General features: G+C 42.4%; 1 protein-coding gene across 5 annotated transcripts; it reads right to left on the bottom strand.

The window, feature by feature from the left end:
• Positions 1-3,048: 3,048 nt before the first annotated feature.
• PHACTR2 (phosphatase and actin regulator 2) lies at positions 3,049-221,555 on the bottom strand. Of its 5 annotated transcripts, none has more exons than XM_053913608.2 (13): positions 221,129-221,554; positions 77,776-77,943; positions 55,359-55,439; positions 50,613-50,771; positions 45,125-45,364; positions 40,569-41,094; positions 34,843-35,027; positions 33,523-33,679; positions 31,255-31,310; positions 26,299-26,360; positions 23,709-23,846; positions 20,390-20,466; positions 3,049-9,713 (listed from the first exon to the last, which is right to left on the bottom strand). In XM_053913608.2, the coding sequence occupies exons 1-13, from the start codon at positions 221,334-221,336 to the stop codon at positions 9,698-9,700; spliced, it is 2,073 nt and encodes a 690-aa protein (XP_053769583.1). In that variant the 5' UTR covers positions 221,337-221,554; the 3' UTR covers positions 3,049-9,697. The 5 variants fall into 5 exon arrangements, with proteins under 5 accessions (XP_053769583.1, XP_024407700.2, XP_053769585.1 ...); XM_024551932.3 differs by lacking the exon at positions 221,129-221,554 and adding an exon at positions 107,114-107,354; XM_053913610.2 differs by lacking the exon at positions 45,125-45,364 and having other exon boundaries at positions 221,129-221,551.
• Positions 221,556-229,048: the final 7,493 nt, after the last annotated feature.

Raw genomic sequence — 229,048 nt, 5'->3', positions numbered from 1 at the left:
ATGGTCTGCCCTATGGTGACAGGTGGGTACTAGACTTATTGGGAAGGATCGCTTCAAGTTCTATAAATATCTAACCACTATGCTGTACACCTGAGACAAATATAATACTGAATGCCAACTGTTAATGAAAAAGAAAAAAGCAAAGAAAAAGAATAGCAATGGTCTCCATGCTTCCAATATTGCTTCCCCAATCCAGTCTCTACATTGTGGCCAGAATAATTAGGGCAAATCTGAGGATGGTATCTGAGTTTCAAATACTTCAGTGGACCCCTCTTTCCTTAAGGATAAATTCCAAACTCCTTTAGAAGTTTTACAAGGACCTTCAAGGTTTAAGCCTTGTTATGCTCTTTAGCTTTCCATCCCTTTAGCTGTCATCTTCAGCTCATTTTTCATACTTAATTGTACCATCCTTAGCGTAACTATAGAGTTCTGGCCTCAGGGGCAAAGAAGACTACATGTTGGTATGGAACAGACACAAATGTAACTGGATGTCATTTAAATGAGTTGTGTCTAGTCAGAGAGAAAGAATATTTTAGAAAACACAAAGTTTCAAGCCAGCCAGTAAGAGTGTTGAAGAGGGTGAACTGCAGGACAGAGCACAGACTTCCCCCTACCTACCAGACTAAAGAATTGTTTAGGGTGTAGTTCTCATCTGGCTTAACCAAAGCCCATTGTTTCTGTAGGCTGTGGCTTTGGAGACTTCTAAAGTTATAAGGATTGAAAGTTCTGAACATGTCTCCGTGGTTCAAGTAGGCTATTCCCAGAAGTTTGAAGCCCATAAAAGGAACTTCTCAGTCATGGATTTTTGACCATTAAGTAAAAGGTGAATCGTCAACCCAGTAATTTCAGCTTGGCCAAGGTTTCCTGTCCCCGCCCCCCCCCCCATCAGCTTGCCCAAGGTTTTAAAATCTGCTTTTCTTAGTATTTCTGGAAGCCTGGGAAAGTTTAGAATTAAATGTGGATACTAAATCAAAGCCCAAAGTGTTATGCTTTATAATTATTGAGGCAATCTATATGAACTTGGCATTAAAGTATTTGTAACTTCTTTTAAAAGGTGGAGTATCATAGAATCTGACCAGTTAGCCATGCAATTCCAATTTAAACTAGATAACTTATTTTAGACTTGTAAAGTTGAAAAGGATAAGAATATTTTCAATTTGAAAATAATACAGAAATGTTTAAGAAAATTTGATTTACGGTATTTGTAAATATAATGAATTAGATCTGAAAGTGTTAACCTGATTGTTACAGTCATTTGGACATTCGCAGTGCTTATAAAGCAAGTAAAATCTGTTAAAGTTGTATATCCTATTTAACACTTTAAAGAAACTGTAATATCTTGAGGAGAAGACACCTGAAACCTTAGAAAGATGGGTGGGAAGTTAATAAACAAAATTCCAGTTGGAGGGAAAGGCGCAAAAAAAGTTGCAATGCTGGAAGAGTGTATGATGTATTTGAAGAACCTTGAGTTTCATTTGATTTGGCCCAAGTGAGGAATAGAAGGAGCACAATCTGGAACTGTGGCGGGGTGAAACTACAGATCTTGAGGCTGGATTAATTGCCTGGGAGTTTTTCAGTAGACAGAGGGGACTCCCTGGAAAATTCTGAGAAGGAATTTTAATGTAAGAGTTAATATAAGAGTTGTCTGTTCGGGGGAAGAATGACAGAGGAGAATTAAGAGTAAATTGGTTGGAGAAGACTCAGAGAGGACATGACCAAGATTTCAGGGGTAATCAGGGACTGGACTAAAGACACGTAAATGGACTGTGGAGAAAGATGGCGCATAGCCGAAGTTTGAACTGCTGAGTACACCTACCTGAACAATTAGGGGCTGATTCTACCCAACGCTGAGCTCCATTTTACTCCAGATTGCCCGACTTGGGCCAACCAAAGTCAAAAGTCCATCCAGGAATAAATCCTTAGGCCAACAAGTACTGAAAATGCCAATTCTGTCCTCCGTCGAATATTTGTCTAATTACGAAAAGTTAGCACCTAACAGATTTTTCCTCCCTAAAATCTCTAGTAATGGTAGCTGTTTTAGCAAAGGAGCAGAAAACATCACACAAATGTCAGGTTCTTAGCCTTTCTCTAGAATGTTATATGTTCATTACAGCAACCACCTTTTAAAGGGCGAAGAGTTCAGAGCCCTGGAACCGAGCAGGGCTTGTCCGTGGAGAGCAGTGTGGGAGCAGTAAGTCTGTGCAGGTGTCTCAGTGGAGGTGCAGCGAAGCATTCGGAGGATTTGACCAAAAGAAATCCTATGCCATCAAATCACTGTGTAGAATGAAAACATTGTCCATTTTTTACCTTCATTGGGTTTTAGAAAGTAATGTTTCAATGTAGAACCTGCTTTAGTGTGAGCAAAAATTAAAAGCAGCTGTTGAACTACTATCCCTGCCTTGGGGATGTACCACTGATTTTTGGTAGTATTTTTGGGGGCCAGTTTTTCAAATGTACTTTTTGATTTTTTGGTCCTAATCTTCTCATCATATGTCTTCAGTCTAGAATAATGGTACACAAATTGCTTTTCAACTTCCCCTCATACCTCTGCCCTTGTCCTGGAGCTGAGGGAGAAAAGCTACCATTTGCAACCACTGTTGAAAACCATGAAAAGCGTATTCCAACTCCTTGTTCTGCTCCAAGTGTGTTCCCAACCTCTCTCCTTGCTTATAATATATTAAGTAGTAAGCATAATGAGGAAGTTTGTTTATTTTCTATATTATAAACTCTGAAGGGACTACCTTTTTTAAATACATAGTAATGTCATTAAAAATATCAACATCAAATATCCTCAGATATAAAAAGACAGCCAGTTTAAAAAAGACACCGTAAATTGCTGTTCATAGCAGTAATTCTTAGACAGGTATTTTAAATAAAAAAATACAAATCACAAGGCCTTACGTACAAAACTGTTCAGTTAGGTGGAGCTGAAACAACAAGCAGTTAGAAAAGCTGTCTCGGTCCTGCTTTACACGTGAGAACTGGCAGGTTTTTAACGTGAAAACACTGAGTGAACCCTGTCTGCACACAATAGAAATTGGAGCGAAGTAAAGCTGGGGATGTCCCAATGATTTTATTGAGGTAACGATTCCCAATTTTATACACATATGCATTTTTATATACTGAAGAAAGCTAAACAATGTTCTAAGGCACTTGGAATTGTGCACAGCAAGGTATTCTACAATATTATACAACTAAATAGAGCATAATTTTGCTTTTTAAATAACACAAACACCAGTACAGAATAAAAAAGATAATACATAGTCTTTCTTTCAGGTTATGATAGTGGAATACATATACATATGTGTGTATACTTGTAGATATTTATACCCACATACTATAATACAGTACAGATCGAGAACAACAACAACAACAAAAGAGAAACTGTCATGTTAATTGGTGTACAGTTCCAGTTATTTACACTCACAGATAGTATACCTGTGCAATATGTAGGGTTCAATCGCTCAGTGGAAATCAGGAGTCAGTCAGTCTAATAGTGATCACAGTTTACCCCCCTTCTCACTTTAACCAGAGCTGGAAATAACAAAAGAACAACTGCAGTTCTTGATTTGAAAATGACTGTGACATAGACAAGAAAACCATTAGCTTGAGTTTGGGGTAGGTACCAAATCTGATGAAATCGGTGCAGAATGTTGCGAACACATTGGCACATTTCTAAGCCACAGAAGAAATATTTAAAAATGTATAAAAATATTAGTGCCTCTATTTTAAATGATGAAAGTGGTTTGACCCTAGATTCATGCAGATTGTTTCTGAACCCTAGTTCGCACTGCAAGGGTGACTTCTCCCTGTGGGGGGCGCCCCAAGTGACGGAATGCAATAGTCAAACTGTAACAGAAGCATCCAGTTAGGGAAAAGCCCCCCATATTGGCAAGCGGCACAAATATTATTGGCATTTTAATATACCATAAACTTGACCTGAGGGTGGAATGGCATTCTGCCTCATTTACTCCCTTCAATATACTATTAAAAAAAAATACTGGTATTTAACAAGATACGAATTCTTAAGCACCATCTAAAAGTTGACAAATATAATCACCTTTATCAATTCTGAGTTGCTCTTTCTCAAAAAAGATTTTTAGAAATTTGAATATTTAAAAAAATTATAGTGGCTAGCTTAATTTCATTCCATTAGCCACAATTCATCCAAATCATTTCAAGACACATTTGCCATTCAGGTTTGGTGATAAAAAGCAACAAAGAGAGTAAGTATATGTAGGTATCGGTAGTACAGTGTGACCATGTCTCCCTAGGAAAAACTCATCCTGTCTGGGGCATGATCATCAATGAAGTATGAACAACGTACATGCAATCCACAGTAAATCCACATTTCCTTCATAATTCAATATTCACAAATCTTAGAAAAGCTGAACCACGTGGCTGTATTTAGACAGGGGCAATCAAACTTTGCACGTGGCTTAAATGATTCCTTAATGGGATAAACAGGTGACTGTTTTGGAACACATGGGATGCAGCTTCCCAGGTAAAAATCTAAGGGCGATGTTCATGGGCCGTGGGCTTTGAGCGTATGTGGTTTGTCAGCCATCACGTTGGTGGTTAAGCCACGCAACAGTCCTCACGATCTTCACAAGGGTTGTGAGCAACGGTGTTGCTCTGAAGTAAAATTGTGAGATCGAAACATGAAAAAGTTTGCTTCACATGAAACCTCACCTTTAAATACATGCAGGGACCACCCCAGTGCAGGTGCCCTTTAGAACTGCCACGGCTGCCCAGTCGCCTCCTCCCGGAAGAACAGGCAAGTTAAAGCTGCATCGAAGCAGAAGGCTTGAAAAATGAATGGCGACAAAACGAGTCAGGGCCCAAAGAAATGGAGGGCAGCCGAGAGGATGTTTGGAGAAAGACACTTTTCCTGTGTGCCCTAACCTGCAGGAGACAGCGGTGTTCAAGGGAGGTGCAACCACCCTCCTGGGAGGGCATTTGAACACGGCAGAGGCCTTTTTACGTTTGGCTTTTATACCAAGCAGGCATCCTACTGGCATTTAGTCAGCAGGGGCCTGGGAGAGTGAACAGTTTACAACGTGGGGGCATTGCTGTACAACAAAGAATCATCCAGCTCCACATGCCGACAGCGCCCCCACTGAGAGACATCAATCCAGAGTGCTTTGCTCATATGCACAGCTGTGCTGGCAATGCAACCAGTGAGCTGCTTTCCTTTTGCTGTGTGTGTGTGTGTGTGTGCAGAAGATCCCAGCAGAGCTAAAAACCGTCCTTGCCTGTAGGGTTGGCTGTTGGTGGGAATAACTGCCATAGGATTCTCCTTTTTCGGTCAGAAATCTTACAGCATATAAAATAGGATTTGTTAATTTGGGATTACTATGTCTTCAAAAAAGCTTAAGTGGACTAGGTTTCTGTTGTTTTCTAGGTTTCTAAACTGAGCTAAAGCTTAATGATTACAAAAAAAAGAAAAAGGTTTGGGAGTATTTACCTTTGTTCCTACCACCTTTTGGCTACTGCCAAATTATAGTAGAGTCCTATGCTACTCTTTGAAACCTGGGTTTGAACTATCTGGAGATGTGCTCTCTCTCAGAAAGATGGCTGTATTAATTTGATGATCTTCTGCTCTAGGACATATTTCAGTTCTAGAAGATCATTCTGTTTGTCAAATAAAGCAAAGTGATATAGCCCACCCATTCGTAGAGAGCAAATACTCAGTAGTGGAAGATTAACTATATCAAGAGGCCAAGAGACAACTTCATAATAAATTTCATCCAAGTGGTTCCTTAGTGTTCATAGCGTACTCTAATGATAGGAAGACATTAGCTTTTGTTTCAAAGTACAGACTTTTCCTAGTAAGGTTAGCCTTAAAAATACAATTGGAATTTAGGAATGCTTGAGCTACCAGACTGATAAAGTGACATAAATTTATGTATCTTGTATGAGTTTAATTCCTTCTCACCTGTTGTGAAGATTTTTCAGTCTACGTGAAATATGTTGCAAGGAGCACTTAAAAACAGCAACAGATGGAAGAAAATTTTGAGCAAGAAAGGAAAAAAAGAAACCTTCCCTGTTTAAACGTGGGCATACTACTATGCAGTAGACAGGACTGCCTTTTTCTATTGTGAATACAGTATAATTTTCGAAAGTTGTGTCTGCCTAACTCCATTAAGTATAAATACAGTGCCTGTTATGTGGTAAAATGTGGTACTTAATCAGGATAGGCAGTGTTAATGCAGATTTTTCTCTCTTTTAAGTGTAACCTACTACTCTGTTTTTTTTTTTTTTTAAAGTGCCAGTGCAGCACTGAATTAATTGCAGGGTGTAAAACCTGAATTATTGGTTTTAAGGACTTATCTCTCATTTTCAGTATTAGATCAGTTCTGAGGGGTGTATGCAAGTCCTCTACTTCCTTAAATAGATTTTCATTTAAGTTTCAGAACGTTCTACTTACAGAATATATTTACGAACATTAGAAAAGGATAAGTGAAAAATCAGTGTGCTAATAAAGGATATAAAATGAAACCAGAAAGTCAGGTTTTCTGGGTAAATCAGAGAGAGATGATCTCCATTTAAAACAGTTACTGAAACATCCCAAACAGCCCTCTGAATATTACAGATTTCATTCAAATCATTTAAAGATTTAACATAAGGGTGAATTACCTTGACCATAAAAATACAAGTCATTTCACACACACACAGGAAACTATCAGGCAGGGCCACTTTAAATTAATGCTGTTCACCAGAGATCTAATTTGTCGGACTGATTGGTAATGACCGCAAAGATGCTGATAAAGCCCACGGAAAGAGCACTTACAGTCTGTCTCGTTCTTTCCTGCCTGGAGCCTTCCTAGAGATGGGTTTGTTTTTTTTCCTTAATCATAATATCCTGGGGACTCAGGAAAACCCATGCACTTCCTCTATGTTAGCCTAATGCTGCACTTTAAATAGGGGAAAACCTGGAGTTGTGTTACAACAACACGATTTGCACACACATTAATCTTCTTTATAGAACTGTAGCTTATTGGTGAGATTGCAGATACGCTGAAACTGCAGAAATGCTCAGGCAGAGGCTTAATTACACGGGGCGGAGGGGTTCACACCTTCACATCCGTTCAGGGCTACCATGCAAGAGACCTCTAGATGGGTTGCTGGGGTAGAAATGCAATGTTTCTGCCCTTTAGAATCAGCTATTAAAATAGAGCCTATTCTGCAAAATATAGCTTAGTTCACAATCTTCCGAGTCTTTCCACAGCTTTTTATTTAAAGAATCAAGCTAATGAAGTAAATGGTGGTTCTATTTCTTAAATATTAGACTAGCAGTGGTTAGGTTTTTGGACTTTAAAACTCGTCACTTTTAAGCATTTCTCTAAGCATGGAAATCAGCGTGAAGACGCAGCGTGTGCAGCTCACAGATCTGGTCCACCCTACAAAAAAGCAAGGTATTGAGGCACCGGATTCTCATGATTGTACTGGGTGTCTCTCATTGTAGGGAGTAAAAAGTTATATCACATGAACCACTAATGGGGGAAAAAGCTGTTCCTTTTATCAACCAAAAAGGGATTTTCTGTGACATGCATATTGAGTGATAAAACAGCGATGTCTTGTATTTACCACTTTTATGGAGGGTAGGTCTTTTGATTAGAAATCAATACCATGTTCAAAAATCGTAAGTATAGAAAATTAAAATACCATTACAGTCCTTGGTATTTTCCCTAAGACAATAAGATGATGATAAAATAATACAAGGAAGAGGATACTTCAGTAAAAAATCAGAACATACGTAATGTCTATGGCTGTAAACACTATGAAACGGACAAGACCCCAGCCAGCTGAAGACACTTGGACATGCAGAAACACTTTTTGTTTCAGAGCAAAATATATCTTATCCTATTAATGAAATAACACCGCTGCGGAAAACTGTGTTTAGTTCATTAATGCCTGTGGTTGAGCGCAGCAAGAGGTGCAACGATGCTTTTCTTAGTCACTTTTCTTAGTTATAAATGGCCCTGGGTTTTTGTAATAGACCAAGTGGGGCCAAATCAGTTTTACTTTTAAGCAAAATCATCCCAATTTCAAGTGAGTCTTTAAAATATCAATAAGAGGCAAGATCCAAATTTATCTACCAGATGAAGTGTTTGCTTTTTTGGTTGAAATAGAAAATTATAGTCTCCCATAGTAGAAATCAGAATCATCTCAGAAAATTCTAGTCCAAGCTCTGAGAATAAAATTGAGTCTCCTTAGGTCTTTTCTTATTATACAAATCACGTGTCTTTAATAAAAGGGGCCCAAAACAATTGTGGGGAAAAAACAATTAAATGCAAGGGAGGATGTATGCATGTGGTCACACGTGTCTGGGAGCAGCAGCCATGCTGCGCCGGTGACTCCCCAGAGAACAGCAAGGTAACAGGAGAAGGTTTGCTAATGTAAACAGTACTGACTGTAGGCTCATAGGGAAACCTTCCATCACTTTAAAGTCACCCATTTTTTTTGCACTAAAACTCAATGTTATATTTATGGATGCAATCTGCAGACTCTTAAAAACACAAAATGAGATTCTCCTCACTCTCAACTTAGCAAAAATGTTCTGTGTTCTTTTACGTCTTTGAGTACTGTTTTGATCCATGTGCTTCATCTTTTTCAATAGCAGCAATCCACCTTAATGCGGCACGGAAAATAAGTAGTCCTTCGTAGTCCTGTTAAGAGCTATCTGCTGGCAGAACACTTGCATTTTGCTTCTTAAGTTTGAATTTTGGAATCAGATTTTTTAAAAAGATGTGATTGTCAATATTATCTTCCTTAGATCAAGCATGGTTGTTTCGACTTTGGAGATAAGCTAGGGAAAGACCAAAATATTTCTTTCTAAAGCTTGCTACAACTTAATAGGGTCGCATCACATCTGACTTTATTCCCAGTCCTGTTACCCTTGTGGTACATTACGTAAGGAGTATTAAAAAAGAAAAAAGTAAAGTATGTATATCTATGCTACTTAAAGCATGCAACAGAATTTGGGTAAGCATGCTTGGTAAGAGTCCGTAAAAGCCTCTTGCACTTAAGAAAAAGATGCATGAAAACACTCAGACTTATTTCTGGCAACTGGATTCACTGGCACAACATAAAGTGACGGTACTATACAGCACCGTCATAATGGTGAGAGAATATTCTTCTAGGATCAGGTCTCTAAGGAATCCACGCTGGGTGATTAGATCCCAAAATCCCTTACTCAGTTCTTAGCTATCAAAAGCCTACTTCAAAAATACATTTATGCTTCAATTTTTTTCTTTGCTTCATTAACATAATGAAATTTTTCTCTTTCTTCTGGTTTTCAACCCCCACCCACCCCTTTCCAGTGCCCAGCCACTCCATTCCCCATTTTTCTTTTTTTAAAACCCGCACTCTAAAATTTGGCTTTCTGGTAACAGGGAGCCAGCGATTGTCTTCTGCTCGTCTTCTTTCATTAAAACCCCTGATGAAGAATAACTGGTGTAACCATTGTGTCCCTTACCACCAATACACATGCTGGACAGCAAGGTCACTACACCCGTCATTTGCTTGTGGGCCACATCTGGGCTGTAGAAGTGGGGAGCACTTTCCACACACTTCTTCTCCACAAGTGACGTGGAAACACACACAGTCAAATCCCAGTGCAATGCCAGGTGTTCAGGAAGCAAGGCTTCTCCCAAAGATATCAGTCTCTGTTTCCAAAGAGTCTCGCACCTCATTATGGACGATGAAACCTGAAATAAGAAGATGCAAACTCTGAGTCTGTGGTATAGAAGCACAGTCTGCATTCGGTGAACCGAACAAGGTACAGTGATGTCTGTAATCAGAGGTGGCTCTAGACATCGCCCAACTAAATTACTGCTCACAACAGAATACTGTTATAAATGTTATGTTGGAAAGCAGAGGCAGACCCTGTAGAAAAGACTCTGGTTATATTATCCCAGATGTACAGCAATCAATACACAAAACGTCACAACCCTTGATCATCACATTCTGACCTGTATTGAGCAGAGTGAGATGCTTCATAAAGGATTTGGTTACAGCTGGTTTGCAGTTATACAAGGAAAACATTAACAAAGAGTCACTATTTCATTATTTTAGCCTCTCATCACCTCCCGCTAAGGACTCCAAATCTTTCTTCCCCTGAATTGCCAATTGCCTGCTGGGAATTTCCTTCCAAATGTTCCACAAGCATGTCCACAACCACACAGATGATCTTTTCTTGTAAAACTGCCTTTGCATTTTCTATCTTGTTAAATGTTCTACCTTTTAAAGTGCTTTTAGTCTAAAACCTCAGATTTGCAACTCATACCTCTCCTTCACCTCCTATTTCCCATTAATCACCCAATTCTGCCTCCACTGCCCGCCTTTGAATTCATTGAAGCCCTCACGACCTTTTGCTGGCACATTTGAACAGCATGCTGGATAGCTAGCTGGCTTCCTATCCCTCCATGTGAGTTCCTGAACATTCCTTGTGATTTTGCAGACTGTGTTTTGAACATGCTGTTCCCTAATAGTGCAATCCACTCCCTTCATTTTTCATCTGTTTTCACATTCAAGATCAAGGTGAAAAGCCATTTTCCCCGTAAGGCCTTATCTGATCTGCCTCTTCAGGCTATTCCTGTGAGTACACATTTATGCAATTCTATTAGACGTTTTGTTTGTCTTATATAACCTAATGTGCACCTGCACCAGTAAACCAGTCTCCTCATTCATTTCCCTGTCCAGACCCACAGATTTGGAGATAAAAATCTATGCTTCACGTGGTCACTAGCATTACCATCATAAATATTCACCCAATTACTCCTATTCTCTGTTAATATCATTCATTGTTCTCCCTTCCCTACCAAGTAATAATTAAATTTCTTAGAGTAGCAAATGAAGTCTTTCAGGATGTGGCCCATCTTTCTGGATATATGAGGGAGGACCCCCCAAAACCAAAGTTTATTTATAAAAATGTGTGTATTTATTCTCACATGTTTAAACTTCAGTCACTTTGAAAGTACTCTCCATCTGATGCAGTAAGTACACCTATTGAGATGTTTTTTCCACTGCTCAGAACAGTTTTTGAACTAGTTGATTCTGATGCCTTTTAGTGTTTCTGCCATTTTTGTTTCCCTCTTCCACATCAGCAAAAGGTTTCCCTTTGAGGACTTTTTTCATCTGGGGAAACAAAAAAAGTTGCTAGGGGTGAGACTGGGTGAATAGAGAGGGTGTGGCATGGGTTATGCCATTTTTGGTCAAAAACTGCTAAACACTCTCAGAGAGATGTGGGCAGGTGCACTCGTAAATCACTCATCATCAATCACTCATCATGAAGTGGGCAATCGCATTGAAAGGGTCTTAAAAAAATTCACTAAAGCTGAACACAGCTTCTCACAACAACGCCAGCTGGTGCACTGACACAGACGGATTCCTAGCACACTTACCCAGCAAGAGAAGCCTGTATGTACTACATGGACCTACTCTTCAGAAGATAACTCTGGACTTTTGGGGGTCCCCCCTCGTACCTCCATCACTACTCCCAAAATACAGCAAGTTGCAATCCTTTGCCCCAAATGCCCTCCAATTTTGTGCTCATGCGTAAGGATAGGTGAAACAAGATCGGCCATAACCTGATAGTTGGAGAAGCTGCATGATAGATGCTCAGGGCTTCTTACACTACTTCTACACGTTTGACTTTCCAAAAGTCAAAATAAAAATAAGATATACCAAGGTTCCCAAAACATACTGTGACTAAAGTAGGAATGTGTCCACTTTGAGTTCCATTCTTAACTTTGCCACAACCATAACCTCGGGCAGGTGTGGGAACTTCGACGCTCTAATTTGTTAAACGGAGACAATAGTACTGTTTCAGTCTCCTCATTCAGAGGGTAAAAAGGGTTCTCTTTTAACCTTCTGATCACACAAAATTCTTTCCCAGGCCCTTTGCCCTAGCTCTTCCCTTTACCTTGACCTGCTTTGGGGGTGGAATGTTTTCTTCTCTCCCAAGAGTGCTGATGGCTCCCTCTTGTCACTTAAATCACAAAATATCTTTTCTTTCCTCAAGGTACCCCTTTCCTCACCATCCTGTGTAGCCCCACCCATGTCCCTCCCACAGCACCCTGTCACATTTTCTTCATAGTTCCTAACATAATCTGATATTACCATATTTGTTTGTTTGCTCGTTAATGGTTTGTCTTCCTCATTAGAGGATGACCACGTAAGAGCAAGGAGCTGAGAGTGAGGACCTTATCGGACTTATAGGACTTGTTCTAAGTCCCCAGGGTCCAGAACAGTTTGGCTCACTCTATGCGCTCAATAAATGTTTGCCGAATGCATAAACAACTGAATACATATATACAGGGGTACTTAGAAAGTTATTGATAACTCTTTGTATAACTAATTCTCTATAACTGCAGAATCCAATTATGAGGCCCCTAAAATTAATTATAATTAAATGCATGCTAATCTATGATAACCCATCTAACTGGACATTGTGTCATGCGAATTTCTAGGAAGTCAACCATAACTTGGATAAAAACATAGAAAGTCTATAAAAATATTACAAAAGAATAATCGAAAACCTCTTAAAACAAACTTTTTATATAAAATGTGACAGGCAAATAATAATTATAATAGTAGCAAATATTTACTAATGTTTACTATGTGCCTAGAAAAAGTTATATATTATATTTATATATGTATATATAAAATGTATATCCTCTTTGAATCCAAAAACAATCCTATGAGGTACATATTCCTGTATCCCCTTTGTACAGATGTGGAAACTGAGGCACAGGATGCTAAGGCATGTACCCAAGGCACAGAGCTGGTAAGTGGAGATGCCAGGCTCCAGATTCTGTACCCTAACCTACACTAGACAATAAGATCAAAACATGATCATCCATACTTCCATTCAAAGGGTTTTTTTTGTGTGTGCCCTGTGCATGTCATGGAATAGAAAAGGTGATCAGTTGAATTTCTACGTGTCGGTCAGTTTTGATCCATTCCGAGGAGAGAAAAGACCTATTCCACGTCCCCAAGCTACACTTTGATTGCTACAGTTGTCTCAAAGGTGCCTGCCTGCCTTTTGTCACTTAGACAACTAGATGAGAATGCACGAACTTCTCACAATTGCTAGAAAAGCAAGTCCAGTGATGCCCGTTTGAAACCAGCAGCATCGCCTCCCTCCACGCCGGAAACAGAAGCACTGCCCACACCACACGGATGAGTGGGAGCCCGGGGCTTTGTGTCAGTACAGACCAACACACGGCCCTGCAGCCGCTCTGCCCCATGAGCTACCACAGGCTTCCCTGTGTCAGGGTCAGTTTTCCAGGAATTTCCCACTCATGCGATTTAGCAATTGTTTTAGCCCTCTCCCTATATGCTGGGCTTCACACACCGAACACTCCACAGTGTCCTAATCTTCATGTGGTCCTGGATTCAAAGGACACGTTTGGGGAAACATGGCACGAGAGGTTTTCTCTTCCCATCGATAATGTCTGTGGGGTGAAGGAGGTAAATTAAAAATCGGGTTGAGGAACAAAGTGAGTAGTCAGTGGACCAGAAGAGATTTAGAGCTTTCTAAAGCATTTTTCTGGAAAGTGTCCTATAAAAACATTTCTAAAAATTGGCAGGACACTGTAAGATTTTTTGTTTTTTTTCCTGCAGACACAATTTGCCCATGGATCCCATCAGAGAGTGAGTTCCACAGTTTGGATTGCACAGAAGGTCACAGGCCACTGGCATCGTTTCAAGGGCTGGCTAGGAGAGGGAGGTGACCAATGAACAGTATGAAGGCAAGAATATGCTGACAAAGTCGGGGGTCAGAATTGTACCCCCTCTTCATGTGGGTTGTCCAGATCTGGTAAAAAAAAGCAACTTACATATTTTCTTGCACCATCCAATCAGAAAAGGACATTTAGATAGCCTGTTTAAACTGGGCATTGTATCTTCAAATTCAGCTCTAAAACTGTATGTTAGAGGTACGGAAAATGCAAATTGTTCTTAAGTTTGTTAACTTGGTGGTTTGCATTCATTTTGAAAAGAAGAGCTTCAGCCTCACCTCCTGAGAAGTGTGCCTGCCTGTCAGAAAGACAGTTTTGGCTTTAGGCTTCAAGTTGATGGTGCAATAAATACATTTACTGTGCCCTGAGGATACTTAAGTTTTTCCAGCCGCTCTTTTTCCCCCAGAACTTTCCAGAGACTCAAATGTGAAGTTACCTACATTTTATTTTTCTTGTTAAAACTGCAATACATTTTTCTAATTTCCATACTGTTGAGAGTGAGTAAATGGAGGGAATAGCTATTTTTAAGTCATGGGATTAAGAAAAAAAAATTCTTTTCCATAAAAAAATATTATTTTCCATGTGGTTCCTCCATAATTTATTTTTAAAAATGTACTCCTGTGAATTCACTCAGATAATACAGAATATAAAATTTTTCACAAATGTAAAATATGAACTTTCCTCTACTTGCCTATTTGTTATGCACAGAAATCCAGAATATTTCACTTCCCCTTTTATTAAAAGGGTTTGATTGTCCCGGCATATACACTTAGGGTAAACAAATATGGAGGTTCTCCTAAGCCGCCGCTCCTTGCTCTATCTGAGAAAACGGACCACAGGTTGGATGGGATTTTGTTATTTTGAATGCTGAGCCATGGTTTCAGCTCTGGTGGTTAAAGCAGCATTTGGCAACTCTTTCAAGTTTCTGTCCAGGCAGCAAGTAAATGGAGGCTCTGTGAAAGAAAGCACCTCTGTGGAGGATCCTTAATTTTTATTTTGGTCCCATGTAGTGTGGTTTCTGCCATGCCACATTTTCACAAGCACATCTAGAAGCTGAACGAGTGGTTTACTTTATCAGTAAATCCACGTAAGATGGTAACACCGCAAGATGGAATAGAATGAGATAACAGCTTTAAAAATACACACATATACACAGACACACACACATCTCAACATAATTACACTAAGAAAATCTGAAAAGCTGCCCTGACTGGTGTGGCTCCCTGAGCTGGGCGTCGTCCCACAAAAAGTAAAAGGTCACCGGTTTGATTCCTGGTCAGGGCACATGCTGGGTTGTGGGTTTGGTCCCAGCTGGGGGACGTGCGCCAGGCGACCATTGAAGTTTCTCTCTTACAGAGATGAGTCTCTCCCTCCCTTCCCCTCTCTCTAAAAATAAATATATAAATACTTTAAAAAAAGAAAATTTGAAAAGGAAGAAAAGAGAAAAAAATATAACCTTACTCTGTAACAAACCATTAAGACACAGGTGGCAAACACAAGGCCCGTGGGCCGAATCCAGCCTCCACCTTGTTTTATCCAGCCCGGCACCTTGTTTCTACCTGGCGGCAGCACCGAGCTCCTTGCCCCTAGTTAAGGAGTAGTTACACTTACACAGTCCTAAAGTTACATTCAGTCCTTCGAAGGCAACTGCGAGGTTGACGTGGCTCCCAGTAAGAGTGAGTTTGACACCCATGCATTAAGACTTTTTGATCGTTTTTCTATGCATTCCATTTTTTCTATGCATCTGAATTTTAAATAAAATATACCATTGCTATTTATGCACTTAGTATCTTGATTCTTCCACTTAACATTATGCCAATAATCCCCTGAGGCCCATTTTCATTGTAAGAGCATCAATTCAATGATCCTATGAGTCTTTCATAATATTCCCTAATGTAAGTACTACATTGCAAACTCTAAAAAATGTTCTCATTTACAAAACATACACTTTAAAAAGAATAATACTCCCTTGATTACAAATCTGATATACATTGACACAAACAAAAATTGGAAAACAGAATTCCCAGAAGAAAAATACAATTACTCATATTCTTAATACTGAACTCTAACCATTTAAAAATTTTGTTTTTAAGTAAAATTTGACTTTTCATATGATTTGCCTGTCTCGTTTAGAGAATTATTTTAAATTGTAGAAACTCCATTTACTATGGAATGGGAAGTGCCTTTTCTTTGGCCACGTCTTTGGTGATCTCCTTCCAGAACGCAATGGCCCTTCAAATGGCTCTTGAGATTTTGAATAGCAGCGCAGGTGGGCCGCTGCTGCGCAGACAAAATACAGGATGTGGCCGGATAAGCAGCAAGTGTTCTAAGGGCCGAGGTTAAGGCTTGGGACCTAGCAGGACCCAGGATAAATTCTGGCAGGGCCCACTTGTCCTCACGCTGGTACATGACCCTAGAATGCATTCCCATTGCAGACAGCTGTCTGCAAAATACTGGGAGAAGCCTGGGGAAGTAGATGAAAGAGTAGATCACTGTAATTCTTCACCACTACAGGTCAAACATGTCCCAGAATGTATTCCATGGAGGGGTTTCACAGGTGTCTTGTTGGTGCTCCACTAGCAGGAGTGTCACAATTAATATCAGCACCGGCACATTATTCGAGAAAAGTCACCATGATGAAATCTGTACTTACAGAAACAGTAGGGAATAGATCCTTTACTTTTCTTTAACGTGTTTTTTTTGATTAGGTAATAAATTCTTATGTTCCAAAAATTCAAAATGTTCAAAGGGTGAGTAGTGAAAAGAATCCTTTCCATGCCTGCTCCTAGTCACCCAATTCCCTTTCCCAGTGGCAACCAAAGTCATCAGCTTTTTGTGTCTCTTTGCAGACATACAGAAGCAAATGAAGCTATATGTGGGAAGGGATCCTTCCAGTGCTGACTGAGAGATACATCAATGTAGCAGATTATCTCTGGATAAAGAGGTGCCTTGGCAGAGGGAGCAGGGCCGTCTCAACCCTTTTAACGTGTCCAAGTGCCCAGGAAGTTAATAGATTTAGGTATAAAGAAAGGCTTACTTGGTATAAGGAGGTAATGTCTGACGCTAATAAGAAGAGCTAATAAGTGAGCTGTTCCGTATCTGCGCTGCACTTAAGAGGCTAGGTAATGATCAACGGCATGTTTATTCTCTCCAAGGGTGACTGGTGCTGAGAGCACCACTACCTTCTACATGGGCAATTTTCTAAATGTAAAACATTATCGTATTCTTGTAGTATTTGAATTAGACACAGCAGTGTTTACCAAAACATTTCCTCTTAAAAGACATACTGAGAAAAAGGGGTGGGGGGAGGTAGGAGAGGGTAAAGGGAGATAAACGATGATGGACGGGGATGCGACTTGGGGTGGTGACCACACAGGACTAGACACAGGTGACATGTTGCAGAACTGTAGCCCTGAAGCCTATACACTTTTATTAATCAATGTCAGCACAATATATTCAATAAAAAATACATAAGAAATACTGAACACAATTTCAAAATCATAAGCATGATTTTTATAAGTTTCAAAGCCAAAATATTTCTGTACTGGAAAACAAGTCTAATGATGTAATATAATTTAATGGAAAAACAGCAGTACACATTTGCTTTACTGCCAAGTTTTTAAGAATACTTAAGCAAGCCATCTTTATCTTAGGGATATGAATATTTAATTTTTCCTTATCTGGAAAGACATTTGAAATAGTTTTAATCAATATATTTTTTGGAAAACTTTTAAAGCTTATCTGTGGTATCAGCTATTACCAAAAAAAAGTCTATAGTTTTCTTTTGAAATTCAGCTCATCCCTATTTGCATCTATTAATATTTCCTTAAACAATGCAGATATTAGTAGGTTATTTTATGGAACACAAGAGGCATACTCTAAAAGTCTACAGATGAGTAAATACAGGAAAGTACCAACAGAGTTTTCAAGGTGAGACAATACCCTGCCAGATATACAAATACACTACACATCTGTTGTAACTGAACAGTGTGACACAGTGCAGGGATAGACAGCGGCTCGCGGGAGCAGGCCCCGGCATCTGGAAACTGACCCGTGTGTCCAGGAAAAGAAGAAATTCTCATGGAGGCGGAGATAAGCGGCAGTGGGACCCTTGACTATTGATTTAGAACAAAGCAAAGTTACTTTACTCTTTTGAATCACACGCCCGGATAAATGCCCAGTGGATGAGAGATCTAAGTGTAAAACAAAAGCATGTGCCAAAATTAAAGGTAATACTTTTATAACATTGACCTTCCTCCACAGGACACAAAATAATGAATTAAAAAATGACAATACAGTCAAGTTTAAATATGCAAACATTGAAACAAAAGGCCACAAGCATTAAAATGTTAACAATGAGTTGGGGGAAGTAGTGTGACCTGCAGTGAAGGACCGATACCCACAACGTCTGACTTTTTACTAATGCATAAGAAAAAGATAAACAACCCAGAAGAAAATTGATCACAACACATCAAAGAGTAAAACTAAAAATCAAGGTATGTGAAGATGCCCAATTTTATGGAAATCAGTGAAATAGCGTATTAATGTTCATTCTTTAGATTATAGACCCCTCCCCGCCATCACCGCTCCCAAATGCTGATGAGGGTGAAGAGACCAGGTACATTTGTAAACTCGGTCACAGAGCAGTGTCTTTCAAAATGGAAAAAATACATCCAGCGACCTAGCAAATCTGCTTATGGGACTAGCACAGAAATACTGGTGCCCAAAGATACATTTATAAAGAAAGTCAAGACAGCATTGTTCCACTAACGAAAAACTGAAAAATTTCATAAACATCTATCAATAGCATAAACTGCTCAATAATATATGGCCTATATTATCTATGAAATACCATCAAGTCATGAATGACACATATACTAATATGGAAAGGTTTCCTAGATGCTGTTTTCTGTGTGACCGAGAAGGCGGATGAGTATACACACACATGTTTGTAAATACACAGAAAAAACGTCTACAAGGATCTACACTAAAATTTCACCAGTGGTTACTGGTGAGAATGGGAACAAAACTGGGGAAGGAGTGAAGGGAGTTTTCATTTTTACTTGATAAAGTTTTTCCACTGTTTGAATGTTTATTCAGACTATATTACTTGTTCACATTAAAAACACATCTAAGAAAGAAATGACCTTCAATTCCCCTGCATCCTGTTTTCTTTTTACTTGTTTATCATGTACAACAGAAGAGAAAGAACCTCTTTTGGTATAAATGCTTTTTTTTCATAAAATGAGGACTTCCGCAAGAAGGCATTTTAAAAGTTTAATTATTTTTTGTTGTGATGTATTCTTTACATAATGCCATCAAGTGAAATGAGGTGACCAAATACCACAATTTCTAGGGAAACTACAAAAATGGGGCTGATGCTGTCACCACATCTCAGGAGTCAGGACTCAATGACACAAAAACATGCCATTTTCCCAGTTGCCTGGAGGTCCCAGCCAGCTCGATGTCACCCTAAATACCCGCCTCCTTATTATGATCCACTTTCCCAGAGACGTGTGACCACAGGTGTCAGATATTAGCATGAACTTTTCCTGACCCCAGAAGTGGAAGGGAGAAGAAGAGAGGACGCAGGCCTGGCTTGGTGTTGACCTGTGGTGGGTCTGGTGTAGATTAAGATAGGATGAAGCCTTCAAACAGAGTAAAGTCCTCCACATTCAGGATGTCTGAACGTGCTACGTGCGTCCACACACACACACAAAATAGATAAATACCATTAGGGAAAACAAAAGAGATATCACTAGAAGAAAGGGGAGTTTCTTCTGCATACCTGGCATTATAGCTACAGGAGCCGTATCTATGGAGCAAGGCAGGCCCCATGCCCTTCGGGGACGAGGTTCGCTAGGAAATTCTACTTTCATCGGTGACGTGCTCCCTGGCACAGGAGCCGCCGCAGAAACAGCAGCACCACGATGCATGGCTGCCCTCCAGAGGCTGTTTCTAGCTCAGGGGACCAGCACGTGTTTCCAGAAAGAATTCATGTGATTGTCTGTCCTGCCACGCTCTTTAACACCTCAATTTTTAAAGATTTGATTGGTATGCACATTTTTAGGAACACACCTGCTATATAGAGCAAAGTACATGAACCTGTGAGAGAGAAACATACGGAGCACCTATGAGTTGTGGGGGCCGGACTACAGGCTCACGCAGGGCTTATTAAAGTGAATGGTGCTGGGAGGAAAATGGTGGGATATCGTGAGCTTCTGTGGCACCAATAAACGCTGGTTTAAGTTATTGTACATGTTCTGAAGGCTGAGATTCTATCCTAAGTTATGTCTACTGTGAGTCCCAAGCAGACATGTATGTGTCCAACCGGCTCTCACCAGCATGTTCTGGGCACAAAACTTTAACTGAGTCTCTTCGAAAGCAGAGCCAGGGGTACTAGTGCTTGTCTTCTGGCCCAGAAAATAAAACCAAAAAGAAACCAAAATGTAGCTCTTTAGAATGATTCAGACTTCTTTGAAACAACAACAACAGCAGCAACTTAATTTTAGAAATGTTCATTAGATGATGTTATGCTAAACTGTATATTTTTAAAAATTTAATTGTGGTAAAATACATGTAACATAAAATTTATCATCATAATCACTTTTGATATGTTAAACCGAATTTTGTCTACCTACCTTGTAAACTGTCGACTTTCTTCGTGAACTTCCATTTCTGTGCTTTTAAATTCATTTAGTTCTTTCCTAATTGCTGCCTAAATAGGAAAAAAGTAGATAAACAGAGTTGTTACTTAGGTCACATATTTCCCCAGCATATACGCATCAACGAAGCAGGCGACCCCTAATTTCTCCGAGGTAAAGGTATGATGGATGTCATGTCACGCTAACTAAAACCAGCATAGGTTTCTTTCAAGGGTCATTGACAAGGTGGCGGAAGGGGGCTTTTCCTAAACTCACCCTGGGGTCTGATCTGAGTTACACTCACCCCCCGCCCTCGATGACCACAAGGATAGTGCAGGGCATGGGGCTGTCAGAGAAACAGTATCGTTTCCCTATGAAAGGTCTGCATTTCATACCACACACGGGGACGTGGGTCTGGTCGAGCTGCCACAGAGCTGCGGAGAAGGCAGCTGCCATCTACTCTTTAATGCTGAAAGTTAAGACCACTTCAGCACAGCACTGAAAAGCTACTCAAATGAAACAGAATGTCATTACCACGGACTATTTAACGGACACAGAGTCCAGGCCACCTGAAAGGTGGGGTTTAAAGAGGTGCTTGGGTTCTTCAGGTTGCAAAGCTGAGATACTCACCACAATGTTGACATTAGTTATCTACTGACCATAGTGGTTGGATCACAAACGGGTTTTGGTTTCAACTTTGTGCTTCTCTTTACATCCTAACTTTTCTACAAAGAATAGTGCCCTTGTGTGAATGTACATTTATTAATACAAGCAGCTCCGTGATGTCTTTGGAAAATGGACTCTTCAGCCACCACACAGAATGACTTTATAAACCACGGAGAATTACTTCAGTGACAGAAGAGAAGACCTACTTTGTGGTGGGAAAAGGCAGCCTCTCTCTGGCTTTCTCCTGTCACTGGCACTCTGCAACATACACGTTGTTCTCCCAGCGCCCCTTGCAGTGTGACAGCTGAATTCTGTCGGCACAGCTTCCCTCCTCCCCTCAAACATATTCCCCGGCCCCGACAGTTTCTAAGGGGAGCTTGTGGCTGGAAGGTAAAGGCAGGGATGATTTTTTGAAAAGCAATTCTTGCTACTGATTTTTGGAAGAGATGAAGCAAGCAGAGATATCTGTGGGCCTGAGTCCCCTGTGATAAGACTGTACCTCTGGCTGCCCAGGCAAGATCAAGAGCGAGGATACTTTGTTGTAATCACTGAAAATCTTGGTACCTAGAACCAGGAACTGAAATAGTGAAGATGCTCTGTACTCCTTGTCAATTCACATCTATCAAAACATCTTCCTTGAAATGAGGTATTCTAACATGGATGGTGGCAGAGAATCCTGTCTCTGTGTTCATTTAAAATTTATCCTCTGCACATTCACGGGTCAGTGGAAGGAGTGCAAAGGAGTCCACTTGGCATCGGAAGTCGCAGACTAGTCTAACCTGGGCCTCCAATAGCAGTGTGACCCTTAGCGGGTCACTTTACTCCAAACCTGCTGTCTCATCTGAAAAATGGGGGTGAGGATTCATCACAGTATTATGAGAATCAATTACGAAACTATTTGAAAGTGCCTTGTATGCTGTAAGTATTCAATAAAATGTCATTAATGTGATATTTTTAAAAATGAGTTAAATTTTAGTTTGTGATTGTGAGGAACAATTCTTTCACTTTCATCTATAGAGTCTACTCTGGGTAAGAAGATAATGTCACTGAGGGAACCGCAAGGACAGATAAGGCAAAGTCCTTATTCTCAACGGCAGGTTGGCTACCGACCTAAGAGTCTGGCAAAAATCTGTGAAAGCATTCTTTGAGAATCAATTGCGATGTGGAAGCTACAAGAAGAGTACTGTATAGTTTATTTTTAATTGTAAATTGTGTGCCACACATTCCTTATACTGATCACACAATTCACTTACGACCATATACCTAGATAGTCAATTCAGTATTTACGGGCATATCCCACCTGCTTGTCTGCAACGTGACCTTGCCATTCCCTCGTCAAGAGGTGGAGTTTATCTCTCCAGCCCTGGATCTGGGCGAGACCTGTAACTGCTTTAACAACAGAGCACAGAGCAGAGGTGAGGCTGTGCTGGTCCGGGATGTAGCCCTTCACTGGCCTAGCATCTCTTGTGCCCTCCTTCTTGCAGGCCAGCTGCCATGTAAAACAAATGTGCCCACCCTCAGGGAACCACACTGTGAGAAACCCAAGGCTGAAGCAGAGGTGCTGGAGGACGCCACGCCACACGGATATAGGAAGAGGCCGAAGAGCAATAAGGAACAGCAAGGCAATGACGAGCTAGTGGAGATGCCCTCTGGGAAGTGGATTCTGTAGCCCCAGGCACCACCTTACTCGATGCTACATGGATTGGCAATAAACCACTGAGCTGAGCCCTTCCCGAATTCCTACCTAAAACGATTATGAACAAAGCAATGGTTGTTTTAAGTCACCACGTTTTGCAGTGATTTGTCACAAAGCAGTTGATAATCCGAAAACTACTTCAAAACTTTCATCTCTCAAATGATGAAATGGAGATCAAGTCACTTCGTAGATACCGAATGGGCATTAAGGGACAAAGATGAGGCTCATGCACTTGCCTTCTTACTTCAAGTCCTCCGCTCTTTCCAAAAGAATGAGCGTCGGAGCCTAATGCATACAGGTAGTTGCCTCAGATCCCCCTGTTGTGTGTGCTAGTTTGTAATTAGACACAATGAGTCAGTTGCAGGCAATGAATGTGACGTGAAATTACAGGAACTGGCTGCTTGAAAAAAGTATGTCAGCAAGTTGTGACTGCAGCCAATTAGAGAAATACAATACTCATTTTAAAAAGTTCACTGAAGAATGACCATAGTTTTATTCCAAGAGTTACTTCTCTTACTATCTAAAGAGATTATTATGAGAGGGGGAAACATTTAATTAAGACCCTCTGCCTTAGTGAAACACATGTACAATAATCTTAACTGTCTTCTATGCAAAGAAGACCAGAGTTTAGGCCTAATAACTCTTTGTATTTGTGTGAATGGGACTGATTTGGTTGAATGATATGGGACAGAAAGAGGTAGGCTGATGCAGTGGGACTGAAGCCCGAATGGTGCAGGGTTGGACCAACCGTGGAAAGTAACTGAGCTGGAACTAGGTATTTCTAAGATTGAAACAAATCAAGCCCCTGGAGACAGCCCTGAGACCGAATATGTAGTATTTTTTGATACTATGAGAATTACAGTTTTTTCTGAGACTTAGTTGAAAGAACATCATTGATTTTACTAAAACGATCATAAATAAGTGAAGTCGTGGCTAAGCCACCAGAGTTCTTGCCTTGTCTGCAGGTGTCAGCCTGGCCCAGGGCTTGTCGGCCCGGCGATCGTAGTCGGGAGAATCGGTGACTTCCACATACTCGTTGAACCGCAGGATCCGTCGGGCCTGCAGCTCTGCCACTGTGGGTCTCAGGCTGAGCTGCAGCGAGTGGGGACAAAGCGCTAGTTCAGTAAACCATTTACAGTCTCACGGTGGCAAGTTTTCTACAGAGAACTTCGAAGTTATGGTTAAATAAGGTCACTTTCAGATATCAAAAGAAAAAAAAGGCAGAAGCATCTGGGGATTTTCTAATAAGAACTAGAAAGCAGCGTGCCCTAATTTTGAGACTATAAAAATCGTCATTGTTAGGTAGGTCACAGTCTTTGGCAACTGTCTGCATTATGCTGTTTTCTCCAACTTGCTTGGCATCGTGATAGAGGCGCCTGTCATCCCTGACACAGGAAACGCGAACAACGCAGACACAACAAAAATCCAGATATGGGATGGCTGGTTTGGGGTCGGAATTATCAAAACAAAAGCCCTGCAACTTGGAGACATGAGAAGAAAAATTCTGGTTCCTATTTTATTAAACCCGTATATTCAGAAATGCACAAAGTTATGACACAGACATGGTCCAGTGAAGGGTCTGCCTACAGGCACTCTGTCGTGAGAGGCTAGGCACCCAGGCCCAGACTTGGTATTTATGAGATCTTGGCCACAAAAGCTGATACACAGGAACAAGGAGCGGGGACATCCTGGAGAAGTGCACTCGGTGGGGTGCTTACTACTTAACAGCAGCTGCAACCTTTATGATGCTTCTAATAATGTGGATTCCTCCTGTGGTCTCTGTTAAATTTGAATTTATTTTTCTATGTAATCTACCCAGCCCTGTATGTATTTGCTTTCTTTTCTTGATCTTATTCTCAAGCCCCGAAGTAAGGCAGAGATTGTTCTGAGACTAAAGAAACATGGCCCCTTGGTCAACAGGCACCACCCATTCTCTGCTGTTGTGGTTAAAAACATCCCCTTCTCTGGGCCTGGGTTTCCTCTTGAGTAAAACCAGAGGCTGAACTCAGTCGATGCTCTAACCGTCAAGGCACTTAAAGACCCGCAGAAGGCCTGGGTCCACACCTTGAGCTGCTTCAGCTGGGATATGACAACTTCTGTCCCCTCTAGGCTCACAAAGCCCTGGTGGGCCATGGACAAAGGAAGGAATAATCTAAGTGGTTCTGTTATGCGCTCAGTTACTGTCTCATCTATACAGTTAGATTCTTACTGCCTCTCCAGGGCAGGTGGAGTTAGGGTGGTGGAAAAACCCTGTTTCTGGGGACTGTCCAGAAGCCAAGTGACCGATGGCCATGCAGGTCACAGATTCTCCATCCAGTTTTGCTCTTCAGGATCCTGTCAGTGACAGGGTAGCTCTTAGTGATATGGACTGTCCTATACCTACAACAGGGAGCTCTGAAGAGTGGAGGCTGGTGGGGACGGGAGTTAAGGACAGGCTCTGCTGCCTCCTGGAAGGACCCAAGTGCACGGAGAAGACTACATGCATGTCAGGGGTGAGCCTGGAGCAAGGAGGAGGGGATACTTCTTGTGTGTAGCTGGCACCTACTGATCACTGAATGCTAGAAGAGCCATCTCTAGAAATTCAGTTTACAGTCTTTCTCAGCTGGATAATTACTTGACATGTAGCTCATTGGAGAAAAAAAAAGAGGCGAATAAAGGATCTTTTCCCCTAAAAATCAAAACCAAAACCTCTCAAAACACAGTCTCTAACTTCTCCATGGGAATGGAGTGTTTCTTCAGCTGTCTCAGGATGCTTCTGCTAAAGCTCGCCGGCCGGCCCAGAGAGTTGTGGGCGATGTGACACACTTCATCGCAGACGTCATGCTTTACTCAGCCTGCCTTCTCCAGGGTGAGGGGGATGCCCAAACAGTCACCAAACAAAGCTTCATAATGAAATAGAAGCTCCAATAGTGCTTGATTTTTCAGAGGCTATTACTATTTTAACACTTACAGAAAAAAGCGATAGCCCTGGCATTAGACTTATATTTTGATAAATGGTGGAAGCAGCTGCCCGAGGTAAGTCATTTGACGATTTGGGTAGCAATGCAGTAGGCAGGCTGGGTGATGTGGATGAGGAAGTTCACTTAAAAAATTATTCACCCAACTCAGATATGGAATAGTGGCAAATCTTCAGCAGTAAGAAGATATTTATTCAATATTTCTAAGACTACATGGAGAGTGTGAGCTTTTAAAAAAACTAAACATTAAATTGTTAATAATGATTATCTCTAAATGGATGAAGTTTGTGTGTTTTTTCTTTTTTATTCCCTTCTGCACTTAAATTTTTTCACACAGATTATACGTCATTTTCATAATCATTAAATGCACCTTAAAACTTGTGATTGTTACCATCAAAATTAACATGCAATTATAAAGATAATCATATTGTATTTGTTGCATTGATTTTAATTTGTATGATCAGTTAGTGGGCTAACAGGAATAATTATTCCTAACTATCAGATTTACCTGTAGAGAGCTGATGTGCATTTAAAAAATGAAGCACATCTCAAAACACACACATCATTAATGGTCATAATCTCCTTACCTTTCTGCTGAGCCTGCGTTTAAGTTCCATTTTTGCTTCTTGTTCTTCCTCTTCATTCTTTTCTGTTTATTAATGGAAGGGGAGCATGGAGACTTAGTTACTATAAATGATTTTATAATCAGAAAAGTAGATCAAGTCAAAATTATTTGACTTTAACAGATACTGATCAAACACACCAACATTTTAAAAAACTTGTCAAAAGAATTTGCAGAAAGATCATTTATTTTTAAATACATAAAATTGCATTAATTTATGTATACACATATAGTATTTTTTTCTACAAGACTGGTTTATTTACTAATTGTAACCCTTTTTGCTTCTTGATTCCTTGTTCTATTCTGACAAAACCACAGGACTGTCCATATTCTGGTAAAAGTCTTTCACTGCTGATCATCTCAAGGGCTTACAAGCACAGATGATCAGAATTCAGATAAATATTTGCTTCTAGATCTGGCCTTCATGTGACAAATCTGAGACATATCAAAAAAACGAGTTAGAACAATGTGATGCATGTATGAGTTGCTGATTTCCAATCAAATCCAAGTAAAATGCTCAATTTGTTGCTTTGGTTTCCATAGAAGCGCAACGTTCTCACTGCTTTGGACTTCGCTTTTGGACCAGGATGTTCTGAATGGGATTACAGTGGAGATGGAGCTGTTGGTGGAGGTGATTTACCTTCTCATGACTTTGTCCAAAGCCTTCTCTCTTTCTAGTACTTCACCAAGTAGTATAATTTGATGGCCAGCTTAAATGAATGCTGTCCAATGGAGAGGGTTAAGAGAAAAATGTCCAGAACTTTTAAAGAAATAAACACTATTCAGGTTTTAATGGTTGCTTATTTGATGAACTTCTGTGGCTTGCGGTAGCTCATCATTTGTTCAATAAATGAGCACAGATTTTACTCATCGGGCTTTAATACTTACAAAAGATTATCTTTTAGAAAGTGCTATTATGAATTCTATTACAGAAAAAAAAAACGTGTAAAAGCTCAACTCCAAGGGTGAACAAGAAGTCTCCTCTCTGAAAATATAATTATATTTATTTTTAAAATTCAAATAGACTTCTTACCACTAAGACTATTTTATTGTTAATAAACTATTAGCATTCAATATTTACAACATCTGGATTTGTTGGTTGAACATGCTAAATCTCCATTAGTTTTCCTTATCTTGACAGGGAAAAGTTTCTGCATTCTTCTGAAATACTAATTTTAATTCATAAGAAAGAGAATGATTAGCCTGATTTTTTTTTTTGAGAGTGAACATAAACTGAAATCACCAGGCAAGACAAGAAACAACTAGTTAGTATGCTTTTATTAAGTGTCTGTCAAGTGTCAAACAAATTTGATTATAATTCAGATTTCTTCCTATGAAAATAAGGTTACCTTTAAGGTAACCTTAAAATACATCCTTAGGGTCCAATAACTACTTTTGGGGGGTTGGATAAGGCATAGGGGCTGCACAGTCCAAACACCAAACTTACAGTTGTCACTCCAACTAGGGTTTTACAAGATCAGGCCTCTAATGATATTAACAATAAAAAAATATAACTTTTAAAACATCTTAATCAATTATCCCTCTACAGCGATTATGCTATTTTTTAAAGGTACTTTTCAAAGACAAAAAATTGGATTTCTAATACAACTTAAAACTAATGCTCCAATTTTCACGAAATATGTAAAATGTCACTTCTTTGAAGGGAATATTAGAAAAATTTGCCTTATTTAAGCATATTACACATCTTTGTGACAGCCACTTAAGTTTTTTTTTTTAAGGCCAATTACAGTTAGGGGAGTTAAATAAACATGATTTCCCCACATGGGAATTCTTTTTTAACATCAGGAGCTGACTTCCTTACATTTCCCATCTTGGCAATTATGCTTCTAATGAAGTTGGAGGAAGAGGGTTAGAGGTGGAGGGAAGTCGGCGTGACTGTTCTTCGGAGTCTCATTCAATAGTCCCTATAAAATCTTTTACAAAGATTCAAGGTTAACCTTAAACTTAGTTTTAAAAAACTCACTGAGGTTTTTTAATGTTTCCTCCTTTTTTTTTTGGCTTTATTAGAGGGCTCATTACAAAGTAGGATGTAAACCCTTCTGGTTCCTTGAGACAGGCTGGAGGAACATTCATGAAGGAAGTGATGTGGCTCATTGACAAATCTCACCCTCAGTAGCTCTCACCAGAGAAGAGGAGGGCGGATATTTCAGAATAGCCACAGGAAGCATGTGCCATAAACACACCAGCAACACAGGAGGCTTAACAGGGTGGGCACCACAGGAAAGCTGCCTAGCTAGTGAGTGTTGCCTGGAGCATTTTGTGGATGACCTAAAGAACAAAGAAACACACTGAAACACCAGCCGCTGGAGTATTATATTCTTGAGGCATCAACTCAAATAAAATAGGTTTTAAAAGGCCATTTTTGTGGGTTTGTTTCTCTTTTGTCTCTTTTACATGTTTCCGTGTGGGTTTTTTAGCTATGGGCCTGTGACAGAGCAAGGTGATAAAGTAGATGGCAGTGGAAGAATATAGATGATAGATATAGGAGTGTTTGCTGTAAAATTCTTCCAACTTTTCTGCATGATTAAAACATTTCATATAAAATGTTATATGCATAACCCAATGGCCTATACATCTTCTATACATCGTCCTATACATCTTCTCCCTGTAGAAGATACAGCTGGAATTACAATCACAGCTACATGGCACAAGAGGATTTTTATCTTTTATCCCTACCCTGGAAAAGGTGCTCCATATATGTCACTTTTCCTGATAATATCAGCAAAAGTTGACCTTTTGAGCACTAAAACTTGCCTTCTATTTTAACAATTTTAAGGAACTGGTTCTAAAGTGTACTGCTAAATATAACTTTACATGTATTTTAAAGTGCTAGATGCACTAAAATAGGAAAGAAATAAATAAAATAGTTTGTGATACCGGGAATGACACTAGGACATAAAATTTGTCCTGTGTTGCCAATTAGAGCTATCAGCATTAACTGTCATCTGACTTACATTTATTGAACTAGCGATGGACTTGAATTGGAGAACTACTGAACATTTTATTCTGTGAACCGGTTCCCAAATTTGTCAAGAAAAGATGACCTAGTTATAGTAAGTGTCCTTAAAAACCACACCATGTCACACAAAGACTTCTCTCCCAATAGACGGTCATACACTGCTTTGGAACAAAAGCTGGCAATGAGACATACAGACAAATGGAAGAACCGAGAGGCAAGCAGGGGCAATAAAGTGCCCTAGCTGTGCTCTGGATGACCTCCACCAGGTCTCCTTTCTGCTTCACTTGGCCATACAATACGATGTCAGGAGATCTTCAGCCAGTTATCGGCCTCTCCAGACTGCAAATGTGTCTTTTGTTTCCAGAAAAAGCATGCTTAAACAAACTAAAAAGGAAGTAAATAAGGGCTGAAGTCAAATCTGAAGTTGACTTTGGCATTTCACTCTTTCCCGAACCTCCAGGAAAATGGGAGATAAAAGCCAGCACAGCACTTAAGATCAATGTGCGATGAATTTCTAGATCCATAATACGGTTCCTTAAATAACCAAACACCAACGTGGTTTGGCGCTATTTGTCCCACAGGAGCAAGAAAAAATTACCCAGAATCCGCTCTTCCTTTCTGTCTAGGTACTGCATGAGGCATCCAATAAAAATAATCTGTGTTTTAGGAGCTCATGATCTGCATTTGAGCTTACATAAAAGTTAATTCAAATATTTTCCGGGAACCTATTATCTGAGCCTTTTTGGTTGGGTTTTGTTAATTAGATGTTGCTTCCATCATCTTTCAGAAAGCTAAAACATTTTTTTTCTTTTCTAGCCATGCCGTTTTCCCTCTTCAAACTGGCTCTTGTGTACATTGATGGTCACTTAAGTCCTTTCCTGGGTTCTCTCCCAGCGATACTCACAAACAGCCAAATTTTTCCTTTAAAAAAATTCCAAGGAAAAAAATCCCATACACGGGCAATTCCTCTCTTCAGTCCTCGTTATTGAATTGTTTTAGTGATTGTAACTGGGGTATGACTATGCTATTAAAACCCTCTCTCCTTCAGGCCTGGTTGAAGGAGATTTACTGCATGCCAGTGGCTCATTACTATTGTGTTGCTATCTGGAGTTCTGCCTATTCCTGCTTTCTGATATTTCATACAACAAAAGGCTCTCTTGAAACTGGGTTAGTAATAGATAAAACTACAGTAGCCCAATTTAAAAAACCCATTACTTAACTCACGGTAGTTAGTAACCACAGGGATACACTACAACACAACAAACTGTGCTTCCACTCATTTTATAGCTTTAACATAGGAACCTTAATAATTTAAATATGACTGGACTGGTGAGTGAGAAGTCAAGTCAAACAAAATAGAGGGAAAAATCAAATGGGAAACTGAAGTTGGAAAATGAATGGAGAACTCCATAATGGCTGAGAAATTATAAATAACTCAAGAGGGAAATAGTTATCATAACAAAGAAAAATGAAATGGATTAAAAATTGCTTTTACTACGATTCTGTTTTAAATTGAGTCATTTGTTAAACCTGGCAACAGATTCTATTATTATTAATAATATAGGAATGTTTGGTTCATTTCCTTGTAGAGTCTCTGGCCTTTTCTTTGACATGCATTTGCAAGCCAACTGGAGCATTTTCTTTTATTTAGTAGTCAGGTGAAAGAATACATGGAATATGTTTCATCTTTCTTAAAAACAATTGTCACAACCGTGACTCTGGTCTGGGGGATATCAGGCTCACAGCCATAAAATGAAATACAAACTTCAAGAAACTATTTTTAAAATTATATAAATAGTGACACGTAAATGTGATATGAATGGGCCATTTCAATCACTTGTGAATAAATACACTAAGGTTTCCTACTGATAAATGGATTGTCTCTGGAAGCAGCTGGTTAATGGTCAGACAAGGAATCACTGCCGAGCACTGGATACTCACGTTTTAGGATATTTCTCTGCTCTAATTCTTCAGTCGTGGGCCTCTGGCTGAGTCTCCTATGATGACAAAAAGGATATACTGCAGGTTACGAACAAGACCCCCTTAGCAGGAGACTCAAAATAAAACAACAAAGAAAGCTACATTTTTTCATTTTTTGAGGAACAAAAATCAATTTTTACATTTACAAAAGTGTCCTTTCTGTTAATATGGAGACTAGGGAGCGTGGCTGAGACTTAACTATACCCCACCATCCATCGTCCCTCTTCCTGTCAGAAACGGAACCCCCTGAGCTTTGGCGGTAGCTCTCGCCACCTCCAAATTCCACAGTGACAGCTGCCTCCTGAGCAGCAAGGTGTTGCTGTATGACCAAGGTCTTGCAATGGGATGTGAGCAGAAATGAGGTTTGTACTTTCTACTTTTTGCCTTTAAAATGACTGTGTGTGTGTGTGTTCCTTTCTCTACCTTTCCTTCTTCCACAGGCCAGAAATGAAATGTGGTCAGTGAGCCAGCTTGGCTGATGTAGATGAGAATATCCATGGGGATGGAAGAGCAACAAGACAGAAGAAACCTGGGTACCTGGCTGACTGCAAGAGGTGATTCTCCCCAGCCATGCTGGACAGCCCACCTACCTCTGGGCTGTCATGTAAAAACGAAAGGAACATGTGGAAGTGCCTTGTTTGGACCACTGCATGTTTTGGTCTCTGTTAAAACAGCTTAGCCTTTTCCTAATTCACATACAGTCATTCAGATCTAAAAAAGCCTGCTGCTTGAGTTCATATCAGCTTGGGAGACGATCAATCTACACTGAATAGCGTTTTAAGTGAAATACTGCCTTTGTGATCTGAAATTAATTTCTAGCATGGTTATCTCGATATATGTAGGTCCTTCCCATCTGCCTTTAAGACAAGCCAGGCTCCTCTGTGCTTATTAGCTATCTGTACATAAGAGCTGAATGTCCTATGAACCCTTCCTACTTTGTTCTTGGTCTTATTTCCACTATGAATTTGTTTATCACCAATAAAAACCTCCTCTGGATGTAGACTGAGTTTGTGCAAATCAAACTAATAATATACATGAAAGGCAATTTTAAAAAAGATACTATCAATTCTAAATTTTTATGGCTATGACAGAAATGATAGGAAGAATTGAAATCAATAACATTTTAAATATCTCATTAAAATTTTTCTTAAAGTTTAATCTTCATCAGAGCACCTTTGAAATTAACTTAAGAAATTGAGAGCACAAAAACCCAGTGACCATCCCTGCCAGCCAGACGCTGTGCCACCCGTGTACCCCTGTATCCTGTACAAACACCCCGTCCTATGCCACCCCCCAAACACTTCACCCTCCCTTTGTAGTAGAGATTCCTCCCTCTAGAATGATCTTCTCTTCTCCAACGACTGATATAGCTGATTAAAATGGTACCTTGAAGGTGGGTGTTTGATTTCTCCTGAAAGTGAGAAGGGAAGACTGCTGGATCTTTGCCTCGACACAACGGCCACATAAATCCCACTCTGGTCTTCCAGAATGTCCCCTTCTCCCAATCTGTGCACCCCGTTTTGAGAGAAATCAGAACAATACCTGATACTGAAACATGTTTGAACTGGTCACAAAAATGAGCGCTTCAGCACTCATTTCTATTAAAGCTGCCAGTTAAACGGACTTCCAACTTCACTAGAGACAAAAGTAGAAATTGTACAAGAGCTGGAGGCAGGAAGAGAAGTCAGATGTCCATTACTGGAAGTTAAAAGAGGGAAGTTTTGATATCAGGGCTGGGGTTACCTGACTGGGACGGAGCTTACCAGTAAAGCTAACTACTACTTTCCAGTCTCCTGGCCCGCGGGACAGAACTGCCTGGAAATCACAGGAGTGCTAGCTTGTCCCTGAACCAGGCCTGCCTCCCGTTCTGGTGAAGACCTTTCAGTAGAACGCGGCCACACTCGTTTGTTTGTGTATTGCTTATGGATGCTTTCGTTGAGTCCCTGCAACAGAGGCCTTCTGGCCAGCAAAGCCTAAAATAATTAGGAACTGGTCCTTTATAGAAAAAGTTTGTCAACACTTGCATCAGGCCTTGGCAACCTCAAAGCCACTGACTAGTGGGTGGAAGGGCGGGGTCTTTGAGTGGTTCCCCCTCCAGGACCAACTTTAAAAGACCCGATAGGCCATGTGTGCCCTTGCACACGAAATTCACAATGACCTCAGGTTGGAAACTACAGGAGGGGGGAAAGTATGCATTGGTGGGTACTGGACGGGAACTTCAGCAACTACCTGACTAGCTTGGTTCCAATTTGTTGTCGGATTTCCTGCCTCTCTTCTTCAGAGGTACGTTGCAAGATGTTCTTGTCCTCTAGTTCTTTTTTGGATGGTCTGTTGCCAAGTTTGATAGCGAGAGTATCCCGTCGTCGGATTTTACTTGCCAGAGCACCTGAGGATTAGAAATGGCAGAAATGCAGAGAAAGAGGTTTTTAGCAAGTTGCACTCAGGTTACTGGTGGCATGAACTTTAAACCGAGTCCCGGGCCAAATTCTTTGTCCATGTGCGCTCCGGGAATTTTAATTAGCCTAAGGGGGAAAATAGTTTTGAGTTGGCTATAGTTCATCTTGAAATACTGAAGAACTATTTAAAATGTTCTGAAAAACGTTGGGGCACCATAGAAAACTTGGAAGTATCACCATGTCATTTGGAAAGTGATATTTGAAGTTTATTTTGCTGAGATGGCACATCATGGAAACTACTGATTGCACAACACCTTTTCTTTCTTTTCCAAGTCTTAAACACGTAGCCCCTTTACTTCCTGTCTTCCCTTTTCCTCTAATCAGAAGCCACTGGCAAAAGTCTACCTTTGATACTCAAGTTTTAATCCTAAATTACCCAGAGATCCCCAACATCTCCAGAGATGACAATTAATGCCCTTATGGATGATAATTTTTGGTGCTGTTCAGTAGAAACTGAAAGACATTTGACAAACTGATGTTTAATCATTAATATGCTACTACCTTTTCGGAATCTATAAATTTAACTCTATAGTGAATCTTTCCAAAGTCATCCTTCTTAGAAGACTAAAAAAAAAAAGCACTTTCTAGTGTTTTTTACTCATAAATGGTTGGCTTTATCTTCTTTACTACCATTCCTTACTAGAATGCATACTGTCTTACTTACTGTGGAAGAGTGTTTTTAATTCTTAAAAGGTATTTGTCATTTTTGACTCATTCCTCCCTCCTCTCTCTTTAAACCCCAGTATAAAAATAAGGAAAACTCTCAAAACATTTCCAATGAGTAATCCAGGGAATCTGGCACTGATGCTTTTTACTCAAGAAAAGTCCCAGGGAAGGGCTGTCTTTGACCATTCTGAGAGAGGCCTCTGTTATTAGAAAGCCTTGCCTCTCACTACCCACAGAATCATCATTTGCAAAGGCCTGTCACCAAAAGCTACGCCTTGGGATCACACATTTCTAATGTGAGTAAGGAATATGAGGGGAAAGAGAACATCACAAGTCTGGCAGCCAACGGGACTTTTGTTCTTTACAAAGCCCAGCTGCTTCTATCCACCTTCCACTTCCCTCCCTGCCTCCTGAAAAAAAGTCTTACTTTCCCCACTGCCGTCCTCGTCTTCATCCTCTTCGTCATCGTCGTCGTCGGTGTACAGGACAGGCCCATCGGAGTCCGAGTCGCTGGCCCGGCACTCCCTGTGGCTCTCATCCTCTGGGGCATGGAAGGGTTCTGAAGACTCTCCCATCATCCCAGGGGCCAGCAGCTGGTCTTTGGTTGTGAAACTGTTAAAGGCACAGATACACAGGGATGGCGTGAAGCTCAGAGCAACCTTGGGGATGCGGCCCAGACCATGAGAAGGAGTTCTGGTTTTAAGCGCATCCTTCAGGCTGGTGAAAGGAAAAAAAGTAGACATAGGATAGCTGAGTCACGGAAATGGAAGACCAGTATGTGTTACTTGATTCTCTAAGTTTTAGATTCTTCACCCGTAAAATGAAAAGGATTGACTAGGTGGTATCTGATGTAGTCAGTACACAAATATGGTAAAACTATTATTTTGCAAGTTAATTTTTCCACAGCAATGGGGGTTCAGAAAGAAAGATGGGCCCTGGATGCTCCCGAAGAGCTGATTTAGCATGTCCTTTTGCTTTGACCTCTAACTCCTACTTATCCTTCCAGGCTCAGTGAAAGCCTCGGCTCCGCCAGGAGTCTGTCACTGGCCTTCAGACCAGTTCCCTGCCCTTCCTGCCTGCTCCCATGGCGACCTGGAGACAACCCCGCTGGAGCAGCGGGCACACTGCATCTCGGCCTCCATCTACTCGTCTTCCCAGCCCACAAAGTTCCTGGACAAGTAAGACTCATGTTGTTTTGCAGCCCAACACCTAGAAGCGTAGCGACACGGAAAAGTACAACTTCTTTAGTGGGGATGCGAGTTAACCCTCTTTTCACCACGGCCAGTGTGTCAACAGTAAAATAATCATGTGCCCCTCTGTGCTTAGCTCTCCATTTACAAACCTACTGCCACAGGCCCAGATTAATAACAGGAGGTGGAAAGGGTGGAAGTTAAATGGACTCTCTAGAAGAAGGTTATGTGTAAGGACGCAATCATTTTGTATTATTCAGCTTGGTAAGAGCCTCTGGTGTAAAGTACATACGTACAATGGGATATTACGTGGCCCTAAGTAAGAATGGAATCTTAGCATTTGCGACAAGATGGATGGACCTAGAGGGTATTATGTTAAATAAAATAAGTCAGTCAGCGAAAGACAAATACCGTATGGTTCCACTTACATGTGGAATCTAAAAAACAAAACAAATGAACAAACCAAAGAGAAACAGACTCATAGCTACAGAGAACAAACAGGGTTGCCAGAGGGGAGAGGTTGGGGGAAACCGGTAAAAAGATGAAGGAATGAGGAAGTACAAACTGGTAGTTACAGAATAGTCACGGGGATGTAAAGTGCAGCGCAGGGAACCTAGTCAATACCATTGTAATAACTGTGTGCGGGGCCAGGTGGGCACTTGAACTATGAGGGGACCGCTTTGTAAAGTGTATGGCTGTCTCACCGCCTTGCTGTACACCCGACACTAATACAATATGAATGTCAACTGCAGCTGAAAAGTAAAATTTAAAAATTGATATAAAGTTACTATAAATATACAAAGCTTGCAACTTTTCATAGACTAGTATAAAATATATACTTTACATAAAAACTGTCATATAGAAAACAATGTAATCTTCATTTTGAGATACAAAAGATCCTCAAACTGCTCTCTGATATAAACAGAAGAATCCAAATTTGGATGCCACAATTCTGGAAGACCAGTTAGCGCAAAACATGTGCTTGCTGTTCTCACTAACTAAGAAATACTAAACCGGTTCTTTGTATAATTAAAACAGCCACTTTGTCAGAATCCAAGGTATTGAAAATTCTTGGGGCCCAAGTGCTTTCAAAATTCCCTATTTTTCACTTCAGAAAAATCCTACAACCAGAATACTTGTTTTCAGAGGGGAAAACATAAAATTTCATTTTATTGTGTACAATATCCACAGCATACCACTGAACACGTTAGCCATGCGGAGGGCACAGTTCAGCGGCACCGTGCACACTCACACTGTTGTGCTGCCAGGGCCGCCGTCCGTCTCCAGAGCTTGCGCGTCTTCCCAAACTGGAACTCTGTGCCCGTGAGTGGTACCCTCCTACTCCTCCCCGCCCGGCCCCTGGCAGCTACTGTTCTACTTTCTGTCTCCATGAATTTCACTATTCCAGGTGCTTCATATAACTGAAATTGTACATTTGTCCCTTCATGTCTGACCTATTTCACTTAGTGTATCTTCAAGGCTCATCCATGCTGTAGCGCGTGCCAGAATTCCCTTCCTTTTTAAGGCTGTTACTCCACTGAATGTACGTGCCACATTGTATTCGTCCGTGTATCAGTCGATGAACATTTGGTTTGTTTCTACCTTTTGGTTATTGTGAATAATGTTGTGATGAACATTGCTACAGAGATCTATTTGAGTTCCTGCTTTCAATTGTTTTGGCAATATACATAGAAGGGGAATTACGGGACCACATGGTAATTCTATGTTTAATTTTATGAGGAACCCCCATAGTGTTTCTATAGTGTGACCTCGTTTTTAAATGAGAGAAGATCAATTTTAGGGGAAAACTTTCCCACAGTCTGGATTTCTAGTCGATTGCCACTGGAGGCCATTCTTGTTTGCCACTGTGGCCGACCACAGCACATTTAGAAGATGTGCCAATTAATAACACATTCTGAAGAGCAGAGCAAAGATGCTTCAGGGGTGACCCCTGGTATCTGTTCATGCCATGACTCACCAATTTATTATGTTATCAATGATTATTTTAACCTCACTTTTATAATGTTTTACAGTTTTCAAAGACTTCTGCGTACATTTACGACTTACAACTGTCTTATACTGTAAGGATGGCAATGAATGAGTCAATTTCCCAACCATGGAAGCGAGTCCAGGCTGGAAGCCAGACTTAAGTCTCTTAGTCTACCTATTACATGTTACGCTATATTTGGTTTATACTTAATATTCTAAGTTACATGGATATTATGTTATGGGTTATATTTAATATTAAATATTATGCTTCAAATTTATATCAATGAACTTATGGCTTGGCTCTTGTACTTCCCGAAGGTTCCTGGGCACATTGGACAATACAATGCGCTCCACCAATGTTTTTAGGATGGATTACAAAGATTCAAGTTCCTTTTGAATATGGGCTCCAGATGGGCTCGTTAGCTTCTGCCTTCAATTATACGAGACGTACACGTTACCGACGAAGCTGCCAGTGAACAGAAACCTACCAAATAGTTACTACCCTGTAATATGTGAGCAGAGGCAGATATTTTTACACATGGCCATGTGTCTTCTTTAAAGTCCTGATATTGGGATCCCAAACAGAAGCCTCTTCAAAAGATGACAGGATTTTCACACATTCGTTGACTAAACATAACTGGGGGAAAGTTCTTAAGTAAAACAAGTGACTGAGAGCCAGAAATTCTAATTCCGACATCCACTTAAAAAACAGGAGAAAGAATTTGGATGGAAATTTGAGAGACTACTTATTTCAGGCTCATTAACTCAAGAGCAAACATCCCTGTGGGATGAGCTGTAATTTAACTTCTTTATTTTGAAGAATACACAGAGAAGAAAATTTCTATACTCTCTTCTAGGAAGCATGCTAGTTACCCTGAGTGACAAGAAAGTCTATTATAAAAACCTCGATGTCTAATTATGTCCTAAGTGTGCTCTCTCTGATCACAGTCCCCGTGGAAATGGAGAACAGATGCTTGGCTCTCTTGTCTGATGGCCCTGCAAACACTTGGGCTGAAGACTGGTATTAGGCCCCCGGCACGGTGCTTAGCACAATACAGTGTCATCCCTATATGTCCGTGGAAGTGGATGGTCAGATCACCTTCGGATGCTGGCTCCCTCAGTGCTTAAGACTATTTAAGGAATCACTTCACATGCTGACCTTTGTTCTCCAGTATATTGAAAAATAAACCCATCTACTCAAGCTATTTCCCTAAATACAGGCCTATGTTGAATATTTTTACTTCCTGGTCACGTCAGACATTATTTTGGTAAGAAATAATGTTAACTAACACGTCTTGCTCACTTTAGTATCTCTGGTGCTTGGTAGACTGCCCAGCACACAGAAAGCAAGCAAAAATCTAAGCTGAAAGAGTGTCTGCATAGGTCTGAAGGTTGGAATTGATTGCAATGCTGGAAAACACTCACTCTAAGTAAATGAAAATACTGGCTAAGTGTTGGAAGTGTTAGGGATACCCTAACCATTCATCTCAATATCATGTTTTCCCATAGCATTTGTTATGTCAAGCAAATAAAGTAATTTGCAATTTAACATCATTTGTCATTCTTTGGCTTTCCTTCAAATGATGGTACTCCAGATGATAAAAACAAACAAAGCAAAAAAAAAAAAAAGAAGCAAGAAATGAACACACACAAAAAATAGCAGAAATGGAAGCAATTACTTTGGAAACTTACACAACTCCTTAGGGCGTGAAATGTGGTGTGCAGCTCTGGATCTGCCCTGACTGCCTAGGTAATTGGGTATACTCTCTTACTCCTCCCAGCTCCAGTTTTCTCACCCACTAAACAGACATAATTCAGGGAAGGCTTCTATGAATTAAATAACCGGTAGTTTCTGATATTAAATAAGCATTCAATAAATGAAGCTTATTGTTATCGGTAATTGAATCAAGTTCATATTTTAGTCTATTAATCCAAAGCAACTTAAATGAACACAAATTTTTTAACATGACTCAGATTACTTGTTTTTGAAAGAGGAAATAGTAAATTAAATGATGTGAAGAGGGAATTTGATTTTATTCTTAGAAACAAGAGAGGCCGGATTTAAGAGGGCGAAGCCTTGCCTGCACAGAACTGGTTATGGCGTCCATCCTGTGACGGCCCTCCCTCCACACCTGTGAACAGGGCGGCTAATGTGGCTTACTTACCTTTCAGTAGAAAATAGACAGTGTGCAGGAGTCTGCAATTAGATGCAGTGAACGGAGGAGAAGGAAAACCTGGGGATCCACTGGAATGGATTGGGCTTGGGCACTAGATGACGGCATGCCTGTGGCATACCAGCTTCCTACTGGTTGTTGGGGATAGAACGGCAAATATGACATGTTGGTTAATTCCGTCCCGCAGGCAGGAGAAAAGGCTCTCACAGCAGAGTAGATGTAATAAATATTTCTGTCTGCATGAGCATCCATAGGCTTCACAGAGAAGGTAACATTTAAGTTGGGTAGGGGATTAAGGAAGTAAGAAATGAAGCCACTCTGAAGTTGGAGGAAGAGGAGTTGGAATTTGATACAGTTCTTTCCTGATTATTTTCTTGGAGAAGGAGAAGGTTAAACAATTTGTTGAAATGAAGGGAAGCAGGAGTGGGTGAGCAACCTGCATAAGTGGTCAGGATTTAAAATAACCACTGCAAGGAAAGAGAAGGGAACTATTTAGGGAAAAGAGAAAGGACTGTGGAGCAGCAATGAGGCAGGCTCTAAATGCACCTGGAAGGCACAGATCTGAAGTGTATGTGTGAGTAAGACCAATGTCACTGTATCCAGCAACCCGTGGCACTCCAGGGGCAGGGTATGAAAAACCAATGGCTGGGTGACATGTGTGTGGATCTAACAATCACTAGGTTAAATTGGGAAAGAAAACGAAGTAGTTTCCTTCATTTCCAACAGAATGGCCTAGTGGTCTTTAGCGCTCAGCCGCACATGGAATACAGTCGGAACGTGGGGTTTGGGCCCCGACTCACCATTGTGCATTTTCTCGGCTAACATGTAAGCCAGTGCCTGAGTGGACAGTGGTTCTGTTTGTTGGCTCTTCAGTCCAGAGAAGCTGACTTGGGTCTAAGGCAGGGACGGGCAGGTCGGCTGCATTGCTGACCAGGACAACCGGAGCATCAGAGGCAAAAACGCACTGTTCCTCCAGAACAAGGTGAGGCGCGGGGGGAAGAGGCGGAGGAGCCACGGGGGGTGGAGGGACTGCAGACTTGGCTTTGCCTGTGGTCAGCTCCTCGGTCCCAGGGACAGTCTGCTCAGTCTCCACCTTGGTCTCTGAAGGCTCTCCTTTAAGGTTGGGCGTACCAGATGTGGTCGCATCTGAGGATGGTTGAGACGTTGGCGGCTTGCCAGTTTTTTTCTTGCCCTTTGTGATTCCCATGGTCCCTGTTTTGCTAGAAACTGTCTCCTTTGAAGTTTTTCGACAAGATGAGGTGGAGGAAGTAGATGGTGAAGCTGAGGCTTTGGAGCCAGTTGTTTTTTTCGAATGAGAGGAACCAGCTAAAATAGAGAGAGTTTGCATTAAAAGTCAAAGAACATGACAACTTTCAGGCTAAACTACCCAATTGAAATTGTCAATGACAATGTTCCCTTTAACATTTTTAAACTTGTTGAATAAGTGAACAAAATAAAACAGGCCAATAATAATAACGGCTTTGTTTTCTGCCCCCTCCCTGCCTCCAATCCAGGAGGGAGTGTGTGATATTTGAGGCAAAACCAGAAGGGACAAGAGTCCTCTGTCTTCTCCCTCCTCTAGGCTTTACCTGGGCCAGCCAAAGGGAAACCCTCAGCTCCTTGTCCTACGGGTCACCTGAAAAAAGCCCCCGCATGCGCCAAAGCAGGGCCATTATCGTATGTACAGGACAGTGAGTCCAACGGGATAGTGCCTGGGGACAGTACAAGGTTGAGCTCCTCACAAGTTATACGTGTTCTACGGTGTCTTCTGGGACACAGCGTGGCCCACATTCAGCGAGGCTGGGTAGGTACCCCCAGCTCCTCTCCGGGCCAAAAGCAAGCGTACTCATCTTACTGCTAAGAGCGCGAGCTCTAACCCAGCTCTCAGCATGGCTCCTGGGGGAAGCCCACCAAACCTGCCCATACCTCCACCCACCAGCCCGTACCTCCACCGGCAGTGGGTGGGGCAGACTGCAAAGGAAAGACAAGTCCCTGCAAAATATCACAAGGCAGACAAATTTCTTTTGTACAAAAAAGTGTCTAAGTGGTACTATCTGACTAATCTGAAGGAAAGGAGTATCACTGTCAGATCTTCTGACAACTGCTTGAGTCCCTTCAGGGGCATCATCAGTGGCGTGTTCGCCTGCTTCCGGAGAGGCTGCCTTTAACCAAACACTGGTTAGCTGGCCTTTTCTTTGTATCATCTCGGGAAGTACATTTAAACTCCATTGAGAACACATGCAGGTTTCACGACCTTTATGACATATACTTTTCTCCTAATTGCTTTTTCTGATGTAATGTTGTATGTTCCTTTTTTCTTTTTTTTGTCCATGAGGGGCACACCGTCCTCCACAGAGCCATCAGAAAATATCTTGTTGGTACTGTGAAGCCAATCTGCATTGCATACACATGTTATTGTAACTTACCTCTGATCATAACCTTAATGAAGTCAACTGGGAGGGGCAAGAGATGAAGAACAAAGAGAGGACTAGACAGCAGCTGCAAGACTTCACCAACTCGGGGACACTGCAAGAAGCCAGTCTCACTAGGTGACACGGTCCAGGCTTAAAAAAATCTCTATGGTGTGGGGCTCTATTATTTTATATATACACAGTCAGTAACCAGAATGACCTCCTCCACGTCTGGGCCTGTTAATGCTATTTTTTCCATAGTTAGTTCTTTATAGACTCCGGTTCTAGGAACAGGCTGCCGGTAGCCAGCCACCCCGGGGTGAATACTCCTTTTTTGAAGTTAATCTTCCCTTGCTTACATGACAAACATATTAAGCAGTCTCCTACAATGTAAGTCCATTCTACATTTATCTTCCACAACCAAGATGCTAAGGATTGGATGTCTAAACAGGTTTAATTATTTTCTCAGGGAAATTAAACACAATCTCTTCCACATATCAATTCCAATAAATTGTTTTGAAGAAAATTCTTTCTTTTCTAACAGCAAACTTAACTGTAGCCTGACTTAAGGGAAAAAAAAAACCCAAAAACCTTTTTTTAATGCCTGGAGAGCAGATCCAAACCGTATTGGAGTTTTCTTCTAAAATGACCTTACTTTGTTGAAATCAGCGATGTTGCTTAGGGCATTTTGAGTTCAGACTATGACTGCAGCAGACATGCCACCTCTCCTCGGTGAACTACTTCTGTTGTTAACACAGGGCATAACACTGTGGGGCAAAGGAGACAAAGAGGACGCTCTGCCTTGTTTCACTGGCAAAGCGGCTGAACATGCCCAAACAGCATCTGCTCCGCTGGAGGGGTACACTAATTAAGTAATGAGGAAGATCGCAACTGATAACTTTTGTTTAGAACTTAAAATATCTGACTGAAAATCAAGAGCAGCATTTGCAGTCACCTTCCACAAGGTCAACATTATTCAAATGAAATGTTACACGGAGAAAGTTCTAAATGGTTACAAAGGGAGGATCAGTTGGATTCTGACGGAGTGTTATCCATATTTGTTTTTTCATCATTGCCTTTTATTTTTTTTCTTTTTATTGTTGTTCAGGTACAGTTGTCTCCATCTTCCCGTCACCCCCCCCCACCCCGCCGCCCACCCTCGATCCTACCCCCTTTGGCTTTGTCCATGTGGCCTTTATACAAGATCCCTCTGCAACGGGCCTGTTAGTGTACTTCAGGGCAACCCGTTTCATGAATGGCAACATTATTACACACACTGAGGACCAGTCCGGCCTCTTAATACAATGGATAACAGGAGTGTACTATTCTCTTAGGAACATCGTAAGTTTGTGAATATTGGGTAGATGTTGGAGGCGAGAGTCAGGAGGTAGCTTACTAAGAGAATCCATTTTGCAGCTTAGTATCAATGAACTCAGATGGGTATTTGAACTTGGTTGGTTCTATGCTGCTTTACTTGTAGATACAGAGATGTGTTTAATGTGAATATGAAACAATAAACTTATACAAATTCAAATAAACTAACTCACTGAGAGTAGAAATATCTGGAAATAAGTCAAAAGTCTTTCATGGAAGCTGTCCCCTGCCCTGGCATTAATCAGCTTCCTTCGGAGAGAAGGCAGACAGAGTCCGCACTGAGCCAACAGCGAGCTGTGGCCACGTGGGGGCACAAGGAAGAGGGAAGGGAAGTGGGAGGAGGCCGGGTCTCAATTCCTACGGACAGGGCAGCAGTTTAGGGCTTTTCTTAAAGAAGTGGATCAGAGGCTACCTCACGTCAAGCACTGGTCCCAGGGAGTGCTCGGCCATCTGGGAAGGACACAGACACCCGCAGGAATGGACACTGACATGGAAAAGCAGCTGCTCCCTGAGGAAATGGCCTGAACGCACTGTTAGCACAGCGTTCTGAGATGTTTCACAATAGCCCTTGTTAGAAGAGACTCAGACACGCAAGGTCAAAGGCAGAAGAGAGGGACACGGGGGAGAGACATCTATTTACATTCAGAGGCCTGTCATGCTGTCAACTAAGCTGTTCCCTAAAGTTGACCTGTATGGGTTGTGGATTACAAAGGGAAAAGATCAATACCAAGGCAAGTCCTCGTAGCCAATTGTCAGAAAGTTGCTGCTGATTTTTGGGAAAATAAGGTTTGCTGTAATACAGGATAATTTTTGTGCATGTGTTAATGGAAAAAAAAGCATCCGGCAAGTGTGCTTAATTAATGTCTTCTGAAAGTTGGATGGCATGGTAGGGTTCTTCATTCCACTTCACTAGGAACGCCCCTGGGTTAAACGTATCTGGTTTGAAAGGAAAGCAGATATTGTGGGTCACCAGGCAGTCCTGGTGATTTGTAACAGTGACTAGTACCCACACCACTAGGATGCTTTCCTTCTAACAAACTGCAGTCTTCCGCCTGGGGCAGGGGGAGCCCTGCGCATGTAGCTTTCAACTCTGCTGTAGGCATGTGGACAGACTTAAGGCATTATGATACAGCAAATATGTCAAAGATACGTGTCATACTCTTATGTGCAAACTTAAGACATTTTGAAAGAAAACCCAAGACAAAAATCCACCCATAAACTCAAACAGGCAGAAGGCTTGTCGGTGTCTAAATCATGTCCTATCAGATAATCGCCATTCGTCAGGAACACTACCCCCTCTTCCCTTCTAATGCTTCTCATGCAGACAGTGGCTCTTCGGGGTGAAAGAGGTCTATTCACCCCCAAACTAATGAGGTCAACTGATCGACCTGTTGACTTTCTTTCGATAGAGACCACAACAAAGGAATCTCCTGGGCATTCTCTGTGTCAAAGCCGAATCCACTGGTGTCGTATCCTAAGACAGGAGATATCAAAAAGGCCCTCATGCCTAGAAAATCAGCCCCACCCAGAGCCGAGCACCCTAGACTCAACCCCGCCAGGGGCATACTCACCAGCCTCTCGGGTTGTGTTTCGGCTTGTTGGCTTGGGTGGAGGGATGGGGGCCTGCTTACCAGGAACCTTGGTATTTTTTTTAATAGGAGGCACTTCGTCACCCTTGGGGCTGGCCCCAGCAGCAGCCCCTTTTGGAGGCACAGGTGTTTTGGGGGGCTTAGGTTTGGGCTTAGGCTTAGGAAGAGTTGAGGGAGGTGGAGCAGGAGCTGCCGGCGTCTCAGAGTGGTTTTCAGTGTTCTCTACAAATGAGAAAGTAAACAGAGGCAGACTGATGCAGACACACACCATATACACAGAAGCAGCAAGACACGCGGTGACAGTGAGACACACATGCGGCTGCTTGGCCCTTGGGAACCGGGGTGAAGTTCAGCACCAGAGAGCCGTGCTTGAGGTCAGAACCAAGGCGAAAGCCACACCACGGTGCGCTGTCCAGGTGCACGCCTCACTCCAGCGATACCTCAGGGTCGCACTCGTCACCCTGGTGAAGTGATGGTGAGGACAGACATGCATGTCCACCATCAGGGCGACACCAGCCTTGACTGGTGTGCAGGAGCCCTACCGGGAATTTCACAAAGTTGAAGGGCTCCCAACAGTGACTGGTCAGCGCGTTACACACAGCGCCACGGGGTGAGGACTGACCGCACGGTGATGACTGCACTCACGGTTACCTTTGTCCCCCCACAGAGGAACTCGCTCTCAGGACAACTCAAGCCCCGTCTAACAGAAAGGGACTTGTGCTCTGTCTCACTGTGGTCAAAACCCAGTAATTCTCCAAGCTAAGGGAGCCTCTGTAGAGCCCTTTACAGGAAGTGCAGTGCACTGAAGAATAAGCTATTTTCTCCTGTTATAAAGTTTTCTCAAGCTCCGCTGCTGCAGTCGGGCAGCTTCCTGTTTCACAGTAACTTCCCCGGACCTTTCCTAACAGCGCTCCAACCAGAGGTACAGAATCAAAAAAATAAAAAAAAATCAATCTAGTTTGTGATGTGAACACAAGAAAAAGTTTTGAAAAGACAAAGGTTAAAATTCATTTTTAAAAAATTCATATCTAAGAATAGGAAACTCTCACAAGTTTGTGCCTAATGGAAAGAGAAACAGTATTTGCCTCTCATTATGGAAAGTGAAGATACCTGAATGTTTATTCACATAGTCACATCCGTATTTTTCTAATAGTGGGTGATGATTGAAATTAAAATACAGTTCTGGTCCAAAGAGCTAAGCGACATTTCTTTAAAAATGGAGCACAACAAAAAACGTAAGACAGTGTTAAGACAAGACTAAGCCTTCACTGGAATATCCTCCCATTACTGGATGACCAAGAAAGGCTTTTAATAGTAGAATGCATTGCATTTTATTATTTCCTTTGTTTCATGTCTTCTCCTAGCCAGTGGGAAGTGAGGACTGAAGTCTCCCACTTTATTCTACATTCCCATCAATCCACATATATAATGACCAAGTTACGGTAGGTAATCAGTAAGACTTTTCTTTTATCCTCCCTTAGCCTTGAAGCCCGTCTTAGTCACTGCAGCCCAAGATGATCCCTTCTGCATCTGAACTTCATTGTAGCTAATGATTCAACATTTGTCAGAGGCTACATTGTGTTGCCTTTCTGTTCACCCAGCGTGTCTCCCCAGCTAGGCAGTGATTCTCCTAACCACCCTGGTCTGAATGAGGTAGCCACTTAACCACAAAAGTCAGTTAGGGTTGAGAACAGCACAAGTCATGCACACCTCAACATTTTAACATAAAACATACAAATACAATAGACATTGACCTGCCAGTTTTTGACGTGGGGCAGAAGCCTATTCTTTAAATACTTCTTTAAGATTAGCCTCTAGCGTAATACCACGCATGGGACTCAAGCCCGATACGTCATCTGGTGAGAGGTGGTCAAACTGTTCCTCGTTCACACCACCAACCCTCAGAATCTTTTCCTCTGCCTTCAGGGCTCATCACTGAAGGATCTTTTTCCTTTCTGCCTAAAGTTTTAAATTCTAAAGTTATACCCCAAAGAATCCAGCTTCTGGGTTTGGGCAGGAGGAGATGGTTTGCTCCGTGACATTTGGGAATGACAATCCCTACCGGGTTGAAAACGAGCACGCTGCGTGCAAACTGTTGGCTGGCCCTTGGAGAGGGATGGTCCACTCCGTCCTCTGTGATCTTTACCGGTTACTTGGGGCGGGGGGATGTGCCACTTAGCCAATGTTTATGTTTTCTCCATGGTGACTCCAGAGGGGCATGTACACACACACAGTATGCTTCTCTGACTATATTATGAACTCCTTTTGTCTCAAGTTTTATATCTCATCGATCATAACACTTTACGCATTATGTCTATGCAGAGAATGTGACTGGCCAATTACTAATAACACACATTAATAGAAAACAAACTCTTCCTTTAATCCAGGAGGTAATGAATTCAGCCAAGTTATACATATTCTTTGATTGCCATATGATTTGAAGACATGATTAAATTGGTGGTGTCTCTGAGGATCATCTTTTCTGGGGAGGTTAAGCAATAACGGGCTGCCTATTCACTCTGGCTCGACAAGGACACTCCATTTCACAGGAGGGCCTGGGGGTGGCTGTTTACTACACTTCCACACTGGGCTCCTTCCGCCACGTGGACAGTTTAGTTCAACAACACTTAGAGCAAACTTGAGACTCGCATGCGTCTTCGCCTTGCTTAGATTACATCTCTGCCCCCATTCCTCTCTTTCTCCCGATGCCTCCTTCTTGTCTCCTTCAAATCTCGGTTTAGAAACACAAATCTCCCTCTAAGGACCCATTCTGGTCCTGCTGCACTCACGAATGCACAAAATCATGTTGCTTCATTGAAAGTCCTCTATAATAACCCAACCGAAATAACGTCAAATACTTTTCAGCTTTCCCAAATTTAATGCCAAGCTATCCTTAACAGACTGCAGATAGCTTTTCTGCCTACTCTACGTTTAAGGGCACTTGCTGAGGGAATAATGGGAGACTGGGAGCCCCGAAGGCCCTAAGGGAAAAGTGTCTGGTGTGGGGCACAGGGAGCCCCAGAGCACTGTACCAACTCCAGGATCAGGTGCCTTTGGGGGCCTCGGGAACACCTATGTGTTTCAGGAGAAACCTATCCACAGAGCAGTGGGAGGCTACTTGTTATTTGTTTCGTTTTCTTCGACACCAATGTTTCAAATACTCAAGTACTGACCCACCATCTTAAAGAGAGATACGAGAGATACGGGGACATTACAGGCATGTGATGTGGTTTCCCAAGCACGACCCATTAATAGAAGAAATCATGCTCTTGGATAAGTTGGATAGATACTGTTCTTGCAAAAAGAAAGGGAGTACCGAGCCCCCAAATCAAGGGTGAATTAAGACCATGGGGTGGTGGATTTGCAAAGTAGTGAGCTTAGACAAGGAGTGAGATCAGAAGAGGAGCAGATGTAAAAGTGAATCTGGGTGTTTTTAAATTAAGTGGTGTCTTTTAGAGAGAAATAAATGGTTACCTTTTTTCATAAGGTAGTTCCCACTGAACATAATACTGAGTGATATGAGTTAGAAGCGACATTCATTTTACTCCTCAGGAGTGGCTTCCATGTAGAATGCTTCCTCTCACTGTCCCAGTGGCAGGGGGGTGCGGGGGTGTGTGTGTGCACCATCCACATAGCGAGAGCGAAGCTCTGTCTTATTAGTGGTGGGACAGCGTGCCCAGCATTGCATCTCCTTATGTACAGACCAGCCAAGCAAGATGCTATCTTGAACCTTATTTGACCAAAAGGAACTGAATGTACTTGTTCTAAGTAAAGAATAAGAAAACAAAAACATCTCTCAAATACCCACGGACCTATGAGGCCTGCCATCGCTTCTTTGGAACATCAAGGCCTGCTGACTTAATTAACATAAAACTGTCAGCAACTTTTTATTAGGCCGATAAGGGACACACTTCCTTTGAAGTCTGGCCCGGGCACTGACTGACACCCGCGTGGCCACGCAAACACCAGAGATGGCACTGTTACATAATAAAGGAGGTGAGTCTTCAATGGGGAAGGCTGAACAAGGCACAAACCACAGATGGGTCTGAAATGTAACAGACTGGTGAGAGAGAACAGTTGAAATAAAAAAACAAAAATGAAAGAAATTGCTACTTGCATTAACATTTTCAATTGAATCCCCTTAAAATCTATTTAGGTCTGTTTCTCTTTATGTTCCAGAAATAGTATTAGGAAAAATATTATAATCAGTATTCATAAGCTTAACCAGACTTTTTCAATGAAACAAGACTAAGTAAAACCCCATACTATACTTAATATTGAATATGGCAAAATAATAAACTTCTAAAAGATTACTAATGGAGCACTCTAAAAATTTTAAAGGTTAATTTAAATAATCGGGGTTACAGACTCCCAGAGAAGATGATTTTAAGTTACAATGTCTGTAAGTTGCACTTTTGTTCCCTTTGTCTTTGAAGGATTTGGATGGAGAACAGAGGAAGAGAAGTTTGCTTCCAGCAGATTCTGAGTTCCCAAAATGCCTAGAGAGCCTAAACTAGGTTTGACAGACTTTTGCCATCCACCAACTCAGAGGCAGGCATTATAGAACAGGAAATAGCCTATTTCCTGAGGATTCATGCTGCATGGAATTATCTAGAATCTCCCAAGATAGCCTTACTTGGTGGGAGTTTCCGTTCATGTTCCCATGAGTCTGAGGCTTGGAGATTCCTGCTCATATAGCAGTGGCATGGAGCGGCCACCAGTCAGTGCCCAGGAGCTTGTGACTGTTCTGGGGTCCTTGAAAGTCAGATATTCTGCAGTTACGCAATCTCCCTCGGCACAGCCACTGTAGAAAGCGAGGTCTCTAAAGAAGTCTTCAGGGAATGGCGTAATTGCCTCTGGCATACTTTGAAATTTCCAATCGTACAGACAAATCGCTGAGCAGATCCCATGGCCAGTACAGGAACCAAAATCCCCAGCATCTCTGGGGACTCTTCTTGGGTCTCTCTTAGAAATGTCTAGAACTTGGACTAGAACCTACAGTGTTGGGTGTGTGGGTGCCACCAGCCAAGCTCCTGCTGCTAGAGAGCCAGTGCTGGGCTGGAAGGGCCACCTTGTTCGATTACTGCTCCAAGCCGAGATGCTCACAGGGGCTGCTTCTAAGCAGCAGAGAAAGATGTTCAGCCTGCTGGCATTTCTGTTTTCAAAAATACTGGAAAAAATCTCTGGAGGACAAGAGAATATTCCCAGGCATCTCCAATGATGGAAGGGCCAGCCCGTTCTTACCGTTAATTAGCCTTCTTTAATAAAAAATGAAATGATGTGCCCAGAAAATGGATGCACCTACTTGAGGGAATTATCCAAGTTCTCTTTGCTGGTTATTGTTTCTCTCCTCTTTGTGTGTGAAACTCCTTCTCTACTGATCTTAAGGTCATTATTTGGAGCCTAAGACCTGACTCTCGACAGTGAGCTGTGCTGAAGTAAAAGAAAAAGGGGTTTCTCTTGTTTTTACCTGTCTTATCTTCTGCCTTTTCCTCCAGAGGTGGCGCTTTTTCAGCTACAGAGCCATTACTTTCTTCAGATTTGACTACATTTTCCTCTCGGGTAGATTCCTCTCCGATGGGTATCATGTGCCCGTTTGAATTTTCAAAGTTAACTGTTACATCTCCATCTAAAATAGGGAAAGAAACACCTGGATGTCTAATTTGATGGCTTTCTTAAAACCCGGTTTTCCACTTACTAGGCCTGGAGGGTTCAGGTTTCAGGCCCTGGGAACCCAATCCATCCTGTACTGTTTCACCCTGCTTTATTAAATAATTCATTTACATGAAAGGACTAGAAAATCCTTAGTCTTGGGTGAAAGCAGCTCCGGACGGGGCACCCAGGAGCCACTTCAGGACGGTAGGAATAACCATCCCTAACTGGCAAATATCCCCGGGCAGCAGAGTTCCTCTCTGCTTGCGCTCGGGTCCTGTCCGAGTCAATACTAGGAGTCTCTGTCATTCAGAAATGGGGCCTCAAAAGGCATAATCTGAAAAATGGAATAACATTTTAACAAGCACCAAAAACACAAGGTGAATGCGAATACACAAGTAACATGAAATGAAATTACACATACAAACAATTAGGGGGAGAATATGGAATTTTCCAAGCAGCACCATCTCCAAAATATTACCTCTATCATACGTTAACTTTACACAGTAATATAACTACTACTCTACATTCAAGGAATGATGGTGGCAAGGCTAAGGGTATTTTCTTATTTATGACAATATTAAAGTGAACTCAGGTAATTTGTTATATATAACTGATTAAAGAGTCTTTAAGTTGGCCCAATAATGGTTTAACAATATTAGGGGAAAAATGTGAAAAAAAAGTACAGAAGATTTTTCTGAAAATAATACTTCTAATATGTTATGTAAATCATAAAAAACATTTTAACCCCTAAATGTTTACCATTCCTAGGAGTTTCTAAACTGAAAGAGATTTTTCAGAAACTCTTAATTCAGCAACCAAAATGCTTGAAAAGATTAACCCTAGTTCATACCTGGAAAATTTTAAGAGGCTTTGCTACGACTGTAAAAGGAAAATTAATGAACTAAAGTTTTTACTAAGAGAACTTGAAGAAATGCATGATTAGAGCTGATTTACGCAATTTTGATTAACCTTATTTTGTCAACCATTACAAAACAGAGAACATCTGCCAAATTCTCATTAAATCTGAGTGAATGGCTTTGGCTGCACAATAAAATCTACTGGCCTTATTAACAAAAACAAGGATGATATTTTAATAAGTAAAAAATGCATATCATAAAATCATGTCATGTTCAAAATACAAAAAGCACCTCAAATCTGACTCGTGTATAAAAATAAGAGACAATAATTGAAGGCAATGTCATTGCTAGTAAATAGTAAATGTTTCAACAAAATTAAGGTAATAAACTTTAAAAAGTATATGTAAAACCAAAAAGAAACCAAAGGATTCTTAGTTATTATTATAAGAAAATACTGGATTATCACATGGCAGAGAGAAATCGTTGACAATGTGAAAGCATACTTACTTTGCGGTATGAAATAAAGTTAGTGCTTGTAAAAAACTGTAGAAAAAGGAAATGTGTCTGTAATAAACATGGAAGTTAAGAATAAACCAGAGGGGAATTGAAGGTACTAATAGCTGGTGTGTGATTGAGAAGGTTTTCAAGTTTTGTATATTATTTTAGAATTAAAACAAGTGAAGTCCTTGATATAGTTGGTGTATGCAAGTAAAGTATAAGCTCAGCAAAAGAAGATGCTGAGCTAGACTGCAAGTTACAGTAAGAGAACCATGCCAAGTCTTATAGGAACATTTGCGTGCAAAAAAAAAAAGAGAGAGAGAGAGAAAAAAAAATTCAGAAAAGAATTGTGAGATTAAAATAAACCAAGAGATAAAGCACACACAGAAATAAGTAGTTAAGTAAGGAGCATGAGAGGGTTCGAGGGCTTTCCTTCTTTCTAGTAAACAAGTGTACGTGAGATATAGTTAATAAGGAAACAGAGATGAGGAGAAACTCATCTATAAATGAAAGGTGAGTAACTCATTAGAAGGTCAGAGGATACGATGAGAGAAAAGGAAAGGAGGCTGCATCTGCATGCCCTCAAGTTCAAGCTAAAGGAAAGGATGGAAGAAAAGAGAAGAAGGTGAGCACTGAACTTGGACTTAGACCATGAACTTCTCAGGAGAGAAGATCAACTGCTGAACTTTTAAATTGAAGTTAGAATTGGTATAAAAAATAATTTAAAAGGAATAATAATAATAGCTGGGAGGGAAGGTCAGGTGTGGATGGGACAAGGTCAAATCCAGGGTAGTTGGAGAGATTTTAAAATTCTATCTGGCTCACGGAATGAATGTCGTAATTGACAGGCACTATCTAGAGCTAAGGCAAGGTCAAGAAGATCAGGGCAGAGAGTGAATCCTCATTGGCGGAAGAGGGGAGGTTCAGGTTTCAGCTGAAAACTGAAATTCTCAAGATAATTATTTATGAAAAAATGACAGAATTTTTTCCAGCTTTTGGTAGAAAGGAGGAAGGACTCTATTTCCAATAGGCATCACCGGGAACTTCCAAGTATTTCGTAATTTCTTGAATTGTGTATAGGGATGGTACAAGAGGTAGAAAGTGAAATTCAGTAATTTATAACTTCCCAAACATTAAACCTATTAAATTATCTTTGGGTTAAAAATTGTTTTGCTCTTTTGTTCTTGTATTTTAAAACTTTTAAATGTTCAGGATGCAAAAGTTAAACAAAAATGTCAAATAAGTCAGATATTTTGGGAAATAAGCATATGAAATTATAATCCATCATGCAAATAATTTAACAGATTAGGAAGAATAAAACCAAAGCAATAGTAAGTATTTCTTTAGATTGACAAACGTCACTTGTGTTTAGAGAAAGTAACCTCTTTCCTAGCTACAATATTTAATTGGATAAAAAAGGGGACTTTAATCTGTATCTTTAATACTCACTGAATGTGGGAGGTGGGGGGTGGGTAAGGCAGGGAAAAGTAATGAGGGGGAAATGGGGACAACTGTAATTGAACAACAATAAAAAACAATGAATAAACTTAACTTCAGATGTAATCAAATCTGAAGTTTTCAATGAAAAAAAAAATTCTCATGTGTAGAACTAACCACAATTTTAACTTCCAATCCATTCTCAATTCTATACCATTGAACTAAGCTTAAATAAAAGGTTTTACACAAACACAAAAAAAATACTCAGTAACAATTGCAATTATAAATTTTCCTTCCCTTCCTCTTTAAAATATCTAAATAGAGGTGACTGTACCAAGTTCAACTTTCAGTGGATTTGTAACTTTTCTACTGCCTCCAGAGAGATTAGAGAGGAGACAAATTTTGATATTGTAAACTGACCTTCAAAGAAAAAGAAAAGTTAGGGATGTGCATTTTTTATCTTTAAAAGTACCAGGCAGGAAATAAATAGCATGAAGGTAATGGAGAATCAGGGGCAAAATTCATTCACAAAATGGAGTGAGAAATGTACAACAGGCCAAAAATCAAAGTAAAATACTTAAAATGGTGAGGGTTCAAAAAAAAAATTGGTAGTATTCCCTCCAGATTGCCTCAGTCTCTTTGAAGCAGAAGTAAAACGGTCAAGTGTTTCCCAGCTCCACAGCGGTCATTCAGATGTTGGAAAGAGTGTGTCACTCGGATCTATGAATAATGAATACCAGAAGATGTGAAGTTCTTTGCAAGGAACACATATCAGGAAAAGAGAAGTGCTATTATTTCAATTTGAATTTATCCTTTCTTCTCTCTTTTTTTTATTGTTGTTCAGGTACAGTTGCAAATTTATCACTTTTTATTTGCTCCCATAAAAGTACAATAATAATAATATACCCCAGTAAATGTTTGGGGGGGAGGCAGGGGGTAAACCAACAATGCTGCACCAAATATTTTCTTTAGTTTCAGTAGTAGTGGGAGCAATGAAAATTAGGCGGTAGTATTTATTTGGAGAAATAAACAATCTTAGTGTCTTCTTTTGAGGGTTTATCTCAGCTTCCATCTAATCCTTGACTTTTTTAGTAAGATTTCCCCTTGGGAGGATACAGAAAAAAAGAGAAGCAGGTTAGAGGTAGGAAAAAAAAATACTTGGACATAATTGTTAGTGAAAAGCCGAGAAACACAGATCCAAAGAAATGAAAAGAGAACACTGGGAAAATTACTCGAGAGGATGATAAAGCAAATGAACTAATCTGCCCATTCATGCCTTATTGATTGTACATTTGAGTGCATCCTAAAGGACAAGAGAGATATGTGTACCATCTCTTTTTTCTCTCTTTTCTTTTACTGGTAGACGTAAGAAACCAAATCACGAGCCAAGCTAAAACTCTGCAATTAGGCTAACACTCAAGTTAACTTGTATGGAAAGATTGAAGCTCAAGAATAGACATGAGAAGGAGTCACATAAGAATTTGTATCTCATCTCTGTCTCTAGCTACAATGTACCTCTGTAGGGCTTTAGGCTGAGAGTGACATATGGTGAAGGACTCACCGAAAAGGTCACTGAATTTCTTTTCTAGAAGAACTGAGATTCTCTGCAGGCGACAAAGGCATGCTAAATTAAGGCAAGACTCTCGGAGTGTGGTACTCACTGCTTCATCTCCCCAAGACCATGATCATCTTAAATTTCAAAAGAAAATGAAAGAAAGGCCAAAGAACGAAGGATCAAATTATGTTAAATGTATGATTAATTTCCTCACCTTGATCAGGCAATTCCTTAAGAACTCCCCTTCTTATCAGCTCCTCTCTACTTTGTCTTGTGGATATCTTCCTTTCTAATACTTTTAAAAAGAATAAGCACAAGTAAGAATCAAGTCATTGCTTAAAATAATTATGAAAAACATTCCAAGTAGAATTGACCACATTCACCCTGTTCACTTGGGGGCCCAAGCCTCCGTTTTCCTAGTTGTCCAGTGAAACATGTGATCGGAGTCAACATAATTAGGACAACAGCAACAACTTCGGCCCACCATCTGAAACCCAGCCGCTGTGCCTGGTCTTTCAAATGATGACATTTGGCCAAGAATCCAGACACATTATTTCATACCAACTATGTCTTACTTGGAAATATCCCTTTCTTTGGTAATGATGCATTCTAAAACATGCTTCTATGAATATGCAATGCATGTAGAAAATGTGTATGTATATAGTAAAAAAAAAAAAAACCCAAATAAACAAATACACTTTCAGTAAATATTCAAGTAAACCAAAGAGAACAGATTACTTTTTCGGTGTTTCCTCTCTCACACGCTCTATTATGAAAGTCTGACACATCAGATTTCTGGAACTCTGTTCCTTGCCATACTTCAAAATTATCAAGACTTAGGAGGATGGAGTCGATTCATGCTTTCACAGAAGGCATGCAAGGGATGGGAATTGCAACACTGTTTCTTCCTTCTTCTGCAAGAATTGAAATTCCAGTTCCCGCTTCAGAGTGGAGCTGAGGAGCTCACAGCACCACTTCAGTACTCACCTTGAATGTGTACAACGTTGGTTCCTGAACCTCACGTGTCTGTGTGACTGCAAACTCCATTGCCCAGTTTCAGGGGCCAGGGAGGTGTGCAAATTAACACCTGGTCATGTCATCTACTAACCCTCTGAGCCAACACTCCCCAAAGTGCATTCCACAGAACTCCCTTCCCTCTGGATTCCATGCTCAAAAAAAAGCACCTTGACATAGTACGAAAGGGACAGAGAAGAGGCGGAGGGCTCCTTGGGGAGGAGGAAAGGCACCTTGGTGGAGACTGGGTAGCCACAACAGGACTGGATGCTGACCCCCTCTACAATTCTGACTCTTGTCCTTATAATCTGCAAACCCTAGAGACACCCTGGACAACATAATTTCATGACCCAAACTACACGCCAGTACTCCAAGCCACACCTTGACACATACAAATAGAGCCAACAATAACAGTAAGAATACAGTTTTTGTTTTTTTGGGAGGGTTAGTGGTGCTCCAGGTGGCCTAAAGCAAGGACACTTTGAAGAGAGAGGGGGAGGGAGGGGTGTTTTCGGATTGGGAGTTTTCTATTAAGCACCAGAAAGTCCTCAGTTAAGTGTTTAGTAAGCCCATGAGCCCCAGAAAGGCAACACTTAGTCCCTCTTGAAGAAACTGGAATTGCTTCTCTTTCTGATAGCTAGGATTTGTGTGTTTCTTTTTTATCCTGGTTGCCAGAAAGGCCAGAGTAAAATTTCATATTTAGAATAAATTCCATATGACAATTCATGGGTGAAATCTGTTTCCCTCCTCCGTGACCTGACTCCCTTCATATTCCATGGACGGTGTGTGTGCTCTTTGTTCCAGGTTTTATTAAATATGTTTTTTGACAGAATCAGAATGTAAACCAACAAGAAAATGAATGACTGAGTAAATGCAGGAATAGGGAAAAAGTGGTGACTAACAATCTTGTGGGTCCAAATGGAGACACATACAGGACCATCCCCTCCTTCTTTACATAACCCCTCCCCCGTCCCTTCCAGAAGGAAGGAACAAGAGTTCACTTAGATGCTGGAGATCTCAAAGGACAAAGTTATCTGGGTGTGGGGGGCCAGCAGGAGCTGTTCCTTCATGGGAGTTCTTTCCCGTAAAAAGTGCTGTTCTTTAAACACAGCTTCAATTTGTCCAGGCCTTCATCAAAGAGGAGGGAAGGCCTGCCCACAGGAAGACAAACAACAACACCCACCATGACACTGTGGGGCACTGCTGGGGTTGTGCAGGAGGTTGGCAGGACCCCACCACGCTGTCTCCCCGGGACTGTACAAACCCATTTATGCTTGACTGGGAGGCAGGCCCCGAAGGCCTCTTACAGCCTGGTCTCAGCCCCCCTACTCCTGGGGTCAGGGACAGAGACAGCAGGCTGTGTTGCTAAGAGGAAGGAGGCAGGTGGCAACCTGGGCCAGGGGGAGGGTCATGCCCCATCCAGGGAAACCAAAGGCACGGCCGATGCAGAATACAGTCACTGTGCCTGCCTGCCCCTTGCTCTTAGGAAACAACTTTCAATTGTTTGCTGCTTCTGCAAAGTGGCTTAAAACACAACTGGCCGTGAGAAGTCTTGGATTCTAGGACCAGAACTTGCACAACTGGTTGTGTGACATCGGGCAGTCTCCTCAGATGCCAGGGCTTCTGATCTGCTATCGGTACACTGAGGGATGGAACGACCCCTACAGGGCGACTGAGCTCAAACACCGCGTGCGCTTGTATCAGTCATGCGGCTACTCTGCGATCTCTGCCTTGAGCACCCTGAAAATCTTTCATTCTGCCTCTAAAAAGCCCCCTGAGAGCCCAGAATGCCTCTGCCTTTCCGTCAAGGATTCCAGAGCATGCTTGAATTTTACTTTTAAGTTTTCTGTTGCTTTAATTCTAACTTAATCTCAGCTAAAAATCCCTCCTCTTTCTTCCTTGTAAATCCTAGAGCTTTGAAGCAGACAGCTTGGCTTCCTGCCAAGACTCAAATGCAACAGCTTTGTTCTTTGGCTCTACCTCCTACCAAGGGGCCTTGATAGGAAAATGCCTTTGGCTATTTGTTTGGTCTTTGGCTGAGCACATTTCTAACACATAAAGCAGATAACTGTGTGCGGGGCCAATGAGAACAAACTGCAGGCGACCAAGCGTGGAAGGTATGTTGTTAGGGCACTGAGTTCCAACCACCGCTCTCCCAGAAGAACAAGTATTTCACTCTTCATCTTTTAAAATATTTGCCTCCTGTTTATATAGTGCCTGTATGTTTGCAGAGCACATTCACTGGACACTTTTCATAGGCTCAGAAGGGTTTTGCATGGGAATGAATCTGAGAGTTCATTCTAGTCCAACAGGCCACACTAAGCAAGAGCCATTTCAGGAACATTCCTGAGATGTACTCACCTGCTTGCAAACATTTGGAGGCAGGACGGGCGCTCTGGCACAGCCTGCTCTGGTTATCCATCACCCTCACTTTTAGGAAGATGTTCCTCAAAAGGAGTCAAAATCACCCTAACCAAGCCTACGCTCCCCAGAGCTCTAGACCAGACGAAGTCCTCTCTGAGGGGAAAACAGCTTGGGTTAGCGCTGTGCTCACTGAGAGCAAAGCAGGTTACTGAAGACCCCCAGAATCTGATCCCAAGTGTTCTACCAGCTGCTCTTTGATGCTGAAGCTCACACTAATCTTTGCAAGGACAGCAATAATGTTGGGTATCTCTCCTCACAGCTGTGGCAGGAGTTAGGGGTAGGAGCTTCTACCACTGGATGTAGTAGTTAGTTCTGTCCATGGAAGTATTCTCCCCAGTTAAGTAAATGGCTCACGGTTACCTTTATCCCAATTTAAAATGCATGTGTGATTTTTATACCAAGGTCAAGCAAACCTAGGATTTCGGTTTCACTGTGCACCGGGTGAACTGAAGTTCTTACAGTCCAAAGCTGATTACAACAGCCCACACTCTTCTTCTCTAAGACGTGAAGGGTGCGTGGCCCTCGTTTTCCTGACTTCATGCTTGTACTCTGGCTTCTCAAGTGTCTGAAAAGGATCAGCCTTCCAAAACCTTCCCATGGCTGTCCATCTCACTTTCAATAATATCTCAAGTCCTTGGCGTGGTCTCTAGGTGACACCTAGGCTATAGCCCTCCACAACTGTCTCCTCTCCTGACCACTCCCTCCTGGCTTTCTCTGCTCCAGCCCCTCCAGCCCCTGCTGGGCTGCTTCTCACCTGAGACATGCCCCTCTGTCCTTATCTGGGATGCCATCTTTGCAGAACCCTCCTGGCTCACTCCAAGTCCCTGCCCTAAGTTCACCTTATTTTCTGCACACCCAGTGTGGAACAGCTTGTTCCCCTTCCTGTCTTTATCTATCTTTTCAACCTGCAAAATATGTCATCACCTCCCGACACAGAACCTGGCACCTTGTGGCAGCGTGGTCTCGGTGGGAATCAAAACCCGGTTTTGTTTACTGCGGCATCCCCAACAGTGCAGGTTGCTGGCACTCAGAAAATGAGCACTTGTTGAATAAATGAATGAAAGAAAACAGACTAATAATGATAATGGTCTTCTTGTTTTCTGCCCCTTCCCTACCTCCAATCTAAGAGAGAGCAAGTGAGGCTTGCGGCAAAACTCGAAGAACAAGAGCCTTCTGTCGTCTCCTTCCTCTCCTGCTTGGCTGGGCCAACCAAAGGGAAAATCCTCAGCTCTCTGCCTATGGCTCATCTGAAAAAGTCCCTGTGTGCTCTGGCGGAGGGAGGTCATAGTATGTACAGGACACCAGCCAACGAGCAGGGTGTAACGCATGATTGGGGTCATCATAAATTACAAGTGATTTACGATGTCCTCTGGGCACGGAGCCCTCGTTTAGGAGGGGAAGCTGGGGCACATGCCGCCAGCTCCTTCCTGCAGATGCATGGCCAGGGCCTTCTAATGCTCTGGAAGTATCTGTGCGAGTAAACCTTTCGGTCCACAAACCACTTGGGTTTCCTTTTGGCTAGAAAAAGGAGTCCTAATTTTCAATTCTAACACTGTTTAATGACGGAACAAAATAGGAGAGCAAATAGAAAACGATTAAATAAGCGTGCCATGTTATCTTCCTGGGTCCGAGCACTGAATGGCCCTACTGTAGCACGCTGGCAAGAACAGAGAGCTGCTTGTCCTGTGTGCAAAGTGTTCCATAAGCCAGGCTTTGCTTTACCTCTCCTCAACAGCAGTGACAGAAAACAGAAGGCCAAGAAATGGACTCCTTTTTCAAAGACCTTTCATGGAGGAGTACCTAAATCCTTTAAAGAAACAACCACCAAAATGCCACCCGACAGGACATTTAAAAACCTTCCAAAACATCTCAAGAATGTAAGGCAGAGAAATAAAGCCAACGGCCCCACCTAGAAACCCTCAGGGGTCTGGCCATTTTCGTGTTTCTCCACACCACACCCCTCCTCCCAGGCCCACAGGCTGCAGAGGCGCACGTCGAACTCCTCAGCACAGAGCAGCTGAGCTTCACGACCGATCTTCCTCTCGCTTCATTTTTCATCTCCTTTTGTCACAAGCCTAGTGTTGAAGTCAAACTTCACTCCTTGCCATTTCCTGTACCTCCTGGGCTCCATTCCTTCTTTTATTGTTTCCCCTTTCTAGAATTAGACTGTTTCTATCCCCCTTGGGTGAGACTGCCCCTAGAATTTTAGGTCCTTTTCAAACAGCACCCCGTGTGGGATCTCACTGTCAGTACTGGCAAGAATGAAGAACTCTTTATGCTCGCCCTGGCTGATGTGGCCCAGTGGACTGAGTGCCAGCCTGCAAACAAAAGGGTCCCTGGTTCGATTCCCAGTCCGGGCATGTGCCTGGGTTGAGGGCCAGGTCCCTAGTAGGGGGTACATGAGAGGCAACCACGCATTGATATTTCTCTCCCTCTTTCTCCCTCCCTTCCCTTCTCTAAAAATAAATAAATATTTTTTAAAAAGAACTTTTTATGCTCCTGAAGTCATTTTAAGTAACTTCTCTGCCTCAGCTTCCTCATCTACAAAATGGAACAGCTGCTCCCTTTCTGGTCCTTTTGGAGATTAAATGAGTTAAAATGAGGGAAGTGTTCAGACTGGCATGTGGAGTCTGGAAAGCACTCAATAGTGTTGGCTATTACTATTATTTCTCTTACAGCACTGACGGCACTTTTCATGGCTGCACGTGCACACAGTCGCAGGGCTCCAGTCCGAGTGCTCTGAGGGGCGTCATCTCTATTATTCCATCCTCATAATACCAAAGATAGTTTATTGCTGAGGAGATATTGTGCACTTAAGTGTATCTGGAGGGCAGTGGGAGAGAGGGCACGTCTCACGTTCGTTTTTACTTCTTTAACAACAGCCTTCCTGAGACTTTGAGGAGCAACACCTTCCCTCTCTCTTGGTCCATGTCAATCATGTGGGGCTAACCCCACCCCTGGGCTCTAGGGCTCCCGGGCTTATCCGGCTGGAGCTCAGTTACTTCCCTGGCCTGGTGCTTGGTCCAGAGAAGGGCACATGCCCAAGCTGCACTAATGACATCAAGGCCCAAGGATTTTGCTGGAACAATAGGAAAGGAAGGCTTTTTCTTTCTTCTGGAGCTCTTATAATGAGCTGAATATAAGCTTAGAGTTGCTAGTAGTCACTGTGCATCCACAAAGGGAACCCAACTTAAAAAAAAAAAAAAGACAATACAGAGGAACATAAGCTCAAAATACAGACCAGATTCTTAAGCATAGCTTCTAAGCACCTGGATCCAGACACGCTTGGAGGTTGCTTGTCTTTGGCTTTCAGTTACATGAACCAATGAATTTCCTCTTTGCTAAGCCTGTTACTATCCTTCATCAGAAGCCAAGGGCCCTACTAATGAAAACAAGGTGTTAAGTAGATGCTTTTTTAAAATGGAAACTTTTTCCAGCAGAGGTTAAAGATTCTCTAGGTATTCAAGGCAGAAATATGAAAGAAGAACTACACAGGCCTTCCTTTTCCCCCTCAAGAGTTTGAAACTTGACCGGGCCTTAAGCAAGAGGAAGATGGAAAGACCTGTGTCCTCCTCTTGGGAAATCACTGGCGCAACATCCTCAGGCAACCTGATAGTAATTGTCATTCACGTGCTGCTTAGAAAGCGTTTTAATACTTATTTCTCATCGATCTTTCCATTATTCCTGAAAGATAGGCTAAGCAATTATTGTTTTTAAGATTTTATTTATTTTTAGAGAGAAGGGTAGGGAGGGAGAAAGAGAGAGAGAGAAATATCAGTGTGTGGTTGCCTCTCACATGCCCCTCACTGGGGCCTGGCCTGCGACCCAGGCATGTGCCCTGACTGGGAATCGAACCGGGGACCCTTTGGTTCACAGGCCCGTGCCCAGTCCACTGAGCTACACCAGCCAGGGCCTAAGCAATTATTTTTATTTCCTTGGAATAGAGACCAATATCGAGATTTATAGATCTTCCAGTCACATACTTAGAATCTGGTTGAGCTCAGATGGGTCCAACCAGAGGCCTACCATGCACATTCTCCAATGTGAGGTGACAATTACCAAGACTCCAGCTTTCCCAGGAGAGGCACCATGCTTTCCAATTTCCCTTCAATACGTGACACAGAAGGACAGCTTTTAAAATTTAATTTTAAATGGCCAATTTTTAGATGGTAGTACGTTCCCATAGTTCAAATTATAAGAGGATACAGTAAAAATTCACTCTCACTCTGTCCCCCTCCCCCCAGCTCCCACCCTGTCCACCACCTTTTCAAACTGAACCTCTCCCTTACTCCATAAGCAAATAACCACTTTGATTTGTGTCTCGTTAATCTTTCCAGAATTACTTAGACAAATTAAAAAATTCATTTTAATTTCCTCCTTTTTTTCATAAAAGGTAGGATGTTTTACCATCTGTTTGGCATCATGCTTTTTCATCAATGTATGTAATATTTTAAAAATTTCAGGTCACAGCAAAAGCGGCAGTGGGAGGGGACTAGAGGCGATGATCTTTGCGCTGTGCAAACAGCAGCAGCTGAAATCACTGTGTTTCCAGATGGGGTGAGCTGGGAACAGCCCTGGCAGGGCAGTCCCCGGGGACTCATGGTTGATACTCCCAAAGGATGCTCAGAACTAGAACAATGGGTAAGTCCCTGATCCCAGATGGGCCTGGAAGTACAAGTAATCTCAGGAGAGTGGTCAGAGGCCAAAATCTGTGAGCTACGTGAAACACTGCTGGCTTGTCCTTCCTTCTTCTGGTCTGACTCTAGCAAACTCGTGAGAAACACAAACGCAAAGACTGGTGCTTTCAGAATCATCTACTGGGATGAAAGGGGTCCTTTTCTTGTGTGTTTCCATTTCTTGTCTGTTCGCATTAAAAGACAGTAAACCTTCCCTGGCTGGTTGCTCAGTTGGTTGGACCATCATCCCATGCACCACAGGTCACACGTTTGATTCCCAGTCAGGGCACATATCTAGGTTGAAGGTTCGATCCCTGGTTGGGGCAGGTATGAGAAGCAACCGATCAATGTTTCTCTCTCATATCGATGTTTCTCTCTTTCTCTCTCTCTCCCCACTTACTTTCTCTCTAAAGTCAATGGACATATCCTCAGGTGAGGATTAAAAAAAATAGTGAACCCAAGACAGGATGAGACCACAAAAGGGACAGATGTTTAAAATTATAATGATAATCATAATCAGAGTAATTAAATTCTAACCACACTAAGAACAGGCTAGAGAATGGACATAACAATGAATCTCCACTCTAAATTGTGAAGAATATCTTCAAAGTACAAGACCAAGGACAGTAACCTTCAGAGAAGAAACTCCTAATTCTGCTACCCTTCCTTCCCCATGATCTACTCTCACACTTTTTAGGAACTCAACAATGCTGAACTGGCAGGGGATGGTATCCCATTTCATCACTGCCCAGGCAGCCCAGTGACAAGCAAGAGGGGATATGAAAGAGACCTCAGCGACACTAAACTCTCCTGAATTACGACATTCTCAATTCACTGAAACAGCAAATTCTATTGTCCATAATTAAAGGCCTCTGAAATTATTCCTATCTTAGGTCAATATTTTTGAGGTGGTTAATTTATCATCTTTAACAGCCTATTTTATTTAGTTAACCTATGAACAATACATATGAAAACATCACCAACTCAAATTAATAGGTGTGAGTGTCCAGTCTAAGTTAGTAAGACAATTGAGTAGCCATTTCCCAAATCCATGTTTATTACTTTCACATACATTTCTGAACAGAACTGTTTTCTTAAGATGATTAAAAAGCCTGTCTTCTTGAGTATTTTAAACATTCCCCTTCTCTACCCACCATCTTGCCTACACAGGAGTATATACAGTATTTGTAAAAAAAAAAAAAAAAAAGTGTTTCTTTGGTAAAATTGGTCCAGGAGGAATACCTGATTCTTCCTGATACCTGACACCTGATTCCTGCTTCACCTCGAGGTAAGAGAACCAGAGGTAACTGCAACTGGAGTTTATATTTTTCCAAGACAAAACACACACACACACACACAAATGTTGAGGCTTTGGGGGAAGGCACCTTTACATCATACCTGAACCATATAACGTGTAAGGTATGATAGTGGTGCTAACTTTCCACTTTGACAGAACCCCCACTTTCAGGAGCCTGCTTTTCCACTCTGTTTCAAACCTTCTGGTTATTAAGGTGCTATCAGAGTCTCTTAATTCTTCTTGAAGACCGAGAAATTTAGAAAATCGGAAAAGGATCAGAAAGTACACAGTCTAGCCCTTTTAAGAATACAGCTTGCGTTCAAATCCAGACCTTGCACCTTATTAGCAGATGACCATAAGCAAGTTCCCAACCTCCTTCCTGTCTTTCTCATATGAGAACGGAGGTAGTAACACCTAACTTGGATGGACAATAGGATGATTAAAACATCTGGCGAAGAGTTTAACACAGAGTAGAGGCCATATGAGTTTTTCTTCCTCCCCGACTTTCCACTGTCACCTGTCTATACATGTATAGATCCCTTTGGTAATATTCTACTCATATTTTTATCTAAATATGCTACTGACCTGGAAGGCAGCATAGTATGGGATTGAGAACGAAAACTCATGCCAGGCTTCTGAGGTTCAAAATGGGCTATGCTGCTCACAGGCCCTGGAAATCAGGGCAAGTCACGTCACTTTCCTGTGCCGCCGTTAATCCCTTACTGATACGGGGTTATCAGAGCAACCTGCCTCAAAGAGTAACTGGGAAGATTACAAGCATTTAAAATAGCATCTGACACTTGCACTAGTCATCATCACTGCTAATAGCCACCTACCCTGTTCTCACTTCAAGTTTAATCCCAAATAAAACCTCAAATGAGTAAGAGAAGTAAAAGGTTTTTTTTTTTAACTTTTATTTAAAAAAAAAAACAACTTTACTTCATATGTTGCACATGTAGCAACTTATACAGAGTATTTAAAAGGAACGTTTTCAAACTTCATGGGGTGGTATCTAAATCGGACATTTTAGCATTGAGCTGAGAATCACAGCAAACAGAAAGGACTACAGATGCCAGCAATACGCCAATATCAGACTGAAATGGGTGAGTAAGTCTTAGCTGGTGTCCATCTGATGTGCCCAAGGTTTTCTTTAAAAACAAAGTAAAGGGGGTGGTAGGGAGAGGAAATGGGGAGCTGTTGTTAAGTTTTCAAAGTGAACAGTTCTGGAGATGGGCTGCAGTTCCGTATTAGACACTTAAAATGGTTAAGATGGTAGATTTTATGTTATGTGTTTTGTACCATAACTTAAAAATAAATCAAATTGTAAGACAGTTTTGGACTACATTAATGCTGAGAGCCATATATCCGAGATGAAAAATAGATCACGAGGAATTTTCACAGCATTTTAACCGCATTGATGCATAATGTGTTCACTGTTTTCCAGAACCCAGTCTTCTCTCCAGCCATGCTGTCGATGCTCTTAGATTTCCCACACAGCCTCGCACACCCCGTCTTATAAAAGGGACTAAGGAAACACTTATACTTGGGAATAAAGACAACTTCAAGAGTATCCGTTTCAAAACCTAGAGAGCCTGGGTTTAGGAAAGCAGCTGAAGAAAACCCAAGCCAAAAAAATAAAATGTTGACACCTAGCAAAAGAAACGAGAATTAAAACTACAATTTATATTCCACGTGGGAAACAAATCAGGAAAATGTCAAAGCCAAAAAGCAGTCACTTTCCAGGACTTAGCCTTTGGTGATAAAGACCGGATTCGTATCACAGGATGAAAAAAACCAACAAAACAAAACCAGCAAGGGAAATAATATGCAAAGGAAATAAAATAATGGACTTTCCTGACATGAGTTCTTTGACCCAGGCCAGAAGGAACTCTGTAGTGCCCTTAGAAGCTGTTTAAAAGTGGCACCTCTCCAAAGGCAAATGAATTTAGGAAATTATCCACCCAAGTAAGGCGTATAAACAATCAGATCCTCTCTTAAAGCAACACAAACACATCGTCTCATCCCGATGGAAGCCTTTTTTGTTAAGAGGCTTATGAGAACATTCCTACCTTCCTCCGTATCCCGCTTAGGAATTATATGTGGCAAACAAAAAAAGAAGTTCAAGTTAACAATTCTACATTTTATTCTAGTGGGTGTGATTCTTTTAAAAATGCCATTTATAATAAGATATCAGCAGTCTAGAGCATCCATGGTTCCTTTGAGAATGTTTCCATCCAATCAATGCTCAGGTAAAACACCTTGCTTTTCTCAGTTCACTCGCTTGCCCTGGAAGAACCTAACTCCCCATGGGACAGGGTAGAGGCCTGCGATTCTAGTCATCTGTACAGACCCACAGATTTAAACCTGCAGCTCAGCGTGGATTAAACAAATGCTATCATATTTTCTATAATGTACAGGAAGCAAGAGAGTCTCCACCCAGACATCAGGTTCTATGGACTATATTCATCTGTAGAAGGTGGGTCCTGACAGTTTGGCCATTTACTGTACAGCTGGCTATTTTAAACAAGTGGTGGAAGGTTTCAATATTGACGAAACCATTAATTTCACTTCTGACAAATATACAAAAAGTTAACACTCAGATTATGCTTTCCCATAAATGGGTTTTACCCTTATAATGAATAATAAATGTTCCATAAATAAGATGGTAGGGCCGTATGATTCCTTCCATCCACCCATGTGTAGAAAGATTGAACCAAGAAAAGAAATTCACTCTACTGGAAGAAAAAAATGAAGAGGAATAGTCTCCTTCATATTTAATGTATAGAGACAAAAGTGTGTTTTAATAGCATCATGTATATTTAGGAAAACAGAATAAAAGAGTTTAAGAAAGTAAGTATAAAATTATTATATATTATCTCTATTCACAGAACTTATTTTTTTAATTTATTTTATTTTTTTAAATATATTTTATTGATTATGTCATTACAGTTGTCCCATTTCCCCCCCTTCACTCCACTCCATCCTGCACACCCCCTCCCTCCCATATTCCTCCCCCCATAGTTCATGTTCATGGGTCGTACATATAAGTTCTTTGGCTTCTACATTTCCTATACTATTCTTACCCTCCCCCTGTCTATTTTCTACCTACCCTTTATGCTACTTATTCACAGAATTTCTACCACTCATTTGGTCTGATGAGGTTCAGTGATAAAATACACAGGTACAAAAATGGTTGAACTAAACACAACCCCCGCCCACCTCCATTTTGGGTCAACGATGGCAGTATGTTAAAGGTCACTGAGTGACCTCTAACATGCTGCCACACAGGGCAGACAGTAGGAGTTACTCCAGTTCATCATCCATTCATAGGGAATGGGCCCCCGGCCTGCTCATTAAATTTGGTGTAATATTCATTTTGTCTGTTTTGGCTTTTGAAGATTCCTTAAAGCTCTCAAGCAGTTCTCAATGATATGAACACAAAGGAAGAATTAAAAATATGTATTGTCTTTCTCTTACCTCCCCCCAAATTCCAGCATTTTCCAAGTCAGAAACACCCACTTGTGAACACCCCATCTATGGGACGGCACAGGTGCATCAAAAGCCTTTCATTCATTCATTCCAGAAACATTTACCGGATGTTTTAACACAAGCCAGGCATGATTTATTCTAGTTGCTTTGGGATTTTTATCAGAGAAGGAAACAAAAATCCCTATTCTCATGGAATTTATAATCTAGTAGGAAGGAGGACCAGATAATAAACAATAGACATAGTTTGTAACTGTTAGAAGGTAAAATGTACTACAGAAATTTTAAAAAGTAAGGCAGAAAAAGAGGAACCGAGGGTGCTGGGGGCCCTACTTCACACCCACTGGGATGGCAACAACAAAAAAGATAGATAATAACAAGTGTTACCCAGAGGGTTGAGAAACTGGAACCCTCACACACCGTCGGTGGGAATGTAAAATCGTGCAGCTGCTCGGGAAAATGGTCTTGGCAGTGCTCCAAAATGTTAAACACTGAATTACCATGTGACTCAGCAATTCCATTTCTAGGTATATAACCAAGAGAAGTGAAAACATGTGTCCATGCAAAAGCTTGCACGCAAATATTCCCAGCAGGCATCATTCAAAATAGCCAAAAATAGGACCAACTTAAATGCCCGTCACCTGATGTACAGATAAACAAAGTGTGATGTATTCAAACAAGACAATATTATTCAACAATAAAATGACCTAACGTTCTGATGTACGTTACATGAACGAACCTTAAAGTATTAGGCCAAATAAAGGGAGTCAGTCCCATAAGACCACATATTTATTACATGATTTTATTTACATGGAACAGAGAATAGGTAAATTCCTATGGAGACAGAAAACAGAGCTGGGGTTCTGGGGGAAATGGGGAGTGATGGCTAATGGGGTGGAGTTTCTTCTCAGGACGATGAAAATGTTTAAGGCTGATAGCGATAATGGCTACACAGTTATGACTACTAAAACCACTGAATCACACACATTGAATGGATGAACTGTGCGGTGTGTAAATTATATCTTAACAAAGCAAAAGAAAAGAGTGCTGGAGGAGAGAGAGGATGCCTGAGTTGCACCTAAAATAACACTACCTTACAGTAATGTGGGAATGCACAAAATAAAGCCCAGATGCCCGCAGACTCAGGTCAGCGCCCTGGGGCCTGATGCCCAGATGCTGCGTGTGGTTCTGGGGAAGGAGCCTGGTGGGCCCCTCGCATTAATGGGGGTGCTGCCACCTCTGTAACTGCTGCTGCAAAACAAGTGCTGAACGCTATTTTCACTTTTTGCCTCACAAAAGTGAAGCAATGTAAAGTGAATTTTTGAAAAGTGGGGGATACCTGCATATACATACAATGGAACACTGCAGTCTGCAAAAGAAAGAAAATGCTTCCATAGGCTGCAACATGAATGGACTTTGAGAATATTATGCCAAGAGAAACAAAACAGGACAACTACAATATGACTCCACTTATATGAGGGAAGCATCCAATACAGTGAAATTCACAGAGGTAGAGAGTAGAACGGTGAGCAGAAATGTATCCATCATCTACCAATAAACTATCATTAGGCAACATTCACTTCCCTAGACATTTATACGATACTTGGTTCCTACCGATAAGTTCTTACTATTTTTAAAACAAGATGAATTCCTAGTCTGGATGTGATTTTAAACAGTAAAAATGAGGTTGGTTAAGTGCAATAATGAGAATTTGAGGGCAAGCCACCGTGCTACCTGAGCATTAAAAATAGCCAAGAACGGGACCGTGAGGGACAGGCAGACCCACAGGCTACCTGGCGGGCTCCAGGAGAGCAGGGAGCTCACCAGGCTTGCCCATCCCTGTGTCTCCAGCACATGCTGCATTGGGCCTGGTATTCGATAACCACTCACGGAGTAACCTGGACAGTAGTTTAGTATGGTGCCCTGGTGAGGAAGTGAATGGGAAATAGATCAAGGGGATGAAAGAACTTTGGGAAAAGATGGAAGGATCACCATGAACAATGTGATTGAAATATATATATATATTGGAGCCAGGGGTTAGTTGGAAAAACTAGAGAGAATTTGTTTCAGGTCAGTGTAAAAGAAAACCTCTCCAGTAATTACAGCTAGGAACTGGGAGCCCAGGAAGAAGCTGAATGACTATTCCTATTCAGCACTGCTGGAGAGAGTGGGGGTTTTGCCCTTGAGATGGACTTAGATGACTTATAAGGTCCTTTACAACCCTAATTGAAGACTCAGAACGTGGTTTGTTACAGTAACAATAAATTGTGTTTGGCTGTATTTGGATGAGTCTTAATAGTATCAGGCTTTAGGTGTGATGTGGATTAAACTGAACTTTGTAAAATAATTTGGCTACACTTTCACCAGCAGAACTGGGGCCACCGCTAGCATGGAAGTTAGGCACTGTTTGAAGACAGTGGCAGTAATGCATTATTTCAACTTACAAATGCATTCTTTGTTGGACTTGAGGCTTAGAACCACCAAAAACACAGCAGCAACAAATGAGGGATTCTAACCTTGGGCTCCATGAAACTGGCTTTCTGATGGACTGGACTTGAATTTAAGAAAGGAAGCCATATCAAAATGTTTATATCACAGAGTTAAGTCCCTTTCCCGGATTTCTGCTCCTCTGGGAGAACTGTATGGAGCGAAATCATGTGACATGACAGGAGCCATGGTGCTGACGGTAAGGGTGGGCAAAGGCAGGTTTACAGTTTTGAGCACAGGAAACACAGTTTGTTCTTGTATTATTTACTTGTTAATTATTGTGCAATTGTTATACTAACTGTAAACCTGCTTTGTACTATTATAATCAACCGTCATGAAGTTCTTGCATGTGGGACATTTTAACTGTTAAATTATTGGATAGAGAGAAGTTTAAAACAGGCTACCTTCCCAGTGTATGAACACCATTATTAGAAAAGAAGAAAATGCATGTGATTATTTAATAGGCTTTCTCTGAGAGCTTTTCTTTCCTACTTCTCTTTGCTTAAATGTCCTCTGCCCTCCTGATGAAGTTTCCCTGACCACCCTGTGTAACTGTCACTTCCTTCCCACACTCCCAATTTCTTGCTTTATTTGATCTCTCCTCACTTTCTAACTCACTGGGTTCACTTTCTGTAAACCCCTACCAGCTCTGAGCTCACACAGAAAGGCGGCTCTGTCTCTTCTGCTTCCTGCGGCGCCACTGTGACAGGGCCTGGGGTGTCGGAGATGCAGCTGCTCCCTGAGCACCTGGGAAGTCAGGCGCGTGTCGTCTGACACACGAGCGAGGGGCTCTTCGTGGACCTGGCTGTGCTGTGTGGTTCTGGGAAAAGGGAGAGATTCTCCTCTCTGCCTCCGATATGCTGTGAGGGCGAATGCTATGTGAAGGGGCTTCCATCCTCTCAGTGGACCGAGATAAATAAAGACAAAATGATGTCATTTATTAATGCAACTAGACCTGTCCTTAACAAATACCACCTGGGCAAATCCTCTAATTTTGCCCTACTTTCTAAGGTACAGGAAGCCATTCCTAGCAGCGACATTATGCCTCTGTGATTACAGAGAATACTACTTTTACGAACACCAAACATAGGTCTGATCCTTGCCAATTGTTTTTCTATGTGTCCACTGTGGAAATCAAGCCAGCCAGGAACTAAAATAGTTCCTGAGAGCTTCTCACAGCAAAAACTGTAGTACAAGGGTCTTTACTGATCTGCGTGAGGCGTTATCTTCCCGGGAAGCAGCCCAGTATCATGGTCCGAAGTCCTCACTACTGTGCCAAACTGCTTGGGTTAAACTACTGCCTTTGCTTCCTTATCCGGTGTGTTTCCTTGGGCAACTGGTTTGAATGTTCCCGTCTTGGTGTCCTCATGAATAAAACTAGAATAATAGTAGCACTTGAACTTTGTAAGTTAAATGAGTTACTGTGAATAAAGTTCTTGGAGCAGGGCTTGGCACACAATAGCATTCAATAAAAACTAGCCATTATTATGATTAGGAAATGCTGAGTACCTTCAGTAAATTAAAGTTTTTACCAGACGACTCTCTCCAAGTTGCTCTGATTTGTGGAAAGCTGATAACTTACAACAATGTTATCTAACAATCTAGGCTGGCATTCCTTCCCCGTGACAAAACGAATAAAAGTCATCATTTTAATGAAGAGAAGTTGCCTTGATTTTCTTTATTTAGAAATATAACTGACTTTTAAAATAAAGGCAAAAGATACCAACATTTTTTCCCTAATTATTTCACTGGCTTCTTCATAGTTGCGTACGGTTGCCACCGTGGCACAAAAGGTTTTGATTCGTATTTTAAATTACTCTCTTTCTCTTTCCATTATTGATTTTTAAATCTTCCATTTCTCTCATAAAGTCCTAAAGCACCCAGGGCTCTATTTTTAGTTACAGCGGATAGTCACTAAATATGCAATTCAAGGAACATTTAAGTGTACACACCAGGTTCAGATACATAAAGCACCTGAAGTGGGGCAAAGCTGTGTGTGATGGTCCCTGTCCTTCAATACTTGACACAGTAAACCAGGAGCAGACGCATAAACAGGGAAAGAAGTCAAAATATTTACGTCACAACAGCAGTGCCGGCAAAGGAGGGGAGCTTCCTGCCCAGCCGAGGCAGCATCCCGGCCAACAGCTTCAGAAAGAAGAGACATGTTATGACCCTTGCACAGATGGTAGTCTTTCCCCAGGCATGGCTGTGGGAAGAAGGGGCTCGGAGGAAGAGGGAGAGGCAAAAAGAAGGGTCTGGGGACAAGCAGGCTCAGGTATGCTATGCTCAGTGAGTGACCTTGTGTGACTGAAGTTCAAGACCGTGACTAGGAAAGATATGACAGGAAAGGTCACTTTGGTTACTCTGAGGAGAGCTGACCAATCTGGAATTCATTTAGGAAACAACGTAGGGTCAGTCCCACTTTTTAGTTTGAGGTGACAGGACCCAGGCTCCACCTGTGGGAGGTTCTGTGTGCTGGTGTCAGGAGGATCTCTGGGGAGAAGGGAGAGATGGGGGTTCCACCTACCTGTGTCCCCAGTGCACACAACCCCTGCTGACTCCTCCTTCCCAGGTCGTCAGCTGTATCATCCTAACACCAGGAGCCCCCAGCCCTGCGGGTGGGGTCTGCAAGGCTGCTCCCAGGGCCGTTCACTTTCTACAGGGAGTTTCTGTCCTGAATCCTTTGGTAACTTCCTGGCCTAGTTACCAGCTTGATCCCCTAGTTCCTTAAAAAACAAAACAAAACAAAACAAAGGATGGGGGCCCTACGTGGCTGGCCTGAAACTTGGAAGAGTGTTATCTTGCTGACTCCGGGGTTCCTGACAGCAGTGCCATCCTGAATCTTCTCTGTCAGCCTCACCAGCTAGGTCAGGTCCCTCTCGTGGGCTTGCTCTCAGAACCCAGCTCCTCCCTGACTTCTCTAGCATTCCGTAGCTTTCTACAGCAAGTACAGCTGACAGCCAAGTCCAGCAAAGAGGCTACCTGCAATAACTGAGACAGAGAGTGATGAAGCCAAGACGATGGGGCTGGGGAGGAAAGGCTGACGTTAGAGACCCTCTAACTAGGAGGAAACACATACATGGTTTTTGGAACTAGCCAGACGGGAAGATGGTAATAAGCAGGGGAAAGTCAAGGGATGCCATGGTTCAAAGTCTGGATGCTACACGAAGCCATGTCTGCAATCGCCAGGATACCTGGGGTTGGCAAAGGATCTGTTTTGGTTTGGAACATGCTTGTACACAGCACTTTGCTACTCCCTCACCCCTCACTCTCCACGCTCATTCATAGCATTTATCAGTAGCTTGCTTCTCTAGAATGAAAGCTTCGGGAGAGCAGAGACCTTGCTCACTTATTCGCTGCAGAGTACCCAGCTCTAGCGCACTTTCTGGCACGTACCATATGTTCAGTGGAGATATATGCAGACCATGTCAATAGATTTGTGTTGACATGTAGTCCTCAGGCAAGTGCTGCCCAGCAGGTGCTTCAGTAGAAGTGCCCGGGCCTCATCTAGAACCTGGGCTTCAGAGATATGGGTACTGAGAAAAGAGGGTGTGATGAGGAAGCACACACTCAAAGAATGAGAAGGGCCAAGACATGTAGCAACCCCCCCTCAAAGATTCAGGGGAGATGAGGAGGGGAAGGGAGGGGGCAAAAGAGAGCAAGAAAAGTCAAAGGCAACCAATATAATGATACCTGTTGTAAACCAAGGAAGAACTCATCAATAATGGCAAATGTAGAGGTAGGAATGGATGAAAATTAGAGGCATACTAAATTCGTGACTGCGAGGCTTGGAGTGACCCTAGGGGAGTGCTGGGTGCTGCGGGGACTGCAGTGGGAAGTGGCAGGGGAGTGCGGAGGGACAGTGGGAGCAACAGGTACAGGCTGGGGTTTCAAGGTGTTTGGTCTCGATGGTGGCAGTCTATGCAGAAGTTAGAGGAACAGCTGTGTTGAGATGGGGGTTTGTATTCTTAGTTTTGGGGAGATGAAAGCATATTTAAAGATCCAGGGAGAAAGAAGCCTTCGTCTACCTCCCACCCCCACAACAGGAAGAAATGATTACACAGGAGAAAAAAGTGTACATGACACTCTAGAGACAGGCAAGGGGCACAACCTGGAGATTAGGCGGCACTGAAGAGCCCTCTCACTCAGGAAGAGAAAAGTAAAGACAAGAGGCACTGGGGCAAGTACCTGGACAAGGGGGCTACTCTCCTGCCCTAGAACCTAACAGCCCACAGACCAGCCTAAACCAGAGGCGAAGATACAGATACCTTTTCTGCTTTAAAGCAAGGCCAGGGAACTGGAAGTTGGGGCTCAGGCCCAGACTGCCTTAGAGGACAAGATGACCTTCCAAAATACAGCTGACCAAAAGACCACCACAGCAGGCCGAGGACAGGGTCCTTCCTACCTCCTACCACCTCAGTAAACGTGTGACTACAATGGCATGTATTACAAGGGCATATATAAATCAGCTTTGCATCCTGTCTACTCCAATGAAAAATTCCTACAACAGAAATCCAGACTTAGGAAAAGTGGTATTAATCACTGCACAGAGGAACACGGAAAGATTCATATTCATCTGATTTAAAGCCAGGACTTTAAAAGAAGGAAAAACACAGAAAAATTACTTTTCTTGGAAGGAATTCACCTTCTTTCATATCCCAAGGTATTGTGGGTGTTGCTTAAGGTATACTTTATAGTTTGCCAGATAGCACATGACCTTGGCCATATCCAAACGGCTAGATTTCCCCGTTTCTGACATAATTTAGTAAAAGAAGAAAACACTTTTGGTTATTTCCAACCACACTGATTTTCTTCTGCATGTGACATCTTTCCTCAATGTGAAAAAAATCGTGACCTATCATTTTGTGCGGCCCTTTATTTTAGGCTTTACTTATATCCTCCAAAGCTCAGCAGGAATTTAAACCTTAAAATAAACATACATTTAAGGTGATGCTAAAATACTTTATAATGGGACATTTGATAACCTCTTATAAAATTCAAGTAAAACATTAGTAATAATGTGGGTTTAAAAAAATCATGCAAGTAAATGGAGGAGGCAAATTCACAAAGAATTATTAACACATCTATGTGGCTTGTTTTTATTCTTTTGCAATTTGATTTAAAAAAACAATGAGTCATCTAATGACTTTTTCAGGTTTTTAACGTAATTTGGTAGTCTCTAGGAACTAGGGTATAGTATCCACTAAAAACTTCTTGGAGCTGGACTTATATAAAATCCTGTGTGAATTATTTTTTATTTTTTAAATGTTTTAAAATATATATTTTAAATATTTTATTTATTTTTAGAGAGAAGGGAAAGGAAGGAGAAAGAGGGAGAGAAACATCAATGTGTGGCTGCCTCTCACACACTCCCTACCAGGGACCTGGCCCACAGCCCCGGCATGGGGCCTGACTGGGAATCAAACTACTGTCCAGCGCCCTACTTCCATCTTGGGTAGTCACGGTAACAAGAAGAGCCGTATTCCCCCAGTGCTTAAGAAACTGGGAGAGGAGGCACTTCAGAAGGTCGCTGGGGTTCCTTTCATAACTGAAGAGCATGGGAGAAGAAATGCCCAGCCAGTATGGAAGGAGTCAAGGACCGACAACAGAATCTGGAATTGAAAGCACCTTAGAACTCAACTCATTCAACTCTGATCTGACTTGCTCAAGGTCACACAGCACCTTCAGGGCAAGGACACTACTAGAACCCAGAGGTCCTCACTTCGCATAGCATTCTGTGCACCGCTTACTTCCTACTCCTACTGCCTCTTAATCCAAGAAGCCAGTTAGGAAGTAAAGAGGGTTCAGTAACCAAGCTATCATTATTTCCCTCTAAGCCAGGTCTCTTTTCTGTTTCTATCCTTTTCTTATTTTTAAAGATTTTATTTACTTATTTTTTGGAGAGGGGACAGGAGGGAGACAGGGAGGGAGAAAAACATCAGTGTGTAGTTGCCTCTCACGTACCCCCTACTGGGACCTGGTCCACAACCCAAGCATGTGCCCTAGACTGGGAATCAAACCAGTGACCCTTTGATTTGCAGGCCAGCACTCAGCCATTGAGCCACACCAACCAGGGCTGTTTCTATCATTTTATTCAGGAAATCTTCCAATATCTACAAGAGATGAGAATAATGAACCCCATGTACCCATCACTCAGCTTAAACAATTACCAACTTGTGGCCAATCTTCTTTCATCTCTACTCACCCGTTTTCCAGGGTTGTTTTGAAACAAATTTCAGATATAGTTACCATATATTTTTTTAAATATTAAATGCTCAAAGAAAATAAGCTTCAAATGCATCAGAAACCGTTTCTTTAGGAAAGCCTGGTGTCCCTATTTCATACCCTTGTGCTACTTGCAAATTTTTTAATCTTCTTTCACAGCTGTAGAACTAAAGCCTAGCTCATAACTCAGTGCAGACCATGAGACATGCTCTGTGACTCTGTACACACAGTGACAATATTAGACTGTGGTGCAATGAGGAATTCTGATGAAGTGAGTGGTTTGGACTATAAGCATGGAAAAAGCTGAACTTAAGATATATTAACAAAATACCATTGACACTAGACTTAAGTTGGGCTTAATTCTGGCCTAAGATTTAAAGCCATCTTCCTCCATGAGTCCATATGAAGGGTACTAAACAATATAATTCTTAAGGTTTAACAAATCCACAAAATCAAATAACAGAAAATTTTGCCACCACTGAGGTTTGGCACCCTAGGACAGAGAGCAGTCCTAAAGATGTGATGGAAATTTAAAATTAAACAATAAATACACCAATATTTTTCTTTCATACACCTCTTCAGATCTTGCCCACAGAACAAATAAATTCAAAAAAGACATTAAACATTTTTAAGTAAACAGATAGGATTGTGCTGCTGGAACTAAGTAGATAGATATATCTGTGTGTGTGTGTGTGTCTGTGTATAAATGGATTGTTGCAGCTACAATATTGCTAAGTAACATTTCTACTTCTAATTTTCTAATTTTACCTCCCCTCCCTGCATATCAGTTTTTTACATGAATTTACAGGTATATATTTACAAGACTATGTTAGAAAGCCAAAAATGATTAGAAAAAGGCAAATCAGAATTCAAACTTGTTTCATCCTTAAATGAAATAATTTCATTTAAAATATGAATTAATTTTTCCAGAAAAAACCTTGTAAGTCACACTTTTTCTTTTTTTACCTTTTGACCAATTTAACAATTTATCTCCTCTTCCAACAAAGTTATGATATTCATACCTGCTGAGGTTTCTCTAAATTTGTCACTGGTCTTCTTTTTCCTCCATTTCCAAGGCTTAAAGATTTTGCCAATGGTGGAGAGTTTCCCTTTCCTCTTGAAAGGAGGTGTTTGGGAACCTGCTGCTGGGCCGTCTGAGTTTGCTATAGAAGCTTTGTCCAGTCCATCAACTGTATGAAGAAAGAGAAAGTCAGAGAAAAGCTGTAACACCAGTTTGAAAAACAACCTCATTATTTCTTCCTGCACTGTTAATAGCAAGCATACCCACTTTAACTGGAATCTCACATAAAACTTTATTTTGCCCATTTCCTAGAACTCCCCTGATGTCAATCAGTGTAAATCAATGAGAAATTACAGTCCCCTCAGATAATCATTTTGTGGAAATAGAGAAGCAGTGAGGGGCTTACTTAATAGGTAGGGACAAAACAATGTGGGTCATTGAAAGAGCTGAATCTGTGTACAAGAACTACATCAATATTTTGTGCAGAAATAGAGTACCCTAAGTATTTCTGAACTAGGATGTTTACCACTAGGCTAGTTTGGCATTCTCAGTAATGAACATTATAGTTATGGTTTCTCCTTCACCAATTAAAATTTAGTGCCAAGAAGCTAAATTCTAATTTTCACAATGCTTAAACGATCTTTTGCTTCTATTACAAAAAGTTTTCAGCCTGAAATAAATGACAGCTATCAATACCAACAAGAAATATGTGGGAAATGTGGGTACTGTGGACGATAAAGCATCTTTGGGCACCTCAGTCGTGTTATTAATCAGAATAAAGGCACAAAACCTATGTCACCTTCCACTATGTTCAAAGCAGAAGATATGATGATGTATTACCCCAACTATCAACTTTTAATGGCAAAAAACTGGAAGCAGCCCATATTGGATAAACTAGTACTTAGCAATTAAAATAAAAGAGCCACTGATACATACAACGACATGTATGCAAGTCAAAAACATTATGCTGGGAAAAAAGCAACGTGCAAAAATGTGAATGCTGTGTGGCTCTACTTACATGAAGTTCTGAGAGTGACAAAATAAATTTAATAACAAATAACAAAAAAGAAGAAGAAAGAAAGGAAAGCAGAACAGTAATGCTTTCTTGGGAGTGAGGTGGCGGTAAGAACTGAGAAGAGACAGGAGGAACTTCTCATGGGATAGAGATGATCTCAGTACGGGATGGGTTGTACAAAGCCCATCAAGTGGTGATTCTGATATTGTGCATTTCACGTTATGTAAAATTTACCTTTAAAAACCTAAAAGCAGTGAAGTCCAATTAATAACATTCATGCTGATGTGTTTAGGGGTGAAGTGCCCTGAAATCCTTTAAAAGTAATAAATGGGTGGATAGATGGGATGGACAGATAAATACAGGGTGGGGCAAAAGTAGGTTTACAGTGTGAATCTGAAAACAGTTTATTCTTGTACTATTATTTATTAATTATTGTATTATTTCCTATACAAACAACTGTAGACCTACTTTTGCCCCACCCTGTATACAACAAAATAAAATATAGCGAAATGTTAAGTGTTCAGGTGGTAGTGAATGATACAATTGTTTCATTTTCAGAACTTTCCTAACAAAATATTTCAAAAATCAAAACAAATAAACAAAGATGAAATGGCAAGGACCTTTTTCCAGGGAGATGGAGCAGCCTTATTTTTAACTATTCCTCCTGTTAAATACAACTAAAAAGCCCTGGGTGGTGTATATAAAACACTCCGCCAAATGAAAACAAAGTACAATAGCCTGGGGTCTCAGGTCCCAAGAAACAACGTGGGGGGAGAAACCTTTGACTTTTCTTCTTGTCTCACATATACCAGACTTACAGCTGTAGAAACAGACCAAATGTTCACAGACCAAAAAAACTCAACAAAAGCCAAAGGAGTGGGAAAGAACAGCCTAGCAAGATAGGAAACTTATAAATAACTGCTCTACTCCAGCCAATCACCACAGAAGAAACTATTACCATCCCTGCCAGCAAGGGCGGAGTGGGGTGACTACAGCTCTACCCTCATGAACCCCTAACAAGCAGCTCCACCACCCAGAGTGATGTCAGAGAAGATCAAATAGGAAGCCAGGACCTTCATGCCTGCCAGCTGGTGATGAAGCATTCTCTACAGTGTCAGTGCAGAGCATGTGGGGGTTTGGACTTCCAACCATGCTTGGCAGTAATAAGGTGTCTCTCTTCCTCCTCCCCCAAATATTGGGGTGGTATTAGGCCACTTCTCAGTGGGAACAAGACCATTCCCACCCACTGTAGTGTCACTGGAGACCAGGTGGGGATCTGAAAATCTTATGGGCCTGATAGTAACAAGGAGTTACCGCCACCCTCATTTCCACCACCATGTAGCAACGGAAGATGAGTGGGGAACCTGGATTTTCCTTCCCACCTGGCAGTAATGAGGTAGCACCCTTTGCTTCTACTTGCTGGAGAGATGTCAGACAAAGTGAGCTAAAACAAAAGTTTCAATAAAATTTAGAGTCTCATCACATAATACAAAAATGTCTAAGTTCTAATCAAAAATTACTTGACATACCAAGAAGCAGGAAAATCTTAATCCGAATGAAAAAAAAGACAATTAGTACATGTCAACAACTAAATCCTTATGAGTACTCCCTTCCAACCAAGATCGATAAATCCCATTCTTTCCACTAGTGAAGCCTACTCAAATTTCCAGTAGAAATGCAAATTCTCCTGTGTATGGCTCCTAACCTACTTTACCCTGCCCGTGTTGGCCACAGTGGGACAGGCAGAGAGGGAGGTGCGATGGACTGATTTGGAAGCTAAGCCAGAGTGAAGAAGTAAAATCCTTATTTATTTCACTTCCACTCCTGTCCAACTGCCTTCCTTAAACTAGGGGAAAACCCAGGGAGGAACTAAGAGCGTGGTATTTCTTCTTCATTGAGAATTTATGCTGAAGGGCTCAGTTTTGAACATGTTTGGTGTTGTGAAATATAAAAGGGCTGACTATTACAAACATAGGAAGTTAAGTTTCCATCTCAAATTCATCTTTGTAGCTACAGACATATATCCTAGTTCTCATTTTCTCTCAACCCACATATCCCGTTCCCTGAGACTCCATAAAAATTCTGCTTTGAACCTGAACCACTCAAGAATAGTTGATTTTTCTCCTGAAAACAAAAAGACACAAAGAAAAACAAGAATCCAATACTTCCCTCCGTGACAGAAGGTGACAGATGGAGAGATTGAGTGAGGCAGTTGATGAGTGAAACCCACCTTTATTTCCTTAAAGAATCATTTTGAGGCTATTTGTGCCTTTGTAATTTATCATGCTTATATAATATTATCACTGCATTTTAAATTTGTAGTAAAGCTTTTGTTTCCATTATAATTCTGCCACTTGCCCCTTAAAGGCCACAGAACATATGGCACAGAAACATTAGGACTACACTTGGGCATGATATAACTCTATTTCCTACACTCACGTGGGGCTTCTCTCTCAATGGCACAGTGACTTTGGAATGTGTTGTCGTACACAGGGGCATAAAGACAAATTCTGGGCACAAAACCGAGTAGACAAGAGTCAACTGATTCTCTATGAGCCATTTCAGATGAGACTGAATAACAGTTTCTAAGGAAGTCAGAGGGTTATACTTGTCTTGAGTTGTTTATAGGGGACTCTTATTCTCTTGCTAATAAGCACTCCCACTAGGTTGGATCAAATCTCTAGTGGAAGGGAAGAGAGAAGGAACAGAAAAATCAAAATGTGAGTCACTACATGGGGATGTTAGCTAGCAATTCTGAAATTGCTGTACCTGCACATTGGAATGGAACAAATGAACAGTGAATATTGGGAGCCTGGTTTCTCAGTCTTGGAAAGAATGGTTACAGATAAGCAAGGGGGAGCCAGAGTAAGCCAGGTGGTACTAGATTACAGTTGGAAACATCACAAGGAACTTTTGTTTGGCCAGACAGATAAAGAGGTCAGATAGATAGATAGATAGATAGACAGATAGACAGACAGACAGATAGATAGATAGAGATAGATAGATGGATGATAGACAGACAGATAACATGTACATTGGCTCAGCAGACACACATATATTTCCTAGCTCTGTTGGCTCAGGGGACCCGGGACCAACAATACCCTGTAAGCACACAGAGCCCTCAGGTGCTGGATTCTAACAGCACTTTCCAATAAAAGGAATCCAATCTCTTCACGGAAGTGGCTGCTTCCCGAGCTGGGGCAAGGAAAATACTAGATGAGCCTGGAGCATCTTATAGTGGTGGAAAGTAAGCCAGTGCTCGAAAAACATACTGATAGGAGTATATCAAAGCCACACAGGAACCAATGAAAGAGTCCCAAAACCAAAGCTGAAACAATTTGAGCAACAAAATAAGTAATGTATTAGATGATAATCTAAAGTATAAGACAAATATGCAATATCCATACTGATATAAATATTGAATAAATAAATGTGGGAGAACAGAAGAATCTGTACAGAAGAATTACCAATAATTTATATAAATACTCCTTCTCAAGGAGGTGGAGCTTACTCCTCACTCCTCACTCCTTAAATGTGGGCTACCCATGATGACTTCCTTCCAAAGAGTACAGCACAGAGCGGGGAGGAGTGACTTCACAGTGGAAAGACCTAACAGACACTGCCTCGGCGAAGTGATCTTGATTAACCTCCTCAGTAATAAGTCATAGTGATAGCATCTACCCTCGAGAGGATGTGATGAGAATCATACTTCAAAACCCATTGTTCCAGTGTAACCATGAGAGAAACATCAGAGAAAACCAAACTGCGGGACATTTACAAATTACCTGACCAAATACATCTCAAAACTGTCCAGGCCACTAAAAACAAAGAAAGTATGAGAAACTGTTACAGACCAGAAAAGGCTGAGGAGACATGATGAATAAATGTGATGTGGTATCTTGGATGGAATACTGGAACAAAAAGGACATTTGAGAAAAACTAGTGACATCGTGGTAAATGGTAGAATGTAGTTGATAGTAATGCACCAAGGTTTGGAACAAATGCATCATACTGATAGGAGATGAACAATAGGAGAAACTCAGTCGAGGGTAGATGAGAACGCTCTGCTATCTTGGCAACTTTTCTGCAAACCTAACCCTATTCTAAAATACAGGTTTCATTTGTTAAAATGCGACATTAGCCAGCATGGCACCCAATGAGGATTTGGGAGATTCACAGGGGAGAGGATGTCAGCCATAGAAAGGACTCAGGGAGCAGTGGCCTTTGTCAAGAATAAAGATTTCTGCTCAAAGAAGGTTTGGAAAGCAGTGTGCTTTAGAACTGCACATCTTTCTCTCCAAAATCTCCCTTTATCGATATTTTAAATTCCCAGTACCGTATTACTATGAGAATATTTAGAAGTCATCACACTGCTATTTCAATACTGTTTAGCACATGACAGACCCAATAAGGTAGTTGCACTCAACATCCTGCAAGAGGCTAGACAGTGGGTGCAGTTTCAGAATGGCGGCAGGAAGCCCTCACCCCCAGTTCCTATGAAACCACACAGAGGAGAGAGCCGAACTCACTTCCCAACACACACACACACACACACACACACACACACACACACACACCCATCCTGGGATTAGTATTGTGTGCTGCCAACGTAAAATAGCAAATTTGGGAATAAAAAGATAAAAAGTTCCCTGTACTTTATTTTTAAATCATTGGAGCTGAACTGTTTCTAATAATAAAATTTTGTCTGGGAATCAAAAGTATATTTAAAGGACTTAGATGTATTTATGACAATTGAGGATGCATTTTCTAGCTCATCCATTTTTTCTTCTCCCTGACTTCATGGGGGATGGGACAAGAGCGGCACAATGCAAGAACAGGAATGCCGTGGCTCCCGCTGGCGGGAAAGGTCTGCTGAGCGGGCTCCAACACTGAGCTAGTCACTGACCCACCCTGGGCTTCAATCTCTCCTGAAAGTGGAAATCAGTGAGCACTTAATTAACAGCAGAATTTATTGAGTATTTTCTGTGCATCAGGCACTGTGTTAAGCACTTTACCTGAATTATTATTAGCTCATGCTAATTTTCATAATAGCTCTGAGGTAAGTACTATTATTAGTCTCATTCTGGGGATGAGAAAACAAAGATTCACAGAGACTAGGCATCTAAGGCAGTATCAGGGATAGTGTGTGCGTATGCATATAGAGAAAGAGTAAATAAATATTTATTGGTTAAAGTACATGACCGAGTCAAGAATATCTTCCTCAAGTGACATGCCAAGTAGGGGACAGAGTTTGGAACAGAAGTCAGGTCTGTCTGCCTCCAGAGATTGGCCTCTTACCCAGAGATGGGGTTTGACCTGTGGCTGTGGCTCACCCTGGAAGGGCCAGGGAGGTGACGGACAGGCATGGCGGGGGAAGCAGGCAGGATCATGGTCAATGATGCCGGCCGGAGGGAGGGGGAGAGGCTCTGGAACAAAGGTGAAAGCAGAGCCGCCCCGAACAGAGCGGGAACTCTGGCTCAGGAACATCCCACAGGGAGAGGGAGGCTTCACTGGGACCACAAAGATGAGTAGTAGGCTTTTTGGTGGAAATCAAAATGGGAATGGCCTGAAAGTGAACCAACCAAGGGTGGCGCTGCTTTGAAAGCAATGCCAAGAAAAACGTTCTCATTATCATCGTGCCGTGCTAACAGGTGGATGATACATACCAAAAGATACATATGAAAAAGATAAAAACAAACTGCTAAAGTCACGTCTTTGAACGTGGAATGCAGTTAAGACTGAAATTTTAAAAAGGAATTACAGAATTTCTAAACTTTCTATGTATAAATGTATCTATCAGTACTTAAAAATCTGACAATAACAGAATTCGAGAGTTAGAAATGATCTTAGTTGGTACAAAAAGTGTTTTGCTTTTACTCAGGTAATAGTTCTTTTAAAAAATAATCAGCAGTCAAGGCTAAAAATATTTTTTAAATTATTTAGTCATCATCTTTTTAAAATCCAGCAAGAGTAAAAAGAACAGAATATAAACAAGAAATTAAATTTAAAGAAAAATAAATAGAACGTGAAAAATTCTGCTATAATAGAGTCAGATGAAGGCAGTTAGTCCCCTGAGAGGAAGACTGCTCTTACAGTGTGCCTCCAAATTTGCCAATTTCCGCTCTTCTGTGGCTTGAAAGAAACTATAAAGTTCTCTAAAGGGACTTGGGATGAGATCAGTACTTCCCACTGTCATTAAAGTTAATAATATGGAGCTTTCTCAAAATAAACTTTGAGGTAAAACACACACACAGAAAGTAAATGATTTTGCACATGCGATCACCCTCCAGATCAAGATCTAGTTCATTTCCAGGCCCAGAAGCTTCCTCGTGCCTCTTCCCAGTCAAGCCTCCCCTCCCCTAGCCATTCCCCCAAACAACCACTGTTATAACTTCCATCACCACTGATTTATGTGTTTTTGAACTTCAACTTCGAGTAATACACAGCATTTCTTTTGTGTCTGTCTTCTCACACTGAACATTATGTATATGAGACTCATCCCAATCCATGAGCATTTCAAAGTGAAGCTACCTAGTTACAAAATGAGAAAGATGCTACCTTAGCAAGACCTCAGAAGACAGAGTTCTTGAAAGCGGTGAGCTTTACAGACAGCTCTTCTTTTCAGAAAGGCTATCATTACCACTCTCTTTACCCGGAAAACGTAAATAGTATCTCCTTTCCCTTACTAGGTTTCTAGGGGAGCTAGTCTACCTTTCTACCAGCTTTTGAGGTATTACGGTTGCCCTGAAGCTGTGCTAAATTAGAAGCAAGATTAAAGGTGGAGAAGTTTCTTTTCTGTAAATAACAACAGCTTTATGCTTATTCTCACTCTGCATAATAGAGCAGGCAGCTGTTCTGAGCAGGGCTATCCACAGAAATATTGGGTACAACATTATGATTTACGTGAACAACAATCACGTTTAATAGTTCCACATTATGTATATATTTAAGCCCTACATAAGTGGCAACCGAGACCTAAGAAGGCTGTGTGGCTTTCCCAGTCATTAAATATGGCAGAGACATCGTCTAGGCCCTCTGACTTTGACCAAGTCCTTTTTCCGCACTCTACAAGCCTGTCCTCATTGGAATGGTAGCTGAACTCATGGTGAATCAGCAGCACCTCCTAGTAACTCTAGAAGAGCAGTAAGACTCTGTTTGTAGAATAAAAAGCAAAGAAGACGTTGCACAATCCAGAGAGGCAATAAATCTCAGTCAATATTCTGGGTTTTGACCGCCCAATTGAGATGGTTAACTGCTAGCCAAGAAGATAGCTGAGTCCCAGACTTGACTCTGCTGCTTAACTAGCCCTGTGATCTTGAGTGAGGACCCCGATCCTTCATGGCTGAAACTAGGAAGGTAGGTTACATGATCTCTAGGTTCTTTCCAACTTGAAAATTTCTACGCTTCTCATGCTGCTTTGTGCTAAGTATAGCAAACTTCAGGTCACATTTGGACTAGTCTAAGTGCTTTGTGACTACTACCTCCTTCATTCTCACCACAACCCTATGAAGTAGGTGCTGCTAGTATTTCTATTTTATAAATGAGGAAGCTGACACCCAGAGACCACGCAACTTGCCCAGGGTCACAGACGGTAAACGGGATTGAAACTCAACCATTTGCTTCCAGTGTCCTTTGTACCAAATGGGTCAAAGGGTCGTGGGTGGGAATAGGGCTGTATTCTAGGAGAAGGCAAGATAAAAACCTCATGAATAATAACTGAATTCCACCCCCAACCACTTCCTTGGGCTAATCCAAGAGTTGGGGCAGGTACTGTTTTGTTCTCTAAAGCTATGCCCACTGTCATCACGGTCAAGTTCATGCTGAATGCAGGCAGGGTGTACACTTCACTTATATTGACTATAGTCATTTGACTGCACAGAATCTTTATTTACCATTGTATGAATTTTAGAAATTTGATACCATCAGTTTTTTAACTTGTTTTTCTAACGGAGACAGCCATTATTTTTAAACTCCCAAAGGGAAAAGCTACTAAAGACTTCCATCTGTCTGCAAGTCTGCACAGAGAACTTCAGAGTTTCAACTTGAGGCCTCAGAACGAGAGTGTGTTTGTGCAGCTGTGTGACACCCTGATGCACCGACATGAACAACATCCCCTAGACTTGCCGCAGGACACTCAAAGATTAAATAATGCCACTCGTGTTTGGGGTTTGAAGAGACTCTGAATGAGTGGGAAAGGGGTCACCTTGCAAATGGAAAATCAATTTTAGTGTAAACAAAAGCATCTTGAGTTTTGAACATCACTGGTGCTACTACAAGCAAAGGGTTCTATGAACAGATACGATGGCTGTGCTTCAGAATAGCAAGAAGTCTGCTACGCAGATGGAAAATAAGAAAGAAACCAACCAGCTTTCTCCCTTCCTTCCCTTTCCGAGAGTCTAAGGTGGAGAGCAGGTCTTGGCGTGCGGAGGGTGTGCTGTGTTTGTGAAAAGGAAGAAAAAGTCTCTACATCTCCAGTGGACAAACCACCAAGTGAAAGAGAATTTCACCTCCTCTGTTGGGACAGTGACCGTTTAGTTTATGCAGAGCAAGCACATGGGGATGAAATTTTAGGGGAGAAGCTGGCAGACCTTGTATATAAATTGCAAAATAGAATCAAATGCAATTTCATGACTTAAGTAAGTAGCTAAATTTTGCCTTAGACAAAAATTATTAAAAATTTGCCACAGAGGATGAAATGTAAGAGAAGTATTATTAAAACAACACATTAAATCAGTATCTTCAGGTCAATAGGCTGGTGGATAAATAGGAGCCCTGAGAGTCTACATAGAATGTGACTACCTTTGTCCCTATTCCAACAGTCCCTTGGCAGCACACCATGTTCCCCGCACTGATATCTGTGAAGAGACTGGTGGCCACACGCAGAACCCTGGAGCCTCTTCCCCTGGCAGAAATGAAACCTACGGGCCCTTACAATGGCAGGTGGGACGCTGGAAGGAGAATTTATGTCAATTAGTCATAAAGAGGCCCCACGGCACCCAGTTTTATAGCCTTGTCGTTCAGTTAAGAAGTGACTGTGACAATCCAGGCGTCTGAACTTGGACAAGAGCAGTGAAAATGGATTTGAAATGACGAATGGACCCAAGAGACATTGAGGAAGAGGTAAGGAAACAGACACACCACCTAGAGAAGTCGAGGAGAACTCCGTGGCCTGAACCTCTCTGAGGACCTGGTGGGATGTGAAGACGAGAAGATGACATGGAGAAAAGACCTATGGCTTGTGGCCAGGCGCCATGAACTCCAGGTGCTGGCAGGACACCAGGGGAAGATGTTCAGCAGAGTCAGAAACACATTAGTGGCACACTAGCAAAAAGTTGATGTTGAAGTGATTAGAGATCTGAACAAAAGCGGCGTTTGAGGACCACAGGTAAACTCTTAGGGACTGGTCACACTTAGGAGGCAGCAGGCTTTATGCAATAAAGAACCCTGGACTTCCTTTATACTCAGAATCATCAAATGAAGAAAAGTGTTTTGTTTATTTATTTGTTTTAAGTTCAAAAGTGAAGGGCACACTATTGATGGGCTAAGAGGAAAGAGCCTGTAGGGAGGGAGGGAGTGAAGATGCCAGAGAAGAGACCAGCACACGGGACTGGATTCCCTCAGGGTGACACCAAGACTTGGGGTGCGGGGACAGCCTGGACACCTGGTGATTATGAGGAATGACCGGAAGTCAGGAGGTGAGGACAGCAGCAAAGGATGTGAACAAGGCTCAGCAGGATGGCTCATACTTCAAATGAGAATATCTGCAATGCAGGAAGCAAAATGGGCAGGAGTGGCCCGGATGTCAATGGGAGACATGAAGAACAGAGCCGCCCATGTAGACGGTTACCAGGGAAGAACTACCACAGAGAAGTGGGTTTCAGGCAATGTGAGGAAGAAGAACAAAACTCAAAAAAAAAAAAAAAAAAAGAGCATGTAGAAAAATCTTCTTACTCTGAAATGCAGTCATTTATTCATAGTTAATTTACTGAACAACTACTATAAACAAGGTAATGCCCTGGGCCTATAATAGTGAGCAAAATGGACTGGATCTCTGCCCTGAGGAGGCTCACAATCTAGGAGGGAGGCTGGCATTACCATTCTAGCAACCATCCATTCCAAAGGAGAAACACGGCAAGTCACGACAGCGCAGAGCATGGGGGTGACTGGAGGGGCTCACACTGTGACAGCTGAGCACTCGTTCTAGTGACAGGCATGGCATAAAGTGGTCCCCAAGTTCTGAGGTAAAGTTCAGGGCAAAATTGTTGACGGCTAGACACAGTCTATTTTCCTAATTTGCCCAAGAGGTGGAAATGTCCCGTCCAAATTAAGCAGGAAACCATTTAAAAATCACCAAAAAGCAAAGGATTAACATTCCTTGGTTTACACACCTAATGAGGGAGAGAGAGAGAGAGAGAGAGAAAGAGAGACAGAGAGAAACAGAGAGAGAGAAAATTCCATTAGTTGCTCTCTTAAAAAATAATTTTATAGTAATGGTGCCTTTAGGGTTGATTTCGATTTTTCCCTCCAGTGTAGTCACTGAGGATATGCTGCTTCCAAGATGTTCTATTTTGGTTCCGTTCTTTCCAATGACACATGTGTGTGAAGCAAGCATTCCAGAGAACGCGCTGCACCCCCAGGATTTGGGTACAATACCACACCGAAAGCCTCGGAATCCAATTAGGCCACCAGCCTGCCAACTAGCTTATTCCAAAATTCTTTTCTGATATAATTTTATTAAGATTTTCCATACTGGCCTGAGGGAATGTTGAATGCAGACTAGAATGAAGGGGAAAAGCCCATGGACGAATTCAGAAGTAGCTGGTTGCATTGCACCGGCTTTTCCACAAGCCATAAAAATAATTGTTGTCGTGAGTAAGGGAAAAATACTGCTTTTTCGAGAAGCAAGTACCAGAAGAAAATAGAACAGTCCTCCCTACTTGATCAGGGGTCTCATGAGGCTGGGGACTAAAAGAGTTTGGTTCCCAGTGGGTGGTGTTCCCACCCTGCACCTAGGCCGCAGAAGGTACTTAATAAATATTTACAAAATGAGTAACTAACTCATGGACAAATGTTTGGCAATAATGTACAAGGCCTGGCCTAAATAGGCAATGATTTATTTTAGCTTGAGATTTTTCACCCAGAGGAAATTGTTCCAATAGTGCCTTCCTGTAGAATTCCAAATATTTTGAAAGATAATATAACAAAGACTGAAGTTTGAAACTGAGAAAATATCAAAGTCAGCAGGAAGGATGATTAACACTCCTAAGAATGGTACATTTTGGACAAATTTTTCAGGTGAAAAAAGACTTAAATGCTGCTTATTATGTAATTTTAAAGAGACAATCAAAGACAAACAACTGAAAAACAGCTGGAATAATTTACAATGTGAATCTTTTAAAAACTTTCTATTCTCACACAGCGATGAATGGTGAAAATTAATATTTTCTAGAGCGATCTCTCCACACACACCACACTGACATTTCCTTCTTCCTTCTCTAAACATTTAAAACACATTAGGCATCTGAGATCTTCCCTCCATCTTCACCTTTCTCCTAATGGGGAAGTCAAGAACACACTTTAGTTCCATGGCAAAGAAACGGGGAAGGGCAAATTATCTAACTAAACTGGAACTTAATCCAAATCGCTTTATTTGCTGGGGCGGGTCGCTGAACCTTCGGAGCCTTTTCCTCGTCCACAGAATGGGATTATACGGTCTAGCTGGGTTGCTGCTAGGAGGAGCAGACAGAACCCATGGAAAGGGCCCCACCGCCTCAGCAATATTCAAGAAAGGTCAACTCATTTCACTACCTCTACTCCTCCTGCCCGCCCAAGCAGGTGGAAAGGGAACCACTGAAAGGTTTTGAGGGGAATATATGATAGAAGTGGAATATATATGACCTGGAGAAACTGGAGCAGTACATTTTTTCTGAAAGATATTTTCCTGGTCTTCTAGAAGTCTCCAGGAAAACAAAGACAACCCAACACCCCCCCCCCCCCCCCCCCGCCCCATACACACAAATGGACTCCAGTATAGAGCTACCTGCATTCTGGTCTCAAGATAATTGCTGGGAGCTGCTGAGACCAACTAGCACACCAGGGAAGTCACCATTATCCTGCCACTGAAATGCCCTGGGCTGAGAAGAGAAACAAAGCAAGAAGGTGGACATCACCTGCAAGAATGGGAGAGAGTAACTAGAACTGAACTTGGCTCTATTTGCCACCAGGTAGGAAGTTGCACAACTTTTTATCCTTTACCTGCAAAAAATTAAAAATTAAAAAAACACACAACTATTTTATTCAAAATACTGGTTACTCACATGGTTAGTACAACATTTAGTGAATCATGCTGAAAATACAATTATGGAACTTTTTACATTTAGTTGGACTCATAAGTTGTTGTTGCTTTTTTTCTTTAACTCCTGAACTACATAAGATGTGTGGCTATAGCTGCCAAACACAGGAAGTTGCATTTACTTCTGTTTCCAAATATGCCTAATGTTGAAATCTAAAGAGAAAATTTGTTTCATGATTCTGTTAACCTCAGAACCTCAGATTCTTTACAGTTCAGGCCGCCTTTAAGTGAAACAGCAACACCAAGTCCTGAGGGCCCTTGGGTACTGACAATTGTTACCCACCAGACTGGCCAAGAACTCATTCTCAAAGACACCGCTGTTTATGTCGCACCCTTTCCTCTCGTAAGATCTACCAGGAACTGTGTGCTCTTTCCCTTTGCCCCCAGAACTGGAGTACCCAGCAATAAACACAAGGTTGGACTGCCGCTGCAAACTCCCAAGTAAATGGTAATTAAGTCCTCAGCAGTTATTTCCATTGTATATTGTAAGACTTCATTTTTATGCCTTAGGATATTGAATTTTGAGTCCGAAATGTCAGGGTCTTGGATCCAAGTGAAGTGGTCTCATTTGGAAGAACACAAACGTTCTGTGACTTTTAACCTTCTTCAGACTGAGTGGTCAGCAGATTCTAACCTGCAGAATGCCACAGACAACTGAAGCGACAGAGTCACCACTAGCAGGTGTGGAGGTGAGGCTAGGAGCTCCTGCGTGACCCCGACACCCACTCCATCACTGTTTTGGATTCAAATCAGGGCCCAAGAAAATTGGGTCTTGCACACAGCTTTTGGGAAATGTTTGTTTGTTTGTTTGTTTGTTTGAATCTCAGCCATCTCTAGTCTAACTTACTTCTAGGACACTTCTGGTTAAATAAATAAATAAATAAATAAATAATTTTTGAGGTTACCGGAGAGTTTTAAATCTGAAGAGAGGGCCTAGGATTGCTAGATTCTGATGCACCCAAGGCTCTGTCTGTGCTTCAATGGCTTGAAGAGCCGGGTCCATTCAAATTAAGGAGCTTTGAACCTAAAGGAGGTGGGGGTGTTTTTGAAGCACTATCTGTATGTCTTGTGACACAATGAGAAAAGTCCACCCAAACCGTCCATCCTGGTGAAGAATTTCCTGAGAAATTTAACAAGAGACCGGAAACCATCACTGAAAGCCTGCCAGATGCCTTGCAGTGTGTATGGGACATAACACAAATGTAGTGACAAGTGAGTCATCTCTGAATTACTAACCTGACTCAATGAGGCTACTGCATTTTCTGGCAAGAACATTCTCGTTCTGGCTTTACTTTGACAGGTGTTTAAACACTACCTTTCTTTAGCATCCCTATTCATTTTATTTCTTAGTGTAGCAGCTCTTTGTGAAGAGATATGTCATTCTGGCGGATATCAAAAACATCCAAGAAAATGAAAGCATACAGAGTAAGGGAAATCAAATACCGAAAGAAAAGGGAAAAATATAGATATTTAGTGACATTTGGGAACACAAAGCAGATCTCTAAAGAGAGTGCCTTGCATTAAGAGACCTCAAAGGAGACAGAAAACCAGCCAGGTGGCGCGGAGCTGCTGACCACGCTGGGATTAGAAACTTGATAAGCATTTTTGTTTTTGTTTTTCTCAGCATTACGCAACCACTTTGGTGTGCCAGTCACAAGAGCAGGATTTCTTACACAATTATGGCAGAAATACCCTGTTCACACAGACCCATTTCTAATGTTACCCCTCATACGCTTTCTGTTCTATGCTTCACTTCCTAAGTGGCACTGTCGGGTGACAGCGGTTGGTTCCCACCGTAGACAATCACTTTCAAGGCACATGCTTACTCAAATCGAAACTACTAAAGGTGTGGCATTGCTGGAGGAGAGTGGGGAAGAGGCTGCAATCTATTTAAGGAATGGAATTGAGGAAACCAGGAAAAAGGTAATGGATCCAATGTACTTATGGGCCATTGTAAATGGATCTTGGTTTTTAATTTGTTTTAAGGACATGGTCATGGGCCGAATTGGGTCCCCCAAAATTCATGTGTTGACATCTTGACCCCCAAGTACCTCAGAATGTGACTGTGTTTGAATATAAGACCTTTAAACAGGTGATTACGGTAAAATGAGGTCATATAGGTACTGGTGTCCTTATAAGAAGAGAAAGTTTAAGCCCTGGCTGGTGTGGCTCAGTGGATTGAGCGCCGGCCTGCAAACCAAAGGGTTGTTGGTTGGATTCCCAGTCAGGGCACGTGCCTGGGTTGTGGGCCAGGTCCTCCGTGGGGGACATACAAGAGGCAACCACACACTGATGTTTCTCTCCCTCTCTTTCTCCTTCCCTTCTCCTTTCTCTAAAAATAAATAAATAAAATCTTTAAAACAAAAATAAATAAAAAGAAAAAGAAGAGAAAGTTTTGACACGGACACGTGCCATACAGAAGAAGGACTGTGAGGACACAGGGAGAAGGTGGCGATCTGTAAGCCAAGGAGCGAGGCCTCGGAGGAAGCCAGACCCTGATCCTGGACTTCTAAGTCCTACGTTCTTAGACTCCAGAACTGTGGGAAAAGAAGTTTCTGCTGTCCAAGCCACCCAGTCTATGTACGTTGTTACGGTAGGCCTGGCAAACTAATACAGACATTTACCGTTGTCTGTAAAGCTACTTATCCATATGTTGAAGGCAGAGTGAAATGTCACAAGGCTTTTAATCTCCTCACTACCCCACGCCGCCTAAAAGAGGGGAAAAGCAAGGTTCTCTCAAAGTTCTGCTATGATTACTTTATAATGGCTTCATAAATTAAAACACCATCGTTTGAAAAACAAGGTATGTGTATTTTCTCACATTCTGTGCTTGGATGACTAAATGGGATTCAGTTTTTACAGAGTGCAGCTCTAGATTCTTTTTAAGAATCTCCAGTTTCATCTTATTCTTTTTATGTTTTCTGGAAAAACTGGCAGCCAAGTACTTTCCATGCAACAGAACACCAGTTGCGCACATTATGTATACAATTCCGCTTTAGTGGATTTTAGGAAATTGAAACGTTGCTCAGTCAGGCCCACAGAAACCCTTGACATGAGCTTAGTAAACGCATCCTGGCTTATTCCAAATTTCCATCCTCAGGTGCGCCCCCACAGACAGCTTGGCTGGCCAGACAAGTTCACTTTACAGAGAGAGAAGAAATTTTGGAAAATGCAAAACCCCTTCCAAGAGAGGAAGGGCCACAGAAATCCTGACCCATCCATCCTCTCAGGCTGTGGGCTACCCAGGTTGTGAGAAACATTTCTACCTGGAAGGAAGGTCCAAGGCGATGCTCAGCAGGCCCTTCTCAGCCTACCTCGGACGAACAGTGGCCTTCTGCTGAGAGGCTGAGAAACTCTTCAGAAAGAGCTTTTAAGAGCCCCCGATTAAGGTTGACTGGAATTGACTTCCCACTGGGCAAGGTAGGTATTGACTGCAAGTAGGCTCAACACTGAAAGGGAAGACCCTGAAGTACAAACCGAGGCGAGAGCAACACGCCAAACATTGTCCAAAAAGGAACATATGCAAAGAATGTTTAAATAAATGATTGCTTCCTTTCGGAGTTTTTAGAATTCGCTGCCCACATTTCTAAAAGAGAAAAAGGGCTCAGCTTCCTTTTTAGAAATATATTTTACTAAAATCGTTCTTGCAGTTCCTGCCACTCATTATTAAACACCTGTTTTCATTGAACACCCTGTTCTCTGACTTGGGTTCCACCTTAATTATCATGTGGCTGCCTCAGCTGAAGTTCACAGGGGTCTTCCTGAAAAGGCAACAGAGTCAGAATTCTGAGTCCGTTCCTTAAACAGTAATTACCATCTGCTCATGGCTTCTTTCTCTTCCAATGTAACTATATTAGGCACAAACCTGGCTATTGTGGGAAACGAGTTATTTTGCAGCTTATAATACTAACAAAATGTATGCAGGAGTCTGGCAACGAGATTTTGCCAAAATGGTATTTGACAATGGAAATACCTGTTCGGGAACAGGACATATTAATGTCTGGATTCATCAAGGTACTGAGTACAGAATACCTGTGTTTTCAAACCGAACATTCTGTTAATTTCTACCTCAAGTCAAGAGAAGATACACATTGTTAGTGAAGCCAAATTTTCATCTGAAGCTACCTTTTAAACACTGCTCATCTCCAGCAGATGTTTCTCACCTTGAGAATCTTCTGGAATGCTTATTGAAAACCCAGATTCTGAGACCCTCCCTAAAGCCTGATTTTGCTGGTCTAGAACATGGACACCAGAAATGAGTATTTTTACCAAGCATCCAGGCGATTCTCCCAAGTGGCAAGTCTTTGAAACACCAATATTCAGTTTGTAATGCCCTAGGATTCCTTCAGGGCCAGTACCCTCAAAGGATGATGTGCCCCTAAAATAAAATGCACGAAAGTAAAGGAAAAGTACAGTTATTTTATACCAACAATTTTCCACCTTTTTCATCTCATGGCACACACAAACTAATTACTAAAATTCTGCAGCACACCAAAAAAAAAAGACATTTTTTGCCTTTCTGACAAAAAAAAATCAGTATAATTTTGATTCATTCACACTGGATGGCTATTGTTATGTTGGCTGCTTTTTAGTTTTTTTGTTTTCTGTTTTTTTGACAATTATCTAAGGGAAAAGAGGTCAGTGCCCTGGCTGAAAATCACTACTTTATACAGATCTTCAATGCAAGTCTTTTAAAAACTGTTAGCATACTATTATCATAGTAAACACATGTTTATTCTATTCAGCTATAAAACTTTTACACTTTCATAAAACATTTTTTAGATCAAAACATCAAAAGCAGATCAAAGGAGATTTGTGACAACCATCCGAGAGAGTATTTTGAAATTAATTAAAAGCTATTTGCTACAGTGAAAAAAACATCTTTTACATAAAGGAAAAATGTTGACTGTGATTCATGAAAAGTGATGGTGGGTGTTTGCGCACATTGCAGAAATCTGCTTTGCTACCTTACGACCCAGCCGAGTCATGACCCAGGTAGGGAGCCAGACTAAAGGCATTTTCTAATACAAAGTCTCAAAAACCAAAAACATGCCCCATGAGCTTTCCTAAGAAGCTCCTTGTCTGCCAAAATAAGGAAACAGACCCATAAAAAATAAGACATGAGGAGAGATCCCACGGCAACAGCGGGGCAGTAGGCTCAGAGGAAAAGGGCAAAGACTACAGACAAAGTTCTGGAAGGCAAACTTGAAAGAATGACAAAATTGTCTGAGCATACCGAGATGTACGTCACTGAGGAAAGGTTTGGGATGAGGAAATAGGACCCTTAGCAAGCAAACAAACACAAGCAGGGAAAGCAAAATCTATGCAGGAAAGAAAAAAGTAATCGTGGTTTGTACAGACTTAGCTGTTGTTAGCTTTTATGTAATTACGTGGAATATCAGTGTAGTCAAAACTGCACTGTAAGAATGTTGGGAAGATGAGAACACAGGAGGATGGGAAATGTGTGACTGGGGCCAGAGGAAATGTGGAAAAAGGAGCTATATCTTCAATTTCCACACTGTGAGGTCAGGAAGAATGTGTCCGCCGAACAATCGATAATTAGCAAGGTAAGCACGCTAGCTAAGACACTGGTCACAGATACTAGAGTTTAAACAACTCTATAATTCCTGGATGCCACCTAACTTTCTACTCAGTTTCTACCACTCTACTAATATGTGATGTGGTCAGACAGAGACATTCATTTATTCGGCAAACAGTTTTCACATCAGGCATATGTCTAGGGATAAGATACAGTCAATAATATATGGTGGGAGGGAGACAGCTAAGTGCCGTTAGTTCCTGGAGCTTCCTTTCTGGAGAAGGGAGACAATGAACAAATAAACACATAAGCAAGATAATCTGAGTACGTGCAATGAAGGAAGAGGCAACTGTGGCTGGGGGTGGGCAGCCAAGATCTCTGCGAAGGGGGTATTGCTGGAGATGAAACAACGAGCCAGCTTTGTGAAGAGGCAAGGGAAGAGTATCCTGACTGTCCCAGACAAACAGGGGGCAGCAACTGCCAAGGTCGTAGGTAAGAATGAGCCAAGCCTGTCTGATGACTAAAAAAACCGAGTGCAGCTATAGCACAGGGGTGGAGTGGGAGTGGGGGAGAAAGTGGTGGGACAGGAAGTCAGAGAGGTAGGTGGGGATAGTGGGCCACACAGGACCATATATGGCCTTGAGGGCCAGAGTATAAAATGTAGATTTCATCCTAAGTACAACGGGAAGACACAGGAAGGTTCTGAGTAAGAAGAGTCAGGATTTCTGTTTAAGTGTATGGAAGATGAATTGCAGAAGGTTGAGAACAGAAGAGACCGGCTGGAGTCCACTGCAACTGTCTACGCAATGGGTGGCCATGGCCTGGATGGTGGCAACTGAGACAGAGAGAAGTGAGTAGACATGAGATATATTTTGGAAGAAAAATAGACAGGACATGCTGGTAGATCTGCAGGGAAAACCCAAGGATGATTCCTAGATTTCTGGCTAGAATGAGTGAGTGGTTGGAGGTACCCTTTGGTGAAATGTAGGAAGTCAAACTTAAGGACTGCTTTGGAGGAGCGAACCAAGTCTTCTGTTTAGACCTTTACCTATAAGCCACCCATTGAGGATTCCAGTGGACCTGCCAAACTGTGTATTTGAACCTGGCAATCAAGGAGATGGCAGAGAGGCAGGAAAAACCAGCCAACCCCTAGGGCAGCCATTCATTCCACCTTGTTGGCTTGCTGGTCCTGCCTTCAGTCTCCCCAGTGAAATCAATACTGCATGAAGGCAGATTTACCCCCTTCAAGCAAGGCTCTCTTCATTTCTCTCATTTTATTTTAAAAAATAAATAAACAAACAAACAAAACCCTCAGTGGTTCCTACCTCCTGTGTCTTAAGGTCTTGCCTTTAACCCAGTCTCCATCTCAGAGCCTGAATTCTTGTCTTCCTTAGATACTTTTCAGCCTCCTTAATTTGTCCGCACAGTTCTCTAGGGTCTATTCCCTTCCAGTCTCATTTCTGCACATCTCCACCCAGTGCCTTCTAGGTTCAGACCCTCGTTGGCAGGGTCTGTGTATGGTTTATCCTTGAATCTCACCTCACACGTAATTACTTTAGCTCAGGAAGTGTTGGTTGGAAGAAGGTGGCCCTCTTTCTCCTCAGCATCCCCTTAAAAACGAGGCAATTTGAGGGATACGGTCACCATGCACATACCTGCACAGCTTTCCAGAATATTCTTAAACAAAATACCACTTCGATCCTATGTCAGCCAAAATTTCCTTAGTGTTAAGGGTTGGAGTGTTATAGTTCCCAGAAGGTTTATATGAATAAAAACATCCAGACCCTTGAAATGAAAATAAATGGAGGGGTTGTTTACAAGTGTACATGATACCAGTTAGACCAAATAACAGTTTTTAAAGCACTGTTTTTTGCCCATTCCCTTCTGGGGAACAAATCCTGTTGTTTTTGTTTTTCATCTGCCTGCTTCACATGGGGGTGGAGGGCCCTGGACCAAACAGTGTTTATTTTCTGAAGACTATTTCTAACTCAGTAGCACTTTTACATAAGTTGAGTCCTCACTAAACATGACTCTTGCCTTCCAAGAACAGAGACGCGCAGTTATTCTGTTACACTTAAATTCCTCAAGAAAAGAGAACTTTCTGGATAGAACCTTTTCCTCTATCCAAATTAAAGAAGCTTAATTAGAGGATCGGCAATCCGTGGTTCTTAGCTCCTTCCCTACTTCAGGCACCGGGTGCAGTCTGACCTGCCCACTGGGGGCTACCCTTCCAGGCCGCTGGAGAGAAAGTGAACGGAAGCCAAAGCTGTCTGGGCTGTTACTCCTTGACCAGACCTACTGAGCTACAGACCAGAAAGAAGTCACTGAACTTCAAACTTGTGCTCATCTTCCTTCTCTCCAACGAGTGACATTTGCATTGTGATCAAGCAGACAAAGAAGAAATGTAAACCTACCAAGAAAATGGCTACATTAAAACCTGTACTTTTGTTTTCATCATTGAATTCACAAGAAAAAATAGAACTGGTTGAAAAACAGCCATATGTACTGAAAACTGAGTCCAAGTCCATGACCGCTAGAGAAAAGCTATGCAAGTCAGCTCACGGCTTTAACTCCGGTGGAGACCCAGGCGGACCCTGGACGTGCAGCTGGGCTTTGGTGGCGCCCAAAGCAGGGCAAGCCGCCACTGCCACACTACCTCCACCTGAGTGAACTCCTCCCTCTGTGCCCTTTCGGCACATATTTACAAAAGAGAATCATATTACTTTAAACCTAATGTTTCACGTTTTTATGGTTTTTATTACGAAAATCTTTTTCAAAAAAATTTAATTTTTCAGTGGCTTATTCTATTACATGACTATATCCCAATTAATTCAAAATCCCTTGCTGTTTGACTATTAGTTATTGCCAATTGGATAAACATTGCTCCAGTGAGCAAGTAACTATTTCCTTTACAGTACGCTTCTGGAAGATGATCTGCTGGGTCTGGCTGCATGCACATTTTAAGGTTTTTAATATATATTACCAAGCTGCCCCTCTGATAGGCTATACCAATTTAAATGACCACAAGACAACCATCTCTTGGGAATCATTACTTTTAATTTTTGCTAAATCCATAGGTAATCAATGGCATCTTTTTTTCCCCATTTAATTGCTTATATTGTATTTCATATACCAACTGGTCACTTATGTTTTTTCTTTAAGTAATGTGGGCAAGTTACTTAACTCTAGTGTTTCAGTTTCCTTCATCTGCAAATGGAGATATTAATTAACAGTAGTTACCCTTTTCATGTTGAATGAAGTAAGTCAGACAGAGAAAAACATATACCATATGATTTCACTTATATGAGCAATGTAAAGAACAAAAACAATGAACAAACAAAACAGAAACAGACCGACAGATACTGAGAAAAAACTGGTGGCTGCCAGAGGGGATGGGTTGTGAGATTGGGTGAAAAAGATAAAGGGATCAGGAAATAGAAATTGGTACTTACAAAACAGTCGTGGGGATGTAGATTACAGTGCCGGGAATACGGTCAATGATACTGTAATAACTATGTGTGAGGGCAGGTGGGTATTTGAAATATCGGGGGGACCACTTTGTAAAGTACGTGACTGTCGAAACACTATGGTGCACACCTGAAACTAATATAAAATAATATCCAATGTCAAGTGTATTTAAAAAACAAAATTTAAAACACTGTAGTTACCCTATAAGGATGTTGTGAAAATTAAAAAGTTAATTCAAGCAAGCATTCAGAATAGTGATTAGATATTTAAAAAAATGCCTGTTCATGTTCTTCACTCACTTTTCTGTTTGAATGTTTGCTTTTTTCGTATTAACTTCTTTTCCTTTACAGTTTTTAGGAGGTTTTATTACATTAAGATATTAAGCCTGTTTTCCTGGTATAATGCAAATATTTTGTGAACTTCATGATCTCCTTTGTCAATTTTTTGGTGGTTTTTTTTTTTTTTTACCATATGGAAGCTTAACATTTTAATATCATTAAATCATTTACTTTAAATCAGAATACATTAGAGATCAAATATTGAAATATGAGAAGAACAGCAAAGTAAAGCATGTTTCCTAGTAGCTCTAGTTTGTAAGAAAGGAAAGAACTGGTAGATTTGACTCCATAATAATGGAATGTTACATAAAACACATAAACAAATATAGGAGGTAAGATAAACATGGAAAGATATTTACAATACATAATATACACAAAGCTAATATCCTTAACCTACAGATCTATAAGAAAATATAAAATAAGGAAAGGGTATAAATAGGGAATTCAGAGAAAAAAAACCCAGATGTCCTGCTTCACTCATAATCAAAATAAGAAATTACCTTTTCACGAGTAGATTTACAAAGATTTTTAAAAGTTCACTAGGCATATCACTATGGTTACGCAGTTGTTCAGAGTGCTCGCTGCACAAGGACATTGAGGCAAGGAAGGATGGGAACTGAATTCCTGCTCATATTCCACGGGCTAAGCCATTTGCCTGAGAACTGCCTCACCCAAAAGGAGTGACCTCTTATTTCTCACAAAGCACCACAGGAAGGGTCTAAGGGAGACCCTGCTATGCAGGGCTGTGAGGAAGAGTGCAGAAAAAGGAATTCTCATACATTGGCTGCATGATCCAGCCTCCGTGAGAGTAATTTAAGTCTATCAAAATAAATACACAAATCTTTGACCCAGCAATTCCACTGCTAGCATTTTCCTGGTACATGGAGTTCAAGATGTTTAGATAAGGGTGTTCATTCAGCATTGTTCACAACAGCACACACGTAAAAAGAACCCAGACACAATAAAGAATATAAACATAAACTATAAAAACAATAGAGAGTTATTTTAAAGGAAATTATGATATATCCACTTATAACATTTTGTTTATAAGATTAAAAACATAAATGTGGAAATATTTTGAACTTAAAAATCTCAAAGTATAGAGCAGAAAGGATCCTATGTCTTGCTTGTGTTTTAACAAAGATACACACATAAATGAAAACTATGTGGAATGAAAAAGAGTTATAAGTCTAAGAGGGAGCAAAATCATTTTTATCCTGAATCATGTAGAGTTTGACTTCTGGCCATGTGCATGTTATTTGCATTATGGAAAATAAAGTCTATTCATTTTTACCTTTATGATTTCTTCTTGTACAATGTTCACAAGGAAATAGGTAAACGGTCTGAACGTGATAAATATAAGGCCCCAACCAAAAATATGGAAACCGAGAAACACAGATAGATACAGATTCTATCATGGCCTAGGTGTAATCCTGCATATTTTATTCACTTGTGTTCCCCTGTTTCCCAAAAATGAGAATAGTGATGTTGTCTGTGCTTTCAACTCAAGCTCCGAGGCTGAGCCGGCAAGAGCTGGTCTGTGGCACAGTGGGAGTAGGGTGGGGTTGAAGAAGACTGGAATAGTTACTGGATTCAGACACCACCCTTCAGACAATAGAGCTGGAGTAACGTGCAATTCTTGAAGTAAAAAAGAATAAGAATAATACAGATCTCTCATTCACATAGTCACTGGCTTAAAGTAGTCGAGCTGTTCATTGAGAATATTTGTTGAGTCATTCATATAATCAACAAACATTTATTGTGTCAAATCTACTATGCCTTGTACTTGGCAATGGGAATGCTGGAAGTCTTAACCCTTTGAAAGCAAGAGACCAGAGGATATAGAAACCACACTATTTGGGAGCATACCTATTTAGCCTGTACTTAGAAATAATGGATCCAATCCTCAATACAATACTAGCAAACTAAATCCAGCAAAATATTAAAAGTATTGTATATCATACCCAAGTAGGCTTTATCCCAAGAATTCAAGGTTCATTTAACATCTGAAAATAAATTAATGTTAATATGCTATATTAACAGAATAAAGAACAAAAAACCATTTTATCATCTCAATAGAGGCAAAAAAAGAGAAGCCTTTGAGAATATCAACACTCTTTTATGATAAAGACACTTACAAACTACAAGGAGAAGGAAACTTTTTGATAAGGGGCATCTATGAAAAAAACCACAGCTAATATGACATTTAATGGTGAAAGATTGACTGTTTTTATCCTGAGACCAGGAACAAGACAAGAATGTTGACTTCTACTTAACATCATACTGTAGAAGTGAGAGAACATCACACTGTGTAATGAGTGAGAGCAATTAGACAAGGGAAGAAATAAAAGGCATTTAGACTGGAAAAGAAGAAATAAAATCTTTACTTGCACATGACCTTTATATACAGATCTTGCATATAGTATGATCTTGTATATAGGAATCCACTGAAAAAACCATTAAGGCAAAAAAATGAGTTTGGCAAAGATGCAGGCTACAATTTTTGTATATCTATAAACTAGCAAAGGACATTCTGGAAATGAAATATGAAACAATTTCAGCCCTTACTAGCGTGGCTCAATTGGTTGAGCAAAGGTCGCAGGTTCGATTTCAGTCAGGGCACATGCCTGGGTTGCAGGTGGGTCTGCAGTTGGGGTGCATGGGTGTGGGAGGCAACCAGTTCATGTGTCTCTCACACATCAATGTTTCTCTCCCTCTCTTTATCCCTCCCTTCCCCTCGCTTAAAAAGTAAATAAATAAAATCTTTAAAAGGAAAGAGTACGATTTCATTTATCATAATATCAAAAACAATAAAATCTTACAGATAAATTTAACAAAGGAAGAGGAAGGCTTATACACTAAAAACTATATTGTGGAAAGAAAGAAGATTTAACTGAATGGGAAAACACCCATATTCATGGGTTGAAAGACTTCTGTTAAGATGGCCATATTACTCACACTGGTCTGTAAGTTCAACACAATTCTTATCAAAGTCCTGGGCTGGCTTTTTTCACAGAGATTGAAAAACTGATTAGAAAATTCATATGGAAATGCAAGGAGACCAGAAGAGGCAAAAGAATCTTGGAAAAGAAGAACACTGTTAGAAGACTTAAATTTATTTTTCTGTTTCAAAACTTACTACCAAACTACAGTAGTCTAGACAGCGTGGCGTGTTGGCAGCTGTCTAGGTCAATGGGACGGAATTGAGAGTTCAGAAATGAACCCTAACATACAGGTATACGGTCAATTGATATTTGACAAAGGTGCCAACACAATTTAATAAAAAAAAAAAAGGAGCGTCTTTTCAGCAAATGGTGCTCGACAACTGGATATGCACCTGCGAAAGAATGAAACTGGAAACCTACATCACACCATACATAAAAATTAACTTAAAATATATCACAGACCTACGTATAAGAGTTAAAACTATTAAACTCTTAGGAGAAAACATAGCTGATATTGGTTAGGCAGTGGTTTCTTAGATATGACACCAAATATACATACAAAAGCAAAAAATGGATAAATTGGACACAATAAAAATTTTAATACTGAGTTGCAAACCATACTATCAACTAAGTACAAATACAACCCAGAGAATGGGAGAAAATATTTGCGAATCATATATCTGATAAAGGACGTGTGTCCATTATATAAAGCACTTTTATAACTAAATTATAGGAAGGCAAATTGCCTAACTAAAATCACCTCATTTGGGCAATTGCACTCTTAGATATATACCTGAGGAGGAAAGACAGGTTCACCAATCATCTGTATGTGAAGTTCAGAGCAGCATTATTCATAATAGCCAAAAAGTAGAAACCACCAAAATATTCATACTGAACTGATGAATGGATAAATAAAATATGGTATATACATACAAAAAATGCTATTTGTACATAAAAAGAAAGTACTGACATATGTTATAACATGGATGACCCTGGAAAACATCATGCTAAGTGAAAGAAGTCAGTCACAAAAGGCCATGTGTTGTATGAATATATGTGAACTGTTTAGAATAAGAAAATACACAGAGACAGAAAGCAAATTATTGGTTAATTAGAGGGTGGAGGTTGAGAACAATGGGAATAGGGAAGGATGGTTGCACAATGCTGTGAATATAGTAAAAAACAATAAATTGTACAATTTTAGTGGGTGAATTTTATGGTATGTTAATTATATGACAGTAAATCTATTTTAACAAATAGAAATAATGTGTCTAATTGCATATTTTCAGAAATAATTTTTAACGGTCTTTCTAGATCCCAGAGAAACAGATGCAGCCTTAAGCCGAAAGGTTCAAAAAAGCCTGAAATGGAGGGTGAAAAGCAAGCAAACCTGTAAACCTATAATTACAATTCTTACAAAAGCCCATATGCAATAATAACAAGTGTGAATTATTGGACTCTGTGATACAGATTCCTGAGACTCAAACACTTGCCCCACTAAGTGTTTAAGATGAGAATCATCTTCACCATTATAATCCGTGGCAGCTACTCTAGGCTTAAACAAGTACATGGCTGAGACCAAAGAGAACAGAAATCTTTATACCTTTTATAAAGCCACAGTTAAACTGCTAAGAAGGAGTGAACAAAATACTTGGAAGAGTAGAGGGCCTGACATTCTCAGAGAACACCAATGTGAATATAAAACTTAGACATGGCAATCAAATGTTCTTTGGTCCTTGGTGGTTTTATATTGTCATTTCGAATCAGATGACGGTACAACTTCAGGGAAATGGAGTTATAGTAATAGAGAATCCAAGTGGATATCATGAGAAAATTACTCCACTCTTCCAATACCAAAACTTGAGTCACGGCCACTACCATCCCTTACCCAACAAAACAAAAGCAAAACTGGAAACACCCTCTCCACTCATGATGTCTGTATTGGTCTCGTCAATCCATACAAAGTCTTAACCAAACGGGGCCCCACAATTCAAGTCAACTCATACCATGGGCTACTTCTCCGAAATATCTTTTATGGTGAAGAATAATTTTTTGTCTAAATTACTTTTATCCAAATAAACGGCACACTCTCTTGACATGACCAGTCATTTCATTAGGAAGTATAGCAATCTGGGTATTTTTTTCCTTACTGGGTAAGAGCTAGCACAGTCACATTTTAGGATCCCGTTCTGCTTCTTAGTCATCATTTATGGAATATTCCTTGGTTTTTGTAAACACAATATTCACTCTTCTAATAATAACTCCCCCTTAATACTTTGTGGCAATAGAACTAAATTCAGGATAGTACTTTATACTTGAGGTGCTGGAGTACTGATTTAAATCTCTGCTTTGCCAGTGCAGAAATTTAAAAAATATAACTCTTTCTTGAAATAATAGAAGTCACACTGCTTTAAAGACAAAGGAAACTAAGCTTGTGTGCATAAAGTAACTTTCTAAAATTAAGATCCAAATCCACACCCCCTCCCCCAAATCTCCAAAAAGCCATCAATATGAAGTCCCCCATGTTCTGGAGCACTGTACAACCTTGTCACTAACAGTAAGGGAAGGCGTGAGCTTTGGGGGGTTCTGGTTTCTCTCCTTTGCAGAGGGTTCATTCTTTTAGGGCATTAACATTAGCCACAGCAAAACTTACAATATTGCAGGAAGTGAGGCTGTGGAGTATAATAAACAAACCCATGTGGGCAGAGGTTGGGATGACAGAAGTCTGTCTTCTTGGAGAATTCCTGGAGCTGATTAAAAAACCCTTCATTGGTGCCCTGTCATTTCCTCTCAGTAAGATCCTGTTGATGTTTACACAATTTTAACAGTGTATCAAATTTCTCAAGGGGTAATGTAAATGGCCCCTTTGAGGTATTTTTAATTGTCAATGGAAAAATATCAAAACAGTACCCTTTAAATGTATTTCATTCACCAATCACAAGTAACGCCACCAAAAAGTTGTTTATCCCTACGCTCCTGGGCAAATGCCAGACATACCTTCCTTTCTTTTTCTTTTTTCATTTAATTAAGTGAAAAAAAGAAAACAGGGCATTATGAATCAGAAACGTTACACACGTTTCCATAAAACGAACTTTAGCGCTCAGTAAGAGTTCCTGAGATATATCCCCAAATTGTACAGCTTGTGGGTCTAACAAACAACATAAGAATCACTCGAAACAATCAATTTTTTTGTAGTTAGTTACTAAGTATTCAGCGTTCTGCCAGGGGAAGAGAAAGCACATCTACTCCAAAACAAAAACAAAAACAAAAACCCAAACCGTAAATCAGTTGAAAAGCTTGAAAGAATTCAGTTCTGGTCTGTTCAGAAGCCAAGCGTAAATACAGAAAAACCTGTTGGCAAGTTTATCTTACTAAGTTTCGCGTTTTAAAACCACAGTACTACGCAAATGGCGTTTCTCGTAAATTTCAGGCTCAGAAGTAATTCAGATAAAGACCGAAGAGAGGCATCCCGTGCAAAAAATGAAGCCTGTGCCTTTAAGGTAAAATCGGCTGGATCCCAAAAGGCATTCCACTTTTCCACGACAAAGAGTTCGGGGCAGCACTACCTCTCGGGTTTCTCCGAGGGACTCCGCGGGTTAGGGCAGAGCCGGACCAGTCGAGGAGCCCCCGACCGTCCCGAGCCCAGCGCCTCGGGAGCGCATCGCGTGCGCCCGGGACTCACCGCTGCTGGGCTGCGGAGACAGCGTGGAGACCGAGGTCTGGCCCATGTCTAGGGTCGCAGGGCCAGGTCCACCGATCACGGGCCTCTTTTGGTCCTTCGATCATGGGTCCGCTCACAGACAGATTTCCAAGCGCTCATTTCCAGGTCCCTGCGGAGCTGCCCGGGAGTCCCTCACCTCTCCCCTGCGCGGGTCTCACTGCCCTGCCGGCCGCAGCCGGCGAGGCGGATCCTGCCCAGCGGATGCCTGTCATTCCTCTATGCAGATTAGTCGGGGTCAGGGGTCACGGAGGAGGAGTGAGGGGGAGAGGGCCAGAGGGAGGGGAGCAGGGGGAAGTAGGGGACCAAGGAGTGGCTAGGGGAGAGGCCCAGGTTATGCGAGATCGGCACATCCCCCTCTCACCACGGTAGTAGATAGTTAAGGCGACTCCCTTTTAACTTAAAAGGTCCAATGTCAAATGATCCTTCAGCTCTGGAAGAAAGGGAATTACTTAGTCACGGTACTTAATTTAAGAAAATTTGTTTCTTTGAAGTTAACTTCCTTCCTAACACTGTGTTTGCAGTATTACAGCACTGTTAGATGTCTCTTTTTTTGTGCATTTGTTCTTATTTAAAAAATTATCCTCCTTTCAACAAATAGAATTAAAAAAAAAAAACAAAACATTGGTGACCTCGGTCAGGCTGCACAATAAACCTGAATGTTGGATGTGTGTGTGAGATCGATAAACACACTCTTCACTCTTTGCCACCTAAAGCCTAGGATGCTCACCTCTCCTCTATCACAAAAGAATCACGGTGAGGACTGGGAGACCCCATGGTAAGGGGTTTGAGATATACTGACACAATAGATGAAGACAACAACAACAACAACAACTTATTTTAAAAGATAGCATCGCCTAAACATTGAATTAAATTCTACTATAATGTCCTATTAAATCTCAGTCTTCTTCAAACTACGAGTATAGTCCTGGCTGGGTTGCTCAGTTGGTTGGGGTGTCCGCTGGTACATCAGCGTTTGCTGGGTGCTGGTTGGATCCCAGGCCGGGCATCTACAAGAGGCAGCACATTGATGTTTCTCTCTCTCTTCCTCTCTCTCTCTCTCTCTCTCTCTCTCTCTCTCTAAAGTCAATAAATATATCCTTGGATGAGGATTAAAAACGAAGAACCCCCAAATAAGAATATGAATACTCTTGGTATTTACAATTGATGACTAATTAGTATGATGAGTAATCTAGGCCATATATATATAAGGGTTGGCAGAAGTTGGTGTACAGTTGTGAGTGCTCAAAACACAGCTTATTCTTGTATCATTATTGATTCATTATTGTATTATTTTCTATACAAGCAACTATAAACCTACTTTTGCCCCACCCTCTATTACCTAGAGAGGTAGGGCACACTGTATAACACCTGACGTATCACCATAACCTACGGAAACGGGAAAAGAATGCTAGGTGCTCTAAAAAAATCCCTGAAACCTTGGGAATCCATACTTGTGAAAATACACTTCAAAAATAGCAAAGCATAGTATTTTCAGACAAAAGGCAACTAATAAATTTCAGCACCAACACACAGATGTTCATTACAGAAAATGATAAAACTATTCTAAGTAAAGAACAACATACAAGGTGGAAACTGGGATCCTTATAAAAACATGATAAAATTAAAAATCATTAAATATCTGGTTAAATGCAAAAGATTAGATGTATCTTTGTATCGCTTTATTTTTTTAAAGATATTTGCTTGTTTGTTTCATCATAATTGCCCTAATTTTTAACATCCAAAAAGCCCAGCCTCAATTGTGGGAAAGATCCCCCCCCAATAGTGTGATCAATTATCTACTTCCCTTTGCCTAATTCACTCTTGAGAAACCCTGATTTTCTGAAAATGAAATTGAGGATTAAGATGTGAGTTCTAATTAGGATATTGAAATTAACCCTAATTAAATTTCCTTAAAAGTGCAAAAATGTGTTTTGGGAACACATCCCAACTGGGGGGTTCACCAGTAAAAGTAAATAATTATAATGATTTTTCCATTTCTTTGCTTTAAGTTGTCTTAAAACAACAGCAAAAATCCCAGGTTAAGTGTTCTCTCAACCTAAATTGAAAGGAGGGAACTTGTCACTCTTTCTTCCATTGACAGAATCTAATTAAAAATGGAGATCATTGATTAGAGGAAATACATATTAAGTGTTGCACATTAAATATGTAAATGTAATGATTTTAAAAAATTGGCAAAAATTCAACTTCGAGATACAATATTTTTGCTCTCGATACTTCTTTTCCTTGAGAAACAGTAACATGTCTCTTTTATTTTCTTCTACAAGTTCTTATTTCACACATCAAAGTGGTACTACTCCATCGTTCTAGTTTTCAGTGTTCACTAAATCCATCTCTATTTACTTTATTCAAAACCTTTCATGATTTTCTAGTTAATATAATCTTAGCCTCATCTGGGATTCTTATAATCCCCTGATCAGGTTACGAACTTCTCTCTGAAACTTTTCCAGTTCCATTACATTATCCGTGAAGCATGTCAACCAAAGCTGCAGAAAGTGGGCACTGGGGTTCCTTTGGATGGTGGGACACTTACTTGATTTGATTTCCAGAGCTTCTGATGGGGCTTGGCACTGACGCAGCCCTTCTATCACAGCTAACAAATTATTCTAATGAACATAGAAAAAGTCTACAGAAACCACTAAATTTCATTTCTAAGTCATAACATACAGTTGAGAACTTAACACAGGTATTTAAATATAATTTCCCCCCAAACAGCCTTAATCTTTTCTTACTCTGCTATTATTCAACTAACTCACAGTCATGTAAGACTGGGTGTTACTCCTATGGGTCTATGGTTTAAATGCTGGGAATGCTTAAGGTCATCTGAAAAATATGGATAATTCTCTCTTACCTCTTTCCAAGGAATTTATAAAGGTGCTAAGTGAGATTAGTGCCAACATTTAACTCTGAGGAAGCCATCTATAATTCTTCAGCATTTATCTCATTGACCCTACTATTTGGACTATATTTCTAAACCAATCTCTTATCCAGTGATACCCTGACATTTAATCAGTTTTATTTGGACTAGGGGACAAGACTGATTTGTGATTTGTAGTGAACGCCAGTTTCCAAGACGTACATACTCCTCCAATGGCCAATTCAACAAGTGGTCCAGCAGCTTGCAAAATTTATGTCAGCTGGTTTGCAAAATTCCTGGACATAAAACAACTGGCTTGTATGAGCTGACTTCAGCATACCACTGCTCTCATCTCTGGTGATTCACTGCCACCCAATCATGCCAGGACTGAGTTTGAGGAATCATTTATGTTAGGCCTTCCTAAAAATGCACAGTGATGGCATCTACTGATTTTTCCACTAACAGTCTTTCTAACTATTTTTCAATCCTTGAAAAAACTTCTGTGATTTACTCATTTAATTCTGGTAAGAAATTAAGAGTGGATTAGTTAGAGCTTCCTCTTCCTGAAACTGGATTGTGTGTTAACAAAGAGGTATACTTATTCAGATTTTCAAGCATTCTACCCTAGTGCAGACTTCACTGGCTTGTATGATGTAGGGGTTATTAAACTCACCCAGCTGGGGTAACCAATGTTACACGTGCAATCCTAATGAATGGAAATCACTGTATCTACTAGATAAAAAGTTAAAAGCAGACATAAACCTCAACTTGGACGTCTCCTTGTGGAAAACTTTCCTACTAGGTCAAAGTGAAAATGGCAGATCTATACTCTAGTGGCTAGAGAAGATGGTTTACAGTTACTACTGTCCCCACACTAAATCCTGTCACTTAGGTCACTGCCAGCCTGTCTAGGGGGGCAGCCTAGGCTTGGAGTGGGAGAAAGAGTGAGTGCTTTATCCCTAAGAGCGCGAATGCCATGAACACACATCCTGGGCGCTGGCTCTGCCTGGATGCTGCCAGCTGTGCTAGGACCATTCTGAGACCCCAGCATTTGGAGGAAAGAAAGGCTAGGAAGGGTCTCAGGAGATGACAGGGTTGATCACAGCGGTGGTGGCTGTGGAAGCCACAGGGGCAGGTGGTGGCTGTGTATGAGTAGGTGAAGATTCTCTTACTTGGCACCCGTACTCTTGAACTTAGCCGTGGAGAGCCAGCGAATTACTGACATTTCCGTGAATAATGGAAATTATAGTCTCAGAAAGCCCTATCCTAGTGGGAAGGAGATGAAACTTAGTAATTAAAACTTAGAAATTGACCAAGTAGGATTTTTAAAAATGTTTGTTTTTCAGATACAACTGTCAGACAAAACAACAAAAATTCACAGATTATTTAGAGCATCATTTTAGCTAATTACTTTCTTTCCACTTATTATTATCAGATTTATTAAAAAGCAGAAAACTATCTTTTCTCCCTTCTTCTGATGGAGGTGCTAGAGGGTAATTTGTAAACTTCTTATTTTAACACAAGAGGTTCTAATAATTAGGTAAAAGAATATATAACTCAGAAACTAAAAACTGATGTGCAAAACATTTTAAACATTAAGGTGGGTTTTTTATTAGAATATCCACTGTTTTTTTTTAAACTTTGAATTACCACAAAATTTGGATACATTTTGTAAAAGACCGGTTACTTTCAAAAATATAACTACTAAAAAGCAAAGATTTACTGTATCTTATAATTTCACTTGAAATCCTGTATATGTAGCTAGCGTTTAGTTTTAAAAAATTATTACTCTGTAGCAATTGCAACCAAATGTTTCCTATGCCGTTTATTTTGACAATTCTGAGAGATTTCAGTTTTAACATGGTGATATAAACAGATCAAGGAGAACTTGGATTAAGGAAAAAATGAGATCTTTGGGCATTTTAGTTATATTTTGCATCAGTAGGAGAGAAAACCACATTCCACAAGTATTAGAACAGGAAGCAAACCTGTAAGGCAGGCTTTTCTTTCCTATTGTTCTCATATTTTTATATGATTTATTTCCTACGTTTTCCTTCTGCCGCTCGCTCAAGCTAAAAGGATTAACAAAACACCCAGGTCCTGCCTTTGTGCAGAGGGTGTGCTGTGTCTCACGTGTGCTTACTTACTGATTGAGCTGGGAAGTTGGAAGATTTACTCTGGCAAATAAAGACCTCAGGTGGTGGAGCCGGAATTTCCTTTCCCCAAAACTTTCCCCTACCCCAGGAAAAAAAAAGCACGCAATTTGCTGCACATCATCTCATAAGAAAAGGAAATTACTCATTCACTGTACATAAAACCCTCATCATGGCTATAAAATTAATAATCTTTAATTTATTGACCAAAAATCTACAGAGAACAGTCCTTACAGACCTCCTTAATAGTTACTGTCCAGTTTACAGAAAATAATTGCTTTAAATAAGATCCAAATCACTGCTTCATTAACTATTGCATCCTTCCCTAGAATATAACGAGGTGTAGGATACATGGTGGACACTGAATCACATGTGTGGTAAACGAGAGAATATGCACTCAGGTTATCTTCTCAATTATAGCAACTTGAAGTATGGGTGGGAAGAAACGTCTGTTAGGAGTATACGTATGATTGTGGTAATAGTATGTGGACTCCACTGCAAGACAATATCAAGTCTGGCAGTGACTGTACGTTTCCTTTTCCATGCCAGTTTATTAACAACCATCTGGACGTTCAACCAGGATTCACAGAGGACCTCTCACGGGGACCAGCACCTCTGGTGCGGGACGTGAAGTGAGGTACAGACCCGCCCCTGGTGGGATTTGTAGTATATCCAGGGTGGGGCAAAAGTAGGTTTACAGTCGTTCATAGGGAGAATACCTCAATAATTAATAAATAACACTACAAGAATAAATTGTGTTGCATGTACTTACAACTCTAAACCTACTTTTGCTCCTCCCTGTACAGCAGTTAAGCCTTGTTTGTGGAGGATACGTTCCAAGATCCCCGCCGTGGGTTCCTCAAACTGTAGATAGTACCAAGCCCTAAGTGTACTGTATTTTTCCTATATATACAAACCTATAATAAAGTTTAAGGGATAAATTAGGTCCAGTAAGAGGTTAACAACAACAATAATAAAATAGAACAATTATAACAATATACTATTAAAAAAGTTATGTGAATGGCTTTGGGGTCATTATTAAGTAAAATAAGGGTTACCTGAATATAAGTACCTGAATATAAGTACCTGGCCTGTGCCCCAGTCAATCTGATAAGCAAGAGGGCTACTCTGTGATTAACAGGCAGGGAGAGCACACAGCCTGGACATGCTGGACAAAGGGATGATTCATATCCTGGACAGGAAGGAGCAGACAACTCGAGATTTCGTCACGCTACCAGAATGGCAGTAATGTAAAATTTATGAATAGCTTATTTTTGGAATTTTCCATGTAATATGTTCAGACCACAGTTGACCATGGGTAAGTAGCATTACGGAAAGAAAACCCACCAATGAGTGGGTACTGCGCAGGGTGAAGGGTGGGTGTTGTGGCTGACAAGTAAATGATCACAGTATGAGTCCTGGCAGAGGTTTGTCCCACCGGGAGTTAAGAATGAACAGCAGGCTTATAGAGGGAAGGTTCTGAACTTCATTGATTGCTAAATCCAAATCTTTCCAATACAGAGTCAACTATTCTTTCCGAAGATGCCTCAAGACCATAAAGTACTTCTTAGACCAAAGAAAGATTAAATTCTGACAATGCTATTGGTATTAACTGTATATTTATTGCTTACAGCTTTTTGACAAATAATTTAAAAAACCCTAACATCTACCCATTCCAAGGAAACAGTTCAATGAACTTGGGTAAGTGCATAATACAACCACGGCCACAATGAAGTTTTAGAACACTTTGAGGACACTAAAGACTTCCATCATGTCCTTCTGTGCTTAGTCCCTGCCCCACTCCCCTGGCACCAGGCAGCCACTGGCCTGCTTTCCATCCCTAATGGTTTGACTTTCCTGAAATTTCATATAAATGGAGTAACACCATGTGCCGTTTTTTATATTTGGCTTCTTTCACTTACTGTTTTAATACTTATCCATGTTGTATGTATCAGTATTTTGTTCCTTCTTGTTCTGAGTAGTGTTCCATCACACAGCTATTCCTGGAGTCTGTATACCCATTTACCAGTTTATGGGCACTTGGGTGATAACTGTATTTCACTGCATTCCTATTCTGTGAAAAACATAAGGTCTATATTCTATATGCATGATAGTTCTATGTAAACAGGAATTGATTATTGGGTCATCATTCAACTAACAAACATCTAATATGCACATCCTTTGTACCAAGCTCAGTTCCAGGTGCTTGAGATATAGAATTAAACAAAAAGTAAAAATACTTAAACTCATAGAACTTACATTTCAATGAGAAAACAGAAAATAGGAAATTAATATAACACATCAGTAACCTTTATGGCGTTTGAGAAGATGAAAAGTGCTTGGAGTAAACAGGGAAGGGGAAATAAGACTGGACTGGTGTGTGATGGTCAGAGCAGTCGTCGCTGGGAAGGCGATATGGGAGCACAAGCTGGAAGGAGGTGACAGAGTTAGCCATGTGGCTATTTGGGGGGAAAGCATTCCCAGCAGAAAGACCAGTGAGCATAAAGATACGGGCATGCGTATGTGGTTTGCGCAGAGTATGGGAAGGGGAGCTGGGAAGGGGATTACAAACCATGCAGGTCTCTATAGTTGACCATAAGGACTTCGGCTTTACTACAAGTGAGATGGGGAAGCAATGACAGTTTTAAACAAAGGAATGACATGATCTGGGTTATATTTTAAGATCCTTATAGCTTCTGAGTGGAGGATAGAGACAAAGTTAGGAGCAGCAAGACCAGGAGAGAGGGCAGGAGTAATCCAGGCTAGGGATGACAGTGGCTTAGGCCACAGGGGCAGCAGTGGTACTGGTAAAATTCTGGGTACATTCTAAAGTACAGCCAAGTTTCTTCATAGGTTGAATGTGGGCATGGAAGAAAAGAGGTGACTTCAAAATTTGATTTGAGCAATCAGAAGGATGGAGTTGCCATCAATTAAAATGGGCACAATAGTGAATAGAGTGGGTCAAAATGAGGAGTTTAATTTTGAGATGTTCAGTAGACATCCAAGTGGAGAATGAAACAATCCTATGTGCCACAAGAGGAAAAAAAAATCAATCTCTACCTAGGCAACCCTAGTGCAACTGAGCATCAAGAATATGGAGAAAGTCAAAAAGTAGTAAGTAGAAAAGACAGAGGAATCACAATAAATCCAAGAAAACAATAGACATTTAAAAAATGATTTTATTTATTTATTTTTAGAGGGGGGCAAGGGAGGGAGAAAGAGAAGGAAAGAAACATCAACATATCTTGGTTGCCTTTTGCACGCCCCCAACTGGGAACCTGGCCACAATCTAGCCTCGTGCCCTGACTGGGAATCAAACCGGTGCCCTTTTGGTTCATGGGCCGGCACTCAATCCACTGAACCACACCAGCCAGGGAGAAAAAACAGACTTCTGTTTTGGGGGTGTTATGGAGAAATAGCTGTCAACTTAGAATTCCACACCCAGAGAAACAATCATTCACTAAAATAAAATAATCACTCTTAAAAGAGATTGATCACTAAAGGAACTACAGACTGTTCTTCAGCTAGAAAGAAAAGAAGCCCTGATCAAGGGTGGGATGCAAGATATAACAGCAAGCATAGAAGTGGGTAGCATGAGGTAAATTTAATAAACTCTTGGCTATGTAATATGGAAAAGTAGTCAGTGAATTTTTAGCATAGGTTAAGGTCTTGATTTTGACCAGAAGGAGGTTAGACAAACTAAAAAGTTTTGACTTTGTTATAAAAATGTATTGTCTCAAATAATAAGAAAAAGAGTAATACGTTTCCAAATCAGTAATTAAAAGAAAGGGTATATAAAAAGTCTCACAAATTCAAATAATGAGAAAATAACATGAGAGCGAACATTGAAAAAGAACATGGTAAAAAGATGGCACAAATTAAGATGACGGATATAAGTCCAAACAATGAATGCATAAACTACGTGAGGAATATTCTTATCTAATGACAGATGCTGAAAGATTGGAAGGAGCAGAAGTACAACACATCTCTCTATCTGCCAGTTTTAGGAGATGCAACTGAAACAGCAAAAGCTAGAAATAAAAGTATTAAAAAATGCATACCAAGTAAATGCTTACCAAAGGAAAATTAGTTTACCAATATCAATAAAAGATTAATTAAAGTTGAAGTCAAGCCCTGTCTGGTGTAGCTCAGTGGATTGAGCGCAGCCTGCAAACCAAATGGTCGCTGGTTTGATTCCCTGTCTGGGCACATGCTTGGGTGGCAGGCCAGGTCCCCAGTAGGGGGCACACAAGAGGCAACCACACAACGATGTTTCTCTCCCTTTCTATCTCCCTCCCTTCCCCTCTCTCTAAAAATGAAATAAATAAAATCTTTTAAAAAAAGAAAAAAAAGTTTAAGTCAAAATAATAAATAGCATAGAGGTCTTATTATATAATGATAAAAAGAATAATCTAACAAGAAGATAGATTAAAAATTAACAACTAGTATGCTTTGCATTAGAACCTTGAAATACAAAAAGCAGAAACTAACAGAATTATAAGGATAAATTGACAAAGCCATAATATATGGAGAGATTTTAACAAATCAAAAAGTAATAAGACCAAAAAGACAAAACATTTTTAAGGTTATGGATTTGAACAATCCAACTGATAAGCTCTTTGGAATAGATATATGTAGAGACCTGTATTCCTGAAATAGTAACTATATCCCGAGTAAATACTGAGCAATAATAGAAATCTCAACAAATTTTAAAGAATTCATATAATACAAACCACTCCGGTCTGGGCATATACAAGAATCAACCAATGAATGCGTAACAAAGTGGAACGACAAATCAGTGTTTCTTTTTCTCTCTCTAAGAATCCATAAATGAGAAAAATTATAAAAGATTTATTCAGGAGAAATAATATACTCACAGAAATAAATGGGTAAGTATTAAACTGATGGAGCTAAAAAAGAAAAGAAAAAAGGAAAAGAAGACTAGAACAAGTAACTGAAATGTAGCCGAAGAAAATTTAAGATGAAGAACAGAACCACGTGGTAAGTTATAAGAACTGAAACATCACTAATGGAAGGCAAATTTTAAAGTTATTATTTTGCATTCAGGGAAAATACAGATGCATTTTCAGTGTTATTTAAATGACTTCTACTATTGAATTGCTTAGCATTCTATAACTAAAAACAGATGAAAACCTCCTATCCACTGCTTATTTTGGTTTCCTTTAGAGTAAATACCTCTCTGTAATATTTTTATTTGTAACACAATAGCATCCTTAAAACTTCAAATGATATCTTAAGGGAATCACAAACAAAAGTAGTAGTTCCTCATATTTAACAAGCTTAACTTCAACTGTTCTTTACTTTTATGCTTCTAGTATTTTTAAAACAGAAAAAAAAAGGAAGCAGTAAGGTTTGTTCCTAAAAAACATAGTTTTATTAGGACTCAGATCTGAATTTAAGACATGCGGCCAAGTAAAACAACCCTCTAGAGAAAGTTGAGCATATTGAAGAGACCTTATAATACAAAATGAATTTCAGTAACTACCAGTCACTTCTTAATTAAGGAAAGTTGACACATTCTCCAAATGGGTGAAAATGATGGGAGCCAATAAGAGCGGTGAGGCACCCTGCAGGTGTTCAGACTTAATCTTTCATCAAAACGAGATTTATTCAGGGAGAAATCACACAGTTAAGAAGTAGATACACAGTGAGCTTGGAATATTGCCACTTTAAACCTGCATACCCCTCTCCAAGCATCAAGAAGCTTTTTTACTGAAGGGTTTTCATTCCCCAACTTCTCTAAGCAGAGAGCTTTCAATTATGAGAGGGCACAAGGGAAATTTCTGCAAGTCACGGAGGGGCCCACTATAGAAGCAGCAGCAACCTGTATCTGAAATATTTATGGTTATACTTTATTTATTCATTTAGCAGGGGGAAATGCTGTGGATTTTGCTTTGCTATAAAATATTCCAAGAGCCACGTATAATCCCAAAGATTTCACCGTTTCTTCAGATGATTTGATTTCTTCTTTATAGGTTTGCATAGAGTATTGTTTTGTGAACCAGTAACACAGTGATTTGTTTCTGTGAACCGGTGCTGAAAACAATATTCAGCTGCATTTATTAATAAAACAGTCAACATTAATATACATTTCCCACTTGAGCCTATGATTTTAGGGTGATAATTTGTGCTTTGTTTCAAAGTTAAGTGTTACCCTATTTTACCTAGAGTTTTTCATCTAACGCAGAAGCACTACGGATATTTAGGTGTATTCCATGATTTATGTCAACATAGAAACACCTTGTACTTTACCCTGAAAATTGAAATTACCATCTGAAGAGTGAGACTTTCTCTCCCAGGGGCCAACACTGCAGTTACTGAAAACTCAAGGCATATTTTTTCCCATCTTCTATCTAGGTTTCCCCTAATGCCTTTGTTCTCAGATCTCTGCCCACCTCCCTCTTTTAGGAACATCTAGCGGACTCATCCTTCCTCAGGTTTCATTTTTTTATGTCTACTTGGGTTGACTGATTCTCAATATCCAGCCTCTGATTTTCCTATATTTTATGTTTTGAAAGACACATTGGCTGAGATGTCAAATTTTCTGGGACCCAAATATGTGTATTTCCACAGCAACCTCCACCATGGAATTTATCCCAAGGGTGTCTCCTCAAATGTCTCCTGCACTGGACCGAATGTCCTTTGGAGGCCGTGTCCTGTTTACCAATCTAAGACCAGCACAGTGTCAGCACATGGGTAAGCACTCTGTGGGCTTGTATTTTATATATGAGTGAATGAATGAATGAATCTGATCCATATCAATGAACTGTGTAGATCTGTGGGTGCCAGGGGAAATAGGAAAAGGAAAGTGAGGAATCAGTAAAAGTACTGTGGGGTTCACTGTCTGGCCCAGCAGTAAGAAGTAGTGTCAACACACCACCACTTACTGATCAGTACTTATGGTTTTTTTGGGGGGGGGTTGATTCAGTAATGGAGAATACATAGAATCTGAATATTGCCATCACCTACTGAATACATACATTTACATTTTCAATACCCCCCATTAAAGCTTTGTTCAGTTACTCCACACCTTGTTAAAAACTGATTTGGTTAAAATAGAACAGTGCTAAAGCTAAATGGGGATGTTCATTAATGCACAAATCAGGGCATACAGGTTAACAAACCAGAGGGAGAGTTCTAGTTCACTGTTTTTGCAGGGAGGAAACGTTTGACTAAGGTAATACAGGAAGTGTTTCAGAACATTGGGGGCGGGGTGGACAGACGCTAAGGTGCTCTCTGGTACTCGCACATTGTGTAAGTCTCTTCCCTTGCAGGTGGGCAGGACCTGACTTTCTTCTAACCAACAGACTATAGCAAAAGCATGTGTAATTATATGCATGTGCTTACATTACGTAAAATAGGATCATTTGTTTTGCTAGGAGACACTGTTTTGGTGCTTTGAAGCAGCAAATTGCCATGTTATAAGCTGCCATGTAGAGGTGGCCTTCGGGCAGGGAGCCTCTGCTCACAACCAGCAAGAAAGTGAGGCCTGTGGTCTGGCATTGTGCTAGGAATGGGATGCTGCCAGCAGCGCATGAGCCTGCAGGCATGTGCTTCCCCAGGCAAGCTGTAGATGAGCCCATGGCCCTGGCTGACACCTGAGTTGCTGCCTTGTGACATCCTGAGACTCTAAGCAGAGGACCTCATCAGGCTTCTGACACACAAAAACTGAGAGCTAATATGTTGTTTCAAGCTGGTAAGTGCTGGGTAATATTGTTATGCAGCAATACATAACTAATACATGTGGGAATACGGATTATTTAAAGGGAAGTACGGTACACGAGAAGGTTAATTGGAATTGAGGGAGAGGTATAGCATGCAATGGGAAGGAAAGACCTTAGCAGCTGAGGAGAAAGCCAGATGGGTAAGTCTACACTTTTCCCTTTTGTGACATCAAAGAGAGGCAGAGCCAGAAAAATAGACTATAGACAACAGTTGAGAAGAAATGTAGTTTGTATGTCAAAATGTATGGCTTTTATGAACCTATATCATTCTTCATTCAAAAATATTATACTGGACAGATGAACTGTCCACCCCACCCAGCATATCTGAATTACAGAAGGAATTCTTAGGAAGTCACTTAAATAGTTGAGAGCCCACAGTGCAAGGCTAAGATCCAAGGACTGTGACTGTGACCCATCCTCAACCCTCACACAATGGTCTGGGCCTATGTCCGCAACTCTTAGCCAGTGTGGGTGCCTTCTGTGTGTATCATGTCTACAAGTACAGTAATATAGTATAATGTATGGATATATTGTATCATTCCATCCAGTTACTATACCAAATTTTTAAAAACATGGACTGAAAGCACAAGAAGAGTGAAACTATTCTCTATCTATCTATTTCCTATTTCACCTCCTATCTCATCCCCTTCTAGTGGAATGCAAGCTCCATGAGAAAAAACGTATTTTTTGTTCCATACCTTATCCCCTTGCACGTTCGTGGCAATCAGTAAATTCTTGTTGAATTAATGAAGCGGCTCCACCTTTCCCCATCATTTCCTCATTTGTCAGATGGGGGTGATAATTATAGTATCCACCTAAATTAACTGTATGGATGAACTGATGTGACACATGTGACACGATTAGTACATAGGCCTGCATGCAGGAACTGATCGGCACTATTAAAGCACATTATTGAAATGTACTTTACTGAAGTGATCTGTTAGGAAAAAGAACCTGAGCACCATAACTCATTTCCAAGTACAGAAGAAACTTACCCTTAAGGGGGTTCAATTTCAGGTTAGGTTCACACTTAAGTTGAACCTAAACTTCAAGAATTCAAACTGATTTTGAAAGAAGTTTGGATATGGCAATATACCTCCAAAATGACAAAGGATTTAAAGTCAACAGGTTAAATGTGATTTTTGCTATAAAAATGTACATGACATTGTGCTTCTTTAATATTGTAAACTCAGAACCAGTCTAGTCCAAACTCTAACCCAAGCAGAAACCCCTTCTGACATTCCAATCCAAGTGGCTGGGAAAATTTTCAAATCTTTTCTATAATTAAAAAGACTAGACAGCAAGTTGGGGAGAACTATATGTTGGGGAGAACATATAGCACCTTGGACTTTCCATTCATTCTTGGTGCAAGTGTAAAATGGTAACTTGGAACTTAGAGATTTGGTCTGGCAGTTTCTATTAAGTTAAATATACACCTATCCGATGACTCAGAAATTCTACTTTTAGGCATTTATCTGAGAGAAATGAAAACATATATCCATAAAAAAAAAAACAATTTAAGAATGTTCCTAGCAGGTTTATTCATAACGGCCAAATAGCCATCAACAGGAAAGTTGATAATATATATATAGTCTTACACTCAACAGTGGAACTAAGCAATGAAACTCCATGACGTGCTGCCCGAACCTTCTCAGAAGTTTAGGACTTACTCCCATTCTGCTGGGGCGTTGCTGGAAGTCAGCCCTCAGCAGTCAGGGCAGGGAGATTTCCTTGGCTGAAACAAACATCATTCCCCAAAGCATCCCCATCCAAGGCCTGATCAATAGCAGGGGGCAGAACTTGCCACGACTGGAGACGACTCTGATGGACCATCCAGCTCCAGCGCTCCCACTGGTGGAGAGAATTCTAGCACTGAATGTCCCATGCACAGATGGCCGCTGTCACAGAGAGCACCCCCTGGGAACCGCTGAGGCTGGAGTTGGGCTTCACAGCTCCGCTCTTCCCTCTGCTCAACACTGCTTCTTTCGCCTCCCTTCCAAAGCTCTAGATCCCAAGGGGCCTCCTCAGTAAATGCCCTGCATGCTACTCTTTGTCTCTTTCCAGGGAATCCAACCTGTGTGAAACTACTGATAAGCCCAACAAAACGGAAGACCCTCCAAACCATTTTACTGACTGAAAGAAACTAGACACAAAAGAGTATATAGTGTATGATTCCACTGATAGAGTTCCAGGACTAGACAAACTAATGGAGGGTGGAATAAGCCAGAACAGAGCTGGCCTGTCGGTGGGGACTGACTGGGAGGGTCCACGAGGAAATTTCTGTGAGGATGTGACTATTCTATATCTTGGGTCGAATGGGTGTACACAATTGTCAAAACTCATGGAATGGTTCTCTTAAATTGTGCACTTCACTGTATGTAAATCATGCTCCAATCACAAAAATGTAAAAAATTAAAAGATATCCACTTCAAACTTGGTTCAAATTAAAATTATGGTCATTTAACATTCAAAATATTTAATATTTCACTATGGTCAATCAAGTCTCTGCTCGTGTGGAATCTGCCAGTTAGTTTTTTGAGCCCAAGTTTGGAAATTAACATGTCTGTTGCACATTTTTTTGTGGACTGGAAAACTGATAGACATGTTTTTATTCCATTTGAAATGCTTCACTAATCAGTTACTGCTACAGAGGCCTGTGAAAAATCATGAAGTTGCATCTATTATGACATTTATTCATTAATCAAAACTTGGGTATAATATTCATTTAAGCACAGATTCATCTGCCTAGATACTCCTTTTAGTATTGATCATTAAGAGAATTCTAGATAGGATTATGAAATCATAAACCATAGAGTTTTGGACCTGGGAAAGACTTGTGACCCCTTAGGCTGCAGACGAGGAAGCTTAGGCTCATAGCAGGTAACTGAGTTGTCAAGGTCAGTTACCTGGCCTGGGTGGGAGTAGATTGACACCCCAGCACACATCCCACTGGGCAACCCAGCCATGTTCTCTGTGCCTGGACTCCTCCGAGGTTGGCTTGGAGAAGGAAACCAAAGAATGCATTTTATCCTGTGATTTCCTCTTCTCTCCACCAATTTTTAAAAAACTTATTGACACTTTGGAGACAGAGAGAGAGAGAGAGAGATTTGTTGTTCCATTTATTTATGCATTCGTTGATTTATTCTTGTGTGTGCCCTGACCAGGGATAGAACTCACAACTTTGGCATATCTGGACGATGTTCTAAGCAACTGAGCTACCTGGCCGGTGCCCCTCAACCAACATTTGTTTAAAATGCTTACCTTGTAATCAGCTTAGAATAAGAAGTTCAGTTAGGGCAATAGTGAGCTCTTCTTTGATCTTGATAAAGATCTAATTTTTGCCATAAATGTGGAGAAAACAGCAGATCTGCCACCTTCCCTTTTTTCTACCGCTCATACAACAACAGGTTGGAAAGAGTTTGGTGAAAAGTAAACTATATTTGATGCTCAGTAAACAGCTTTGGCCAAGAAATTGAGGACATTTTATTAAAATTCTAAAGAGCTTCCACCTCTATTGAGAGATAACAGCTAGTATGTGGTAAGAGGTGTAAATTTAAGAACAAAGTCTGAAAGATGAACAAAAAGGAAAACATAAATGTAAACTCTCTAGGGCAATCATCTCTTTCTCCTTAGATTTCCCTCATAAATTCTGTGGTTTCCACACAATATGTTGTAAATCTTTTTTTTCCCCCTCCAAATATTTTCTTTCTAAGAGACACCTGGGAAAGCAGATGAAGGCCAAGAGAAGAGAATGAAAAATACAGAGAAAGCCTACAATTAATGGCATACTCTATCCTCTCTACTCATCCATTTTCTCATGGGTGTTTTATTATAACATCTTAATTGAGATATATTCCCATAGCATGCAATTCACCCATTGAAAGTATACAATTGAGTGTTTTTAGTTTATTCACAGAATTGTATGACCATCACCACAATCAATTTTAGAATATTTTCATCACCCCAACAAGAAACCTTGTACCCATTAGTATTATCCCTCATTTTCCTACAATCCCTCCAGCCTCAGGCAGCCACTAAGGTACTTTCTGTCTCTAGGGATTTGTCTGTTCTGAACACTTCATATCAATGGAATCATACAACATGTGGCCTTCTTTCACTTAGCACAATGATTTCCAAGGCCATCCATGTTACAGCATGTATCAGTACTTCATTTATTTTTATTGAAAAGTAATAGTCCATGTACATACAGACTAAATTTACTCTGTCTGTTCATCAGCTTGATGGGCATTTGGGTTGTTTCTACCGTTTGGTTATCACGAATAATGCTGCTATGAAATTCACAGATGAGTTTTGGTTGACCATATGTTTTCATTTCTCTCGTGTATATAAGTAGGAGTGGAATTGCTGGTCGTATGGCAACTCTAAGATTAATTGTTTGAGGAACGGCCAGACTGTTTTCTAAAGTGCCTGTACCGCCAGTAGAGTATGAGGGTCCCAATATCTTTACATCCTTGTCAACACTAGTTATTATGTCTCTCTGATTATAGCCATTCTAGTGGGGATGAAGTGGTATCTTACTGTGGTTTTAAATACATTTTTCTGATGGCTAAGAATATTGAGTATCTTTTTATTTGTTCATTGGCAATTTGTGTATCTTCTTTGGAGAAAGGTCTATTCAGATTCTGTGTTCATTTTTTACTTGGGGTGTTTGTCTTTATATTATTGCATTTTGATAATTCTTTATGTATTCTGCATCCAGGGCCCTTGTCAGATGGATGACTTACAAAACTTTCTCTCATTCTCTGGGATGTCTTTTCATTTTCTCTACAGCATCCTTTGAGACACAAAAGTTATTAGTTTGATCATGTCCAGATTATCTATTTTTTCTTTTGTTCCATGTGCTTCTGGTGTCATAGTTAAGAAACTGTTGCCTATTCTAAGATCATGAAGATTTACCCCTATATTTTCTTCAAAGAAATAAAGCTTAGCTAGCTTTATTTCTTAGAGGAAATAAGTAGTGTTACAGCTTTAGCTTTAGCTCTTAAACTCAGATTTTTGTTTAACTTTGAGTTAATATTTTGCATATGGTGTGAGGTAGGGTTCTCACTTCATTCTTTTGCATGTGGAGGTACTGTTACCCCAGCACATTTTGCTGAAAAGAAGGTTATTTCCCCTCATTCAGTTGTCATGGCAACTGATTTGTCCTTGAAAAATCAAATTTCCATAAATGCGAGGATTTATTTCTGGACTTTCAACAGTCTTCCATTTGTTCCATATATAAACTACTTCTGAAAAATAAATTTGGCACATGGAAGGCTACATTAATTCTTTCAGGTCATTAGTAAACTATGATCTCAAAGTATTATAAAAAACAGCTTGGAGATTATACCTTCACCAACTCTACAGAAGGTAAGGGGTTTGGCAATAGCAGTGCGGAAGCATCCCATTGTCTCACTTCAAGCAAGAAGGTGAAGTTCATGGTCAGGAGCTAAAGCAGCCTTTATTGCAGGAGGGTGGAAAGACCAACTCCCTTTGAACAGCTTTATCAAAATCCAAGGAGAAACCTTAAAGCAACCTGAGTTTCTGAACATGAATTAGCTTCCCGATAGGTCCTATGACGCGCCCTGCCTCCAAAGGACCAAAGTGTAATGACAGGGGCACCGCTGAGGCAGCTGGGTCCAGAGGCATCAGGACAAATGCTGCTACAGTGAGACAACAATCATACCCTGTGCAACCAAGAGAGCCTCTTCTGCTTTGGGAAAACTGCCAATCACAACTTTTAAGGGAGAAGGAGACTGCTGCTGTGAACACCTGGTGCTTTTCTATTGTCTGCCAGGAGCTTCCGGCCAAAATCTTGCTGGAAATAGCACGGATGTTCCTGAGATGGGGCTGGGTGCTGTTCCTGCCCAGGGCTCATGAATTACCTACCCGCTTAGACTGTCTGCTGAAAAGCAATGGAATTTCACAGTGCCATGAAAATATTGTAATACCCACACACTCACATTCACACTCAGTCTACCAGAGTAGACAAACAGTCCGGGTGTGACAGCCCGGGCTTAGCTCCAGGTGGGCGTTCAGCCTTATTTTAGCCCCTGGGTATGAACGTCACTGTTTCTTGTAAAACCACCCTTGGCTCTGCTTACCTCACAATAAACTTTCTGTTTATACTGGAGTTGGGAAGGCTGCTCACCTTTATCAATAGGAATTAGCAGCCCTCTTGGGTTCCCGAAACTCTGAGCTTTGTAATAAGAACTGAAAACTGACCCAGCTTAGAGGGAATCTCTCTGATGGGGGAACAAAAGCAATGTGCATATGTGTGCTCACAGTACTGACAGGTAAATCACATGTCCCCAGAGAAAGCCATGGCTGGAGTCACCGTGAAGAGATTTTCATCTGAGAAATGCGGGCGCAAATGCCCTCGGGCCAGACTAACCAGCAGATATGGCAAAGAGGCAGGCAGTCCAGTACCTGCATTTGGCTCCAGGCTGCTGCCTGATGCAGTTAGGGAAAGGGTCTTTTCCTTGTTAGACTTTTATTTAAAATTTATTAAATTTAATTTATTCGGGATTTTACATTTAACCACCAAAGATCTCAACAAACTCATCTGTGCTGAGTAAGTACATTTCAAGATGTGAGCCTCTCAGGTAGTGGCTTTCAGTCCTTTTTGGCCAAACATCCTGAGGGTCCCCAGCACGTGTGCACGTGCACACACACGCTCACACACACAGCACTTTAGGTATCAGTGAGAATTGACAAAGTCTATTGACACTTTAAAGCCAAGGTAACAACCTCATTCTTGCACTTCTTAAATGTTTTCCGACTCGGGCCCACTTCACACTCTCCTTACCCCTCATGCTCGTTGGGTGTGAAGGTTGCTGTTTACAAACAACACACATGCAAAAGGAAAGGAAAAAAGGAAGGAAAAGCTGTTGACTTTGGGTGGTGGCTGGTTGAGCATGAGCCATCCAAAGTCAACAACTCAGAAGCCACAAGGGGAGACAAGATCTAGTAGGCTTTATTTAGCCGCAGAAGCTCACACGTGCACGCACGCACAAGCACGCACACCGGTGCTGGGCCGGAGGGCATGATCCCCAGTCGGCCTACCTGGGGCATACAGGAGCTGGACGGCAGCATCCTCCACGGTGCTGGCCAGCATGCCACATTAGGATGCTAGTTCTTCTGGGCACTTAGCAACTCCACTGGCTCTTCACTCCTTCCCACCTCAGCTCAGTTTTGGTGAGTGACTTCGGACTTCATGGCCCTTCCGTGTCTCTTGTATTTCCTTGCTTACCACTGACCACAGCCTCCCCTCTCAATCAGCCCTGCCTTACTGCTTCTGTGCCTCACCTTCCTACCCCCTTCAATTATTCCCAATTTACAGTCAATCGGATCCATTTATTATCCTTTTGTCCTTTGGATTTAATTCATTTGAGAACTCTATCTAGATTTACGATGAACCTTCGCAATTAATGAGGAAAATTGGTGGCTAGATGAGCTCTCACGGAAATGCAGATGAGGCTGCAACAGCCTTCCCCCATGTCAAATATCCGCCAGTCACCAGTCCTGCCTTCCCCAAACAATATGCAGGAGGCAACCTGGAATAATTTGCAGCTAATAATGTTGCTCTTAATCGGACATTGCCTTTATTGTTCCACTGTTCTGCTGAGATTTGTCCACGTGCCCAGCTGGTTAATAGCTCCTCTGACAACTGATATCACTTAATCCCCATTCAATAAATTGCAGTATTTCCAGTTATCAGGGGTCACCACCAAGCAGTCACCTTAGAATGTTCTACATTTATTTTAATTTACCATAACCTGAGGATATTTTTCATTGCTTTTAGAGAGAGAGGAAGGGAGAGAGAGAAACATCAACCTGTTGCCTCCCTTACGTGACTGAACCAGGGATTGAATGCACAACCTAGGTATGAGTCGTGACCAGGAATCAAGCCTGCAACCCTTTGGTTACGGGTTGATGCTCCAGCCAACTGAGCCACACCAGCCAGGGCAGAATGTTCTACATTTTAATGGGGACCTAAAATAATTCTGTTTTGTGTTTTTTTTACCCCTTAGAGAAATGTAAATAATGACAGCAAAGTAAGGATTCAATCTTCAGAGCCTTGCTAAAAACACATTTTAAAATTCTTAAGAAGTGAGCCCTACCCCACTGTAGACACTTAAGAAATGTTGATTATAGAGAATAATAATCATCACAAGACTGTTATTTTAGCACAGACATTACAAAGAATAGGAAAATGTTTGTACTTAGCATGCTGAGCATAACTTCATGTCAAGAGAGAAGAAGGCTTTTCCTGCATATTTTTTTCAGGCTCTTCAGATATTAGTGCTTGGAGGAAAATTCTTTGAAAAGTATGTTGAGGAGCCTCAAATCCTCCCATACTCTAGGTTAAATTTAAAGCTGAGGTCAGAGTGCATCTGCCTTTTTTGACGTTTCAAGAAACGTGGAATTCTAGCTATCTTCCCTTCTTGCTCCATGAACACAGGGAAGGGCACTGAGGTTCAGTGATAACTCACGTGAAGTGGGACACCTTTTCAGCTGCATTGGGAGGATTTGGTCACGTCTAAGAAGTGACTGTGTTACAGTAAAATACATGTACAAGTGTCCGCATGTGTCTGCCACATAAAGTTAATTAGACAGTAAAGTTCTGTCACTCATTATGCTACTGACATTTTGAAGTCACTTAATTATTCTAAGTAGTCAATAAACTTTAAGGATCTGTGTTATAATATTAATATTAGATAATGCCTGCTCTATTTAGAGGTTTCATAGTGGCACAGAGTTTTATAATTTAAAAATAACTATTTATTCATATAGACATTCTAACAATGGAAAAGAAACTCTAGATTTGGAGCTCTTGGAAGGACCCCGTCTGAGTCTAATCTGTACCTTTCTTGTATTTAGCCTTGGCTTTAGACATACTAGATGCTCATTTAAACACGTGCTAAAGGGCTAGAGAACACACATTTTGATATAAAAGGTTTAAAAGGGTATTTATGGCATTGTTTCTGACATGTTTATCTCTGCACAAATATTTTCCCCCAGTTTTTTACATTAATATCTTCTTATAGAGTAGTGCTTTATAATTATAGATACTCAAACCTTTCAATAGCTTCTTTTATGGTTTTCTGATGTTAGTGTTGTATTACAGATTGCCTTTCACACTCTAATGGTATAAAAATACACTTTTCATATTTTCTTCTGGTACTTTTCACCTTGTACATATAAATCTTTAACTCATCTCTAATTTTTGTGTGTGTAGTGTATGAGGTAAGATATATACCATCTCCTTCAAATTGTTAATTACTAATGCCAAACACTACTTGTTAAAATTTATTTGTTGTCTATAGATTTAAAGAACATTATCATAAAATGAAATTAAAGCATGTCATTGATCTATGTTCTCAGAAATGGGAAAGATAGAGAATTATAAGTGCCAGCACAATCATTCTTAATCTATTCACTAGAAATTTTTCTCTTCTGCTGAGAAACTCCCCCCTCAGTAACACAAACTTACAAAATGCTTTCCCTAAATTCACACCTTTCCTTAGTTTGGGGATGCTGGACCAGTACCATACAGTTAGAAACAGCACTGTCCAGCAGTGAGTCTAACTTGAAGTTTAAAAAACCCTGTCTGGGCTCTTACGAAAACAAAAGGAGCCTAAAACATTCATGAGTCCAAGCAAATGCCACGAAAAGTCACGGGGGCCCAAAAACTCCATAGTAAAGCAGACTGAAAATTGCACTCCTGTGCAGCATTTCAGTGTGTTTTAAGTGCTCTTCAGCAGACGAGTCCACTTTTACTTTCCACGCAATGGGGAAAATGTGAATAATAGCTCGAAGTATCAGTGTGTTAAACATTTAAGGAATATTGGTTTCTTAAAACTGCATGTTCTTTAGAATTCCGTTGAGCTACTTCAATGACACATATTTTTAAATTTGAAAACCCGGGCTTAGGCAGATGCGTCTTCTTTGATCTAAAATGATGCTGCCTCTGATCTCTTTTGCTGTCCAGAAGCACGACATGAAGCGCTCGTAGGGGCTTGTACAAAGAAAAAACAAGTTGTGACAGATCACTCCTCTTCAGTGCTTCACTTAACATCAAATATCGGTATCAATCACGGAAGCAGAACACTACATTGCTGCCTGTAAACAAAACACTCGTTTCAAGTGAAATAGTTACCATTTTAAGGAGCCAGATGAAAGCTACCGAGAGGTCTGATTTTAAATGGCAAGAAAGGTGGGAATTAAATGTCACAATTTAGATCTGAACAGTTATGAGCCAGATACATCATGAGTTTTATACTTTGACTTCTGTTTACCTCTAGTGATTCCACTGCTTTGTGGAAGCAAATACCAAAGTTGACTGAGGAATATTGTCTGGACTCAATGTCCATGACTTCGATTGTAACAATTCATTATAATCAAGTGTCATAACCAACTGATAGTTGGAACACTGTTACAATCAATAACTCGATGCCACAAAAGAATGTTAGCAAGATTCATTAAATTCCAAACTGAGCTAAACCCAAACAGTAATGATTTCTGAACTACAAATCCACCAGTTCACATATGTAACCTCTTCACAAGATGACACCACCTATTGTTTTTAAAATATTTCTGAATTGAGCCACTAAAATATTCCCCAAATAGAAGTAACGTTAAATCTGATCTGAGGTTATATCTATTCCAATATAATCTGAAGCCAATCAAAGTCACTGGGTAGTCACAGATTATTTAGGAAATATTTTGCCCTAAGAAAGATCTGTTTAAGTAGGAATTTATGTAACTTGTTCACCAACAATGTGTCTGTAAAATAATGATGTACTCGATTCATTATTATATATGAAATATAGAATAGTATTAATATACTTACTTCTAAAGTAGTTTAAGATGAAATCACCTGAAATACAGTATTCTAAACCAGGCCTTCTCCTTTCTATTGTCCTGAGCCGCTCATGAAAAATTCACAAGCAAATTAATGGGGAACAAGCTGTATTGTGTTTGCTGTAATAAAGTACCACAAACTAGGTGGCTTAAACATCATAAATTTATGGTCTCACAGTTCTGGAGGCTGGAAGCCCAAGAATCAGGGGTCCTGTGGGAGAGAATTTGTTCCAGGCCTCCCCCAGCTTCTGGGGGTTTGCTGACAATCTTTGGCATTCCTTGGCTTGTAGAAGCATCGCTTAATCTGTGTCTTTATCTTTACATGGTATTCCTGTATGCATTTCTGTGTCCAACTGTCCTCTTTTTATAAGGACATCAGTCACATTGGGCTAGGACCCACCCTAATGACCTCATCTTAACCATGACATCTGCCAGGATTCTATCCCAAATAAGGACGCATTCTGAGGGAGTAGGGGTCAGGAGTTGAACCTATGGACTCTGGAGGGACACAAGGAAATCCATAACACAAACAACCCAACAAGCCATGCCCAAACCAGAACTTCGGATGGCTGTAGAGCTGTGAAAATAAGAAGGTTCAAATGCTTAACTCAAATGAAATGCTTGTTTTATTCATTTACTTGTGTTAACATAGCTGTTCTTTGCTCTGGTCAACTGATCCCTCCCCTTTTTTTTTTTTTGGTTCTCACAGTGCTTCCAAAGCAAGCCTATTTGTAATTCTCTCACAGTCCTGGACTCCAGAAATCTAAAATCAAGATTTTGGAAGGGCAATGCTCCTCCTGAAAGCCCTAGGGGCGAATCCTTCCTGGGTTCTTCCAAGGTGGTTCAGGCATTCCTTGGCTTGTGACCACAACACTCCAGCCTCTGCCTTTGTCTTCACCGCCTTCTCCTCTAGGCATCGCTGTCTTCTCTTCTGTCTCTCATAAGGACACATAAAATTTCGCACCCACATGGGTAATCCAGGACGATCTCATCTCAAAAAGCTTAATTAGATCTGCAATGACCTTTTTTCCAAATAAGGTCACATTCCCAGGTTCTGGGGGTTAGGATATTGACATATCTTTTTTTGTGGGGGGTAGGGGTTGGGCCACTATTTAACCCAATATAGAACTGCCCAAGAAAATGTCTTAAATATTCTTCCAATTAAGCTCTGGTGCATTAGTGTATCAGTAGGAGTAGAATAGCTGACAGAAAACAAATGGGCAGTTTGTTCTGGGGCTAAATCAGGACGAAGACAAAAAATCCATTAAGTTTTTCCAGCTTTGATGAGTTCTGCTAGGTCTGCTTTACTTTCCAGCCTCATCTTCCAGTTCATCTCTCTTCTGTCTCTGACCGTCACCTAGAGAGCAAGTTGCTCTTCTCGTGTCTCTCTTCAAGGCTTTCAAGACATCCTTCAAGGGATTCTGAGTCTCCGCGTTAACTTGCTCCCCTGTCCATCCTTTGGCCTTCAGTCCAAGAGACACTATGCTAGGAAGTGTTCATGACCCACCAATTCTGTGTTAAATGTCTTTGCTATGGGAATTTGTAACGTTGTGTACTAACCTGTCCACACCGCTGGATATGAGAGCCAATGGACAAAGTGAGGACATCAATGACTCGTTCTGTGCAGTCTTGGAAGGGCAACATACCAGCATTAGGGCGGCCATGCTGACTTCTAATTTAATGACATCAGAGTCAGAAAACAGGTTATGCATCAAATTAGCCTTCTGATGTTCTTAGAATTTCTTCTGTGACTTAGTAAATAGCCAATGTTTGTTTATGTTCCATGTGTGCTTGAAGAGAATGTATAATATTTACCTATCTATGTACCTATTCAGTCAATTAGAACATGCGTCAACCATGTTATTCAAATCATTTCCATCTTTACTCATGTTGGTGTATTCTCCATCCATCAACTCATTTTGTTACCACCAAACTCAAAGACTTTCTCCCCAGAGCAGTTTGATTCTTCCTGAAGTGGCCAAATTTCACTCAGATATCAAAATGAAAACAGGTGATCTATACGGGCATAAAACAAAGGTGAACTCAACATAATTCTCTTTTCCTTGTTTACTTAGAAATTGGCCCTGAATACTTTTATACTTAGGAGTTTTTCAAATGGTTTGAGCAAAGGTAGGCATGTTGGCATAAATATGAACCCCCAACGTGGAGAAGCTAAAGACGAAAACTCTCCAGACTCTGTCAAGTCCTGTTCTGTCTGTCCCACAGCGTCACCCTACATAGGCCTGTATCACCCATGACTTGGTTTGGGAAAGACAAACAGTACTTCACGACTTCACAGAAACAGTCGTTTCGTAAGCAGCATCGCCCAGGGCGCATGAAAGCAGAAAGATATAATGACTCAAAAGTATTCGGTACAAGAGTAGACACTGTCCAAAATCCAGCCCTAATTAGGTCGACTCAACAGATTTTATCAGGCTTTGGCTGAGGCTTTTGATGCTACACAGAATAGTTTTATTCCTTGAAGCCTAAGCAAAAAGTACAATTAAAGAGATAATGTCATTCACTGTTGTTGGATAATCTACAAACTACCTAAATTTCAATTTTGGAATAGAATAAATTATGTAAACTTATGATCATAAGGTCAAATATGCTATTAAAAAAGAAAATGGACAGAGTGGAAGAAAGGAATTTCTCCAAGCTTCTAGAAAGAGAGCAAAGTACAGCAGATGCTGGTACTTCCCTTGTGCGAACACGTTGTCTACAGGCTAGGTATTTTCAACGCGTTTAGTGGAAAAGTGTGGTGGCCCTGCCTGCTGCGTAAACCTTTATCTTCTGACTTGTCTGTTCTTTTTTAAAAATACTGTGCATTTTGGATCTTTTCTTAGGCTAATATATATTTGAGAGGATAACTACTTAATAGAACTGAAAAATTAACTCAGAATCAGTGTAGTTATCTTAATTATAGTTTTATTTCTAGTATTTGAGATGAGGACAAAAGTAATATATATATATCCCAGATGCTCTGATGCCCATTTTATTAGTTTTAGGTAAGAATCTATTACAAACCCACACTACAATCTGGGAGTCCTTTTCTTGTTTCTGTCACTTATTATTGTCAGAACTCTTATAAAAATGCCTTATCTACTCAGAGTAAAAGCCAAAGACCTTCCTTCCGTGACAAAAAGGCCTGACAAACGAACCCTCAACCCCCATCTTGGAACTCTCACACTCAGATCTCCATTCCAGTCTCAGAGGCCTCTTTGCTGCTCCTCAAAGAACACATTCTTCATCAGGGACTATTTATTCCCTCTACCTGGAATGCTTTTTAAATTAATTTAAATTAAATTAATTTAAGTCACCATCACCACCATCATCATCTCTGTCATCCTTGATAGGAATGACCTTTTTGCAAATATTTACCTTGATCAGTGTAGTCAGATGGAGAGATCTGAGCAATTGGTCAGGTCACACATTCAGCAGTTTCCGCCGTTTCTGTTTCTGCTTGGTTTGCGAATCCGAGCTTGCAAGTGTAGATTATTGGGAATGGCAATGACTCTTTGGGGGCTCTGTCCACTGGTACTAGATATTCAAAACAATCACTGCGCCAGGAATTTTGAGATTTCAATCTTTCTACCAAAACACTGTCCTGTCATTTGATAATTTTGATAAAGGAATTTTTTTAAATAGCTTTTTCTCCTTCCCTTGTTTTACCATGTAATTGTTCATCATTTCTTTAACAACCCATTTTATAGCAATAGCTACGTGCAAGTCATTATTCATGACTTGACAAGTATTTTTTCTGCTTCTTTTCAAACCACAATAGTAATCACTGAATGTGTGACAGGCCACCAAGCTCTCAGAAGTGTGACTGATGTCTCTTTTTCCTACAAGGAGGGACTCAGTACTTTTTCTCCATCTTTACTAAAATAATTCATCAACTACCTACTGAAAATATTATTTTGACCTTGTTCTTGAAAGATTTTATTTTATTTTTTTACCAGAAATGTCATTTGTCTAAAATTGACAGGAAAGTTTGGCTGACTTTGCTCTGCTCTTGGCAGACACTAAGGGGTCCCCATTATGACTGTCTCCTGGTGGCCCCACCTTTGTGTAACTCCCCTCCCCATGAGTGTGGGGGGGACCAGTGACTTGCTCCTGATCAATGAACGTGGGAAAGATGATTGGATGTCAGTCCCATGATTACATGACCTTATATGGCAACGGCGATGGGACATTTCTCCTGTGCTCATATGATATTGCATAAGACTTCTGCTTTGATACTAGATCTGCTCTAGAGACTTGCCCTCTCTGCTGGCTTTGAAGAAGCAAGCTGCCATGACTCCTACTGCTCCAAAGAACTGAAATCTGCCAACAACTCGAGTGAGCTTGGGAGCAGACCCTTCCTGACTCAAGCCCCTAGATGTGAACCCAGCCCTGGCTGACATGTTCACTGCAGCCTCGCAGCAGACCCAACTAAATGGCACCTCGACGCTCGATGCACAAAGACTGTGAGATGATCACTGTGTGTTATATGTGGCTAAGTTTGTGGTCATTTGTTATATAGCATAGAAAACAAATACGCTACTATTTGGCAAAATTTATCACTGACAACTTAATGAGGACTAGGAATAGATGGACCAACAGCCAACAGCCAAAGAAAATCTAAATATTATTGTTATGTTTCATATGCCTCCTTCTTTTTTTTTTTTTCATCTCTTTGTGGCCACAAACAATGAAAACGATTAGCTTAAACAGAAAAGGAATTAATTGGGAGGATATTGAGTGGCTCATGGATCAAAGGTAGAACAAGGGAAGAAGACACAGCAAGCATCCCTCAGAAGAACCACCTGCTTAGCACAGTGGCCCTTGCAATGCCACCAGAGGACAGTGCACTGGTCAGTTGTGCTGCTGAGCTCCAAAGCCCCTGGGCCTTCCCACCTTCCGCTGGATGCTTGACTCTGTCACTGCCCGTGAGAAAGTCTCCAAAAGACACTTACTTTGTACAACCCTCAGGGGTGACACCTGGAGCAACGGCACCTGATGGTGACATCTTAGCCACATGCCCCAGTGATGACTGCCAGGGAAGGATGGCAAAGGGAGCACCTGTTCCACATTCAACTGGAATCTGGTTCCCCACCTAAGAAAGGCACTGAGACAGCTAAAAAGATGCGGCATTTATACTTTAAATGACCACAGGGCCACTCGTCTCTTTTTGTGGACTGAGAACATTTCACAGCCCAATAGGAATAAGAAAAGATGCAAATTTCATAATAAAAATAACAATACACCAGCGACCTGAAAGTTCATTGTTCATGACACAACATACCCTGTCAAACATGCTAGCCATGATGAGCCAGCACACGGGCAGCGTTTAAAGACATGACAAAGAGTATGTGTGAAATAATACTTTAATTATTAAAAATTAATTGTTCTTCGTACATGTTTAGAACAAGTGAGGTTAAAATAAAAATTACAACAGAAAGGATTGCCATGCAAATCGTAATTAATTCTGTGTTTTAAATTTGTCAGTCAAATGCTATAATCATACTTTTCTTGGAAACCATCTGGCTAAACACTGCCTGAAAGATCACAGATTCTCTTACGTGATATACTGACTGTTATTTGAGAAACATTGACCTAAGTATTCAGAAATAGGTCCCAAGAAATATGGCAAGTAATATATAATAAAGGCAATAACTCAAATGCATCAGAAGATTAATTAATGGTGTGTAGAAGTACATTGGTAAAGAAAATAAGTGAGGATCCCTACCTCACTCTTTAATTAAAAGTACATGGCACATGTATAGATAATGTAACATTTCTTATATATAGCAAGACATATAAAATATTTCATATATATAACAAAAGATAAATCAGAAAAAATCATGGTTCAATTAAAGAAATTAGAATGAGGACAGCTTTTCTAAATGGGGTGCAACACTCAGAAGGCTTAAATTAAAAAAAGCTTTATAAATGCTGTTATATAGAAATAAAAACATTCAGTATTTGCACCATTTACGAAAGGCACAACATCCTCAATACCAAGAGTCATTAGAGATCAGTGAGAGGAAGCCAGAGGGAAATGGGCAAAAGCCAAGGATGATGAAGAGACTGGTCACGGAAAACAAGTACATGTGACCAGGGCTAACAAAAACAAAAAATGATTACCAATAACTTTTCGCCTTTTGGGGGATATTTAATAATATTAACTGTTGTAAGGGCGGGAGAAAGAGGCACTATTTTATATTGCTTATAGGGTATATGTTGACAGAAACTTTTAGAAGGATAACTTGGCAGTATCTATCAAAATTTTAAAACATGTATCTTTTGATCCCACAATTTCACTTTGAGGAATTTATCCTGTAGACACATTTAAGAGAACAAAGATTTCTAAATATGTGTACTTTGTGTGGCAATTTTGTAATAGAAAACGTGAACACACACTGAAACACCCTAAATGCCCCCCACAAAAATGGACTGGTTAAGTGCATTTGGGCATGTCCCGATAGTGAGAAGGTATTTAAAATATCCATACATACCATATGGATAGATAGCCAATGGATATTGTTAAGTTAAAAATTGTTATTATATAAATATATATATTACCTAAATATATATATAAAATCCAATTTGGGCTGAAAAAGAAAAGTTGTGCTATATAAAGATGAGATAACACTTGCCATCAGAAAACAACAAGATGGAGAGGGTAAATGTCATACTTGGGAACACACAAGGACTCTGTTTAACATCTCAATGGTAATAGTAAACTTAAGGTTCAATTTCCTTTAGTAAATAGAATTCTGTGTATGGAAATTGCTATAGTTTCTAGGTTTAGCTAAATTAGCTTGTCCTTCTTAAAAATAATGAAAAAAAGATTTTAAATATCAGCACTGATTTTTAAATTTGTGGTGACCCGCTAATTTGAGGCTAGGAGATCCCATGGGGACAAGGCCATATTTTATAGCTATTGCAGTATCTGTTGCCTTTGCCTGCCAGATCCAATGAGCAAATATTTGTGGCATGCAAATCACCCAGGATTTGCCTGTAGCAATCTGCACACACCCAGCTGCACAGTCATCAGCTTGACACCTTGTAACACAGATGCTGTTGGCCTTTATCATCTTTGGCGTGAATTCAGGGCTCCTTCTCCAATGGAATAGACAAGAGATAAATCATTTCACTGGCTCAGCCTCCCTCTCATCAGACTCCTTTGTTGGGAACATTTACACAATGACCACAAAACTGCTCGGCAGTGTGAGTCACAGCTGGCTTCCACACCTCAATTTAAAAATTGGACCCGTTCTTCTTCAATGGTCTCTCAGTATTATGAGTACCATCTTCAAATATATAGAAAATTATATATCAAAATAAAAGTGCAAGTTGTGTTTTCAGCAAAACTGCCCTCTTGTTGAATGAACAGGGCAGCGTCCTCATTCTGGCAAGATCAGAGAACAAGAAAACTTATTTGTTTAACCACAGCCTGAGGGGAGAACAGGACATTCTTAGGCTACAACTTTCTGGAAGAGAACTTAGAACGTACATTAAGCCCATCCTTGAAAGGAATTGCAATTCAGAAATTATATTGTATTGTTGGGATTATCTGCAGGGAAAAAGTACTGGTCCTGAAATTATTACATAGAGTAAGGTGAACATCGGACTTGAAACTTAAAATTTTCTTGGCCATTTTCTACGTGAGATTATTTTAGTTTGCTAGTGAAGACCTACCCTAGTACAGTACGAATGAAGTCTGCAGACACATCTGCACTGATTAGCGTCTTACAGCAGTGGAATGAAATACAGTCGTCCCACTCATTTCATGATACTGTGTTGATGGTAAAATATTTGCTTCTAAAAGAAGACTATTCTATATTGATCTTAAACCTATATTTCATCTTAAAATCTTCACAAGTTCATATGAAAAAGGACAACTGGATATCCATGTGCAAAAAAATGAATCTAGACACAGATCTTATGTCCTTCACAAGAATTAACTCAAAATGGACCATGGACCTAAATGTAAAACACAAAACTATAAAACTCCTAGAAGATAACAGAGGTGAAAATCTAGATGACCTTGGGTGCAGCGATGTATTTTTAGATATATCAACAAAGCCGTGATCCACGAAAGAAACAATTGACAAGCTAGCATCATTAAATTTAAAACTTTTGCTCTGTGAAAGACAATGTCAACAGAATGAGAACACAAGCTACAACCTAGGAGAAAATATCTGTGAAAGGTACATCTGATAAAGGACTGTTACCCCAAATATACAAAGAGCTCTTAAAACTCAATAAAGAAAACTAACAACCCAATTAAAAAATGGGCAAAACCTCTGAATAGACATGGCTCCAAAGAAACACAGATGGCAAGTAAGCCGATGAAGAGAGGGTCAACATCATGTCACTGAGAACTGCAATTAAAACAACAATGAGATAACTTTGCACTTATTAGAATGGCCACGTCCCAAACGCTGACAGCACCCAGTGCGGGCGAGGATGGCGAAGAGCGGGAGCTCTTGGTCATTGCTGTCACTTTGGAAGACAGCTTACCTATTTCTTACAAAAGTAAACACACTTTTACCATATAATCCCACAACTATGCTCCATGAAATTCACCCAAATGAACTGAAAACATATGCCCACAAAAATCCTACACATAGATGTTTACAACAGCTTTGTTCATAATTGTGAAGATCTGAAGCAATCAAGATGTCCTTTAAAAGGTGAATGGATCAACTGTGGTACACCCAGACAATGGAATATTATTCAATGCTAAAAAGAAATGAGCTATCAGGCCATGGAAAGACATAAAGGAAACTTCAATGTGAAGTATTAAATTAAAGGAGCCAATCTGAAAAGGTTATTGTATGATTCCAACTATATGACATTTTGCAAAAGGCAAAACTATGGTCACAATAAAAAGATCAGTAGTTAGGTTTTGGGGGGCTGTGAAACTATTCTGTACGATAATACAACGGCAGATGGATATCATCACACATTTGTCAAAACCGTTAGAACGCACAACAGCAGCAGTGAACCGGAAAATAGGAACCATGGATGCTGGGTGACAATGACGTGTCAGTGCAGGCCCATCGGTTGTAACGAACGTACACTCTGGTGCAGGGTGTTGACAGTGGGGGCAGTTGTACATGTGCGGTGACAGTGGTACATGGGAACTCTCTGTACTTCCTGTTCAATTTTGCTGAACCTACAACCACTCTAAAAATAAAAGTTTATTAATTGAAATAAGCCAAACTTTCAAAAATATTTGTCTATGTTTATAAATGCTAGCCAAATTATTTTAATAAATTGAGGGGGGATCTAAACTCTTTTTTTAATAACAAATATTTAGGTAAAATATAGATACCCAAAATAAGATATAAAAACTTACTTTTTCTCCCCCAAATAGAGGCAGTCTAAAAAACAGTATTTTGTGAACCTCAAAAAATAACTGTTTGTAAGTGAGTTGTAGCCGGCGTTTATGATGGGGGTACAAAGAGAGCTTAAGTTTCTCCTCTGGGTGTTTAATGTACTTTGGCTTCTCCAATGCTGGAAGAACGCTCAGTGAACACTGGCTGGTCCAGGGAAGGTCAGGCTGGAGTGGTTTTGGGGATGGGGTCAGGCCTGGGAAGTGAAACACCTCAGTTCCGCTCTCAGCTGCAAAGGCCAGTCTACGCTGGGGTGTTTCTGACTCAGTTCCATCACTATGCATTTTCACCATATTGGTTTCAATTTTCCAGAATAAATGGCATTGTACCATAACAGAGATAGATTCATAATCCTAGAAATAAACCAGATTTGATCAAAAAAAGCACTGCAGAATAAAGAATTCAGGGCTTGCATCACTTTTGTCCTTTTCTCCTCTCCCTGTCTCTTAATGATGCTTTTTAGAGTGCAGGCAGTTTACGAGAAGCTCAATATTTCTCAGATGTACACAGAGTTCTTAGGACCAGACTGTAAACTTGCCTCCGTTGCTGAAACCCAGTCTGTGGGGTGTGGTAAGGCAGCTGGACGTTGTAGGTCAGGAACCCAGGGAGATTCAGGGCCTGTCTTTTCCCCGTTAGAGAGAGACAGTCTTCAATGCAATTTAGTGTGTACTCTGTTGGGGTACCCTAGGTGTGGTGCTCGGGCAAGCACAGGGACGGGGCCGGGAGGGGGTCTGAGAGCCGATTTCTGTGTTGGAGCTTAAATGTCCTTGAAGTGAGCCCGTACGTGGGGAGTTAGACACTATATAACACCCCCTTTTATTAAAGCCTAACAGGGGCGTTCAATTTTTGTGTGAAGTACTTTAATTCCCTGCTTCATGACTTTCAACGAGGAAGGCTGGCGTTGAAGGGAGAGAAGAAAGGATTTGTGGTGTAGTGCATTGAGACAGCTTGTGTTGCTCGAAGCAACCACTTAAAACATGATTTGCATGAGGCATTGGTTATTAAGACAACCAATGAGTACCTTACTGTGAGAGACTTAGGGTGCAAAAGATCCCTTCTTTACCACCCCAAGTGAATTAGCATGCTATACACCTGCTCTATTAGGGTTCAATTAAACAAAGGAGTTCACTTTGCCTTATCAAGAGTATTGGATAAGTGGAATTCATCCTCACGATCTTAATTTATTTTATAAATAATGTGTCAGGAATGGGGCTTCACAAATACTAACTTATTTAACCCTTGTCACAACCCAGAAAGAATGATAGTTGTTTACAGAGTCAATACAGTTTTCACAAATTTTTTAATTCATTTTTGAGCCATAATTAGGGGGTAGATGTTTCAGGTTAGGAATAAAATTCGGGTAAAATTAATCAGAACTGGTATACAATAGTTACAGAGATTCTACCACTGCAGTTAATTTAAACAGGTCACCAAATCAAAGATTATATATATATATATATATATATATATATATATATATATATTACCATGTTTTTCTTAAATTTCCTCTAAAAGCAGACAGAGTTAACATGTCTGACTGTGACTTTCTAGACAGACTTCGTTTCCTGTTTGCATCCACACAAAACAAGAGGATTTTTAAAAAATGATAGTAAAATAAAGGCGTTTAATTATTTAAGCTCACAGAATATTTATAAACACTCATCTCAGTGTAAGACAGAGAGTCTCAGCTCCCTTTGCCGAAGTTATTTTAGCCACGTATCCAGGGCTTTCACCCTCCTCTTGCCGCAGAGATGGCCTGCGCAGAAGATGCAAACCACAAGGAGGTGAACACGTCTGAGCAGCAGCCCTGCCAATCACTCCGCAGAGGTCAGCTGGGACCAGGCGTCCGCTGGCTCACGAGGGCCGTGAGGCTGCATGTTGCAGATGGCACATTTTACAGGTTGTTCCCAGCAATGACGCACCCATTACAAACACTGCCCATGAAGCTGAGCAGCAGCCCAAACGCTCCTTGAATTTGAATTTCATTGTCTCGGGGCTGAAAATTCTTGCCCTGGAAGAGCACACTGCTCTGCTCTGGGCTCCCTTTAATAAGCATCTCCTCGGAATTTTTTTCCTCCACTCGGCAGCACACTCAGCAAGTGAACAGCACCTCAGGACTTCTGTGAGTGACAACACTGCAGACAAAGGCCACCTACACACAGAGGAGCCCACTGGTGCCCCGTGAAGCGGCTGGTAAAATCTGCAACCTCCAAGGACCCCTGGCTCTCACTATTCTGTATCACCCCCCTCCCAACACTCCAGGACATTTTGTAGAGGTACCCTATGACGCCAAACGGTGTTTCTCCACCACAGAGAGGTGCTGGTTATCTTGGAATAAGGTCCAAATGACCTAATTTAATATCTAGCTGATTCCTTGCCAAAAGTGGGGCTTGATACTTCACTTGTTTTTAAAAATGCCACTGAAAGGAAAATTTAGACTGGGTACCAGAAAGATATTCTGCTCTTTTTGAGATGGAAAAATTCTGTTTCTCAGCAGACCTGGGGGGCCACCTTCTACCTTTTTATTTTTCCAAAGACATATGTGGGGAGAGGGTAGGTGGTCAAAATGATTCTCGTGTCGTAGATCTGTATTCGTACTTGGAATTAGAGAACCTTATGATTTCCAAGGGCATTCCTAAGAAAAGCACAAAACGACACCCTCCCTCACTGCGCACTGTAACCCTCACCACTACCACCTACATGGATGCAGTGTGCGCTTTGACCTCCCTTAGGTGTTAGGGGAACAGAGAGCAATGAGGCCACCTCTTCTGCGCTCAAGGATTTGCAGTCTAACATTTGTCTTCTCACCAGAAAGGAAAGGGAAAGAATCTGAAAAATAAAACCTTCAATAATCAAAATATAGCCTAAGAATGTTGGGACCAGCATAGCTAAACAAATAAAATAAAATCAGACTTTTACCAAGTGGCCTTTGAGAAAGACCACTGTGAGAGGTGGAAGAAAGCCCCCTTCCCCATTCCCCATCCTAATCCCTGGAACCTGGGCCTAGGTTACCTTACATGGGAGGAGAGTCTTGAGATAAAGTTTTCCTGGATTATCTGGGTGGGACCGGTATAATCATAGGGTCCTTACTGCGGGGGGGGGGGGGGGGGGGGAGGGGGGCAAGAGGGTCAGAGTTGGGAGGAGAAGATGTAAAAGCAGGAGCAGATGTCAGAGATGAGGAGATGCTGTCGATGCTGCTGGCTTTACAGAGGGAGAAAGGGGCCAAAGGAGCCATGTGCCAAGGAATGTGAGTGGTCTCTACAAGCCAGGAAAGAAATAAAATTGATTCTCCCCTAGAGCCTCCAGAAGGAATGCTGCCCTGCTGACACATCTTAGACTTCTGACCTCCAGAACTGTAGGATAATAAATTTGTGTCACTTAAGCCACCACATAGGTAATAATTTGTTTATTACCTATAATAATAGGTACATATAGGACAGCACATATAGGAAACAAACACAGACACTTTACCAGAAGAAGCTCAACCCGGTTCCACTGTAGGGACGGATAAACCTGATCCTTGTAATTCCGAGCAAGTCTTCGGCACTGGCCTGCTTTGATGGGCTATTTCTTTGACCTTACCTCCTCCCATTCTCCTTTGAAATCATCCCACTTTGCCCCTCAAATGGGTGAACCAGTCCTTCCCATAACGGAAGCTCTGTGTTTGGTTCACTGCTAAATTCCCAGATCCTAGACAATTCCTGAAACGTTGTCCGTGCTCAATGCAAACTTTTCGAATACGTGGGAAGTACTTTGGGGGGGCCGTTGTTGCTACAGCAAACAGTGTTGGGGTCATCTCTCTTTCTCTGGATACAGAACATTGGCTCTAGGCCTCTCCTTGTCCCGTGTGTCTAATCTTTGTATAACTATGAAGTTATGAAGAAAAATGAGCAGCAACTTTCATTGGGAATATTGAAAAAGATGTATTTCACTTTCTAGAGAGTTTTATTTCTGGTGAAGCAAGAGAATAAATATGCTGTATTGAAATAATTGTTGAGTTGAATTGTTGAAATCTAAATTCAATATCCCTCCTAGTCCTGAGACACTATTGATATTTTGTGTATTTCATAATTTCTATACAAGCCAAATATACACATATATTTCATAAATATTTGGCTAGTATAAAATTTATGGAACTATGTCCCACAGGCAAAATTTTTAACATCTCAAAATGCTAAGAAGAAATGGGTAGATCATAGATCTGGCTCAAATTCAGTAACTTCTTATCAGACCCAAGTTATTACAGAGTATAAGATAATGCTTATAATCAAGAAGACATTCATGAGTTCATATTTACCCAATGTAACAACAGCTGTGCATAATATAATACAACAATAATTATAAAACAAGATCAGTTTTTAAACAATCATGCCATAATTTTCAGAGTCAAATGAATATTGTCTGCCTAAAGTCAGTCCTCTCATGAGGTGCTTCAGTCACTTTAACATGGTTGCTATTGCTCGGAACATGTACATGAGTTCTTTTGTTTGGAATTGCCATGAAAGTTGGAAGAGAAAAGATATACAAACATCCAACAAGCACAAGAAAAAAAGCACAACATCATTACTCATAAGGGAAATGTAAATCCAAACCACAATGAGATAAGTCTTCACGTGCACTTGGATGGCTATTATTTAAAAAATGGAAAGTAACAAGTGTTGGCAAGGATGTGGATAAATTGGAACCCTTGTATAATATATTGCTGGTGGGAATGTAAAATGGTGCAGCCACAGTGGAAAACGGTTTGGCAGTTCCTCAAAAAGTTAAACAATATGCACGATCCAGCGATTCCACTCCCAAGTATATACTCCAAAGAATTGAAAGCAGGCAGTCAAACAAGTACATGTGCACGAATGTTCATAGCAGCACTATTCCCAGTAGCTAATGGTGGAAAGAACCCAAATGTCCATCAGTGGACAAATGGATAAACAAAATGTGGGCTAGCTATACAATGAAGTGTTATTCAGCTGTAAAAAGAAATGACATACTGATACATTGCACAATGTGGATGAACCTTGAAAACATCATGTTAAGTAAAAGAAATGAGACACAAAACATCGTATATCATATGATTCCACTTAGATAACATATCCAGAATGGGTAAATCCACAGAGACAGGAAATGGACCGGCGTTTGTAAGGGGTGGGGAGGAGGGGGAAATAGGGAATGACTGAATAATAGAAAGAGAGTGTTCTTTGGGTGATGAAAATATTTTGGAACTAGTTAGAGGTAGTGGTTGTAAAAACTATGAATGTACTAAATAAAACTGAATCGTACATTTTAAAATGGTTGATTTTATATTGTGTGAATTTTAGCTCAATAAAAAAATGTTTTTTAATGAGAGAAGACTCTGATGAATTCTCCAAGGTGACCTACATAATGGCATAGCACATTGCCTGTGGCTAGGTGCCTGGTAAATATTGAAGGGTTTGAATGGTAGAAAATATTCATGTCCTGTCAGTAAATTTATCTATTTATTTTTTGGAATTAGTCAAGATCATTCTAGGCCATTCTGTTGAATAAGACAGGTTATCAAACTGCATCATGCCATCTTAGTTTTGAAAATAACAATGTGTAAATACAAAATGAGAGATTGCTGCCAGTAACTCACATTCCCCTCTGCCTAGCAGACTTGAACCTGTTCTTCAGACACTCCAGCCCGAATGCAGCCTCCCCTTGGAGCTTCGCCCACCTTGCCTGGCAGGGCTTTTCTCCAGGCCTTCCACCTTGTACTGTTCGTGGTTATCTGAGCACCTCCAGTTCCGTAAGTTATCTGACTCCCCGCAACAGTGTCAGCTCAGAAGAAAGCAATGCCTCTAATTAACTGATACATACTTAGCGAGAAGCACCACCTTGACAGATAGAGGTCTTCAGAAATGCTTGCCGAATGACAGAATGAAAGAACTAATGAATGACTGAGTCAATAAAGTTTCGGTCTGGCACGCGAACTAGCTCAAAGGGCAACTCTAAAGTCAGAATTCAATACACTTGTTCTGAGTAATACCAAAATATTGAAAGGAATGTATACGCATCCAATGTGGCTCTCGAAAGAAACTGTCTGGCTTGAAATTTACTGTCTGTGCTAAAATCCATTCCATCCTTCTCTGATTGACACACCTTATACATCCTCCCTGGGGAGACTGCTGTGCACAGCAGTCAGGCAGATGCTCCTAAGACCAAAGTTTTTCACAAGAGACATGTGCTAACTTGTTCTCTGCAAGGGTAAACAACGAGTCTTTGTCATTAAGGAAGAAATGTTTTAAAATGTTTGTAATCAAGCTGGCAGGGCAAATCTGCCAGAGCTTCTTATCTCCTGGGAACACCCTCTGATAACAATGTAGTTTTGTGCTCAATTTCAAACAAATCTGGGCCACTGCAGGTTTGTCAGGGGTGGGGACGGTCATGTAATTATGTGCCTTCATTCTGTCTTGACATAAAACAAGATGGAATTCTTAGCATTTTTTTGACCTTGGGGCACTTCTTGAAACTTGACACAGCATGAAACTTAATGGATTTAAGTAGATTGAAAGAAGAAAACATAGCGTAGTGCTCACCTAAAACTACACCAACGGGTACAAGGAGATTTTTAAAAAGCAATGCTCACAAATCCCCCAGGTTTTGAAGCCCAGCCCCATTTACATGGCCAACATGGAGATAAGATTCACATGATCTAAAACAGCACTTCTTCACCTCCGCACAGCCACTCTGCTTTATCTTTGTCCTAGTATTTGATCATATATCTGTTTGTTTTCTTGCTTATTGTCTGTTTATCTCAGTAGGATGTGAACTCCATGGTAGCAGGGACTTGATGTGTCTTATCCCCACCGTGCTTTCTGCAGCGAGAAGGGCGCCTGCGACCCCTTGTTGCATACGTCTTTCCTCTAAATTACATTAAAAAATGGTGATCCTTAAAGGAAATCCTTAAAGGAAGAAATTTTTCAAAGTAATTCAAAACAATTAGCTTCACTCGGTCCTGTTTAACAACTGCAAAATTCACACGCTCACTAGCAGAACTAAATTTATTACAGACACCGGCATACAGAAAGACACCAGGGGGCCTGTGTCTCCTCACACGTGGTGAAGTTAAAATCAATATGGAGGACAGACTTGTTTGATAAGTTATCAACTATTATTTGAATGACCTGCCCAGGTAGCAGGTACTTTAAATTCTGAGTCACCGAGTAACACTTTGATATATCTCCAAATAAACCCAATTCTGGCACAGAACTTGTCCCATTCTATTGTGTGTCTGTGACATGAGACCAACCACTCACTCACCAAGTATTCTAAACAGAGCTCCCACCGTGTTCCCTGACTCCTGCTTCATTATGACTGTGGTCTCCATCTCTCATTTCTACCACCGCTGTCAACTCCAGCATCCAATAAGAAACTCAGCTTCACCTCCCAGGTCAGACCTCTACACAGTCCCCTCTGGCTTCCCAGCTCAGCCCTTCTCAGAAGCACCTGCCTGATTCAGTGCAGCCCAGGGGTCCTACCGCTGGCCCGGAGCTCCTCGGAGGCCATGCGAACACAACGCCGCCTCCCAAGCACACACAGGGCACAGTTTGGCCATGTGAACACAACTCTGTGCTATGAAAATAAACAGCTTCCTACCACATTAAAAAAGACGGTTGATATATTCCCAAATTTCTTATTGTACTCTTACACCTCAGGTCCACCCTCAACATAGGAAGACAGAAGAAAATCCAGTTAAAATGATTTTGTTGTGATAATATGGCACGGGAGTGAATCACTATGACCAAGTCTTGGTGGCAAGAATTAACATTTTACAGCTAGTTTGGACTAGTAAAAGAACAATTTCAATAAGAGCTTATATTGGGGGCAGGGTGGGGAGAGGACAGAACATTCAAACCACTTATTCCAAGGTGCTGGGGCACTGGCACCCCGTCAGGAGCATCTGATGTTTACCCAGGATGCTGCGCATCTCGTATGTAAGGCAGTATACGTGCTACTGTCCAGTTAACTGATTAAAACATAATTCATTGGCTTTTTAAGCATCTCTAAAAGCAGTGCATGCTTACGGTGAAATGCAAAACTCCGAAGACCTCAAACAAAACAGAAAGCTAAGAAGTAAAATACTAAAACGCCCCTTTCATTCCCCAGGGGTGAGGACTAACATCTCTTTTCAGACGTTGTGCATGCACACACAAAACATTTTTACAAAAACAAAACCCACTGAGTTTGCCACAATCACATCAGCGTATTTTCACCAACAGTTCGGAACTATTCCCCTCTCCTCTAGGTACCACGACTGAGTTTTATTTCCTCCTCTACATACTAAGAGCAGGGGATAATTTAAGCATATGACACATATGAGGTATTTTGAAAGAGAATTTCTCTTTCTAGAGAAGGCAATTGGAAATGTTCAAAGAAAATGCATAAAAAAATATCAGTAGGCTGAGTTGTTTTTCAGGTTGAAGACTGATCCCTCTGTACGGCCCACTTAGGGCCGGATCTGCCATGCCTCCTGCCCACGCGGCACTCAAATCTCCCTTGAGAAATAAAATTGCTTTAGGTAGACGCTGCTGTCTTCTTTATGGGCTATCCCATTCAATGCACTTGTTGCTGTAATTATTCCATGTTCCATCTCCCCCTGCAAGGAGTCCCTACAAAAATATGCATTTTAAAACTCCAAATTTGGTTTAATGGCAGTTAAACAGAAAAAAAAGTCACCAGTAATCACAGGAATTATTCTGAGTGCATAAGGGTTTTACCAACAGCCTCAAGCTCACAGCCATGTTTTACATTTTTTGATCCAGCTGCATTTCCTCCAAACCCTCTTTGTCTCCTTAAACTTTTTATTTATTTATTTATTTATTTTGGTGATGAGGGGTTTTCTATTTCATCTTTTTTTCTATGTATTTTATTTTATTTAATCTTTATTGTATTTCTTTCCCAGAAAGAAATTACCATTTATTTCCCTTAGCTCCCCTCCCCCACAGTCACCACAGTCTTGTCCATGGCCATGAGTCCTATTTCCGTTTTGCTCAATCTCTCCACTCTCCAACCTCCTCAAACTTTTAAAAAATTATGCAATGAGAATGTATAAATAAATATACCATCATGCCACTAGCCCATTTTGCGACTTGGTAGCGATGGCACAAGCAGCAAGTCAGCTGGCGTGTATTAAGTACCTACTGTGTGCTGTGTACCATGCTAGGCCTTAAGCACAGCAAGGAGAAGACAATGTTGCCCTTGAGCAGTTCCCTAGCTGGTGGGAGAGAGGACGTGGAGGACCAATGACAACAGTGACAACGCAATGGTATGTGTGCCAGCTGAGCTCAGGCAGTAACTCACCCTGCACAAGGGTGGAGAAGGACTTCCAGAGGGTGACAGAGAAGCCACGCATCCTAAAAGACAGACAAACAGGACTCCCCAGGTGAAGACTAGGGAAGCAGCAGTGGGCCGGGAGAAGAGCACGAGGAACCAGGACACAGAATCCAGGCGAGATGAGGAGTCTGGGGTGCAGGACCCAGGGTTACTGGAGGTGGGTGACACAGGTGGGGGCTGGGCCGAGCAGGGCTGTGTGTGAGACCTTGAGTTTTCATTTTATCCTGAGGGCATGGGCGGGACCACTGAAGATTTTGTCAAGAACTGGGAATTAAACTTAACTGCCACTTGGTCCAAGTAAAAGTAAAAAAATTCATGACCTCCAGCTCCTACGCATGAATCGTAGGAAAACCATCCAGGCCCTCACTGGGGCCAGTGTGCTAATTTGAGAGATTAACCGCCTCGATTATCTGGTTTCCCAGACCACAAAGATAAGAGACAGCACATGGAAACATTTTTTTGTACTGCTATTCGATAATAGATAAATAGATATTAACTACAATCATTGTGAAAGAATCGCTTCACAATATAGGTAAATCAAGTCATTCTGCTAGACACGTTAAATTTATTATTATTTTTTAATCCCCATCCAAAGGTATGTTTTACTGACGAGAGAGAGAAAGAGAGGGAGACATGAGAGAGAAACATGGATGGGTTGCCCACCCATGCACCCTGAAGGGGGGTCGAACCTGCAACATTTTGGGGTACAGGAAGATGCTCCAACCAACTGAGCCTCCTGGCCAGGGCAGACACCTTAAACTTATACAGGGCTATATATTAATTATATCTAAATAAAACTGAAAGAAAAAAAGAGAAACAGCTCATGAAAAGGGAAGAAAACGGAAGCTGCCAAAAGCAAGTGCCAGGACGACAGCACAGAGGGCGGCAGAGGGCCTGGAAACAAGAGGGAGAGTGCAGGCGCCACAGCAGCCTCAGGGCACAGCCCTCACAGCCGTCATCAGGGAGGTACTGTGAGGGTTAAATGACTTCATATTTGTAAAGGTTTAAATGTCCTGTAGGTACTCAACAAATCTGCTGTTTGTCACCCTTGCAGCAGTGCTAAGAACGATCAACCCTCCACTGAGATAAAGAGTGAGGCCCAGGGATGTGCCCTGGCCCCAGGTTGGTGGTAAGTGGAAGAAACTCATCCAGGGTGTGTGTTCTCTTTTTCTGACTCTCATTTCTGTGCACTTTTGCACACTCTTCCAAATGTTAGAGTGTGCTCAATTTGGGAAGGCAGGTAAATGTGACTAATATAAGAAAGAGTTGCAATTTAAGAATGATTCTCATGTAAAATACGAATTGAAAGAAAATGATGGTGGAAGAAGGGTGAGTTTCTTCATAGCTGCTGGCTGCCCGAGTCCTGTGCTATTCCAGAGAGAGGATGAACTACTACGGCAACAAGCTGCCCTTCCACAATTGAGGGGGCCTGAGGGCACTCGGGTGCATGGGAACTTGTCCCTGATCTCTTGACTTTGCCTTGTTGCCAGCTCACACCAAATCGGATAAGCCAGAATAAAACCCACGCATCCTCCCAATGTCTCCCTTGGACCTGTCTCACAAACTAGCATCTGTCTTGGTCTCTCTCTCTCTCTCTCATTTGCCCCAAACCAGTGCCCAGTGCTCCAGTCCCTACTTTTGAACTGGATCACCATGCTCACTCTCTGTGGGAAAATGGTTAGGCTGCCCTAATCTTCCCCCTCCTGTCATTTCCCTGGAGGGTTTGTACTGTCCCCTCATCTGCTCCCCAAGTAAACATATGCCCTTTGCAGGCTTGGTCCCCAAATTAATGAACCTCTCCTGAAATTTCCAGCTGATTTCCAGTCCCTCGTCACCTGACCGCACATCCTAGAACAGACAGCGTTGGGGTAACAAATGAGGACAGTTGTGTGTGTGGACACTGTGACCAAAGCCATTTGGCCGTCCTCCCCAGAGACAGCCTTTGCAGCCAGGACAAATATAACCACGTTTCCTTGGAAAACAATATTGCATGCAACCCTAAGGGTAAATTGTGTTTGGCTTTCCTTCTGCATAAAAGTCAATGGGAATCAGATTTGCCACGGCCCAGGCATCGTGAGTTGGCAAAAGGCCAAGCATATGCTCAGGCAGACACGCTTTTCCTGCGTCAGCGCAACGTTCTCCCTGGGCAGTGAAGCTGTGCACGAGGCCGCTCTCTGGAAATAAATAAATAAAAGCCCTTCTTCGCCTTAGTTTCCTATCTGTAAAAGCAGAACCCGCCATTTGAAATGTTTACATCGTTCACGGGAGAACTGTGAGAAATGAACTATATTTGTAAGCATTTCTGAAGATGAAAGATATTACTTAAGAATGTTCAGCACTCTCAAAAAAAAAATCACTTAGTTCCAGTCCTGCATTTAAAACATAGTTTTGTGGGACCTGATTTTGTTTTAAAAGAACCCAGGCGCCCAAGAGTACATTAGGAGTTTTTATAGTTTTAAGGCTCCATGAAAACCTTCCCTGGAACTGCTGGGGACAAAGCCCATGTCTGTTAGCACGAGAGACACCTTTGTTTATAGAATGTGAGCGTTGTGATAAAAACTGACACAAGCCAGGGCATTTAAAAGGTAAGGACGGTGCTCCGTCCAAATGTGCGCTACAGCACTCCTTGTTTCCCATGAAGCCGGACTTTTAAAGACAAAGTTGGCTTTAATTTTCAACTCTCTGGCCTTTTTCAATTAGAGTTATAGTCGCACAGTTATTTAAACAAATGTCTTTGAACTTCCTTAATATAAAGAAGTGAGCCTTTGGTCAATGAATGTTGTAAAATGCTTATTGTTTGAGCAAATGAATTGACTTCCGTTCTGTAAGTGGGTGTGGTGAAGACGAGAGTTTTGCAGAGGAAACCTAAGATAGTTTTACTCTTATATCATGCTGACCATAGGTCAGGATTGGCAAGTCTTCCTTTTATCCCCATATTTAAAATGCCCTAAGTTAAGCAGCTCCTAAAAAGTGGATGATGGTTGAATTTCCACTACGAAGAAAACGACACCCGAGAATGTAAACTGCAAACAAAGGCACGCAGCAGGCGATAAATGGAAGGCAAGGCGGGCGGAGGGAGTTTTAAGCAGGTCTCAGTTCATGGTGTGGACCCTAGAGAGTATCTCTCCCCAGTGCATGGACGAAGGAAATGTGGACGTCACCACCACTTCTATGCCCCAGTCTCAGCGACAGATGCTTCCTCACTCACTGGTCAGGCTAGGCCTCCAGCAGCCTATTACACAGAGTAGTTTTGCAAATGGCACGAGACCTTAGTGATTCTGAATAGTAATGCAGTTTCATATTGGCAACACACAAAACAGCGGAAGTCTGCTTGGTCTGAGCAGCTTTATTATATGTCCCTCAGACTGGCAATGGGTGTCAACAGAGGTGTGCAGTGAATCACCAGCCACCATTTAAAAAAAATACAACTATCTCTTTTCCCCCATGGGAGAATCTAAATTATAGGTCTGGTGTGGGGGTGGGTTGGTGGTGGACAGATGGATGGGTGGATGGATGGATGGACAGACAGATAAAAATAGGTGATAGATAGGTCTGGCTGGTGTGGCTCAGTGAATTGAGCACCGGCTTGCAAACCAGAGGGTCACTGGTTGGATCCCCAGTCAGGGCACATGCCTGGGTTTTGGGCCAGGTCGCCTGTGGGGGTCACTCGAGAGGCAACCACACACTGATGTTTCTCTCTTTCTCTGTCCTCCTCCCTGCCCCTCTGTCTAAAAATAAATAAATAAAATCTAAAAAAAATAGATGACAGATAGATAAGATAGATAGAGACAGACAGACAGACAGACAGACAGACATCCAGGGACATGGATGGGTAAATAAAGAGGTAGACAGACAGACAGACAGACACATTTTAATTCTGTAAGAAATTCTGATGGGCTCCCTGCTACTTGTCTCAAGTGGTATGTGGCCGTATCATCCAACTGCCAATAAAAATTAATTCATAGTTTCTATGTAACTATTAGTGCACACAAGGCTTTATTTCAGCCAGTTTACCCACTGGCCTTCTTCCGCCAGGCCAGGCTGCACTGGGTCATGAGTCACGCAGAGGACGAGGCCTTGTCCCTGAGGAGCCTGCAGTCTAGCTGGAGAGGCAGACATAAAATAGCACCACAATTCGCATGACAGGTGCTGTCGGGGAGCACGGAGACAGTGTCCGAGACTAGAGGAACGAGAACACTAACTCTCTCTGGAGGAACCGCAGAAGGCCCACAGAGGAGGGGGCCCTTGAGCTGGGTCTCATGTAACACAGAGGCTTTTCGAGGTGGCGGCAGGGGATGCAGCCAGGGCCCTCCACATGGAAGGCCCAGCATATTGAAATTATGTGTGTTTCTGGGTGCACTGAGAAGTACAGAGTGGCCAGACCATGGCACATGTGCAGGAAGGGGAAGGCGAGAAGGGGAAGGTGAGCAGGAGCAGGAGGTGGCACAGGAAGGGCAGTGAGGATGAGGATAGGAGATGCACCTGTGCCGTGCAGGGGTGATGCTGTAAGCAGAGCAATCAAACAAACAAAAACAGAATGAGGGTCCCCTCAAAGCCTCCTTGGTAATCCTTGGGGGCCCCCAATACGGAATGCTTCATTTATAAAAACATTTACAGAGTTGTTTTTTTTTTTTTTTAAAAAACCCTCTATCAATGACACTTTTTCAAATGATCTTTGTGACCATATTAAATCAAATATCATAAAAGGTGGGTTATTTTAATTGTACTGTTTCCATTAAAAAGTATATGTTGAGCCTAGTGTAAAAAGCATCATTTATGAAAATACTCAGCAAAGCAAGTTATCAAATCTATTTAAAGCCACTGTCAGTTCAGAATGAAACTCATTCTGAGTGGGGGTGTGTGTGTGTTTGGAGGGGTAGTACGAGGTGAAGCAGGACCTATTTCTCCGCCACTAAAAAGCAGGCCCCCTGTGGTGAGTCACATGGATACAGCAAATATAGCATCGGTGTCTAATAGTGGCTCTGACCCAGCCGCTCGGCACAGATACACAATTAGTGAGGAATAAGGCAAAGCAGGGCTATTTGGGGTCTAATAATGTACCTGTTCTATCACAAACACTTGACAAGGGATGTTTAGCATCTCTTACTAGTTTAAAGCTTTACATGTTAAAAGTCTCACCAGAAATTGTTTCTGCCACTGTAGTGAATCTTCACTCAAGATTTAATTTGCTTGAGAGACACTGGGGGAGAAAACAACTTTTCTGACTAGGAAGCAGGTGGCTGAGCCCCTCCATCACTGCCTTCTCTGACCAAGTTTCCATACTCCCAAGAGACAGACTGCAGAAAGCCTGGATTCAGTTTGTTCCTATTCTGATATGCGGTCCAGAACCTCTACTCCTTTGTCTTCACCTTATTTCCTTGGAGGCCTCATTCATGGTCATAGCCTCACATTCCACCTGGAAACAGATGATTCCCAAGTATAGATCCTCAGCTAGATTGGCTTATTCAGAGAGAGTGGGGGGAAGGGGCAGAGAAGAAGAGGAAAGGGAGAGAAGCTTAGTGCTTACTTTTACTTGGTAGGTATTTCTGAGTGTCTCTAACAGTGGTTCTCACTCTAGTTGCCCATTAGAATATTCTGGGGAGATTTCAAACAAACACCAATAATATGACTGCACTCCAAGGACACTGATCTAATGTGCCCAGGGTGGGGCCAGAGGTTGTGTGTTTTGAGAGCACTCCAGGTCATTCTAATGGGTGGCCGAGTTGAGAACCAGAACTCAAACTCTTCAGAGGACAGAAGACATGTCTAGACGTGTCCACTGCCCTCAAAATTCTGGAAGTCTGGTTGGGAAGAAAAGACTCTAATGGAGGATAACCTCAGGTAGACTACCACTGAGAACAAACTGTGAGCTGAGGTCTGTTAGTGCCCTGAGAAAAGGCGGGGCTTTGAGACCAGTCAGGGAGATATCATGAAAAAGGGGTGTGTGCTGGGACTTGAAACAGGGCTAGATTTTCGTTAAGCTCCCTCTCTCCATCCACACGGCCACCCCAGTCACGAGCCTTCTAAGGATTTCATCCTTAAGAGCTTCTCTTCTTGCCCCTGTCTCATCCATTGTTCCCATGATTATGCCTTGAAATCGTCAGCTCTCTCCTTCACACCGCTTCCTACAACCTAAGGCTCCCTGAGAGCTTGGGGAATAGAAGCCAAACCTCAATCCCTTCATGACTGGTCTGAGGCCCCGTGCTCATATGAAATGTGTGAATGTTTGCGAGAGAGACACTGACCCACATCGTCTCTTACCCACATGCTGACTTCTAAGGACGTCGTCAGATCCTCAGATGTGACACCATCTTCGACACTAATCTTTAAAAATGAATTTCTCTTTGGAAAAATTGCTCTCAGTTACTGAAATGGCATATTCAGTTTCACTTTAAAACATATTACATGCTGATTACATCCCAGGCACCAGGAAGATAACTGTGGAAGGCATGATGGTGAAGACTCCCCATTCTCAACGGAATATGACAACATAAAAAATCCTGAGTTGAATTTTGCTATCATCAAAAACAGCTGCATTCTAGTTTATAAATCACCCACTTCTTTACTGAATGAGCTCTTACCAAGCCTCAGTTCCCTTATGTGTAACTTGGGGAAATAATATTTACTTACAGAGTAAGAGTGATTGCAAGAATTAGTGACAGAACATGTAAACCCTGAAGTTGGTGCCTAGAACACAACAGACACTCAAAAAAAGTAAGCTTCCTTTCCTTCCAGACACTTAATGTTTAGTTAAATATGGTTTGCCTTTGTTATATATGTTGGTGAGGTCTGACCTAAACAATAGAACTTCAAAATTAACTTTTTACATATAAAATCTCCTCTCATCAGTTTTTCATGGGAGATGTTTGTTTCGGTTGTACAAATCTGCATATTATGCCTAGTCTCACAGGTGTAATTGACTTCCACTCACATCCAAAGCAGGTTTAAGTCCTTGCTCCCTTCCCTCTCTCCATTATCACGTGGCAATGCTAATGATCGATGAAATGCCCCAACGGCTAGACACAAATAACAAGAAGAGAAATCCGGGACAGAGATGACACAGATATTTAATTCCGGAATATTCAAGATTTGAAATTTATGCAAGTGAACAGTTGGCCAGTTCCCCAAAATGGCTTTGCAGATCTGGAAGCAGGAAGTTCGGAAGTCTTCAAGATCTGAAGACTTACTCTTCAAGACAGGAAGAGTAAGGTGAAAATGGAAAGCTTTCACTTTATTTTTATTGTTGACACTATTACAGGTGTCCCCATTTTCTTCCCCTTTGCCCACCTCCTCCCAGCCCCTTCCCCCCTTCCTTCCCTCTGGCCATCACCACACTGTTGTCTGCGGGTTATGCACATGTGTTCTTTAGCTAATCCCTTCGCCATTTTTCACCCAGTCCTCCCCTCTCCTCCCCTCTGACAGCTGTCAGTCTGTTCCATGTATCTATGCCTCTGTGTCTATTTTGTTCGTCAGTTTGTTCTGTTCATTAGATTCCACATAGAAGTGAGATCATATGGTATTTGTCTTCCTCTGACTGGCTTATTGAGAATGAAGGGATTTCAACAGTGATCACAAAATTCAAGTTATCCACCTTGTAACTAGGCATCCCCTGGAGACCCTGTGGTTGATATGACTAGGAAACGCTGCATTCTATATCTCATCTTGGGAATCTGCAACAACGTGTTAGCACAGGCAAGGAATTACATTAGCACGCTACAAAACCTGTTTCACATTGTCACACTCATCCATTTTCCAAATTGCCTGAACCCTAAATTCATTCTGTGTGTATGTGTGTGTGCGTATCAGGGGGAAGTACTTGATAGGCTATGGGATTATTATGCAATGGCATATAATTTATAAAATGTTGGCTTGATTTCTCTCCTCTGCCACCAAAATGTATTCATGCTTGTTCTCCGTATGTTTTCCAATGGTTTTTCTGGATCCAAGCAAGCCATTTCACAAGAATTTCTACTTTATCTTATCAATATTGAAAAATCAGAATTCATTTTGCCTTTGGAAAGATGAGTGGTTGCAAAAAAATCATAATAATAACACTCAGAACTAATTTTAATTATCTGGGGAAAAAAACCCAAAACTTTTTTTTTTAGCAACAAAGACTTTTTCTTGCTTCGGCACACTCTTAAGCCAAGTCTGTTGGTTAATTCTCAGGAGGTCAAAACTGTTCTACGATTAGCATAAAACTACTAAGAAAATGTAGTGCCACTTGTAGAGTACTTTTATGCTTTAACATGAACCTATTTTTCCTCTTGGCATTTTTTTGTAAAGGCAGAGTAATTTCTGTAATAATATTGTCATTTTGAAAACCGATGTTCCTAAAAGCAGATTGTTTATCAAATTTTCATCTCTCCCTTAGAAAAATATGTTTATGTGACTCCCAGGTGCTCGGAAATACTTACTGGATGAGCCATAAAGTGCTACAACAGTGCAATGGGCTTCATAACAAATTCAAAGGAAAATACTGTAATCTCTTGTTTTATATCTAATAAAATGTTCAACAGTAACTACTTCTACAATAAAAGGGACATTTCCAAGAATAAGAATAAATTTCTCTTTTAACTAAAAAGAAAATCTGTTCTAAATTTTTATTAAGTTCACTCCCCTGTATCAAGGCTGTAATGCCCCACCCAAGGATGCACACACAAGTACACATATAGAGATCTATTAATTCATGCAAATGTCTGTGTATATTATGTATAAATATGTGTATATGACATTATCATGTTTCTAAAAAGTGTCATGGTTAACAGAATTCTAGCTACTAAGACCAAGATATGAAAATAGGGAATAAAGAAAAAGAATTTTAGTTGCACCAAATATAGTTTTCAGATATAGCCAAATGTCCTAGAAAGCATTCATTTCCAAAGCAAATTAATTCCCATCAAAAGTCTACTCCATTAGGTCACCGTTCTCCTGAATCACCATCATCTGCTGTTTGGGAACTTTGCTAGGGCAGCCTGAGCTGCAAAAGTAGATTCTCGTACTGAAGTTTTGAACCAGTGTGAGACAGGTCTTGGTGCTTACATTTACTTATGTAACAGCCTGGCCTTGGCCAAAATTGCTTCGATGCTTAGGGCCATATTTCTCTGGGCCTGGTCTTATCTTCATCTGTGTTGAAAAAAATTTTAAGAGGCAAGTCAGTTTAATGGAAAGTCTCCTTTCTCTACACTACCCCTAGGATCCCCCACAGGCTGGGGGAAGTGGGGGTAGGGAAGCATTAGCTGCTATGGGGCTTACTGGGCTGAACGGAAAGCATATGTGAGATAGAACAGATTTTATATTGGGGGTAAAACAACCCCAAAACAATCCTGTATTATCTCAAATCCATGGTTAGTGAGGAATTCCATGTGTGCACATGTATCATGCCTGTGTGTGTGTGTACACCTTTTAGTGAATTAAGAAGTCATCACTGAATAGCTACTAAGGCTAGTGGGTAACACAGAAGTATTTCAAACCCAACAATTCCAAAATGGAACTCGTTGTCTTTCCCTTAAAACTCCTGTGTGTTCCGCAGTGCAAGACTCCTACCTTAGATTCTCAAACTAGAAACCTCAAAGGTCTGCTTTGGCTGGTCTGCTTCCCCCTACCTCCTTATCCACTCATCGTGCTCTGCTGATGCATGTCCAATGCATCCCTCAACCCCATTCCCATTGCACCACCCACGTCAGTCTCCAACTACACTCTTGGGACAGCCACCTGACTGCTCTCAGTGTATAACCGCTTACCTTTCCACAGCGTCATCTCACTGCTATAGCCATCCTGCGAGAGTATGTATTTGTTCATAATGCAACCCTGCTTCACTGTTTTGATGGTTCTTTAAACAGCCAAATGCGCTGAGTACTACCATATGCTAACCATTGTACCGAAAGCTTTACCTGTATCATCGTATCTTCTCTTCCTAACAGCCTGAGAGGAGTACAATCATTGTTACCACTGACAGACGAGAAAATGAATGGCTGCAGAGTTTGCAGAGCTTGGTCATGGTCACTGGGACGGCAGGTGGCAGGGTCCGTTTTCATCTCAGATTATTTAATGTTCTTGACCACTCCATTGTAAACCTTTCCTCTACTGGCTCCCAAATAATTCTCCAGTCTCTTTTGCAAGGAGCTCGTAGACTGTGAGCTTCTCACATTCAGTGATTGTACATCAAGGGTCAAAAGCCTTTCATCCACTGGGACAGAATGTAAAGTGAGGACACAGTGGCTCTCACAGATGCCACCTCCCCTCCCAAATGAACGTGCCTCTTACAACACACAGTAATGGAAATATCTCGGTCTCAAGGAAAGAAAACTCAGCCCAACAAATGCCACAGAACCCGTGATACCACCCTGCTCCTGCAGAACAAGGGATTACATTTCAAAACATGGGCTTTCTTCCATGTTCATCACACACTATTGATCAGCTTTGTCTCAGCAGCACTCTCCACAACTCATCCATGCGGACACCGAATGCAGTCGAGGTGCAGAAGTACCGAAGAGACACAAACCCAGGGACAGAACAACGTGGACTGCGGCTGTAGTCAGAGACTTGTTTGCTAAAGGGACATGCATATCAGTTATAGAACTTACAGGAAGAGAAAGTCACATGAAAAAAGAAGAAAAGCTTAGATATTGCTAAAACTGTCCTGATATATTTCACACACACTGTGAGATAAATATTTTATTGTTATTCCAGGAAAAGCTTTTAAAGGAATACATAAGCCAGCAATTATGGGGAAGGGATGTCTCCCTCTCAGAGATGGTAGGAAGGTCGGCTCTTGCCTGCTAAGGAGGGGGTGGACAGAATCGCCCTGGCACGCTGGCTGAAATGGGCTCCCAGACAGAGCAAGGGCCACAGTCCCAGGCAGCAACTCTTTCTTATTGTTAACAGGAAGTGCACACACCTATCTCCTATGCAGCCTTCTGTGTGATTTGAATAAGTCAGAGGCACTGGGTTAGTGGGTACCCACTGTTGTGTTTCTGCCTAACAAGTATCCCAACTCCTACAGGAAGAAGGCCTGGCTTCTTGGTTAACACATGGCCCAATCATTAGGGCTGGTGCTCAGCTCTACACTGCTAGCTTCTGATATCCAGGCCTCAACTCATTTCTGATTGGAAAATTTAAGCAGATTTTCAACATCATTATCTCGTTTAAATTAAATTGGTGAAATTGCAGTATTCCAAGTTAATTGGGTATCTTGGTAAAACGTTAAAGGTATTTCGAGCTTTGTGTTTTCTTTTTTTTTCCCCTTTGGACACTTACCAGTACTATCTCAAATGCCTTCCCTATGGTCAATATAAGTGATTGAAGTGCATGTGTGTGTGTGTGTGTGTGATGGATGCTTTCATTTCCCTGCTGTCAGAGAGGCTGCTTACAGCATCAAAAAGTTACCGTGAAATGTGATAACTGACAGCCAATATTTAACTATTAGGAGAAAATTGTTATTTCTGAAATATTCAAATACTGTAATTTAAAAGCCTGTTACTATACTCAAATGTATACATCCCTACATTTGGTATTTCACTTAAAATGTGAAATGAGATACATATTGCTGCTTTAAAAGCCACTCAACACAGTGCACAGATACTCTTAAACATGTTGGAAGCAGGGGTGTTTTATTAAAAGCACAAATATAAGGACAAATTATGAAAACACTTATCCCCCTGAGCTACAGTAAACCAAGGAATAAATCCTAACCCTTAGCATTTTTAAAACCTAATAAAGGGCTGCTAGAGTAGCTTCATTCCTTTTCTCAAATGGCCTTTAAATAAATCCATGAGTCAGTTAAGAAAGGTACTTACTTGGATTAAAGTAAGAATTCTGCCAGGACCTCAGTATAACTAATTGTGGGTGGCAGAAGTTTTAAATGAAGCTAAATTAGGGATTTTTGTTTATTTATTTATTTATTTTACTGACTCTACTGCTGTAATTAGAGAAGCTTTGGGTTGATCTTGAAATTGTGCCTTGTCATGGAACATCATACCTACATGCTCTTATGACAAGCCCTATTGGCGTATTTTTTTAATGACCAGAAATGTGGAGTATGATGCATAGACATCAGTCCAGCCTCCTTTCTCCTACACCCCTCCCCCCCGTTATATTTGTGTTGTTTCTTTTGTGACCCTGCCATTCTCACCCCTAACACTGTACTGGTCTGATTTATGTCAATGTCCTCGCTGTCAAAGACAAAATGATTGTAATCACAGAGTTTGGTTCCTGGTAACTTATTCCATAAAAGAATGCACAGCATCCTGCCTTCAAAATCTCTGTCTGCCTGTGCTACCTGAACTGAGGGCTGAAACAGCCACATTTCACAAACATGTTTTCCTAAACGCGGGTGGTCTCATTGTGTGGGGTGTGTTGTAAAGGACACAGCCTCTTTGCAGAGCTGACTGTGTCTCCAGGCTGAAGGGCATCTCTCTCTAAAATTGCGACCAGCGGAGCGACTGAACTAACGAGTTGCCAGAGACAGAGAATCCATAACACGTTTGGGGGAATTCTGCATTTAGTGTCCCTAACACCAAAGTGGGGAGGAATCCCACAGTGTGGACCCTCTAAAAGCTCAATACAGCAAAGAAAAAAAAGTTCTGCATGGGAAGTAATTTTTGCTAATCATTTAATTGGCATTAGAATACTTCCATAGTCATGTATGTCTAGCTGTCAGATAAAGATATTAAAAACAAATACATTTTTAAAAGGTACCTAATTGGCCACGAATGTCCTGAAATACTCTGAAATAAAAATATCCGACAATATTGAGACATTTTCTACCTTCCATCCTTACACGAAGACTAAGCCTCAGACACAAGAATCCATCTGCTCTTCCACAGTTCACATTGTAACACTGAACAAAAATTTTTGTTCTGTTCACTAACTCCATCTATTTTTTGCCACCTCTTAGTAAGTTGTTTCATTAACTGTATGAATTTTCACCCACTGCTCTGAGCACAAAAGGATCCAACAGCACACCTCCTGCAGCCTAAATAAAATAATAGTGTAGCCTTCAAAAAGGTGACTGTGGAATTAGAATCTGCATTCCCAGCTCTGAACTTCAAAGCGAATGCCGCCTTCCTAGTGCACAATGCAGCAGGGTTAACACATTACATGTCTCCCGGTCCTGGACACTTCAGTGCAGAACAAGTCTGACACAGACAAACACTCCGCAGGGAAGGATGCAGACGGCAAAGGAGCCCAGAGGGTGGGAAGAATGCATGCCTGCTTTACCTACCGGCATCGTCCATGTCTCAGGAGTGGCGAGGCGGCTCTGTAGCCTGGCAGCCGGGAAGCCCGGCTCTCCTCCTGGCTAACGAAGCACCCTGCCCTTCTGCCGACTATCAGTCCTTGCGGGCACACACAGCATACTTCATGCACTGTCTGCAAGAGACACCGCCAGGAAATTTATATCTCCAAGGATGACAAACAGCCATTAGCTCCATTACAGGCTGATTAAGAGAGACTGAGCCTATCAAGTGGATACTTGAATCCACAGGGGTTTTCACCTCTGTTCTAAGCACAGGAGGAAAACAAAATCACTGCACTGTGGAGTGTATTGCACATTTCAGAGAAGAAGTACACATGCTATGCAGAGTGCAGTGCTGTTCCCAAAGATGCCAGAGCAAACATGAGCAGGAGGAGGCAGAGATAACTAAAAGGTAAAAAGGAATCTTGAAAAATACAATACAGTATCCTTTCTCTGGGGCTGGCCTAAATGTGGTCCAGCCTTTATCACTGACATCACTGAATACCTGGGCAACTTTTCTATTTAAAAGTTTAAAGTTTTCTTTTAAAAACAATTTAATAGATATATTTATTGATTCCAGAGAGAGAGAGAGAAGGAAAGAGAGAGGGAGAGAAACATCAATGTGAGAGAAATGTCAATTGGTTGCCTCTTGTATATGCCCCCTTCTGGGGACCGAACCTGTAACCCAGACATGTGCCCTGACCTGAAATTGAACTGTGACATTTTGGTTTATGGGACAACACTCCAATCAACTGAACCACACTGGCCGGAGCTAACATTTTCTTATAGTTGCTATTGTTATTGTTGTTGGGGGTGAGCAACAAATAGCGGATAAAGCATTTTAAAATAAAGGCCATCTTCACCATTTCTGCTCTACGGGCATGCTCAGAAGCTGAGTCCTGTCATTCCATTTTTAACGTTTTCATCATGACTAGTGTTTGTGTTTCCGGCCAGAACTTCTGCCCGCCTCGCCTAGCAGAGAAATTCAGAGGAATTTCACCAAATGTCACTCATAATACAAGGCATAATGATCAAAAGATGTCAAGGGACTCTGGAGCATGTGACAATCTGTAGCCAACTCAGTAACAGAAATCTGAGGATCAAGAAAAATGCACTTACTAACACAGGAACACCCATTTCTCTTCTTTTCTTTAGTTTGCCTATGGAAGGGTGAGCCTCCAACATACCTACACCTGCTTACAGTATCCAGGCATGAGGGTGGGCAGAAGCTGACGACATCACATGTCACATCCTGTGGCTGCTATGATGTGGAATGTGAGGACAGCATAACTGCGTTTTCTCAGATATAGTAAAAAAAAAATCACAATGGCTTCATTTGACCTATGATACAGTGAGTCCACAGTGCAGGAGACTCTACAGGTTGTAACTTTGACAAATTTTTAAAAAACACTTCTTAGTGTTATTATTCTGCCAGGTTGCTGAATTTGAAATGCTATTCATTTATTTAGCATTTCTTTATGCCGCTGGGATTTCTGGTGACAAACCACTTGCAAACTTTTTATAATCCAGTCTTCCATTTCAATAGCTTATAATATTTTTTTTGTTTTTAATGTAACTTCAGGTCTACCTAGAGATTTGGGGTTCCCCTAGAGATTTGGGGGTCCCCTACTGTTTAAGCAGAATACTTCATTATGAAATCAGTACAAGTGCAGAAATATTTTCCTCGCAGAAAAGTTGAATTTCTCAGTGATTTTGCCCTGAGATTTTTATTCCCATATTTTAATCCTGTCACACAAAGTTGAGGATCTATCATTCTATTAATTTCAAAAAAAATCTTCCTAAGTTTTTAAAAATGCCTGAACCCCATAAGACTGAAACCACTGTGGTTTCCACAGCTCAACATCTCATCTCCTCATCCTGACGGAGATCGCCAACCACTCACAGTGTCACCCGCAGAAAATCCAGGGCAAACTAACTTCTCCTTTTAAAGAGAAGAGCTAGGGAAACACAAACATGAAAGGGAGAGGGAATACATCCCGAAGGCTGAGGTTCGGCGCGGAGCAGCTGAGAAGTGTCATCTGTTGGCGGCACCTGTTGACGCGTAGGAATACACTTCTCCTGGCTGTGCGCATGGTCCAAAACGTGGCTTTTAAATGTTTTTATTAATACAGTCAGTTCCCAAATTACAAATGGACTGTGGCCCAAACGTTTGTTGTATTGGACATTTAAAAACCGCTTTTCCTCATAATCCTGACTGGGTCCCAAGGACAGATCATTAAACACTGCTTGACTCGTGATGTGATATATGCAAGAGCCACAGTATCATACACAATTCCAAAATCCAGAAAGCTCTGAAAAAAATAAGGTAGGGTTTTTTTTGTTTTTTTATTTTTTAGTTTGGCTCCAAAATGCATCTGTGTCACAACCTGAGTTGAGCTGATGTGAGGCTAATTAAAATCTTTACTTATCTCATTTGGGATGAATACTCATGTTTTGCTACAGAAATGTTGATGTTATCGGTTATGGAAATCTGTTCAGACCCTGCTGGAGTGAAATGTAATATATACAGCATAAGCATTATATATTTCCTTTCAAAAATGCAAGAATTCTGAGTTCAGAAACATGTCACTCGACCCCAACGTTTTCAGATGATGGACTAGGCCCTTCGGTACAATTTTGCCATTTAAAACGCGTTCTAGTGTTTTGACACGGGATCCCTTCCTTAGTTAGGAACCCACTGTCTCCCTCTCTCACCTGCTAAGTACCCAAGCCTCTCTAATGACCCAAACGTAAGACATGAACAAGGGGTGAGCAACATAGAGAGAGGTCTAAAGATAATCAAACTGATGTTGGGTGTTGCAATTAGGGGCCAGGGTGCATAAAATGGCATAGATTGCCAAGGGCACATCTGCTTTCTGTCTCCCTGCTTTGCCACCAGCACCACCACTGTCCCCACCTGGCACCAGGAGAGAGAAGGCAGCACAACAGTGAAAAAACCCAGTGCGTGGAACAGCCTTCAGCTCCAGGGAGAATCCTCTCCCTCCCCTGATTTGGTTTGGGCCCACAGTTGATACACTGTTGCTGGGGAATGTCAGGATGTAAAATGTGCACCAGGCCCTTTCTAATTGTCCCACAGAAGCTGTACGGCATAGTAGAAGCAAAAATGAGCCTAATGTTTGACATCATGTATTAAATATGAGGTTAGTTCCCATTTGTATTAACTTTCTCATATTGTTCGGCTTTCTTAGAATCAGGTCTCATCTGTTTGAGGCTAATGGTAGTTGGGAACACTTGCATCCAACATACAGTCAGTGCTATTCCACCTACAGAAAGGAGGCTACCACCCGTCACCGTCGGGTTTTTAAAGGGTGGTTGTCTGAGGTTGTCTGTAAGGTGCTTGTGACTCTGGGTCTGACCAGCTGAGGTAGAAAGGGCAAGGCTGCCAGAGGCGTCCAGCACCACCTTCAAATGCATCACCAAGCTCCTGGTGATAGATAACCTGGTTATAATCACCTCTTTTCCCAAAGATAACCTGGCCATGATCACATCTTTCTCTAAAAAAACTTTATTGGCATGACTCTCTCTCTCTCAATTTCAAAGAAGAGAATGTCATTAGCTTCTTAGAAAAGTTATTATTTCATATTATTTCTTAACTTTTCTATGACAAAAGTTATCTGGATTTGGGGGACTCAGGGAAGAGCTGAGGGCTGTTGGCAATCATGCCCTGTCTTTTTTTATGTAAATCTGAGCCCAGGTAGACCAAGAGCCATTCAGATGGATGCCATGGAGAACAAGAGGCAGAAACACTTTTCCAAGAGGTGTGGCAACTCCAGAATCATAGGCTAAGAATATAATGGTTTGGCTTTGGGTGGACCAACTGGCATCCTTCTCTGCAAAGCTACACCCTGTTCCTTGGAATGAAAAAATTAAGAGAAGGAATTGACCACATAGTCACATTGCCTAGCCCAGCATATCTCTTGGAGACCCAGATCAGCCCATCAGACCTTCTCTCTTTCTGATTCTTAAGAGAAATCAAGTGCCAGAATACTGGCTACCATTTAGGAAATAGTCAAGCTTGCTCCCAGTTCCCGCGGGAACAGATTCTACTGGAAATCTGTTCTGAAAAGATTTGGCCACTGCTTTTACAAGAACAGCAATCAGATACACATAGTTTCAATGAGCAAAGTGCTTGGATTTATAACTCTCTTAAGTACTAAACCAAATCCCTGAACTATTAAAAATAAAAAAGTTCACAGGAGAAAGTTTTGCAACAGAGAGTATTTCCTGGAAAAAACTGGGCAAAAAACAAACAAACCAATTACCCATTTAACTAGCTTTCTATTATCTGGATTTTAGGACATCCGTTGCATGGCATGCCTCTGTTTTTGATTATTCCTAACTATTTTCCTTTCGAGATTTCTCTTCTGGGGTCACGGGGGAGGAGGGGTCTCCTGAATTACTCATTAAAGTTTGCTTCTTTTCCTTTGTACACAGGCCTTAGAGGGTCTTCTCTTCACACAGACTGAAATAACATCTTAAAGCAGAGGCCATGAAACGTATCAGGATTCTCGGAGCTTTGCCTCGCGTCTAGACCTTGACGAGGCTGTAGCCATTGGCCAGTCTTCCGACACGTCTGGACTTTTGGTCAAGGTGGTTTGGGGAGTCCTTGCTTGCACACCACCGTACTGCTCCAAATACATAGTGATGATAGATAAACTCTTAAAGAGGGAAGTCCCTGCTGGGTTTGAAAAGCTAGAGGATGACCTCCATGAAGGAACAAAGGCTCTCCCCAATCCCTTCCAAACTCGTGGTTCTATAAAGAAAGGGTGTGATGTTTTAGTTACCTAGCAGCGTGGATATGCAGAAAGGTTTCGTCTGGGTCTTAATGAGCTGTTCCTGCAGGCTGGCAAGGCCAACACCACTTTGCAGCCAAACGTAGTTCCTTCACAGGAAACCTTGGTGGTTTTCACCAGACAAGGTCTCCTGTGCTCTGAGTGACTTACATGTAAGAGGCTGAACATTAACTTAGTAACAGGATAACAAGATATCTCCTACCTTGGCAAATTCCTTATCAATCATGAATTGATTACCCCTGCTATAGTAAACAGCCCAGGAGAGCAGGGATCCCGTCAGTCTTCATGCGTCTGAGAAGACTACTAAGTGCTCAGCAGTTGTGTTTAGAAGGAAACCTCACCACCTCGGTGGTGCATGGATAAAGAAAGAAGCACCGTGGTGCAGGCAACGGCCCAGTCTTAATTTCAGCCGTTTCGCCAACTGGAGAACCCCATCATGCCTATACCGTACTGGTCACCTTTCCATTCACTCATCAGTTTCCGCCTGATCTCCTTAAAAAGCCCAGAGAAAACTCTGTGTCCTCCTACACAAGTACTCTGTCATCTATTAGCAAACAACGGCTAAGTACGAATACTCGCTGAGCCATCAGATCCACTGGAGAAATGATTCCGTGTCACCATGCTGTCTGTGTCTCCTTATGCAGGCACACGTTGAAGAAAGAGGTGGAGGCTACCTGAGTTTTTCGTATCAACCCAGGACACCTAGAGAGAGTCACATGCTGAGGACACAGAAGGTAACCAACACATGCCTGGCTGATTTAACTGGGAACTAAGTTTTCAGCCTTTTCTCACTAAAACCATTGTTCTAAGGAAAGGGTGGAGAAGATCTTACCTATTAATCAGGGAGCAATCTCACGTGCTGACTTATTCACCTCACTAAACTTGGCACAAGTAACAGGGAGCATCAACAACCAGCCACCTAAGTGTCTCTAGAAGGACTTGTTAGGACCCCAGCAAACATCTAGCTACAGTCTTTTAGGAACATAAGGCTGAGTGATTCCTCCATGACAACTGTGGGAGAGTCCCCGGGAGCCGTAGGGTAAAAAAGGAGATAAAACATTTGTCTCTGATACGAGGAGCCGAACAAGGAAAGACAGTGGGTCCCAGTCAGGGTTGAACCGGGTTGGAACTAAGGGCAGGGAGATGGGCCAGGACAGGGAGCTCTTGCAGTTGTTCCCGGGGAAGTAGTCAGCCCTCCTCTGATGCCTTCTCGACCTGACCCACAGTTCTCCTTTCAGCTCGCTCTTCCCGTCGTCTGCCATCTGCATGAGCAGCTTGTGGTAACTACGATAAAACACAGGCCTGCAAATCTGCTGGCTTACAACAACCTACATCTATTCTTACTGTTCTGGAGGTCAGAAGTCTAAGGTGAGTCCTGAGGGGCTAAAGTCAAGGTCTCAGCAGAGCTCACCCCTTCTAGAGGCTCCCGGGAGGAATCCATCCTTTGTCTCTTCTGACTTCTGGAGGCAGCTGGCAGCCCTTGGCTTACGGCCATGTCACTCCAACTTCTATTTCTGCTGTTACATTGCTTTTTGTTCTTCTGATCTCCTTGCCTCTGTTTTATAAGGACCCATTGATTACAGTGAGCTAAAAAGAACAACCCAGGGTACTTTCCCCAACTCAAGACCCTTAACTTGATTGATTGTATAAACCCTCCCTTTTCCATGTGACGCAATTTATTGACAAGTGCGGGAGATTAGGATGTGGTGGCCATTATTCAGCCTACCACATTATCATCTGAACAAACTACGTGTCATTTTCAAGTCATCTTAATAACAGTCCGCTCTCGCTGGGAACTGTTGAGACAGCCAAGGCCCGCTTGCTGCCCCTCTGGGTGCGCCTGAGGTTGAGTAATAGGTAGAAAATGTGGTAGGTGGTGGGAGGGGTGTCAAAAGGGGCACCAGTGGTGCGATCTGCTCAGGTAATGAAAGAGTCCTTAGCAGGAGAAAAGAGTGGGGGAATTATAAAGAAGAAAGAACTTGGGACCCTTCTGAGAATCTAACTCCACTTGACGTTCAGAAAGCTGGGTCCAGGGTGTCCCTGAGGTTGTCACTGAGAGTATTTAGGTCAATGCTGGATGCAGAGTTTAAAAACCTTTTAGGAAGTGCACAGCTGAAACTGTGTGTTGTGTGAGAGAGAATGGGAGAATCAGATCCCCCAAACCCTGTATCACTGGCTCCCCACCAGCAAATAGACAGCAAAACAAAAATCCAAGCATCAGAACTCAGCAGAGATGACATGCACAGGACATCTTATTGTGCCCTTGCTCCCTGCACTGGTGTGTGGATTGTAGGGAGTAGGGATTTCACTTTATCCCTGCTCCTTACAGGTTTAGGAAGATCTACAGGTAGAGGATGCTATTCACCTTGAGTAAAAGAAATCATATTTAACCATATTAAATGCTTAATTTAATGAAAATGCATGAAGACTTCACTACTTTCCTGGAGGCCAGTATTATGTTTCCACAGTTCAAGGAGAAAAAGCCAAGCCACTGAGGAACCCTTGACCTCCACAGCATTCCGTAAAGGAGGGAACCGCTATCATTTCTTTCATTTCTCAGAGGCTAGAGCAAGGAAATGCCTTCCTGGAGGTCATTCCTCTTCCTCCCTGACAATGGGCTTTCCTGAGATAAAAATGAAGGTGCTCTTTCACAGTACAGAGAGAACACAGGAAAACCAAACACAAGGGGCAGGAAGAAAGATCCAGAGTGTCCAGCAGAGTGATGTGGCTTTCACGCAGATGCCGGCAGGAAAGCAAAGGAGAAAGAAGGCGGGAGTGAGCGTGGCTCCCACAGCAATGGGACTTGGTGGCTCAGAACCAAGAGAGACAGGAAGCATGTGGGCCATCCGAGCGAGTCCATGGGACTCGCAGCAAGCCCTCAGCGTTGGGTGCTGTGACTCTTAGAGAGAGATTTGCTATCTCTACAGCCCTCCACCTGTTGAAAACCTACTATACTGCCACTCAAACATTTGCTGTAAATATGTATTACCGATACTCTGATACAACTCGACAAAGATGACATACTCAGTACATCTTATTCTGACCTCGTGTGCCTGCTGCACTGGTGTGTGGATTGTAGGGAGTAGGGATTTCACTTTATGTTTAGGTAGATCTACAGGTAGAGGATGCTATTCATCTTCAGTGAAGGAATCATACTTAACCATTCATTGAAAATGCATGAAGACTTCACTACAAACTTAAGTAAGACCGTCTCTTTGCTAGTGAAGCCCAGCTGAAGGGGAACCTCTACCACAGAATAACCACCAAGGGGTAAACCTTCTCAGAAAGCACCATCAGCTTAGTGCACCGCCCTCAGCTTGGAAAATGGAACGTACACTAAAACAACAGAGTATCGAGACCGAGAAGTGACAAGGAATTCAGTGATATGCTGGGGACAAGGAAAATAGTTTTCATGGTCAATTTTGCAGGGCTGATGACCAAGATTCAATTACCATGTGCAGAGTGCTATGAAAGATCTGTCTCCCATTCGAGATAGTTCAATTGAATTACTTCAGTGTGGTGGTTAGTAAACTGTGTTAACTTTATATAATCTCTGCAGACTGGATTCTCAAATATGCTCTTATTCTTTACAGAACTATTTTAAGAGCCCCCAGTAGCTCTTGCTTACATAAGGAATAGTTTGAACCATGGGAGAACTTACATGGAGTCTGACAAACTCTTCCTCTAAGTCAGTCTACCTATAACCCACCTACTCATAGACAGGAAGGGAGCAGGAAAAGGTTGCAGAATTAACGTTAAAATAGTAACATCAGCACGCAATGAATCACCAGTGTGTTTATCTTTAGAAGGCTAAATTAAGTAGAACATTCTGGCAACATTCTTTTTCTTTATTCTAACAGCATTCTTTCCCTCTTCAAACAACAACAACAAAACAAACTCCAGTCCTCTTCATGGGAGCCTTCGCCGGGGACTGGAATTAAGGTAGGGCACTATCCCCTTAAAATCGGGATAACACTTTCAATTTACAATATAAAATGTAAACATTAAAATAAAACACACGGCATGAAACTTGCCGTTAGCATCAGCGCATCAAAGCACCCTGCAGTGTTTGCTTTGGGCACAGCTTACAGCTTGCTCTGTGAAAGACTGAATTAAAAATATGTTAGCTCATCAGTCATTTGAGTCTGGAAACATTTAAATAATTAAGCTCCAAACCCAGTCAGCAACACAGAATGCTTATGACCCTGGAGACGTCCTGGGCCTTGCCTGCCCTGCTCCACAGATAAAAAATCTCCCCCAGAGCCAAGTAACTGTGGCACAAAACCCTCCACCTAGTAAATGTGGCACAACCCCCTCCACTTAGTTTCACGCAGAATAAAGCTAGAATACCAGAAGTTTATCAACTGTACTCCTTGCTTTACCTAGTTAACCTTTAGCACCTCATTTGACATAGTTACCTTAGTTCATGTATATTTTAGTGGCCATTATCTAATTGTCCCTATTAATGGGGGACATCATTCCTTGTCCATCTATATTTTCCATCAAATGCGTCACACCTTCTAACAGTTTCTAAATTTGTTTTTACTACCAGAATCTAAAATAGACTTGCTTCTAGAGCCCTGTTTGAAAAGGTAACATAAAAGACTGACGTTAGGAAGCTGTGTTATTCATGAAATCATTATGTAATGGTCTTCATTTCAGAACGTCTTCCCTAGGCTGATGTGTTTGCAAAGCTCTGCTAAAGCGAGCTGATGGGAACAAGAGAGACCCAACAATGTCAGACGTCCCACAGACCTGACTCTCCCCACCCACAGCCTGGTTAATAAGTGCTAAGCGGGGTCAAGTCCTCTGTCCTGGCTCCAGCACAGTCTCCGGGCATGGGGTTGGAGCCAAGCCCCGCCTGCCCAGAAGCACAGGCCGCTGGCTCCACAGCAGTTGATGGCAAGCTCTAGAGGATGTAGAGCTTGGCCAACTGGGTCTAGCCAAGGCCAGCGCTCAGGCAGAAGCCAGGGCTTACCCCGTGGAGCATGACCAAGTCAAGGGCTTTTCCTATCTCAGTTCCTGGGAGGTAGCCTCGGCACCCTGTCTTCATTCAGAAGACAATTAGTGGCATTCAGCCTATGCCAACTCCTGAGTATTGTTTCCAAATTCCACCGGAATATTTTCATTGGTCCTAAATGCGAGTGGTTAACCTTGAATGGCTTTTCAGATGAACAGCTGTCAAAAACATACACTTATTTTACCAATGCGCTCCATCACCACTCACTGAGCACAGTGCAGGCAGGGCACTGAGCAGGCTGGTAGGGGCGCACCAGCGGACAGGCCACTGCTACCAGGAGCTGCTGTGGGGCGGAGAGGTGAGCCGAGTGCAAGCCTACCGATGGAAGTTCATGGCCCATACGTCCGAACATTTAGAAGTTATAAAATCAAGCCAACAGACTGTTAGTTAAAATACATTCTTCCAACCTTAACAAATATACCTTCATAATGACCTGGAACATGGCCACACTGAGAGCAGCTTCTGGCTCTCATGCCATATTCACATCCACATACATGCTTTCTGTCAACCCTCCCGACAAACAGCCATCCCTGGGGGGACCCCTGTGGTCCAGGGGCACGAATACCAGCGCTCAGACTGCCCACACTCTCATAAAGACCGGGGAGGGGACCAGCCCGGATGGGCCCTGGAGGTGGGATGAGGGTTGTTTGGACCAGGAATTCTGGGATCCTAGGTACCCCAGGCGTGGCCAAGGAGAGGGGTCCGGCCACCGGCGGCACATTCCCCGCCCTGTGACTCCTGGAGCCTGAGCATCAGGGCAGCACCGGGGCACCATCGTCCACACCGGACTCCTCTGAGAAGTCCTTAATCCATTTGACCTCCGCTGGCCCTTAAGCCAGGGGCCCACGGATGTTGCTGCTGTGACCTCCTTCCTTCTGGAACCTACCTTCTCTTCAGGCCTATGGCTCTGGGTGCCGCACTCACGCTGCCCTTGGCTGGGTGTGTGGAAACATCCCGCTGTGCTCACACCCCTTGGACTGGGGAGAGGCTGCCTTGGAGCCCCTGGTCTCCCTAGCTCCTTCTCTGCTCTTGTGCCACCCGGTGGGGCAGGGCCCTCGAAGACATGCCCAGGCAGCTGGTCTAGAAGACCATGCAGATGATTCTTTTTTTTTCTCAATGTGTTTGACGCAGGGTCACTCCAGAGTGTCCTAAATGTGTGTGGGTCTGTCTGCCTCCAGGATAATCCTCAAGCAATTCTTTCCAGTGTTTTATCTCCTGCCAGGCCTAGGCTTTTGGAACTCAACAACCAAGAGTTGGCTTCCCTGTTCCCTGTATTCTGCTTTGTCCCCCCTTCCTAAGGAAGTGAACGCAGAAGGCCCCAGCTGTCCAGGCTAAAGGAGATGTTGCAAGGAGCAAAGAATTCTAGGGGGAAAAAATCTGTTAATATTTCAAAATATTGTCTCAAAAACTTACATAAAATTATGGTGAGAAACACTGTCCTTCGTATATGGATATAATTACACTGGCTGTCAGGGGGATATAAATGTAGAGTTTTCTGCCAGTGGGTGTGGATCTGCTCCATTTCATCCGTGGTCTCAGCCAGTCCACCTAGTGACAAGCACATGCACTGGCAAGACGGCCATCTGGGCTTGAGGGACAGGATGAGGCCGCACAGCAGCAGCAATTAATCCACCCACACAGAGACTCCATCCTCGACCGTTCTTGGGAACTGAGTGTCTCCACCATTGTAACCTCCGCTGGTAAGACACAAAGCTTTTTCCTGCTTAGATCGTCAGCTACAGCATGCGAGGCAGCTTGTTCCTGCGACTAAATAAATAAATAAAAACACACCCCATTTACAAGTTGAACTCCTGGAGTGATAGTTAAACCTAAAAAGTTCACTGAATGGCCTTCGCTCAGTGGCGTTTCCTCCCTTTCTCTGTAATAGCACCCACTTGTGATCACAAATGCCTATTGCCTGTGCAATCCAGAAAACTGCAATTAGCTTTCTAACACCGATTTCATACAAAGTCACATAAATAATACGGGGGAGGTGAAATGCTGTGTTCTCCTTGATTAGTGTCTTGAAATAACAGATGTGAGCAGCCGCATGCTGGGAGACATTTGCTCCAGAAGTACATTTAAAGTCAGAGGCTGGCATTCTCCTCTGACAATGCAACCAGAGGGACCTCTGCGGAAACTATGTTTTTGTGAGTGTGGATCCTTAGGCCTCACAGTGGTGAGTTCCTCAGAGGCATATGCAACACATTGCAAGTTTAGGTGTATTCCCAAATACAGTGAAGGTACCACAGTAAAATCTATAGGTTTTAATGAATGTAAGACCACCCAAAATTCCAGTACTTATGTAAATTAAACATATTTTCAAATCAGTACATTTTCTTTCACCACTAAGTACTGGCAAACGAATCTGTTTTAAACTGTTGCCATGAATTTTAATTGCTGAGCAAAGAGTTTTAGTGACTATAGTAAACTCAACCTGGGCATGACTACTGTATTTTTAATACATTGCTGGGTTAGGCGACAAACGTGTTGTCTAGGAATTTTTCATCCACTTTTATAAGTGAGATTTGCCTGTCATTTTCCCTTCTGGCTGTAGACTGAGCTGGGATGGACTTCATCATTTTCCATAACATAAAATAGACCATGTAATGTTAGTGCGATGGGCTGAATTGTGTTTCATATGCTGAAGTTCTAGCCCCCAGTATGGCCGACAATGACTGTATTTGGAGACTGTACTTTTAAAGAAGTGATTAAGTTCAAATGAGGCCTTTAGGGTACACCCTAATCCAACCTGGCTGCTGTTCTTATAAAAGCGGAAACTTGTACACGCACAGAGACATCCCACGCAGAGAGGAAAGGCCACGTGAGGACACAATAAGAAGGCAGCCACCTGTAAGCCAAGGTGAGAGGCCTTGGAAGAAACCAAACCTGCCAACACCCTTGATCTTGGACTTCTAGCTTCCAGAAGTGAGAGGAAATAAATTTCTGTTGGTTAAGTCATCCAATCTGTGGTATTTTGTTATAGCAGCCCTAGCAAACTAATATAATTAGAATGACTTGTTGCTTAAATGCTGAGTTGAACTCACTAGTAAAATCTTTTAGGTCTGGTGAAATATTTTGATCAGTGATTCAAATTAGTTAATAATGATGGGACTTAGTGAATTTCTATTTCTTCTTGAGCCAGTTTTGGTTAAGTGAAATTTTTTAGGAACATGTACATGTAATCTGTTTTCAGGGTAACAGAAATCAAATTGTTTATAATATACTCTTGCTATCTTTCAATCCCTAGAACCTCTCTGGAGCTGTTCCGTTTCCATTTCTAATGTTGTTTATCTCTTCTCTCTCTCGTGCACACACCCAGCCGTGTCGTTTCCACTAGTCTCTTCACAGAACCAACTTTCGGCTTCATTGATCCTCATATATTTGTTTTCTCCTTCATTAATTCTTATATTTATCTTTATTTCCTTCCTCTGCTTTCTCTGGGCTTATCACCCAAAGTCCTACTCTGAGGACTGACCTTTGAGACCTCTAGCCCAAATTAACGGTTTTCAAACTCTACTCTGCAAGGTCCTATGATACTCTTTGGGGGTGACTCAGAGATAACCCGACTGCCACTGAGCAAGCTCAGCTGTTCAAATTAAAGCAGCTCAACTTTTGTCAGTTTTACCTGCAGGACTTCATAAAGTTTGGGGATAAACTGGTTGCACTTTCTCAATAACAGAATGTTTTTGAAAATCAGAAGACTACTGGAGGACTGGGCCAGTGAGCACTGTTTCTCCCATATTATGTAACTTCAGTTCTTAGAGACACACATCTTTCTATTGACAATGTAGTGAGTTACCAGGTACTGATTTATAGCTAGGAAAATTTCTCCACATTTGTCAATGCCAGAACCCTTCTAATTTGGGATCCTGTAATTCTATCCACACTTATAAGATCAATGATATTAAGAATAAAAGGATTTACAAGATCTTTCACTGCCAGTAATATTTAGGATTTGTGCTGAGTATTGCACTAATTTTTTACTCCAAATAACCCTTCAAGTAGAGTTTCTATGGGGCAGATGAAAGAAGAGTGTTTCTTAATCTCACTACAACTTTCTTGCTTTCAAATGTTTCACTGGTTTGTTGAATATCTCCATGAAAAAGTATCCCAGCTTTTTGTAAACGGACTCCAGACTTAATCTTTTAATTTAATCTCGCATGAACGGCTAACAGGCTTTTGTATAATTATTCCATTATAGACCACAGTCATAGACCATTTCATGTTACTGAGAGATGAATTGAGAATAACATCAGATCTTTTTTTTTTAGTGTAAAACTTTGGGTAATATTAATTCATCTGATATACATCCTTGATTCCATGGACAGAAATAATTTTTTTTCTTGTTTATTCTATTACAGTTGTATCAATATTCCCCTTTACCCTCCTCATTCTGCCCCACTGCCCCACCCCCACAGTCCATCCCCACACTGTCCATGTCCATGGGTCATTCATACATGTTCTTTGTCTAGTCCCCTCTCCTTGTTTCCACCATTCCTTCTCTCTTCCCTTCCCTCTGGCAGCAGTCAGTCTGCTCCATGTTTCCATGTCTCTGATTCTGTTTTGCTTGTTAGTTTATATTGTTCATTAGATTCCTCTTATAAATGAGATCATATGATATTTGTCTTTCACCACCTGGCTTATTTCACTTAGCATAATGCTCTCTAGTTCCATCCTTGCTGTCGCAAAGGATAGGAGCTCCTCCTTCTTTCTTTCTGCTGCATAGTATTCCACTGTGTAAATGTACCAGTTTTTCAATCTATTCATCTACCGAGGGGCACTTAGGGTTTACAGCCCTTGGCTATTGTAAATAGTGCTGCTATAAACACTGGGGTGCATAAGTTCTTTTGAATTTGTGTTTCAGGATTCTTAGGGTGTATTCCCAGCAATAGATACGTTGGGTCACTTCCATTTTTATTTTTTTGAGGAAACTCCATACTGTTTTCCACAGTGGCTACACCAGTCGATATTCCCACCAACAGTGCACTAGGGTTCCCCTTTCTCCATGTCCTCGCCAGCACTTGTTGTTTGTTGATTTATTGATGATGGCCATTCGGACAGATGTGAGGTGATATCTCATTGTGGTTTTAATTTGCATCTCTCTGATGGCTAATGATGTTGAGCATCTTTTCATATATCTATGGGCCCTCTGTATGTCCTCTTCAGAGAAGTGTCTATTCAGGCACTCTGCCCATTTTTTAATTGTATTGTTTGTCTTCCTGGTGTTGAGTTGTGTGAGTTCTTTATATATTTTGGAGATTAAACCCTTTGGACAGAAATGGTTTGTACACTTACCTATATGATTGGGCATAGATAGTCTATACATGTTTCTTTAATGTTTGCATCACACTCATTGTCAAAAAATGAAGTGTGATTTCTTAGAAAAACCATTAAAAACTGAAATGCTGTAGAACAGGACTGAGTCTTCATTACAACTCTCTCTTTTTTCATACTTGCAGCTAAGTAATTTGATTTAAAATTTAGAATAATTACCATGTCTTGCCACCATGGCTAATAGATGATTATCTCTTTTCAAGCAGATGTTGTGGATTTCACAAACCAAGATCAGTTAATTAGCTGAAACTGCTAGGTAATTACCATCAGGAACAAAATGATTGGACAATAATACAAGTACAGTGATTTGGACAATCTTTACTATTGAAACACATGATGCTAAACACCATTGAAGAGGCACACACTTTCAGAACTTTTGAGGAAGACAGATTCAGCTCGTGTGGCCTGATGGGCCCCTGTCAGGTCTACTCACAATCAGACAACATACCATTGTTCCTCTGAGCTGTATAGCTCATTGGTACTATTTGCCCTTAAAAGCATCCAACATAAAAACTTCTCTCCCATTTAATACGGTACAAAACATCTGCGTCTCATCCAGGCATATGATGATGTGTCTCCAAAGTTTATATTTTGTTTTAAAGAAAAAAGAATCTGTTCCTTCCATGATGCAATAGCAGCCCCAGCTGAAATCCTCTGCTGCTGGGTTTATCCACCACCCCTGGCACTTTCAGGACATTAATTCTCTGGCCCAATACACATTTGAAACAAATTACCTAACAAGTCTCACTCTTCCACATCACTGTGAGGGGTTTGGGGGACAGTCACTAGTGTAGTTCATTCATTCACATTTGTTCAGCAGCTAGCAGATGCCTAGCCCATTAAAAACCAGGGGAGATCCCTGCCATCAATGGGCTTGCTTTCCAGCCCCGGTGAGTCATTTTCAGGGCCCAGTACTCCCAAGCTGCCACCCCCCATCAGCCTCTTGTATTGCTCCATATTGTACTCTGCTGGGTAAAAGGCTCTAACAACTCTGGTGCTGATCCAATTCTCCACATCTTAAGCCCTAAGTTAACAGTGAACCTGGTTCCCAGTTTCCGATGTGTTGTCCTTGTCCTGTCTGCTTATGTCAGTTTCTATGTGAACAGAGTTTTGCCTCATTAAATCAATCTTACCCCGAGACTTCAGGTTGGCTCCCAATCCCTTCTGGATGCCTGGAGTCCTGCTCCAAAGGATAAACCTGCTCCCTGACACTGGGTTCCCAGCATCCTCCCCTGCACAGATTCCCTTCCACCACGCTCCACCTGCACCTTGGTGTGGGTGTGGTTCCCACCCAGCTGAGCCCAACTCTCAGTCCCTGCAGCCTGTTGAGACTCTTCTACCAGTTGCCTTCAGTGTGCAGGTTTAGTGCCGAATCCTGGTCCTGCCCATCTAGCACACCACAGTTGCTGACTAAATATTCCTATGTCTCTCCCACCTGAGTTATGACTAGTGAGCCCAGAGAGGTGGGGCTTCCTTCACCTGGTAAAGGCAAATCAGGCTCTCAATGTTTAGAGGAGAATGCCAGCATCTCCCTCTCCGTGACTCCCAGCTCTCCTGCTCTCCCCTGCTGCCGGACTCCTAGTCTTTATTACCTGCCTGTTACTCTGATCCCCAAGAAGCAAACTTCTGCCCTCACCTCGGGCACTCCCTCCAACCCTACACTTCCTCTCCCCGTGAGAGCGATGACCAACGTGATCACCCAGAGTCTGACAGCCACGGGGTCAGGTTTTGTTGGTGAAGAGGTCACTGTGCTGATAGACAAGGCACAGTTGCTCATTTCTTACATCGTGTAGTAGACATGGACCAAGGTTTGTTGAAAAATTACATCAAAACCTATATATCATTTGAACTTCCTGAGGTCTTTCAAGCCAGATGAGACCCTGCCTTAGGGTCTCCAGGAAAGGCCATCAGGTAAAGCCAGCCTCTTCTGGTGCCATGACTAGAGGTAAGGTGGTACCTTACTTAAATCACACAGTGCTTGTTGCTCTCTTCACCTTCTTCCCTTTAGAACTGAGGCTACTCGACCTTCCCTTGAAGTAACAGCTGGGCCCAATCCTTTCTGAATGTACAGCATGGGGATTCAGCTGTCCAACACTCTGAGATTACACATCAAGTCACTTTCCCGTTGATCTCAGTTCCTAGCTCGGTCTCCAACTTTCTGTCCCAGCTGCTCATTACTGCTTGGATCCCAAGAGCTGATCCATCTGGACCCCAAGTCTAACAATTGGCCCCTAAGGCCAAATCCCTTTCTTGATCACCTGCCTAATACTGTAATTTTCCCAGAACTGAAAGTTCAATTTTTCAAGCTCCCCACCCAAAAGCTTTGCAGTTTAGTCTGGAAGCATATGTACTCAGCAGATGTTAGATGCAAAACAATCATTGATTGATTGATGATTGAAAAATACCTGGGCTAACACAACAGATGTCAGAGAGCACATCCAGAGAGGGGCCCAGAGCAACCAGAACTCCATCACGGGGGCTTCCAGAATTCCGGCGAGTCATCTAGAGGGCAGGGGCTGTGCCTCGTGATCACTGCTCCTTCACTGCCTGGCACCCGGGGTGTACTTAATAAAAATTTGATAAAGGAATGCATTTACAAAGGGCAGCTGAGGCTCTTTCACCCACCAGCAAGCTATGTCCTTGAAGCTGCCTGTCTCCCTGCCTGCCTGTTAGTTCTGAGAGCCTCCTACGCCAGGAATTCCCACTGCTCGCTGTGCCAAAGTGCCCGACTCATGATCACCTCCAGGCAGGAGTATTATCCTGACAGGAGAGAAGACCAACCTTCCAGGACCCCCCACTACCTGTCAGTCTCTTCACGTGCATGGCTTCCTTTAATCCACATAATAGTCTCCTTAAGGTCAAGAACCATGTCTTCAAAGAATTTGTATTCATAGCAATTAGAATGTTTGAAATGTATTCAGGTGCGAATTCAATAAACACTTCCTGAAGGATGAATTTACATTGCACAGCCAGATGTGAACCTATTACTCTGGACTTCTGTCCTCCCTCTTGCCATATGACACGCTGCTACCCAATCAAGACAGAAGTGACTTGTAGCTCTGCTATTGCTCAGTTCTATGGCATTCATATTCTACAGTTCTTGCCCTGAGCCAAGTGCAAACACATCATTGTGTCACTTGGCAACTTTAGGATAAACCTTGGGAGTGTAAACCAATGTTCCACCAAGGTCAGAAGTGAGAAGGGATTTGTGTTTTGTTTGTAGGTGGTTTTTTGCAGATGGCAACCTGAGGGGGCTGCAAGCACGCGTCTCATCCATCTCTGTGAGTGCGACAGGTGCTTTCAAGATCTCAGTCTCTGTTTAGCAGAAAATATGGAATCTTCTCAACTCATGGAGACAGAAAGATTGCGGAGGAATGCTTTTTATGCTACTGTGAGTCATGGTGAAATCACTGGTACCTAAGTGGCCCATATTCTGGCTCCTATGGCATAAATAGTTGATACATAATTACATTCAAAGACAAGAACAGAAACACACTAACTCCTAAATGCTGTGAGAAGTTTTCATATCCAAAATAGAAAGATTCAGTATGGTGTCCTAATTCAAGCACATGAAGGCAGACTGCATGCTTCAAGTGCACCAGAATTTGAAATCGAAGTCTGTCTGTGCAAACTATTATTTATGTATCTTTATGCTTCAGTTCCTTGTAGACTTTTCTCTTTCAATACAGCTGAACCCTTCAACAAAATCTTGGCAAGGCCACCAATTTCCCCATGACCTTTCTTCCACTGCTGAATACATTAGATATTTATTTAAACAGAGTGAAATGTTTTTGTTTAGCTAAGTAATTTGGCAAGCTGGACACTGCCATATGTAACAAGCAGTTTTTGATCTCGCTCTTATCTCTTAGTATTATATTGTAAGCACATTCCCATGTCACAAAAACTTTATAAATATGAATAATACTTGATCATTTCTATTATTCACTTATTCATTGCCCAATTCTAGAGTATGAAGATTGTTTCCAAGTTTTTTTTACTGTTATAAATAATACTTTGATGACTATCATATATCCATATCTGATCATTCTTTAGTAAAAACCTGCAGGAATCAAATTGTTAAATAAAATAAAATAAAAGTTCTTAAGGTTTTAAAAATCTTAACAGCCAAACTGTGTTCCAGATACCTGGCCATTGAATCAAATCACCTGCCTCCTCTTCTCCTGCTGGTGTACGTTGTCTACAGCTGATAACTTGGGATCTAATTTTCTATTACCTTCTCTTCCTTCTGACTCCCTCCCCTTGAGACTTGTTCCCTAGTGTGTTTTGCAATTTTGACCGTGAACTCACGCTCAGTTGAGCATTGTGTGGGAACAGCGCGCAGCTTGAGCTGAGGTTCCACTTCCCGAAAGGAGTTGCCTTGGACTGTACCGGGTGCCCACGGTATTCCTGTCCAGAACCACTCGAACTTATCTGCTTGGCTTGACCCTTATAGACCTAAACAGGCAGCACAAATTCTGGGCCCAACCTCCATGAGGGTGGGACTTCGGTTACACGTTTTTAAGGAAGGCCCTTTTCCATCTACCGCTTAGGAGGAGATTGGTAAGTTTCCTCGTGTCCCTGTATCGACAGATCTTTCCCTCTCTCTCCCCATCACTAAGGGTGCAGCCCACTGTCCAGGGTTTATGTGACACACACAGGCCTTAAAACCCAAGATCCTGCAGCCAGTGACCAGGAAGCTGCCTTGATGTCTCCATGTCTAATCGTAGAAGCAAGCGTGTTCATTGAAAGGGGACTTGGTGGTCAGACAAATGAGGGGAAAGTGTTATTGTCACAGTCAACCCCCCCCCTTACTTTCCAGGCCAGTCAGAGACATCTCTGGGGCCTATGCCATAGTCAGCAGAAGGAAACCAGACGGCCTCGTCCTCTGTTCAGCAGGAGACTGGGGAATGTCCCCCAAGGCCCCAGGATGTTGAGAGAAGTTGGCAGTGGCTTCAGTCCCTGGTTATCACTCTGGCATCCAGCTGCCTCTGGTTTGGACCCTGAGGGGTTGCTCTCACTCTCTCTCTTTTTTTTGAAATTTCAACTAGACATTTAAGATGACGAATCTGGTTTTGACTCTGATTTGTAGGTATTCAGTAATGGAAGCATCTTTCAGGATATCTGGTCTGCGGTGTGGCCAGAGTGGGCCCACCTACAGTCTTGCACTCCCCAGAAGTTCTGGCACCCAGCTCACAGTTTCACTCCACTCCAAATCCTGATGTCACTCTGAGCCACTTCAACGTTTATATGGGGGACCCATCCAACACCTTAGCAACTCAACTATTTGAACTTCTCACATTCAGTGACCTTTATCTCCACAGCCGTTCAGCCTCCCGCTCCAGGGCCTCATCCACCACATCAATAGCACGACTGTCTTACTTCCCTCCATCCTTCTTTTCTTTTCTCTCTTTCTTTCTTTCCTTTCTTCCCTTCCTTCTTTCCTTCCTTTCTTTTTCTTTCTTTCTTTCTTAAATCCTCACCCAACAATGTTTTTTAAACAATGTTTTTTAAAATTGATTTTTAAGAAGAGACAGGCAGAGGGGGAGATAGAGAGAGAGAGACATTGATGTGAAAGAGAAACATCAGTTGGTTGCTTCCTGTATGCGCCCCCCAACTTAGGACCAAATCCGCAACCTAGATTTGTACCCTGACTGGAAATTGAACCTGCAACTTTTTGGTGTACCAGACGACATTCTAACCAACGGAGCCACCTAGTTAGGACCATGGCACCACCTTTTAAATTTTTTAACTCCATCATGTTACTCTTGGACCACGATCTCTCATATTTCTAATTGTCTTATTCAATTACCTGTTTGATGTTTCCAGACCTGTGATTTCTCCTTTCTACTTACCTATTACCTCCAGTCCTCCCTTTCCTCCCTATCCAGTTTATAACATATAGAGTCCACACTTGCCCACTCTCAACCCACCGCTCTTGCTCCACCTGCCTGGACAACGACAGGAAAAATCCTTTGTGAATCCAGCTGTCTGCCTTCCTCTCACCTTCCCCTGAGCTGCTGGGAAAATCCACACAAGCCTTGTAGATTGTGCCTCTTACATTCAAGGTCTGTATCTGGTTGCTTTAAACTGCTTAGCAATGCTTGTAAGTCTCCACAGTTGATTCCCTTTTCTGTGATATACAATGACCATGTCAAACCTTCTCCAGCCAGCTAGGCTCTCTCCACAGCCCTTGACAAAAGAAGCATCCTCCTGCCGCACAAAAGGAATGGGAGCCGTCAGAGAACTCCTGCTTTCCTGCCACCAGATTCCAGCCTAACCGCACTGTGGGAGACAGCCTTTTAAGATGCTCCCTATTGATCCCCACTTCCTGGTAGCCGCACTCCTGTGCAATCCCCTCCCTTTGAGCGTGGGCCGGACCAAGTGACTCCCTCCTAACAGAGTCCAGCAATGGTGCCCACATCACTCTGAGATCAGGTTACACCAAGACCAGGACCTGCATCTTGCTTGTCCTCTCATGCTTGCTCTCTGGCTCTCTCTGCCATGTTGTGAGCTGTCCCATGGAGAGGCCTACGTGGCAAGAAACTGAGGGTGGCCTGATAGACAATTGCCAATGATGAGCAGGGGTCCTCATTGCAACTGCCCACAGAACTCAGAATCCTGCCGACAGCCTTGGGGGCTGAGTGTGGAAATGAGCACAGCCCTGGCACAGATCTCGACTGCAATCTGTGAGCAAGCAGCTCTGAGCCAGAGGACCCCGCTAAGATAGGCCCAGACTCCTGACCCATGGAAATAACAAATGCATTGTTTTAAGCAGCTACGTTTGGGGTAATTTATTACACAGCAAATAGATAAGGAATACATACACCCACTCATCCTTTCTGCCATTCCTCTTGTTGCAATGGGAAAGGAGCTTGTTGCCCTCCAGTCTAAAGCAGATTCCACTACCAGCAGACGAGGTCCCTTCCCTCTCACCCTCCTGGGCCTTACCGTTCTCCACACACAAGCTTCTCCTCCAAGGTCGTGTCTGACCGGTGGGCCTCCTGTGTGTTCTCATCCCACTTTAAGGTCCACTGACCTTTTTCCTGGTCTGCTTTGCCCCCCAGAATGTAAACAAAGTAAAGACGGGAGCCGTGCTCATCCAGTTCACTGTTTTATCCTCATTTCCTGCCACCGTCCTTTGAACACACGAGGCCCTTGATAGTAATATAGTAAGTGAATATATCACGGAAGGATGCTAAAAAATTTGTGGACGGTCTAATAAAATTTTTTGGTGCTGGTTAGCATTGCCATATCACCTGGTTTAAACCTGAAATGGAAATGAAATAAAATAATATGGTGAGGAAAATCTAGTTAAAAACTATACACATAACAGAGTAATTGGCTGAAATTGTGAAATTGGTATCTTTGTTGCAATTTTTTCTAAAGACTCACCTACCCACCCACCAAATGAAAATATTTTCTTTCCTTCAATCAGGACCTCCCTTAAGGCTTCTTTATGCAAAAATACAATAAAATAAAAAGATGTTAAGGGTGCTTTTTTCCTCTTGGCAGTTGGCCCAGCTTGGCAGGCAGTGTGCAAGCTGGATTGCAGGCCGCACTGTCTCCCAAGGCCAATGTTCTTGAACAACGGAAAACCTCCCCATCCTTACATCCCTCCCTTGCTCGACCCTTCCCTCCGGGGAAAGCCCGAGGCCAGGTATTTGCTCTCTTGACTTCTGAGCTCTCTCATCTCCCTAAAGAAAGTCAAGAGCCAACATGAGTTGATTTACACTACATTATCCAAGAAAAGGGGAGATGGAGGATAATGTTTTGCACTGAAAAGGGAGGACAAGGAAATCTGGCTATGATTTTTCTACCCTGGAGTGTGAGCATGGCAGGCCTAGGGGCCATCTGCAGTAGCCACCCGTTCGTGCCTCCAGTGGTTGGGGAGGGAGTGACAGTGACCACAAAGGGCAGAGAATGAGGCCCCTTCCCCACCTCACATGCCCTGCTACTGAGGGAACCCACACGTAGGCTGCCAGTGGGAGTCCCACCAGTGCTGGAAAGTAAATGAGGGGTGGGCATCTTGGACCAGACTTGGATTCATTTAGAAAGAAGAACAATGAGACCGTATCTGCACAGCCTGTTATGTAACAGCATTGTATGGATCTCTGTATTTCCCTCACCATACCTCCCACACATCCCTTCCTTTGGGCTGTACTCCTTAAACCTTTGCTGCGGCCTGCGGTTCTTTCACACTTAAGTTACTGCAGTGGCTGCATCGCGGCTCGCCCTGTGTCCCCTTCTCCCACTTTTCCCCACCTCTTACATGGTCACCAGATCAATCCTTCACAATCATGGCTTTTCAGGACATCACTCTGGAATGCAGACGTTTTCAGCTGCTCCTCACTGACGCGAGGCTGTAATTCAAAGACTTGGCCTCTTATGTAAGACTTAGAGTTGCAGAGACTGCTCGGCTCCGTGTCCCCTCTCTCGTCACCTGTGACTCCAGCAACACTGAAAATTCACCTGGACCCTTCTCGTCTCAGTGAGTCTGCCCTGCCCAGTCCTTCTGGTTGGGGCTTTTCTTCACACCCTTTTTTTAAAACATGAAAATCTTACACAAACTTGAATAGATTAATGGTTAACATGTTAAAAAATTTTCCCTTCTTGCAAAGTCTTTCCTACCTCCTTGGACCCCGAGAGCCCTTTTCTCATCTCTCATATTGTTTGTAACCATATTTTAATTTCCCTATATTATTTCATGTATTTATTTTTTAATCCTCACCTGAGAGCATATCCATTCATTCCAGACAAAGAAAGATAGATAGAGACAGAGACAGAGAGAGGGGAGACAAACATCAATGTGAGAGAGAAGCGTCTCCAACCACACCAGCCAGCGCTGTCATGTAATGTTTTGTTTCCAAATGCTGAAGCCCACGACTGTGAGATTTCCTAGAGGCAGGAACCAAACCTAGTTATCTACCTCTTAGTTGCTTAGCACAGGGCTTAGCACAAAAGAAAAAAATAATAACCCAAAATAAAATAATTGGTTGGTTGATTCTTCCTTTGACCAGAAGATCCACCATAACAAAATTCTCAGTGGACTTAAAATATGACTTTTTAAATCAAAAGTTATTCTCATATTCCATTTAACTTCTCAAAACAAGTTCACCTAACTATAAAATTTAATCACAAACTCTGAAATGTGCATCTCATCAAAATTAAAGGACATAAATATATAACTTGACATAGAAGTTTTTTGTGGTTGTGTGAGTGTGCACGTTTGTGGGCGTAGTATAGCATTTTAAGTAGAGCATACCTGTGATAGAAGCTGTGTCATAGAAACTTTGGTCCTCCTCAAATAACTGTAGGTTATTAACTTTAATAAATTTAAACTCTGGTAAACATTAAGCACAGGTCCTTTCTGAATGGATGCAATAGAAACTAACCTTGTGACTGGTAAGCTGTGCAATCCAAAAATGCGGGAAAGGGGAGCCCTTGCCAGCTCTCTCACAACAGCCCGGATCAGCATCCTTGCTAGCTGCCCCCTGGCTGCTCGCTGCATGAGTCAAAGGGACCCAAGGGATTCAGGCTTGCATTGCAGATCCTGTCGCAAGGAGCCGATCAAAGTGAAGACGTCAAGTTTGAAGATGCTCCGAATTGCCAGCAAAGATAAAGAAAGACCCTTGTGGACATGTACGTGAGAATGTTGGCCATCAACTTAAAAGACATTCAATTTTGCCAAGGGCATTGGCTTTCTCATTCCAGAAATGTGATTATGCCCTATTAGCTGGAAACCGCCACTCCTAAAAAGTTTCTAAAAACTTTCTGAACATTTGTTCACAGACTGTTTTTCCTAAATTGAAAACAAATGCCCACTTAGAAAGACTTAATGCACTTAAGAATCAATTGTATTCTGAAAACAATTGACCCCAAGAGGGACTGCATTTGTATTTAACAAAACAGTCCAATAATGGTTTTAATAGATTGGAAGATAAATAAATGGTAAGGACTTAAAAAGAAAGAGTAATTTATCTAATATTGCTTCACAATGACTATAGTACTTTACAAGAGAAAAGAAAATCAAACCACACATTTATAGGTACATCTGTCTTTGGAATAGAAGCCTTTAAGTGCAAACGATTAGCCTCAGGTGTCGAAGGAGCGGGACATCTGCTGATCAGTATGACCACTGCTCCATCTAGTGTCCATACTGCAAACAGCATCTAGGGAGAGATTTTTCTCCAAGTCCATCTTTCCAAACGTCATTTTGTAAACTGGTGTTTTAAAAGCAGTTTATTACCAAGCATATAAAAACAGATTGTTTATAGATAAACTATTAATCACTATAATATTTCCCAGGGCATTAGGAAATTAATACCTGTGCCTATAAAATGTCATACAAACTAAATGAATGAAAAAATAAAACATGTAAAGCGAGTGATAAGTTCACCAACTCACTCTTTAAAAAAGCTAAGATCCATCATTGAATCGTGAACTGTGGCTAGGAATTATGACATTTGTGGAATATACGAACAAAATGGGGAAGAATAATTAGATATAAAATCAAACATGAAAATATAAAAATATATGCAAAAATAATTTAGTTTATTGATTAGAAATGTTTTCAGTTATTGATGATTATTTGTTTACTTGCCTAATTATATCTTTCAATTATGTTCCAAGTGGATATTTTGTTATAACTAACTAGCCAAGCAAATATTGGGAAATCGAATCTGACAGTCACATCTAGCTATTCGACCCACAGAAACTGTGACTTGTTTTAGCTGCTAAGTTTGTGATAAATTGTTATGTAGCAATAGAAAATTAGTACAAGTAGTTTGGTGAATAAAATCCACAATTCCAAAAACAGTTACTGAGAACTACAGCCAGCTCTGGGCCTGGCAGAGAGTTGGCCCAGAGAGCGAAGCTAAAAGGAGGTGCTATGTCCTCTGCAAAGATCAGCAGAGAGGCAGATGAGAGGTTCATGCACAGTTCCAAGGACATCATAATCCATGGAAAACTAGACATGGAATTAACTATTATGAGTAACTAAATTCTAACACAGGGACAGATCACATGATTGGATGAACAGAAAATGGTCCACATCAACAGCAATCCTTGCAAGCTGCAGAAGACCCAAATCCAAAAACTTAGCAATGGAAAAAAAGGAAGGGGGACAAATTCATTGATTCACAGAACTGAGGTACAGAAGCAGGGCTGGTCTTGTCTTTTCCTGCATCCATCCCCAAGTCTCAGAAAGTCTCTAGGTTCTTCCTCCCAAGTGAGTTACTTTCACACTTGCGCAGGCTCCCCCACGTTGACAAATACAACAAGATATGCCATCATGGGTTTGCATGGAATACAGAGGATGCTCCTCTTCCCCAAGCCCCACTGAAAGTCTCCATGCACTTCTCTGACCTGAGGTGGATCATGCTCACACCCTCCCACCAAGCGCCATGCCCAGGCTGGCAGGCCAAAGCCAATTAGAGCCCAGCCCTGGAGCAAAGAATAGGTCATTCCCTCTGAGCTACAGGGAGGATAATGCTGCACAGCATAGGTTTCTCCGCAGGGAAATGTGAGTATTATTTCTGGGAGTCGAGGGAGATCAAAGGTTAGGCAGTCACCAACTGTTGACCATATGGCCCTACTGATCCTGAGTGAGAAGTGACTTAGATATAGTATGTAGTGAAAATCGAACAACCAATAAGGAATTTATACTTATACCTGAGTGAAGGGTATATGAGAATACTGTGTACTGAATTCCTGAAAGTTTTTAAGCATAAAATTATTTCAAATTAGAAAGTTAAAAATATCCCATTTTGTACATCTAGGTTAGATATGACAGGGACCAAACTTCCACAAATTAAGGAAATTAGGTTTTTTATATGTGATAATAAAAAAAATAGATTTGTAGCAGTAACATTTGTAAATTTCCAAAGAAAATAAGTCAGTTTTGGAGCCTAAAATCAATCTCTGTAAGAAACACACACACTCCCCACCCCCACAACCCCTGGCAAAAGTATGTGATGGGGATACAATTGATAGAAGTGTTTAGACCCTCGAGCTTTGGCCAAGAAACTTTCTGGGCCACCTCCACGTCTAGCTGCAAGTATTGACTGGACTGACTAGAAAATGGGCGCAGGGGTCGGAGAAACAAAGATGCCATACATACCAGGAATTCAGCAAAGAGCAGAGGTGTTGGGATACAACAGGAGAGAGAGATTTAGCCAGTAAGGAAGTAAATTGCAAAAGAGAAATGTGTCAGAAAATTTATATGACAGAGAAGGGAATTTTGTTTCTTGCAACAGCAAAGTCTGAAAGTGAAGAAAACTCTAAGACATTGACTCTGTGGTCAGGTGCAGAAAAGAAACAGAGAACCAAGAAAGAACCAGCAGATCATTTGATGAAAACCATAAGTGTGTGGCTTCCTTTTCTGTTTTTACCATGTGTAACAACATGGGATATGCTGTTAGAATCACACTTTGGTGGAGCAAAGTTTCATAATTAATTGTGTACGCTAGATGGTAGGAAACTACCTCCCATAGGGTAAATATTACTTTTCAAAGAGTATGAAGAGAATGTTATAAATGTAACATTAGAACAATACTTAAATGGGGGCTCCTAGTTCCCACACGGGGGGCAGGGAATACAAGATAAGCCAGGAATAGCCTCTGGTGCCAGAAAATAAGGAAATGCTTTAAACAACAATGGGGGCAAGTCAGAAGGACATAGGAGCCAACTTGAAGGGCTCTCAATAGCCAAGAATGCAACAATTGGGTCAAGAAAATAAGTAACAACAGTGATGGATTAGAACACATAGAATAAAATAAATGCCCAGGAGTCTATATTGATACAAATAAGTAATTTAATGAATAATAAATAGCTCAGATGAGACAGCTCTTCCCTACAGTGGAATTCCAATGATTAAACGTGGAAGGAACGACAGAAATAGAAAATCATCGTGTAGCAAGCACCGCAGGAACTGCTGCAGGTAAGAATTATTGAAAGCCATCAGTGGGACGGTTCGCTAGATTTGAGTAAGATCCGTAGACTAGTTAGTATTTTACCGGTGTTCATATCCTGCTTTCGATAACTGCAGGGCGGGTGTGTAGGCTGCTGTCATTTGGGGAAGCCAGGAGAGAGAGTGTAAGAGAACTCCGCACACTCGCTTTGCAGCAGTTTCACAAGGCTAACGTCATTGTGAACTGGAAAGGTTTTTTTTAATTTTAAGGGAAAAATATGAACATAATTTGACTCTCCCAATCTCAGGGTCATTATGTAAACACCAGTCACCACTTTCAGGAGGGTCAGGGCAATGGCCCTGCCTGTGAGCCTTGGAGGGTGGGCAGGGGTGCAGGGGAGGGCTTTGGTGGCTGGGCAGAGACTCGGAAAGGCAGCCAGCCGCACAGTACAGCTGCCTGTCAGCTGCCAGACGCTGGGAAGGACACTGGCTCCGTGGGCACAGAGGTGCTTCTCCAGAACAGGTCGCTGAATCCGCTAAGCCTGCCACCTGCAGGAGCAATTCTCTCTGGCCACATTTTGGAGATTGTCTTCCCACTTTAGACATCTGTACAGCTGCTGCTCAGCCGATGGCTCCCTAATGATGTGTGGGTCTTAGCAGGGAGGAGCCAAGGGGGAGGGGGACAGGCTGACTCACCTCCTCAGAAACAGCTCTGGTCCCTGTACTTACACCATGAAAATGCCAATCAGTAAAAAGCTACTGATGGAACATCTTAGTTACCTTCGAAGTGAAGCATATGATGTCACCACACAAGAATGGTGTCTGTTGTCCTTGTCACTGATAAATACGTAACTTCTCATCTCACATTTTAATATCCAGCACAGTGAGACAGATCAAATGCCACAGTGGACAGCAGGAAGATGGACACAAGGCCATCTGTGGTTAGCGCCCAGGGGACGGCAGGAAGGAAGGACCCAGGGGGTTACCCTGTGACTCCCGTCAGACCACAGTAACAGCCTTTCTGAATATCAGCTCAACAAATCTTTGTTTTTAAAATGTTAGCTATGCTCAAATTTTAAAGTCTTACATGTCATGATGTCATGGATGCTAATCTTTGGTTAAATCTGACTTGAGCCTAATACACTTACTGCAAACAGAACCTCTTCAGAATAGTTAGGCGTGAGTTTCTCACTGCCTCAGCCCATGGGTGACACGTGTCTTTCCCTCACAGCCCACTGGTGGCAACTAACCACACTGCCTGCCCAGGGAGAAATGTATCCGGGAGTAAGAACTGAGAAACAGCCAAGGGAATAGAACTGAATAACAGGAGGGATTGTCAGACCACATCTGCAGCTCTGATTAATAAAATCCAAATGTGCATATCGATTTATTCTGCTGTAGAAATTCACCTCCTCAATGATAAGGGAAATGTAAACAAGTACCATATTTGCATGCGTAATTCTCCTGTGTGCATACCTTAATTCAGGTGAACACAGATCTACTAGCCTCCGACAACAAGCAAGAAACATGCTAAGCTCTCGACAATTCATTCTAAAGTACAAAAGTAAAGTGGCATGTGTACAAAGAGATTTCACAAATCTTCATGAAAATATCAGACGCACTTGAGATTCTCGCTCCATTTACAATCAAAGCAATGATTCTTCCACCGTTTACTGCATTCTGGACGCAAGACTTCATTTAGGCTTCGGCAACTGCCTGCTGCTTAATTAGGGGAGGGGGGGATGATAAGAAAACGTCCCCCAGGAAGGGAGCCCCACAGCCATTCACCGAGCCCCTACCGTGCGCTAGCACAGTCTGAACACATGCCCTCTCTCTCCCTCTCTGTCAGACTCGGCTCTCAAGGACTGAGTACCTTTGGTCAACAGAGAGAATGACTGGGTTTTTGGAACTTCACATACTGCATCTGAACACAGACATTAACCCACTATTTCGGAATATTAATTCTGAGTTTACAAAGGCCCTACCATGTCGTTATTTCATTTCATCCCTGGGATGACTCCGGGAAATGAGAGACGCTGTTCCCACTTAATGGGAGGGAGCTCAGAGAAGTTAGGGGACGGACCTTCGATCATTTGTCTAGTTAGTGGCAAAACCAGGCCCGGCACCCAGCGTCTCTGACTCCCAATGTTTCTTTTACTTCCCAGGAGATTCATCTTCCTACCAAGAAAGAGTTCCTTGGTTTTTATGAATCTTTGGAAAGTTAAAGTAAAGGAAAAAAGGTAAGAACATGAAAGAAGTGTTAATGATATCACGGTGGATGAACAGAGGAGAACTGCCTACGTGATGACAATGTCACGAGAAGATGCGCAGCGACTGGACCAAAACCCTTCGGGCAGCTTTGGGCGAGCTGTGGGAAAGGCCAAAACCTTTCTGAAGGTGAGGTTTGACACGTGGTGCCCCTTTGCTCATATCTGGGAGGGCTGAAGAGGAAGGGAAGCTGGTGGAACAGAACTCTGAATCCAAGTTGTTCTGCTATGTGGCTCTCTCCTCCCCTCCCCCACATCGGAGTAGTTTAAATTCCAGAAATCGTTATCATTTTTTCTGTAAATACTGTAGTAAGGAACACTAGAGAATGACTCTGTCAAAAAAAAAACCCCAAAACCCTTCTCTCCAGCCCTCTCCCCCAGAATGCACCTTAAACCTCAAAGGCATACCACGAAGAGGGGAGTTCATTTCTCAAGTCAGCAACGTGGCTCTCTAAGGAAGATCCAGGGGGGCCCACTCAGGGAAGGTTCTCCCTGAAGCAAGTTAGCATTTGGAAACAGAGGGCAAAGCCTATACGGAGAAGGTGAGGGGCAGGAGGGAGCATCCTTGTTTTTGTCTCCAAATGGGAGAACGAGGGAGGAAGGGAAGCAGCACAGAAACAGTGCACATTCATCTCTTCGGGGACTTTCAAAAGCCAAACCCACCTAAACCACATCTGGCTCTTTCACAATGACTCCAGAATGTCTTCTGGGCTGAAGCCACTTTGGTGCTTAGTGGCAATGAATTTAAGAAGTGAAAGGGCTGTAGTCCCAAGAGAAAGGCAGGTGACCAGGTGGAGACGGAGTAAGCAGCAGGATGAATGGATGGTGAGGAACACAGGCCTGAGTGTTTGCTAACAGCTTCTGAGAAATAACCTGCAGGCGTGTTTCAGAGGGAGACTCTGAACACAATGGAATGGGTCGACCTAATGTGGAACCCGACTCAAACCATCACTTATGAGACAAGTGGGGAAACTCGAACAGTGAAGAGTTAATGGTAGTGATGTTAAATGTTTTTAGTGCAATAATGGTCTCGTGGTTGCGTTCTTTAAGGGTCCTTATTCTTTATAGTAGCTCCTATAGACCCCTCTCCCCACTTCCACGCAGACAATTGTAACTGAATAAAAATAAATGAATTAATTTAAAAAAGAGTCCTTATTCTTTAGTGTTGTGTACTAAAATATTTTTTACAGGAAAAACAGCATGATGTCTGGAATTTAAACTATTCTGAGGTGCAGGCAGGGGAGGAGACAGGCGCAAAGACAAACAAGATGGATTCAGAGTGTTATTTCACCAGCACCCCGTCCTCTTTTCTAGAAATAGCAGCCCCCCCAAAAACACACTTTCCTCTGGGAAACTGCCCCTCCTCTTCTCCACTTTGTTCTCTTGGGACCAACTGCCACCACCCACGGGGGTGACACCAGAGGCCCTATCAGAGCCCTGTGGGGCCTTGCGTGCAGGCCCCATGAAAGAGAGGTCCTGTCTTTTCTCTGGGGTTCTCACTGAGACGATCCAGTCTGGAGTCACTGGCCACACACTTGATCCTGCAGTAGCAGAAAATGGACCCACAGTAGACGCCCAGGGCCAAGGGGGTGGGGGCGAGCAAGGGGGGAGAGGGGATGGGGGGGAAGTGAGGCAGAATAGGAGGTATGATGGCTATTTTTTAATCCCAGGATCCGGTGTCCAACTCTACCCTGGCCTAAGTTAGGGGAACCACTGGATCCCCCCACCTGGGCTTCAAACACGGAGGTTTACCCCAGACTGGATGGCTCAGCAGAACTCCAGACTCAGGTCTGCAGATGTAAATAAATAATCTGAGGGCCTTGAGACATTGTCTGGGTGGGCCAATGTGACCGTAAGTGTCCTTACAAGAGGAAGGCGAGAGTCAGAGAAGGCGAGGTGATGATGAGGGGGAGGGCGGAGGGGCACACTCTGGAGAGGGAAGGCGGGTTGTCAGGACATCGGGTAAGACAAGGAGACAGGTTCTCCCCCAGACCTTCCAAAAGGGGCGCGGTCCTGCCACTACCTTGATTTCAGGACTTCTGCGCCACCCCACTCCCCAAAACTATAAGATAATAAAGCTGTGGTGTTTGAAGGAAATAGTTTGTGGTGATTTGTTATGACAGGGATAGAAAAAGAATACACGAAGGGTCTGTCTACTCGGCACCCCCCTTGGACATCTAACAGACATCTCAAACTCCATGCGTCCAAAGTGAGCTCCCGACCTTCACCCCACACCTGCTACAACATGCACAGCCTCCCTGCGTTCCACCTGTGGCAACGCCACCTTTCCCTTGCTTAGGGCGAAACCTCGGAGCCATCCTACACTCCTCTCTCTCACACATACATGCCATGGCATCTCCATCAAAAATCATGCTGATCCCGCCTTCAAAATATATCCAGACCGGGACCCTTCCTCGGCACCTGTCCGGCTCCCAGCCTGTCTGCCCTGCAGTGGAAGAGTAACCTCCTCACAGACCATACCTCTCCCTCTCGTCGACTCTCAACACAGCAGCAGAGTTTTTTATTTACTTTTTACCCTCACCTGAGGACACCTTTTCATTGCTTTTAGAGAGGAGGAGAGGAGAGAGGAGAGGAGAGAGAGCGACATCAATATGAGAGGGCAGCAGCGATTGATTGCCTCCCGTGTGCGGGCCCTATGCGCCCCCACCAGGGGTCAAACCCGCAAGGTAGGTATGTGCCCTGACCGGGAATCCAATCCACGACCTTGTGTTGCAGGACAGCACTCCAACCAACTGGGCCACACCGGCCAGGCAGAGTTTAAAATCAAAATCAGGTCAGGTCGCTCCTCTGCTCAGAACCCTGCAGGGCCCCCCCCGAAGCAGAAGCCCCCAAGACCCTTCTCTCTTGCCTTCTCTCCAGTGGGCCCTGAGCAACCACATGGCCTGTAACCAGCAGAGGGCGCTCTTGCCTGAGGCCTTCACACCTCCAGCTCCTGGAACGCTGTCCCCCCAGCACCTGCCAACTTCCTGCTCCAAGCCTTTGTCATTGCCTCCACACAGCTTACCCTGCCCACGCTACTGCAGCCACCTGCCCACACGCACACCTCCCTTTAGCACGCCTGAGTTTCCTCTTCCTGCTCTACTTTTTCCTTTTTCTGTAACAGCGCTTTCTCCCATATTTCATAATGTACGTATCTATAATGTTTATTCCTTATTTTGTGTCTCCCCCTGCTAGAATATAATCTTCAGGATGGCAGAGAACTTGGTTTTGACTTGGTTCACTGATATATTCCAAGTACCTAGAACAGTGTGCGGTAGACGTGGTAGGTGCTCATTAAACATGAGCAGAATGAAAGAATGAATACGTGAAAGCTGATTTTAGTCCCCTTCCAGGCACTTCGAACCAGAAAACCGCTCCCAACATCTACGGACTTGAGTTGCCCTGGTCGCTGGGAGGCTCTGCTGAAGGTGACTGATGTTTTGCACCGCCCTCCTCTGGGGCAAAGGTGAGCAGCTCTGCTGTAATCACTAGTCTCGCATCAGGGCACCAATACCAATCGATGCGTCTGCCATTATACTTCCCACATAGAAGGCCTTGCATTTTGCTGGAGCTGCACTGCTTATTTTTAGGGCCTGTTACTGTCTGTGACTTTGCCACTTAGGTTCTGCCAAAGCCTCTGCTTCTGATCAGCAGCCCTTCCGAGAACTGACGTCTGATCAGTCAGGGGCACTTACCAGGCACCTTCTCTGGGCACTGCCCCTGCGCAGTCCAAACACAGCCCCAGCCCGGGCATCGGCTCTGCCGTGTGTCCTCCTGTCCCGCACAACTCACCTCTTTACCTCCAGCTCTTCATGGAGGCACTTTTTACATACAGACTTCCCCCTTTAATGAGTTCCATAAATGTGCCTGAGAGTTAAAAATACAACATCCAAGCAAAAGATTCATCTGCCATAACAGAGGACTCCAATCCCAGGAAAGTAAAAAACACAAAAACCCACTAATCATGTTATAGCTGTTCATTTAACTTTTACCTTTATTACGGGTGTGTATATATTATTATTAAAACAGATTAAAAACTAAACATAATAAAATCAATTTTGTAAGGCATTTCAATACTCTAAGTTTGAATTCTCTCCACTTATTTGTAATAAAGTTTCACAGGCAAAAGATGTTTAGTTTAATGTTGAGGGAAAGCACTTCTAGCTGATAATTTTGCAGAAAAATAAGAGAACACTGTGTTGACTTTGATGGAATCTTACTGAGTTCCCTAAAAATAATGTGGAGAGAAAGAACACAGGTTTTCTTCTCTTGATAAAGAGTCTATCGCATCCTGGCTGGTGTGGCTCAGTTGTTGGGAGCATCATCCCCGTACACCGAAAGGCTGCAGGTTTCATTCCTGGTCAGGGCACAGACCTAGCTTGTGGGTTTGACCCCTGCTCAGGGCGTGCATGGGAGGCAGCTGTTCCCTGTTGCTCTCTCTCTCTTTCTCTCTCCTTTTCTCTATCTCTGAAAAATATGTTCAGGTGAGGGTTGAAAAGAATGTCTGTTGTGAGTCGTATCCCATTTAACGGGTCTTTCCACTTTTGAACTACTCTCTGCATCTGTGTCTTCAGAACATTTTATGGCTAAATGTTTCATTTCTTTCTTCCATACTTATTGCCTCTGTTTGTAACTGTGGTCAAATGTACCCAACAAAGCATTCAACCCCTTCACGTGTACAGTTCAGTGGCATTAAGTGCACTCACCACTATCTATTTCCAGAACTTTCATCACGTCAAACAGAAACTGTACCCGTTAAATAATGATTCCTTCCCCCCTTCCCCCCAGGCCCTGGCAACCTCGATTCTTCTTCCTGTCCCTACGAATCTGCCTATCCTGATACCTCATATAAGTGGAATCATCCAATATTTGTCCTTCTGTGTCTGGCTTATTTCACTTCGCACAGTGCTTCCAAGGTGCATCCCTGTTGCAGCATGCGTCTGAGTTATATGCCTTTTAATACATGAATACCATTCCATTGCACGTATCACCCCACACCTTTCTACCCAGCTATTCACTGCCCTTTAGATAAAAAAACTGTGGCTGATTCATTTTTTAGCACTTTGGATATGTTCTTCAATTTTGTTTTTATCTTTCATAACCAGAGACAGGGACATGAAGATGACACACGTAAGTTTTAAGACGAGAATACTACCCTCGAAGACTCAGAGTCACGTTGAAGAGACAGTTGAATAAACAGAGTATTCCAGCACGGTCACAGGCACTGGGACAAGACTACGAGACCACCACAGGGACAGCAAGTGCCTGTGGCCTGAGGAGCTAAGGAAGTTTCCAGCCAGGCAGCTGCACCTGGCCAGAGTTTGAAGGATGAGTGGATGCTCTACATCAAGAAAGAAGAGACCCTGGAAGCCCAGGGAACTGCGCCTGTCGACGTGTGGGGAGGAAAGAGGGGGCACGTTTGGAGAACAGGGCACAATTGGAAGGCCGGGATCTACTCCATGGAGACGACAAAGGATGAGAAAATATGCCCCCGAACCTCAACCAATTGTAGTCTTGATGGAGGTTAACCTCCAAAGCAACCTGAATTTCCTCAGACTTCATGGGCCAGACGTTAAGGGGTGGGGTGGGGGGTGAATCACACGAGTGGAAATAACGCAGCTCTCTCTGGCTCCCCACCCCACCACTGATGCAGGGCTCCTGGTCCCCAGCAAGGCTGTCCCATGAATCTGGGAGTCTCCTTGCCTGTTCTCCCACTCCCCTTAGAAGTCCTGCCTTCAGGGTCACTCAGGGAGGCCTCTCATCACTATACCTGTGCTGCGGGGACAGGGAATCCATGCAGAGGCCCTCCCCACACCCCTTCCCGTGCCCGGCTGCACCACGTGCTGATCAGACCAGGGACAGAGCATCGCTTCTACACTCTGGGCTCACAGCAGCCCCTGAAAATCCGGCCCGGTTTAGCCTTACAGCTCCTTTCGCCAAAGGGCTGAGGCCTAAAGCACGGGGCCTAATTCCTGTCTGCTATTCAGGCCCCTGATTTTCTTCCTGAAAGTTTTTCTCCAACAACCTCCGCAATTTGGTTATTCATTCAACAAATATTAACTGAGCAACTATCTAACATTGCAGGCACTGAAGACAGCGTTAAAAAGATGGCAGCCCCCTGTTCTCACAAAGCTTATTATTTAGCATGTACATGCGTGTCTAGGGAAATACCAACAAGGGCATATTAGCAACGGCTTACTTAGTTATGAAGGAGGAAACAACAGAGTAGCATGGAGGACCGGGACTGCCGTGCGTGTTAAATGGACGGAACTGGTGTCAGGTGCTCAGGCCAGCTGTAGCCGGGCCCTCCTGCAGAAGTGCTCTGAGAACAGACACGCTGTGTCCTTACCGAATTCACAACACGTGGTCTTGTTTCAGACGCATGATGTCGTCTTTGGACCAGGACCTCCACCAAATCTGTGAGTGGTTTGAGGGTAGCTCAACGTTTCTATAAATGGCCTGTAAATGTCACTTTCTCAGAATTATGGAATTAATGTCAGACCCAATTTATGGAACACATTTTAAATAGTCACTAGTATTTAAAAAACATGCTACATACTGACAACATTCCCTGTTCAAATTCGATTAAAATTTTTTCCACATTCATTTTTTTATCTCCATATGTAATAAAGGCAGTAATATGTAAATAATAGAAAGAAAAATGTTTGGTTGGTCTTTTCCTTAAGGGTGACTCCTCCCTTCTCACTCAGTTCTCTGCCTGATGTGAGGTCACCCAGTCTGTCTGGACAAGGCCTCGTTGTGAAGCACTCAGCTTGGAGAAGTAGGGATCACAGCCCCTGTAGTCTTCTAGAACCCCAAGAGCCCTCTGCTGGTGTTGGAGGGCCTGAGGGTCTTCATGCCCACCAAGCTCAGAGAGTGTGCAAGCACTGTGGTTGTACAGCACTGTGAAAGACTCCCCGGTACTAACAAGTGACAGCACCCCCGAGTGCTAATACTGTTGTCACACGGACAGAAACGGTGCCCAGGGGACCTGGCCCTCCGCAGAGAAGCAGAGCCGCTCACTGGCAGTGCATGCCATCACGCCAAGGTCAGAGGGAGGTCAGTCCTGTGCATCACCCCCTCCTCCAATCCTTGCATGCGCCTGAGGGGTGCTGGGTGCTGGGTGCTGGGTGCTGGGTCTGGGCCAGGCTGGCCGCCAGCTAAGCCTGACGGGCCTGAGACCGACTAGCCCAGCCTGGTGGCCAGGTTCAGCAGTCTGTCCGGATCATCACTGAAAGCTTCCCAGAGAGTTTACAGGTGCGAAGCCTGGCACTCCCACCAATTCTTGACATTACTCTCCTCCCACTCACCCCTGGTCTCTCTTTCAAACACACACACACACACACACACACACAAACCCCTTGCATTTTATATTCCAACCATCAAGAGTTATTTACTATTTCCCATGGTCCCTATATTTCCTCTCATTTATGTGCGCACACTGCTCACCTCGCCTGTAACGGCCTCCTCTTGTTCTCCTGGTCAGCACCCAAACCTCATCCTTCACGACTCAGCTCAGGTATCCATCACCTCCCGGGGTGACTTCTCTTGGTAATTCCAGTCTAGTTCAGGCCTCCCGCCTATGGTGGCCCATACTACACTGTGTTGAAATGTAGTGGAAATGAACTAGTCAAGTTAGTTTATATCATAGAAATAAGCCCCTAGATAGAGGGACAAATGATGTCTTACTCACTTTTGTGCCACTAGCACCTTCCACGTAGTGGATTCTAATCAGAGGTGATCAAATGAATAAATGACGAAATGGTAACATCGACGTGAAAGGGGCTCAGGACAGTTGTCCCAAACTGGGTTAAATTCTGGTCATTTATAACCGGCCACGGGTCACATGGTCTGTAGATGAATTAGCCTACTTTTAAGATGCAGAACTGAGTACTTGCTGCAGTTTCTAATCAATTAATTGACTGATTATATCAATCGAAACTGTAGGGCTCTTTTTAAACACAGAAATTCTGCAATATACTTTTTCCCCTAATCTCTCTTCATAAGTAAAGTTATTTAATTAAAGGCTTTATTTTAGTTTAAAAAACCCAATGAACTATACAATAAATAATACTGTGTAATCTTTACTAAAAAGGTTAAAAATATCAAGTGTTTATTTTCTTCAAACAATTCCCATATGTACAAGAACTCTACCCCTTGACCACATTTTCATAACAATCTTCATGATCCTTGTCCTAATGTTTTTAAGTATTTGAAAATAACTGGCAACATCTGCAGACCACACGAGGAAAGAAGAGAAGGAGTTGCCTGCCATGCTCATGAATGAATTATATTCAGTTCCTTCCTACATTGTCTCGTCCTACTTCAGACCCAGGAAGAGTGAGGGGTGCAGGGTGGGGGGGACAGATGTCAGGATCGAGTTACCAGTGATGCACATAGTGTCACAAACCAATAAATAACTCATAAACCTTTCGCTCCTCCCTCTCCTTCTTTTCTCCTGACATCTCCCCAGAAGGATCCGAAACGGTCTCCAAACAGGCTGGTCTTGCGCTGGACCCAGCGGATTCTGCCTCTGAATCCGTGCTGGCCTGACAGATGTGGGTGGAGCTGGCCCACTTGATCAAAACATGGATAAAGAGCAGACGCCTACAATGAGAATGTTTCAGACAAGACCCAAAGTCCTCCCCAAAGGAGTACATACTGTCCAAGGACTCTTGCTGTATCGGGACGGTCATCTGTGTATTACAGTGAGGGGAAGCCTTGCTCCCCTTCTGGGATATCTTCACATACCCCTGAAGATTAGTTTCCTACCTCAATTCATTCTGTATTTGGCTCAGCATCTTCCCACTCACCCCATGTCTGACAGAAGCCAACAATGGGCTGGGAGTGGCTGAGAACAACTGTGATCTGCTTCTGAATGCCACCTGTCCTGAGTGACCCCTTCTTTCCTTGGCCTTTGTGACCGAGGGGCTGGGGGAGGGAGAGGCTGGGCCATACCCATGCATTCCAGCTGCTCAATCATCAGAGAGGAAGTTATGCGCGACCGGCCACCTGATCACCACTACTGGTCCACAGCATGTAGCAAGGTCCTGACATTCTCTTCAAAGGTCTGACAATCCAAGCATACCTGTGTACAGAAACAGTCTCCTGTTCCGAAACAAACAGTGAATGAGACTGTCTAAGAGGACCACTCTCTACCTCTTCACATTGGAAAAACAGCACAAACCTACCTCGACGGTACAGAACTCACTTATATATCCTCTTTACCTTCCTCTGCCCACAATATCACTAAGAAAAATGATCAAGATGATCAGAATAAGGAAAATGGTGAACTTCCTGATTCCTCCACCATGTGGCCTAAAGGTGAAAATGAACATGGATATATTTAACTTGCTCCTTGTAATAGATATGACACTCTTGACTTATTTTTTAAAAGCCTAGTACTATTACTACATATGACCTTAGAAGTTTAATATTTCTAATGCCAGCACAACATATTTCTATGGTAAAGAAGCAGCTAAATGAAAGGAAAATTTGAGCCTTTTAGAGAAAAAAGAGTATACATCTTTTTTCTCTCCATATTGTCATGTGCAAATAGACTCTTGTTTCTTTTAAGAAACATTACTGCAGTATCATTTCACACCACAACACAATTCGTATCAATTTCTTAGTATCATAAAATATGCACTATAACTTTTTGTTGGTACAGTTTGTTTGAACAGGAATCCAAATAAAATCCGTACATTTTGATTGTACAAAGTTTCTCTTAATTCTCTTTCAATCTATAGGTTTCCCATCTGGGGCAAAAGTAGAGACATGGGATATGAGGTAAGAAGGAAGAAGCCCCTGTCTGTGGCAGCAGAGTGGATGAGCCCAGGGGCAGGCTCAGAGGGAAAGTGCTCACACTGGTGGGCCTCCTGGAGTAGGTGAGCCTTGTTGGGCACAGGGAAGCCTGTCCAGCCTTCGCAGGTGTTTCCGAGCAAGGAGTGAGGAAAACGAAAGCAGCACCCAGGAAAGGTGCTCCTGGCAGCTGTGTGCAGACTGTACTCATGATGGAAGATGGTGCTGATGGCAGCGAGGCTGGCACGGGTGTTAGATCAATGGGGTCAGATGGGCCCTCGGTTCAGCAACCTCAGGGCTCGAGTTCTGGCTAAGAAAGAATTCAGAGCCAAGTCTCAGACTGTAAGAGAAAGTTTATTTAGAAAGTCACAATGGTAGAAACAATGACCCGGAGAAGGAGTGGGCTCAGGAAACAAGTTACAGAGGTAAGAGAAGGGCCCTTGGAGCCTGGGAGAGAGAGAGGCAAAGAAAACATGCCTGGGGAGGAGGGTGGGAAAGGCCCAGGTGTGCTCCATGGAGATGGCCTGGGTCCTCGGGTCCTCCGGCTTGAGGGTATTCATCTGGAGGTGTCAGGAGGATTCCAATAGAATATTTTTTTAAGTATTTCTTTTCTTTTTTTTTTAATTGATTATGCTATTACAGTTGTCCCATTTCCGCCCCTTCACTCAACTCCATCCTGCCCACCCCCTCCCTCCCACATTCCCCACCTATAGTTCATGTCCATGGGTCATACTTATAAGTTCTTTGGCTTCTACATTTCCTACACTATTCTTACCCACCCCCTGTCTATTTTCCACCTATCATTTATGCTATTTATTCTCTGTACCTTTCCCCCATCTCTTCTCCTCCCAATCCCCTATTGATAACCCTCCATGTGATCTCCATTTCTGTGGTTCTGTTTCTGTTCTAGTTGTTTGCTTACTTCTCTTTTGTTTTGGTTTTAGGTGTGTTTGTTAATAACTGTGAGTTTGCTGTCATTTTTACTGTTCATATTTATTCATCAGCTTTCCAGGCCTGTCCTTTTAGGGTTGTGGTCTCCACTGATTGGTCAGCACCAGGGAAGGGGGTCATGAGCCAATGCAGCTGGTCCTGAGGTCAGCCATGGTGTGGCTTGTCTGGTTTTGCTGCTGTTCTGGGCCTGGATCTTAAACACAACTGAGGCCTAGATGTATTCGATGCGGGTCATAACCTCGTTGTGTTGGGGGCTTAATGTTCATAGGCTATTCTCCAGCCCCCTTGTTCCTTCCCCCTCTGAGGGGGTCTAACCCACGTGACTGGAAACACGCCAGGGGAGAAAAGGTCAGGGGAGGGTCCGAACTGCATGACCAGAGGTATGCCAGGAGAGGAAAGGTTAACCTGGGGGTGAGTCCTTGTTTTCCCAGTTTTGCCCCTTGCTAGGTACCCGGGGTTTTTTGCCCTGGTGACCTTCTGTACCTGGCCTGGTGTCCTTGGTCTTCCCATGTCTGTCTAACTGCCCACCACAGTTCCAGCTTATTCCATGGACTGTGGGCTTAAATTTGACCTGTTCAAGAACATGACTTATATATATTTCCACTTGTTTTTCCATCGCATTTGATGCAAACGAAACTACATGTCTATCGATGCTCCCAAGGGGGCAGCGTGCTAACCTGACATGGTGGGTAGAATATGCAAAGAACTGGTACCTCCAGACCTGAGAGGACACCATCTGGAGGGAGAAGTGGGCCAAGTTGAACGGCGAGAGTTCAGAGGAGCAGCCCAGCCTGCCTGGCCAGGCCAGTTCCTCCAACATCAAGATCCTCGGCAGTAAGAGAGCAGTCTCAGCATCAGGCCAAATTTCTGGCTGCCCACCCTGCCTCTGACACCCTCCCCCAACCCGTCCCCAAACAAAGCTCCTGTGCACACACATGTGGGATGTAACTGATCTGATCATCTGGAGTGGGGGCAGCAGGCCTAAACTGAGGATCAGAAGCCTGCGTTTGAATTCTGCCTGGCATTCCTGATGGTAGGACCCAAGGCTATTTACCTCCCTCTCCCCTCACCCAAGAAATGGGGTAAGCAAGAGTCAAACTGGATTCCCAAAGCTAGGAGAATCAAATACAGCAGCAGTGAACTTCTCTGTGATACTATTGTGATGATGATGATGATTAAACTGATTTACATACATACGGTTGTGAATGACCATCAAATGGCCTTTATCCTTTAGAAAGAATGTTTATTCTTTCAAAGGGGAAGTTTGTCAAACCAAATCAATCTCTCAGTGGTGAACTCTGGAGAACTGAGAGAGATGCTCCCCAGTCCTTCTGACCTTCATTAAGTGACTCTGGTAGGCTAGCAAGGCCCTTTCACTCTGGCCTCCTTTTTATTTCAAAGACAAATGTGGTTTCTAGCAGGAAAGAGAGAGGATGTCTTTGGCCATTGTTTCCACGTCTGCCAGCCCACTGTTTATACCAGCCACACATGAGCACTGGAGACACCCAGCCCAAAAGTCCCCACTTAATGTCTCGAAAAAATTTAATAATCAAAGTCCCAGAATAACCCGGGGTTGGATTATATAGTAATTGGTGTCACAAAATACTGTGTCAAAACATTCTCTAATAAAAGCTGGAAAATTTGGTCATTATCTACAGAGCAAAGGAACCTGCCTGAGGTCCCTGAAATTCACTAATTTCTTAAATATCTTCTTTTCATTGTTCCTTCTACTGCAACTTCCATCAAGACTACAAACGGAGCAATTACTGCAAGTAAAAGGTTTGATGTCCTTCCTTCCCTCTTTCCTTTTGCTCTTTCTTTTTTATTTCCTTTTTACAAATTAATTGTGAAATATTAGCTTAAAGACATCAGTTTAAAAAACAACAGTTAAAAAAAAAACCCTAAATGTTAAAGTGCCCTAAATTCTTTTGTGTCTGACAAGAAACCATTCTTAGGTGATAATTAGATTTTATCTGCAACTGGAGGTGGGAGGATGGTTGTAGGTGGTAGTGTCAACATTTCACCAGAACAACGAGACAATTCACGTGAGTAGTCAGGAAAATTTAAAAAAAACCATACACACACACACTCAAACAAGTGGCTGGGGTTATTATCAAATCAAATAAACTGTGACATTCCAGTGAGGTGGTTGTATATTTAATTGGCCTTTCTATGGCCAGAAGTTTTAGGAATGCAAACTGGAGCAAAAGGAAATGCAGAAAATAAACCGATAAATAAAATGTAAAATATCTCTGTTGGTGATCATCATGGTAGAAAATAGAACAGAAAGACCGCCCTTCTTCCCCCACCCAACCCCCCAAAAGTTTTCACAGATGGTTATATTAGGTGTTTCTGAACTAAATCGAGGATCTGGGTTGGAGGCAGTGAAATTTAGCAGCGGTGCCGGCGGCGTTGAAAAGATAAGGCTTTTGGCTCCAAATTACACCCTCCGATCTGCACAGCAACAGAAATGTGCTTCAGGCAAGCTGGTGTCCCACATTTTAACTTACCCCCAAGAAAATATCTTGAATATCACAGGCGGTAGAAGTAATCTGGCCTGATTGTAAATCTCTCCTGTCAGTCCCCACTGGTTAAATGAAGCTCAGCAGGCCCAACGCAGACACAGACGAGAGCAAAGCAGGAAGCCTCCCACACGGCAAGGGAAGATAAAAATCACAGATGCCAGAAGGGCTTCTATTGAAGGGCATTTCAAAGCGACTATAGACGTATACTGCACATTGTGAATCCTCACGTGTGCCTGTCGACCTGTACCTGCACACACCCAAACTGGATTTGTTCTTGAGCAACAGAACCTACTGAGAACAAAGTGAAAGCAACTGGGTAGCAGAAAATATTTCCAACGTAGATGAAAAGAATTATTACCCTCAATATACCAAGAGCTAAGATAGTAATGTAACGGAGAAAGGGGCAGAGGATATGCGTCGGAAGACCACAGAGGAAAACAACCAGGGGCGAATAATATAAAAGACTTCCCACGTTCTAAAGGGATCGGAGAAATGTAAAATTAGACACGCCATTTATACCTTTTAGATTCGCAAAAGCTAAAATGTACTAACAGTTTTTGGTCCTGGCAAAGGTGTGGAAACAGGCCCTCACACTCTTCTAGGAGCGTAAATCTGTATGGACTTCTAGAGAAAAACACGGCCGTACCTTATAAGATTTTGAAAACTGACAACACTTGATTTGGGAACCTTCTCATGGAAATACTCCACATGCACAGAAAGACACACATGTCCAACTTTCACCGAACACTGTTTGTTTTGTAATATCAAAAAATACCAACCCCCCAAATTTTATAAACAGGGAAGTACTTATAAAAAAATAGGATACAGACGACTGTGATTGAGTAACAATAAAAATTTTTTTAAAAATAGGATACAACTAGACTGTCAAATTTTTTGCAAACTTTAAAATGAATGACGTAAAATCATGTATATTGACATAAAAGAATGTTCAGGCAATTTTTGAGTAAAAAAATATGGTTTGCAAAGACTCTACATATCGTAATCCTGAATTCGCGAAGGGACAAATGTCATCCCCGTACATTTCTGTGTGTTTTCGTAGAAGTAATCTGAAAGGCGCAAGCTGCAGGCAAGTGAGGGCAGGGGGTCTGAGAGAAGTCATACTTCTTCCTTTGCACATATCTGTAGTAGCTGAACTTTCAACAGTAAGAATGTAATATTTTAATGACAGAAAAGAATAGAAACTGAGTTTGCTGAGACTGGAAAAGTGGAGAGTTGCAGTTTCAGTTACGCTTCATCCTCAAGGTGAACTGTTGCAGGTTCGGTGAAGACACCCTGAGGGTCTGGGATTCATTTAGCTACTTCCACATAGTGTTAGCTGTGTAGAGTCTCCCCACCTTCCCGTAAGTCTACGGTCCAGTGACTGAAGGAAGTGGGAAAAAAGAGGCAGACCCCATGGCCTTGTCATACTCGTGGATTCACTCTTGAATTGACACTGTGTTAATGAAAGTTATCTCCCCAACTTTGCCTTCCACCTTAACTTCATCAGAGAACACGATGCCCCTCCACCCAAGCCCCCTACTGACTTGCCATCTCCCTCAGAGAAAAGTCAAGGTCATTACCATGGTTAAAGGGGCCCATGGCCTTGTCACCTCTCTGAGCTCCCAGCCCAGCCCCTTCCCCCACTCACTCCACCCCTTGGGCGGCTTTTCTGTGTCTTGGACACAGAAAACAGCCCTGTCTCCTTGACCAAGCTCTAGCCAGGCTCTTCTGAACCCTCTTCTTGACTGGGCCTCAACTTTGGACTGTAAATATAACATCTGAACAAACACTAACATAGTTTCTAATAGCTCAAGGTCACACCCCTAGAATGACCAATCATCCCCCTCATAGTGCCTGCCTGAGAAAACTCAAGGCTGCCAAAATAATTCACTGTTTGTTCCAACCAACACTGGAAGATAGGTCCTCTGTCTTCCAGCCTGTGAGAGGAAGGAGCCTGACTGTGATAAGCACCAGATAACAAACCCAAATAGACTTCACCTGGACCAACCCGCTTGTGATTTTTCACTTCCCTAACTCCGCTGAACCTCTACTCACCCCCTTCCTATTTCCTCATTCTCCCTTTAAAATGCCCAAATCAAAGCTGAGTTCAGTTCACCCTGGAGTCTTTTCCCTACCGCTGTGGCATATGACTGATTAAAATCTGGCCTTTCCACTTTAACTGATGTCCAGCTTTGTTAACCTTTGACGTTCCCCACTACAATCTAGGCTCCATGGCATGGATTTCGTGTCTCACCGGCATGTGGCTGAGACTCAGTACATACCTGCTGAGCAGGGCTCATGGATCAACGATTGTACGCAGGACTGAGTCCCTCAGACACACTTCCGGGATGGGTAGCGTGTTTAAGCTTGTGGATGAAATATCACTGCTCACGTCAGTCCTTAAATACTTGGCAGAGGACAGGTGGCTGATAACCACAGATCATGCCAATCTTCCTAAACTTATCTTCAACTCGTTTTTAGTCCTGATAGAGCACCATCTGCTACATGCTGAATATCATCCATAAACATACGGGCGGCACACAGAACCCCATGCTAATGAAGGATTACTGAAAAGTACCTGCTTCACAGGAAGACTTCCATTGTTGATGGCTAGTTTTCTACTCCCCGCCCTTTATTTCCATCTGTGGTCCTGGTCCAGACACCTCCCTTCATCTCCAACTCCTCCAGTTCCTCTCTGGGTTCCCATTCCCACGATTTCACTGAAAGTGCTTTGGTGTGAATGCCAGTAACTTCCTTCAGAAGCAAACCAATGATGTCTTTTCAGCATTTATTCTTCAGGATCTCTTAGGTGATTTGAGTGTTGCTAATAACCTCACTTACCATACTCTTTCTCCCTTATTCTCATTTTTTTTTATCAGCTGTGGCTTCTCAGCATTTCAAGGTGACTACAAGTAGTCCCAAGGAATATCTGTCACTCCCAATAAAGGCTTTACAAGCAGCTACCATGGGTGAGGCACTATGAGATTACAAAAATCTAATACTCAAATGCTGTGCTCAAGGCAGCCTACGCTCATGTGAAAACTTAAAACTGCCTGCATTGTGGATGCTTTAATAATTATTTGTTGAGGAAAAGGGTTATGTATGACAAGTCTCATGCCATCCAGGCGTAATAAATTGTCATATGATTGACACAATCAAGAACGTAAAGTTCTCCATTTAGAGCCCTAGCCTCTCCCCACTGTTATGTTAGCACGTCTCCAGGGTGTCTCCCATGGATATTGCAACATCAGTCGCAGTTGACAAAGCTAACGTATCTCCTTATTGCATCCTCAACTCTGCCTGTTTTCTAACATCCTCACAATGATCAGGGCACCCTCAACACTCTGACACTGAGGTGTGTCTTAGCATCTGCAGTCTCCTTCCAAGGCGATCACCCCAATCCATCACCCAGTAGTTCCTGAGGTCTCCTGTCCTTCTCATTTCTATGACCACAGCCCTAGTCTGAGCATCCGTAACCTCAGCCCCAGGCCCCTCAGCCTGTTCCTCTTCTGCTCTCCTAAAGGCATCACGCTGGCCAAAAATTGCTGCTCTACACACTAGACACTAGAAGGTTTGCCAATAAAGCCCCAGGAGCCAGTTCACAGGGGGTCTCTTGAAGCAAAATATCCTGCATAAGGGGAAGTTCTAAAGGCTCAATCTCTCTTAAGTCTTTCAGAGCTTCCCTCTCCTACAAATACTATATAGTGAGGCTTACTACACAGGAAAGCAAGAGTAGGCTTTAAGGCACAGAAGTTTCCATGGATGGAATTTTAAGACCTTAGTGCAAAAGGAATCTGCCCTTAAAATAGTTGACCAGCCCAATAAGAAGCTATCCCTAGAGGATTGCTCCTCAATGTGTGGCTCAGGGACCAGCAGCATCAGCAAAACTTAGAAGCCTGTTAGAAAATGCAGAAGCTCAATTTACACCCCAGACTTGCCACATTTCAACAAGACCTCGGGGTGATTCATAAACACTTGAATAGAAACACTTGAGAAATGCTACAGTAGATAATGTAACCTTGTCACTTAAATCAGACCTGAACCCAGGTGAGAACTCTGGCCAACAGGCCATCATGGTTGATTTGAGTTGTCCATTGAAGTGCCGAAATGTCACCCCAATACCCACCCGGAAGAGAACAGTAGACTTGGTGCTTTCTGGCGTGGCTCACTAGGATTCTAGTTTTTCTTCCTCTGTGGAGGGACTTTATTGCCTGTTGACTATTAACAGAGCAGTGAGGTGACAATGACTGAAAGCCACAGCCTGGGATTAAGGGCTTCCTCAATGGGTCACAGAGACCAGTTGAATCATTTCGAGACACCTCCACGCCCACTCCTCAGTAACACTTTAACACAGGTGAGGGGCTACAGAAATGAACATCAAGGGAAGCCTTGGGGGAAGAGGGCTCAAAGAGCAACAGTTAAAGTAGGTGTGAGCTGGAGAAGGGAGGAGTGCAGGCAGGCAGCCCAAAGGGTGGCGGGACAGGGACATTTGCTCGCAGAGTCTGATGTGTAGGTTTTTCCAGCATCAGAAAGTTCAAAACACCTCTTTCTTCCTCTGCAGCTGCTTGGCAGCTGCCTGGTCCCTCCTGTGTGTTCCCAGGCCCAGGCAAACAGCTCCATCTTGCCACTGCCTAAGGCCATGGACTTGTATTAGGTCCCAGGTCCTTGGGAATTTGTCAGCGGCCTAAAGAGCAGTCCTCCCAGTGAAAAACTACCAATCTAGATCTGAGTAATCATGTGTGACTTAATGCCAACCCTAAACCCTTGCTCAGAAATATTTAATCAGATCAGCCCAGAGGAATGCCATCCCACACCCTGAATAACATCAGAAGCCAAAGTCACCCTCTGGGAGAACTTAATGCCCAGACGGCCAGGTTTCAGATCAGCCACTCGATCACAGGGGACCATTTGGGAAGAAGCAGAGGCGTGGTCTGCTGCGTGAGGCCCATTATTAACGTTCCTACAGGAGTGGGGAGGCCTGGTAAGATGACCACCGAGGGTGGAGTGGGAATAAAAGGAACCCAGACAGCAACAGGTAACAGGCACCCTGCAGCTAATGGGATGCTTGTTGGGGAGGAAATTGGGTAGCCGCCCCATCAACTGGAAAAAGAGAAGAATGTCTGTCTTTACAGCCAGGACTTCTCCCCTGTATGCTTTATATTCCTCAAGTCATAAGGTCTGTTCCCTTGTGACACCCCAACATGCACCCGCACCCTGGACCCTAGCCAACGGCATCCATCATTCTTCCTATTCCTACCTTGCTGTTCCCTAGAAAAACCTTTTCTCCTTGCTTCCTCCTCCCAAACTCCATAACACCCCACTGTACTACAGAACATCCACTTCATTATAGACAAATGTTTTCTTATTCTGTATAATTTCCTGACCCCACCCTTTTTTTTTTTCTTTCTTACCTTAGCAGGCATTGGCTTTTCTCATGACACATCTGCTTCCCAGAAGCCCAGGGATTCCTCAGTTCACTGATCCTCTGGTGCACTGAGGCAATGGATAATTTTGGTGTGTTTTCCCATTCCCCCCATTGCTTACTTAAGAATTATCTTCTCCACACCTAAAAGTGTCCATGCCAGCAGCCAAACTTGTCCCACAAAATGGATCCAGCTGGGTCCAGGAATGGCCATCTGGCCTAGGCGGGGCATCTGGGATCGGGACCCAGGGGCCCTGAGGAGTCTCTGCTGGTTTGAACTGAAGATGTGTAAATTGAGGCAGTAAACATGTGCCCATAACAGCAGGGACATATGATAAATACAGGTGGAAGGATGGATGAAAGATAGATTACATTAGATCGATCGATCGATCGATCGATAGATAGATAGATAGATAGATAGATCAATCCCTAGAGGGAAAAAAGGTGATGGGGAGATGGAGAGAAAGTGTCCCCTGGGCCACAGGCGACTTATCAGTTCCTGGATCTAGGACCTTAAGATACTCAACTCTACTTCCTGGTTTGGGGCTGCTCTTGTGTTCTTATCTTGAACTCAAACAAGGAAGTCTCTTTTACTGGCTGTGAAAATTTGTTCATTTTGACCAAACCCTTGCTACCACTTAGGAACCTTTTCATTCACCCCTCACCGAGTCCCTCCCACAAATGTCACAGCAGCTTCTTCAATTTCTTAGTCTCCCAGTCACTCTGTTAACAGGCCACCCGTTCGGTTAGCATGCGCTGCCCTTGCCCGGGGGTGTGTTTCAGGGGTATGAAGTATCGCTCTAGAGCATCACGAGTGACTTAGATGTCCAAAGGCTTGTTCCTCCCACCCACGTAATCATGCTGAGAAACAATAAATAAATTCCCACCATGTGACCATTAGCCCAGCAATTTTTAGAAGGTCACTTCAAATCTTCCTTAATGACAGTGTCTGAAAGGTCGATACAATTTTTAGAAAGAGCTACAATTGTGCTGTAATCGGGGCAAGTGAATAAAATGAGGGATCGGACATTTGAGTCATACAACTTTTGTGAAACACTCTTTGTCTCAGCAAGATCACGACTGGAACAGCACACACTCCTCCAACAGGAAAACTACAAGATAACATTCACTTGAAGACCTAAGTTCTATTACATTTATTATACACATAAATCCTTATCTTATACACATAAGATACAGAATGTTCTGTATCTTATATATTTCTGTCACCTTCATCCAGGTATCTGGAGCAGAAATCAAAGATTTATAATGCCCAGTAGGTTGAAGAAGAGGGGTTTAATATATGTTTGCTATTGATGTTTAGGTTACTGAATTATTCTCTAATGAAAGCATACCTCTGAAGGATATGCCCAATATTCGGGTGGGTTGGAACACGCATGAAGACAGAAGAAGATTACAGACCAACGCGGATGACTTGAATCACGACCAAACTTTTTATGTCGCACACTTAAAATATGCGAGCCACTGGTCCAAAACGGAAGCATCACACCTGTGATATTCCTGCCCCAGACACGGTCCTGAGCTCTCAATATAGAAAATGTACTTTTCTCTAAGTTGCAAGTTTCTTCCTGTTATGAGGAATAAGCAATAGCTACTTTTTCTTAAGCCTTCACAGAGGCATCAAGAAAATGCAAAGTAAGCTATATAAATGTCAAGGTTTAGCCCATAGGTCACAAAGCGAGCTAGATCTTAGAAATTTTTCTAAGGCAAGCGGGTGCAACCTACTTCTCTGTGCAAATTTCAGCTAGTGTGATCAAAGATAATGAGTCACCCGGCATGGCATTTTAAAAACACTAAAGCTGCTTCGATGTTTTTCTCCTGCGCTTCACTCTAACTGAAACTGCACTTGTACTCTGAGACCAGATACGGTTCTCAGGCACGGACCACACGCCTGGCCCCAGGACTGAGTGGGCTGAGGTGAAGGGAAGGCACCTAAGTAAGGACCCTCATGCGTGCCAGCCTGCAGGTACTGGGTTCCAGAATCCCATCACAATGAATACAAATCTGCTGTTCACCCCAGAAATCCGATATGTGGGGTGGCCCTTGAAATGGACAGACAACTGGCTGGGGCCTCAGAAAGACCTTTTGCTAGAAAGAGGTGATTATTTTGATGGTCTCGCTCAGTGTGGTGCTTGTAGAGGAAAGCAGGCTGCCATTGATTTCCTCCCTGCAGATGGGGGTCCAGTTGGTGGTTTCCATGAGGGGGATGGATATGCAGGAAGGTGGTCTGCGGTAAGGGAAAGAGTGTGAGCTTTGAAGTCATAAAGATTTCGGTTTTGGATTCACTTCTTCTCTGCTACCTGTGGGATTTGGGTGGGATGCTCCACCTGTCTAAAGCCAGGTTCTTTATCAAAAAGTGATGTATAGCTATGTCACGGGGTTGCTATAAAGATGAGCTGTGATGGTGTGTGTACACGGTACCACACTGGACTGGCACGAGAGTTCACTTCCTTCTAACCCCTCTCGTCTACGCTCTTGCATCCGGTGCCCAGCACTCCAAGGAGGCTAAAGAATTCCCTGTCACTTGATTCCACCATCACCAGCATGAAGCTGGACTCACATTCACCAAACCCCTCACAACCTTCTATACATGTCACAAAGCAAGGTTTGCCCCACACCCCCAAAGAAGCTCTAATTATTTCATTAGTAAGCTCTTTAAAAACACATGGGTTAGTTGTTTTTTAAAGCTTAAAACATTTGTGAATAACAGTTTTCATTCACATTTGTGAATTCCAGTTTTTATTGGAAGAAAATCCAATCTTCCATGTACAATTTTTATCATTTTGCCTAACTTTTGATTTATAGATACTTGGTGTCAAAAGAATGACTTAAGTAATTTAGGCATTAATTTTGTAAATAAATAGTAAGCACCTAGTATTTACCAGGCCCTGCATTAGGCACTAAATATACAAAAATAAATAAAACATGCTTTCTGATTTCAATGATTTTGCAGTACGAAGACAGAGACCAACTCCTGCATAATCTGAATATACTACAGTAAGTCCCGCAACAGAAGTGTGCAAAGTGCCACCATTCGCATGGCACTTTAATGCTCAGGGGCACTTTTCAGACACAGACTGTCTGAGCCAAGTGTTACTGTTAGTCACCGTGTCCAGGTCAGACATGAGGAAACCAATCAGGAAAGGGAGGGAAAGTAAGTTGACCAAGATCACACAGGTAACAAGCATGATTCTGTGTCTCAGATCTCAGCTGTCTCAGTCCCTTCCTCCCCTCAGTGTCCATGTCAGGAGACACTGGAGCACACGCCTATCGAGCTTGCAAATGCCTTACAACTGTAACCTAAATTGTGTCTCCCCAGAAATGCTGACATGGGAACCTCTCATTCTCTGGCCTTGGCCTAGCACCCTAATCTCCCTTCTCTCCCCTCTCCCACAGGCCCCTACTGAACTGCTGGGGGTTTTCTGAGGGTGTCAGGTTGTTTCAGGCCTTGGTACTTCTGTGTGTACTGCTGTGTCTTCCAACACTCCTCCCCCATCTCACCCAAATCCATCTTCCTGATCCTCCTTTTGCATGGGGATCACTAGACATGCTGCTGTTATCAGGCCTGCTACACCTTTTCTGCTTTCAATCTTGCCCCTCAAATTGCAGAATCATATCTTGTTACCTCCGTACATTTAGTCTCTAGACAGTGACTATAGTAGCCTTTGCCTCAGTAAAGACCAGTTGAATGAATGAATGAATGAATGAATAGGAACTTCCCTGTCTCAGTCCTTTCTAAGTGGCCACATTGGCGCTGTGTGATGACTTCACCTTCCAGGCCCCAGGCTGTTTGAGCAGGGCAGGTATCATCAGATCTGAAGGCCTCATTGTGACCTAAGAGTTGCTATGAAAAGGTGGTTTCAAACAGTAGATCTTTTCTAGGAAATTTGAACAAAGAAATTTTTCCTGGCAAATATAGGGACAGGAGCTGAGAGGAAGCAAAGGCAAGGATGGGGCAGCGTAGACAGAAGCCATGACATGGTGTTTGTAAGTAGGTGGACGAGGAAGCAGCTGTGGAGGAGAACCTGTTCAGATTAGAGGGTGAGAAAGCTGGTTAAAGAGAGGCTCAGTGTCAGGTGAGGCCACTGTCCTTCGTAAGCGCTAGAGAACGAAAGAGGAACTGGTCCCTCGGGTTGCCTCAGTCCCCGACAACTTCCTGGTTTCAGCCCCAGATAAAGTGCAACCTGACTGAACAGGTACAGCCTTATTTAACAGGCGAACCTGATTTTTAGTGTGCCAGCCTCTGCTACAGCATATCAGGTAAAGATGAATTTTAAATATGCCAACATCAAGTACAGGACCAGCATCAGCTTCTAATGGGTGCCTTTGTGAGTATCAGAGAAAAGGTGGCACTTCTGGGATGATGCCCAACCAGTAGTTGGCTCCTAGCTGGTTAGAAGTCCATGGCATGGCCTTTGGGCAAAGAAGAAGGCTCCCTCCTTGGGGGAGTGGGATGGGGGGCATGTGCATGCCAGGGTGCACAGCATGATCAGGGCCGGCCACAGGCTGGATTTGCGCCCCGCCATGTGCTCTGCCCAGGACGGTTTGCACTCCAGGCAGGGAGGCTTTGCTCTTCGGTGAATAGGCACACACAGAAAGTAAGCCCAGAGCCAGATGGCCTTTGTCTGGTAAAAACCACTGTGAGTGAAGCAAATGGAAAGCAAGCAGGTTGCTGGCCTAAGGCAGCTCCAGCCCAGCTGGGACTGAGGCCCCTGGGGACCCAGCCACCCAGGCACAGCATTGTTTTTGGAACAATGGCTGAACACACAAGCACCAACTCCAAGAGTTATAGCCTTGGAGGCACTGTGGGAGCGTAGACAAGCAAGGGCTTCCCTCAGTGGGACAGGTGACCATCAGCTGCAGAGCCCGTCTTGGACGGCAGCACCTCATGGCGGCAGCCAAGCAGTGGAGGGTAAGGAATGACAGAACATCCAGCTTTGCCAGATTTCTCACTTCCTTGTCAATGAACACATCAGGGATGAAAGACTCAAGAAAAAGATACTGGATTTGCAGTTACTTACACACCAGGGCAAAGGGATGCTGGAGGGATGAATCAGGGTACCAGACATCTGTACATCAAGCTAATACAGCCATTTACTCATACCTCTTTTTTGAGGGGACTCAAAGAGTTCTCTGCTCCTTGCAGACCAAGCTGCAAGACTAAGAGTCATCACCTGAAGACAGAAAACACCTCCTGGCCATCCGTACGGCCTGACAAGCCCAGCGTAGCGCCTGGCACACAGTCGGTCACAGTCCACACTTGCTGCAAGCTCACAGCAGAAATATGCCCGGGGTTGTGTCCTTGGGTTCTTTACTTGCAAAGCATTGGGCTTATTTGAAGAGCACGTCAGAGCCCACTGACTAAGTTAAAGTCTCTAACCCCAGAAAAGACCAGTCTGGAAAATTAAGAAAATGCCTGACCATATACCACCAAAGGCGTATTTCAGGATCTTACTTTTTTAATGATAACATATCACTACATTTACAAAGACATACTAGGTTTTTAAAATCCAGAACTTTTGTTGTGTCCCAGGACTGTAAGTTCAAAACAATGGAAAGCAAAACGAATGTGACTTTTTATAAAGAAAAAAACCCTAGTTTTTATAACCTCAATGAAAGCACTTACGTATTAGTTCCAGTGTTGCTTAAATAATGCATTTAGATGAAAATATTTGGCTCTCTTCATATTTTTTGAATGGATTTTTAAAAAGTCCTCACCTGAGGATATGTTCATTGACATTTTTAGAGAGAGAGGAAGGGAAGAAGGGAGAGCGGGGAGACAGAGAGAGAGAGAGTGGCGGGAGAAAGAAACACGGATGGTTGCCTCCTTAAGCACCCCCCAGGGGTCAAACCCACGACTGTCTGGTGTTCGGGAGGATGCTTCAGCTGAGTCCAAGGCTTCATGGGGTTTAAAGTACAAAACACCATAGAGGTTTTGCTGACAACACACATGTATCTGTATCCTGTGAAAAAATAGCTACTCACATCACAAGCTTAACAGAAGCCATTGAAGTCTGAGGTGCTTTTCTCGACAAAAGTCTCACTATTAAAGCACAGCTGGGGAGAGTGGGTTCTCTTGTGATGGCCCCACAGCATCGGTTCGGTGTGAGCACAGAGCAGGTCTTTCAAAATGTTTCACATTGGAATGACTTCCACTGCCATAGTTGGCAACATTTTCACGGCCAAGTTTCAGGTTTTTAGTTAGTTTTTCATGGAAAACTAGGGGTAGAGAGGAGGCAGGCGTAGGAGGTAGGGTGACAGACTGGGGTAGCGGGGAGTGGACAGTTGTTTGGGAGTGAAGTTCTTTACCTTCTTTCCCCTCTTCTCCTCCCTCCCAGCCACTAATCATTTCAAAATGTGATGTCTCCTCCCCTCTCAACATTCTCCCAAGGATTCACACCAGGTAGTTAACTCATTATTAGAAATTAGCCCTCATCCTGGCTGGTGTAGCTGTGTGGATTGAGCTCAGGCCTGCAAACCAAAGGGTCACCAGTTCAATTCCCAGTCAGGGCACATGCCTGGGTTGTGGGCCAGATCCCCAGTTGGGGGCACATGAGGGGCAACCACACATTGATGTTTCTCTCCCTCTCTTTCTCCTTTCCTTCCCCTCTCTCTAATAAATAATTGTTGACAAAAGAAATTGTCAAGAAAGGGAGTGGGAAAAGCGGCAATAGTGGGAGAAAGTACCAACAAGGGTGTGAGAAGGCACTCAACCAAATTCATCAGTCTTACACCTGCCAGGCCAACCCTGGCCACAGCATCACAGTACCTATTCACATAGACATATACGCCACAAAACAGCGGTTCCCAGCTTTGCTGCACATTAGCATTACCTGATGCCAGGTTGCATCTGATGCCAATTAAATCAGAATCCCTGGGGTGAGACCCAGCCATAAATTGTTTGGCTGTGGTTGTGGTTGTTTTTAACTCCCCAAGTGACTCCTATGTGTAACCAACTTTGAAAACAAGTGTCAGAGACAGAGTCACGCTTCTCAGATGTGAATGCGCCTGAGAACAACCTGGGAACCTTGTAACATGCAGACTGGGATAAAGCAGGCCTGGGGTGGGGTCTGAGATTCCGAGATGAGGCTGGTGCTGCTGCTCTAGGCCCATTCTGGCAAGGCCAATATCATCTAGCTGTGGACACTGCCCACGTGTGTCCAGAGCTCCTGGGGAGGGCCTGGAATTTAGACTGCCCTCCCCCAGGCCAAGGAATGTTTTCACAGGGTGGTGTCACCTTCCCATTGCACCTCTGGGACACTCCGTTATCCCCGCCCAGTCATCTGGGAAACCTCATCCATCCCTACGGGCTGTGGAGGCTGCAGTGCTCTGGGAAAATACTCTGCGTGTGTCCATGAGGAGCCGGATCACCTTTTTCTGACTCTAAGAAATACAGGGAGCTCCTTGCCACGTCTAGCCTGCTCTTGAAATCCAAGGCTCAGTTCTGAAAATGGACCACCGTCTCTTGGGAGAGGTTCACTCTTCTACACAAGGGTCAGCTTCTGGGGGCACGGGGGACAACTTGGCTAAAGTTGTCACTTCCCAATGTTCTTTAAGAGCACACAGAAGACAAAGATTTCTTGAAAGTAAAAATAGTGTTATAAAATGAAGCCCATTGCTCACAGGACGTACACTTTGCACACTCACATTTGAGAGGTGCATATGTACCTTAATTTCTCTCTATGAAAATGGAAAATGGTGATATGCTTCTTTTATCTACAGTCACCAACTGGACTAATTTTCAGTTGTCTCTTTAGAGTCATCTGAACAGTTAATTTTTGTAAAACTCAACCACGATTATCCATGGGTCAAGTTCAGTTTGGCCAAGACATACAGAGCAAGAGGTAAAATACTTCTCATTCAATGCTTTACACAGTATGAATTCAGCAGAAGAATCTTTACGCAAATCCCACAACCTACATCCCATTACCTGTATGAACAATTTTAACCAGCTTTGTCCCATGTGATCTCAAAGTCAGACCAACAATAACTTTAATGTTCTCTAAGTATACACGTTGTGCAGCAACAACAGTGTCACAAGAATAAGGAAACAGAGGGCTTCGGCGGAGAGCAGAGCTAGCTAGTCAGAGTGGAGTCAGAGACACAGAAATGTGCCCTTTTTGACCAGGAAACTTGGATTCAGGTAAAAGTGAGGTTGAGTTAGCGCTTACAGGCTTGAGGCCAGAGCCTGAAGGGGTCAAGGTGGGGGTTAGTGTACACTTGAGCACTATTGCAAGGGCCTTCAGCTGCAAGCGGTACTTTTCGTGTTAGTTTTACTTCCAACTTCCAGCTCCCATGCATCCGCCCTAGATTGAAAACAATCTGTGGAAACTTAACAAATCTGGTGGACTTTTAAAAACAGTTCCGCAGTTCTTAGGATAAAGCTTGTTTCAAAGCATTTTAAAATGATTAGTTATTTAACCCTCATAACCTCCCCATGTGGGAATTCCACACTCTCATTCCCACTTTAAATACCGAAGATGAGAGACAAGGTTAAGTGATGCGCACCACGTTACGCAGCACCGTGCTGGCAGCACCTGCCCAGCTCCTGGTTCTGCCCCCGTGCACCGGGCACCCCCAGGACCGGCCGTGCACACCGCGCAGAGGGAGCCCGGGGGCCAGGCCGGGCTACTGCAGAGGTGCTGGCTCCAGGCTTTATCCAAAACAGTGAAGGGCCAGACTAACGAAGGGGCAGGCCAAACTCTCAGCCCCACCTGCATGGGTTTTTACAGGGAGGAAAAACGCGCATCCCGGGTTCTCTGAACAGCACCTCCCCTTCCTCAGAACGCTTTATTTCACAAGCATGTGCAGTTGGGAGGGTTTCAAAGACCTGCATCGGCCCAGCTCTCGAAGTGAGAGGACCGCACCCTTCCAAGGGACAAAGTCGCGCTCAAGACCGAGAGAAGGTTCCTCTTTCTGATGGCCAAGCCAGAGCGGCTGGTGCTCCGGGCATCGCACAGCCGCAGGAGCGCTCGCTAACCCGGCGGGCTGCACGCTCGCTCAGGGCGAGACGCACGCCCACCCCGCGCACCAGCGGCAGCCGGGTTCGAGCATCTCGGGCCGAGGGTACCCGGCCGCACGCAACCTAGGAGGAGGGCGGTGGGGGGAATTCAGCTTCGTCCTCCTCCCGCCGCCCCCTGTCTCCCCCTGCCTCCCCCAGCTCCTCCCCTCCCACCCCCAGCCTGCAAGACCAGTGCCCGAGCACGCCGCGTGCTGGCCACCTAGCCATCGCCGCCCCTGCCCGCGCCCACCCGCCGCTGGGCCCCAGCCTGCCCCCAGCGCCCCCAGCCGCCCGTACCTGAGCCGGAGATGTGGACCCGGAGTGGGCGGCCCCTGCTGGAGCAAGACGACAGGTCGCTCTGGGAGCGGCCACGGGGGCTCGGGTCCCCGGGCAGCCGGCGTAGGGCCCGTGGCGGGGCGGACGCCTCGGGCTCCGAGGCTTCAGCCGCCACCTGCCCGACTGGCTCCCGCGGGCGCTCCGCAGGGCTCCTGCCCGCCTCGGCCATTGGCTCCTCCGGGTCCCGGCAGGAGCGCGGGGTGGGGCCGGCGAGGAGCGCTGTGCTGCCCCAGCTCGCCGCGACCCGGTGGCAGAGCGAAGGTCCGGGAGGCTGGACTCCGGGCGCCGAGAAGCTGGTCGGGAGGGCGGGAGGAGGAAGAGGCCAGAAAAGTTTGCACAGGAAGGAGCCGCCTACAGCCTGTTCTCCCTCCCGCCGGCGAAAGCCGCAGGGCTCGGTGCCGGCCGCCCTCCGTGCCCGCGAACCTGCCCAACTGCTCCTCCCCCAAGGTCCTGGCCACTGCCCTGAGTGGCAGCAGGAGGGTCCCCTGTGGCTGGCTGTCACCCGGCCTGCAGAGAAGTGGGGTTTGGGCTTCCGGAGCTGGGATGCAAGGTCAGGCTTATCAACATCATTTCCATGAATGCCATGTACACACACACACGCACACACATAAGCCCAGCGATGGAACAGAAACGATCAGACCCACTTTACAGGTGTGAGGCTGCAGGGCCAAGGGGTTGCAGGGTCAGTGGCAGAGCCTGGAGTCCCTTAAGTCCGATGACCTTGTCTGCCACCCCTTACCTGAAAAGTCCTTCTCGCCCTCTCATTGTTGCCCCCATCCCTGGATTTTTGTCTGCTGGGTAGAGTCAAAGGTCATGTTTGAAAGACTCGTCTTCTGAGAACTGAATAAATAACACAGATTTGATGCCTGAGTCAATGCTTTCTAACAGAAGGACGAGCCTTCCAGCTGCGCTCCTCGGAAACCGCCCAGCTGACACCCTGCCTTGTAGGGGGTTGCAAAGTGGGCAGTGGGGATTTGGCTGGTGTAGCTGGTGCTTTCACACCCTAAGCTTTATCGGTTTGATGGTTAGGCCCCCAAGTTAGGACTTGCCCAGAATTAAAAGGCTGTAAATCAGTCTCAAGAGTCACTATTCCTGGAAGCTCATGGCAAGGGACAGACACCCCTGGGGTCACGTGTAGGCCATGGATGGGCAGCAGAAAGAAGTGATGGGGGAGCAGGGTTAGCAATTCACCTGTATAGGCCCCCCCCATATTCTAGGTGCTGTGTCAGACACTGCACATATTATATCTTTTAATAAGAAAAGCAGTCCAAGCGGGGGAGGTGAGAGAAAGGAGGGACAAAAATAAGGGGTGCAAGCTAGAGAGGTACATTAATACCCACCAAGGCCTTTGTAGCAACTAGGCCGCAACTAGGCCGCTCACCCTTAATTTAAAAGGGCTCTCGCCTGTAATTTTCACAGCATCTCTGCGGGGAGGGTATGATTCTTCCCGTTTGGCTGTGAAAACTGTGCAAACACAGGTCCATCTCCACAAAGTGGGCCATGCTTGCCTGGGCTTGCCAGGCACTGTCTCCTACTTTCCCACCTTTTAAAATTCACACCACTCCAAATGTCACTTCACTTCCTTGCTGTCTTGTGTTGTTCAGGACAGAAGGAAAGTTCTGCTTCACAGCACTGACTTGCGTTGTTTTAGTAGATAGGTCGCTGATAGGGTTGAAAAGACACTTGGACAGATTTCCCACCATCCCTGAATAATCAGCATTGGATCACAATGCTCTCCCGTCACCACTGGCTCTCCCGTGTACTGCCCCGTGGTGCTGTCTGTACTCCTGAGTCCGCTTGCTCAGCATTTACCCGCGCCCAGGCCTTAGGTCACCTTCTCCCTGGAGCCCACATCCCTGTTCCCTGCATATGGGTCTCAGCCCACCTTCCTCTCCCTATTGCTTACAGTATGAGGGCTCCCACCATCCTCCAGGCCTCCTGATTTTCTCTTCTCCTGTTCATTCTCTCTGCCATCTCTTCTGACTATAAACAAGTAATTAAATACTTCAGAACACATGAAGTCTTCCCTGGCTCTTATTCAGTTATCCAGCAATTTCTCATTTCAACTTTTATTCCATAAATACATATTTGAGTGGGCCAGGCACTGTGCTAGGTGCTCCACGCCCTCAAGGAGCCCCTCAACCCTCTATTCCTCCACTCATTTCCCCTTCACAGCGAAGCTTCGAGAGAGAGTAGCATCCAAGAGCTAGTCCCCTGTGCTTCCAGTCCCCCGTCTCCATTCATCCCTTTGCTCTCTGCATTGTGACTGCTTTGGCCCCGCTACTGTGGAGTTGCTTTGGCCAAGACCCCTTTTGAGTACTTAGTTGCCAAATGTACTGGGGGTCTCTCAGGTCGGACTTAATCTGTCCTGGCTGAAACTTGGGACCACCTGCTCCTTTTCTGTACTCTGCTTCCCTGGTTTCTGGGGTCCTCATCTCTCTGGATGTCCCTCAAGCTTCTCTGCCTCCTGTTACTCACTTTCCAGGCCCTCTTATCTCCATCTGTTCTTACCAAATATTCCCCAGCGGTCCAGCATTAGCCCTCTCCTCTTCACACTGGACATTTTTTTTTCCCCTAGGACATCTCATTTTGAGCTTTGAACTATGCACAGATGCCTCCCAAATCTCTCCCTCCAGCCCAGGCTTCTCTCCTGGTCTCAGGATCCCAATGTCCCGCTGCCTCCTGGGCCTCTCATCATAAGGCTGGGTTCCTCGACCCTCGGTGGTGAGCCTTCCCGGGGCTGAACGCCTCCCTCTCCTCCGTGAACCTGTTCTGTCCACTCTCCCTCTGAAATAAATATCTTGAGAATCGGTCTCTTCTTCCTGCTCCTCCACTGCCACGTCTTTAGGCTCAGTCCTTTTCACTCTGCCCGCATCTCATTCCCAGGACAATCTTTCCAAAAGGCTCACAGGACTCCGCTTCCCCTCCATACACAAGTATCCACGACACACACTCGAGGGCGTATTTCTCCGTGTGGCATGTCAGGACTTCTCTACCCTGCCCTGAGCTCTTTCCCTGCTGCTATCATACACTCGCTGCTCTCTGGCATGCAGGCGTACTTGTAGTTTCCTGTTCCTCTCCTCGCGGTACTTTTGCACCCCCATTCCCTCTGCACCCCCGTTCCTCACCTTTCATTCCTCTCTGCCCAGCCATTACTCATCCTCCCACCTCAACGCCAGGCAAGGGCCCCTCCTGAATAGCGCTGTAATGTCCCGTGTGTTCTTCTGTGTTACTTTTCACACCAGATTGTAGCTTGGGGGATGCCAGCCTGTCTCTCCTACTCCCCGTGAACTACGAGGAGTACCCAGACTGACCTATGTTCTCCCAGCACTGCTGTGTGTTAAATGAATGAATCGATGAATGAAGACTCCTTGGGGAGGCAGACATTAACAAATACCGGGCAATTCATGGCAAGCAGCAAAAGTGACATGTACATGGAAAGTGCCATGGCAACCCAGAGGAGCAGGCACTGAACTTGCCTAAGGGGAAGGCTTCTCAGAAGAAGGGGCGTCTGAGATGCAAAAGCACCCAGGCTGAGGAAGGACATCTGCAAGGACACAAAGGTTTCAGGAACGGGGCTCCTCAGGACACTACCATGTGTGTTTGGAGAACAGGAGTTCAGGGGTGGGGCAAGGGAATAAATTTGGAGCCTGAAATGGTAGACAAGAAGTGGATGAGGATTCCCTTTTCAGATCCCATTATGCGTGTGCAATTCTAAAATGATTAGTAATCGTATTTATCTGGGGTTCTGTTTATTTCCAGTTTGTTTTTTTTTTATCCTGTCTCACTCCTGCTGTAAGATGTCTATCTCCTTGGAAATGTCCCTCGGCCCAGAGGACAATGTTTTGCCCAGCACTAAATAAAGGTAAGGTATTTGACAGACTGCCAAAAAGAGAGGCATATGGTTCAGTTTTTTAAAATGAAATGTTTGTAGATACTTTTGGTTTGCTTTTTATTCAGCTATTTCCATTCAATGTTATTTCTGACACACTAGAAATAAAAACTGAAAATGAAAAAGGGTTACTTTTAATTACATAGTGTTGTAACAGTAATTTAACACACCAAAAATAACCTGTTTCATCATTTCCTTTAAAATTATGATTTATGTAACATGACACAAGATATACATGAAAATGTAGTAATTCATTTATCATTCATTTCATAAATGCAAATTAGCTTCATCTGCCCATTGGTGCTTAGGACATCCTGCTTTCAACAGGAGCGCGTGGATGTGGTGTGGAATCGGCCTGCTCCTTGCCCAGCATCTTCCTCTACCCTCACTGGGCCAGGTGGGCCTCTCCTAAAGCCACGGCCAAGGTGAAGGGCTGTTTGTATATTATGGTTGAACCTATGGAAGGAGGAATTTTTATTCAAATACTTTAAGGGAGAGTAAAAGGTACTTATAGTTTTTAAAACTAGACACACTAAGGAACTGAAGGATATTTTGTAACTGATCAGTATTTCTCCCGCGCAGCCTTTAGACATGATTGGTATGCAAACAGGTGTGCCGATCGAATTAAAAATCAAACTTCCTGAAGATATTGCTTGAAGACAGTACCAATTCCCTTCTAACTTGGATTACTTTTATAATAGTAATTTTCTTTTGCTGTCTTCCCCTCCCATAACATTTATACAAAGGTCTGTTTATCAGACTTTATATGTAAAGCACATACACACACAAACACCATATAAATTTGTTTTTCAGGAAAAATGATTCTAAAATCAAGGCATTGGAAATGAGTGTCTTTCATGGGCAATATTGTTTCCTTAATACAGGTAGATAAAATCAGCATGAATGACAGAAGGGAAATCAAAGTAATATTTGAAAGGAAGTGGTAGAGATCAGAATGAATGACATCCGCGATCACAATGAAATAACAGAAAGGCATGGAATCCAGGTAATAAACAGGACTTCATAACAAAGGAAATGAAGCTAAAGGACCACAAAAGCGTAGAAGTAGGCCAGCATTTAAGGTCACATTGAAAAAAAAAAAGAGAAAACCAATAAGAAAGAGGCAAGTAGTTTTGATGGCCCACACTTCTTATCTGATATTTGATGGTCCTGGGAACACTTTTATTTGTATTCATTTTAAAAGGGAGTAGGGATGAAAAGGAGAAAGAAGCAGGGAAAGCCTCCCAGGCAGAGGGAATGGCAGGGTCAGGGGCTGGGGCAGGAAACAGTAGAGAGAAGTCAGGAGGTGAGCCTGGACCCTTGGAGGAGAGTGGGGAAGTGGTGGGACAGGAAACAGAGAAGGTTGTCAAAGGATACAGCAGAGTGGTAACAAGATCAGAGTCATTATCTTTTGCTACAATTTTGATACCTAAATGATACGTATACTTAATTTGTTGGGTTGTCTTAAGGATTGAAAAATAATGTATACGAAGTGCTGAGGGCAATGATTGGTATATGCTGGAAGCTCAATACTACACTCAAAGACATCCGCAATTTGTAGTATATTTCTTTGTTTCTATAAATCATACCCAGCTAGCTTTATCTATAAAGGTTAGCCCAAAGACATTTTCCAAAATTAATTCCTTCTCCTTGCAGCAAACAAGAATGTTAGTGCTTAAGGCTCTAGGAAGACGGGAGGAGACTTCTAATTCTTAGTCCAGTGGTTTCCCAGGTCAGCTCTGGGGACCTTCACCTGGACTTCCAAGGCATCAGCATGTAGTGTCCAGGACAACCAGTCCCTCTCCGTTGTCCCAAATCCTCAGAGACTGCCTGTTAGAGGGGGTGCTAAGGAACCCATCACTCAGACGTTAAAAGGTTAGAAGTACCCAACACACCTGGGGATCGGGTCCTCCTCAGTTCAACCCTTAAAACACTAGCATCAATTGGCGGGCATGCAAAAAGGCACAGCCACTTGGGACACTAGTTTGGCAGTTCCTTCTAAAGTGACATGTACACTGACGCTGTCACTCAGCAATCCTATTCAAAAGTATTTACCCCAGGGAAACAAAAAATTACCTTTATCCAAAAGCCTGAAAGCAAGTGTTTTTTAGCAGCTGTATTCCTAATCTTCAAGAACTAGAAATGACCCAGACGAGTACGTCCATACAACGCACAACTCACTGTCAGCAATGCAGGCGTACGAAACACCGAGATGCACAACGTGGAAGAATCTCAGAAGCAGTTTGCCGAGTAACAGAAGGAGGACTCAAGAGACTTCACATAGCAGTGTTTCACTTCAGCGATCTTCAGAGAAAGCAAAGCTCTAAGAACAGAAAACAGAGTAGTAGCTGCCGGGGCCTGGAGAGAGAATGGCGTTTTGGACTAATGGCACTGTTCTGTGACTTGATTGCGGCAGTGATCACACAATGGTATCTCTCAAAAGTCATAAAAGTGTGTGCCTTAAAGAGAGTATTTTACTGTGTGGAAATTATATCTCAAGAGAAAAAAACAGGAAAAAAAAATCCCTCCCACCAAATTGCTTTCCCTTTCCTTCCCTTTGGAGACAATCCAGCCTCATTTCCTTGAGTGGCCAAGATGAGCAGCAGGCAGAGACCTGCATAGAGATTGTTCTGTGCTTAGAAACTTCTCTGGTTTGGAGGCCTTTGCTCACACACAAAAACAGAAAAGATGCTCAAATGCTATTCATTGGCTTCGACGAAGCAAAGGCCTACCTTTCTAGAGGAGAGACAAAATTATCTTTTAACCCTTCTTGATGCATCTCCAGCTGCATGGGGGCGGGAAGGGGGCCCAAAGAAACAGAACAGTCTAGGGGTTGTCCTTGAGACTTGGAATTTCTGGTTTGTTTGTTTTTAAGCTTGATATCCCAGAAGGGAGAAGAGTAGATAAAAATTACCTTTAATTCCTTGATGAGAAGGCCTTGTGGAGAAACAAGACAATGTAACCTCTCAACAAGTTTTCTGCTACATTCTCTCTCAGAATAGCCTGGCAGCCGGGATGGTTCGGAAGGCGGGTTCTGTAGCAGTGGGCGGGGAAGGGGCAGACTCCCAGGGGCTCACAGAGACACAGTGAGGGCAGCAGGGGAGAGTGGAGAAAATTAAGCACACAAACAAGGTCATTCCTCACAGTTATAATACTTTGAAGAAAATAAGTAGGGTGATCTGATAGGAGATAGCTGGAAAGGGGGGTCCTTTAACTAGCATGGTCAGAGAAGGCCTTTCCAAAGATGTGACCTTTGTACAGACCTGGAAGATGAGGCATCACAGGGACCAAGAGCACAGAGGACACACTGCAGGCTGCAGGATGGCAGATGCGAACACTCTGCAGGAAGAATGAGCCACAGAAAGCAGCAAGGGAGGCCAGGGTGTAACGAGCAAGGGGGAGGAAGTGCACAGGCGACACAGAGAGGAGAGGGCGATCCAGATGCCCAGCTAATTCTGGTGGAATGAAGTCCCTGAAAGACTTTAAGGGGGAGAGTGACATATCTAAATTATATTTTAGAAAACTTTCTGGATTTTTTTAAAAATTGGAGGTGGGGGACAAGGGAAAGCAATGAATCAGGGACCCCTCCAAGATTTTTGACTAAACAAAGTGGTAAAATCAGCAGATTTTTTAAAGAAATAGAAATGGAAAAGACTTGTTTTACTCAATAGTTTTAAAACAAGACAGAGCTATAATAATGAAAACAAGGCGTGCTGGCATATTAAGATTCATTTAACATGTGTAATATACCAGACATCAGGCTAAGTGTGTTAAATGTATTGCTGTAACACAATAAACCCTCACACAAACCTATTCACACTATTTTACGGATGAGAACCAAAGGCACAGAGAGGATAAGCCACAGGTCCCTATTCTAACCACACATCACTTTACTCATGGCTACGCCAAAGGAACAGAATATGCACAGAATCCTAAAAATCAAATGTATCTAAATTTCAGTCTATCGTAAAGGCACTATAACAGATCAA

Source organism: Desmodus rotundus, chromosome 11 (genome assembly GCF_022682495.2).
Source record: "Desmodus rotundus isolate HL8 chromosome 11, HLdesRot8A.1, whole genome shotgun sequence".
Taxonomy (NCBI): domain Eukaryota; kingdom Metazoa; phylum Chordata; class Mammalia; order Chiroptera; family Phyllostomidae; genus Desmodus; species Desmodus rotundus.
Note: the sequence above shows the minus strand (reverse complement) of the source record. Positions and strands in the feature narration are given on the sequence as shown.

Excerpts from the sequence above, each read along its gene's own strand:
- PHACTR2 (XM_053913608.2), bottom strand. The coding sequence starts at position 221,336 with ATGGCCGAGGCGGGCAGGAGCCCTGCGGAGCGCCCGCGGGAGCCAGTC. Across the intron at positions 33,680-34,842 it reads CGAGGACGGCAGTGGGGAAA|GTGCTCTGGCAAGTAAAATC; the intron begins GTAAGACTTTTT and ends TCTAATCCTCAG. Across the intron at positions 31,311-33,522 it reads ATTGGAACCAAGCTAGTCAG|GAGACTCAGCCAGAGGCCCA; the intron begins GTAGTTGCTGAA and ends TTGTCATCATAG.